General features: G+C 47.7%; 5 protein-coding genes and 1 long non-coding RNA gene across 11 annotated transcripts; 5 read left to right on the top strand and 1 right to left on the bottom strand.

Annotated features, from left to right (window-relative positions):
• Window positions 1-3,059: 3,059 nt before the first annotated feature.
• On the top strand, window positions 3,060-7,992 carry Slc32a1 (solute carrier family 32 member 1). The gene is made up of 2 exons (XM_087911050.1): window positions 3,060-3,997; window positions 6,063-7,992. The coding sequence occupies exons 1-2, from the start codon at window positions 3,608-3,610 to the stop codon at window positions 7,248-7,250; spliced, it is 1,578 nt and encodes a 525-aa protein (XP_087767176.1). The 5' UTR covers window positions 3,060-3,607; the 3' UTR covers window positions 7,251-7,992.
• A 10,029-nt stretch (window positions 7,993-18,021) lies between these two features.
• Actr5 (actin related protein 5) lies at window positions 18,022-33,491 on the top strand. Its single transcript, XM_085697097.2, has 9 exons — window positions 18,022-18,629; window positions 19,307-19,536; window positions 21,116-21,285; window positions 25,115-25,332; window positions 26,132-26,314; window positions 28,878-28,994; window positions 29,612-29,751; window positions 31,204-31,336; window positions 32,884-33,491. The coding sequence occupies exons 1-9, from the start codon at window positions 18,255-18,257 to the stop codon at window positions 33,139-33,141; spliced, it is 1,824 nt and encodes a 607-aa protein (XP_085553223.1). The 5' UTR covers window positions 18,022-18,254; the 3' UTR covers window positions 33,142-33,491.
• Window positions 33,492-63,466: 29,975 nt separating this feature from the next.
• Window positions 63,467-159,919, top strand: Ppp1r16b (protein phosphatase 1 regulatory subunit 16B). 2 transcript variants are annotated; one of them, XM_048440919.3, is made up of 11 exons: window positions 63,467-63,566; window positions 90,588-90,935; window positions 135,379-135,449; window positions 141,028-141,173; window positions 143,188-143,291; window positions 145,058-145,182; window positions 148,598-148,723; window positions 149,226-149,301; window positions 150,744-150,873; window positions 150,964-151,132; window positions 155,071-159,919. In XM_048440919.3, the coding sequence occupies exons 2-11, from the start codon at window positions 90,686-90,688 to the stop codon at window positions 155,578-155,580; spliced, it is 1,707 nt and encodes a 568-aa protein (XP_048296876.1). In that variant the 5' UTR covers window positions 63,467-63,566; window positions 90,588-90,685; the 3' UTR covers window positions 155,581-159,919. The 2 variants fall into 2 exon arrangements, with proteins under 2 accessions (XP_048296876.1, XP_048296877.1); XM_048440920.3 differs by having other exon boundaries at window positions 150,968-151,132; window positions 155,071-155,465.
• A 2,715-nt stretch (window positions 159,920-162,634) lies between these two features.
• Window positions 162,635-183,864, top strand: Sack1d (scaffolding CK1 anchoring protein D). Of its 2 annotated transcripts, XM_048440921.3 has the most exons (4): window positions 162,660-163,152; window positions 175,605-175,772; window positions 180,231-180,355; window positions 182,381-183,864. In XM_048440921.3, the coding sequence occupies exons 1-4, from the start codon at window positions 162,679-162,681 to the stop codon at window positions 183,369-183,371; spliced, it is 1,758 nt and encodes a 585-aa protein (XP_048296878.1). In that variant the 5' UTR covers window positions 162,660-162,678; the 3' UTR covers window positions 183,372-183,864. The 2 variants fall into 2 exon arrangements, with proteins under 2 accessions (XP_085553222.1, XP_048296878.1); XM_085697096.2 differs by lacking the exon at window positions 182,381-183,864 and having other exon boundaries at window positions 162,635-163,152; window positions 175,605-175,776; window positions 180,231-180,352.
• Window positions 183,865-194,990: 11,126 nt separating this feature from the next.
• Dhx35 (DEAH-box helicase 35) lies at window positions 194,991-261,265 on the top strand. Of its 3 annotated transcripts, none has more exons than XM_048440923.3 (22): window positions 194,991-195,135; window positions 202,018-202,151; window positions 206,622-206,714; window positions 210,765-210,842; window positions 223,464-223,568; window positions 225,990-226,051; window positions 226,991-227,060; window positions 228,851-228,910; window positions 234,350-234,462; window positions 235,787-235,883; window positions 237,430-237,588; window positions 239,906-240,116; window positions 242,261-242,385; window positions 244,259-244,313; window positions 247,065-247,160; window positions 248,860-248,954; window positions 249,764-249,841; window positions 250,888-251,017; window positions 253,815-253,896; window positions 254,823-254,894; window positions 257,105-257,216; window positions 260,183-261,265. In XM_048440923.3, the coding sequence occupies exons 1-22, from the start codon at window positions 195,096-195,098 to the stop codon at window positions 260,225-260,227; spliced, it is 2,112 nt and encodes a 703-aa protein (XP_048296880.1). In that variant the 5' UTR covers window positions 194,991-195,095; the 3' UTR covers window positions 260,228-261,265. The 3 variants fall into 3 exon arrangements, 2 of the variants coding, with proteins under 2 accessions (XP_048296880.1, XP_048296879.1); XM_048440922.3 differs by having other exon boundaries at window positions 254,805-254,894; XR_015739024.1 differs by lacking the exon at window positions 253,815-253,896.
• On the bottom strand, window positions 252,874-257,099 carry LOC146892770 (uncharacterized). Of its 2 annotated transcripts, none has more exons than XR_015739025.1 (2): window positions 256,978-257,099; window positions 252,874-254,347 (listed from the first exon to the last, which is right to left on the bottom strand). It is a non-coding gene; the product is annotated as an uncharacterized LOC146892770 (long non-coding RNA). The 2 variants fall into 2 exon arrangements; XR_015004274.2 differs by lacking the exon at window positions 256,978-257,099 and adding an exon at window positions 254,776-254,915.
• Window positions 261,266-284,946: the final 23,681 nt, after the last annotated feature.

Here is a 284,946-nt window from a genome sequence, read left to right as displayed (position 1 = left end):
TGCTGGTCTGTCCTTGATCTGTACGTAGTTCTGCCAATTGCCCTGTCCATCTGTATGAGTCTGCCAATGTACTTGAACCCGTAGGTTGTACCGCATCTTCTCCATGTTTCTGCCACTTGGTTTGCCATTGTATAGGTGTTTATAAGTGTATGTATGAGTATGTATGTGTGAGCTTGTATGTGTTTATGCTGTGTTTCTACTAAGGGTCGTAGCCCATGCAGAGTCCTCTCATAGTGGGCGCCCAAGAAAAGCCAGGCAGAATAATCTAGAGTCTAATGACTTCACAAAAGCACAGCTTAACTCACCATCAGCTGGCTCAGTCCCATGCCCTCCACCCTCTTTCTGACCATTCCCTTATCTCCAGGCCAGCTCAGAACTGGAAGGGGCAGGTGGGGTTGAGACAAAAAAAGTATCCTAGCCCAGTTTGCTCAGACTCTCAGACCCAGCCACATGCTTTCTGTTTGTACCCCGCGCCCCCCCCACAACAATAAGTAGCAGCTGGATACAATAAGGAGCAGTGGCGACGGCTGCCACATATTAGCTACGAAACACACACTAAGTGGTTTATACACAGAGTTTTCTGAATTCTCCGAATAGTTATACCAGGCTGATCTCACATGGAAGGGATGAGAAAATGAGAATAAGAGGAACTAGGGAGAGCAGTCCAACACCCTCATGCTGGGATATGATGAAGTAGGATTGCCCTGGGAATGACAGGCTGCTCCGGAGCTTGCTACAGCCACTTCCAGCCAGGGAAGAGGCTTTCACTGCGAACAGCAGGAAGAGGAGGTCCTTCCCAACTGCTGCTCTCAGACCATTTTAATCAGAGGAACTAAGATCTGATTTCGGATTTCTTCTCTCTGGGCAGTGAATGATCAAAGACTCAACAACAGTCTGAGAGAGGCGATGGAGGGTTACACAGGGGGAGGTTCTCTGGGGGAATCGTCCAGCTCCCTGGGTTCTAGGCTGGCTTCCCCTTGGATTCTGGGTGACCTTGAGCAGGACACTTCAATACATTGCAAGGATGAGGGTTTGCTTATCTGTAAAATTAGGGATGAAAAGAGGCTCTGTCTGGATATTTGAAGATGGGGGACAGGATAAATCAAGTGGTCCCTCAAAATTAGATCTCAGAGCCAAGAATTTGGGTGAGGAGTACAGGTAGGGACCACACTTGTTCTGGTAACTCCAACAGAACAGCCAGGCACAGCAAGGATGGTAAAAAGGTGCAGAGAATGAGTGAATAAATAAATGGCCTCATTTCTCACCCACGAACCCTACAGCCCACTCTGGCCCTATAAAATAATAATAGTAAAATAATAATAATAATAATAATAATAATAATAATAATAATAACACTGTAAAGAAAACGAAAGAAAAGATAAGTACTATGGATTTGCTTGTCAAGGAAGGCATCCATAACTATCTTAAAGTGTGTGTTGAAGGGCACAAGAGGTCACTGCAAAGACACTAAGTCCCTCCACCTACATATGTCGGGTGGGCCGGAGGAATTCCTCCAGGAAGAAGTGGTCAGGAAGGGATGGAAGCCCTTGTCTGGAGGAATCTGTAGGGCAAACCTCTGGGTTAGAGGGTCCCTTCTGTTCAAAGCTTTTTTTGGAAGGGAGGATGTCTGTGTACCTACCGGGAAGGAATCTCTCTGTCTTGTCTTTGCTTCTATCAAATGGCTGGAGGTGACCAGAATTCGCCATGTTAGGGGGAAGGGTTTGATCTTGGTTTGGCAGGAAGTGGATTTTTTTTTTTTTTTTTGCAGTGGGCATGTGTGAGGGAAGGGGGAGCATAGGGAGGGGTGAGGAACACTCTGTCCAATGTATAGAGGTCCCCTACCTGGGAGAGAGACCTCTGTCAGAGACCAAGAGGTGCTTGAGTTGAAGTTGGAGGGGCTAAGGGTAGCCCGTCTAGTCCTGGCAGCTCCTACTCGCTGGTCAAAGCCCTCAGGCTGCCCTACTTGTGCGCTGACCTGGGCTAATCTAAAAATACTGCAGAGAAGGGAGAGACTGGGTTTCCCACGAAGAACGGGTCTTCAGAGGGGACATGATGGGGGGGGGGGGAGTCATTATCATTTCTTTCAGCTTTCCTCGACTCAGTGACAACGCTATCTGTGCTGGGACTGCTGCAGGTTCCATTCCGTGGTTTATTGCTCTGGAATTGGGGAAAGAACCTAGCTGAGAACATAGGCAGGGACCCACACGGAACAGCCACAGCCGACCCGCACCTCATGGAGACTACAAAGGGACTCACGCCAGCACACACGCAGGCAACTCCATTCAGGAACACCAGCTCCGCACCGAGTCTCCACTGCGCACAAAACCGCACACGGAACACACACGATTACCAAACCTCACGCTCAGAGTTCACACAGCGCCGACCCACAGCGGTATCTGATGCGATGTCTTTGTCTCTGGATCTCTTTGGTCTTCGTGCTTGCACACATACGCATGACACTCAACAGAAGCATCCAAGCTCTCACAGTCCAGGGGGCGGTGATCTGAGCCTGGCCGAGCGCACCGGTGTATCTGCGCCCTAGTTCACAGGACCGTGGAGCCCGCCTTTTCTCCATTCTGTCTTTGCTACTGAGAGGCATCCTTTGAGTCCTGCTCCTTCCAAGCCTCCATATAAAAAGAGAAAGAGAGAAAGGAATAAAAGCCAACTGCCAGCCTTTCGCCTCCTCTCTGCGCGCATCTGGAGAGCAGTTGGTGGCGAGCTACCCGCTTCCATCGTGGCATCACTGGACGGTAGAAACGACTTAGGTGGTCCGGTCGGGGACTGAACATCTTTAACATGATCCAAGACGTTCACTTCTGTCACCAAGATGGACTTGCGGCGAAATTTAAGAGCGCGTAATAGATGGCAGGGCGACAGACAGCCCGCCCGGCTCCGCTAAAGACCGGCAACTGTCCTTATGGCTATCCGGACTTCAAGCCAGAAGTTCTGGGCCCGCAAAGCTTGGGGACTCTGGAGTGTTGGTCTGGGGATGGAGGACCTCAATAACTGAACTCCTCCCTCCTTGCGGCGACGACGAGGTGGGACGGGCCAGGGAGCCCTCTTAGCACCTCCTCCAGAAATGCAGCACTTGGGGGGCCCCCCACCCACACCTCCCAGTGCTCCTTCCTACCGCCTTCCCAAGGGTGCCCCTCTCCTGTCCCTATCACACTTCCGAAACCTTTCGTGGCCCCTTTCCCTCCTCCCAGCCCCCACCTCACGTCCCCGGGCTTGGGCAACATCCCCTTTCCGCCCTCTGCCCACGCACCGCCTGACTCCGAGGGGTGCGAGCGCATTGGGCTGCGCCCGCGTGGGGGCGCCGCGCCAGCCTCGCGTAGCTGCTCTGACGCCGCCGTCGCCGCCGCCCTCCGCAGCCCGGCAGGCACCCGCGCCAGCTCTGCAGAGCACTCGTCACCTCTCTGGCCGGTCCCACCGAGAGCCAGCCTATCACTCCTGGAGCCAGCCTCGAACGCAGGGCGCGAGGGTCATGAGCCAGAGTGCCCCGGGGTGCCGCACCAAGAGCCAGCGGAGATAGCGGCCCTTGCTGCCTTAACACGCGCTTGCCGCGTCCCCAGACCCTTCTGTCCTTTCCTCCTGCCCCGCCGCCACCATGGCCACCCTGCTCCGCAGCAAGCTGACCAATGTGGCCACGTCCGTGTCCAACAAATCCCAGGCCAAGGTGAGCGGCATGTTTGCCAGGATGGGATTTCAGGCGGCCACGGATGAGGAGGCGGTGGGCTTCGCACACTGCGACGACCTCGACTTTGAGCATCGCCAGGGCCTGCAAATGGACATCCTGAAATCGGAAGGCGAGCCCTGCGGAGAGGAGGGCGCCGAACCGCCCGTCGAAGGAGACATCCATTACCAGCGCGGCGGTGCTCCTCTGCCACCGTCTGGCTCCAAGGACCAAGCCGTGGGAGCTGGGGGCGAGTTCGGGGGTCATGACAAGCCTAAGATCACGGCGTGGGAGGCGGGCTGGAACGTGACAAACGCCATTCAGGTGAGCGCGGAATTCCCATCTCTTACTGTCACCACCCCCACCTGAGCCGTGATTGCTCGGCTCTGCTCCCACACGAACCTCGCAGAGGTCTAGGTTTCAATGCCCGCTCCCGCTAGGACTCGAGAGTTTATCTCCTCTTCTCCGACCTTCTTAGCTGTGTGGGGATCTACGCCCCCAGGTGGTGTCCTGTTCAGATCCACAGATCATCCTCTTACTGCCCCTGCGGCAGGACAACTTGGCTGAGGTTTGGGCGTGGGGGGGGGGGGACGATACAAATTTAGAGACCCTGCAAAAGCTGGAGAAATGGGGAAGGGCTTGGGGCGGAGGTGGGGGTGGGAGGGAGAAAGAAAACCAGGATCAGAAGGGACAGTTTGCCTTGGGCTGCGGAATGGAGTCACAGCTGCATTTTCCGGAGGAGATAGGGGGTGGGGGGCGGGGGGAGGGAGAGCTGAGCTGGGAGTCTCCTCCTCCGGACACACGCAGAAATCGTGCACACATACAGAGACAGACACGTCTGTCTCCTCGGTCCCCTTCCCCATGAACAAACAGGCACATGACGTGCATTGATTTACAGTTGACGAGGTTACCCGATACGTACTTGGTAAACCCCAAGGCTTTCCCCAATAGCAGCAATACTTTTTACACAGCAAGTGCCCATGTCCTAGCTTGATTATAATGCATGCACACACATAAGCACACACTCAGGCAGGCACAGCACCACGCAGCTGCGCAAACTGACTTCTTTCGCCCGAAATCCCGGCTGCACCGCAGAAGCCAAGCGTCTCCTTCACCTGCCGGCCAAGCAGCTCCAGAGGCTGAGAACTGCCTTAGGCCGTCAAACTCGTCCTCTGTAACCTCTAATTCCAACCCCTATTCCAGTCCCATTCCCACCAGGAGCGCGGAACTCCTCCGCTGAATGATTTGGATTTCTCAAACAACCCCGGAAGCGGGCAGGGATTGATGGGCCCCAACCTCTGGGAGGGAGGAGGCCTCGATTCTGGGAGCCCCTGGGCTCTTTGTCTTGGCTCCCTAGCTTCTCTGGAGTGTTGAATCGTTGAGACAGAGAACGTAGGTTTCTTAGGGTTGGGTTTCTCTGGCCTTTAGATTTAGAGGGATGCTTAGGTGTCTCTCTACCCGTGGCACTTCCCACTCAGGGACAGGAGATTGAAAGAATACAGAATAGGGATGGAGTCCCAGAGGCCTTCGCGATTGCCGGTGTTTCTCCCTGTGTCTTTCATGGCTCCGTTTTCTAGCCCGGAGAAAGGTAGGCTGGAGGTGCGCAGGCCTCGGAAATCTTGTATTTCGTTAGCTTTTTTTTTCCTCCATGTAAATTACAAACGACATTGCACCTCTGTGGCCCTTTCATCTGATCGGATTCTAGAGACCTGTCGGCTTTGGTTTCCCGCAGCTGCCCGGCATCCTGGGTAGGAAGGGTCCCTACTCTGCTGCCCTCTGCAGATCCCAATTAAAATACCCTTCCGATGGCTACTCCCGGCCCCAACTCCAGCCTTGTCCTAGGGTTCCCAGTCCGTATTCCCACCCCTTCTCAGTTCCCCAAAGTCTAGCCAAAGTGCCTGCGTATTTCTTCCTTTCTGGCTTCCTTCGGGTTTCAGTGGGTTCCTCGTTACCCGGCCTCCACTCCTCTAGTTTGACCCTTAAGATACCTCATTAATGAGCATCCCATTCCAGGCCACCTTAAATCCGGTGCCTGGATCTTCGGAGCTTTTCAAAGTGCCCTTCTGGGACCATGCTCCTTCCAGTCCCTGCTTTCCATCCCCGCTTCTGATTCTATCACCAGGAACTATCTGCTAGGATTTCTGTATTCCCCTTTACCCTTAGACTCCTCCATCCCCCCCCCCCCCCCGCACTAGCCTTCCCTCTGGCTTAACACTCAGATTCTGCTTTAGGGCCCTTTTCACAAGGATTGGTCCCAGTCCTCCATAGGTTCCACCTGGTCGCTTAGGCGCAAGTCCTCCTTTCCTAGCTCCCCCTAGCGATAGATACAGTCCCTTTCCAAGGCTGCCTGGGCTGAGCTCCTGGATCTGGTTGCCTCTTTGCACCACAGGGCATGTTTGTGCTGGGCCTACCCTACGCCATCCTCCACGGCGGCTACCTGGGGTTGTTCCTCATCATCTTCGCTGCGGTGGTGTGTTGCTACACCGGCAAGATTCTCATCGCATGCTTGTACGAGGAGAACGAAGACGGCGAGGTGGTGCGCGTGCGGGACTCTTATGTGGCCATAGCCAACGCGTGCTGTGCTCCCCGTTTCCCCACGCTGGGTGGCCGCGTGGTTAATGTGGCCCAGATCATCGAGCTGGTGATGACGTGCATCTTGTACGTGGTGGTGAGCGGCAACCTCATGTACAATAGCTTCCCGGGGCTGCCCGTGTCGCAGAAGTCCTGGTCCATCATCGCTACCGCCGTGCTGCTGCCCTGCGCCTTCCTGAAGAACCTCAAGGCCGTCTCCAAGTTCAGTCTGCTGTGCACGCTGGCCCACTTCGTCATCAACATCCTGGTCATCGCTTACTGCCTCTCGCGCGCGCGTGACTGGGCCTGGGAGAAGGTGAAGTTCTACATCGACGTCAAGAAATTTCCCATCTCCATCGGCATCATCGTGTTCAGCTACACGTCGCAGATCTTCCTGCCCTCCCTCGAAGGTAACATGCAGCAGCCCAGCGAATTCCACTGCATGATGAACTGGACGCACATCGCCGCCTGCGTGCTCAAGGGTCTCTTCGCGCTCGTCGCCTACCTCACCTGGGCCGACGAAACCAAGGAAGTCATCACCGATAATCTGCCCGGTTCCATCCGCGCCGTGGTTAATCTCTTCCTGGTGGCCAAGGCGCTGCTGTCCTACCCGTTGCCCTTCTTCGCGGCCGTCGAAGTGCTGGAGAAGTCTCTCTTCCAGGAAGGCAGCCGTGCCTTCTTCCCCGCCTGCTACGGAGGCGACGGTCGCCTCAAGTCGTGGGGGCTGACGCTGCGCTGTGCGCTGGTGGTCTTCACGCTGCTCATGGCCATCTACGTGCCGCACTTCGCGCTGCTCATGGGCCTCACCGGCAGTCTCACCGGCGCCGGCCTCTGCTTCCTGCTGCCCAGCCTCTTCCACCTGCGCCTGCTCTGGCGCAAGCTGCTGTGGCACCAGGTCTTCTTCGATGTGGCCATCTTCGTCATTGGCGGCATCTGCAGCGTGTCCGGCTTCGTGCACTCACTCGAGGGCCTCATCGAGGCCTACCGAACCAACGCAGAGGACTAGCGGGCGGGACCCCTGCCTCCAGCTCCCGCCCCGCACATCCCCATCCTCCCTCATTCCTCCCACCCCCGCCCCCAGCCCCGTGCGCCACCGCACTAGGGAGGCCGAGCTTTAAACACCTCTGGTTCCTAGTTGCTGATTATTCGGGGACGGGGTGGGGGAGGGAGGGGATAGACATCCAAGGTCCACTGCGTCTGCGTTTCTGTCGTCCTTTCTATTCCACACAGCCCTGGTTTGCGGGGAGCGAGAGCATATTTGTGGAGAATGTTTTCTGTCCTTCCTGGAGCCTCCCCCGCCCCAACTTTGGCTCCAGTCACCTGTAGGGGTGGGAAGGGAGGGGAAAGGGGCCCACGCAGCTCGCAGGCTCGGAAACTTGACCTTGGGGTGGGGTGGGGGACATTTCACAGCTATCCAGTGCTTGGAATCTACAGCGTCCAGCCATTTCCAGCAAGAGCGCTCCCCATGCCCTAGACATTTCAGCCTTGCGGCCAGAAAGGCTGGTCGGGAAATCCATTTCGGGCGGGCGACTTCCTTCTGGAGAAGCCGCGGCAGGAGCCTGTTTGCCTGCCGGTTTTCAGGAACCCAAACTCATCTTGTGCAATGTGTCCGGTTGTGGAACTGTATACTGTGCGTGTGGTGTGCTCGTGGTGAATAAGATGAAATGTATATCAGAAAAAAAATCTATCTCTAATTTAGAGTGCGGTGCATAATAATTATATCCGCAAATAAAGAAGAAACAAAGGCGTTTCTGGCCTCCCGTTCTCGGCTGCCCAGCGCGGTGGTAAGTGGGAGGGAGGTGGTGGGGACACCCAGCTCTGGGCAAGTAAAAGAGGGAGGGAGGGAGGAGCAATTGTGGTTAAAAGGTCCTGGGAGAACTGAGTTGGTTCAATGTCAGAATGAAAGAACCAATGGACCCCTTCCGGCTAGGATTCGGGGGGAATTCATAGAGAATATGGTAGACTCTTTCAGCTTCCAACCCTAAAGCGGCAGGGTGCAAATTTACTGAACAAATGTTTGATTATTAGGGTTAGGGCTAAGTTGGGTAATAGAGTAAACTCCTAGTTTACAGTAGGGGGCGTATTTCAGGGAGAGGGGAAAGCCAGGTAACAAAGGACCGAAAGCATAAATCCTTTGAGGGTCTGCAATGTGAGGAGAACGATAAAGGAGTGGGTTATGGGTTTTCCAGGCCCTTGGGACCAGGAACCAAATCCATTGTCTTTCAGGCACCTAATACCCCAAAACACCCTACCTACCTCAAGCCCCCGCAGCCAGTCAAAGGGATTGGCCATTTACAACAAACCCTTGGAGCATCAACCCCCTCCACCCCCCCACCGCAGCCACGCCAAAGGATTGGCCATCTTCTCCCCTCAACCCCGCTCTGGTGCACAGCTTGGCCATGTGATTGCCTGATTTATTCAAGCCAAGGAATCGGGGTGGGGACTGGTTTGGGTGTTGTTTTGTTTTTAGTGCTGCCTTGAGGGGCATTTGCCTGGAACTACTGGGAAAGGTTAAGGTACTGTGTCAGGATGGAGCTGGAGGGCTGCGCTGCTGTTGGTGTCCCCTCATTGTGGGAGGAGCCATCGTCTAGGCTCTGGCTTTTAGAGTGAATCTAATGACTAAACTGGGTGCCAGTCTCTCTGCAGTGGGGGAGGAAGGAAAAGAGAGGAGCAGGGAGAGGAGGGAGACTGTATCTGTGTCTCACAAACACCTTAGTAAATGTGTGTGTGTGTGTCCATGGCATAGATGCACCTGTGACAGAGGTGGCCCCAAATCAGTGTGATTCTGCAACCACAGAACCGGAGCAGGAGGGAGCAGGCTACCAAGTGGCGCTGAGAAGGCCCTTTGAGATGCTTGTCCCCCTCCTTGTCTCCTTGCTTTATTTCCCCTTGTCCCTATGGCGATATGCTCAGGCCCCAGCACAAATCAAAGAATTCTATTTCCAGTCCTCCATGACCACTGATATCTCCAAAACCCCGGGATGAGGGTGCCGAGTGTCAATCCTCCTGCCTTGTGTCTGCTTCTCGGTGGACCAGGAATGTGCTCAGACCCAGAACCCACATTGCAGCTCAGAAAAGGCTATAAAGGGGCAGTAGTTCTGTTCCACTGTGCCAGCTATGTCCTTATCAGTAGAAGGACACATGAGATCAGCAGTAAGGACAGGAACTGCTAGCTCTAGGATTTGCTTGCATTTCTCCAGTGAGTTTTGGCTCCAATCTTTGGGCTCAACTTGAAGGGGCCCAGGTCCCTGAGAGCAAATCCTGATGGTGGCATTGGCATAGAGTCCCCTAGAGTCACAAATGGAACTCTACACCCTAGTGAGTGGGTCACTAATTATCAAATTAGGATCCAGATTCCTGGGGCTAATGGAGGCAGATGGGACCTGTCTCCATAGTTCCTCGCTTCTTTCCAATGTGCATGAACAGAGATCACAAAGAAGTCGCTAACCGCAGTGTACTCACTCCTGCTAGGAGAGCAGCCCAGGAAAGGTGAGGACTCTGCATCAGCCCCACCCCGACACACCCAGGGTTCCCAACAGTTCCTATCGCTCATCCTGACTTCATGTGTTGTTAACTCTAATAAGCTGCTCCTATCTGCTGCAAAGATATGATGGTGTGCCTGTCTTGTGCCCTTGAGGAACCACAAAAGGCCATGTCTGCCAGCCACAGAGTCTGGAAGTGACCCTACCTCGCCTCCCCAGTGGTCAGAGCGCTAGCCGCTGACCCTCAAGGAGACTTTCTTCTTCATGGCTTGGGTAACTGTTTTGGTGCTCGTCTTCAAGTTCCCACTGCTTCTCCCCTCACCCTCACCTCCTGGAGTTAATTTTGTTCTCCCTCCCCACCCACCCCAGTGCTTTGCTTCAGTATCAGTTTTCAAAAGTGGATGCCCTAGTATGGGATATTTTGTTATATGATGCACCCTATCCCAAAGACTGATATGCTCCTTGTTCAAAGACCTTAGAGGGATGAAGGAAGCCAAACAGGTCCAAGAGGAATCACTAAGACATGGAGAGGATCCAGGCCTTGCTATTGAGAAGGGGGTCAGAGATAAGGAGAATAGTCCTCAAAATGAGTGAGATTACAATTGGGGAAAACTGGGCATCCAAGGCTTTCCAGCTGAGGCTGGACTGACAACCAGGGAGCTAGCCTTGAATCCTTCCTTCCTTCCTTCCTTCCTTCCTTCCTTCCTTCCTTCCTTCCTTCCTTCCTTCCCTCCTCCTTCCCTCCTTTCTTCTTCCTTCCTTCCTTCTTTTCTCCCTTCCTTTCCTCCCTCCCTCTCTCCTTCCTTCCTCCTTTCCTTTTTTTCTTTTGAGACAGGGTTTCTCTGTAGCCTTTGGAGCCTGTCCTGGAACTAACTCTTGTAGACCAGGCTGGTCTCGAACTCACAGAGATTCGCCTGCCTCTGCCTCTGGAGTACTGAGATTAAAGATGTGTGCCACTACTGCCCAGCTAACCTTGAGTTCGTGCCCCCCCCCAGTGTTCTTTTCTTTTTCCCTGTTGAATATTACCCAGTTTCTAAAAGATGAGCGCTTTCCATCACCTAGATGGAAGATGGCCATTTCACAACACTGTCTTCCACACATTCACCCATCTAACAATCCAGCTTTGAAAACAATGTCCTCCAAGCTTACAGACATTAGTTTATTAGGCAGGATGACAATGATAGGACACAGGAGTGAGGGACAATCCTAAATAAGCTGTCATGGAGTCATAGACCAAAGCAAACAAGCATAATTGGTTCTTTTTTTTTTTTTATCACGTTTTACTGTTATATCCACCAGACTGTTTAGAACATCAGAGTTCATGTTGTATTGCCTTTGATTTTAAAAATATTAAAAAGGGATGGAGAGATGGCTCTGTCAATAAAATTCTTAGTGTGCAGGCATGTGGACTTGAGTTCTGATTTCTGTCAGCAACATAAAAATCTGGGCATGGTGACTCACTCCTGTAACCCCGGTACCTGGGAGGCAGAGATTTGAGAATCGCTCAGGCTTGTTGGTCAGCCAGCAGAGTTGAATCGGTGATCTTGAGGTTCAGTGGGTCACCATTCTTAAAAATTAAAATGGATGGAGCTGGAGCATTGCTCAGTGGTTAAGAGCTTGGACTGCTCCCCCAGAGGACCTGAGTTCAATTCCCATCTTGGGGAGGCTCACACCAACCACCCGTAACTAGCTCTAGGGGACCCAATGCCCTCTACATAAATAAAAATAAATCTAAAAATAAAGAATATGGGTAAACTGAGGAAGATACTTGATGTTATTGACATCTCTCCCTATAACTATTGAAAATTCAAGAACAGTGGTGCACATCTGTAATCAGGAGTCATGGCCTGAAGGCCAGCAAGGCCTACAGAGACTCTACCACAAAACAAAACAAACTATAACACAAACAAACAAATAAACCCAACAGAAATATCAATGAAAATACTATTCGTTTTGCTTCCTGCATTTTTTGACATTCTCTTCAATTTTGCTCCTAAGGCAGATGCTTACTTTGCCTCATGCTAGTCCCAGCTTTGGATGTAATGAGAAAGCTCTCCAGAGACCTGACTTAAACATTTCCGAGAGTCAACACGGGATTCCACAGTGATGCTATGGGTGCCTCTGCCCGTTGTTGGGCCCCAAGGGGGACAGGCTTCTGTCCAGAGGCACCCAGGAAGATGATCGGCGGTGCTGAGGGCCCAGCTATATGGGTGGGGTGGGAGCAAGGTGGAAACTGAGGATACTGTAAGAGAAATGGCAAGTGCAGCCTCTGGTCTGGCGGGGGATGCATGGGGGGGGGGGTTGGGGGTAGGCACATGAAAGGAATTGCTGGGCAGCTGCATAGCTCCTGCTTCCCGGGTTGTCATGGACTTACTGACTATGGAGTGCCTGCTACAGTGTATCCCCCAGGATACAGCAGTAAAGGGAACAGATGCTTTCTCTACAGTAATTGTCAATGTCATCCCTTCATCTCCTGGATGCACCCAAGTTCACCAAAAGCTGTGCATCCTTAGAACTCTGCTGTCACCAAGCCACCGCCAGCGCCTCCCCTAAACTCCCATCTTATCTCCCTGAGGGCTTTCTAGGATACCTTAAGAGACACAATTTGGAGTTGAGGAGTTATCTCCCAACACTGAGCCAGTTAGTGATTCCTGTCTTCCGTCCTCTGATGGGATGACTTGAGGCCTGCTAGCTCATCAGACATGTTTTATCTGACTCCCTCTGCCTTCCCTGTTTCTTCACTACACTGTCTGGGATCTCCTAAGCAAATTAAGTGCATCTGAGTCTTTGTCTCAGTTTGCTCTAGTGGAAATCTAAGGCAAGACATTTACTTACAAGACTTTTAATCTAATGTAGTGTCACCCCCACCCCCACCCCAAACCCCAAGATACCTACTCAGAGACTCTGGCTAGGCTGGAAAAAGCAGAATAAAGTGGGAAGTACTTTAAAGACTTGTCCCCATGTCACCCAGAAGTTCAGAGATAATAACCTCCACAATTTCTCCCCTCTTCCTGATGTGTCATTGACTTGGGACTGTTGGCATGAAGAAGACTGCGGCAATGGTGGATGGATGGAAGAATGGGTGCTTTCATAAATGTCAGTGATTGGATGAATGAGAAAATGGGTAGGTGGATGAGTGAATGGAAGGAAGGATGGGTAGACAGATAAATGAGTCCATGGAGCAAAGGATTAGTGTCTAGATCAATGGATGAAAAGAAAGGAAATGGGAGGATGCAGCCATAGCAACCTCCACCTCCTCCTCCTCCTCCTCCTCCTCACCCTCCTTCTCCTCTTCTTCCTTTTTTCTTTTTTGGACAAGGTTTCACTATGTAGCCCTAGCTGGCCTAGAACTCCTTATGCAGATCAGGCTGGCTTTGAATTCAAAGCTACTGCCCTACTTTTGCCTCCAGAGGGCTGGAATTAAAAGCATACACCACCACCCCTGGCTTATTTAGTATTTGAAATGGAATCCCACCTAGTCCAGGCTGGCTTAAACTTGCTAGGTAGCCAAGGCTAGCCTTGAACTCCCTCCCCCTGCCTCCACAACTTGAACACTGGGATAACAGGTTATGTGCTGCCACACCACCTGGCTCACAGCAACAATCTTTAAGCATAGGAAACTGCCAGGACAGATATTCTCTGCTTGGCTCCCTAGTGCATCTTCACTAACAAATCTCACACATAGAATTTACCTAAATGTGTTTTGTAAATTAATAGATAGATCCTTGTATTTACAAAGATTATCAGTACCATTGTTACATCAAAGCTACAGGAAAACAAACATATGATCAGCCAGTTGAGTATGTAAAAACAAACAAACAAAAAGCCCTAGGCCAGGGCCCTTGGGTAATAATATTTAAAGATCAGGCGAAGGAAGAAGAGAAGAGATTGGTATAAAGGAGGCTGAGAGGTAGGAATTACAATAGACTGATGTGCTAGAACTGAAGAACGGACTTCAAGGAAGAAGTGGTAAGATGGTTTCTTTTCCCTGAACAAATGTCATCTTGGGACAGGGATGGAGGTGTGGACATCCTCTGTCCCTAATTCCTAGCGGTAAAGAAACCCAAGAAGCTTCTCAGAGAGCAGTGGAGCAGGGGCTTGCAAGGTGTTCTAAGGGGGCCTGTCTCTGAAGAGGGTGCTAAGTAGGGAGAATACCCAGAAATGAAGGAGAAGGGGATGGAGGGAGAAGGGCAGCTCAAGTGCACAGGGAGCTTGGCTGCCTGAAGTTGGGGTTCCTCTGCAACAGACCAGGACGCAGGGGTCACATTTGAAGTCTTTGAATGGGGCAATACATGTGGGAGCCAATGCTAGGGAGACAGTGGCATAGTGGAGAAGTGAGGGACAGAAAATGATTATCAGCTCACAGGACATCGCAGGCAGGTATGCTCCTTTGGGAACCTGGAGTTCAGTCCACCGGAAGCTGCAGAGGTTTCCCAGTGAGCATATTTGAGAAGCTGAGGGTGTGAACTGTTATCCTTGAGCCTTCACCAGCTGGAGGTTCGGGGAAGCGGTGGTAGCTACTGGGTACTTCAAGTAAAACTGTTAGCCGGAGCCCAGATATCAACAGCAAGCAGTGTGGCTGTGCCTAGCAGAACCTTCCGAGGCTCCAGTGGCATTTGTTACAGAGGCCTTGGCACAGACCCCAGAGACTAAAATGAGAACCAGATCATTTGGCCTCAAGCTCACGAGGTTCCCAATGGCAACTGAGAATCCAAGAGAACTCTCAGCAGTAAGTACCTTTAAGGGACACTGGCTACTCACCATGGGAGAAGCTAGGATAGATCTAACAGCAACCCACAGTGCAAAGGCTTCCTTTAGTGACCTTAGAGGAGGGGGGTCCCTGGGTTCAGGTTAGTGAAGGTACAAATGTATGGGGTGGTAATTTAGGGATTTGATAATGCTAGTTTAGAAGCTTTAGGGAAGGTTCTAGAACCTAGAATCTAGAATGAAAGGCTACAAGGTGTGGTTGTATGTCTTCTACAGGAGAAGCATCTGCCATCTGACTTCTCACTGTGTCAACCTTTGAAGGTGCTGGTGATCTCCCAAGCCAGGTGGATGACATCTCTCCCACAACTGGAGCACACGCCCTGGCCAGGCGTCTGGTTTAGACTTCTGGTGGTGTGACTGTGGCTAGTTGATTTGCACGAAGTCATGGTCAAACCTCCTGGCAGAGAAATGATTCTCGGGAGAGAGGCAGTGGGAAAGGAAGGTGTGGAGTGGGAACATTCTAAAGTCAACATGGTACTGGATGGCATATTTGGTATAGAAAATAGTGTGGCTGGCCCTAGAGAGAAGGGCTACACAGAAAAACACCAAGTTGTTAAGCACAAAGCTGTTAAGCCTAAATCCTTGCCAAACAGTAAATGCTGGCTTGGGTCTCCCGAACAACAAACATCAAAGAGGAGAGAGCATTCTCTTGCAAAATTAACAGTGCTGGTACAGAACCTTGGAAGTCTTCATGAGGCGGTGGTTCTCAACCTGTGGGTTGCGACCCCTCTGGGGTCACATATCAGATATTTACATTATGATTCATAACAGTAGCAAAATTTCAGTTATGAGGTAGTAATGAAATAATTTAATGATTGGGGATCGTCGCACATGAGGAACTACACTGAAGGGTCACAGCATTAGGAAGGTCGAGAACTACTGCCAGCAAAAGAACCTCAAGGATTTCGGGAAAAGAGTTGTTGGCGGGCATATCTGGAAGGTCTCCCGGGCACTTTCAGGAAAACTGGGAGATTGTGGGCAGGAAAGAGAGTGACCTTGGAGGTTCTTAGTAAGGAAACAGAAGTACGGGCCAGGGAATTTGAGTCAAACCTGCAGGTACCTATGGGTGTACAAGCAATGGGTGCTTTTCCTGGAAAGTGGGGAGCATGCACAATGGCACAAGAATGAAACAAGCTACAACCTGGGTTTCAGCAATACTGTGTTTAGCTTTAACTCTCTGTCTCTGTCTCTGTCTCTGTCTCTGTCTCTGTCTCTGTCTCTCTCTCTCTCTCTCTCTCTCTCTCTGTGTGTGTGTGTGTGTGTGTGTGTGTGTGCATGCAAGCCATGGTGAAACGTGGAGGTCAGATGGCAGCTTTCAGGGGTCAGTTCTCTTCATCCACCCTGTGGGACCTGGGGATCGAACTTGGGTTGTCAGGGTGTTGGTGCCTTTAACTGCTCCACCATCTTGTTGGCCCTCTTTTTACTTATCTCTCTTTTCAAAAATGCTTTAAAAAAACAAAAAAACATGGTGGAGACAGGATCTCAGATAATCCAGCTGGCTCCAATTCCCTGTGTAGCTCAGCCTGGCCATGACTCTAAGATTCTAGACCCTTTTGCTTCCACATCCCAGGTGCTGGGATTACAGGTATGTGCCACACAGTGGGCTGCTCCGGTTTCTTAAAATATCATGTAAACTGAAACAACTTTTAAAACGTGGAGCTAAACTTTAAAAAAGAAAGAACATATAGTGATCAAGAAAACTGAGACTGGGAGTAGTAAGTAATAAGTACTTGCTTGAGGAAAGAGGAGAGAAGAATAAGAATAAGAAGGTTGGAGTTGTAAGCAGGGTGTCTCACCCTCAAACAACAATTCCAGAAAACAGAGCGGTGGGCGGTCAGCAGCCTTTGAGAGCAACCTTGTAGGATAGAGCTCTGCCTGGCAGGAATTCAGTCAAATGTTCAATCAGACAATGGGATAAAATAAAGACATTTGATCTGGTCTCAAAAAATTACCTCTCATACCCCGTGCTGTATCCCAGAAGCTGCTAGAGCATGCACCCCAAACAAAGGAGTAAGCTGGTGTGATGTGTGTGTGTGTGTGTGTGTGTGTGTGTGTGTGTGTGTGTGTGAGAGAGAGAGAGAGAGAGAGAGAGAGAGAGAGAGAGAGAGAGGTCTATAACCCTAACACTTAGAAGGCTGAAACAGGAGGCCAGCATGAGATACAAAACAAGACCTGACTAAAAACAAAAACAAAAAGATGGAAAACCAATCAACCAAATCAACCCCAAATTTCCCACAAAACCTACAACAACCAAAGCAGCCCCCTCCCCTTACTAAAACCAGGTTAGAAAATAAAGGGAGTGACTAAGAGAAATCCCACACAAGACAAGCTGGAATGGACATTCAATGAACCGTGATGTGATGGAAAAGCAAGAATTCAGGCTGACAGCTGTGCTAAAGCCACAGGGGACTGTGACCAGGCTGGGGCAGCCTGCTAGGGACTTATGAAGGAAGCAGAAAGAATGCCATGGCTTATTGTGTATTAAATGGCCTGTTTATTTTTTTTGAAAAGGTTATTATGTAGCTAAAGCTGACTTTGAACTCACGGGGCAGATGAGGTTGGCTTGGAACTCCTCACCTTTTACCTCTACCACTGACACTCTGGGATTCCAGGTGTGTACCAACAACCGCACCTCACCTGAAACTTTTTTTTGATTTTTTTTTATATGTGTGAAATAACTGAGGGATGTTAAGAAAAACTGGTGGAGAGTTTGGGGTTCAGCTATCAAAAAACACAGCTGCGGGGTCCTTAAGAATGGGATCCACTCAACTTGCAGAAAGAGGAACGCAGGCAAAGAAGAGCATGCCCAGTGCATGTCTGTTAAAACCGGTGCTGAGTCAGTCACATCACCTCCTTTCCACCCCGTTACATCTAATGAGATGATCTCTTGGGAGAGTTAAAGCAGTAAAAGGAAAAAGGAGCGAGCATATGTATGTCTTATATCAATGTATCATATATGAATCAATAATTAACAGCTTTTTTTTTTCTTTCAATATTTGAAGTCTTCCTGAGAGGACAGTCTGTGGGAATTGAATAAATCTATTTGTAGATTTTGTTCAGTAAAATATACTTTCTGAAATACATAATGTTAAGTAGACAGCTTGATGGCGTTTTACAAAGTCAATTAATGTGCACTGTGACCTGCCACACCAAGAAACTTAAGTACCCCAGAGCTTGGAGTTTGGCTCAGCCCGAGAAGGCACTGAGTTCCATCCCTGAAACCTATTGGGCGAAGAAAACAGACTTCCTGAAGTTTTCCTCTGACTTCCACTGGTACATTTTGGCAAGCTCCCACACTCATCACTCAATAAACAAGTAAACAAAAAAGAAAATGTCAAAGGAAAAGGAGATTAGCTAAATATGGTAATGCAAGGTGAGGTGGGAGACTTAGAGGCTGGGGTAGTGGAGTGTAGCCAGGTGGGGGCGGAGCCTTGGTCAGTCAATTAGCGCAAGGGGCGTGGTCACGCAGAGGCCCCGGGGCTCACAACGGGGGCGGGGCTCCTGGCCAGCCAGTTAGCACGAAGAGGCGTGGCCACAGGAGGCCTTTGGGGACGACCTAGACCAGGCGTAGGGCTCCCGTCCTGGACCAACCGAACTCAGAGGCCCGCGGAAGGTTCTGGATCGCCAAGAAGGAATCTGGGTGCAAAAACCAGCTCCTTGCGTGAGGAGGAGGCTTCCAGACACTTCGGGGCCCCGGGATTCAGACAGGGGCGGGGCTGCGTGGCGCACGCGGCGTCGGGGCGGGGCCGGCGCTGGCCAAGATGGAGACGAATGTGTTCCGGTTTCGAGATGCCCGCGCCGCTCCGGATCCGGTGCTGGAGGCCGAGCCGGTGGCTTTCGGCTCGCAGCCGGTTCCGCTGGTGCTGGACAACGGATCATTCCAGGCTCGTGCCGGGTGGGCGTGCCCCGGGCCGGATCCGGGCCCCGAGCCGCGCCTGCAGTTCCGCGCCGTGTGCGCGCGCGGCCGTGGCGGGGCGCGCGGCGGGCCGGGGCCGCAGGTGGGCAACGCGCTGGGCAGCCTGGAGCCGCTGCGTTGGATGCTGCGCTCTCCCTTCGACCGCAACGTGCCGGTCAACCTGGAGCTGCAGGAACTGCTGCTGGACTACAGCTTCCAGCATCTGGGCGTCTCCTCGCAGGTGAGGGCGGGCTGGGCGGGACGTCACTCCAGGCAGTCTAGTACTAACCGCTTCCCATGTGTCGGCCCCGTGCTACGAGTTAAAGGTGTAAGGGTACACTTAAGATCGAGCTCACGTGATTATTAACAGTTTGGCCAAAGCTTGACCTAATGAGCTTGAATTGAGCGGGGAATGGTGTTACGGTGTCACACACCTTTAATCCTAGCACTCCGGAAGCAGGGGCAGGCAGATCGCTGTGCGCTCGAGGAGGGCCAGTACTGTTACACCAAAACACCCTATCTCAAAAACCAAAGAAATCCCAAACAAACAATAAGCTTAAATTGACTATTCGTTAATGCTTTCCAAAACAGAAATGTGTGCTCTATAATTGCTTTTGATCACCTTTTTGAAGATTTATTTCAAAATTGTATGTGCGAGTGTGTTTGTGTACAAGCGTGTAGGTAGGTGCCTTAGGTCTGGGACCGTCTGCAGCTGGAGTCAGGTGGTTCAGAGTGGGCCTGATGAGGGTACTGGGAAACAAACTTGGGTCCAGTGCTCCCTATCTCTCCAGCCCCCTTTAGGTTTTTAATTAGAGTATATAAAACAAATTCAGCCTTGCAACTTGGATTTGGGGTTATTTTTGTATTTCATGCATGTTCTGTCGTCATTCATCTATTTGTGCTTCTCTTTCAAAGTAGGGCTGCGTTGATCATCCCATAGTTTTGACAGAGGCCGTGTGCAACCCGCTCTATTCGCGCCAAATGATGTCGGAGCTCCTTTTTGAGTGCTACAGGATCCCGAAGGTTGCCTATGGGATAGACAGCCTCTTCAGCTTCTACCACAACATGCCCAAGAATGCTCTTTCCAATGGTCTCATCATTTCATCCGGCTACCAGTGTACACACATTTTACCTGTCTTGGAAGGAAGGTGAGTTGCGCTTGTGGCATTTAAGAAGCCTTGGTTGAGGACCTACTGGAAAACTGAAATGGAAAGGTACCTATTGGGAATGTCTGGCAAGTGCTGGATGGTGAACTGAACTGGACTTAGCTCAGACCCACATCAGTGTGTGACTTTGTATGGTATTTTACCTGTCCTTCAGGGCCTCCTTGAGGGAGTTCAAGTTCAAGTGTCTGACAGTTATATAATTTTATAATTCTTATTTATGGACGATTATCACAGTACCTACCCATAGTAGACACTCAGTAAACTTTTTTATTTATAGTTTTTCGAACAGTAAACACTTTTGAGTACATTATTTGAATATATTTATTTCTCTCTTTAACCCGGCAGTGGTGGCACACGCCTTTAATCCTCACACTGGGGAGGCAGAGGTAGGTGGGTCCCAGGGATTGAACCTCAAAGTCCTCAGCCTTTACAACAAGCACCATTACCAGCGGAGCAATCTCACTGTCTCTTGAATACATTTAGTTTAGACCATCTTGGTATTCAGGAGTCATTTTTTGTTTTTCAAGATAGGCTTTCCTGGAACTCGCTTTGTAGACCAGACTGGCCTTGAACTCACAGAACTCCGCCTGCTTCTGCTGCTGGTAATATAGGTGGGGTTATAGGTGTGCACCACCATGCCCAGCTTCTGGAGTCGTTTTTTAATTAAGAATTTTTACATTGTAAACTCTTTAATTCATATTGCCCATGCCTTTATTTTTTTTATTTTGTCTAACCTGTACTAGGCAGTTATGGAAATTTTCAGAGCTCAATAAAAAGGCAGATAGTTCTAATCTGGTCCTGTCTCAGAGTTTAGTTTTATTTTCTCATGTGAGATGAGGCTACCATTTTGACCCTAAACGTTTCCTATATAAGACGTGTGTACCACAGGCAGCAGGCTCTGGCTCCAGAGCTGGATGCTTGGGTTTGCAGCCCTGCTAAAGTGAGACTCATGCCCCTTCATGTGCCTATGCATCTAACTGTGGAGGGAAGCAGTTCTCTGCAAACTTATAAAATGAGCTTGGAACTGGCATGCTTGACCATTTCCCTGTTACTTCTAGGCTACTTGACTCTAGGACCACCCACCTCCCAGAGATACAGGCTGAGCCACTATCAATATCTTGCTTTGGAATGTGTGTTTATTCTGTTGAACCGTCTCCTACCCCCCCTACCCCCCTGGTGTTTTTTGTTTTTTGTTTTCCTGAGACAGGGTCTCTGTATAGCCCTGGCTGTCCTGGATCTCACTATGTAGATCTCGCTAGGCTGGCTTTGAATTTATAAGACATCTGCTTGCCTCTGCCTCCCAAATGTTGGTATTAAAGGCTTAAGCCACCATGAGACTCTGGGCAGAAGTTAAAGGGCCACGTGTCTGGGTGTGCAGTAGGAGTTCCGGCCTTTGGTAATGCACCAAGGGACTCTTGCTGATGTGGGCTTTAGGTGCCCCAACCTCCGCTATTCTGCCTCTTTGTCTCTATTCAGTTCCCCTGCTTTCCCCAAGATGTTCCACATTTTGTCTTTTATGCTGCACCGACTTTCAGTGTTGTTCTTTCCTACTTTGGTGTAGACTAGATGCCAAAAACTGCAAGCGCATCAATCTCGGAGGAAGTCAGGCGGCCAGCTACTTGCAGCGGCTCCTCCAGCTGAAGTACCCAGGGCACCTGGCAGCCATCACGCTCAGCCGCATGGAGGAGATCCTACAGGAGCATAGCTACATTGCTGAGGACTACGGGGCAGGTGATGCAGGGGACCTTGCTCCAATTTTCCAGCTCTGTTGATCTTTGAGGGTTCTTCACGTTACTACCAGTGTGGCCCTTGCTTGCTCAGCATCCGTCTCCCCTTTTGGTGTTCACTCTGTGAGATTAGCCAGTGAACTAATTGCCATGAACAGGTTCCTTTTAGACACCATAGCTTTATAACGTGCCTCCGGGATAGCTTTCAGCTTGTTTTAAAAGTTGGCATTTTTGAGAGAGGGAGGACAGTGTGCTAGCTTAAAAGTTTGAGACCATCTAGGCGTGGTAGCGCACGCCTTTAACCCCAGCACTCAGGAGGCAGAAACAGTTGGATTTCTGAGTTCAAAGCCAGCCTGGTCTACTGAGTGAGTTCCAGGACAGCCAGTACTACACAGAGGAGAAACCTTGTCTCTACAAAACAAAAAAAGGCTTGCGATCAATTGAAATTGCTTTATCTAATGTCCTTACAGTGATGTCAGAATAGCTCTCAGGTTTCAACAGATCTTGAGCTTTTACTTTTGAGGCAGTTTCTGTATATAGTCCAGGCTAGCCACTGCTTGTGTGTAGCCTCCTGTTCCTGCCTTGGCCTCTAAGTATCCTGAACTTCTGATTGTATTTTACTTCGATGTACTTTTGGTGACTATATTACTTATTATACAAATGTGATAAATACAAATGTATTTGTATTTTCCTTACAAACGTAAATGATTCAGATAAAACCCAAGAACTGTGGTTAGTAGCTCTATTAAGACACTCTTTCCCACAGTGTGTGACTGGGCTTTCTTGTAGTCGTGAAAGGTACTGGCCTTCAGCCGACCACTGCTGAGCTTTGGAAAGGCAAAAATAGCATAATGCCTTTATTTGATTTTTATTCTTTGAACAGAAAACTTATTTGGTCTACTCTAAGGACAGAGTGCTAGAAACTAGCAAGAATACCGCCTGCACCCAGATGTCTTTATCTTTGAAGATGGCTTATTGGTTAAATGGGCTTGCTTCCAGAACCCACAAAGTGGAAAGACGGAACCAACTATAGCAAGCTGTCCTCTGACCTCACATGTACGCCTCACATATACACATGAATGTTAAAAAGATTGAGGGTGGGGATGTAGCTCAGTGGTGGAGAGTACTTGCTGTCCTGCGTTCCATCCCTAGCTTAGAATGAATCAGACACGAGCAGACTTGTCATCCCAGCACTTGAAAGTAGAGGTGGGATCAGAGGATCAGATATACAAGGTCATCTCTGCCTCACAGTGAGTTTGAGGCCAGCACAGACTATGTGAGACCCAGTGTCAGAAGGAGCAAACCTGGAGGGTGGAGAGCTGGCTCACAGCACTTGCTGCTCTTGCAGAGGACCTGGGTTCGGTTTGGAGCACCCACACAGTGGCTACTACCATACCTAATTCCGGTTCCAGGGCATCTGCTGGCCCCCATGGGCGTCAGACATGTGCACAGTGTCCTTAACTCACAATTAGGCAAACTTAAAAACCAACCACGCACAATTACGCAGAAAACCCAGCAAAGAAAAATAAAAACAAAGTCCAACCTTAATTGTGGTAGAAACCATAGAACATAAAATTTATCATCTGCCTTTTTTTTTCTCTTTTTTAAAAAATCTTTTGTTTTTTGGACAGTCTCCCTATGTAGGCCCATCTTGACATCAAACTCGTGGCTCTCCTGCCTCAACTTCCCAGTTGCGAGGTTCATCTTAAACAGTGATCAGGGTAGCTGAGTGGTGGTTAAAAGCTGTCTTCAGAACACCTTTGTTAAGCTCCTGTGGTTCATGAGGCACAAAGAAGTTGGGTAACCTAGACATAGAAAGTTATGGGTTCCCTTTCCTTCCTATATTTTGATATTAGATTAGCTTTTGTAAATTTTTTTTCCTTTTATTTATGAGACAGGGTCTCACTAAGTATGTAATCCTAGCTCACAACCCTGTCACCCTAGATCCAGGGGATCTGATGCCCTCTTGTGGCTGCCATGAACATTGCCCGCATGTGGCTCACAGACATAGATGCAGGCAAAATCATTCCTGCACATAAAAAAAATAAATTTAATAGCATTTAATTCTGTGAATTCCCCTTTTCGGCACTGCTGATGTGACTGTGTCCCATGAATGTTGATAGATTTTCATTTTTGTTTAATATTTTATAATTTCTTCAAGACTGCTTCTTTAAGTGATTGTTTAGAAATATTTTGCAAGACACCTTTCTGTGATTTATCTGTGGTTTAATTCCACTATGGTGAAGGAGCGTTATTTGATGTCAGCTAAGCTTGTTTATTTTGTGGCCCGGCATGTAGTCATATTTGAGGGCATTTACTCTGCTGCCTGGGTAGGGTTCAGGTCTCTCATGGTGATGGTGGTCAACACGGCTATAGCCTTGATACCCTTCCTTCTGTTAGTTCTGTTGATAATTAGGAAGAGTGTACTGGTGTCAGTAGGTGTGATCATGGGTCACATTTCTCCTTTCAGTTCTGTCCGTTGTTTTATTGTTTTTGTTTTTAAACTAAGGACCAGACGTTACAATGCTAGGCCAGCACTCTGTTTCTGAGCTCTGCTCCCAGTCCCCATCTGCCAGTGTGTGCTGTTTGTTTTCCGGCTCAGTCTTGTTAGCTGTGTACTTTAACATTGTTATGTCTTCTTGTCCCTTAACCTTTTGTCATTATTGGTGTCCCTTTTTTAGTCTAGCAGTTTATTTTTTTTTTCTTTGAAGCATACTTGAACATTCAGAGTCACTCTGCCAGGGCGTGGTGAGACACACCTTTAATCCAGCACTAAGGAGGCAGAGGCAAATGGATCTGTGTGAGGCCAGCCTCGTTTATTAGTAAGTTCCAGACTAGCCAGGGCTACATAGTGAGATCTGCCTCAAAACAAACAAATATAAATAAATTAAAGACAATCCAGCTTTCTTTTGAATAGGATTTGTATGGTTTATCTTTCCATTTATTTAATTAGCAACAGGGTCTCATGTGCTCATTCTCAGAACTCCCTGAATGTCTGAGGATCGCCTTGAACTCGTGATCTTCCTGCCTCTACTTCTCAAGTACTAGGATTAGGGGCAGGCACCACCACTCCCTGCTGGCATCCCTTTAGCTCTGTTGTTTATCTGTGTGATTCAGGTGGGCTTGTAGTGGTCGTGATATACTAAATGTTCCATCAGGGATGACATCCAGGCCTTGTGCTTCTCAGTAGCACTCTGTGGGTGCGAAGGCCATGTGTGTTTGAATTTAGGACTCCTATTTTAATTTTTCTCTTTCGCTCTGACTTTTAGGTTGTTGGATTTCTATTTTATTTTATTTTTAGGCAGCATCTCACTGTGCAGCTCTGACTGGCCAGGAACTCATTATGTGATCCAAGCTGGCCTTGAACTGAGAGACCCTTGAAGCAAAAGGTGGAGTTAAAGGGTGTGTCACCACGCTCAGCTGGGCTGTGTTCTTTAGGTGGTTACTCTAGAGTCTAGGAGTGTAACTTTCTCATCTATGTAGACTCAGTATTGATCGCTTCAGGGAAGCAATGTTAGCAGCATTCTTTTTGTTTTATGTCAAAGTATCTCACGTGCTGAACTTGTGATCACTGAGTTCATGTTAAGTGGTTCATGAGGCAGTTAGCCTCGTGTGTTTAACAGATCGACTTTCGCTCTGGCTATTGCAGCTTCCTTCCTGTGTGGTTTCTGTCTGGAGACCCTCAGAGTGGTCTGTGTGTGCTCGGGTTTTACGGCTGCGTTTGGTGTTTCCGTGCAGTCAGGTTCTGAGTATGTTAGTGTCACTTGTGCCTGGCCTCGACTTTCCAATTCACTGCTACCCGGGCTTTGATCCTCTAAACCCTTTCTTTGAAGAATTGCAGAAGTGGCGGTGTCCTGATTACTATGAGAACAATGTCCACAAGATGCAGCTTCCGTTCTCCAGCAAGCTCCTGGGCAGCACACTGACGGCTGAGGAGAAGCAGGAGCGGCGGCAGCAGCAGCTGCGACGGCTGCAAGAGCTCAATGCCCGGCGTCGGGAGGAGAAGCTGCAGCTGGATCAGGAGCGGCTGGAGCGGCTGCTGTATGTGCAGGTGATGGCAGCAGGGCACTGCCCTGGCCTTGCCCTGTAAGGTGCTTCTGGAATGTTCTCTTCCTCTCTGGTTTCCTTGACCATAATGTGCATTGGCCGTTAAGTCACCTTTGGAATTGGAGCCCAGTGACCAGAGTCATCGAGATAATTATAACATGCATAAAGCAGGTGGTCTGTGCAGAGCTGGGGCCTCTAGCTCTGTTTAGTGATTTATTTTGTTGTTTTCAAACTTTTCTACATAAGCGCAGCCTGTGTGGTACACAGATCTTAGGGCAGGCGTCTCAGTGAGTTTCACAAAGTGACACTGTGCATGTTCCAGCACTCAGGTCAAGGTCAAGGAGCAACATTACCATTGTTTCTTCAGTGACCTCCTTCCCCCTCAGAGATAGCTGAGTCTGATGTCTCTCACTGTAGATTAGATTTCACTTATTAGATCGTGCTGAAACCAGAACGCAGTGCTCGCTAGTCAGACAATCGGAGGGGAGGGCAGGTGGGAGCCTGAGGTGGGAGCCGGAGGGGGGTTCTGCTGGGGGCTGGCTAGGAAGCCCCGGGAACACACACACATTCATTCTCATTCTCTCTATCGCTCTCTCTCCCTCCCTCCCTCGTTCCCTCTCTCTCTCCCTCTCTCACCTTCCCTCTTCCCCCCTTTGTCTCTTCCTCTCTCTCCCTCTCTCTCCCCCTCTCTCTCCCTCTTTCTCTCTTTCTCTCTCTCTCTCCCTCCCTCCTCACCCCACACCTCTCTGCTGGCTTCTGAGCTACTTTCTCCATGCTGATGACTGCGCCTGCTCTGGTCTCAGGAGCTCCTAGAGGACGGCCAGATGGACCAGTTCCACAAAGCTCTGATAGAGCTGAACATGGACTCCCCAGAAGAACTGCAGTCCTACATACAGAAGCTCACCGTGGCAGTGGAGCAGGCTAAGCAGAAAATCCTTCAGGCAGAAGCCAGCCTCGAGGTGGATGTGGTGGACAGCAAGCCAGAGGTGACTGGGGCCTGGAGAGGGACTCTTCTTGGGTCCTTAGGCTGGACAACAAGTGCCTTTACTCCCTGAGCTGTCTTTGCAGCCTTCCACTTTCTCTTTTTGAGACAGGATTTCATATAGCAGCCTGTGCTGGCCTTGAACGTGTATGTAGTTACAAATGACCATGAGGTACATGGTAACAGTACACACTTAGAGTCCCAGCACTGGGGAAGTAAAAGCACCTCGGACCAACTTCCACTGAACTGCTGGGCATTTTCATTTGCTTTTCCAGGCTGCATGCTATGTTCAGATCAGAACTGGCTTTCTAGAACTCAAAACTATATCATCTGTTGTGCATTCATCTATTAACTTGGTAGTTAAACTGGAAAGTATCATAGGGTCAGATGCAGGCAATGGATTTTGAATCCAAAGGAAAAACAAGCAGCTGAAATGGGATCCCGGGCAGTTGGGGACCTGCTTCCCTTTGTTTCTTACCTGCGGGTTTTCCAACAGATAGTTATATGCTGTGCTTTCAGCATCCCTCCGTCTCGTCTCAGTACTTCTGTATCTTGTCTTGCTCTGGGGCCATACAGCAGGTCTCTGTAGACTTGAGGAGGTTTCAGACATGTTTCAAAAGCTTGTTTTAGGGGCCTGGGGAGATAGCATTGATCTCTCAAGCGTGAAGGATGAGTTTGGATACCCAGTACTCAGACTGGGTGTGATGGAGTGTGCCTGTAATCCTAGCCCTAGGGTGGCAAAGACAGGAGGATCCCCAGAGCTTACTGACCGGCCAGTCTAGCCAAACCAGGGAGCATCAAGGTTCTAGGAGAAACTGTCAAAAAGTACAGTGGAAAGCTAGGTGGTGGTGGTACATACCTTTAATCCCAGCACTCGGGAGGCAGAGGCAGAGGCAGGAAGATCTCTGTGAGTTCAGGCCAGTCTGATCTACAGAATGATTTCCAGGACAGGCTCTGTAGCTACTGGAAAACTGTCTTGGAGAAAGAAAAAAAGAAAAAGAAAAAAGTACCATGAAGGGGCTAGAGAGATGGTTCAGCTGCTAAGAGCTGCCTGCTCTTTCAGAGGACCTGAGTTCAGGGTTCACTATCAACATTGGGTGACTCATAATCGCCTGTATCTCCAGCTCCTAGAAATCGGATGCCACTGGGCTCCTTGGGCACTGCACACACACAGACTCAACCCCACACAGACATAGACACATGAAGTTTTTTAAAGTAAGACAGAGAGCAGTAGAGGAAGACAGCAGACTTGAGTCTCTCACTGGCCATGTGCATGCACAGTGACCTGCATGTGTGTGCATGCACACATACACACACATGTTGCTCTCTCTATAGCAAATTTGATGCATATAGTGGTTCTTTGGACTGCCAGCTCCTAAATAATGACATGGAAACTTTTTATTCATTATGAAAGCTTGGCCTTACTTTGTGCTTGTCCCCAACTAACTCTTAAAACTTCAGTTTATATTAATCCTGTTTATATTAATCTACATTCTGTCCCGTGGCCTGTTACCTCTCTTCAGTACTATATGTCCAGCATCCTCCGAGTCTCCATGGTGAATTCCTCACCTCCCAGAGTCTTCCCAGAGTTCTCAACTCTACCTGGAAGCCCCGTCTATCCTCTCCTGCCTAGCTGTTGGCTACTTAGCTCTTTAGTAAACCAATCAGAAGGTGCCTTAGGCAAGTGAGGTAAAACAGACACATCTTCACAGTGTACAGAGAGCTTATCTTAGCACAGATGCAGCAGTCTGTCCCCAGATCCCTTGGCAGTCAGCCTGCATTGCTGGAGCGTAGAGCCATTATAGTCCCTGTCCTGGATAAGGTTGGCCATGACATTGGCTGACCTGCTGTGCCCTTAGTCTTTCCCACCAGTATAATTCAGTTAGAATGAAGTGGGTAGGCGTGGGCACTCCAGCTGTGGCGTGGAGGCTGAATCAATAACGCAGCTGGAGTTTCCACCAGCATCCTCTTGTGTGTTCTTCCCACAGATCAATCCATTGGGTTGATAATGCTGATAATGCTGAATTATCTGTGAGGACTAGACTTTGGACTTCTTAGTTCTCTCTCTCTCTCTCTCTCTCTCTCTCTCTCTCTCTCTCTCTCTCTCTCTCAGGCTCTCACGCAGCTCTGGCTGTCCTGGGATTTACTCTGTAGACCAGGCTGGCCTCAAACTCCGCCTGCCTCTATCTCCCACGAGATGATGGGATTAACACACCTGACCTTTTAGTTTTTTTAAGTCGTGTGGTCATGTGCAGGCATGCTGTAGCACACAAACGTGAAGGTCAGAGGACAATTTTTGAGAGTTTATTCTCTCCTTCCCTGTTGTAGGTTGTCCGTTTAGTGGCAAGCACCCTTCGAGCCGTCCTGCTGGGTCGTCGTTTAGTCTTTTGTTAACTCTTGTCATCCCCACCCCCTTCAGTGTGGACTGCTCTGAACAGTGTTTAGTTTTCCAACAGGTGTTTGGAACGCTGGCCGAGACCCCATCCGTTTTCAGGATAGAGTCAGAGCTGAGGTTTGCTGGCGACCAGTTTCTCCACTCTTTGGTGATTGCTGTGTTCTGTCCTCAGACCCCTGACCTGGAGCAGCTGGAGCCCTCCCTGGAGGATGTGGAGAGTATCAATGACTTCGAGCCCTTGTTCTCAGAGGAAGCGCCCGAAGTAGAGAAGCCAGTCACCACGGTCCAGGTTTGATCACTGCTACCACACATGCATTGTGAAGTTGTTGACATAAGTGACCAGCCCAGTCTGCTTCTCTCGGAGCCTTGGAAACCCCAGCTGTGCTTCAGCAATGGCACCAGTACTCCCAGTGTCAGCCAGAGGCTTTCCCTGGTGGTTGTTAGGGGTGCCAGGGCCACCCTGAATGTGAGCAGCTGATAGCAGAGGTATCTCTCTGTCTAGTGACTGAGGTCTCCAGACCTACAGACTGGCTCTCAGTGGTTTCCTTTACATTTTAGCCAATATCCGCATCTCTGCTGGGATCTGTGCCTCTTGTCCTGGTGGTGGCAGCAAGACAAACTGGCTGACCCTGAGCCTTCAGTGGGAGGAGGTGCTGAACCAGGACAGGGAGAGACAAGGTCGTCCTGTCTCTTCCTCTTCCTCTCCCGAGTCCCTCCTGCAGCTTGGGCACAGTAGTGTGTAGGGATTTGTCATTCTGTGGTTGAGCAAAGGTGGAAGGCAGGGTCTAGAAGTGAAGAGAGCGGAAGCGGGGTGGTTCCGACCTGGTCAGGGAAATTTGAGAGAACTGGTAGCTGAGGGGGTTGTCATTATGGCCTAAAATCATCTCTTAAACCTTGGCTTTGAAGCCCGTGTTTAACTTGGCAGCGTATCATCAGCTCTTCGTTGGGACAGAGAGGATTCGTGCTCCGGAGATCATTTTCCAGCCATCTCTCATAGGAGAAGAGCAGGCGGGGATTGCAGAGACCCTTCATTACGTCCTGGACAGGTGAGCGGGGGACCACCCCATCCTCACCCGAGCCTCTTCCTGCGTTTTGCCTGGGAAAGGTGACTGGTGGGCACGGGAAGATCTGCAGCTCTCTCCATCTCTGGCTCTGCTCAGTCTGCTCTGACCCGAGCCTGCAGGGAGAACAGGTCTGAGCTCCCTCCGTTTGTGAGCTCTGCAAACTTAACCTTTGAGTCCGAGCAACAGAGACAGTGTACCCTGGCTTTCATGTGAAACTTGACGTTGCTAAAAACCAGTGACTGTTTGACTTATGTATTCGTTGAGATAGGGGCTCCTTATGTACTCACTGACCTTGAAATTTTCAGAGAAGCTGGGATCATAAGTGTACACTACCATAACCAGCAAGACTAGTGATATTTTTAAATTTAATTTAATTTTTAAGTTATGAAAGGATATGAATACATGAGTGCAGGGACTTCTTGAGTCCCCTGCAAAAGCAGTGTATACTGTTAGATGTGTGTGTGTGTTTCTCCTGCATGTATGTATGTGGCATTGGATCCCCTGAAACTGGAGCTACAGGTAGTTGTAATATATCATGTAAGTGCTAGGAATTGAACCCAGATCTCTTAACAGCCAGTGTGCATGTGGTCTGTACTCTTAACCACTGAGCCATCTCCTCAGCTCCAAGGCTAGTGTTTTGTTTTTATTTTCCATTTTTGTTTTTTCAAGACAGGGTTTCTCTGTGTAGCCCTGGCAGTCCTGGAACTCACTCTGTAGACCAGGCTGGCCTCAAACTTAGAGATCCACCTACCTCTGCCTCCCCAACGTGGGGATTAATGATGTGTGCCACCACACCCAGCAAGACCAATGAGTTTTAGATCACTCCCCAAATACTGCAGTGCTTATGAAAGACTTCCCTCTTCTTGTAGGCACGTGTTTATATAGCGCTTACATTTCTATGCGAATGTGCCTGCCACTCATGCAAGTGGTTCCCACAGTGAGTGTTCTTCATTCCGATTGGGCAGGTGGGGTGTGTGGTTTGTTACATTCTGGTTGTGTTGGTTATAATAGGTTGGAGCAGTGACTATTTGATCCTAAGCCTGGCTGCCCTGCTCCTTGGGCTTTCTCAGTGTTTTCTGAAGACCTATCCCGGCTTTCTACAGCTAGCTATCTAAGCAGGCATGACTTCTTCTCCTCTATCTCCCTTCTCCAGGCAGCTGCTGAGATTTACAGCTTTCCTGCCCTATGGCTTTACTCTCCTCCCACCCCCGCACAACTTGAATAAAATCATCCTCGATATTGCAAAAGCAAAAACATTCTAAGCTTTGACCGTGTATTGTGGAACTGTGAACGAAGAGCAGAATACCAGTTTATCTTTTAATTGTCACGCAGACACTGATAAGTTGACTGCTCTACCAATAACTTTTACCTTTCCTGGCCTGTCTACAGTGTATTCCAGCAGCCAAACTGGAGCATCCTTTCTCTGTCTCCTAGGTACCCAAAGGCTGTTCAGGATACCCTGGTCCAGAACGTTTTCCTCACTGGTGGGAACGTGATGTATCCAGGCATGAAGGCCAGAATGGAGAAGGAGCTGCTGGAGATGAGGCCCTTCCAGTCCTCCTTCCAGGTACCTGTGCTGCTCTGTGTCGTCTCCTGCCCACTGTCTGGGATTTCGTCCAGCCGCTGGCTGATGCTGCGTGAGTGGCCAGGATTCTGCAGTCACCCACTACAGAGGTTCAGCAACTGGCCTTGTCTTTAAGTCACAGTCAGCTGATTGAGGATGGAAATCCTGCTTGTGTGTCATTCTGGTCTTCTATTTAGTCGACAAGATTGAGCATATACTGAAGCTGGAAGAGAATCCTGAGCATAGGAAGATTCTCACCAACCACAGCAAGAGCATCCTGAGTTCTCCCAGGGAAGCACGTGTTATCTGATAGTTTACTGATCTTCTGGAGTACCAGGAGTGTGCTTGGTTGACTCTTCTGGGTAGCTGTTATTTGAGGTCATAGGGAAACAGGAGGGAGGCTGAGCTGGGGAGTCGTGTGATTAATTTACATTTTAGTATGATAGCATGAGGTCAGCTTGTACGTATAACCAGTGAGTTCAAGTCAGCCTAGATTGCATAGGCTCAGTCTCAAAAAGCTAAGAGAGAGGAGGGAGAAAGAGAGGAAGATTTTTCACAAACAGGACAAATTATTATTATTATTATTTTTTTTTTGCGGTGCTGGTGGTGGAGCCCAGAGCCATGTACCTGCTGGTAGGCATGCTGCTAGTCAGCCACATCCCAGGCCTGTACTCGTCAGAGCAGGGCTCTCATCCTATCGGATTAAGCCTCCTATGCCCAGGTCTTTCTGTGTGCTGTGTGGCAGCCTGGGTAGTCTCATGCCCAAGCTTGCATTTACCTTTGTGTTTTTTTTTTTTCCTTTTTCCTTCTTCTCCCCTCCTCTTCTTCCTTCTCTCTTTTGAGATTGGCTCTTGCTTTTTTGCCCAGGTTGGCATGGAGTTCATCATCCTTCGTCTCCCAGTTGTGCCACTCTGCCAGGCTCCAGGCTTGCACCTGTGCTGCCTCTGTTGCCCACAGCCTGTGCCCACCTGTGCTGCTATGTGTGGCCTGTGCTTCATTTCCAGAAACTCCAAATCTACCAGTCAAGCTTGAGAACTATGGTTGGCAGAGGAAGTGGGATGGGAATTGAGATAAAGACTCCAAAATAGGAGACCTGTTCAGAGCAAGGGCTTTACTGTGACTGATGGGTGAGGCTAGTTGAGGGGCCTCCGGTGGCTGTGACTCCAGCCTTGCTCTGCCTAGGACACTGGCAGTGTCGGAGAATGCCTGCTCACTCTGCTCTGCTGTAGTTTCTCCCAAGTTCTCTTGTTGCCAAGGGTCAGGGCTACCCTGCATCATCCAGGTCACCCCTGTATGTTCGATAGTTTGTGATTATCAGCATCACAGCGCAGGGGCCTGGTAGCTGTTCCCTCTGACCTGTGCCCGTGCAACTGTGTGCTCTTGTCTGGAGGATGCAGAGACTATTGACCACAATGGAGGCATCACTCGGGCCCTTCTGATGTTTCTGAGGATATGGGAATGGGTGTGGCTGAGCCTGCAGGATCTTCCTCCCTGGGCCTAGAGCTCTGGTAGGAGATGCCTTTTCAGAGTGCATCTGCTTCTTGTTCCAGGTTCAGCTTGCCTCGAACCCAGTGCTGGATGCCTGGTACGGTGCCCGTGACTGGGCCTTGGATCACCTGGAAGACAGTGGAGCCTGGGTCACCAGGAAGGACTATGAAGAAAAGGGGGGCGAGTACCTCAAGGAGCATTGTGCCTCCAACACCTACGTCCCCATCCGCCTGCCTAAACAAGCCTCACGTGCCTCAGAGACCCAGGCTTCTGGGAGAGGCTCTGGGGCCAGTGGAAGTGGAGCTGGTGAACAGGCCTAGCAGAGGGGTAGCAGAGGGGACTCCACGATGGCTGTGTGCTCCACGCAGGACATCAGCACTATCTGGGCAAGGACAGTGCCCCACTTCACTGCCTGGGCCCACCAGCTTTGTTTGGCCACTGACTGGATTTCTCCTGGGAGCACAGCAGAGGACAGCAGGTGATCTCCCTCAGTGAAGGACGGAGTGGCCTCTGGACAGTGGCCTCTGGCCTGAGAACCTCAGGCAAGCTGTGGTACTGGTTTCCTCAACGGTGCAGGAAGATGGCTGGAGACTAGAAGTGGACGGGCACAAGGTGTTTCTCTCGGCACGTGAAAAACATTTGTTGTTTTCTAAAAAACGCTCTGAAGTTACTGGTGTAGTGTGTATTCTTCTGCATGTGTGGCAGTTCTGTGACCTAGAATGTTCAGAAGGTTGTGTTGAAGTTGTGGAAGTAGTCATCCTGAGTCTCAGGAGTGGAAAGACCCCACCCACCCCCATTCTCCTCCTGGTGCGTCCTGAATGGATATGGTGCTTGAGACCCGGCCCTTTCACTGTTTCCTTTGCGGGAACTTTCCCACACTGGGAAGCCTGGCCAGAAATAGTTTTCTTCTGTTTTGTGTGTTTCTTGGTACCACACTCTTTTCAGGCCGCTCTGCAGAACTGATGGAGGAGAGTCCATCCCAAGGACTTTCCGTTTGCCAAGTACCACCTCCTCTGTGCCTTTACAGTGTGGTCTTGGATGGGTAGGTGCCCCCTCCTCTGTGCCTTTACGGTGTGGTCTTGGATGGGTAGGTGCCCCCTCTCCTGTGCCTTTACAGTGTGGTCTTGGACGGGTAGGTGCCCCCTCCCCTGTGCCTTTACAATGTGGTCTTGGGCAGGTAGGCGCCCCCTTTCCCCTTTGGTTGTGTAGTCTCAGGATCTCACTGCATAACTCAGGCTGCTTTCAAACTCAGTCTTCCTGCCTCAGCCTTCCAGGTGATGCAACACACACCCCGATAAACACCCTCTTTTATAGGTTCTTGGTAAGAATTTTAACTTTCAGACACACTCAAGAACTGAGCCCAGTAACCCCAGCCAGAGCTGCTAATGCCAGCGCAGAATCCGTATGTCTGGATTCCAGGGATTCTCAGCGCACTCACATGACGCACGCACCACACAACCTACTTACTGCCTCATTTCGCTCTGAGTAATCTAGCTCCAGTCTTCAGGGACTGAGAAACTGCAGGCCGGAAGGATGGGGTGTGTGGGGGACCCTGGTGTCTGACCCATAAGTTCCTAAGGCATTCCCTACTGAGTCATCGGCTGTGCTTGGTAGGATGGCAAGAGGAGTCTGGACGAGCCTTCCCAGCACCATGCAGGGCTAGGAATGGGCTAAGCAGGGGCAATCTCAGTCTTCTTCCTTCAGTCTGCAGTTCAGACAGCCCGGGCAGCAGGGGTAGGGTCACGGGACTGCCTTGGAGCTCAGGTGGATGGTGAAGGGTCCTGGACAGGTGAACCTGGGACTGACTTCACACAGTCAAACTCAGTAAGATGGATTGCTCGGGTTTTAAGTGTTGGTGAACACGGGAGAAGATTGGGAGCTGAGGGAAGGGATGGGCTAAGGAGCTAAGCCATGAGTTGTCTAATTTTATCACCTGTGACACATACCATGACCTTAGGGAATGGCACTTAGGGAATCCTACCCAGTCCCAGAACATGTATGCTATGGGCTTTAAACCCTAGCTGTTCCCTTCTAAGCAGTGACATTTCCTTGTATCTCATGCAGTTCAGAGGGTGCTAGGACCTTGGCCTTCAGAGCTTCAAAAGAAGAAGCATCTTCTTCTGTCCCCTCTCTTGTTGATAATTTGTCACAGCAGGCAGCCAGGTGGGAAGTGATTAAACATACAAGAGGATGTAACCCTGCCCCCACCCTGGAGACAGCGACAAAGTTCTCCAAGTAAGCCCGTGTGTCAGTGAGGGAGGAGGGAAGGGCTCCTGTGGGTCTTGACAGTCACTTTGCTTTTGCTGTCTTGACTGTTCTGGGTACCCTGTAAAAGTAACGTAGATCTTGTGTGGCTTAGCTTCTAAGTGGCCTGTTTGACCTAGCATGATACCATCATGTCGTCGGGTTTATGATGTCACGGGAGGCAAGGCATCTTGAGCTGTCTGTATTGTCTCACATCTCCCTCCCTCCCTCCTTCCCTCCCTTTCTTCCTTCCTTTTTTTTTTCCCATGAATGATCTAGCAGTCATTGGCTGACTTAGAACTCACTATGTAGACCTGGCTGACTGGCCTCAAGCTTGTAGCAATCCTCCTGCCTCTGCTTCCAGAATGCGGGATTATAGATAGATACGTGGTGCCACCACACCCGGCTGTACCGTGTTTGTCAGTGTGCTGGGCATGGAGGTCATCTCTGCTCAGCTGTTAGGAATACTCAAGGCTGCTGGTAGGAGCTGGACTTCAAGTCTGAGGAAGCTGTTTGCAGAGCCGCCGTCTCTACATCCCACCAGAAGGGCCAGGCTCTGATTCTACATCCTTATTTCTTGGTTGTTTTTTTGTTTTTTGTGTTTTTTTTATTATGGAAGCCAAACTAGCAGTTTTGATTGTGTTTACCTGCTGATCAATGGAGTTGACATTTTTGCTCTTGCCTGTTGGTCGTGTGTATTTTTCGGGATGTAGTTGATCAGAGTGTTGGCAAAGACTTACCTCCTGCTCTTGGCATCCTTTCCCACATTCTGGCCACCAAAGTAGCCACTGGCAAGTTAGGAATGTACCTGTCAGTCAATCCTACCTCCTCTCAATGTGGAAATAGGCTAGTGAGCCAGCAGGTCCTCTGGTGCCACCTACTGGCTTCCTGGGGGAGCCACAATGGCATGGATGCAAATGTGTGGTGTAGGCTCCGAACTGAGGGCTGATTTTGGAAAGGACCAGATTTATTTGAAAAGGCATGGTGTACTCTGAACCCGAGATGACCGAGGTGTACTCGGACCCCAGAGACTCTCAGGGGAGCCCGCCACATTCACCCCACCCTGTCATGTGTCAGGGTCTTACTACACAGCCCAAGCTGGCTTCAGACCCTAGATCCTCCCCCTCCAACCTCAGTGCTGGGCTGGAGGTGTCGGCCGGTGGCACCACCACCATGTACAATTTGGAAGAGTGCAGAGTTTGAAAGAGCTGCCCTAGGCACTGGGTGAGGAGACCAAGAGCACAGGTGCATTCTGGGACAGGCAGTGTTTTGGCGCTGGGGCAGAAGATTCTTCAAGGAGAACTTCAAGTAGGTGTGGATGACCCAAGCCTGTAATCCCACAGTTGGGAAATGGAGGCCCAGGAAGGTAAGAATTCAAGGACAGCCTCAACTACGGGAGAGTTTAAGAGACTAGAATAAGAGGCTGTACAAGACCCTGTCAGGAGAAAGAAGTGCAAACAGACTTCTGACGGTCAAGCTGCTGCTTTTCCTCAGGCTCAGCTCCCAGCCTGTCCCTTTTGCTCTCTACTTCCTGTGGCATTCTTGCATGTGGCCTCCAGAAAGCAGAGCCTGCTGGCTGGCAAGGGAGCGATGTTCCCCTTCTCCCTGCGAGCTTGGGAAAAGTGCTCCCGCGAGCGTCTTGAAGATGGGCCTAAGATCCTGGTGTGACGAAGCCGTAAGTGGAGGTGGCTGGCAATCCAACTTTGCCCTTAGCTCCAGGGTGAGCTCTTGTATGGAAAACTCTGATTCTCATTTTGTTTTGAGTCTGTTTGAAATGCTCTGTGACCAAAAAAAAAAAAAAAAAAAAAAAAAAAAAATCATTTAAGCCACCAGGTTTATGTGTAAACCGTGTTCCGTTTGCTGTTTTTAAAGTGTTCGGGGCTGAGCATGTGACTCAGTAGAATGCTTGCCTAGCATGTGCAAAGCCCTGGGTTTGATCACCAGCACAGTATAGACGTGGTGTAGTTCCATAATCCCAGCACTTGGGAGGAGGAGGCGGCAGGAGAGTCATCCATGATACATAGTGAGTTTGAGGCCAGCCTGAGACCCCATCTCCATAAAAAGAAAACAGGCGTTTAAGTTGTCTCTGTGGCTTGGTTATAGTCTACCCTGTAATAACTTCCCTGTGTGTACCTCTGCTTTTAGAAACAAAGCCCTGGCTTTTTGTTTTGTTTTGTTTTGTTTTGTTTTTGTGGGGAGGGGGAGTTTGTTTATTGTTGTTTGATTGGTTGGTTTTGTTTTTCAAGGTAGGGTTTTTCTTGTGTAACAGCTCTAGCTGCCCTGGAACTCACCCTTTAGACCAGGCTGGCCTTGAACTCAGCGATCTACCTGCCCCAGCCTCCCAAGTGCTGGGATTAAAGGCTGTGCCACCATTGCTTGGCTGCAGCCAGCACATTTAACAACAGAGCCTTCTCTCCAGCTCCTTAGGTCTCATTTTCTGTCTCGGTATGGCGCCACGTGCCTGTGGTCACAGTACTCAGAAGACTGAAGGATCTGTTGATCAAAAGACCAGCCTGCTACATAGCAAGATCCTGTCTTAAAAACCACAACATGTTTTAGAATCCATGTTTTAGGGTGCCAGTTTAGTTCATCTCAGGAATGAAGCCCTTGCCCCATATATGCAAGACTCAACATTCCATCCCCAGCCTCGGAAACCAAATGAACCTACATGTGCCTTGTGCAGTGGAGTTGGAAGTCATGTGTTGTGACAAACTAGCCCAACTGGGGCACAATCCACAAATCCCAAGGGAAGCCAGGCAGAAGCCAGGCAGCCCAATTATGTAACTGGTGGCTTACACAGAAGGTTTTATTTTAAATGACTTTAAGTAGATCACTTTATTTTTAAGTGACTTTCACAGTTGTTGAGGAAAAAAATAGTTGAATGTGTATCTTTAGTGGGATGTGTTCTAAAACAGAAAGAAATGGCAAAGGAATCTTTTCATAATTATGTTAATAATAGCACAATATGGTTATTCTGAGGATCAATATATGTCTATATTCAAATAAATATTCTAATGTTAGGAGCCAAACATTTTAGTGTGATAGGATGTAAAAATGTAAAATCAAGTGAAAGAAACTTTGGTTATTCTAAATTAGAATTGCAGATCCCGATAGGAACACATGATGTCTGTTTTCTTCAAAAATACTAGTGTCAGGCTGGCAGGATGGCTCAGTGGGTAAAGCCAATCATCTGGGAAGACATACAGCCTGAGTTTGAGTCCTCAAATCCACATCAAGGTGGAATGAGAGCTCCAGACCTCCACACATAAGCCGTGATGAACACACACACGCATGTACATGATGATGCAATTTAAAAACAAAAGTGCTAGTTTCAAGCTGGATAGCGTGGTGCATGCTTGTAAATTCCAGCACTTAGAAGGTGCACTCGGGAGGGTCAGGAGTTCAAGGTCAGCCTAGGTGCTAGGCATGACTGGTGCTAGGCTAGCTTAGGGCACAGCTCCCTAAGGCCTTTTTCGACTCACAGCTTGCAGTTTTTAGTTCATGGTCCACAGTAAAGCAGAACATGGGGTATGGGGATGCTGGGAGGGAGGCAGAGATGTCACCGAATGCCCAGAAAGTGAAGATGGGAGAAGAGGGACTCTGGTTTCCCTGTCCCCTTTAAGGACGTGCCATCAATATCCTTTGCCTTCCCGATATGCCCCACCTCTTAAAAGTTTTGACCACCTCCCAGTAACATGAAGCTGAGGATCATGGCTTTTACATATCCTTTAGGGACATCCAAGATCCAAATCAAAGCATAGGTGCTTCTAAATCATTTAAGAGTTTTCATGTTGGGCTGGGTGTGGCTCTGGTTTCAAACCTGTTTAGAAGGTGTGCTCACTGTGTATGTGTGATATGTACATGTGTGTTAGCGTGCATGTGGAGGCTAGAGGTTGCTAACTTATCTGCTGAGGTAGAATCTCACACTCATCTTAGGGCTCACCGACTTGGCTGGTTCAGTTAGCTGCTTGCTCTGGAAATCCCCACTTCTGCTACCTGACCACTGGAGTTGTAGCTGGGCCACCACACCGCCCAGCTGCTTATGTGGGTGCTAGGGATCCAGACTTGGGTTCTCAGGCTAGTCAATGAGCACTCTGAGCCATTCCCTCAGCCCATGGTGTTTAATTTTGATTGTCAAAGGATTTAGGATCACCATGGAAACAGGTCTTGGGTTCATGTCTACAACAGGTTATCCGTACTAGAGGAACGGAGGCGGGAAATCCACCCCAAATGTGGGTGGGGTCTTAGAGAGCAAACCAAACCCCAGCCTTCCTCACTCTGCTATCTGACTGGACACAATGTGACCAGCTGCCTCAGGCTCCCACCATCATGGTTTCCCCACCATGATGGATTGTTTCCCCACCATGACGGACTGTTTCCCCCTGGACTGTAAGCCAAGATGAATTCTTCCTTAAGTTGCTTTTGTTGGGTATTTTGTCCTAGGAATGAGACAAGTAGCTACTACAGCATGTGAGTCCCTGGATTCCATCCCCAGCGTTGCCATGACGATCCTGTTGCCTCCCGGCTCTGGTTTGCTCTTATCTTTACATGGGTAAAGGGTCTAACTCTCTTCTTTCTCCCATCTGCTTCTGTGTGGTGTTTCATTGCCTGTGTGTAGCATAATTTACCTATCCAGGTGGCGTTTGTCTTGGTGTGGGATTGTGGTGGGGGGAAGTCTTCTCAGAGGACTAGCCAACTGGACCAGCCGTCTACTGGGCAGCCTGTCTCCTCTGCCCTGCTGTAAGCCTCACTTGCATTGTTTTCAAAGAATTTCTGTATCTGGGTACATTTTCAGACTTACTTGTCTGTTCCACTCATCTCTCTTTAATTCTGAACTCACCAAGAAGTTTCATCATGGTCACTTTATATATGTGGTGGCATAGCCTGTATCCTTAGGACTCTGGAAACTGAGGCAGGAGAATCCAGAATTCAAGGCCAGCCTGGGCTAGACTGAGAAACCCTATCTTAAACAGTATTTTCCCCAGACCTTTGTAGGCAGAGTTTTTCGTTGGGACCACTGACTCCCAAATAACTACATAGAGACTTATTAGGAATTATAAAGGAATGCTTGGCCAATAGCTTGTTACTAACTAGGTCCGACATTTTAAATTAACCCTTAGTTCTTATGTACACCCTGCCAGGTGGCAGTACATTCTTTCAACATGGCACCTTCATCTTGTTTCTCTCCCTGTCTCCTCGTGACTCCTGAGACTCCTTCCTTCATCTTCCTCTACCTACCAGCTCTTGGCCAGCCATCTCTCTTATTAACCAATGAGTGGAATACATATTTACAGTATACAAAGATTGTTCCACAACACACCTTTCTGTATCTTTTCCTAATTCTTCTTCCTTCCTCTTCCCCTTTTCCCCTATTCCTTCTTCTCTGTCCTCAATACTGTTTTTAGCTTTCTTCTACAGTTTCTTTATTTGTGTGTGTATATGTTTGTGTATGGGCGCACCTATGTACATGTGCATGTGGAGACCAAAGATTGATATTAGATGTCTTTTTGATTATTCTCTACCTTTGTGTGTGTGTGTGTGTGTGTGTGTGTGTGTGTGTGTTTACACCCTCCAGTGTGCAGGTATGTATACAGTTGTACTTCCCTGTGAAGACAGGTGTGGAGGCCAGAGGCTGACATTGTGATAATCTCCCTCAATTGATTTTCTACCTTGTTTTGGGGAAAGGGACTCTCAGTGAACTTGGAGCCAGCAGGTTGTCTAGACCTGGCTGGCCAACAGGCTTCAGGGATCTGCTCATCTTTATGTCCCTAGTGCCGAGATGACAGGTGTATGCCACCATGCCTGGCTGTTTCCATGGGTGCTGAGGACCCCAGCAAAGACTCCTTTCTGCGAAGCAAGCCCTTTGCTGACCGAGCTATCCTCCCACTCCCTTGTTTAATTTTTATTATTGGCTTTCCCTCTAGGATGTTTTTGGAAATAATTTGTCAGGTTCCAAAATAATCCTGTGAGCATACTTATTTGCATCTTATTATAGATTCAGAGAGAAGGCAGTATCTTTCCTCTATTGACTCTTCTGTCCCTCAGCGGAATGTGTCAGTTCTCCGCAGCCAGGCCTTCGTCTCACGTAGCATATTTTAGAGGGATTGCTTACAAGGTCCCCACACAGTTCTCCTGAAGCTGCTCACTCATTTTAGCACTTGGACTGTATCCCGTCATACTTCACTTAAATCACTCCACCTTTGGCTGGCATTTGCAAAAATGTTTCCAAATTTACTCCATTATAAATAGTGCTGCAAGAAAATATCCCGGCACAAATATGCATGCGGGTGTGTGATCGGGAATGGTGTTACTACAAATGGAATTGCTAGGTCGACGATTTGAATAATAAAGCCAGGTATGGTGGTGCCTGCATGCAATCCCAGCATTGCAAAGGCTGAGGCTGATGGGTCACAGCTCTGAGGCCAGCTTGGGGTGGATAGTGACATCCTGTTTCAAAGAAAGGAAGGAAAGAAGGAAGCAAACAAACAAGCCGGAGGTGGTGGATACTTGTCATTCTCAACATTTAGGAGGCTGAGGCAAGAGGATTAGAAAGTTGAGGCTAGCCTGGGGTACAGAGTGAGTTCCAGACTAATCTGAGCTCTCTAGAAAGACCTATCTCCTTGCCTTCCAACAAACAAGCAAACAAACCCACAAAAACCCAAATCAAGTACAGATAAAGGCTATGCTAATATAAAGAAATCAGCAGATCGAAGAACAGCGTGTTACCGCAAACATCAAGGCGAAGCTGAGGATAAACTCAGGGACCACACTGGCACAAGCTAATTGTGGGTCCTGGGCTTGGTATTGAGGAGCAGATCACAACAGAAGTGAAATGACCATAACTGCGTTCTTACACTGGTCTCAATTGGGCATCACTGCTTGTCTGTTCCCTTGCTAGAGGCCACAAGTGACCATGCTGCCACCGTGACTCCATGGAGTTTTAGCTCCACATCTTTCTCCACTGCTGTGGACACCCAACTGAAGCGATCACTTATATTTGGGAGTCAGTTATCAAGGGGAATACCTGATTGATCAGAGAAGCGACCAGTGACCTGTCTCTCCTTCCTCGATCCAAACGGGCCCATGAATCTTTCTACGCCCTTCCTACTACTTCCACGTCTCTCTATGTATCCTGGGTCCTTCCAAACCTCTATTGCTAATTCTGGTCAGCTAGTAGCTAGCTCTGCCCTCTGACTCAAGGGAAACTCTATTGGCAGTCTTGGGAGTGTCAGAGTGTGAGCAAAGTATCCCACAGCCCCGCAAACACCTGCACTGCACACAGGCAGGCCAGGGTATGGAAGCCCCTGAGGGCCGCAGCCATTTACAGGGAACACAATGAGCAGACAGCACCAATGATATCGCTGGGCAGCTCTGGATCCAGCCATGCCAGAAAGGGTTTCTAAGCAGAACTCTTTGAGACCTGAGCCACAAACAAGTGTGTTTGTCAGGCCCCAGGAGACAAGCCAACTGGCGGGAAATTGGCCCCTCGCATACTGACCACTGGAATGCTTTTCTAGAGAACTCCAGTGGCAGCGGGAGTCGACTCTAGAAGCTTTAATGAAGGGCATCTGAGCAATGGGCGACAATGAGAGGCCAGTTATTGCTGCAGAACAAACCACCGTTGTGCTGTACCTTGAAGCAAGTGATAGGGCAGCCTTGTTCCAGATTATAGAGACATCTCGGCTCCACGTTGTAACAAAGCCAGCGTGGGTGTGCTACTGCTGGACGCTGCTGCTGCTGCTTTGTTTTGAGTTTATCTCCTTTCAGAAGCCCAGGGGCCTTTAGAGGAGCACAAGGTTATTACCCAGCAGGCATGAACTAGACAACCTTTCAAGAAGTGCCCAAGCCCGGATGTCCAGAGAATGAGGGAAGAAGGATTAACTGCTGGCTTCTCTCCATAGAATCTGCTGGCTGGGAGGTGAGTTGGAAGACGGTTTTTAGGATGTTAGTCTACTGTCTTCTCAGATGGTGGTGGACTCTGAGTGAAGTGTGGTTTTGAAGATTCAGGTCCCATTCACTCTCTGCACCTGCGATTGACAAGTGACCTTGAGCTCCCACGGTTCTGGTTACCTAAGGACTGTTGCCTTTGCTCAGTGTCCCCGGGTCTGTGTCCTGCTGGGTCCCACTGGGAGGGTCACTAGTCTTGTCAGAGTCTCTGCAGTATCTACAGCCATAGGGACCTGACTGGGGCAGGTGGTCCAGGTGACCTCCCTCATGTCTGGAGTCTTGGCTAGGGTTCCTGGGATAAAGGGATTAACTGGGCTGTTCTCAGCAGACTCTCTTCTCCCTATAAAGCTCTGACTGGTCTCATATTTGTTGTATAGATCAGGCTAGCTTTGGACCTGGTGTTCTTGCCTCCCTAGTGCTGATATCGCAGGCATGTACTCACCATGTCCTGATTTGGTTTTTTGTCATTTAGTTTACTTTAGCTGGGCATGGTGACACACACCTTTAATCCCAGTACTCAACGAAGCAGAGGCAGATGGATCTCTGTGAGTTTGAGACCAGCCTGGCATAGGCGTACATAGTGAGCTCCCAGCTAGCCAGGGCTACTTAGTGAGACCCTGTCTCAAAAAAAAAATCTACTCTAGGCTTTTTTTTTAAATTTACTGTGTGTGTGTGTGTGTGTGTGTGTGTGTGTGTGTGTGTGTACATACATGCCATGGAATATGTGTGTAAGTCAGAGGACAACTTTCAGGAGTCAATTCTCTCCTTCCATTATGTGGAATCCAGGATTCAACTCAAGTTGTCAGTCTTGACAACAAGAGTCTTTACTTGCTGAACTGATGTATGAGCCCTGGACACAGTGTATGTGTGAGAGTGTGTGTGTGTGTGTGTGTGTCTGTGTTATTGGTGGTGGTGTATCTATGCAGATGAACATGTTGGCCGGAGGTCAACCTCAGGTGTCTCTCTTAGCCAATCTCCTACCTTAGTTTTTGAGACAGGATCTCTCCCTGACCTTCAAGTGCACCAGTTTAGCTGGCTTGGCTGACCAGTGATCCTCAGAGATCCTCTTGTCTGGTCCTTCCCATTGCTGGAGTGGCATGTTCCTTTTTTGTAGGTGCTGGGCATCCACACCCAGGTACTCATTCTTGCTTGGCTATCACTTTACTCAACTGAGCCATTCCCCAAGACTCTCTGTTCTGGTTTTCTGCACAAGGCGGTACTACTCCAAGGAAGCCAGACCCAATGTGAATGCCTTTTAACTCTGTCTGTATCCCATTTGCTGACGACCCATTGGCCAAAGCAAGTCCCATGGATGAGCCCTAAGTTAGTGTGAGGGGCTGTGGGGAAGCTCAGCCCTCTGGATATTGTGGTGATGTGGTGTGAAGAGCAAGGCCTGGCCTGTTCACAACAGTTCACAACTGTTCACAACTGTCTACAACTCTCTGTTGTTGCATTTCAGGGGATCTGAAGCCTTCTTCTGGCCTCCACAGGCACCAGGCATGCATGTGGCACACATACATACATGTAGACAAGCACTCATACCCATAAAATTAAACTAAATATTTTTAAAGATCATATAATATGAGGAACAAATAAAGATGAGGAACAAATGAGATGTTGGTCTATGGCCTACATATACACACGCACTACCATACATACATACACATAGTCACATACGCACATATGCTCACACATATACTCACACACACGTATTCACACATATACACACACGGACACGCACACTGTTTATAAGCCCCAGACTTGGGGATGGAGGGAGCCTCTTCAGGCAGATTAAACCCAAACATGTGGGACCGGATCCAGTGCAGACTGAGCTACTGAAGCCTAGGCTTCGGTGAGAGGACTGATCAGGGGAGGGGTGCACAGAGGAGGGGTTAGCTAATGCCGGTGCTCCCAGAGACTCAGTGGCTAGAGCTCACAAACACAGGCCTGAGAACCAGGTGGAGCTGGGTCCCTCCGCCGCTCACCAGCTCTGTGGCCAGGAACCTCCACATCCTCACTGTTGGTTTTTTCATCTGTGCAACTGACCTTGCAAGATTTTGAGAATTAAATGAATGAGCAAGAGCTTCTGGTGGAGGGAAGCAGTCTGTAAGTGGCAGAGAGCGTGGTTGGTGCAACAAGAGGGACTTAAGATGGCGGTGGGCAGTGAAGCCTAGGACAGGCACTGGGGAGGATCAGAGAGCAGGGACTCATGATGACTATTGCTCCCGCCTGCCAGCCTCCTGCTGGGACCACCCTTTATCTAGGAGAGCAACTTCAGAGGCATTGAGGCATTGTTCAGAGTGGCAATGTACTTAACCATTTGGCAGTGGATGGGAATACCAGGACAGATTACAGTTCCCCAAGATGAAGGTGTCCAATCCTCCATGATCGTCTACCATGACTACAATGGGCACAGTTGTGCTCCACACCCAGTTCATGTGCTGGAGCCCGGATCCCAGCAACATGGGGCTATTTTTGGAGTTAGGAGCCTCAAAGAGATGATTAAATTAAAATGAGGCTGTTGGAGTGGCTTTAATCCATTCTGACTGCTGTTTGTGTAAGAGAGGACTTGAACACAGATACGCCATAGCGCGTGTGCACAGAGGGAAGGTCATGTGAGGACATGCCATGGCACGTGTGCACAGAGGGAAGGTCTTGTGAGGACATGCCAAGGAGGTGCCATCTGCAAGCCCAGGAGAGAGGCCTCAGAAGAAAGTGGGCTCGAGGCTTGCTACAGTGAGCTTGGATTTCTAACATCCAGAACCAGAGAAGTCAGCCTGCCTGTGATAGTCAAGATAGTCGTCCCAACCTTATCCAGTGACATGGACCCAGAGGGGCTCTGTGTCCTCTCCCTTGGAAGTCCATGCTTTTTTTGTTGGTTTATTATTATTATTACTACATGTTTATTGTGTTATTTATATAATAAATTTAACAATTATATTATTTAGTATAATATAGAATATTTATTATATTATGTTACTATAGTATACAAAGCCTCACTATCTATCCATGGCTGGTCTGGAACTCACTATGTAGACTGAGCAGACCTGGAACTCACAGAAATCCACTTGCCTCTTCCTCCTGAGTTCTGGGATTCAAGGTGTGCACCACATCTCCTGATTTTGAAGCTACACTTGAACCTAGTTGCCCTGCAGCAGGAAGCATTTGTTAACCCATCTCAATGGGCCACCCTGAAAGACCCTCAGTAGGCATTCCTCTTATAATCAATGTTAATCACCAGACACTTGAGTGAAGATGCCTCCAGGTGATTCCACCCACAACGATGGAGTCTTTTCAGCTGGTGCCCAGATGTGTGGGACAGAGCCAGGGTGCCCCTGATTCTGCCTTCCTAAATTTGGACCCATAGAAATCATGAGCAGAATAAAAGGGTTGCTTCATTCCACAGGTTCACAGCAGTGTGACTCCCTCCCCAGGGCACTTGGGAAGCAGCTCCCACCAATCTGGCTCTGTCTTATAAAACCAGAAAAAAAAAAAAGGCCAGATATAGTGGCACTTGCCTGTTATCCCAGCATTGGGAACTGAGGCAGGAGGGTGGGAGTTCAAGGCTAGCCCAGGCAGCACAGCAAAAGACTCAGCTCGGCAACCTCTGTGGACCATGCCCTGCTTTGACAGAGAGTGGATGCTGCCACCTGGTGGCCAAGAACAGTTGCTTTCCAAAGCTTTACAGTCACTCATTAATTCCACAGACTTTCACAGTCTGTCACTGTGGTGGGTTAAGTATTATTTAAAAAACACATAATGGGACTGGAGAGATGGCTCAGTGGCTAAGAAAATTTGCTGCTATTGCAGGTCTGTAACTCCCGCTCCAAGGGATCTGATGCCTTCTGGTCTCCACAGGCACATGGTGCACATACATACATGTAGGCAAACACTCTTACCCATAAAATGAAACTAAATGTTTTTAAAGATCATATAATATGCAGAACAAATAAAGAGATGTTGGTCTGTGGTCTACACACACACACACACACACACACACACACACACACACACACACACACACACAAATACTCACCTAACTACTACACGTACAAAAGTGGAAACAAGTTAGACTAATGTTTTGTTTGGGTGCAGACAACAAAAAAGCATACTGCAGTCAGGTTCGTATGCACACCTGCAATTCCAGCCCTTGACAAGCCAGAGACATGAGGATTGAGACCAACCCAGTCTGGTGTAACCTGCCTCAAACAATGAACAACCACAAAGGACTGGCTCTTGTGAGCTTTTGTCTATGATCATGAGGTTCTATAATCCATACTCTTCCAAATCCAAAATTCTCTGAGTGGAAAGTTAGTAGCTAAAAATCTGGGGTGAGTGAGGTGGTCCAGTTCACGGAGTGATATTAATGTTTTGTTTTGGGGTGCTGTCCCAGAAGGGCTACATCCTGGAGAATGAGAGCCAAGGGAGAGTGAGCGTATCCAAGTCATTCAGTAGCGAGTGAGAAATAGTAATTCTCAGTCCCTTCCCCATGTCTCCAGCCACTGATACTCCCACAGTCCTCAGTGTGATGCTCATCCATGCTCACCTAGCACAGAATTTAAAATCCCCACACTTCCAAAGCCCATTTGGCCCCTATCATTTAAGATGAGGGAGCGTTGCTCTTTTCAAATTTTAAATAGAATGAAGGAAATCCCGAGGGCTCGGGAGATGGCTCAGTGAGTTAGGTGCTTACTGTGTAAGCATGAGGACCCAAGTTCATATCCCCAGCACCCAGGAAGACGTTAGGTGTGGCAGCATGAATATGTGACCCTAGTGTTGAGACTAGCCAGAACAATAAACTTGTGAGAGACTGAGAGAAAGAGAGACACAGAGAGAGACAAAGAGAGACTGGGTTGGAGAGATAGTACAGAGATTAAGAGCACTTGTTGCTCTTCTAGAGAGGGCTTTGCTCTTTGACTCCCAGAACCCATGAGGTGGCTTGCTATATGCCAGTAACTCTAGTTCCGGGAACTCTGATACCCTCTTCTGGTAGGCATAAGACACACATGTGGTATAGATACATATGCAGGTCAAACACACACACACACACACACACGTGCATACATTTTATTTTAATAATAAAGAAAGGAAAAAAGATAGAAGAAAGGCTTCCTTGCAGTGACTGAAAGCGGGCGATATTAGCAAGATGCTAATGTTTGCTGAGTGTTTGTAACCCACCAGACACACTGACCCATTTCACACAGTGACTAAGAGAGATTTTATCACCCCCATTTTATGGTTAGGGGAACTGAGGTGAGGAGAGTGAGAAACGTGGCCACAGCCTGGAGGGACCCAGCTACAGGGTCTGGGGTCTTCAGTCAGGGACACAACCAACTCACGTGGCCGCGTATTTCTTGCTGTTCTGTTGGAACCCCCCTTTGGCTAGACCCTGCATGAAGCCAGCAGAGCAGTGACCTTTACCCTTTCGTTCCCTTGTGACGTGGGAGGCGGAATGGATCTGTCGGGGTCAGCAAGGACAGCCACCCCACCTTGTTTCAGCCTTCTGCTGCTCACGTGTCTGTCACACACAGGGGGCATCATGCTTCTAGAACATTGAACAGAAACGTCCCACTGTGAGCGTCATTTGCAGCTTGATTTTGTTTCCCCTCCATTGTGCTGTCCACACATGGCATGTCCCACAGGTAGCTCGATTTCAGCTCATTTCTGTTGTTCCGAATTCCATTGCTTCCCTGCTGGCAGCCGTGTAGGTTGCTGTGTGTTTGCTCGTACAGATAACGCTGTAATGGATACCCTTAGATTATCAGTTCTACTGCATTGGTGGGGATTTCTCTCTAGACAGGCATTGTTTCCTTGGTTTCTTTCATTTGGGGGTTGCATGTAGCCCAGGCTCTTCTTAAACTCAGGATGACACTGGGTTGCTAATCCTTTAGCCCCCACCAACCAAGTGCGAGGATTCCAGGCAGCACCGCTGTGCTGAGTTGAACCCAGGGCCTTGTGCTTGCTAGGCAAATCCTCTACCCGCTGAGTTACACCCTAAGCCTGCTTGTTGGGGTCCCAAGACATGTGGATCCAATTTTCCTCCATAATGCCATGTTTCTCCAAGGTTCCACAGTCCTCATTTGACAGGGCACTGGCAGACCTTCTCCTTCACGTGACTGTAAACTTACATCCTGGCTCCTTTAGTTAAACTTCTTGCTGGTCAGAAGCTGAGGCTCTCTTCAGCTCGCCTGCCAGTCGGGGATAAACATCCTCCGCCCCTCAGTGTTGTATGTGTCTCTCCTAAGTCTAGATGTTAAGAACTCCGAAACACCCCCCCCCCCCGCCAACCCTGCTGCAGGCAGGAATACCACAAGCGTCATGACCTTCAGGCTTCTGCCTGCTGTAGGTGTCCCACATTTAGGACAGGGCAACAATTTCTCTTTGCTAGGGGATGATGTCCAGACTCCCCGAGAAGCAGCAGGAGACAATAGATGACTGGAGAGTCGAGGGCAACAGCAGCAATGAAAACAGCATTGGGAGGAAAGACGCTCAAGCCTCCTGTAACAACTTGGCTGCATCTTCTTGTTTTGCCCCAATGTATGCCTGTGAGCTGCCACGTGGGTGGTGGGAATCAAACTCAGGTCCTCTGGAGGAGCAGCCAGTGCTCATAACCACTGAGCCATCTCTCCAGTCTCTGAGAGTGCTCTTGAAGGTCTTCCCTGATGAAGGCATTTGAACCTGGACTTGAAAGAAGGGTGGGATAGTGAGCCAGGCAGAGGGGAGAAGATGCCATAAGATGCCTTTGTTGGGTTGAGCATCTGGCACAGGTTGCTTGGGGACATCTAAGATGACCTTGGAGGTGGTGGCACCCTGTTCCAGATGCCACTCATCTGAGCACCTTTTAAGACCGCAAATCCCAGGCCTCACTCCAGGGCCATAGACTCCAAATCTTCACCTCCCATTTTCTCACCCCACAGTTCCAGAGAAGTTAAAGAAAGAAGGAAACAGGGCTGGAGAGATGCCTCAACATTAAGAGCACTCACCGTTCTTCCAGAGGGCCCAGCTTCAGTTCCCGGTACCCACATGGGGTGGCTTGCAACTTCTTAACGTTCTAGCTCCAGGGGATCTGATGCCCTCTTCTGGCCTACTCAGGCACCAGGCACACACACATACATGGTGATATACATACATCATGTACAGACATACATGTGATGCATATACATGCAGACAAACACTCATACACATAAAATCAAAATCAAAACAAAATAAAATCCTAACCAAAACCAAAGCAAAACAGGGTTGGCCGTCACCTTGGGTGCAGAGAATATATGAATTTCTAGCTGCTTACTTTTCTCTCTTAGCTGTTTCCTTTTCCTGTCCAGGATCTAATCAAGATGTATACATTTACACACACACACACACACACACACACACACACACATGCCCTCATGCACACACACACACTCACGCGCACACACACAAGAAAGAGTGAGTAATGTTCCTTTAGTTCCTTTTAACCTAGAATGACTCCCACCTTTAACAAAGGCTACTAACTTTTAAGAGATTCCAGGCTTGTAGAATGTCCCACATTCTAGATTCATTCAAATTTTCCTCATGATTAAAATCAGGTTAAGTATTTTTGGCAAGAAAATGACATTGAAGGTGATGGGTAGTCTCTGCACCATGTCAGAGAGCAAACAATGTCACACTGTCCCTCTCTGAGTGACACTGAGGTTGAGCCTCAGGGGGAGACAGATACATCTTTTTATTGTGAAGGTGCATGTGTCCCCTTTTAAATTAGTAAATAATCTGTGGGTGATACGCTGGCTGGTTTTACGTCGACTTGACATAAGCTAGACTCATCTGAGAGGAGGGAACCTCAGTTGAGAAAATGCCGCCATAACACCCAGCTGTAAGGCATTTTCTTAATTAGTGATTGATTGCTAGGGGATGACCCCGCCCATTGTGGGTGGGGCCATCTCTGGGCATGGTCCCTGATCTATAAGAAAGCAGTCTGAGCAAGCCATGGGGAAGCAAGCCAGTAAGCAGCAGCCCTTCATGGCCTCTCCATCAGCTCCTGCCTCCAGTTCCCTGCCCTGTTTGAGTTCCTGTTCTAACTTCCTTCCTTGATGAACAGTGATGTGGAAGTATAAGCCAAACCATTCCTTTCTTCCCCAACTTGCTTTTTGGTTCAGGTATTTCATAGGAAATATAGAAACCCTAACTAAGATAGATCTGTTTTGTTTTGTTTTTTTCCCTTTGGGTTTTTGAGTCAGGGTCTTCTATGTGGCCCAGGTTGATCTTGAATTTAAGATTTTCCTGCCTCAGGTTCCCAAGTGCTGGGATTTTAGGTGTCTGCCACCATGCCCAGCCCTATTGCAATGTTTTGAAACAACTGAATATTCTTTTATTTAGTAATTCTTCATCTGATGGTCTTAGCACTTACTGTTAATTCTTTTCTCCCTTAATTGCACTGATATAGGAAAATGGTACTGGCATTTTAAGATCTACTTTATTTCTAATTAGGTGTGTGTGTGTGTGTGTGTGTGTGTGTGTGTGTGTGTTGTACACATGAGTACAGATGTCTGTGGAGGCCAGAGGTATTGTAGCCTCTGGAGCTGGAGTTATAGGTGGTTGTTAGCTGCCCAGTGCAAGTCCTGGGAACTGAACCTGGGTCCTCTGCAGGAGCAGTCAATGTTCTTAACCATTGAGGTGTCTCTCCGACCGCCAGAATCTTTGTTTTAATAAGCATTACATACAGTGTCTTAGGGTTTCTATTGCTGTGAAGAGACACAAGACCACAGCAACTCCTTTTTTAATTGATTTTTATTAAGCTCTACATTTTTCTCTGCTCCCCTCCCTGACTCTCCCCTCCCCTTTGACCCTTTCCCAAGGTCCCCATGCTCCCAGTTTACTCAGGAGATCTTGTCTTTTTCTACTTCCCATGTAGATTAGATCCATGTAAGTCTCTCTTAGGGTCCTCATTGTTGTCTAGATTCTCTGGGATTGTAATTTGTAAGCTGGTTTTCTTTGCTTTATGTTTCAAAACCACTTATGAGTGAGTACATATGATAATTGTCTTCCTGGGTCTGGGTTACCTCCCTAAATATGATGTTTTCTAGCTTCATTCATTTGCCTGCAAATTTCAAGATGTTGTTATTTTTCTGCTGTGTAGTACTCCATTGTGTAAATGTACCACATTCTCCTTATCCATTCTTTGGTCGAAGGGCATTTGGGTTGTTTCCAGGTTCAGGCTATGACAAACAAAGCTTCTATGAACATAGTTGAGCACATGTCCTTGTGGCATGATTGATTATCCTTTAGATATATACCCCAAAATGGTATTACTGGGTCTTGAGGAAGACTGTTTCCTAATTTTCTGAGAAATCACCATACTGATATCCAAAGGGACTGTACCAGTTTACACTCCCACCAGCAATGTAGGAGTGTTCCCTTTACCCTACAACCTCTCCAGCATAAGTTGTCATCAGTGTTTTTGATCTTGGCCTTTCTTACAGTTATAAGATGGAATCTCAAAGTTGTTTTGATTTGCATTTCTCTGATGACTAAGGATGTTGAGCATTTCCTTAAGTGTCTTTCAGCCATTTTAGATTCCTCAGTTGAGAGTTCTCTGTTTAGGTCTGTACTCAATTTTTTTTATTGGATTATTTGTTCTTTTGATGACCAGTTTCTTGAGTTCTTTGTTTATTTTGGAAATCATACCTCTGTCTGATGTGGGGTTGGTGAAGATTTTTTTCCATTCTGTAGGTTGTTGTTTTGTCTTGTTGACCATGTCCTTTGCTTTACAGAAGCTTTTCAGTTTCAGGAGGTCCCATTTATTAATTGTTTCTCTCAGTGTCTGTGCTACTGGGGTTATATTTAGGAAGTGGTCTCCTGTGCCAATGTGTTCAAGTGTACTTCCTACTTTCTCTTCTATGAGGTTCCGTGTGGCTGGCTTTATGTTGAGATCTTTGATCTATTTGGACATAAGTTTTGTGCATGGTGATAGATATGGATCTATATTCATTCTTCTACATGCTGATATCCAGTTATTTCAGCACCATTTGTTAAATATGCTTTTTCTTCCATTTGATATTTTTTCTTCTTTGTCAAAAATCAGGTGTTCGAAAGTGTGTGGATTGATATCTGGGTCTCCAATTCAGTTCCATTGGTCCTCCTGTCTGTTTTTATGCCAATACTATGCTGTTTTAAGTACTGTAGTGGTGCAGGAGAATTATCTGTATTCTGACAATCATGTATTTTAATAAAACGCTGATTGACCAGGTAGGAAGTATAGGTGGGTCAACCAAACAGGAAGTAGAGGCGGGGCGATGAGAACAGGAATATTCTGGGAAGCAGGAAGCTCCCTCTGCCATTCCTGCCCAGACTACCGAAGACGCAACATGTGAACTGTCACACTGAGAATGGTACTGAGCCGTGTGGCTAACGATAATGGGGTAACATAAGTTATAAGAGCTAATAAGTAGCCTGACCTAATGGGCCAATCAGCTTTATAATTTATAGAGATCTCTGTGTGATTGATTCTCTGAGGCTTGCTGGCTGTGGGGTACCAGGTGGGACAGAAACCCCAACAAGCCGGCCTTCATGTTACACTGTAGCTCTATAGTAGAGTTTGAAGTCAGGGATTGTGATGCATCCAGAAGTTCTTTTATTGTACAAGATTGTTTTGGCTATCTTGGGTTTTTTGCTTTTCCATATAAAGTTGAGTACCATTCTTTCAAGATCTTTGAAGACTTTTGCTGGGATTTTGATGGGCATTGCATTGAACCTGTAGATTGCTTTTGGTAAGATTGCCATTTTTACTATGTTAATTCTGCCTACCCAAGAGCATGGGAGATCTTTCCTTTTTCTGGTGTCTTTGATTTCTTTCTTCAAAGATTTAAAGTTCTTGTGATACAAGTCTTCCACTTGTTTGGTTAAAGTTACTCCAAGATATTTTATGCTTTTTGTGGCTATTGTGAAAGGTGATGTTTCTCTGATTTCTTTCTCAGCCCGTTTATCATGTGTACAGGAGGGCTACTGATTTTTTTTTTGAGTTAATCTTATACCCTGCTACATTACTGAAGGTGTTTATGAGTTGTAAACGTTCCTTGGTAGAATTTTTGGGGTCGCTTATGTAAACTATCATATCATCAGCAAATAGTGAGAGTTTGACTTCTTTTCTGATTTGTATCCCTTTGATCTCCTTTTGTTGTCTTATTGCTCTAGTTAGGACCTCAAGAACTATATTGAATAGAGATGGAGAGAGTGGACAACCTTGTTTTGTTCCTGATTTCAGTGGGATCGCTGAGAGTTTCTCTCCATTTAGTTTGATGTTGGCTGTTGGCTTGTTGTAGATTGCCTTTATTATGTTTACGTGTGTTTCTTGTATCCCTGCTCTCTCCAAGACCTTTATCATGAAGGGATGTTGTATTTTGTTGAAAGTTTTTTCAGCATCTAATGAGATGATCATGTGGTTTTTATTTTTCAGTTTGTTAATATGGTGGATTACATTGACAGATTTTTGTATGTTGAACCATCCCTGCATCCCTGGGATGAAGCCGACTTGATCATGTGGATGATGGTTCTGATGCGTTCTTGAATTCGATTTGCCAGTATTTTATTTAGTATTTTTGCATCAAAGTTCATGAGTGAGATTGATCTGTAATTCTCTTTCTTAGTAATGTCTTTCTGTGGTTTGGGTATCAGGGTAATTGTAGCCTCATAAAAAGAGTTTGGCAATGTTCCTTCTGTTTCTATTGTGTGGGACAATTTGAGGAGTATTGGTATTAGTTCTTCTTTGAAAATCTTGTAGAATTCTGAGCTGAAACCATCTGGTCCTGGACTTTTTTTGGTTGGGAGACTTTTGATGGCTGTTTCTATCTCTTCAGCAGTTATAGGTCTGTTAATTTGCTTTTCTGGTCTTGATTTAATTTTGGTAAGTGATATTTATCCACAAAAAAATTCCATTTCCTTTAAATTTTCCAATTTTGTGGAGTACAGGTTTTTGAAATATGACCTGATGATAGTTTGGATTTCCTCCATGTCTGTTGTTATGGCCCCCTTTTCATTTCTGATTTTGTTAATTTGGATATTCTCTCTCTGTCTTTTGGTTAGTTTGGATAAAGGTTTGTCTAGTTTGTTGATTTTTTTTCAACGAACCAACTCTTTGTCTCACCTGATTCTTTGTATTGTTTTCTTTGTTTCTATTTTGTTGATTTCAGCTCTTAATTTGATTATTTCCTGCCGGCTAGTTCTCTTGGGTAAGCTTGCTTCTTTTTGTTCTAAAGTTTTCAAATGTTCTGTTAATTCACTAGTGTGGGATTTTTCCAGCTTCTTTATGTAGGCAATTAGTTCTATGAACTTTCCTCTTAACACTTCTTTCATTGTGTCCCATAAATTTGGGTATGCTGTGTCGTCATTTTCATTGAATTTTAGGAAGTCTTTAATTTTTCCCTTTATTTCTTCCTTGACCTGTTGATGACTCAGGCGAGCATTGTTTAATTTCCATGTGTTTGTGGGCTTTTTGAAATCAGTATTACTGTTGAATTCTAGTTTTAAGCCATGGTGATCTGATAAGAGATATGGGGTTATTTCAATTTTTTTTTTTTGTATCTGTTGAGGCTTGTTTTGTTACCGAGTATGGACCACAGCAACTCTTAAAAAGGAAAACATTTAATTGGCGCTGGTTTACAGTAATAATACAATAATAGTCCATTATTGTCAGGTGGTAAGCGTGGTGGCATGCAGGCAGAGGTGGTGCTGGAGAAGGAGTTGGGAGTTCTACATCTTGATCTGAAGGCTGCAGGGAGAGATTGTCATACTAGGCCTAACATGAGCATATAAAACCCCAGATCCCACCTCCACAGTGACACACTTCCTCCAACAAAACCACACCTACTCCAACAAAGTCACACTTCCTAATAGTGCCACTCCTTATGGGACAAGCATTCACACACACACACACACACACACACACACACACACACACACACACCTAGAGGGCCATACCTATTCAAACCACTCCACATGGTTTTTTGCCTAAGGGAATGTGGGGGGCTCTGAAGTGTTGCTATCAAGGCACCAAAGATATTAGCTAAGATATGTTGTTTATTAGACTTGATTAAATGCATTTCCTTAGGCACTAAAGAAGGAGGGAGCATTGCTAAGGCCAGGCCTGCCTGCCCTCCCCTGAACCGTTCTGTGCTCAGCCAAGTGTGGGAGAAAAGGGACTCAGGCAGCTATATTGAACTCTGGCTCCTGAAGTGACATTACATTTGCAGCCTATCTGAGGTTTCTAAGATCTGTGTGTGGATTTAAAAACTCAGCACCCAGTGATTCTGATTGAGGTGGTCTGCAACACAGCCTGAGCACGGCCGTCTGAAACTGCCAGTTTGCGACACATCTGGACACATCTGTAGCCCCAGCATTGGGGAAGCTGAGGTGGGAGGATTGCAGGTTCAAGACTTACCTGGATTACATAACGAAAGCCTTTCTCCTTTTGTTTTTTATAGTGACTCCATAATATAGTCCTGCTTGTCTTGAACTTGCAGCAATCCTCCTGCTTCAGCTCCGAGTGCTGAGATTATAAGTGTGCGCGACCACACCTGGAAGAAACTTTATTTTTCCTCCCCCAGAAAAATAAAACAAACAAGCCTAGGGAAAAATACAAATAGCAGTTCACCTCGACCCTTGGTGACCACTGACTTACAGCATAGGTAGTGGCCGAATTAGCACTAGTGACCTAGGGATCCGGCCACACCACCTACAATCCGACTGTGTGGAAATGGCTTCAAGGAGCAGGCCCAAGGGGTAGAGGAAAGGTCACTTCCCTCAGAAGCACAAGGGCGTGGGAAACACACACACACACACACACACACACACACACACACACACACACACACGTATTGTGCAATTGGAGTTTTACAGAGCAGGAAATGGGCCTGGGGAAGAGGAAAGGACTGCCCAGCAGCTCCTGCCAAAGCAGGGGCACTGCAGGGATGCCTTTCTCCAACCCCCTCCATTGCTTCAGACCACGTGGCATCTGGACTTTCTATGCTTCTGTGGTTTTTTGGGCCTGGCCTGGGGCCAGGATCATCGCCAGTGTCATCAGCGTGAGGAACAGGAGCCTAGGCAGGCAGGCTCGGGTTAGGCTACCTCCTGGACTGGACTACGTATGTCAGAGTAAATAAACAGGCCAGGCCAGCACCTACCTTCTGGCTGGCACCGAGAGCTAGTGGATCAAATTACCTGTAGCGTGAATCCTTTTAGGGACTGGAATTAAGTCCTTTGGCAGATCCTGTGACCTCTAGGACTCACTTCGCATGAAAATAACCTGTTCACTACCCAAGTTATAATGAGGAATTTACATAACGTTGGGACTATACAATACCTTTGCTACCTCCAACTGACTCAGTTGTGGTTGCGCAAGAGAGCTAACACCATGTAGCTGCTAAGCTGCTAAGTCTTTATAAACAATCAGTGCTTCAGATTTTAGGTGTGGGAGACAATTCATTTGTTTTCAGTTCTTCAAACAGTTTCTGTAGCTTCTTACAACATGTGCTGGCCTTGAGCACTAATGCTCTATAAACAGTCCACAGAAGACCTTGGGATGAATGGCGAGGGTGCTCCAGCCTAGGGACAAAGAGAGCACTTTGGAGGACACCAGCATTCTGCATCCAGCTTTATTGAGTTCTGATTCACCTGCCATGTAATTCACCCATTTGAAGGATGTGATTGACTGACTTTTCAGTAAATCCCTGCAGTGTGGCCATCACAGCATCGGCTGAAGAACATTTGGTTCTTTCTTTATCGTTGTTTGTTTGTTTGTTTTTTCAAGATGTGCTTTTTTTTTTCTTTTTCTTTTTTCTGTGTAGCCCTGGCTGTCCTGGAACTCTTTCTGTAGACCAGGCTGGCCTTGAACTCAGAGATCTGCCTGCCTTTGCCTCCCAAATGGTTGAGATTAAAGGTGTGTGCCTCCATGTCTCAACTGCCCCCAGCTTGGACAAGCACCAGTCCATTTTCTTGTCTCAGTGAGTCTGTTTTGTTGTTTTCTTTCTTTTTGTATCGTCAGTCACGGTCTCACGTATCCCTGGCTGGCACTGAACTCACTGTGTAGCTGAGGATGAACTTGAACTTCTGATCCTTCTGCCTGCACCGCCTGAATGCCGGGGTTGCATCACGTCTGGTTTACGCGGTGCTGAGGCTCAAACCCAGGGCCATGTGTATGCCAGGCAGGCACTCTACCAAGTGAGCTGTCTCTAGCCAGAGTTTCTCTGTTCTGGACATCTTCAGCAGAATCATGTGGCATGTGACCTTGCACGTTTCTTTTTTCTTTTTATAGAGAAGTGTGCTTTCAAAAACGCACCTATGTCTTACCAATGTGGCGGCTCAGACTTGAGCGGAACAAAGGCAGTAACAATAGACATACCAACAATGGATGCGGAAAAGTCCATAAGGCCTCAACTCTACACAAAGAACTAAAGACCATTTAGAAATGCTGAAGTGGGGAGGCGGAGTATCTCCCCAGGGAGGAGCACACCAGTTTGGTTATACAATACCAAAGGGTCAGCCCTGAAAACAGACATACAAGCATCATACAGATTCAACAGGTTGTATTTATGTATTAGAACTATGTATGTATGTAGGAATAGATGGATATACATATATGGATGTAACCACAGTTAAAGAAAAAGAGGCCATGAATCTGAAAGAGAGAGCAAGAAGGAATACACTGGAGGGTTAGGAGGGAGGAAAGGGAAGGGGGAAATGATATAATTATAACATCAAAAGATAAGAGATAATTACTTACTTATGTAGTGCCATGTCCAACACTTTAGTCCCCAGCCTTTTAAGAAAAAATATTTAATTTTTTATTTACATAATCCTCTTATGTATACTTCAAGTGCAGGGATACAGGCGTGTATGTGCCCTGGGGGCCAGCAGAGGGCACTGGATCTCCTGGAGCTGGAGGCACAGGTGGTTGTGAGCCATTCAGTGTTCGTGACTGGAAATGGACGAGTGTCTTCTGGAAGAGCATTGAGTGCTCTTTACTGCTGAGCCATCTCTCTAGTCTAGTGGCTCTCGACCTTCCTGACACTGTGACCCTTTAATACAGTTCCTCATGCTGTGGTCACTCCTAACCATGAAATTATCTCACTGTTATCTCAGCACTGTCGTCTTCTACTGCTGTGAATTATAATGTAAAGATCTGATATGCAACCACCAAAGGGGTCATGGCCCACAGATTGAGAACCTCTGTTCTAGCACCTCTCCTCCCTTTAAAAAAATTTATTTTACATATGAATGTGTGCACGTGCATATATGTGTGTGCGGTGTGTGTGTGTGTGTGTGTGTGTGTGTGTGTGTGTGTGAAGAGAGTGTCAGGAGGCTTGGGAAGAGTGGAGGGAAGAGAAACTGAGGTTGGGATGTAATGTATAAGAAAAGAATAAATAAAATACATGCATGCATGCATACATACATACATAAACACATACACACATACATGCATGCATACATATATATATACACACATACATACATACATGCTTGCATACATACATATGTAAAATTGACCTGAGAACAGCTTTGATACAGAGTATAGGTAATGTGTGCACGTGCATATATGTGTGTACGGGGTGTGTGTGTGTGTGTGTGTGTGTGTGTGTGAAGAGAGTGTCAGGAGGCTTGGGAAGAGTGCAGGGAAGAGAAACTGAGGTTGGGATGTAATGTATAAGAAAAGAATAAATAAAATACATGCATGCATGCATACATACATACATACATAAACACATACACACATACATGCATGCATACATATATACATACACATACATACATACATGCTTGCATACATACATACATATGTAAAATTGACCTGAGAACAGCTTTGATACAGAGCACAGGTGCTACCCCTATGTACCTGCTACAGAAAAGGCACCTGGAGCCCAGAGGCTAATCTGCCAGTGACTGAGAGCAGCACTTCTGTGAGTTTGAAGTTTTTCTCTATACCAGTGACTTCCAACTAGGAAAGACTCTATACCCTCGCCTCCATCCCCAAGAATTTGTGGGTCCCTTGACTTGTTCCTTGAATGCTGGAGTCTGAACACCAGTCCTTGTCATTGCGCATCAAGTGCTCCCGACTGCTGAGCCATCTCTCCACTTCCCATTTTATCTATTTTGATTCTAAGATACTATTGCATTGTAAAGGTAGATCATATTTTATTAGCTAGCAGTCATGGGATGGGCTTTTGCTTTTGTACTGCTTGTTGGCTGTCATGGATAAAGATAACATGAATTTTTGTCAATATTAGTGATGAAGTTTACTTCATTTCTCTCCGCTCACACATGAGTGGACTCCATGGACTATCTACCAGCATGGCGAAGCTTTTCTCTTTTTTTGGAGGCAGGCGTTCAGGTAGCCCAGACTGGCTTCTGATTTCACTGATTTCTGTGGAAGATGACCTTCACTCATGATTCTCCTGCCTCCATCCCTCAAATGCTGAGATTCTAAGCATGTGGCACCACATGCTGCCTCTTTGCCCTATTTTTAATAGAGTTCTTTTTATTATTGAGCTCTATGAGTTCCTTATATATAATAGATAAAACTCCCTTATCTGATATAGATACAAATATTCCTTCCCATTCTGTAGGTCATTTTTGGTTCACTTAAGATTGTAATAATAAGGATGGAGAGATAGCTCAGAGGTTGAGAACCCCAGCTGCTCTTCCAGAGGTCCCGGGTTCAATTCGTAGCAACCACATGGTGGTTCACCGCCATCTATAATGTGTTCTGGTGCCCTCTTCTGGCATACAGACATACATGCAGGCAGAACACTGCACATATAATAAATAAATAAATCTTAAAAAAAAGATTGTCATAACAAAACATCACAGACTGGTGGCTTCAACAACAGAGATTTATTTTTCTTGGTTCTGTAGGCTGCAATCTGAGATGAAAGTTGGTGGGTTTGGAAGCCAAAAGCAGTGGTGCATGCCTGTACCCTAGCATGTGACAATCAGGAAGGAGGACCAGGCATTCAAGACTAGCCTTGACCAGGAAGCATGTCAGGGCATCCCGAGCTAGAGAGTAAAACTGTGTCTCAAAAACTCCAGAAGCAGGGCCAGGAGGCGGTGGCCCATGGCTTGAATCCCAGTACTTGGGAGGCAGAGGCAGATGGATCTCTGAGTTCAAGGCCAGCCTGGTCTACAGAGTGAGTTCCAGGAAAGCAAAGCTACACACAGAAACCCTGTCTTGAAAACAAAGCAAAAACTCCAGAAGCAAGTAAGTTGGTTTTAGAGCTTCAGCTTTTCCGTTTGAGTCTATTCCATTTTGGGTTCTGCCTGTGGTATGAGGTAGGGGTCAGCCTCATTCTTTGGCATGTGGCTCTCCAGCTTTCTCAGCACCATTTCCTGAAGACCGTTCCTTCCTCATGAAGCCGCCTTGACACTCTTGTTGAAAAGGGGGCTGGCTGCAGATGCAAGGACTTAACATCTGGATTCTCAGTTTTGCCCCATTCATCTGTATGTTTGTCCTTAAAGCTTTGCCATTTTGTCCTGATTGCTGTAGCTTGCTGCTAAGTTTAAAATGAGAAAGCAAGAGTCCGGGGCAGTATACTTTCCCTTTGGTGTCTAGCACCATGAGAGGTGTGAACGAACCATATCACCACTGAGATTTGGTGCCCCCTGGCCCTGGTAAAGACTTCATCTCTGGGGCACAGGCTCTAAGTTCAATGTATGCCTAGAGAGATGGTTTCTTTGTCCATTCAGCCCCCAGCTCTTCATTATAAATCAATGGAAACATCCTACAGAGAACAATGGCCCCCATTGGTTATTTTAAACATCACTCTAAGTCTTCCCCACCTGCTCTACCGTCACTAATTGTACCAGAAACAGTAACATTCACAGTTGGATTATTAATGAACCAAGGGGGAACCCCAGGCAAAATGAAAGGGGACTTTAGACTTGGGAAGGCTTGGGACAACCCAACCTGTGATAGGTTTTGTTGTTGTCGATTTTGAGACAAGGTTTCATGTATCACAGGCTGGCCTCAAATTCATATGTATTGCCCGGAGTGCTGAAATTACATGCGTTTGCTACCGCACTTGACAGATGTGGTGCCAGGGGCTGAACCTCGAGTTTTGGGGCCTGTAAGGCAAGCACCACCCACTGAGCTACATCCCCAAACCAACCCACAGGTTTACTCCTCCAAGAAAAGTAACCGAGTTTGTTCAGCAAACAGGAAATCAGGGGCTGGGTGTGGTGGTTTTTAATCCCAGCACTCAGGAGGCAGAGGCAGATGAATCTCTGAATGGAAGGCCAGCCTGGTCCACACATGAATGAGCTCCAGGTCAGCTAGGGCTGTATAGTGAGACCCTGTCTTAAAAGAAGATAAAAAGGAAATCAGCATACTTAGGGCATGTTTCTGGGGTCCTGAGTTCTGGCCCGAGTGCTGCAAACAGGTTTCCCAAAGATCGTTGAGATCCTAAACTATGATTCTTGTCTGCTTCCCCAGTGTCTTAGCTCTGGGGTGCTTCTGGCTCTAGTCTGGAGGCTGGGAAAGTGCAGGAAACAAAGTCTATTGTGGAGAAGAGAACCCCATTGTTCTAAAGTCTGTGTTCAGGGAATGTGGGCTTCAGAGAATGTTTGGGATGGGGTTTTTCTCTTTGTCGACTTTCTCTCCTCTCCCTGGGGTGGGGGAACAATTTAAAGGAGCAACTTTGAAAATGAACTTAGACACAGTTAAACCCATTGCCCTCAAGGGAAGGCACACACTACAGGGCCTTTTGTACAGAAGCCGCTTCCGTTACATGTCAGAAGCTCAGGGTGTTTGGGGCTTCTTCTTAGTGTGAAACCTCAAGGAAGTCGGTTGGTCTAGATCCTCTGCATCTGAGCCGGTGGCAGACATCAGCCTAAGCATGACCACTTCCTTCCTCCTTCGCTTCACCTCCCCTCTTTCCAGCTGGAAGAAGCAACCTGAGTCCACGTCACAGGCCATTGCCTGTTGCTTTTTTTTTTTTTTTTTTTCAGCTGGAAGACTATCCATATAGCCCTGTCCCCTAGACAAGGCCTGGCCTGGCTCCAGGTATTTGGGGAGCTTTCTGACTCAAGTTGACCAGGAGGGCCTTAAGGTGAGAAATTTTCGGGCACTGGTCCCATCTTGTGAGACCCTAGGTAGATTACTACCCCTCTCTTGGCCTCACTAGATATAGCTGTCAAATGGGAACAGAGACGCCGTCCGGGCTTCTCCCTGTCAGTATTGAAGGTTAGGGGTGGGGCAGAGTCCAGGAGAACTATTTCGAAGCCTGGCTGTGTCTCAACAGCTTCCAATTTCCTGTAGCTCAGAAATGGGGTCCTTATCCCGAGGGCTCTAAGATCTAGATCTGGTTGGGCGCGCGCTCTCGCGCGCGCGCGCACGGTGGCAAGCCCCTTGGGGCTGCGCCCGCCCAGCCCTTTCCTTGGAGCTTAGGCCCCGCCTTAGGGGAGGAGCCAAGAGGCGGCGCGGTGGCTCGCGACCCAGCAGAGCTGGCTCTGTCGCCGCACCACCAGCTGCGGCTCTGGGACCTGCAAACCAGCCGGGGCCGGGAGCCGCCCGGGGCAGGGCTCGAGAGAGCGGGTAAGTAGAAAGGCGCTATGTTCCTTTGCGCTCTGCGGGGCGGGCGGGCAGGTGGTCTCGGCCTCTGTCAGTCTGGCTGGCGGAGAGAGGCGCCTTGACCAAAGGCGGGTGGCTTAAGATAATTGGGGTGGTGGGATGTGCTGGAAAGGCGGGTACCGCGGGTGCGGGGCCTGAGAGTTGGGCCACAGTGGGGACATTCTCCCATGTCTCGTTCTCGAATGTCTCGTTCTCGGCTGGTGTAGGGGGTGCATTGGCAGGTTGTTGGTTGGAGCTGTGATGGCTGGTTCTTAGGGGCGATGTGAGGTTCGTGGTCTGTCTGGGCTACCGTCTGCCTGGGGTTACAAGGCTGAGTGGCTGAGCCATAGAACACCAGACGCCCAGGACGCGCGGTCTACGAGTCGGGCATGGGGGCGCCGCCCCCTCGCGTGGCGGCGCTTGGTCTGGGCAGGCAACGGCAGCGCGCAGGGAGTGGAAAAAGTCCCGGGGGCAGGCGTCCCGGCGGGCAAACCTGACCCAATGCGGGATCCCCACCCCTAGAACGCGGCGGTCAGTTCGGCAGCCCCCGGCGTGGTGGTTCCCAGAAGGGATGCGCCGGGCCTCTCGGTCGGCGGGCCGGCGTGGGTGAGAGTTGCGGGTCGCCCGCTCCCGGAGCGCTCCACTCCTCTCGAGTCCCGCGCATCTGCTGCCCCAGGGAGTAGCGCCCCCGAACGCTCTGGACGCTCAGAAACGGCGCAGCCCTACCCCAGAGGTCGACTGAGGGGGTCTCCCACAAGGTCACACGGAGCGCCCAGATCGCCCCGGGTGGGAACGAGGAGCGGGAGATGCTCCTACCCGCCTTCGTGGCGGATGCGGATTCTCTTTCTCTGCGCTCTTCTCCCAGCCCAACCTCCTCTTTACGGAAGATGCTGCTGATGCAGCTCCCAGTCCCGGGCGGATAATCCGGTCTAGGTGAGCTGTGACTCCGGTCCTCCGGGCAAGCCAGCGGGGCGCTGCCACCACAGCCGGGCCTGGAAGCCCATGCTCCCTGGAACCTGGAGAGCGGAGGAACAGAGATGCGGCTACACAGCGCTTCCCAGAACCGAAAGCTGGTGCTTGCGCGCCCATGTGATTACACTGTTCATAAAGGGCTCCTGTTCTTGCTGTCAGAAGCGCCCACCAGCTCCCCGGCGGTCGGGAGCACCAGGTGCGGCCTGTGAATCGCCCTCTGTGGAGGACCCAGAGCCCGACAGTGCCAGGCGCCGTTTCCCTGCAGGCTCTATGGGGAAGGGACTGGCGGTAGCCCCGGGCCCTCGGGGGTGCTGTAGGGGGGACTTCCATTTGTGCCCTATCTTGTGAAACAACCTCCGTGGGGAATGAGTTCTTCTTTCAGACTGAGCTCAGCCCAGCTCAGCTAGAGACTAGCTGTCTGCCTGCGGGCGGGCCCTGCACTCGGTTCCCCATCAACACCGATCTGTAAGAAGTGGGGCGAATGGTCGCGATAGGGTAACCAAGAGGCCTCGAGTGACGCTCTTGGTGCAGTGGAGCATCATGGATGACCCTACTAGGCAAACACGCCTTCAGTAAGGGTTTGAGCGGGGCGTGTCCCCTAGCCAGGTGCAGAAGTGGAGCCCTGGTGGGTGGTTCTGCAGGGGCTGGGGTGGGGGTGGGGTTCCACTTTTCCTCCCTCAGTTATGTCACAAAGAACCAGCTTGCAGGAGGCGGTGGGGACCGGTGACTCCTTCCAGCGAGCTGCCTGCTTGCAAGGCCTTTCCCACACACATTCCCACCACCTTCTCTCCCACCTGTCACCCAAATCTCATCTTCTCTGCCCCAGTCGCTGGGATGCTGTGGGCAAGATGCCAACTAGACTGTCAACTGTCTCCCCTAACAGTCTCTCCCCGACCACTCCGGTTCTTCTCAGCCTTTGGAATGGCTTCCTTTCGGAAGATTTCCTGGTTTCTAGCTGACCCTCATTTGTAGCTCAGGTGGCAGAGGCTTCCTGGGAAGTCCCCTTGTGATGGGATGTTTCCTGTTCTAGAAGTACCAGGTGAGCAAGGCCAGTGTTTGGTGCCCACACAGACTTTGCCCTTCGTGTTCATGGAGCCAGGGAGCCAGAGGAGCAGAGGTTAAATTCTAATCTTGCTGTTCTGTGTTTTCATGAGCCCCAGTTCCAGGGCCAGGGAGGAGAAGCTGAGGCAGGGAATTGGTTTCCTGTGGGGCTCCTTTGAGCTAACCACCCATCCTGTCTGGTGAAAACCCAATTCTAAAGCCTCAGAGAACTCGCGCTGACCAACGGCAACTGAGCAAACTTGGGCCAGCAGATTGCAAAAGGCAGCCTGGATTCAAGGGCTGGTTTTGAACTCACGACAACCTCTGTTGTTGACCTTGCCTCTTCTCCCACCCTAGCACCCTGTGCTCCCAGCCTCCAGGGGGCTTGTAGCAATTGCAGACAGTGGGTCCCAACTGACACCCCCCCCCCCCCCGTCCCAGACCGGGACAGCCCTTGTCTCAACACATCTTAGAGATCAACCCTGGGGGAGGAGGAAGCATGCATAAATGTATCACAGAAAGCGATCAAAGTGTGAAAGTATCACAACATCGAGGAAGCTGTATGAGTCTAGTTGAAACAACAGCTCTATGCTTAAAAGCCTTGGGATTCTGTGTAAAGCTCTCTCCACCCCCCCCCCCCACTCCCTGGTAATAAGAATCCCATAATTGTCATCTTCATGGGAGCTCCAGGGACTGTGTGAGATAAGAGAACATAGAAGGACTTCGTGGAGTACTGGTAGGCACGCAAGAAGTGACTCTGCCACCAGCACCTCTGTTTCTTCCTTTCCTTGGGCTCTCATGGATCCTGCCTCCTTCCCTGCTATAGGGAAATAGCACCTTTCTGTCCACAGTTCTTGGAATAGAGAAAGCCTCCTCCTGTCTCCTGGGAAGTGGGCGCTGTCCTGGGAATTAGGCTTTTGCATGACCCCTTCCCCAGGGTTCCTCGTCCATACCTTGTTCTTAGCAAAGGGTTTCCATAATCAAGACAGCTCTGGGGGTTCTCATCTCAGGGGAGAGGCAGGCTTGCAGACAGAGGGCCTGGTGGGGTCAGAGCTTCCATAGGAAGAAGTGGGGACTGAGGGCAAGTTTGAGTCCTCACCCTGTGTCTGTCAGTGGGTGCCCATAGACTCCTTATATCTTATGCAGGTAAACTGCCTGCTAAAGGCGGTGGAGCGAGCAGAAAAGAGATACTGTGGGTAAAGCCTTAGCTCGGGGCTATCCCTGCATGAATAAGTGTTCACAGATGTTAGTTACTATTATTATTAGTCTATTATTGCCAATAACAGGTGGGCTGGATTTACTATGGGAGCACATTTGATCTCTTCAGTGGCAATTTTCCAGGCGGTGGGTAATGGAGGGGTGGGTACCAATGCACGGAGAACTGTGTGTGTTAGATAGAGCGTACAGGCTGGAAAGCTCTGGATGGCTTTGGCGAGCCGTGGGTGGGGGTTGGGACTGGAGCCCAGTCAACAGAATGTGAGGCAGGTCTTGGTAGGAAGACCAGGGAAGGAGTCAGAGGTCATCCTGCCAGGGGCTGTGCCTGGTTAAATGCTCACTGACCCGAAGCAGCACTCCACAGCCTTGTCAGGTGGAGGCTCTCTGCAAAAGGTTGCCTGATTGTAGTATCCAAGGAAGATCAGGATTAATTTCTGCATGGGAGGAAGGGTTGGGCTGGGCTTTGGTATGGAAGCATTCTCCTTTCTATTCCTTTTGGGTCCCTTATGGAAAGCACAGAGCTGACCTTCTCTGGCCTGACATGTGCCCCCATGCCATAGTCTTCAAAGATGCTGTGAGCCAGCAGGGCATGGTGGGATATGTATGTAATCTCAGCACTCAGGAGGTTGAGGCAGAAGGAGAGAAAATTCAGGGACAGCCTGAATTTGTGAGACCCCGAAGGAAAAAAAAGAATGTCATGCACTCTCCTATATGGTCTTTGTAAATATCTAAATTGACTGCACAGAGCCTAATTTCTCTGTCTTTGTGTGCCCCTTGGTGCCGGACAGTAGGCCCCTTATGGTTGGTCACCATAGGTACCTGCCCTGGCTTTTGGGAAATTTCTGGGTGCAGGTGACTGTGGGGGGATGTGTTCCTGGATATCTCAGGATAGTCATTCCACTGGAGTCCCACAAACGTGCCTTGACTAGGGCAGCTTGTAGTTTGATTGATGGGGCAGGTGGTGACCAAGTCCCAAGGTGGCCCCAGGGAGGAATGAGTCTGTTAGGATGACTGCCCAGAATATCATGTGATCCTGCCTATAGACAGAAGACATCCAAACAAACACTTAACTGTTCCTTTCCCGTGGATGATAGAGTTTAGAGTTTGAATTACATGATTCTGCTTTCCACTAGTTTTTGGACCTTGGGCAATGGTTCTGTTTCCTTGCACTCCGATATCTTCATCTGGAAATACAGATCACATATACTGTATACACAACACACATATAAGGAATTCTGAGTTCTTCTAAGGATTTTAATCCTATGCAAAGTGAAGGGCTTCCAAGCTTTTTGCAGGGAGTCTCACTATGTGAGGCTAGCTTTGAGCTCTCCATCCTCCTAGCTCAGCCTGAGTGCTGGGGGTTGTATAGGGGTGTATCCCTAAGCCTTGTGTGCCTTCTTAAAGCTGGATATGATATTGGTATAATCTCTACTAAATTTTCTTCCATGACTTTGTCTGTAACCATACTTATAGTATATAATGATCATTATTATTTTAGTCTTCTTTTTAAATTATTTAAAATTTTTCCTTTTTGGATTTATTTACTTGATTTTGTGTGTATGAGTGTTTTGCCTGTGTATATGTCTGCACCATGTGCATGTCTGGTGCTAGTAGAAGTCAGAAGTGGGTGTCGGATTCCTGAGAACTGGAGTTACAGACACTTGTGAGCCCCCAGGTGGGTGATGGGAATCAAACCTGGATCCTCTTCAGGAGCAGACAAGCCACCTCTCCAGCCCCTAGCCTTCTGCTTTAGCCACTAGATCTGTAGGCATCGCAGGAGGGTCTTGGCCAGTGTCTAGAGATGTCTTTGTTTGTCAGGGCCAGCTAGGAGAGAAGCAAGAAGGGGAGTAGCTGACATCTCGTGCATAGAGCCTAGGAAGGCCTAGAATGGCTCCCAGATGTTAATAGTGTCAAGGCTGAGATTGGCTACACTAGACCTATGTCCTCCGAGGTCGGTGACTGTATCTGATTCATTCAGCTGTGTCCCCAGGTGCCCAGTGTGATGCTCAGAGCCTGGGAGACAATCCATATGCATTAGAGGAATGAATGAAGACTTGGAAGGCCTCACACATCCTGGAGTCCCGGGGGCTTGGCTTACAGGACGTTTTGAATGGGCAGGAGCGATTTAGATGAGCCTGCATGATGAACAGCCGCTCGGTCCTTCAGCCCAAAGGCTGTCAGACTGCTCAAGCTATTTCCCCTTGCGCAGGTGCATGGGGGCCTGAATTAACACAGCCTCATGGCTGTGTTACTGCTGCAGTTGCTTGTGCCAGACACAAGGCCCATCTTGATTCTCGAGTGGGCTGGGAAAAGGGGGCCATAGGTGCTAACAAGAAACGCCCTGTCAGCTGAGCCCTGGGATCTGCCAGGCTGGGGCGCAGCTGCTGTTAGCTTCCTGTTTTTCCCCTTTCTGGTGGAATGAAGGAAACCCACTGAATGGCTGTTTTTCCACTGACATTTACAGCAATGTGATAGGCCTTGGATTAATGAGGTCAAGCGACAGTGTGAAACCTGCCAGATAACTTGAAGCCTGGCCAGCAGGAAGACACGCTCGTTGTCTTTGGGCTGTTTGATGTTTCTGGATGGTTTTGGGCAGGAAGCAGGGGTTATGGCTGCTCAAAAGAAGGACACATTTTATGGGCTGCAACTGTAGAGCCTGACATTGTCTCTTTTTCTAATTTATTGGGAAGGCTTATTTTAATGTGGGCTTCGAAATAACCAGCTTGCTAAAGCAAAGGTTCACTTTGAGTCACACAGGTTGCTGAGTGGAAACCTGGACCATAGAGAGGATCCCCCTCCAGCCCCTTCTTGCCTCAAGTAGAAGCTAGAACTTAATTTAGGTAGGGGGAGGGTTGCCGGGTGTATGCCTCACACTGATTGGGTTAGGGTTAGAGTCTAGATTCTGACTTGGCAGAGCTCAGGCTTCAGGAGCTGTGTCTAACGGGCTCCTGGGAAGGGGTGTGTGTGCCTCACTACCGGTTTGCAAACGTTCCTGAGTAGCAAGCATCTGGGGAACCCCAAGTCTACAGGTGAGGGTTCCTGGTGCGGATCACTCAAGCACAAAAGACAGTTTAGCCTGGGCCTGTCTGCACAGCCATCTGCTCTGCTGGCTGCTTTCAGAGTCACAGATGTTAAGTATGCCCAGGCCTGGGACCAGATGCAAGTGACAGGATGCCTGGGCTCAGGGAACAGCTCAAGTGGCCAGAACTGGTGTGGTTGAGTTTACAGTGCTTCCGACAGCACTTGTCTAGGGATGTACCATTCCTGGGCCATCTGGTCACCTGGGGGTTTCAAAAACACAGATCCCTGGGCTCCGGCCCATCCCACCCGTGTCACCAGCAGTCCAGATGGGCCCCTGGGAATCTGTATGTTTCAAAATAGGCCTGGAGATTCTGAGTCACAGCTGGAGAGGGAGCAGGGGTACCCAGTAGGGCTTGGATCTGGGAGCAAGGCTGCATACAGCCCAGTGGCACCTGGCTAAAAGGGGTGCCCAAGTCCAAGTCCAGCCTGTGCTTGCTCCCAAGCACTGTGCCCTGCAGGGTTGCCTCTGCCTAGAGGGAGGGACACCTGTTTCTTAATTGATCATGAACATGTGGTTCTTATGAGCTTGCCTCTAACTCTTTAGTCCTCCATCGGCTCTAAGTGGTAGCAGTATTAGCAGCCCTGACTCTACTGCTCAGGAAAGTGAAGCCAGAGAGGGTCAATGACAACCCCAAGGTCACACTAACAGATAAGTGGGAAAGTGGATTTGAACCTAGTCCATCTGGCTTCAAAGCCCTTGTCCTTCATTGCCACATGTGCTGACTTTAAAAATCTCTCTCTCTCTCTCTCTCTCTCTCTCTCTCTCTCTCTCTCTCTGTGTGTGTGTGTGTGTAGACAGACAGAGAGAGAGAGAGGGATGAAGGGAGGGAGAGAGGGAAGGAGAGAAAGAGAGAGAGAGAGAGAGAGAGAGAGAGAGAGAGAGAATATGGAGGTCAGAGACAACCTCAGGTGTCTGTCGTCACCTTGCACCTTGTTGGAGACTGGATCTCTCTCTCTCTCTCTCTCTCTCTCTCTCTCTCTCTCTCTCTCTGCCAATGTGTGCTCCGGGCTAGCTGGCTGAGAAGCCTCTGAAGATTCTCTTGTCTAGTCTCTGGCTAGGATGGTAGAATTCCAGACACTTGATCCTGTGTACATCTTCCAATGGGTTCTGGGGATCTAAACTCTGTTTCTCACACTGACACGGCAAATACTGTACCCGCTGAGCCAAGTCCCCAGCTCCTACTCTCAGGTTTTTGTTGTGTAAAGATGCTTTCTTCTCTCTGTGAGGTCATCCCACTCCAGGTGAGTGTCTTCTAGTCTTTCTTCACACAGAGGAAGCTAGCAGTGACCTTGGCTGGCCTTGGTGGCACACCTGCCTCCACCACCTACTGTGATCTTGAGCACGTTGCTTGTTTGTCTTGGATGGCTGAGCCTCAGTTTCCCTATGTGTAAAGAAAGCTTAGCACTAATATGTGAGGCAATGATTAAATCCCGAGTCTGCCCAACAACAGAATGTGTGGATAAATAAATTATTATTCCTGCATTCTGTGCATCCTGGATGGCTGTCGAGCAGAGGGACAGGGAGCTGAGCACTGTGTTGTTATGTCCCAGGGACTGGGTTATTCACAGTCTTCACCAGGATGCTGGATGTCTGTGGCTTCCTTCAACACCCATAGCCCCTGTGCCCATGATTCTTGTACTGTCGAGGCCCCAGGGTCTGTGGCAGCCCATTGAGCCCCTCAGTTCAGTGTCCCCATCAGAGCTGGCTCTGTTTCTTGTCATCCAGTTGCAAGTAGAAGCAGCTCATGCCAGCGCACACTATCTCCAGCACCCCTGGCCAGTCTTGGTTGCTTTCTAGAATCACTAACATCCTCAGCCATCCTGTGGACAGGACAGAGAGTAAATGTCGCGTGATGGACACAGTGTCTTGCCTTGTGATGAAATAGGAATGATTTTCACCAAGTTTCCATTTGATTTTTTTCCCTTGACGTATAATATTAAATTTTTTCTTATTGCTGTGTTTTATGCTTTTTAATTATGGAAAGGATACAAGCACAGCATAAAAACCCCAACACTACAGAGATGTGGAAAATGTAAAGTAAAATTTTTCCACTGCCCTCCCTAGACTCTCATTTCCTTCTCTGGGAGAAATCCTCAGGTACCTAGCTTTCTGTACATTTTTGATGCACACTCAAACTCATATTAATTTACATGTTTATCTTTTTTTCTTCTCCACACATCTAGGCAACACTCCTCTGAGATTTTCTTTTTCAACTTACTTGTCTGAGCACACGCCCAACACATAAATGTATGTCTGGGTCTTTAAGGTTAGGAGGAATCTCACTGATGAAAATCCACCCTCATTTATTTTGTTGTTCCTTGTTCATGGTTAAAATTTCTTTTAGGGACCGGAGAGATAGAGCTCATTGGGTAAGAATGCATACTGTTCTTGAGGACCTGGGTTCGATTCCCAGCATCCACATGTTGGCTCACAACTTCTAGCTCCAAGGGACTGGGCTCCCTGACTCCCCTGGTACTGCCCACACTCGGCACACATTCATACAGACAGACAGGCATGAATACACATAAATCTTTAAAAACTGCTTTTTGTTCTTTTCCTGCAGCAAGAGAATAATGTGCCACCTTGGCTTCTACAGGTTTTGTTTTTGCGCACCACTCCGAGTTCACCCAGAACCAAATGTTGCAGCAAGAACTGGGCCAGCTCTCGCTGACTGTTTTTCTCTGGTGTGGATGCTGCCTTTACCTTCTCCCACATGGATCCAAAGTGCTTTACTTCTTTATAGGTACCAGCCGAGGAGTGCCCGGGGCCAGGGGTCTTTGGCATTTCCCCCCAGATTTTGGAATATTTTCAGATACGCACTGGCATGCCTTACAGATGGGATCCAAGTCCAAACCTGATCTCATTTGTCATCTCCTCCTCTCTCTCTTCCTCCTTTCTTTCCCTCCCCCTCTTTCTTTCTCTTCTGCACTAGAATTGACTCTAGGGCTCATGAACATAGGCAAGCACTTACCACTGAGCTATACCTACCTCCCCTTTAATGGAGCTTGGCAGCAAACGCTTTACCCACTGAGCCGTCTTCTCAGCGCACCCCCCCAGCACCCCTTTGACATCTTTTTATTTTGTCACAGTGTTTTGATAAGTAGCCTAGATGGTTTTAAACTTGCGGTTCTTCTGCCTCAGCCTCCTGAGTAGTTGGGAGGACAGGCCTGTGCCATGGTGCCTGGCTTCACGTTTGTTTGTCTTTTACTTTACACTATGATACAAAGCCGGAAGGTAATGTATTATAATACTGTTAGTGCGCTGGGTTTGACCGTAGCCTGTCGAGGGTAAAACTATCCATATATGGTTTCATGGCAGATCTCAAAAAGCTTTGGATCTTGGAGCAGTTTGGATTTTGAATATTTGGTTGCTCAACCTGTAAAATAACCTGGGCCAGGTTTTTGCAGTGATTTAGATTTTTTTTTTGACCATTGAATGATGCCTTTATATAAAAATTGTTAACTTCATTCTGCTTGGCCTTATGCTTCGGATTAAATATAAAATTAAATTAAGCCAGCGTCTGCCCTTAGGTTGATCTCATCCACGGCGGGCGGAAGTGGTCGAGTAAAGCAAGAGCATAACAGTGTGGTTCAGGCTGCACCACAGGTTGGCATGTGCCAAGCCAACCGCTGTTCATCAACCCCGAGCTTCATGGTTGGCACAGGTGAGCTCATCAGACATGGCATGGACCGTGTCCGGAATGAGGTGAATGATACTCTCACCCCATTCAAAACAGCTTGAAGCCAGGTATAGTGGTGTGTGCCTGGATAATGCCAGCACTTGAGAAGGATCATGAGTTCAAGGCCAGCCTGGGCTATCTACCATGACTCTGTGTCTAGCTCCCTGGGAAATAGGGAAGGGATGAGGGTCTGGGGACTCTCGATGAGAATCAAAAAAATGTTGCAGCTACCAGGGGAGCCACAGAAGAGGCAGGGAGTTGGGAAGGGACAATTCCAAACTAGGCTTTTTGGTGGTTTCCATGTTGACTAAAAGGGTTCATTTGAGGAAGTATTTGCAGGTAAATCTGAAGCCTGCAATGGTTTCTTAGCCCTCCCATGTAGGGGAAGTCATATGCTAGCCCAGAAAGACCCAGCTCAAGGAAGCAGAGGGCTATCTTTCAAAACTCACACTCTGGGCGGTCACGAAGGTTGGATGTGGGTGATAGGCTTGGCTGGGGTGCATCAGACGCACAGAGTGCTTTTCAGTGAGGTAGCGAGCAGCAGAGACCTCCCTGGGGCTTGTGAAGCAGCCTCCTGTGCAAAAAGGAAGAGGCCTGTCTAGCTGGGGGCTCTCACCCACTCACCGGCAGCAACGCTGGCCCTAGACATTTCCCTGTTCCAGGCATCTATTTACTCCCCTGGGACAATTCAAGGCAGTGAGCAGTGGAGGACGTCAGCTGGAAAGGGACCCATTTGCTGTTTTATGGTGCTGCCTGGCTCACGAGGCGGAGCTCACGGTGAAGCGCCGAGACTGAGGAGAAGATGAAGGTCCCAGTTCCAAGTCCTGCAGCCAAACCCCGGCTGCAGAGGCGGCTTGAGCAGTGGTTATGAATGAAAGTTTTGGCTCGGAGAGGTGGCACACACCTTTAATGCTAGCACTTGGTAGGCAGAGACAGTAGATTTCTATGAACTGAAGGCCAGCCTTGTCTACCTGGCAAGTTTCAGGCCAGCCAGGGCTACATAGTGAGACCCTGTCTCACAAAAACAAACAAACATACAGGCTGTGAGGAAGACTCAGAGGTAAGAGTGTTGACTGTCTAAGAATAAGGTCTTGAGTTTGAGTTTCCAGCTAGGCATGGCCCTGCATACCCGTAAGCCTGGCGCTGTAAGGGAGAAGCAGGGTTGTTGGCACTTGCTGGTACCAGCCTAGCTTCAGGATCAGTGAGAGACCCTATCTCGAGTGATTGTGGTAAAGAGTGATAATACAGGATACTCAATGTATTCCTCTGCTGTTCCATGTTTGGGTGTGCTTGCATACATGTGTATCCCCCCCCACACACACACACACGTACCTTTCTCCAAGGCCTGTTATAAGGGCCAGGGCTGATGGAGAAGATAAACACTCAGCTGAGAGTCAGGAATGCAGTTGGTGATAATTGCAACAGACAAGGACATTATTTCATCATGGCGCCTGTTTTCCATGTGGAGCATATTAGCATCCTCTGGCACGCTTCATATTCTACAGAAATGTCTCGCTTTAGACCTTCTCGGGAGTTAGAACTTTCTGCTCCAAGAAACCGCAGGGATGGTTGCCAGGTCCTGACACGGGGGCTCTTGGAGGCACAGCACACCCACCTGGGGAACATTTAAACCTACCAGTTCTTGGCTGTACCTCAGACCCATTAGCCTAGGACGTGCCAAGGGGGCCCTCTCACACACCAGGGCTCTTTTTAAACTCGTAATGATTTCTTATGGAAAAAAAAAGCAATGCAGAAGATACATATGGCTTTGTGGTGTGACTTCTCTTCTTTGCCTGGGTTCCAAGGATTGGAATTGAATCACCAGACTACTGTGGCAAGTACCCTTACCCATTGAGTCATCTTTTTGGGTTTCTTTTTAAAACAAAGAGAAGAAATACAGCAAAAACAAACCAAACCAAACAAACAAAACCCCAACAACAATAACAAAGCTGTGGTGTTGTATGTGTGTTTGTGTCTGTCTGTCTGTCTGTAGGTGTGCATTCATGCACATGTTTGTGGATGTGTATGGAGGCCACATATCCAGCTGTCTTTATGCTTTTTGAGGCAGGGTCTCTTGCTGAGTCTGAAGCTCATGGTTTCATCTAGTCTGGATAGCCAGTGATCTCCACAGATCTGCTGGTCTCTACCTGCCCAGCACTGGCTTTAAGCTTTTTAAATTTATATATATATATATATAAATATATAATTTATATTATAAATTTATATATTTATATTATAAATACATAAATATTATATTATATAAATATATATAAATATATTCACGTTATATATATAACGTGAATGATGAGGATCTGAGTTCAGAAAAATATATTTTAATACCCATTTCATCTCTAAAAAATATATACATTTTTAGTGGATTTTTCACAAACTGAACATGGCTATGTTATTCATTTCCTATTCAAAACACAGAACATTCCTGGGACCCCAGAAGCCCTGCTCTGCCTCTGTCCAGTCACTGCTTCCTTGACTCTACTTTCATGCTGCTAACAGTTATTTCTTCTTGCTGAATTTTATATAAGGGGAATCATACACTAGGCATTCTTTATGTGTTTGAAAAATATTGGTTAACATTGTTTCTATGACTCACCCTTGTTCTTGAGGGCTGGATATTGCTCCTTCCCATGGCTGTATAATATTCTATTATAGGGATGCAGCACTCACCCACCATGCTATTGTCGCTGGACACCTTTGGACTATTTATTTTATTTTATTTATTTATTTTTAATGTATGAGTGTTCTGTCTGCATACATGAGTATGTACCGCATGTGTGCAGAGTGCTCAAAGGCCAGAAGAAGGCACCAGATTCCCCTGAAACTGAAGTCGCAGTCAGTTGTGAGCAGACACACGGTTGCTGGGAATCAAACCCAGGTCCTCTGGAAGAGCAGCCAGTGCTCTTACCTGTCTCTCCAGCCTCATTGTTTGTATTTTGGGTTTATTACAAATGATTCTGTCACGTGGACCTTCTGTCGCATCTGTTCTAGGGATGAAATTGCTGGATTAAGAAGTGTGTTTACCCACATTTATAAGCTATTGTTGAGTGGCTTTAAGAATGGGCTTCAACCAAGGCAGAACCCACTCAGGGCATGGGAATCCATGCCGAACCATTGCTGTTTGCTGTGGTCTTGCTCTGTGGGTTTAGGTGTGTATTTCCACCATCTCCATGTGATTCAGGCAGATGCCCTTGGGTTGAAAAGTGTTAGTGGGAACGAGGAAGGGCTGCATGAATGCCTGTGACAGGAGCCTGTCATGGGCCTGGCCTGGAGTTCCCCAGAGGAGGGCATTTTGCGGAGGAGGGCAATGTTCAGGAGTGTGCTTGGTGTACACATGACTCATGGAGAGGGCTCTGGAGACTGAACTGGAGCCCTGTGAAGCTCTGGGAAGAGGAGGAAATACTCGAGTCTCTTGCTGTTAAGGCCTGAGTGGGCTGGGAAGATGATAAGAAGGTAACTAGTAGTGTGTCTAGATGCCGTCGGAGGGTCTGGCTTGGGGGTCACATTGTAGATTTGCTCGTCAAAGCTTACCTAGAGCCAGGCACTAGGAAGACCCTGGAAAAGGTAAGTCAGCGTCAGAACTGCTAACTGCCCTTAGTGAGGACCACATCTCACACAGGTGCAAAGGAGAATGGAACTGGAGAGGTTAATAATGTTGGTTCTTTGTCAAATCTTCCTCCTCCTCTTGATCATCCTTCTTCTTTTTCCTTCCCTTCCTTTTTTCCTCCCTCCCTCTCTCTTTCTTTTCCTCCCTTCCTCCCTCCTTCCCTCCCTCTCTTCCTTCCTTCTCCCTTCCCTTCTTCCTTCCTTTCTTTCTGAGGCAAGGCTTCATTATCAAAAGCAAAATGATCTTCAACTCACAACCCTCTTCTTCCTCCCCAGAACACCAGACCTGGGCTACCATTGCCTACTTAGTGCACCTAATATTTCTGATCTGTTTGTTTTTTGCAAGCGTTCATTTCTTTTGCATCCTTGGGCAAAGCTGGGATGGTTGCTTTAAGGATCCTTATTCCTGTTGATTTCAATGTCTGTTTCATTTTAAGACGATACCATTGGTTGCCTTTTTCTTGAGTTTGGGTCATGTTTTTCCAGTTTTTAACAGTTTTTTATTTTATATCAGTTTTATTTTATTTTTATTTATTTTTGAACAGTGTTTGGCCAGGCATAGTGGTGCATGCCTTTTATCCCAGCACTTGGGAGACAGAAGTAGGTAGATCTCTGTGAGTTTGAGGCTAGTGTGGTTTATATAGCAAATTCTAGGCCAGCCAGGGCTATATAGTGAGAACTTGTCTCAGAAAAACAAAATCATTTAAATTTTATTTTATGTGTATAAGGATTCTGCCTGCATGTACATATGTGCACCATGCCTGGTGCCCACAAAAGCCAGAAGAGGGCATCAGATCCCCCTGGAACATGTGGATGCTGGGAACCAAACCTGGGTCTTCTGACAGCAAATGTAATTAACTGCTGAACTGTCTCTCTAGCCCTTTTATAGTATATTAGATTACACCTATGTGTTGGAAAAATTTGGAGAGAGTCTGGATTCTCTTGTGTTTCTCAGAAATGAAAGATTTTAAATAACTGGCTACTAGCTCACCCAATCTCCAACTCCAAACAGCATCCCCTGGGCAGGCGCTATAGCTAAGGTTGCCATTGCTGTGAGGAAACACTGTGACTAAAAGCAACTTGAGGAGGAAAAGGTTTATTTGGCTTATGTATCCTAAGTCACAATCCACTGAGGGAAACCAAGGCAGCAACTCAAACAGGGCAGGCAGGAACCCGGAGGCAAGAGCTAATGCGGCAAAAGCAACAGAGGGGTGCTGCTTACTGGCTTGTTCCTTATGGCTTGCTCGGCCTCCTTCCTTATAGAACCCAGAACCACCAGCCCAGGGTGGTACCACCCACCATGGGCTGAGCCTTTCCACATCGATCACTAATTAAGGAAATGCCCTAAAGCCTGCCTACAGCCTGTCTTATGGAGACATTTTCTCAACTGAGGTTCTCTCCTCTCAAGTGACTCTAGCCTGTGTCACGTTGACCTAAAACGAGCCAGCGCAGTGTGCAACAGCTGAGATCCCGGGCACTTCTTTGAGGCTGATTTGCACTACTTGGCATCTTTCCAGGATATGTAGCATGCAGGCAACGTGGGGTACAGTCTCCCACCCTGCTTCTCTCCCAGCACCCTTTCTGCTTTGACCGGATGTCATATACTACTCCGTGTTTAGTTACTGTCCTGTAACTTTATCTTTTGGTGGTGGTGGTGGGGCAGATACCTTTCTTTGCCTTCCAGCTGTCACTGATTGAATTTTGCACTTTAATTGCTCAAGTCATGAGAGAGAAATCTTTACGAAAGGTTAGCTGCCACCCAACAGGTCTGATGGAGGGAAATTCCCCCACATTCAGGAGCTAGAAAAATACAAGTTGCCTTGCACTGCTCCTGTCTTTTAACTGTTGAGTCCCCTGTAGCTTCTGCTTGGCTTTTGGTAATTCCCAGCGGGTCTTCTTCGGAGGGTGGATGGGCAGTGTCTGGAGTTCCCAGTTCTTTGTAGGCAGGAGGTTTGGCCCTGCAGGAGCGCTCTGCCCTCGCTAGCTGTAGAATCTTGCTGAACGGCAGCTTTGTCCATCCAGGAGCCCTCAGAACCACCCACCTTCCTGCTTCTGGGGCAGCAGGTGGAAATGAATACTCATTTGCTGACTAAGTAAAGAAGGCTTCGCATTGAAAATAAAAGGGAATTGGTAGAGAAAATTGCCAGAAGAAATGCCCAAATTAGGGTTATGGAAATGGATCAATTGGTAAAGTGCTTGTGCACAAGTGTGAGAACCCGATTTTGGAGCCCTGAACCTGTGTGGAAGCTGGTTGTTAGAGGCACATACCTGTAACCCTAGTGCTGGAGAGGCACAGGTGGGTGAACCCCTGGAATTCACTGGTTAGCTGGCCAGTCTAGCCTAGTTGGTGAGTTCCAGGCACAATGAAAGACTTTTCTCAAAATATAAGGTGGAGAGTGATGGAGGACACCAGACATCACCCTCTGACCTCTGTCCTTTCCCCCATATATCTGCATGTGTGTGGGGCATGAGCGTACACACACACACACACACACACACACACACACACACACCAAAAAGAACCCTTCCAAACTAGTTACTTGTTAATGGCCTGAAATATGAACTAGAGAGAGAGTTGCCATCATTTGAGAGGAAATGAGAGCGTCCCCGACATCTAAGTGCAAAGCACCATGGTTAATAGAGTGAGCCTCGGGTTTTGACTCAGGAAACTGAATTCTATTGCTATAGTAACATGGCTTCCTGCAATGGGACTTTCAGGTTCAAAGGGAATAGAGAAGCCGGGGTCTGCTCGGAGTTCTGCACGCCCAGGAGGAGGGAATCAAAGGGAGGAACTCTGGCTGCAGATCACAGGGCAGTGACAGAAGCATTGTCATGCAGTCTGCCACAGCCCACAGCGTGCATCCCTGCATGGTAACGCAGGAGGTCACAGGTGCCATACCGGGAGACTTCAAAACCTGCATTTTGAATTAAAAAAAAAATTCATCAAACTGGAGAGGTTCTAGTAACTTCTTGTTTCATGCCCTGGACAGGAGAGGACCAGACAGTTGCTCTTGTGACTCTGGGTTGTGAGTTGTTCCTAGAAAAGAGAATGAAAACTCACTCACTAGAAAGGGAATGTTTGGCCGTGGAGGCTGAGCCCCTAGTACTTTGAAAGGGACAGAAAACGAAGGTTAGAATGAGGTACACCCGTTTCCTGGCCAAGCCTACGTATGAAGTTTGTTCTGACACTAAGTGAAGTTCTGACCTGAGTCAGCTATTTCTTACTCTGTATGGATTTCATTTATTTCCCTTAACAATACTTCTTCCAGCCGGTGTCACAGCACAGGCCTGAAATCCCAGCACTTGGGGAGCAGAGGCAGGAAAATCAGGAGTTCCAGGCCATCTTTGGCTACATAGTTCCTGGTCAGTCTGACTTGAAACAAAACCAAAGCCAGAACAAAACGAAAATCAATAAGCAAACAAGAATTCCTCCTCCTCCTCCTTTTTCTCCTCCTCCTCTTCTTCTTCTTCTTCTTCTTTTCTTCTTCTTCTTTTTGTTTTTTCAAGACAGGGTTTCTTTGTGTCTTTGGAGCTTGTCCTGGAACTAGCTCTTATAGACCAGGCTGGCCTCGAACTCACAGAGATCCTCCTGCCTCTGCCTCCCGAGTGCTGAAATCAAAGGTGTGCCACCGCCTGGCTAAGAATTCCTCTTTTTACGTGGTCAGATGTCAGAGCTCATCTTCTTTGCCTGCCTTTTTCCCTTTTTATTTTCAAGTAGGGGAGATACTAAACATACCAAGCAAATGATTTAGGCACCGACCCATCAAGCAGATGGCAAGCTGCTAAAGAGATGCCAACAAGGAATAGCTGGACCACTGCCCTACTTACAAGCCCTAACCTCTCCGAGTCTGTTTTCTGTTTTTGTTTTGTTTGGAGACAGTGTCTCATATACACCAGGCTTGTCTCGGATTTGATATAGAGCCACGGATGACTCTGAACTCACAATCCACCTGCTTCTATCTCCAGTGTGCTAGGGTTCACAGGTGTGTCTCACCATACCCAGTTTCCGAGATGCGGGGGATCAAACCCAGGGCCTCACACATGCTTGGCAAACGCTCTACCAAGTGAGCTACAGGGGTAGCCTAGTCCTCTCCTCTTTGGAATGGAGACAATGGCTACATCTTCAGAACTGTGGCACTACCCACAGGAGATGTTACAGTGGAGCTCGATGGGGGAAGAGGTGCTAATTTGAGAGACTGCTATTGTTTCTTGGCATGCTTTCTCCCTGGGTTCAGTTCATGGGCGCAGATAACAGGCCCTGAAAGGCTTCCCTTCAGCTGAGCTAAGCGCCTGTTTTGCTCTGTAAGGATCTTGACAGTTACCTTCTCTCCTGCGAATTGGTCTGTCTGCTTTCCTACCCAATATGTCTTCTTAGTTGTCTCTTTGCTAACGCTGTAGACTCTAAAATCTTGTACTTCGTGTGGAAGAGCTTTTAAAAGCCCTTAGGGTGCTTTGGGAGTCTCTCCTCTTTTCTTCTGCTGTTGTTTTTTGTGCATAAACTTTGCATTTGAATCCCAGATTGGCCACTGACTGGTGGAGAGCTGGAATCACTAGGATTCACTCTGGCCCCTCCCTCTTTCACCCTGTCTTCCAGGTAGGGCCATCTTTAAACTCAGTTGTTTCCTTGGCGTTATTCTAACACCTCAGCAAATAGTTCATATGGAAAGTCTTGTAAAATCGCCATCCCGGCAACTTCCCAACAGGCTGAGCCTGCCCCTGGCTGCAGGGGGAAGGGGTGGGGGTGTCACAGCTCACTAGGGCTGTTTCCCAGAAGTCTGTGGTGGAGAGAGGAGTCCTCTTAGTGATTGGAGTACACTTCCTCTTTGCTAGAAATGCTGTGCTGCCCGCAGTGCGGGGGATGGACAAATCAGGAATCTCTGCATCCAGATGGAGGAGGGGTCAGGTGGGCCCTCAACAACATACTGTGTCTCTGTGCTCCAGGGACAGTGTGGGGGAGGGGACAGACAGCTGTACACACTGCCATTTTGCTATAGCTGGCTCAAGATGTCACTTTCTCGAACCTGGCCTTCAACACCTTAGCACGATGGAGCCTAGGTCCATCTACCCCCAGGGGTAGATGAGCTATGGATACCTTTGGTTCTTGTCCATCTCTGAAGTGACAGCGATTCTATGCTGTTAAAGTGATGTCCTGGGGTCCGAGAGGCCCTTCTGTCTGGTTTGATAACATTCTGGACATTTGTGTTTAAGGCTAGAGGAGTAAACTGGTTTTGCATGTATACGTGTGCACACATGTGTGTGCACGCATGTTAATGTGTATGTGGGTGCACATGGAAGCTAGAGTGTCTTCCTCTGTCATCCTCCACTTTCTATATGGAGACAGGACCTGTTACTTGAACTTTGAGTTTTCCAGTATCCAGTCAATTGATATAGGGGGGTCCCCTGTCTTCCCGTCTTCCCCTCCAGAGCGATGTTTATGTGAGTTCTAGGAATCAGAACTCTGGTATGTTTGTGCAGAGAGTGTGTTGCTCCCTCAGCCATATCCCCACACTGAGGACTACAGTCTTAAGCAGGAGAGGGAAAGGGAGAAGGGTGCAGAGGAGATTATCGAGACAAGACTAACAGCCATCCCTTGTTTAATGATCCGTGATCCAGGAGGATGTTCTGTAGCCACGGGTGGCCTGCTTTGAAAATGATCCCTCTAGCTTCGAGGGAGTTTTGCTGTTCCTGCACAGGGGTGGGGGTTCTACAGCCCCAATCCTGGAGGAACTGTGTTTGTAATATGACTCCCATTTCCCTCTACTTAGCTATTATATAAGCTTCTTTTGGGAAACCGGTGACTGTGACTGACAGGGCCACATGGGATGTTTGCAGGCATTATATTAGGTCTGTGTGTCCCTGGCCTTTGCACTTTTGTGTCTGTCCCCTGAGCCCCTCCCCACACTGGCATTCTTACCTACAAGGGGTCTGGCTCCTCTGGGTTCAAGTGTCTACTGAGAAGCTCAGTGTGGAAGATTGATATGTTCACGAGCTTCCTGTGCCCATTGACCCCTTTGAAGTTGTCTTGGAAGCCTAAGGAGGCCATGTCACCTTTACATGAGAACCAGTCCCAAGCATCGAAGAGTCATCTGTTTGAAATGGACCTGGCAGGTTGCATTGCCACCTGTGGGGCTCCAGACACGCTCAGCAGAATTCTTTCTCCTGATAGGATGGTTTCCCAGTCCAGCCAGGGTTGGGGCTCCTGGTTCTGCCACCCCCACTGCATCTTGTCTCTTTGCAGTCTGATGGGTGGTTATTGAGTTCCTGGGGACCCTGGCATTGTTCCAGGGCTGGCCTGTGTTTTTGGCATTAGAAGGTTTTCTCCTTATGCCAAACTGAAGCTGCTTCCTTCCACTGCCTGTCTGTGAGCCTGACCCTGCCTGAAGCTGGAGCAGCCAGGATCCTCAGGAGTCCAGATAAAGGTCATTAGTGCCCCAGGGTTGACCATGCTTTGTTTCCCGAGAGAGCTGGGCTCGTGGATTGTCTGGTCATTCTTCATTCCTGTGGATTATGGATCCTGCTCATGAATTTGAAAGCCAGTAAATGGGCTTCAGGCAAAGGGGTCAGGGCCACAGTGCGAAGATATGAATGAAGGAGTGTATCTGGGAGAAAGGTAGTCGAGGAACAGACCCATGGGGACCCTAGTCCCTCATCAGATTGAGAACCAGGAGGCCTGTGCCATGGTTACTGTGCCCAGAGTCTAAAAGGGTCATCCCTACTGGAGTAGGACAATCAGTGTACCAAGTCCCCTGAAAATGGGGCCGGAAGGACAAGGGGTAATTTCTAACTCAGCTCTCTGGAGCACCCAGGGCCCAGAAGTCTCTTTGCTCACGAGTGGAGCCTCTCTATTGATGCTGTTATTCAGAAGGATTGTGGGTGGGCGGGGGTGTGCATCCTTTAAGAGGAAAAGCAGGTCCTGAGTGAGAGCTGGGAGGAGGCACCAGGGCTGTTTTGTTTTCCTTTCCCCCTCGTGCTCAGCAGAGCAGGAAACATGGGAGAAAAGCGCTCGTGGCCCTTCCTCCGGAGCTGCCAAGACGGTGGAGAAGAATAACCGAGGAGCCGGGAAAAAAAGGAGAACATTTTCTTTAACAGTGTGAACTTTGAAACTCTCTTCTCTCTGACTCATGTTTGAAAGTCTCTTCAATTTAAATCCACCTTACCCCGTGCTGTTTTTCTCAAACCAGTAGGCTGGATTCCAAAGATACGTCAATCAGCTGCTCCAGGGTGTGTGTGTGTGTGTGTGTGTGTGTGTGTGTGTGTTGGGGGGGTCCAACAGCCCTGACTACTGTAGGAACCCAGCCTTGACCTTCTGTCCTCCTTCAGGCCTGGCCTTCCACTTAGACCCGTTGAACCAGAAGTGGTGGTTGTAGGAGAAAGTACGGTAATGTCAGTAGTAGCCTCCTGCAAGAGACCTCCACCCTTCCCGGCTCACTAACCCTGCATCTTTAAAAATATCCCTGCCAAGTGTTAGGATGTGCTGGGTTATCAGTAACTGCCTTATGTAACGAATGGAGTTTGTTGACTTGGCCAGCTGAAGTCCAGAGACTCAGTGATTAAGGACCCCCTTCATCTCCTGTGCCATGCAGCCGTTGGCTTCTTCTGGAGATTGCCTTCAGCAGCACCTTCCCTTCGGTCTTCTGGCTCAGTGGGAAGGAAAGGTTTCTGATTGGGATCCATTCCTTAGGATGTTTGCCTACATACATCCCAGAGCCAATCTCCGTGTTTGGGCTCAGGCACTTGCGAAGAGCTCTGACCATTCAAGGCCCAAGATGATGGAGGAGGTCTTTGACCCCATGAATCTTCTCTTCTCCAGGGGTGCACTCATTCTCAGCAGCAAAGCCATCATACATAGCCTTTCGCCCGAGGAGCTTCCTGTCAACCTATAGCTCCACCTCCCCACAGGACCCTGGTCAACTTTCTTGCCCTTTGCCTTATTGGCCTGGCTCGTGGTGCCCAGTCTGTGGGAGCCCAGATTCACACACTGGCCCCTTCTACTCGGGGCAGCAATGGTGAGTATGTGCACAAAGAAGAACCAGGTTTAGATTCCGCTAGATGACAGGCAAGCTCAAGGTCTTGAGGGGCAAGGTGACAACTCTTTAGTGGCCTTTTCCTGCTTCTCCCAGGGCCCAATGCCTTGGCCTTTAACTTCCTGTTGGTCATAATAGAACTATTTTGGTACGTGGCCCAGATGTTGGGGAAATTCAGTGTCCCACCCTACTTCCCCTGGCCCCAGATTCTTCTCACACTCAACATACTTCCTGGATGACTTCATTGCCTTGGCCTATGCAGACCCCTCCTATGCTTATACCCCCAGCCCAGTCCCTTTTTGAGCAGATAGTCCATTGGGGCTCTCACCACACTAGGCTTACAATATTTCTATTCCACCGTGGGTTTACCTCCAGGCCTGGCTTCCTTGGGGGATCCCCTTAAGGTACTGAGACTATCATTCTCCCAGGGTCTGGTACCCTGCACTGTTTCCATTGTCCAAGAGTGGTTTGGGATGCAAGAATCTCTTGAAGAAGCTACTTCCCAGCTCAGTGGAGTCCTGGATTCCTGGGTTCTCCCAGCACCCAAGCCAGTGCCCTTCCCGGGGGGCCTGCCTGGCTGCTGTTGGCCGCAGCAGGCAATTCTTTAATTAGCCTGAGCAGGGTTTTCTCAGATGGGGGCGGAGGAGGTGTGTGGGTCTATTGGGGGAAACTAGGTCACCTGAAAACTAGCAGTCAGGAGGGAGCTGTCCTGGGGCCCTGCTCCAGGGAACCCAAGGGGTGAGATAGGAGGGGCTGATAGGCAAAGTCACAGAAAATATGCCCTGGCCCCTTTTACTGGCTCTGGGGAGATGTTGTCCTTATCTTTCTCCAGGGGGCTGGGCGATTGTTCTTAATTTCTTGGCCTAGAGCAAAGAGGGCAGGGCAGTGGTACGGTCTGTCTGTCTGGAGCTTGGGGGTTGGGGAGTCCAGCTCCTGCCACCAAGCTGCCACCCGTCCTGTGCTCCCTTGCCTGTTTTGTTGTCCATCAGCTGGGCAGGGGCCACATCTATCTATTACCTACTCTGCCCTCATCCCTTAGCACACTTCTGGCATGTGGCAGGTGTTGAGAAGTGTTTGTTGAGTGCATATGGATGCTTCTGGGGCTGGGGCTGCAACTCAGTGGTAGAGCCCTTGCTGAGCATAGGCAAAGCCTTGAGTTCCCTCCCTAGCACTAAAACCACCCCCCGCCCCGCACAAAGCCCATGTGAGTCGTTCTAAGGCTGTTGTCATGAGAACCAGTTGTCATTGTGAGGCGGCTTCCCCAAATGTCAGTGACTTACATATTCTGCCAACACTGAATTCTGTCATTATTCCATTTTTCTTTACTACCAAGCTACTAGTTGTAGATTGAAATGGAGTTATATAAAAAAAGGAAATTTCATGTCACTTCCATAAATAAACAGTAACTGTGAAAACAAATCCACAGAAAACCAAATGATGTTTTTACATTTTAATCTAAATACCACTTCTGTCCCTTCCCCCAGGCTGGGAACCTCGGGTAGTGGTGGGGCGACTGTCTGTAGGTTTACAAGGGAAACTGACGTGGCTCTAATGTTAACACCTATGAGCATCAGACTGAGGAGGAGAGAGGAAGGGAGGGGAGGGCAGAGAAGGGGATAAGAGGGAGAGGAGAGGAGGGGAGAGGAGGAGAGGAGAAGAGAGAGGAAAGGAAGGGAAAGGAGGGGAGAGGAGGGAAGAGAATGAGGGGGAGAGGAGGGGAGGGAAGAGGAGAGAGGGGGAGGGGAGGAGATTACAGGCCTGTGCTACCAGGTTTGGTTTCAATAGTTTTTATTAGTGTGTGTTAAATGTATAAAGCAGTGACTTTCGTTTGCGCCATTTCTCTTTCCATGCTTAGAACACCTGGTGGAAATGATGGAGTGTTTCTCTTTTGGTTTTTATTTTTCGTTTGAGACATGGTCTAATACTGTTAGCCCAGACAACCTTGGAACTTGCTGTGTAGCCCAGGTTGGCCTCATACTCACTGGAGCCGGCGTGTCTCAGTCTCTCAAGTGCTGGATCCCAGGCTGAGCTACCATCCTCCGCTAGGAAGGTATTCGGGAAGTGGAAAGCGTGTTGGCATGCAGCTGCCTGGCATGACTGCTTCCCGCTGTCATTTGACGTGTTTGGGGGCCACGCTACCCAATGTGTGACCAGGGGATGTGTGTGCAGCCAGAGCGCTGTAAGACACTGGAAACTTAGGTGAGCTGATGCCGGGTAACACTCTTCCTCCAGGGCGTGATGTAAGCATGCTGGCCACTGTCGGTCCCTGGAATCTAAAGACCTTAGCTGAGGGCTTGCTGGGCAGCTTGCAGGCCTGTGCATTCTGAGAGGTGTAAATGGCTGTGCCCTGCTCTGTGTCGTGGAGATTCCAAGACGGCCTTCCTCTTCTGTGCTGACTGGATCTCTGATGCTTGGATGCTGCCGTGTCCCTCTGCCCCCTACAGGGCTCCAAACTCAATGACCACAGGAGCTAGTGATCGGTGACACAAACATAGGTCAGGTGGGGTAGGACGTTGGGAGGGACTGGGGTAAATTAGAAGGTATGTGCTCCACGAGAGGGTACAGCCTCTCTCTACACCTTCTGGTGACTGCCATGCGAGTCCATGTGGGCAGATCTTGAGATTTTCTATATCTGATACTGGACATAGAAACTCCTAGTTTTAAATGTGAGTACTTAATTGAGATGTTGAAGATGGTGTGGGTTAAACCTCAACAGACTGATAAACGTGAATGGACTAATACAGGAGGTTTGCTGATTAAGTTTGGCCTGTAGTCCAAAAGTATACCTTACAGATTTCAGACATTCTTGATCTCTTCAGTCTGGGCAGCCCTGTCCTCTCCAGAGGGTATGTGTGTGTGTGTGTGTGTGTGTGTGTAAAAACCCAGGGCTTCTTGTATGTTAGCAAGCAACCCAACAACTGAGCTACATCCCTAGACCACAACTCCCCAATATTTTTAAGCTGTGATGTTGGTTAAATGATTTTATCTGTTTTCTTTACTTGCAAGACAAACATGGTAGTGCCCGCTTCTCTAAGTTGCCGGGAGGATTGGGTGGGTTTTTTGATTGACATGCAGGAATCTTCCAGAAAGGAGAGCTAGTCTCCCATCCGTCTCTGATTCAGGCTAGTCCTGGGGCAGGTGTTTACACAAAGAAGGGGAACTAACATCTGGTTGTCCAGTTCTCGTGAGACCATCATAGCACCGTGTTAGGGCATCCAACTCCATTCTATACACTCAAAACCACCCAGCCACAGTATCTGTCTCAGTGGCCTAAGTGCAAAGCAGGGACAATACTGAGAGCTGCCAGGGAGCCTGTCTCTCTCATTCGTGCCTTGCTGGAGGGAAGGAAAACAGATGCAAGCCCTCTGGAGAGGGGAGTGGCTGTTTCTTTCTCTTCTTTTAAAGACTGACTTATTTATTATGTAGACTCACAACCACATGGTTGGTGATTTCTTTCAAACTAACCGGGTAATTACCAGATCACCGACAGCTGTGCCCTGAGGGCATTCACCATGAGAAATGAAAACTTATGCTTGCACAAAAACCTGTCCATGAATTTAAAAGCCACAAACTGGAAGCAACCCAGACCTTTTCCAGTAGGTGGATGGGGAAACAAATTAATGCACAGTGGAATACTAGATAACAATGAAAAGGAATGAACCATTCACGCGGATGGTGATTGGGATGAACCTCAAAGGAATGATCTGTGTGGAGTAAAGAAAGCCAGCCCTCAGTTCTTACTTGCTTTCAACTCCTGTTTCTATAGTGTTGTTTGAACAAAAACCTAGAGACGGGGAGCAAATCAGTGCCAGGGACTGGGATGTGGGTGGGTTTGTGGGTGCATAGGGGAACCCTTGGGAAATTGCCAGAAGGGGTACTTGTAGCTGAGGAGTGGTTGATATTTTACTGTGGTGGTGTGCGCTGGTGAAATTACTTTAGAACTGTATCTGGGGAGTATGAATTACAGTTGGTGGGTCACGTCCCTCTTTTCAAAATAAAAAGTTAATTACAAAAGGATTGTAAGACTTTTTAAACATATTATATTATGCATGGAACCCAGGTTTTGTGCATGCCTGACAAGCCTTCTACTCCTGAGCTAGAGCCCCAGGGTTTCATTTTTTCTTTTCTTCCCCTCCCTCTTTTGGTTTTTCAAGACAGAGTTTCTCAGTGTAGCCCTGGCTGCCCTGGAACTCACTCTGTAGATCAGGCTGGCCTCAAACTCAGAGATACACCTGCCTCTACCTCCCCAGTGCTGGCATTAAAGGTGTGTGCCACCATACTGGCTCTTTTCCTCCCTCCCTCCTTCCCTCCCTTCCCTCCTTTCTTCCTTTATGCTGTTGTTTGCTTGCTTGTTTAATTTGGAGACAGGGTCTCAATAAGGGACTTAGGCTGGCCTTGAACTCACTCTAGCTCAGACAGGATTGGAACTTGAAATCCTCCTGCGTCTGCCTCCCAAGTAGCTAGGATGACAGGCTGCCATCAGACCCAGAAACTCTGAGTTACTTAAAACCAAAACCAAAGCAAAGAATTGGAAAGCCAAGCTGCATGTTTCCTGTTGAATCTTAAGTGCCTGGCATTGGTGTGTCGGAGGACTGGGCTTCTATTTGTTCTCTCTCTCTCTCTCTCTCTCTCTCTCTCTCTCTCTCTCTCTCTCAGCTCTCACGTAGCTCAGGTTAGCCTCAAACTCACTATGTAGCCAAGGATGACCTCAAACTTTTGATCCTTCTGCCCATACGTCCTCAGGCGTTCACTTCCATACCCTATTTATAGGGTGCTGTGGATAGAACCCGGACTTGGTTCCCACCCGACAAGGAAGGAGCCAGCTGAACCCCATTCCCAGCCCAGCCCCCCAGGGCTTCTGTTTGCATGCTGCACAGCCTGGGGTTTCCTGGGTTTGGTTGCCCCCCATGTTGTCCTGAGCCCCAAGATACCCCCTAGTTCCGTTGTCACGTGACTTACTTCTTGAAGTAGGATGCCTTTGCACGAGAATGTTTGCTGCAAAGGGCAGTCTTCTGTTAGCTGACTGTGGCTTGAGAGGTGGGCAAGCACCATCATGCAGCAGAGCTTTCAGGAGTAATGGAATGGTCTCTATCTGGGTATCCAGTGTGGGAAACACTAGGAAATGTGCACGTAGGTGTGATTGTGAAACTGCACGGTTTTCCTTTAATTCAAACGCTGGCTCACAGCAGAGCCAGGCCTTGCTGGGACCCACTCTCTTACTCTTAAGAAGCAGGACTTTGCTCTTGGCACAAATGCAAAGAAAACCTCAAAGGATCTCTGAACTCTGGGCAGGGTGGTCGGGTAAGTTTCTATACCATACGATGTATATTCTCCGGACTGATCAGTCCATCTGTGTGTCTGTCTTCCCTTCCCAGGCCCCACCATGAGGCCCCAGCCCCTCGGGAGCCCCTGCGCTCCCCTGGCCCCGGGCACACTGTGCTAGCCCCAGGAAGGCAAGGGCAGGCGCGGGGCCATGGCCAGCCACGTGGACCTGCTCACCGAGCTGCAGCTGCTGGAGAAGGTACCTACGCTGGAGCGCCTGCGCGCAGCCCAGAAGCGCCGGGCTCAGCAGCTGAAGAAGTGGGCACAGTATGAACAGGACCTGCTTCACCGTAAGCGCAAGCATGAGCGGAAGCGCAGCACGGGTGGCCGTCGCAAGAAGGTGTCCTTTGAGGCCAGTGTGGCGCTACTTGAGGCCTCACTGAGGAACGATGCCGAAGAAGGTAAGGCCCCCTGCTCCAGAGCCCGGACTGAACAGGGGCAGGCAAATTCTGAGCTGTTCCTGAGGTCAAGTGTGGGCCGCCCCATCAGTCCACATTATGCAGAAGACGGCCCTAGGAAAGACTTCTCCCCCACTCCTGAGACAGTCTCATGTAGCCCAGGGAGGCCTCCACTTGTAATGCAACTGAGTATGACCTTTGACTTCTGACCCTCCTGCCTCTACTTCCCAGGAGCTGGGATTGCAGACCTGTGCCATCGCGCATCCCTTCCCACCCCCCAGCCTTGGCTTGGTCCTAGACGGCTATTTTCATTGCTGGAGACAATGAGTCCAGCTTTTGGCTAAGGAATACAATAACAATTTCCCTTCCCTCCCACAAATATTTACTGACAACCTGCTTCCTGCGGCACTGGCACTCCGTGCAGAATGATGAACACGTGGTATCCCATATCCTGTGTCCCCCCACCCAAGCTGGCTACTCTAGGATGTTGTATTTCTGGAATCCTTGTCTCTGGTCCTTACTCATCCTGTGGCATGCTGTTCTTCTTTTTCGTGCTGGGAGGGAACTCAGGGTCTTATAAAAGGATCCAGCACTCTCTCCAGAACCCATATCCCTGAATCTGTTCTCAATTCACTCTCCACTGCCACATCCATGGTGGAGGGTGGTGAAGAGCTAGACCCTGGGGGCTGGCGACATAGCTCGGAGGTTAAGAGCACCGACCGTCCTTCCAGAGGACCCTGGTTTGATTCCTAGTACCCACACAGCAGCTCATAATCGGCTTTAACTCCAGTTTCAGGGAATCTGACCCACTCTTCTGGCCTCCCAGGTACTAGGCATATGTGATGCGCACACATGCATGTAGGCAAAACACCCATATGCATCAAATAAAAATGATAACATTTTTAAAATGTATCTAGACCCTGGAGGTGGACAGCTGGGTCTAAAACTGGATGTGCAAGTCCCTGTGTGACCCTGACACAGAGAAGTTCTTTTGTTCTCTGTCCTTAGACTTTACATGTCCAAAATGGGGGAGACCGCAGCATCCCCAGGAAGGCCTTCTGAGCATTCAGTTGAGCAATACCCGTGAAGTATCTTGGACATGGTTCTCATGTTAACTATATGCTTATGATTGCTTTTAAATTTTGCTTTCTGACTTTTGAGACAGGCTCTCAGGTAGCCCAAGCTAGTATCTATGTAGTTGAAGAGGACCATGAATTCTTGATCCTCCTGCCTCCACCTCCCAAATTCTAGGATGGCAGGTATGAACCCCCAAAGCTGATGTATCAGCATGTTTTATTATATTGTTACCTTTTATTTCTTTAAATGTATAGTTTATATTGTCATGGATGCCATAAGTCTGGAAGTAGAGACAAGTACACACCACGTTGTCCAGGATGGTGTTACTCTCTGAACTGTGTAAATAAATGAATGCATGTTCATACGGTTTCCGGGTTGCATGGTTACCCTGTACTGCTTACATTTAATAACACCCACTTAGCGGATAGGGATACTGGATTCAGAGAGATTCAGAACCTTGACCCAGGTAGGGTAACAGGATCAGAAACCCTAGGTAGGATACCACCCCATGGCTTTTCAGGTTTGCTTTCTACAGCTAGAATGGCTTTGACTAGGCTCCCTCAGTGTGCATATCCTCATGTCTGCTCATTAGAACTGAAGTCTGTGCACGTGCCCTTTGGTCCCTCAGTAGCATCTGCACTACCCTTGGAGAAGCCTGGCATGTGCCCTGGATCCCTCTCCTGGTATTAGGCACTAGAACAGTTAGTGAGAGCTGAGGGCTGGTAGCACTGAGAACATAATAGAGCATGGACATTCATAGGCCAAGTGTCCCTAACCATGGAAATCTGAAACATTTGGGGCACCTACATAGATGTCCCATATAGAAATGAACACACCTGACCTCATGGGATGGGTCGTAAAGCACGGGTGGGCTAGCAATGATGCCCAAACTGCTTGCAAGACACAGTATGCAGTATGCAGGACACAGAAGTGAACTTACGTTGACTTGCATTCTGTCCTCGAGCTACCATTGTGAGTATTTCAGTACGTCAGGCGCTCCTCGTTGCAAGCCTTTCAGATAAGAGATACAAACCTGTGCTCCCCTGACCCTCCAACTTCTGGACTGCCCAGAAAGCACCATACCATTGATCCCGGTAATACGGGGGCCCTAGGACGTGAGCAGGGACAGGCTTCCAGATCCACTGAGTTTCAAACGGCTCAGGTGAGAGCTGGGGTGAGCCCCTGAAAGGCATGATGGCTCAGGCTGGGGATGTGGCCCTGAGGCTCCTTCCCACGTGTGATTTGGTGTGCTGGGTGACGTGGCGGCCCCATCCCACTCAGGGGGTGGCTGGCAGGCTCATGACGAGGTCTAATTTTTGGTGGAGGTGGCAGTTCACTAACTCCTCTCTCTCCACGTGTCAATTGCGTTCTGCTTCTCTGGAAAACCCCATTTCCCCTCCCAAGGGGCTCTGCAGGCTTTGAGAGTTGGCTGTGTGTTTTGGAACAGTTGATGGTACCTACCTAGCCTGCTACCCAAATATCATCTCTTGTCGACTGTCAAGTGCGCGGCTTAGAAGAAACTTGGCTTGGAGTTCAAGGGTGCTCCTCCACCCCATCCCTAGCCTTTGACCTTGAACAATTTGTTTTTCTTCTCTGTTTTCAATTAAAATTGAAATTAAATTTTAATTAAAATCTACATCACGGAGCATGGAGGGCTTGGGTTTGAGAGAGTGTGGGAGGAGTTAGAACTGGTTCTAGATTTATGTAGTTCAGCTGGTAGAGGGGTTGTCTAGCACATGTGAGGCCCTGCATTTGGTCTGCAGTACTATGTAAACTAGGTATAATATCCACACGTGTGATCCCAGTACCTGAGGCAGTGAGGTTGAAATTCTATGTCATCCTTAGCTACATACTGAGTTCAAGGCCCTAGCCTGGGCTACACGAGAAGAGCAAAACATCCTAGACCTCTGAAAGTTACCCTGATAACTTTTTTTTCTCCAGATAAAACAACTTTAATGTTTAAGAAAATATAAAATTCATACAAATGAATTTTTATTAAATCAAATGATATAGAGTTGTACAGAACAAGTCCCTTCCTCTCTTCCTTTCCCCCTTCTAGTCCCTGCTTATTGATCTGAAGTCTTTTCTTCTAGTATTTTTTCTCTTTTCTCTGTGGACCGGGAGGCACATAGACCTTCATATTTCCTTAAGCTTTTACACAAGGAAAGGCATCTTGGGATCCCAGACACGTGACTCTAGTGTTCACTCCCCCTCCCCAGTATGAAGTCTTGGAGTTACCTGTGCCAACCACACGCAGCACAGCAGACTTGCAAGGTTCGCTGTGTAATGTTTTATAGCTGGTGTCACCAGGATCTATACAATTCCCCAGTGTTTTTTGTTTGTATACAGTGAACTTTTGGGCACATGTCTAAGTATTTATCTTGGACAAATGTGGAAACATGTTTGAGAGATGGATGGAAGTCACTAAGAAAAGTCCTTTGGATTGGTGTCATTGTGGTGTGGAAAGCTGTGGGGGTCTTGTAAAGGGGACCCTGGGGCCCACAGGTGGATGTGTTTGAGGTTGCCGTCCGTCAGCCCTTGAACTTGCTGATCTCTGCTCAGCTTCCTGGCAGCCTGACAGAGTCAACTTGTGCCTGGCTGACTGAGAATGGCTTCTGCTTGCTGGCTGAGCTGCTGTTTGGGAGGCTGCTGGGGTGTTAGCTCACAGTGGCGTGGGAGCATGGGTGGCAGCTCCCCACTCCCTTGAGCTCATAGCATCCTGAGTCAACCTCCCCACCTGCAGTGGGGGTGGGTGAGAGTTGTTCCCAGAGAAAGACGATCTGGCTAATGTCCTTGACCTAGGACCTGCCTGAGCCCCTCCCTCACCACTCCTCAGCATCTAGGCTCTCCTCAAGGCCCCTAAGTTCTTTGGCCTCCTTTGCACCTCTGGGTGCATGGTTCCCTCACCTGACATACCTTCTCTAACCCTTCAGGTTCCCAAGGAGAGCTCTCCACAGGCCTCTGAGCACCTCAGCCATCACTAGCATAGAAACGGTGCAACTCGCTGTTTCCTGAGAGGCTGCAGAGAGCCAGGGGGTTGGCGTGCAGACTGCAGTTCTTCCCCCTGAGTTGAAATCTCAGCTCTACCATTGACTACCTGTGCACTGTGGGGACAGTAACCTAACTTTCCCAGACCTCAGTTTCCTCACTTGAGCATGTTAATACACCTACCACACCTACCATGTAAAGTCGAGGGGCTGACTTGACTTGGTAAATGCTGAAGATGTGTGGTAAGAAGCAGGGAAGAGGCAGAAGCTGTTATTTCTGTGCTGTCTTTTATTCCGCGTTTGCGCAAGCTCTCCCTGTTATATATTCTGACTCTCACCTTCATGATTATTTATCAGGTACCAGGTACCAGGCAGCTGCTTTGCATATGCCATCTCATCTAATCCTTACAGTGACTCCCTCAAGCTGCAGTTGGGATAGTCAAACCCTATTTTGGAAAAGTAACTTGGAGCTTCATTTGCATGTCCTAAGATCTGCCCATTTTTTAACTGTTCAGGAGTTTCCCACCAAACCCCAGGGCTGTGTGCCCATCTTCACAGTCTAGTTTTAGAACTTGTTTATCACCTCTTGCTCCTGTGAAATCATCCCCAGGCCCCAATCCCAGTCCCAGGTAACCACGAGTCTCCTTCTGCCTTTTCTGGATGTTTCCTCCATCTCAAATCATGCAGTGTGTGAGCTTTGCGATCATCTTCTTTTATCCTGCAGGGCAGTTTTGAGCTTGACCAGGTTGTAGCATGTGTGAGCTCTTACTCCCTTGTTCCAGCCTTCTAGTGCGCCACTGTATGGCTGTACCACAGTCGTTTCTACTCACCATGGGCTGAGCATGTGGATCTTTGCAATTTTGGACTGATGAACAATGCTGCTAAGAACAGGTGTCCCAGTCCTGATGTGGACATTTGTCCATCATTTTGGTGCATTTACCCAGGAATGGGGTTGCTGTGTCACATGGAACATTTCTATGTAACTTATTAAGAAACAGATTACTGGCTTTCTAAAGGTTTCAGAGTAGGCAGGACCACCATGGCTGGGGATAAGGGATCTATCTAGGGACCCCAAAAGTCAAGACCCTAAGGACAGCAGAAGCACCAGGATCCAGACAGCCCAAAGAAGCACAGATTACAACCACAGATAAGCCAGTCTATTTTACAGGAAGAACCCAAAGGTACAGGTCAGTCTGGTCACTAAAGGTGAGCGTTTTAGCAATAGAACTAAGTCCTAGGTCTGTCATGAGAGTCCCATGAAGCCTTGCATGTGACTTAACCTCTTCCAAAGCTGCTCTGTAATGGGCTTGGAAAGATAATGACACAGCCTCTGCTTTAGAGAACCATTGGGTTGCAGCTTAAGTGAGTGCTTGCTCCTTTGCTTCAGCCTCTAGTGCTTCACGGCCTGACCTCAGCTCAGCTGCTTTCCAACCCACCAAGGCAATGGAAATGCAATTCAATGTAACGTTATGTAGAAATGAAATGTGTAAATTAGTTACAAGATCTGTGCCAGGGCCAGCAAACTGGCTCAGAGGGTGAAGGCATTTGTCGCCAAGTCTCATGGCCCGGGTTTGATCTCCAGACCACACATGGTGGAAAGAAAGAACCAGCATCCACAAGCTGACATCCCCATATAGACCATGACAGACACACACACACACACACAGGCTGTCTGGCGTAAGTTAGCTGGAGGTGCAGGACCCTCATCCACTCAGCCCTGTCAGCATCTCCTGTTCAGCATCTCTGTGAGGCGCCGCACAGGGTCCTGGCTTTATCTAAAGGAAATGACTCTGACTTTCAGTTTTGGTGACTTCTGAACAGGAAAGTTTCTTTTCCTCTCCTTCTAAAAATAATGCCTCCTTGTAGAATATTCCAAAACTATAGAAAGCGGAAACACTAAGAAGATAAAACCCACACTTGCAATGACCACTGACAGCCCCAGGTAATGTTTTGGTCTATCTAGGAGCTACACGCTGCTTTCTCATGGGGTGATTGGAGGAAAGTTTAAGTGAGGGGCGGAACACGACTTAAGGACTTGGGGCCAAGGTGACCATTTCTGATTTCAGAGTTGCTTTGTTTTCTTAAAAGCTGAGAACCCTAAGACTTATGTTTAGCTGGGGTCTGCTAATGACTATCTACTGCGTTATAGATTAGGTACACTCCTGCCATCCCAGTGTGCTGGAAGTCTGGGACTAAAGGATTATGAGTTTGAGGCCAGCCTGGGCTATATAATGAGACCCTGGCTCAAAAACAAACAGATGGGAAGGAAAGGCAGCCCACCAGTTAAGAGTACCGACTGTTCTTGCAGAGGACCTGAGTTCAGTTCTTCGCACCCATGTCAGATTAACTCTAGTTCCAGGGGACCTAACATCCTCCCCCGGGACTCCTTTGAACACCTCTATTCATGCGCACTTACCCACACAGAGAGATACACATAATTAAAAAATAAAGGAAACTAAATCTGAGACAAATGAAGAAATTAAAACTTAGAGGTCATTTCTTTGGTCATTGAGTCAGAGCTGTACCTGTTGGTTTTTCTCTGTTTTTTTTTTTTTTTGTTTTGCACAATAGCATCCCGTAACCTACCTGTCTAGAAGTGTCTGCACCTTCCATGGACACCCAGGACCAGCTTACCTGGGCTGTTCTGGCCAAAACCTCCCTTAGGATGTGGTCATTTTGAGGTTCACATGGGGTTGGAGAATTCACTTGAAGATGCTGCCCACGTGGCCTCCTTTTCCCTGGGTGACGTCAGCACAGAAGATCTTACTTTACAGGGGGGTAGCCTTGGAAAGTGGGTGACGTCAGCACAGAAGATCTTACTTTGCAGGGGGTAGCCTTGGAAAGTGGGTGACGTCAGCACAGAAGATCTTACTTTGCAGGGGGTAGCCTTGGAAAGTGGGTGACGTCAGCACAGAAGATCTTACTTTGCAGGGGGTAGCCTTGGAAAGTGGGTGATGTCAGCACAGAAGATCTTACTTTACAGGGGGGTAGCCTTGGAAAGTGGGTGACGTCAGCACAGAAGATCTTACTTTACAGGGGGTAGCCTTGGAAAGTGGGTGACGTCAGCACAGAAGATCTTACTTTACAGGGGGGTAGCCTTGGAAAGTGGGTGACGTCTTTGCACTGCTCTTCTGAAGGAGTGTGGCATCCATACCCATCAGTGGTGGCTTCTTCCTGGTTGGTGAAAGTGGAAGCCATTTCAATTTCTTTCTTTCTTTCTTTCTTTCTTTCTTTCTTTCTTTCTTTCTTTCTTTCTTCCTTTCTTTTTTCCCATTTTTATTTTAAATTTATTGGTTTGCCCCGCATCTTGAATGGCTCTTTACCCAAGTGTGCTTTTCAAAACATCACATCTTGATCTGTTACAGAGTCATGGTCCTCAGATTCCTGATGTTAATACATTTCACTCTGTAATATGGACATTTGAGGACATCAGTGTGAATCCTTTCAGAAAGTTCATGTCCTAAGAAACTGCAGGCTCAGGAGGCCATGTAAATTCTGAAACTAGAAATTGTGGTTGAGGATATAGCTCACCAATAAGACCCCGAGATAGAGGGGTCTGCATGAGGGCAGTGGGGCCTCACAGGAAGCTGTCACAGTCACCCAGACTGGCCAGCTTCAACAGTGTAGCTGCTGTAGTGAGGAGAAACCCCCAGCCGTATGGCCTTAAGTTAAGCGACTCAGTGATTCCTGGTTTTGTGGCATCCAAGTGGATGGCGGTGCTGTTTTCTTGCTTAGTTTGTTTACTCTGGACTTAGGGTTGTGCTGTGTAGTCCAAGCTGGCTTCAAACTCGCAATCCTCCTGCCTCAGCTTCCTGAGTGTTGTGATTACAGGTGTGCCACACATAGCTGGTAGTGCCCTGTGGTAGTGCCTCTGAGAGGGGGATATCACTGCAAGGGGATGCTGGCTGGGGTAGAGGGGAGGCTGGCTGGGGTAGAGGGGAGGCTGAGATTTGGAGAGAGCCAGGGCTTCTAGAGGACCGTCTGAGAGGGGTTCTTTCATCCCTCAAGTGAAGTTCTCGGAGAGATGGATGAGCAAGGAAGCCTGGCACTCAGCAGAGTAATCATGGGGTTACTACATGTCAGTGTCCAGCAAGACATTTCTAAAGCCATACAGCCATAATAGACAGCAAGGGACTGGCCTAGGAGGAAGCTGAGGGCACCTCAATAGGTACATCCTAAGCCCAGAAAAGGAGATCTGTAATGGTTTGAAAAAAAAAAAAGACCCCTCCATAGGCCCATAGAGGGTGGCACTAGCAGGAGGTGTGGCCTTGTTGGAGGAAGTTTGCCACTGTGAAAGTGGGCTTTGAGATCTATGTTCAAACTAGGCTTAGTGTGGCAGTCTCTCCCTGCTACCTTCAGATCAAGATGTAGAACTCTCAACTCCTTCTTCATACTATGTGTTCCTGTGTGCCGCTGCTGTGCTTCTCACCATGATGACAATGGACTACACCTCTGAAACTGTAAGCCAGCCCCAATTAAATGTTTTCTTTTATAAGAGTTGTCATGGCCATGGCGTTTCTTCACAGCAATAGAAACCCTACCTAAGGAAGATCCAGAGGCAGACTAAAGAATGGCCTGTCATGGGGTTAAGGACAAAATCAGTATTCTAGAAGCTGAGGTGGAGGTCTTTCTAAAAAGCAAAAGTCACTATCTAAGTCAAATGCTCTTGAGTGATGTGGTCAGATACTGTTTTGTCTGTATAGAGTCTTTGAAAACAGATTTTTAATGGATTGACATTTTTTTTCCCTAGTGGTCAGCATAATGAGATTTGCAGGCCAAGCCCTGCCCAGCTTCCCTCCGTTACCACTTTTGGGCTTTGCTTCTTAAATGTACATAATATATTTTGATCCCATCCTCCAGCAAGCAGATTTTTAATGCTGACCTCTGTCTGGGGGGCCTGAGTGTAACATCGTCAGTGCAGTCTCCCTTGCTACTGCCTTCTGAGTTATCCCTCAGATTATTTTCCTAATGTAAACCATACATGCTATCAATGTATGGAAGTATTTGGCCATAGCTCGGGTTGTTAATCAGGGTGGATTCTTATAGATTTATTGAATGTGAGGATATAAAATCCTGTGAGGTTTCCAATGGGGTCTCTCTCCGATGAAGTCTTCCTTCCATGCTCTGCCAGGCCTGTCTTGTGCTCTGCCTTGCAAATACTCAGTGGTTAGCCACCAAACACAACAGTGGTTTGAATGACAATGACCCCCAGAGGCCTGAATTCCTGGTCCCCATTTGGTGGAACTGTTTGGGAAGGATTAGAAAGTGTGACCTTGTTGGAGAGGGGTAGGCTTTGGGGTTCAAAAGCTGATGCTATTTTCTAGTTAGTTCTCTCTGCCTTGTGCTTGTGGATCAATATGTGAGCTCTCAGCTACTTCTCCGGTGGCATGCCCGCTTCCTGCCATGCTCCCTGCCATGGTGGTCACAGACTTCAGCCCTCTGACTCTGCATTCCCCAATCAACTCTGTGTTCTATAAGTTTCCTTGGCCATGGTTTCTCTTCATAGCAACAGAAAAGTAACCAAGACCTTCACCTGTAGGAATTTGCTCATCCTCCTGTAAAACCTATTTAATGTTAAGAAACTATTCTTAATCATACTGATTACCTAGATTCCTCTGAATTGCCCCATTTTTTGTCCATATTTTCTACTAGCATGTTTTTTCTTTGATTGGGTTCGGTGACTGTTGATGTTTGAGAAGGGAAAGGCGGTCAGTAACAGTAGAGGGGGGGAGGCCAGCCTTCTGCTGTCAGGCATGGCTCATGGATTTTCTGCAGAGTGTACATTTGTGTGCTCACTTTAAAACTGTGTTCATAGGGTATTTATTTTCCACAGTGCCAGAGCTTGAAGCCAGAGATTTGTACATGTTAGACAATGGCTCCTCCACCAAGCCACACCCTAAGTCGTGCTTATGGTAAAGATTTTGTTTATGCCTTGAAGTTCTTAAGTTTATGTAATAAAACCCGACTGCTTGCCTTCTTCTCTTATTATTTTATTCTTTGCTTTTATACCATACTTAAAGTAGAGGTTTGGGGCAGGAGAGTTGGCTCAAAAGCTATGAGTACTTGTGGCTCTTCCAGAGGATCCAAGTTTGGTTCCCAACATCCACCTGGTGGCTTATGATCATCTGTAACTCCAGTTCTAAGGAATCCAACACTCTCTTCGAATCTCCCTGAGCAACAGGCACACACACACACGGTACACGTCTATACATGTAGGCAAAATACTCATACACATGAAACAGAAAATAGACGAATCTTTAAAAGGGAGGGGAAGTTCAGAAGCTGATTTGAAGGCCAGTTCTCCCATCACAGAGTTTACTTGGAGCACAGCTACAACTGCCCACTTGCGTCTCATCCGTGGCTGCCGTCACACAGTTGAATCTGTAGCTGAAACCATATGACTGACAAAGAGGAGACTATTTACTCATCTCTTGACCTTCATAGGAAACGCCAATCAAGTACAAAGCATTTCTTCATCTTGAAGTACCAAATAGCTTGCGCTTTCTTCTAGGTCTCTGTGACCTTCTTTAAATAAATCAAATATGCGATGCTGCCGGAGTTCATTTTAGTATAAAGTAGTAAATGAAAATCTGTCTCTATTTTCTTCCGCAAGAGTTATCCATTCCCCAGCATCCCCTGCTTTTCCTCAGGATTATGACACCGCTTTTGTGTCCCAGGGCCTCCTCTGCAAACATGGGAACCTGCCAAGCTCATTATTCAAGCCCCGGAGTTCTACATTGCGGCATGATGCTTGATTTGTGTGCTCTTTAAAACCAGTTAATAATACAGGTCAGTTCTTTCAGTGCTGGAACTCGAACCCAGGGCTTTGGACATGCTAGGCAAGGGTTCTAGGCTTCTACCACTCAGCCACATCCCAAGTCATGGTTATGGCGGAGTTTGTCTTAATGATTTGGAATTTTGATTCTTATGTTGCAAATCTGTGAATGCTTGCCTTGTTCCCTCATTATCTCACCCTTTGCTTTTAGTCCCTTTAAACAGGGCTCAGAGAATCTGCTTGATGGACACATTAGTCCTTCTCCTGTCGTCTCTGTCAAAGCGCTCTTGGTTCTTGTTGAGCATTCATATAATCATTAGAACTCTTTGGTAAACTTTCTCTCCAAACGTCAAACATTTGAAGCTATCTATTGGTGCTATAATAACCAATAAATTTAATTTGGATCAAACTCCCATGTTTGCCATGGTCAGGTTTTCTAAATAGGTCTAGGGGTGGGGTAAGGGAAAAAACATGACTACTTCTCTCTTGGAAACACTAGGTGTTTGTTAGGAATTCCGGAGAGAGGGTCTTCTTTTTCTCTCTTTTTCTTTTCTTTCTTTTTTCGTAGAAATATCATTTTTCTTCCTGAAAGGAGAACTTTCAGACTTTGTATATTAATGTCACATCAAGCTCCCTTGTCTCCATCTTGTTTTTTTTTATTTTTATTTATTTATTTTTTTATTTTTTGCAGATTCTCCCAGGGTTTTCTATGTAGAAAAAATATTCTTTGCCAGTAAGGTCTGATCACCTTGTTTAATCAGGAGACAGTCTGCCCAGTCTATATTCTTTGGTTTTTTTTTTCTCCTCAGACTTCTGTTCCTCCTGCTTATGTATATGGTAAATATATTGACTTTCATATATTTGAATTAATAAGGATATTCATACATATTTAGGAACATGTGGTGTTGAGACTTGTGAATATCCTCTACTGACTGTGTCCTCCCCAGAATCTAATCTGGCTGTCCTTGGAGTGAATGACAGACACCTTTCTCTTCTGGTTGACTTTGTCTCTTAGTGTGGGGTATATTTCTCTCTCTCTCTCTCTCCTCCTTACCCCCCCTTGTGTGTGTGAATGTGTTTATTTATGTGTATATGTGTGTTGTCTCTTAGAATGGGTTATTTTTCTCTCTGTTCCCTTCTCTCTACCCCCATCCTGTGTGTGTGTGTATGTGTGTGTGTGTGTGTTGTGTGTGTGTGTGTTGTGTGTGTGTGTGTGTGTGTGTGTGAGAGAGAGAGAGAGAGAGAGAGAGACAGAGAGAGAGAGAGATATGCATGTGCACGGCTCATATAAATGAGCCAAGCTCTCTTTGTCTCTTTTTTATTTTGAGACGGGAGTTGCTTAATTGCTTCATCTGGCCTTGAACTCACTGATGCCCAGGCTGGCCTTGAACTTGCAGTCCCCTTTCCTCAGCCTCTCTAATAGCTGAGACTATAGAGACTGAACCACCAGGACTGTCCTATGTAAGTCCCTCCCTCCCTCCCTTGTCTGTCTCTCCCCCTTCCTCCTTTCCCTTCCATCCCCACTCCTTACTTCTTTCATAGCTACTGTTGACTTCTAAATTATAGCAGAATACGCCTCCAAGTTGGTTTCCCATTAGTTCAGCATCCTCCCATCCTGATTTTCTAAGAACCAGCTGTGAGTGATCCTCTTCATGCAGGAAGCAAGCACGGACCGACTGCTTTCATATGCTAAGCACCGTGACACCAGCACCCGGAGACCTTCCTGGGTGCACCCGATTTCTGACACTGAAGTCAAGACTCTAAATTTATCTTGTTGCGTTCTGAGCCCATTATCCACCTGCTCAGATAATTTCAGACTGAATGATCAATTAAGACTTCCGTGTCACCAGTGACAAAAGCTCAACTCAACAGAGGCAGAATGGGCGCACGTCACCAAAAAGCGCACGGAGATCACAATTTTGGGCCACGTGGAGACGGGATTACCAAACCCTGTCATTGAAGATGAGCCCAGCAGCCTGCGAAGTATAGATTCTGTCCAATCAGCTATCATACTATCCTGGGCTCAGCAAATCCCAGAATGGAATCTCATTGGCTAAGGTGGTCTTTGGGTCAATCAAGTGGCTAGACTAAAAGCCTATAAGGGTTTCGGTGGTGGGTGGAGTCAACAGCCTCCTTAGGGTCATTGCCTGCATGAGGCACTGGGCCAACATAGGCCCAAAGCAACAGGGCCATCTGATCATGGATGGAAATCTCCAAAACCAGGGGCCCAAACGAACGTTTTCTCCCTTCAACCTGATTGTCTAAAGTATTTCATCATGGCAATGTGGTTAGGCAATGCTGTGATTGTCCCTGTCTAAGCCATATGCCTAACCGAAGCATCCATTTTTCCTGTACTGGACTAACACCAGGGCTCTGGTATGTCTAAGCCAAGAAAATGAGATGCTGTGTCTGGAAGCAAGGAAGGGACGTGGATGCCGAGTAGGCTACAGCGGTGTATTGTGTTAGTTGCTTTCCTCACTGCTGCATCAGAGTACCTGACAGATGCACCTTAAGGGCTCGAGGACTTAGTGTGACTCACAGTCAATGCTGGTGGGGAAGGCCAGGTGACCGGAGCTGCTCAGTCTGTGGCAGTGGCAGTGTATGGCCTGCAACTGGCAGCTGGTGTATGGAGAAGACAGCAAGAGGGTCTACTTTGAAAAGACCCTTCCTACTTTGAAAAGACCCTTCCTTCCCTGCCAAAGCTCAGGCGTGTTCCCTCTGGGGGTTCAACATGCTGACAGCAGCAGGACAGAAGAACTCTCTGGCTGTCACCAAACTGGCCCTGCCGCATTGGTGGTGAGTGAGCGGTGAGCTGTGCCAGCCTCTGGAGCTAAGCATCCAGCCGAGTCACCTTGAACAGAATAAAGCACCCACATGCTTTCCTGTGGATGGAGGTGTTGTAGAGAACCTTGTCAGGAACAGACACCGAGGGAAAGGAAGCCAGCAGGCTACGCATGAGCAGTGCCATCTGCGTGTTTTCCAGAGGAGAGGACGCTGTGACCAGCACCTCTGAAGATGTCCATCCTGTTGCTAGGCACAGGCTCACTGGAGAAAGGAGCCTTCTGCCTTTCCTGGCTCTGTGCCACTTCCACGAAGGTGCTCATGGACCTCCCTGCAACCTTCTGATTATGATTTGTTCCCCTGGCCGGCTCTGCCCACACAGAGTGGGTTGAGTGTGCTTAGATGAGTTCCTGTGCACAAGGTCGTTCCCATCCTTCTGTGATGCTGGCCTTGCGCTTTGGTGTAGCCTCTCATCCCGGGTGGTAGGAGGCTGTTCATGGGGAGAGAAGTCACTTTCCGTGATCTGACAAACCATAGTCTGTTACCAAGGTAATGTCTCGGGTCCTTGGGGAGACTGAGCCAATGAAATTTCCTTGGTACTGTTTCCGACTCAAATCACTGTGACCCCCCCCAGCCAGCACCTGCTCCCAGGTGTTAGCCAGGACACATGTGTGAGGCTTGTCACATGTCCACAGAGACCAGGTATTTCCTGTGTTGACATTCCATTACCATGATAAAATATCTTAGACAGTCAGGTTGAAAGGAGAAAATGTTCATTTTGGCCCCTGAGTTTCAGAGATTTCCATCCATGGTCAGTGGGCCCTGCTGCTTTGGGCCTCTGTTGGCCCCGTACCTCATGCTGAGCATGACCCGTAGAGGAGGCTGCTGTCTCCACCTACCACCAAGCCCCTCATAGTCTTTTAAAATGAGAAAAATCTTAAGGCTTTCTTTCAACTACCCATCACAAACAGCCCCATGGAGAATGGCTAGGGTTTGGAAAACAGAAGAATATTCTAGATTCCTCTTAGAGTATCCACCATCATCACTACCATCCTACTTATATGTGTCAGCAGAGCTGGGCCCCGCCTGTCCTCTGTCTAGCTAACACAGGTGCATCTAGAGCCATGGTGAGGACTGAGAAAGGACGTAGAAGAAAAAAATGGCTGAGGAGGGAGGGAGGGGAAATGCCCCTTCCCACAGACCCAGAAACAGCGAGATCAAACTCCACACCCTGATGGACAGTACTCAGGCTTTTTGGCTGAGGTACTGTAAGTGCCCTGGACCCCATGAAGGTAGTCATGGCAGTCCTGCAGGTGAGTCACCACTTGGTGTAAGCAGCTCCTCCCCTAACTCTGTTTCTTGGTGCTCAACGACTCCTTGAGCAGTTATTGTGGTATGGTTTGATTTGGCATGTCTCCCAAGGCTCATATGCTAAAGGCTTAGTACTTGATATAGTTTAGAGGTGGGACTTTTGGGAAGTAGCTGGATCACGAGGGTTCTGATCTCACTGACAGAATAATTTATAGGTGGGTTCATAGTTGAATGGACTTCTCAGAAGCAGTGGAGAGTGTAAGAGGCAAAGTCTTGTTGGCAGGAGTAGGCCATTGTGGGGGGTGAGCTTTTAAAGGATCTTTCTTGACCCTCTGTGCTCTCACACAAGCTCATCTGTCCTTCCCTCTCAATGCTTTCTGGCAGCCATGAGGTAAGCAGGTTGGCCCTACCACACCGGTCTGCCATGATGTTTTGCCTCACCAAAGGCCCAGACACAATGGAAGCAGCCAAACATGGAACCATGAGTCAAGGTCAATCTTTGCTCCTTTGTTAAAAAAGATTATTACATTCATGTTTAGTGTATGTGTATGTGCGCACGCGCAAAAGCATGTGCATGTGTGTTCACACATGTAGAGAGGCCAGGAAGCAACTACAGGAATTGATTTTCTTCCTCTACCATGTGAGTTCCAGGTTCTCAGGCTTGGCAAAAGCCACCCTTTACACACTGAGCCATCTTGCTAGCCCCTTTCTTCTTTAGTTTATTCCTCTGGTATTTTTTTCATAGCAATGGAATGCTGATTCACACATCTTGCTTTGGCTATTGTGCTCTGGACTCAGCTAGGATGACTTGACTTCTTCTTCCATGTGGTTTTCATTTATCATGGTGCTCTTAGGGTTCTAAGAAGGCAAATCCTGGTGCACAAGTGTCTACCCAGCCTTTGTCTATATCATGCCTGCTGATGTCATCGGCAGAATGGGTCACATGGCCAAGCTCAGCACCAATATGGAGGAGTCTACATATTTCACATGTGCTGAAAGGCATCATTCACAGGTGGCCACCACTGTAATAATTCTCCATTCATCCTAGACTTTAAAAGATCTTATTAGGGTATATTTGTTATACAGAATGATGGGCTTCATAATGGCATTTTTATTCAAATGTGTCATGTACTCTGGTCATATTCTTGCTCTGTTCCCTTCTTCTGCCCCTTCCACCCTCTTCCCAAATAGTTACCCTTATATTTTCATATCATAAGCATATGTATACATGTGTGTATATATATATACACACACACACACGTGAGAGAAAACATGAAGTATTTGTTTTTCTGGATCTGGTTTGTTTTACTTAACATGATATCTCTAATTCAGCATTTTCTTGAAAACACTATAACTTTCTTCTGTTTTAAATGTTTAAACTATTTTAAAGTTTATTTATTCATCTACTATTTGTGTGTATGTATGTGTGAAGTTAGAGACAGTTGTGAGCCACCGTGCGCATGCTGGAAACTGATCTCAGATCCCCCGAAAGAGCAGCAAGCGTTCTTAGCTGCCCAGTTATCTCCCCAGCCTTCATTCATCTCACGGCTGAGGAATCTCCACTGCATTTTTCTGACACACTTTCTCAGTTGGTTCCCTTGACGGACATCTAGGCTGAGTCTAAGTACACTGGCGGCTTTTCTTCAGACTGGAATCCTCCTGGCAGTCAAGGTGGCCGAACAGCGTGCTCTGCCACGGATGCCTTTGAAGGTCTGGGATCTCCCGGGTGATCTGAACGCCATGATCCCAAGTCGGGAATGATTGGCACATCGTCTAAAACCGTGCGGCAGTCAGGACTCGGCCCTGAACAGGGCCGCGTGCTTATTTGATTTTCTTGCTTATTAGTTGCAGAGCAGGGTAGTGACTTACGGTACTGAGATAGAGATTTATTATACTGAACATGCAATATCTGGGGTCAAAGGCTGGGTCAGCATGAAACAGACAGGACCAAGCAGTAATCCACAGCCAGATGGGAAGGGTTATTAGTTCACAGATGTCATTTGCGTGGTAATCAAAACAGCTTTCAAGGAACGGATGACAGAAAGTGAACACAGAAGGACCTGCAGCAAGGGCGAGCAACACCACACATGGTGGCCTGTCCGGCCAAAACCATGGAATTGTGAGGATCTAAGTTTTAATATCTATTCTGTGGCCTTGGGCAAATTTTACCTCACCTCTTGGATTCAAGATTCCTTTGCTCGCCAGAGAGAAATGCTGGGGAACTGTAAACGCGGAGAGTCAAAGGCTGGATAGCAAGTATAGCCAAGGTAGATACGGCTGCTCTTTGATGCTGGCCCCTGCCACTCGAGGCTGGAAGCCAAGTTAGCATCTCTCCTCCTCCTTTGCTGTTCACCTCCTCGCTGTAGCTACTCTATCTATTGCTCTCAGCTACCTGCCAGTCATTCATGTTGAGAGGACTCTCGTGGTAGTCAGTTTCATGTTAGCGTCAAAGAGGAAGCTTTTTGTTTTGTTTTGTAGCAGTTTACATTGTAAACATGAAAGAAATGAAAGGATTTGACCCCCCAACCCCCTCCCCCCCAATATGTCACTTAAAATGTGCTTGCCTTGGCATCCTTCCAGACTCCAAAGTGAAAAGAAGTAAGCCTTAGCTTACTTCTGGCTGATGCTATAGACCTCTTCCGAGCTGTTTGGGGCTGTTTGGGTTGGCTTGGCCAGCGGTGTGGATGTTTAAAACCTATCCTAATTAGAAAAGTTCTTCGGTAGGCCCCTAATTAGCATCTCTAAATTGCTCTCTTGAACCTTTTGTTGCCAATGCTATCTGCTTTCTTATTATTTTAAGAGCCCTCAACCCTGGACGGTTCTATAAGAGTTCCTCCCAAGTCGCTTGGCACCTAGTGTTCTGACGAGGGGCGTGCCTGGATGGGCCCGAGTCTGCAGTCACTCTTTCCGGCTCACAGCTCCCTTCTCCACTTGCTACCCACGCTACTGAAAGTAGCTTGTTTTCCAGCAAGCCTGAAATGAGAGGTTCCTTCTGATTTAATCAGAGCCTTAGCGAAGCTCTTCCATCTCTCTGGAGGAATCCTCTAGAGCCGAAGGACTGCCTAGGGGCGGGGCCTGGCAAAGGGGAGGAGCCCTCTCCCAGAGGACCACAGCTGGCGCCTTGCCAGACAGCCTTGGGCCTCTTCCTGCCCTGAGTCAGACCCTGATGGCCTGCAGGTGTTTTGTGGCCTATGCTACGCTGGGTCTGCTGGGTCAGTTGTCTCCTTCCCTGTAACCTAGCTTAAAGGCCTCAGAGACAGCAGGCAGGACATACTGTCCCTTCACACCAGCCCGCTCAGGCTGGAGGAACCAATGTTGTCCACACGGGGAGAGACTAGGACTTTAGTGTTTGTCCCCACTAAAGCCAGGATCCATTTGGTTCTTCCAAAGTGTCATTCAACTAGAAGGTAACTACCCAGGTAAGAGAAGTTGAAGGTGACAGAGAAGCTGATGAGTGACAGTAGGGGTATGTGATAGCATTGGGCACTGAAAGAACAGACAAGGGGAGAAGAGCTGGGGAGAGGGAGTAGCTGGGGGAGAGGGAATAGCTGGGGAGAGGGAGTAACTTGAGAATGGCTAAGTGTGAACTAAGGTGGCGGAAGAAAGCCTGGTAGAGAGGCTTACTCTGTTTTGTGTACTGGCCTCCTTTTGTAGGGTTGACTGCTGGGTCAAAGTTGGTGCCCAGGACCCAGTCTGCTACCTACCTATAGTGTACAGCTCTCCTGGCCCAGGCTGCATTGTGGCTGTGGAGAGTGGATGTGTGGAGAGTGGAGTGCTGGGGTGAGGCTCTCACCTTGGGGAAGGTGCTCTGAAGACCTGGCACCACCTCCAGTTCAGTCCTCAACATTCCCTTGACCCCTCCCTCCTTCCCTCTCCCTATTTATTTATTCATTTATTTATTTTTGAGACAGGGGTCATTATACAGCCTGGCTGTCCTGGAACTCGCTTTGTAGACCAGTTTGTCCTTGAACTCACAGAGATCCTCCTGCCTCTGCCTCTTGAGCGCTGGGATTAAAGACTGCAGTGCCACATCTGCCCCCATTTTATCTATCTGTCTGTCTATCTATCTCTATCTATCTATCTATCTATCTATCTATCTATCTATCTATCTATGATAAGATACTATCACAGACTGCCCTTGAACTCTCTATGAAGAGGAGGATGACCTTCAATTTCTGATCTTCCTGTTTCCACCGGGATTTATAGGTGTGCACCACTGTGTCTGAATTTTGTAGTGAATTCATGATACCTGGTGAGCACTCTGCCTCTGAGCTTCTTCCCAGACCTGGGTACCAGTGTCTATTGTGTGTTCCAGGGTCAGGCACTTCACTGCACATACACACCAGCCCACTGGTGCTCTCAGCAACTCTCTAAACCCCACTGATGGCTCCACTTTCCAGATGGACAGACTAAGGCTGGGAGACACCTGCTGTTGGAATCTGTGTGCTAAGTCTAATACTGCAGCTCTGGTCACACATGCATGGGACATTCCTCTCTCTTTAAAGCCCAGCGTCCCTCCTCTCCAGGTCACTGCACTTGACAAGCTCTAGACTAGTAAGGGCTCAGCATGAACCTCTTGCCTAAGTAAGGAGCCTGAGGAACAAGCCCATTCCTGACTCCCATATGCCCAGAGGTGCAGTCATCTGGCCCTACTGGTCTGACCCCACTGACCCAGATCCATCCCCAGGGAGACCTGTCACATAAAGTCACAGTTTCTGGCCAGGCTTCCCTCAGACCTCATTTGCATGGAGATGTTTTAGTCTTGGGTGACTTTCCATCACCAGCAGCCGAGAGATGGCAATCTCCCTTTTGTCTGACACTGTCCTTCTGAACATCTCAAGATGAATGCCATGTCAAAGGTCACTTTCAGCTGATGTTTTCAAAATCATCTTCAGTCAGTCTTTGTGGTACCCAACTGTAATTCCAGCCCTGGGGAGTTTATGGCAGAGGGATCACAAATTGGAGGCCAGCCTGGGCTGCTGAACCCCATCATCTCCTGCCGGGATGTAGCTCAACTGGTAGAACAATTGCCCAGTGTGCATGAACCTTGGATTCCATCCTCAAGACAACATAAACCTGGTGTAATGGTTCAGACCTGTAGTCTCAACACTGGGCAAGCTGAGGCAGGAAGATCAGAAGTTCAGAGTTATCCTTGGTCACATGGGTAGCCTGGGTTACATGAGACCCAGTCTCAAACAAAACAAAATATCATTCTTCTGACACCAGGTTCTGGGAATCATTGTATAAGAATAATCCCAGGCCTTAGAAAAACATGTTAATTCAGAACGGATTTGTTTGTGGATCCCAAAGAGCCCACCCACTCCTTATTTCACCAGCTAAACCATCCACTTCAGGAAGCTAACAACTGGCAAAACTGTTTTAACTAAGGGAGTCTTAAGGTTAAGCACTGATTAATGGGAAGGGGGTTGGACCGGATGTAAACAGAGCGAGTAGGTAGGTTTGGGGACGAGCCACATGCACCCTCCTTGCCTCTGCAGCTGAAAATACATCCTTAAAACCCACACAACTCTGTAGATGCCTTAAAGTTCCATTTTTGGCAAGTATATTCTGGTCTTGGTGTGCTCCAGCGAGTCTGTAGCTTCTGAGTCATGGCACTGGGTGGCTGATCATGGCCTTGACCGGGGTATCCTCAGGATATAGCCAACAGGAGCTAGCATCCCCAGGGGGTTTGAGTCTATCAGTCTTTGGGTGGATTTGGCTAAGGCACCTGCTAAGGCATCTGGGCACTGTCTGTGTCAGCTGGAAGCCTGGGTGCTGTAACAGACATTGTCTTTCTGTCAATTCTGGAGGCTAAATGTTCACAGTCAGGGTCTCAGGCAATTTCTGGGGAAGCCTCTTCTCTTGCCTTATCACTTACTTGTGGCGTGTTTGCATGACCAGGAGAGAGAGTTTCTGGCATCTCTTCCACCAGAGATGATAATCCCATTTTAGGGGGTCCTGCCCTCATGGTCTCATCCAAACCTAACACTTTGTGAAGACCTTTCTCTGAATACCATCATAGTGGGGGCTAGGGTCCTAATATGGGATTTTGGGAGAGACAGGTCTCAGCAAGCATGCTGCTGGACTAAACGCTGGCTTCTTTGATGACCTCTGGCTAGGGTTCCCTACAATGTTGAATAAGCTGGAAGACTCTTCAAGGCGGGGAATGACACCAGGTGGTCCTGTGTGGATGAACATTCTCGCTTCTTTCTCCCACCAGGCCATCACCCTAATAACCCACCCTTCTCTCGCCTCTCTGCAATTCTTTGTAGCTCTGTTGCTGCTCCCTGCTCTTATGGCATAGGTTGGAGTGGTGGCGGTGGGGCATGGTTAAGAGCATTGGACCAGGGTTCAAGCCTAAGTTCTACTAATTGACTGTTGTGTGACTTGGGGCGAGTCACTTGATCTCCCTGGACCCTAGCCTCCTCTTTGTAGGAATAATCAGAGCTATTGGAGGATGGTGGCCCGTGCCCGTGTCTCTTCTGTCCAGCTGCAGGCTGAAGTCTATTGCTATTTGAGATAGTCCTGACCTGGGTAGATGCTAAAAGAAGGTTTGACAATGCCCACTGATGAGGGTGGGGACAGGCCCATAACTGAGTGTCTCCAGCGCAAGGCCTCATTCAGAGCCAGGGTTAACTGCCTAGCTGGGGAGTTTGCTTGGAAGAAGGCCAGCTTGGCTCTGATGAGACCCATACTTCTGGGATTAACTCCCCATTCCCACCAGTCACTGCCCACCCAACAACCAGGACAGTGGCCTCTGGCCTCCTTCTGTCTTGTACTCACGCCCCCCCCTCCATCCCTCTGGGTCTCGTACTGGATCCTGGGAAGCCAATACCAGCTCTACTGAGCCCAGGACTCCTGCAGGGAAGCTGAAATCCGGTCCATGCTGCAACAGAGCCCCACCTTGGCTGCCTCCCTCTCCTGGCCCCATCAGGACCACATGGGCTCGGCTAGCAGCCTGAGAGAACCCAGAAAAGTTATATGAGGAGCGAAAAATGGATATCAGGTGACCACTAACCCTCAGCCAGTCCCCACACAGATGAATGGGAGATAAGAGGAACTGGGTAGGACACAGTGAGAAGGAGGAGGCAGATGGTAATCCTGGGATGCTGCAGGAGAGAGCGGGGCACAGAGAGACTCAAAGACCTACCGGGGCTTCTCGCTCAAGTTGGATTTGGGCCTAAAGAGTACCAAGTCTGTGCTCATAACTGCAGTGCAGCCCAGTACCCTGCAGAGAGTGGAAGGACACACTGACAGCCAGCACAGTGAACGGACCTGGTGCCAGGAGGCACAGGGAAGAGCCCACAAGGCTGGGGGCATGAAATACAGAAGATTCTAGCACCTTTGTGCAGAAGATTCTAGCACAATGGATGACCCTGACCGTCCTTAGATATCATGAAGGTTTCTTCTGGGTCCAGGCAAGATTAAATAAACTTCAGAAATGACCAATCTGATAAAGTGGGGCTGGGAGGGGTTGACTGGCTGGGGCCAGGCCAGGGCTATGTCTGCCTTCAGAGTGGAGAGCTCAGGGTCTCTTCCTCTGCTTCCATCCCAGGCAGCCTGAGTGGCGGCCCCACTGCTATTCGCCCAGGTCCTGCCATCCGTCCCTATGGCCGCAGACATGCTGATTCTCAGAGGGTCAGGAGACAAGCAGGGGCCTTCTGGTCTCTGAGAGGAGCGAGCTTCAGTGTGGACAGATCTAAGGGCTTTCACTGGTACCCTGGGGCTTGGTGCAGAGGGCCTTGCTGTGCTCTGCCAGCTCAGGACATGGTGACCCTCACTCAGAGGCACACTGCCCAGCAATCAGCTTGTTCTCTGATGCTAGCTGCTTCTCTGCACTTACACCTCAGGAAGGCAAAGGTGTGCAGAGGGGGTGTTTCCAGCAGTGGCGTGTGTGGGGGAGGGGGTGGGGGAATGGTTAGATCACTTTGTCTGACCACAGAGACCTGGCACCTCTGACTTCCCCTCCTGTCTGCAAAGCGTGAACTTGGTGGTCACGCTATCTCCTTCTGATGTTCCTGTCACAGGTTAAACTCCTCTGTGACTGTGAGCAGAGATGAGTCCTCGCCACTAGAGTGGAGGAGGACTAGGATTTCCCGTAATTCTGTTCTCTCCTTTATCCTTGGCTACACCCTTGCCCCTTTGACTCTAGGGTGACAACAGAAAGAACAAGGACCTTTGCTGGCTTGCATCTTGGCACCTCTCACATCAACTTTGCCTCCCTGGACCTCAGCTTTTTTGTGGTGATAGTGATGGTATCAGTTATAGCCATTTTGATGAAACCATGACTTCATAAGCCTGCTTGAAGCAGCGACTCGCCTACAGCAAGAGAGAAGGGATGAGGATCCACTATTAAACAAATGCATAACAAACCAACAGTCCTGCTGTCAGCTATTTCCATAATTTATATCCATATGCAAACTTATCTGCATTTTTCATGGTAACTCTAGTCCAAATGCTTATCAGCTGGTGGATGTGGTATATACAATAGACATACAATGGAATATTATTCTACCGTGCAAATAATGAAGTATTGACACATGCTACAGTGAGTCTGAGCCTGGCTTAGTGACAGAAGTGACATGAAAGATCACTTAGTAAATGATTATATTTTAATTTATGTATTTCAAGACTATGAAAATCAGAAAATAAATTAGCAGTGACTTAGGGAGCAGGGAGAGGAAGAGAAGGAGCAGTGGTTAGTTAGACAGTCCACAGTACACAAGCCCAGAGAGGGGAAGCACTGTCCCAAGTCACCCAGTGTTTAACAGGCAGAGAGTCACCCCACTGCAAGAGCTGGAAAGTTGTACTTTGGGTATGGCCAAGGGGACCATGAGACCTCCTCAGTCTAGAAAGATCGTTAGTCCCCCCTTCTCAGGGTTGTCCTGGCTGGCCTGAAATGGGGAGAGTGAACCAGTGAACCTACAGAGAGCTGGGTTTTGAGTTGCCGACCAGAAGTGGGCATGTCCTGATAGCATATCTGACCCAGTTTGAGGGTTTCTGTCAGCCTGCAGAAATCGATTTGCAGAAAGATGGTTTCCACTTAATTAGTATGGCCCACTTCCGGCTGAGAAGACTCCGTTAAATGGGCTAGGTCACCTGGCAATCGTACCAGTGGCCTCAGCTCCTGTCCCCAAGGACTGTCTGCCTCTTGGGCTCTGTCCCCTTAGTGGATCGCTATTCAGAATGGCTTGAGTTTCCACTGTGAAGCAGGAGGCCAACTTTACCTGCTTCCCAGCCCAAGAAATTCAGGGTGGAGCAAGGCAAGCATGAGACGGCCCTGGGCTGTGAGGGACCCACCTGCAAGGCTCCACCAAAGTGTGCACGGCCTCAGCACAGAGCCTGGCACGGACTGAACCCACACCTTGTCCGTGTGTCACCATGCATTCCTAATGCAGCTTCACAGCTGTGGTCACTCACCGGCAGGTCCCAGACTGCAAGTGACAGAGCAGGCTTTGACCTTCGGGGCTCCTGGCTGCTGGCACAATTGTGAGGGTGCCATATCTTGCCTGGTTTTCAGAAGCCTGTAAGGTTTGCTTCTTGCTCCTGGTTTTCAAAGGAAGGTGATTACAGGTCGTGCCCCCTCCACCATTGTACAGAGGGGTCCCTCAAGTCTGAATGTGCCATCCTTTCATCAAAGTGCACATGTGTGGGCCCCACCATTTGCTTGCAGGGCCCTTAGAACTGGGGTCCTGAGACATTCTCGGGAGGGGTGAATGGAATGCCACAGAAGGTGTCTTGGCCTTAGTGAGTGAGTGGCTCCTGCAGGTCTACCAACTTTTTCTCACTATGGAAGTGGAGGGTCTGAGGAGGGACCTCCTGGGTCCAAAGTGCAGTGTCTCCGATTTTCTCGGAGATGAAACTTATACTTTTTGGTTTTGTTTTTTGTGTTTTTTGTGGTGTGTGTGTGTGTGTGTGTGTGTGTGTGTGTGTGTGTTGTTTTTTTGAGACAGGGTTTCACTATTTAGACCTATCTAGCCTGGAACTCTATGTAGACCAGGCTGGCCTGGAACTCATAAACATCCACCTGCCTCTGCCTCCTGATTGCTGGGATAAAAGGTATGCGCTACCGCGTCCTGGCTCTGCACTTGTTTTTTAAGAAATGTCTAGTCAGTTCAAAGTGATGTTTCTAAAGGGCACAGTACTTGGCTCCTCTGCCTTTCTCAGCCATGAACGTGTAGATACATGGCTGATGAGGCTGAGGGAGGGTGTGGCCCTGGGGGATGGGCTGGTTAAAAATCTACCCCTGTACTAAAGACCAGCTTCCTGTGGGTCCAGCCAGGAATCGCCACGGTACATGGTTCAGAGCCTGGGCTCTGGAACGAGACCATTTGAGCTCCAATCCCAGCTCCACCTGGTGACCTCAGAAAGATCGTTCTGGCCTCAGTTTCCCTGTTTTGGGAAGGGGTCTACCGGAACTCAGGGAGGCTCTGCTCTAGAGTAATTTTTGACAGAGAGACAGCTTCCAAGTCATGTCACCATCTGTCATCAGTTGGCATCTCCCTCCAAAACTGGGCCTGCGCCTGCCACACTGTGACTGATCTCACTCAGGACCGTGGTTGTCTCTGTCCTTGGCATGTAGGATTGTGGTTGGGTACCCAGGTGTTTGTTTGAGTCCCTATTTCTCACCACTGTGACAGCTTTCCTGTTAACTGGGGGAACGCAGCACCAACTGTACTTACCCAGACACCCGAAGTTTCAATTTCCTCACATCCTCACCAGCACTTGCGATTGATTAGTCTCCCCCAACCCTTCCCTCTAGGGTCTCACGTAGCCCAGGCTGGCCTCAAACCTACTGTAGACCTAATGAGCTTGAACTGCTGGTCCTCCTGCCTCTTTCTCCTCAGCGCTGGGATTGTGTGCATATGGTACCATGCTTGGCTTGTCGCCTTAAAAGGATTACTATAACCATCCTGTGGGTGTACAGACAGAGTCACTTTTGCTGGTCACCCGTAGGGCAGCTGATAGCCTGTAACTAACTGAGAGGTGCCTGGGGACTGGGACAAGCTCTGTGGCAGAGCACCTGCCCAGCATTCAGGAGGCTCGGAGTTTGATCCCCAGCATGACATTAAAGACAAAAAAGACCAAATGGCGAAGAGATTGACACCTGTTAGAGCAGACCCCTCTGAGGAAGTGACATATGAGTGATGTGAGCGCCTGCAGAAAGAGAAGGGTCCAGACTTGAAGTTAAATAGGGCATGTTAGGGCCTGGGGCAGAGAGAGTCCCTGGTGATTCGCTGCTGGGAGGCACGACTCTAGCAGGCAGGGAGCTACAAGGGAACCTAGGATATATAGATGCCAGACCAATTTCTTTGTTGCCTCTACAGCTCTGAGGGGCAGCCAGGCTGGGACAGCGTGGCTTCTCTCAGGATCTTGCCGCATCTCAGACTTGAGAGCTGGGGTTAGAGAGTAGGTCAGGGCCAGTTGTCTCAGAGAGCCCAGGACACAGTGTGACTCTGATGTTGCTCTTGTCTACCCTAAGGTGATCTCTGAGGCCCGAAATCGTTATCTTTGGAGCCTCCTCTTCCCAGGCCAGGCCTGGTGTCCCTCTTCAACGCAGAGTTTAGCCTCAGGGCATGAAGTTCACATCTAGTGTCCTGGCTGGCCTCTTGGCTCTAAGAGAACAAGGTGTTCTACCGCAGTGCCCTGGTCCTAGGACATGAGTGCACTTGGCCCGGGGCACAGGAAGAAAACTGACCCCACTCCTGAGTTACATAAGGTGTCTCTGGAACTTGTCTCATTTTGAGCTAAAATGGGGAAAGGACACCCAAATGGGCAGGCAGGTGGAACTGGAAAGGAAGGCAGAACCTTTGGGTCACTTCTGGGTCAGTCTGCATCCTGAGTGTTGGTTGATTCATTCAGCAAATCCTGCTGGCATCTGTTCTGCGTCCAGCCTGCTGGTGGGTTCATGAGCAGCTATCCACTGAGTGTTGACAGGAAGGAAGAGGGGAAGGGAGGAAAGGAAGGAAGAGGGAAGGGAAGGAGGACAGGAAGGAAAGAGGGAGCAAGGGAACCGGGAAGGAGGGGAGGGATGGAAGAAAGGGGGACAGATGAAGGCCAGAGAGGTCTTACCCAGTCTGTAAGTTGTGCCCAAAGTCAAATGTCCATCTGGCTCAGCTCTGGTCAATAGAAAAGCAGCATTGGCCTCATATGGAACTTTAAAGTTGGCCTTAGCCAGGCTGTGGGGGAGAGGGAACTGGTGCACAAAGCCAGAGAATGACTGTAAACGACACACGCTACACTGATTTATTTCTGTAGCAAATCTTCAAAGTCCCGCACAGGCTTAATCCCCCAGCCCATCCCTGTGGGATCATGTTTAGCACACTGTGGCCCCACAGGGTCATGGCAATGCTGTGGAGGGTGACAGGTGCCGGATGCGCCGGACCCTGCCGGCTGAGGGTGCAAGGTCAGGATCAAGGAATATTTATTGTGTGAGGTGTGCGTGAGTGCGTTCATTTACTCATTCGCTTGCCTAATGTCCAGCGGATGTGGTTTGAATGGCTGCTGCACTGAGAGGGGAAGGGTCCTCCTGGGTGAAGAGGAGGAGGGTCCCTCAGAGGGGACTGTTCAATGCAGAGGCAGGGCCATTGTCCTCAGACTTGATGGCATGAGATCACCAAGGGCTTCACCTTGAGTGTAGCCCCACCTCAAGAGCTCCTGGCTCATGCTTTGGAGTGGGACCATAGGGTTTGTATTTCTAACAAATTCCCAAATGCTGATGCTGCTGCTGCTGGTGGTGGTGGTGGTGGTGGTAGTGGTGGTGGTGGTCCAATGACCCCGTTTTAAGAACTAACAGGTTAGGGCCTGGAGAGATGCCTCAGCCATTAAGAGCACTTACTGTCCCTGAAGAGGACCCAGGTTCAAGTCGTAGCACACATTGGGGCTAATGCTGTCTGTAACCCCAGTTTTAGGGATCCAGTGCCATCTTCTGGCCTCCTCGAGCACCAGGCACACACATGGTACACACGTATGCAGGCAAAACTCCCAAAGGCATAAACAAATGCTATATGTATGAACTAACAAAGCTAGCCCAGGACAGGGAGAGGCAGTCGTAAACTGTTTTTTTTTCTTTAGTATTTATTTATTGGTGTGCATGTGTGTGTGTGTGTGTACCTGCGTGCATGCACGTGTGTATTATGGCGTGGGTGTCAAGGTCAGGACAACTTTTAGAAGTCAGTTCTCTTCTTCGACCTTGTGGGCTCTGGGGGGTCCAACTCATGGTGAAAGGCTTGGTAACAAGTGCCTTTACCCACTGAGCTGTCTCCCTCCACACGTGCTGCGAGGGGCATTTAGACAGGAGAGAAATGCGCCAGGCTTGCAATTTCAGGAACTCTCAAGAGTTGCTGACGGCCTCTCTCAGGCCAGGCCAGAGTGACCCCAAGCTCAGGAGGGTAGGAAGCCTGAGGTATCCTGCTGGAACCAGAAAGACATTGGTGCAGAGTGTGGACAACTCAGCCTTGTGGGTGGAGACAAACCCTGAGTCAGCTGGAGGCCTCAGAGAAGAATTCCCCAGCTAAAGGCCGTTCGGGAAACTGTGGGCAAGGAGAAAGTCAGGGGTGTCTGGGGCTCTAAGCCCTGCGGGGGTTGCTGGAGTTTCCTGCTGGATAGTAAATCGGAATAAGTGAATTAGATTCCCCGTGCCTTTTTCCCTGCTTAGAAATAGGGATACATCCTACACCTGCCTCTCTCCTGTCTTGCTCCTGTCTAACTCCTGCCTGAGGTTGATGAAGGGACTAAAGAAGACCATCTCTACATGTGCTAGACATGGGGTTGAGCTTGCAGAAAGCGCTCAATGAATGTGGGTTCTTCTTAGTCACCGCTGTCTCTGTCTCCGCATCTGCCTGTGCTGTGAGGACGCGAAGGCTGAGATCTCTGCCATCTTTGTTGCTGGGAGCATCCAAATGACCCTCCAGGTTCCCGAGCTCAGGGCATTCTCAGACCCCATCCAAGACCTGCACTTGACTATGCCTGCATCTTGGTTCCTGTTGTCTCTGAGCTAGGGTAGGCTGAGGACAATGGAATTCAGCAGCCCAGGAAGCTGCAGGCTGCCCTCTCTGCTCCCCCCTCCTCAGGCTGCAGCAGCACCCCCAGGCTGCTGTGTCTCTTTAGCTGTTCCCGTCTGATAAGAGTGGATTTTTCCACTTCCTGCAGCAGAGATGCCCCGGTTTCCCCTCTGCCCACCAGCTGCCCTGGTTTCTACTCCTGCTCAGGCTGAGATGGCTGTCTCAGAGCCATAGGAGGTTGTGTGGCAGTAGGGGAGATGCGTGGGCCAGGGACCCGGGGAGCTGGCAGCAGATTTGATTAGGAGGCCAACTTCTCGGTTCTGATGTGACAAGAAAGCCCAGTCTTTATCAGAAATGGCTAAACCTAACCCCAGCAAACAAAACCCCCGCAGCCGACAAACAGGAAACAGAGGCCGGATAAAAATATCATCCTCTGCAGCTGCAGCTGAACCATAGCTTTCAGAAAACCCTGCTCTTGACAGGAAGTGCGGCTGCTGCAGAGGTGAGAGGCGGCTAAGAGGCCCTGGGGTAGAGAGATGGGTGACAAAGGCAAGTGGGAGCAGAGGCCCTCAAACCCGGCTCTCCCTAGCAGGTGAAGAAATAAGGCTGGTCCACCTGTGCCTGCCTGACTTCCCTCTTGGGTTCATCTGGGATAGGTAGCCAATTTCTCTCCCCCCTACTGGCAACTGGGAGACTATTGTTGTACTTCAGAGCTTAGACCATAGCTTTGAAGTTATTTTGTTACTCGCGAAGCATTACACTTGGAACCAACCAAGTTCTTCTAAAGGGGCAGATGAATCCTTTAGAAGCTGAGCAGTGGTGGCACACCCTTTAATCCAGCACTTGGGAGGCAGAGACAGGTGGATCTCTGTGAGTTAGAGGCCAGCCTGGTCTGCAGGACAGGTTTCAAAGCTATAGAGAAACCTTGTCTCGAAAAATAAAAAAATAAAATAAAAAGAAATCTTTTAGGCTGTGTCTGCCATGTGGTCTCTCTTCACCCGAGCCCTGCTGCTGGAGCAGAAGAGCCATGGAAGGCAGTGAGAACCTACAACCCTAGCTCCTGCTAGCTCACCACAGTGACTTTCACGAACTTCTCATATGTCACACAGCACCCTGTCTGATGTTTTCAACCACTTCAAAAGTAGCAACCCGGAACAGGGAGATAGCTCAGTCACTTGCCTTGCAAACAGGAAGACCTGAATTTTATCCCCAGAACCCCCTTAAAAATGCTGGGCATGGTAGCATGCAGTCATAAGCCTGGCATTGGCAGAGACGGGCCGATCCCTGGGGCTCTCTGGACAGACAACCTAGCTTAATGGGAGAGTCCCAGGCCAGCAAGAGACCCTGCCTCAGTAAAACAAAAGGGATGGCAGTTGTGGTTGTCCTCTGGCTAACACACGTGCACAAACAGACACGCAAATGGGAGTCATTCTTCATTTCTCCTGTTTTATTTCAGACGGGACTTCCCTGTGTAGGTTCTTCGATCTTGAAGTCACCACATAGCCCAGGCCGTCCTCCAACTTCTAGTCCTCTTCCCTAGTCTCTTGAGTGTTCTACTAAACTCTCTGGGGTCCTCATTCTTAACTTCTCAGTTGGTGCAAGCATAAGTTCCCAGGCCTGATTGAGTTTGCAATAGCAGTTTGTTGACCCCTGCACTGTACAAACATATTAGGGTTTTGTTATTGTTGTTTTGCTTATCATTGCTGTTGGGTTTCCTGCCCAGCACAGAAGTCTCAGCTCTGTCTCCTCCTCCGAGGGATCAGTCGGCGTGAAATGTCGTTTCTACTGTAGCGATGTGTAAGGATGGCCACAGTCCTCAGCTCTTGTCTATCCTGTGGAGGTTTTCATCATTCGTCATGAAAATGAAAACTTCTGCCTCTAAAGGGCATCTCCACAGATCTCAAAATGCTCAGCAAACACTGGCAACCGTAGCACACACGTCACAGAGGACTGGGTGTCTTCATCTTTTCCAGTGATGAGTGTGTGGATGTGTGAGACACATACCGCTTCTCCAGCCGAGACTGTGCTGTGTGTGTCTGTGTGTATTTGAATTCCCCGTTCTTCCATTCTGTGTCAACATCTTCCTAGGCTATTAAAAACCTCTCAGATATCAACTTGGAACATCCCAACGCATGATGTTCCAAACACTGTGGCATCAGTGTCCAATTGTTTAGACATGTAGGTTGCTTCCAAGATGCCTTGATCATAAACAATATAGGCAAACAGCAGTCAGAGCTAGACGCAGCTGTTTCTGTCCAGCTCTGACAATTTTCTTTATATTTACATACACGCTTATGCATTTATTTATTATCCGTGGAGTGTGTATAAATATGCCACGGACATGTGGAGGTCAGGGCACAACATTCTTCAATCAGTTTTATCATTCTACCATGTGGGTCCCAGGGTCAAACCTGTCGTCAGGCTTGGTGGCATGTTCCCTCATGCACAGAGTCATCTTACTGGTCCCATAGCTGGCTATTCTCTAATCTTGCTACGTCATATTCTTAAAGGTCTTATTTTTATTTTTAATTTTGTGTATTTGTGTGTAGGTAGGTACACATATGCAGATGCGTGCAGAAATCAGAAGAGGGCGTCAAATCCCGCAGAGCTGGGATTTCAGGAGGCTGTGAGCTGTGTGATGTGGCTGCTTGAAACTGATCTTAGGTCCCCTGCTCTTAACAGCCAGGCCATTTCTCTAGTCCCATTCTCTAACCTTTTCTTGAGGGTGTGTGTCTATAACCCTGCTCTTGACCACTCACAGTTTCTGCCTTGCTGTCTTCTGTTGTACGGGCTGACTGTTCAAGTCCCAGAATCTCCTAACTGATAGGACTGATTTCCCCATCTGTGGCTCCAGGCAGCCCTTGTTCTGCTTTCTGGTTTATACTTAACTTTGCCTCGTGGAGCACAAGGGGAGACTCTCTCACCTTGTGGTGTCTGTTTTGATCAACCTCAAGTTCATTGCCTCCTTATTTTCCCAGAATTCCATTCTGCATCATAGTACTGTTGCCACCCCCTCCTTCTTCGTGTGTGTGTCCGCCTGTTCTATACTGGAACATCCCTTTATTTTTAGCCTCTCTGGTGTGTTTATGCCATTGCTTTTTGTTACCAGCACACGCTGAATGATTTTCCTTCTCAGCAAGCAAATCTCTACTGTCTTTAGAGCAGAGGGGAGAAAAGATTGCTTCATTTATGCTAATATGAACATTTGGATTGGAGTCATCATGGCCCATGCTTTGATGTGTTTGGGTTTCTTTGTTACTTCTTTCTTTTTGTGATTTTAGTGACGTCTATGGTGTGTGTGTGTGTGTGTGTGTGTGTGTGTGTGTGTGTGAGAGAGAGAGAGAGAGAGAGAGTTGGCCACCTTGGCTTTTGCTTGTTTGTTTCATACTTATATATTATGTGTACCAATGTTTTGCCTCCATGTATATATGTGTGCATGCCTAGTGCCCACAGGAACTAGAAGAAGGTGTCAGATCCCCCACCATCGTGACCATGTGGGTTCTGGGAATTGAACCTAGTCCTCTGAAAGAACAAGTGACCTTCACTGCTGAGCCATCTCTCAGGCCCCATCCACCTTGCTTTTGAGACAGGGTTCCTCATTGGTCTGGGGCGAACCAGTTTTGACTGGACTGGCTGGCTAGTATGCACCAGAGATCTACTTGTCTTTGCTTTTCCAGTTTTGAGATTACAAGTATATGCCACCATGCTTAGGTTTTTAAAAATTAGAATCCCCCTTCTCTCTCATGTGTGTGTACTGGGGGAGAGGGCAGTTCCTTAAAAAGTCAAAAGAGGATTAGGTCCACTGGAGCTAGAGTTACAGGCAGTTGGGAGCTGCCCCACATGGGTACTGGCCACCGAACTTGAGCTTTCTGGATGTGTAGCAAGTATTCTTGATCACTAGAGTGTCCCCGCAGCCCCAGTGCTTGGCTTTTCCACACAGGTTTTAGGGGATGAACTCAGGCCCTCATGCTGAGACATCCCCTTCGCCAGACTCTGTGCTCTTTATTTTCACCTTTTCTGTAAGTAACAAAGAAGATACAAATCTTGATTTCAATTCCTCATGTGGTTAACTTTAAATGGTTTTAGAAATTATATTTCTCAGCCAGACAGGTGGAAGCCCAGGGCGGGATCTGCTTGGGGTTCATGTAACACAGTGCTAATATGGAGATGCAAGGCATTGTTCCCCTGGACGTGAACACAATTAAGGTCTAGAAAGACAGCAAAGAGGGCCTGACTAGATGCCAAGGGGGACAGTGGGATGGAACCGGAGCCACAACTCCATGTGGACAATGGGAGCTGGAGAAGGCGCTCCCTTCAGAAGCCAGTGGCTTCCTACCCTTAAACCCTGACACAGATGGCTAGAAGAGTAGCAAGTGCTCTTAATCACCGAGCCATCTCCGCAGCCCCAGTGCTGGCTTTTCCCCTGGGGTTTTGGAGATTGGCACTAGTGACAATAGAGTTGGCCAGATGAAAAACGAGTCTCAACACTTCCTAGCCAAACAAGCTGGGACACATCATGCCAGTCCTCTGCTGAACGGGCTGACTGCAGATTCTACGCATGGGGCCATGTTGGAGACTGACTGGGGCAATAGCATCTTAGCATGATGTCTCATGCTGGGAACGTCCTCAGCCTGGGTTAGAAGTTGTTATGGTGGCGAAAGGTCATAGCGGGATCTATATGTATGTATCTCCTACCTGGAAGGTAGGGGATATTTTTATCCAGTCCTTGCCTGGAGAAATGAAATAATTGGACCACTTAATAAAAGTCCAGGAGAGATGGAAGGAGACATGTGCCAGAGAGATGGGACTGGAAAGGCAGAAGGGAGCAAGGAAAGAGGGTTTGTTGTGGGTGCCTGCCGAGAGACGGAAGCTGAGTAAGTGCAGAACCTTGGAGAGTTCCCCGGCTGCTGACTAGAGGTTCTGCAGACCAGGCTTGGGGCAGAAAGGTTCTGCTGAGCAGCTGCTTGGGGGAGGGGGTGGGAATCTGGGGCTGGAATCAGTGAGGAGCTGGCGAAGCTGAGGTTGGCTGTGTTCCTGAAGGGACCTGGGAAAGCCTCGGGCTTGTGTTGGAGGACTCATGGCTCCCTCTCGGAGATTAAGTGCTGTAGGGAGTGGGAGATTAAGTGCTGTAGGGAGCGGATACGTACGGGGATGGCGGGGGGAGTTAATGGGTAGAATGTGAGGGAACAGGAGAGGAGAGGAAAGGGACACAGGTCATACTCACAGCTCTGTTCTCCATGTCTATTGAGTTTCTAGATGCGGTTCTCGCACTTAAGGAGAGCTGGTGCAGGCTGTCTCACACATTACCATTTCCCCTGCTGCCCCGTCCTGGTTTTCAGAGAGAATGTCTATGTCCAAGAAGGATGAATTGCAAACTTTGCACTCCTGCATTCTGGAAATCTTCACCTATGCTTTTTTTCTTGAAGAGAAATAAATTGAATTTTATTTGTTCAACTCAGCAAGTGTTTCTGAGCTCTTAGCCCCACAAGCTAGTTCTCCACATAAGAAAGTGTGGCACCATAGTGCACACCTATTATCTGAGCTCTTGGGAGGGGAAGGATTAGTAGTTCAAAGCCAGTTCAGTCTACAAAATGAGTTCAAAACTAATCAGGGATACAAAGTAAGAGAGTCTGTTTTAATCAATCAATTGATCGATCACTAGCAGAAGATAGACCAGATCATCTCCTACAGGGGCTTTGGATGCTTTCTTTGCACACCCCTGACACTAGGTGTAAGTTCCATGTGGGCAGAGTTATCAATGTCTGTCAACATCCTGGACAATATCTGTCAATATCCTGGATATGCAAGTTCTAGAAAATAGATTGTAGCTACGTGCCTGGTGTGGTCCTAGCTGTCTTGTCCTGATTATATAGACAGTATCAGAGATGCTAAGAGAGAAATAGCCCTCTTGGCACAAGTCAGGGGATGAAGATTCTCTCTGAGATGGAAGAGTCTGGGTCCTTTTTGTGGGTACTACTGACCCAGAGGGAAAGCAGAATAGCCTAAAAACAGGTTCCAGTCAGTTCTGCAACTTGAGCAGAAGCTACGTGGGCCTTTCTTCTTGCAGGCTCAGTTATTGATTGGGAGCCTGAACTGCATTATAGTAACAAAAGGTGACTCTCCTACCTGTCCACCTCCAGTGCTGTCCTGCCCCGCCCACCTCCGAAGTTGACAGCCTAGCAAAGACAAGGACCCAAACACAGCACCTTCTAGCCTTGTTTTCTTAGGACTGGACAGAAACAGAACACTGAAAAGTCACCTGGCTAGCCCAGGACCCAGAGGGGGGGGGGTGGGAGTGACAGAGTCCTCACAGAGACAGTGACATTTAAGATGATGGTACGTGGAGGCTAAGCGATGACTAACAAAGTTAAGGGGAGTTAATAAAGGCAAGTTGAGAGAGAAGGCCCAGAGGTGCACAGAGATGGCAGGGCCTGGATGGTCCTAAAAGGGGCCCATGGTGGTTGGCAGGATGATACTGGGAGATGTAGACAGAGGTCAGATCGTGGAGGCTCCGGGCGGGGGGTGGGGAGTACATTGTGTACTGGGCCTTTCTTGGCCATCTGGGTACAATAATGAGGGGAACAGATGCTACTGAGAGCTCATCGAACTCCCAGGACCGACTTGGAGCCCCCGCCTCTTGTCTTCCAGCCGATGCACGGCTCATATACCATTGAAGGCAGACTTTCTGAAGTGTGTGCTCCTGCGGTCTCTAGTGCAAGGCCTTCCACAGCTGTCATTACTGTCTAATTCTGGTTCGTGTGCATCAACTTCAAGGGAGACTCTGGTCTCCAGCAGTTGCTTCATTCTGCCTGCCTGACCCCAAACCTGCCACAGCCCTGTACACCTGCCTGCTCCAGACATCTCCCGACACGTACACGGGACCATCGTGTAACATGTCGTCTTTTTTTTAATCTAGCTTTTGTGGCCTACCATGATGCTTTCAGGATTCCTTTTGCAACAGAATCATATCCCATTGCCTGGGATTCCATATTTCCCCTAATCGGTGGATGGCCATGCAAGTTATTCACACTTTGGGATTGCTATGAACACTGCTGCTGTAGACGTGAGTGTGTAAGTTTGTCTTGTTTGGGATGCTTGAGACAGGCTTTCAGTGTGTAGTCCTGGCTGGCCCAGATATCATGATCCTCCTGAATTCTGGTGTTACTGGCATGTCGCTGCTTCACCTTGCCCACATCTGTGAGTTTTTGTGTAAACACACAAGGTCAGTTGAGCAGAGTTGTTGGGTCATATAGTCACACAGTCATTTGATATTTATTCCAAAGCAGCCATACCCTTTCCCATCCCACCAGTAGCTGGTGAGAGTTGTATTCACCCCCATATAATCACTGATGCTTATTGTTCACTGGTATCTCCTCTTCTAGAATGACTGATGTCTCGGGGAGAGGAGGGGCTAGCTTCTGGGCCTAGGCACGTGACTCTAAGGGAAGCCAGAGTCTTCCAAGTGTAGCAGTTTGAATGTAATTGGTCCCTTTGGCTATAAGGAGTGGCACTGTTAGAAGGTGTGACTTTGTTGGAGTTGTTATGTCACTGTGGTATCTCATTTTGTTGGAGGAAGTGTGTCACTGTGTGGGCGGGCTTTGAGATCTCATATAGGCTCAAGCCACACTCAATGTCTTGGATCACTTCCTGTTGCCTTGGAGTCAAGGTGTACACTTCTTTCAGCTTCTGTTCATCACCACGTCTGCCTGCATCCCGCCTTGTCCCACCATGATGATCATGGGCTGAACTTCTGAACTGTAAGCCACCCAGTTAAATGTTTTCTTTTATAAGAGTTGCCATGGGCAGGCTGGAGAGATGGCTTAGAGATTAAGAGCTCTGACTGCTCTTCTAAAGGTCTGAGTTTGATTCCCAGCAACCACATGGTGGCTCACAACCATCTGTAATGAGATCTGGTGCCCTCTTCTAGTGTGTAGGCAGAAGACTGTATACATAATAAATACATAAATCTTTTTAAAATAAAGTTGTCATGGTCATGGTGCCTCTTCACAGCAATTGGACCCCTAAGACTTGGGACTACTCTGCACCATGGCTGACTCATCACCCAGGACACTGGGAAACTGCCGGAAGAGGCTGTACTGAATCTCTTACTGAGAAGCCACCATTACACTTGACTGAGTCTCTGCCCCAAGCCTGCGGAAGCCATACTTCCCTGGAAGCAACTATTTCTGGCTATTTCTGCTCCAGGGATGAGCGATGGTGGGTGGAAAGTTGAAATTGCTCAGTGGAGTGATTTTGCAAGCAGAGGGAAATAAAGACTAGTGTGTCTTTTCTTTCTGAGTGTCCTGGGCCGAGGGCTGGACCCACTGTAATCCTGTTAGCATGTGGAGGAAAGGGAAACAGGATCTCTTCGGGTAGGATTTTCCACAGAGGAGGTGTAGTCCCTAAGGGTGACAAGTGACAGCTGAAGAAGGACACCATAGTGCTTGGAATTAGGGGTTGTGTGGGGTCTGCCTAGGATAAAAAAACAAGAGGATGCACTGTATGTTGGAGCTTCTTGCAAAGCTGCCTCTCCTTTGCCATGTGACCTCAGGCTAAATGTCAGCCTCTGTACCTGGGGACCTCATTTGCAAATGGTAATAACAAGGCTATGGCAGTGACTGCTGTCATCATTACTGTCTTCTTTCCCACATGATGTTCTAGAACACCAAGCACTGTTGGCAGTGGTTTTAACCTCTCCTTGCGCTTTTGCCATCTATTCCACAGCTTTAATTTGGCAGTGTTTTGGCACAGTGGTTCACTGTGTAGGTTTTGGAGCCAAACAAGTCTGGGTTCAACTCCCAAGCCTTGGGATGGCAAGATTGCTTAGGGGGTAGAGTTGCTTGCAACACAAGCCTGACAATCTGAGGTGGAGCCCTGGGACCTATGTAGAGGTAGAAGGAGAGAACCAACTCACAGAGTTGTCCTCTGACCTCCACATGCATGTTGTGGTACATTCATGCCCCCTCCCTTCACACATAATAATAATAATAATAATAATAATAATAATAATAATAATAATAATAATAAAACAATGAAGAAAATGATCTTTTCAATAAAGAAGGATCTTTTCAATATCAAGCCTTTCGCTCCTCCCTGCTACTCTTGGGCAAATCATGTGACATGCCCAAATCCCAGTCTGTTTCCCATCTATAAGAGGTACAGTAGCCATGGGTCACAAGACGTCCTGACTGGACTTGTGAGGACTGGTTGATGTGATACCTGGAAAACAGACGGGGAGCACAAGGCTCTGCACAGCTGGCACTGTGTTGCAGGAGATTTGTTCGCTGTGTCCTCCGAAACTGTCAATAAACTGAACCTTGATTCAGAGGATGAAGTCCGTGCTAAGATGACCAGAATAAACAATAGAGTTTTTAGAAGACTCAGATGAAGAGAGAGGGACACAGGGAGGAAGAAAGGGGGCCTAGAAGTTTCGCAGACCATTTTGGATCTTGGAAAAGCATAGAGGAGGGTCAGCTGGGCTTTTTTCCATCATTTTTTGGATCTACCAGGTCCATACGCTACTATCTGACTCCCAAGCTTTTATTAATAGTAGGGTAATTTAGAAAGCTGTTACAGTACTGAGTTACAGAAAGAGTGTATAAGGGCACGGGGTCAGAGAGAGAGAAGTATTGTTTCGGGCAGCAGAAATGATACGACCTATCTCCAACTAAAGTAGAGACCATGTGAGCTGGGACTGATGACTCCTGAGGCCAGCCTCCCGACCCCCTCCCATAGATAAAGGAAGCCAGTGGAAGGGCACTTGCTGTCTGTTGACCCTTAATTGTTGCTTTTTTTTTTTTTTTTGGTCATGTCTGTAAGACAACATGAGAAATAATCCTCGGGGCTCAGGGGCAAGCATCTGTGGGAGGCGTGAAGTGGAGGCTCCTGCAGTGTGGAAGGGCAGGGTGCCACAGAGAGGTGACATTTGACTGCAATGTGAAGGACAAAGAAGGATTTGCTGGCCCAGGGTGGAAAGAAAAAGGCTTCAGGTGCAGGTGATACTATGTGGAGCCTGGGGCCTGGGAGTCCAGCTTTGGTTGGTTTGAAAAACGACAGAAGCCCGGGCAGCAGGATCAGCAAGCAATGGGGGAAGGAACAGGTAGGATCTGGAGGGTAAAGTGAAGACTGGTTCATGCAACACCATGAGGCAGTGGAAAAGAAGCGATGGGGAAGAGGAGATGGTGACCATGAGCATCCCTTTCAAGCCATCTGGTTAGGTCAGATGGCAGCAGGTACCTGGGCACCCTGGGGAGACGCATCTTGCTCAGGGTCCACTGGCTGTGGGCAGACCCTGCTGTCTCCTGCATCAGCCCTCAGGTGCAGGAGCAGGATCCACCCCTGAGCTTGCAGGTCAGTCGCCAGCTCAAGTGGTGAGTTCTAGGGGACAAGGTGGGTCAGCAGTCAAAGGAAAGCGCAGTCTTGTCTGTGAGGCTGTTTGCCTGCGAAGGCAGCTGCTCCCAGCTTCCTCCCTCCGGAGAAGGCCCCCATGCAGCCCTGCACTGCAGCTGGAGAGGGAAAGAGCAGATGGTCTCGCTGGCCCAGATTCCAGCCAGATTGCCTGGGAGGTGTGGGTGGAGTGCAGGGGGTGCCAGGAGCAAGATATGGAGGGGAGGGGAGCAGGAGCCACCTCTTGCCATCTCCTTGGTGTTCTGCCCACTGAGGAACAGGGATGTCCTCCAAGGCCTCTCTGTGGTCTTCAACCTGCATTTGTGAGAGCTCCCTGGAGAGAGGCTGCTTCTGTCTGGGAGGATGGTTTGAAAGCTTGTGGGTGATTCTCAGTGCCCATGGGAACAGCCCCAGTACCCAGTGCCCAGCCTGGGTAGGACGCAGGTGTAGCTCACTAGTTACAGTGTTTATTCTTTTAGTAACTGATCATAGTAGTGCTTAGGCCGGCTCTTACTAAATCATCATAGCACCTTAAAAGACACCCTCATTTGCTCCCCCACTTTATAGCTAAGGACCTGAAGGCTAAAGGCCACGGCTAAACTTGTCCTTGAGAACAGATGGGTCACTCTGATAAACTGATGACCAAGCCTGAAAGCTGGGCAGGAGGCAGCAAGGTGCAGCAAGCAGGAGAGAAGCTGGCACTCCTGGCTAGAGGAGAAAGCATGTTCCTTAGACCCCAAGCTGCCTTCCCACGTTGTTCAGGATGCTCCTAGAGTAAGACATGAACCCAGAGAGGTAAATGGAAGATCTCAGATGGCGGAACAGGCCATGTGCAACTTCAAAGCATGCTGTTCACACAGACTATGATGAAAATAATAACCTGGCCTCTGAGTTGGCTGAGACGCGAGTCCTGTGTGGGGCCACACTCTGTAGGCCCTTGAAGACTAAGCCTCTGCAGACCTTGCTGCAGGACATGTCACAGGCAGTGGGTGTTCCGCAGTCTACTGTGACACTCAGCTCTGCCACTCTGGAATGAACACAGGGTAAGTGACCCTGGTAAGTGACCAGGCTGCATTTCTTCGGTCCTGCTTGTGGGGATGGGAGCCCTGTTGTTTAGGAGGCAGAGGGGTTATCTGATGTTCAGCTGGCCTCAGAAGTGTCCCCTCCTCCTCATAGCAACTGTCAGCTTGGTTCATGGATCTGAGTAGTAGAACCTTGGCTTCTAATCCCAGCACCTCAAAAAACAACAACAACAACAACAACAACAACAAAAAACACTGAGCAGACAAGCCCAGAGTCCCTCTTCTTGCTGAGCACAGAGAAAGGGGAGCTGGCTGTGTGCAGGGGAGTGGGGCTTTGCTCCAGGGAGCCGGGCTCAGAGCCAGGCTCTGGCCTCCTAGTGAGAGCTGCCAAGGCAGCCTTGGCTCGTGGGTATTAAGGGTTTCTTGGAGCTGGAGATGATTTGTCCCACTTCTTGGGATGAAAATAACTGCCCGACTTGAGGGTAATTACATGGCTTGGGCTCCCACGCAGTGCAGAGAGCCCCCCGATAATTACTGTGCAAATGCTGCTGTTGGCGGCTGATGCCTGTTTCCTGCCTCAGAGAGTCTTCTGGACAGGAAGCCTGAGCCATCATCTACTAGACAACCTGAATCTGCTCATGTGAGCAGAACCTTCTAGAAACACTTCCCCGACAGGGTCATAATTTTAGCTTCCCTCCCCAGAACCACCTGTTAGGCTCAGGACACCATTGCCAGCCCAGACACAAGCTGGGCCTGGGGTGGTCAGTGGTTGTGTTAGTAATTTCTTATCACTGTGACGGAAACGTCTGACAAAGCCCCCTTAGGGAAGGAAGGGTTGGCTTCCAGAGTGCAGTCCATCGTGGAAGGAAAGGCATGGCAGTCGGAGAGAAAGGTCACATCGCATCCACAGCCAGGAAGCAGAGCAATGAACCCTGGTCCTCAGCTCTTTCTCTGTTTTATTCAGTCCAGGACCCTGGCCTACGAGATAGTGCTGCCCGCATTCAGAATCAGTCTTCCCTCTTCAGTTAAACATCTCTGGAAATATCCTCATCGACCTGTCCATGGTGATTCCAAATCCAGGCAGCAATGGAGAGAACTATCGCAGCTGGCTTTGCCATGTCTCCCCAAGTAGCCCTGGGCAAGAACCACCTACTAAGTGGTTCTGCCAAGCTCTGTAGGAGGCACCTGCTGTGGACAAAGCTTCCTGTTGTAGCAAATGTCTGTCCCCCGGGGTTAGCACTCAAGGCGGTCTGTGGTGGTCTAAGATGGAGAACCTGTATTTTCTTACTATTTATTTATTTATTTATTTATTTATTTATTTATTTATTTGTGTTTTATGTGAGTATTTTGACTACAAGTATCTCTGTGTACCACATGTGTACCTGGTATTTGAGAAGGTTAGAAGAGCACTGGATCCCCTGGAACTGGAAAGGCTAGGAGCTGCCTCGTGGGTGCTGGGAACTGAACCTGAATCCTCTGCAAGGGCAGCAAATGCTTTTTTACCACTGAGCCATCTCTCCAACCCCAAGACTGACTGTCTTTGAACTGAGCTAGGAACTGCCAAGGATGTCAAAGTCCTGGAGGAGTTCCCCAGGATTCACTGTGTGTCAGACTTTAGGAAGAGAGTCATAAACACCAGGTTACATTCCTGCTTTCTTGGGCCTAGTGTTCAGTAGGCAGACAGATAGAAAACCTGTAAGTTCCCAGTTACACAGGTGTGGCTGGGATATGGTTGTCCATGAGATGCTGGGATCATGAGTATGTATAGCAGGAAGAGAACAGAGAGTCTGAGTGAGACCTAAAGAATGAGGAGTGGGGCACATATGTGTACACGTGTGTGTGTGTGTGTGTGTGTGTGTGTGTGTGTAGACCATTGCACATGTGCCCAGATGCATGTTAGAGAGGTGCCTAGATTATGGTGCATAGATGCATGCATGCATGCATGCCTGAACTGATGGATATATGCAAGGACGCAGAGGTAGTTGAGTCTTCCAGGCAACCAGAATGGGCTATGCGGGAGCACAGTGGTCAGAGGAAGAGCGGTTATTGTAGCTGATACTAACTGCTGTTGCAGAAAATGTTAGGAGTTCAAGAAATGAAGGCGGAGAGGCAGATAGGCGGGATTAACTCTCAAGCCCTTCGCTGCACAGCTTCGGGAGGAGCAAAGTCTCCAAACCACAATATGAATGGCGTCCCGTGAAATTGGGCAAGGCAGTGACCTGAAGCAGAGATTTTTATCGTGCAAGACCTAGCATCCAAGGCAGGGCTTCAGGATGCTATTCTCAGAGCAGTGGAGGAGGGGAGACAGAGAAAGGTTTGAGCATTTTGTGATGAAACTGTTTTCCATTTGCAATGCCTGAAAGCAGCACTGTCCCCTAGAACTTTCTATGAAGATAGACACGCATGACTTCTATTCTTTCTACTTTGTACCCCATGTGACTGCTGAGCAGAGTGGTGGACACTGGGTTCTACATGCTTGCTAATTCCTAATGAAATCGCCGCCATGGCCTGATGTGGCTTGTGGCTCCATTGAGGGCAGTGCAGCTGAAGGATCCCGCTGGGACCGGGAGAAGTCCTGCTACACCTGTGCAGTGATTCTCAGGCGAGTCTGCTGGAGACATTCTCTTGCTGGGTTGAGGCCTCAACTTCCCCTTCACACAGGCCTCTCTGTGGCCTTTCCCGTAAAGCAGCTTGCATATACAGCTCATCTACATGAGCTGCCCCTTCTCTGGCCCGCTGGCCCAGAATCATAATTTCCTACTCACTTCCACCAGGGAAGCTGGGTCCAGGGAGGAGCTGGGGCAGCCCTGCTGGCTAGGGCCACTTAGTATTTTAGAAAGTCTAGAAGAGAGAGCTGTGGACCCCAGTGGACTCTGCTGTTTACCTCATGAGCAGCTTCTTCCACGGAGAGAGACATAGCTGAAGCCTGGAATGAGGGCATCCCTCTGTGCTAAGCAGGGTGAAGCCCTCATTGCTGAGCCTGGGAAGCAGCTGCAGGCAGGCAGGCAGGCAGACAGACAGACAGACAGTCAGGCCAGCCTCTCCTTTTTATCCTTTGCACATGGCTTCTAGCTGATATTGAGATCCTGGGTGAGACAAGTCAAGGATAAAGGACACTGAGGGCAGGTGAGAGGGGCTCTCTAATACCATGTGCATACTCTGGTTTTCCTCACTTTCCAGATCCACCCACCACCTCTGGATGTGCACACACACAAATACATACATATACACATGCATGTGATGGGCATATGGGCACCTTAAGTCTAGGACAGGGGTAGTTAAACCTCTACCATCCCTCCCCAATGCTCAGTGGAGCCAAAGAAGGCATTTGACACCACATTGGTAAGCCATCAAGGGTGCAGGCAGGATACAGCTATGGTAATAAAACCAGACATAGCCAGAGATACCTACAAACCATGAGCTGGCCACTATGCTGAGTCCCTGACATAGCTTAATTGATGCCATATAATCCCATGTGAGGTGGAGTCAGCATCATTTCCACTTACAGGAGATGAATGTGTGTTGACCATATTTGCCCTGTCAGGAAGACTCCAGGGTGTGGCTTTAGGGACAAAACAGTGCTCCATATTGACAACCCATGCCAGCTTCTCACCTCAGCCAGGAGTAGTGGTACCTCCTGGGATCCAACTCTTCTGGTTGGAACTGAGGCAGGAGAATTGTAAATCTGAGACCTCCTTGGGTTGCATAGCAAGTTCCAGACTAGCCTGGGCTACTTAGCAAGACTTTCTCTCAAAACAACAAAAAAGCCCAGAGATGTAGCTCAGTGGTAGAGTACTCGCCTAACTTGCACAAAGCCTCATCTCCCATTGCCAAGAACAAAGCCCCGAACAGCTCAGTAACTGGCCCAGAGGAAGACATGGCAGTTGTCAGCCCTTGTATGTGTGACCCAGGCTAAGACAGGCAACCGAAGACCTAGGTTCTGTGCCAGCTTCCTCATCTGTGAAATGGGGACACTGTTAACATCCTGTTATCCTTCTATTGGGAGTAAACAAGACCGTTTGTGTTGGGGTCTAGGGGAGGGTGTCTTGCTGGGTTCCCACATATGTGTGACAGGAACCTTACTCCTGGCCCTTCCTCTTGCAGTACGCTACTTCCTGAAGAACAAGGTCAGCCCTGATTTGTGTAACGAGGACGGTCTCACAGCCTTGCACCAGGTAAGTAAGCCACTCTGGAGTCCCCTGGCCTCTCTGCTCCCTGGTAACTGGTGCCCCAAATCCTCAGGGAAGAGGGAACAATGAGAAAAGGGCAGGGAGAACCCAGCTGAAAGGCTTTTGTCCTTTGGAGACATGTGTGTCTGTCACAAACAGGCCCTCAGAGCCCCTGGTGCACGTACACATGTATACAGCGACAGGCTCTGAGGACAGGGCTTCTTTGTTGACTGTGTCCTCACAGCCAGCAGAGAAAATTTGTGTCGAAGTTGAAAACTGACAAAGTGCATTCACGGCCACCAGGACATCCCACTCACCCTGAGGACAAAGCTGAGTGACTTCTGTTGTCTAAGGTCACGTGGTCAAGAACTTTGGCCATGAAGCACGTGCTATCAAATGCATGTTCATTCCAAAGGAGTGTGGTGACAGCTCTCCCTGCCTGGGGACACCCACACGGAAGCTTTGCCTTCCACGGCTTCCTAACTGGGCCCAATGTTCAGCTGAATCCTGCCATACTTGCTTCTCCAAAAGCTGAAAGTTCAGAGCTCTCTAGTATCTTCTTCCTAACCCTGAGGGAAAAGGACAAACCTTGGCTATTCTGCTCAGGACCCTTAAGGCCTGTCCTGTCCTGTCTCTGCCCCTCCCCCAGCTCCCAGACCCAGTCACCGCCTTGTCCCACACTGTGGTCTCCTCCCCACCATTTGTTTTTTGCTCTGTGTGTTCACTTATTAGCTCTTGTCCCCAGGAAGAGTTGGAGAGCTGGGCTGTGACAGAGGCACTGTCGTCTTCCAAGTGAGCACTGTTAGGACTCAGGCATTATGCTGGTCTCTGTCACCTGGACGGATGAACCCAGGCAGTACCCCGGCCAGCTCAGAGTCCTGTGGCTGCTATGTCATTATGTATGTATGCAGGGGCAAAAGGTCCCTTTAGGAGACTATCTCCACCCATTCCCACTCTCTTTTTCCCACTACTCTTCTGAAGAGGAAGGCTGGTCCTTGCCTCATCTTCTTTCTCTTTGTATCTCTCTCTCCCTTCTACCACCCTCTTTATCTTAATAAAACTCCCACACAAGCTCTGCCTGCATGGCGTGTCTGTCCCTCACCTCCCGTGGGCTCTCCCCCACTGTGTGGCCCCCTTGGCCCACCAAAGTCTCTCTCTGCTGTTTTACAACAAGCCCTCCTTTCTGATCATTTGGCACTAGGGTGGCACTCTGAGGTCGCCTCATCAGCCTGCCTCTTTTATCTGTTGTGTTCCGGTGTGTCTTCCTGCACTCACGTACAGTAGGTGCTTAACATGTGCACACTGAAGTCGGTGAATGGCCACACTGAAGCTTCCCTGTGCCGTCACCGGAGTTTGTGAGCAGAGAGACTTGAGTGCAGCCTGGCAGGGAGCAGCCAGGCAATGGGAGCTCCACGGACAGAGACAAGCCACACATTCTCTATCCATAAGATGCTGGGACAAGGCCTTGCCCACAGCCTTCAGCTCTGAGCCTAAGGGCTGACTGCATGTGCTCTTCACCCTCACACCCTCCAGGGCCTCAGGCACCCCCACTTAAGCCACTGCCTCTGTAACCTCACGGAAATCACCCAAAGTCCAGCTTCATTCACTCTGGAATGCTGAGGATGCTCCACAGGCAAGACCCCCAGTCCACCCCAGATTAGAAACCTGGAAGGCAACTTCTGAGGCTGGGCAGCATTAGCTAGGGGCATAAGGATAGGACGGCCGTCAGGATGGAGTCAGATGTGAGACCTGGAACTGCCATTCACTTGCATGTGACCTTGGACAAGTTCCTTAAGCTCTCTGTGCCTTAGTTTCCTCACCTGTGAGAAAGAAACAGTATCCATCTGCTTGTGTTGTAGAGACGATTAAATGATCACCTGGGAAAACCTCTGTGAGCAGCATAGAATATGCAGTCATCGGGTTGGAGAGAAGGTGCTGCTGCTGAGAGCACATATTGCTCTTGCAGAGAACCCGAGTTCAATTCCCAGCTCCTGTGTCAGGCTTACAACCACCTGTAACTCCAGCTCCGGGTGATATGGCTCCCTCTGCTGGCCTCCATGAGCTCCTACATGCACACATGCACATACCAACATATAGACATAATTAAAGATTTTGAATAATCTTTTTTTAAAAGATTTTAGTTATGTTATAGTTTATCACGTGGCTACTTCAGTGGTCTATCTCATTTTGATCCTCATAGCAATCCTCTAAAATATTGGTGTTTCCATTTTACAACTCAAAAAACTGAGGTTCAGGGGCAGTTCTATTCTGAAGAACTTTCCACACAGACGGGAATGAATGTTCCATGTGTCTGTGTGGACGCAGAGTTATGTGACTAATGTGACAAGAATTGGATTAGAACTCTTATTTAATTTTAGTGAATTTAAATACAGATTGGCTGTGTTAGATGTGAAATCTCTGGGCTCTAAGTCAAACAGTGAACTGTGGCTGAGCGAGGGTTAACATCAGCAGCCTTGACTCTTTGGATACAGTGGTCAGCAGAGCCCCAGGGGCTCCCTCTAGGTGCTATCCTTTCCTCTGTGAACTTCTTTTGTGGGGCCCTCCCTTGGGCTTGGAGTTCCTTCCATTTCTCAACACTCCACCTCCTCATCTTCCTGTTGATCACATGACTTCCTCAGGTCTAGCTTCTCCTGGGGGCCACTGGGCCTCTGAGTGCATCAGGAGGGAAAAGCTCTCCAGGGTCTGAGCCTGACTGTGTAGAACTTACCCCAACTCTACCACCACCCCCACACTTGCCTTGGGCTCCATTGTGGGATGGTCCTTGGTAGGCGTCCGCCCCGCTGGCCCACAGACTCTCATTCTCGCTCATCCAGCAATTCCTCTTTGCTCACCTACTCTTGTGTCCGATGCTCTGCTTGGGACAGGGAGTTAGGACGTGTCTGTGCCTACAGACTATGTTGTCTGATGTGGCCACAGGCACAGAAACACACAACCGAGGTAACACAGTGTGGTCAGGGTTCACACGGGGGGAGCAGAGGTCTCTGGACAGCTTGCAGCTGGGGGCTGGTGGCTTGCCTCAGGGGAGAACTGAGACACGCTCCGAAGAGGAAGGACACCTGCATTCAGGCTTGAAGTAAGAGTTTGCATGTATGAGTGTGAGAAAGAATTTTCCAGAAAGAAAAGGAACAGCATGAGACAGAAGCAGCACCCACAGAGGCATGAGGAAACAGCCCACCATTTCCCGTGTGACTTGGTGGGAATAGTTAGAAAGCATAGCGGGAGGCAGGGCTGGCCGGGCTGAGAACAGGACCTTTGGAGACAGACGTTCGACTTCTAATCCAACACTGTAGATTGATTTTGTTATTGTGTGGGCACCTTGTGTTTTTGTTTCTTTATTGTTTGTAGGCTCTTACTAGGCAGCCGAGGCTAGTCTCGAACTAATGATCCCTAGTACTGAGATAATTGGATGGTGCTGGATTGCATCTATCTATTAAGTGCATCTATTTCTTACTCTGTGTGTGGCTTTCTGCCTCTCTGGGCCAGTGGTGGGGAGAGGACCCTCAGGCCCGTTTTTGAGGGTTAAATGCTGCAGTGAATGGCCAAAGTGAATCCTAGTGCCCTACTCTATTAGGTCTTCTGAAAGTATCAGCTCCTTCTGTTGATAAGGAGGTGACATGCTGGGATCGCCCAGCTGTGTATTGTTGTTGCCTGCAACAGGGAAGACTGGCTCACTGGCAGAGCCTCCCAAGGGTAGCCAAGGAGTGCAGGTCTGCTTCTCTTGAACATGGAGGCGCTTCTGAGGTTTGCAGACGTCAAGCTGCAAGGCTAGATTCAGTGAAGCAGAGAACGTCTGGAGGTGGAACTGAGGCAGTACATCCTGGGCGTCCTGGGCGGCAGGGATGGGGACAAACACTTGGAAGACAAACACTCAGCTGACTCTGCATTGGAAGAGAAGAGGCAGGAGGAGTCAGGTGCCACTGCAGGTGCCACTTCCCACTGTGGCTCTATAGTGACTACAGGGCCTGCTTCCCCGTGTCCATCCTCCCTACCCCTCCTCCACCCCCCCTACACACACCACTCGGCATGTGCACCCCTGTGCCAGCTCTGGGATCGTTCTCACAAGACTCCACAGCTCTGGGTATGCAATCAGTCTCCTGGTCCTCCTGTCTCCTTCCTACAGGGGTTGCCCACACAGGTTTTTCTTTCTCACCTATGCCCGGCCCCAGTGCCTGTGTCTCCCTCTACTGATTGTGTTCTGCCACTGCATGGTTCGCCTGCCCTCCTAAGACAGTACTGCCCCATGGGCTGTGTTTTTCTTTCCCTGTCTGTCCAGAAAAGTATCTTTGGAGCCAGACATGCTAGACCAGCTGGCAGGAAGCATTGGCTCTCTGGCACCATCTGTGCACACGGCTGCTCCTTTCCTGCATGTTCTTCTGGTGTAGCGTCCTGGCTGGAGATGCAGAGAGCTGTGGTGGTGTCCCACTCCACAACCATCTGGGGTCATGAGCTCACATAGATGCCTCCAATCCTTCTCCTGGTCTCCATGCTCTTCTTCGTGTGTACATGCATTTACTTATGTTGGCCAGGCCACCACCATCCCTAAACTAGGTGACTTCAAAATGGCTTCTTTCTGTCCCTCCCAATGTGCGTGCGCACACATGGACACACACTGATACATACGTAGACACAGACACACACACTGTCCCCCACATGGATCCAGAAGAGTGAAATGTATTTTGGTTTTGTTTTTTAATAAACAAGTCGGGTTGTGCTAGCTTTATGAGTGCAGCTCACCCCTGTCTCCCGTTGCTCTGAAGACCAAACCTGGCTTACTTGGATAGGAAGGTGAGCTCATGTCCCCCAATACATCACAGAGTGACCACTGACACCATCCTCAGAACCCACCTCTATTCTCCCTGAGTGAGGCTGTGTCCCTGGGGGAATCTTTCACTCCTTGTCTCTGAGACTGTGTTCTCTTGGGGGAGTTGCAGAATTGGACCCTCCCACCTCACTTGGGCTCACCCACCTATGCCCACAACTCCATCCAGGTAGGAGCACGAACAGTCTATCTCCTTGAAGTGACCATGCTAGGGCCCCTAGAACCTGCTGAGAGGAGTCTTAGTCACTTGGGAACCTCTGCAGGGTTCACAGTCCCAGGTCAGATTAAAAGTTTCAAATGGCCATGCAGGGTGATACTTTGGAGACCACAACCCCAAAGGAGGGTGTGGGCTGAGACCCAAACACACCTGAGCAATCCTGCTTGAACTGAGGGGTGATTTAAGAGTTCCCCTTAGGATGCTGCCTGGAGAAAGCCGTCTGGGATCTTAAAAGCTCATTCAAGTTGAATGCAGCTCCACTGGCACTCATAAAAACCCTTTATAGCCAACTGGGGCTGTTTGCGGAGGTTGTTCTTATTTTGCACGTTATCAGCCTCTCTTCTACTCCCCAGGGAGGCTGATTCTAAGAGGCAGAGCGCCTTTCCCAAAGTCACAGAGCTGGATTTGAACCCAGGCTGTCTGTCTCCACAGTCCTTCTCGTGGTCTCTCGTGGGGAGCGTAGTGTGTCCCCACCAGGGTCCCAGGCCCTGCCTGGCCTCACTCTGCCACCTCTGTGTCCCTCCCAGTGCTGCATTGACAACTTTGAAGAAATCGTCAAGCTGCTGCTTTCCCACGGTGCGAATGTGAACGCCAAGGACAATGAGCTGTGGACTCCCCTGCATGCTGCAGCCACCTGCGGCCACATCAACCTGGTGAAGATCCTCGTTCAGTAGTACGTGCCCCTCCCTCCCGGGACAGCCGGCCCCTCCGCTCCGCAGATGGCCTTTTCCACGTGCCTTAGTCTTTCTTCCTTCCTTCCCTGCTTCATGCCTTTCCATTCCTCCTCCATCTCCGCCCCCCCATTAATTTCCTTCTCTTTGTCTTCCTCCCCTAAAGTTCCTTTCTCTGTGTGTTTCCTGTTTTAAAGGGATTCATTTACTGCTTTCCCAATTCCCCTTCCATTTTACATGTTGACCAATAGGTCCTGGGCACATGGGAGAGGAAAGCAAGGCCAGTGGGTGGGGTCCTAGAGATGGACAGTATCTGAGCACAGTATCTGAGCGCAGGGAGTCAGGAGGAGGGATGAAGAGCAGGCAACCGTCACACAGGTACTGGCAGAGCATCAGAGATCCATTTGGTGCCTTCCAGAACAGCCCTGAGGTCGGAGTGGTGCCATCCTGATGTAGGAGTGTCATCTGTCTATGTGTTGCTTTCATTGGTTAATTAATAAAGAAACTGCTTGGCCTGATAGGTCAGAACATAGGTGGGTGGAGTAGACAGAACAGAATGCTGGGAAGAAGGGAAGTGAGTTAGACGCTATAGCTCTCCTCTCCAAGATGGACGCAGGTTAAGATTCTTCCTGGTAAGCCACCACCTCGTGGTGCTACACACATTAATAGAAATGGGTTAATCAAGATGTTAATCAAGAGAGTTAGCCAATAAGAGGCTGGAACTAATGGGCCAATCAGTGTTTAAAAGAATACAATTTGTGTGTTGATATTTCGGGTGTAAAGCTAGCCGTGTGTGAGCCGGGCGAGAATGCAGCCCACTGCTCCTTCCTTTTACACCATCCTGGCTTCATGTACTTTCCTGCTGGTCTGTATTGGAAACACCTTAGGCATGAGTGCAAAATACATGTTTCCAGGCCCCCTGTGTTCTTTGGGGGTAGTGGGAAGAATGCGTGGAGACGCATTTCATTTTTCTGTCCTAGAGAGCACCACAGCCACACCTGGACACTGCGCTAGTCTCTGCCACTGTGATCAAAGCAGAACACAACTTAGGGGAGAAAGGATCTAGTCAGTGACTTTCAGTTCTGGTTTCGGTCCCTCATTGTGGGGAAACCAAGGCAAGAACTTGAAGCATCTAGTCACACAGTCAAGGGCAGAGAGAAATGACTGTACATGTCGCTTTGCACTCAGTTAGCTTTCTCTATCCTTACATGATCCAGGGCCCAAAACCCAGAAATGATACTGCTTCCTTTTAAACTGGGTATTTCCACATAGTTAAAGCAATCAAGACAATCCCCTGTAGGCATGCCTGCAAATCAGCCTGACCTAGCCAAGGCTGCGTTGAGATTCTTCCCAGGCAATTTTCAGTTATGTCAGATTAGAATTACCCATCACAGGCTCTATTGGCCTGGAGGGTGAGTTCTTCCATGGGGCCCCAAGGCTCTATTCTGCCCATGTCCTGGTCAGCTATTTGGATAAGGGACTGAAGAGGACGAATATGCATATTGGTGAAGGCTGTCACAGGAGAGACCTGGGTTTGGATCTTGATCCTATTATATCCAAGCTGTGTGGCCTGAGACACATGATCGAGCCTTTCTGAGTCATTGTCTCCTCTTGAGTGAGCTGAGACCCCCAGTAGTACCCTTTGTGGGAGACTCCTTAAGGCAGTGTGTGCAAAGGACTTACATCTAGCCTGGCTTCAAGCAGGTAGCAGGTGAGATGTCCTGTTCACATCCTTTTTATTATTACCATTGGAGAGGGCTTTGACATCTCCCTGAGAGTGTCCATCCACTGATGGAGCTCATCTGAGACCTTGGTCCCTTCCTGTTGGGACCCTGAGATGCGGAAACACTGCATTCCCGGGATGTGGTGGGAAAGGAAAAGCATTGCTTAGCTGGGATGCACCTAGGTGGGGTCATGGCTGCTGGAGGAGGCTGTGAATGGGAAGCCAGAGGATGGAGACAGCTAGATCGGCCCAGACACACCTTCTTGGCTCTTACTCTGACTCTTTCTCTGCAGTGGGGCTGACTTGCTTGCTGTCAACTCTGATGGGAACATGCCATATGACCTCTGCGAGGATGAACCCACCCTGGATGTCATCGAGACCTGCATGGCATACCAAGGCAAGGGGGAGCAGCATGCTATATCATGGACACAGTGCAGCGAGCATGGTTTCAATGGGTGGGAACGGCTGGCTTTGTACCTGCCAGCCTCGTGCTTAGCGCCCAATAACTGGGACAGGTCCTTGTTATTATTGTCATCTGTCTGATTAAAAGATAGAGACATGAAAGGGCCTTGGAACACATGCCGTGTAGAGGGAGATATTGTTCTCCCTGTCACCCACACACGCAGGCGGCCTCAGCTGGCCTCCTCTTCTCTTCTGTTTGTCAGCTGTGACAATCCAGTTCAGTCAACACTCACCATAAAGATGTGTCCCCATTTGGGAACATGGTAAGAAGTCAAGAACATTTGCGGGTGCTACTCGGTGCCAGGCACCAAGCTGCCTGCCAGGGGCCCAGATAAACAAGGTGTGGGCTGTTCTCCGCTCACAGCGAGCTTCAGAGGGAAGCATGTGTAACAGCGAGAAACACCTGCCAGTCCCAGTTCCCTACATGCATGCCTGCGGGGCACTCTCTAGTAAAAGGGGTCTTAAATCGAGACCTGTAGCTGTGGCCCAAGGTCCTGCCACCCAAGGTCCTGCCAGGTCCTCACCTCTTTTCTCCCCAGATCTCTGTGGCCTCTGTTGACTGGGCTGCTGTATTTCCTGGTACCCGCATTTTTCCCACTAACTTCCTGTAGAAAGTTTTTTTTTTTTAATAACTTTTATGCCAACCAACCTGAAACCACAGACTCTCCAATGGAGTTATAAAGTCGCCAGGGTATAAAAGATGCCAGCTGGGTCATCTTTCAATATAGCTGCCTTATTTTAAAATGTGCTGCATAGAAGCCCTGAATTCTTTTGGTGATCAGATGTTGGGGTATGAAATTACCCCGAGTTTCTCTTGGCCATAGGCTTATAGGCACAGATAATTAGTCTGATGGTGGGAAGTACTAATTTAGGTGAAGGTTACTCAAAGTAAGCATGTAACCTTTTCTTTTCTCCCTTCAAGTTTGCAGATTGCCCTGAATTGTACTCAAGGATATTTGATTCCATTGTTTTTTTTTTTTAAAATGGGACATTGTGTTCTGTTCTTTAATCAGTAGCCACCAGTGACAGACACAATTTTGTTAGCCAGAGATATATATGGGCTATAACATGCCTTTCTGGGACTGGAATGGCTTGTGCCTGGAATCCTAGCGTATGGGAGGCTGAGGCAGGAGAATTGTCACAAGCCTGAGGCCAGCCTACCCTACAAAGTGAGATTCTGTCTCAGAAAACAAAACGTGAAAGTCTTCTGGGCCCTTACTCAACTCTCTATTTGAAAGTAATATATATTCATTGATTTAGATATTCTTACAACAACAACAAAAATGTCTTAACTGTTGCATTTGGTGCTGAAAACACAGTGGTATACAAGAGAACGCAAGCGAACAGACCCTGGTTAGAAAAGGTGGCCAGTGGGCAATAGTTGGGGAGGTGACATAGCTCAGCACCCAAAGAATGAGGCAGAGTAGCAATTGGGGCAGCAGGAGGTGAGCGGGCAGGTGCTCCACCCTAGCAGGTAGAACCGCAAGCAGGAAGTGAGTGGTGCCAATAAGAAGCCTTCTGGGTGCCGGGAAGGAATAGCCCTTGTCCTGTGAGGAACACATGGTGTTTGTGTCCAACATGCCTGGGACAATGACCTTTGCACGGGGTGACTGGCAGACTTCAGGGGGCAGAAGCCATGTCTTCCCTGTCTGCTTGGGATCCAGACCTGATGCTGGTGAGGAATCTTTCACACCCCTGCAGGAATCACCCAGGAGAAAATCAACGAGATGCGGGCAGCTCCTGAGCAGAAGATGATAGCGGACATTCACTGTATGATTGCTGCCGGCCAGGATCTTGACTGGATAGATGGCCAGGGGGCCACGCTGGTGAGGAGATAGGCCCGGCTGGTGTGGGTGGGAGGCAGGTACCAGAGCTAAGACCAACTGGGGCTGACTGAATTGGGTCTGGTTCACGGTATTGGTGAAAGCCTATACACTTGTGTCCTTGGGCTTCCTCTAGACCCCCTGCTGCTCCCCAAATATAGATAATTAAGGCTGGGGTCCAGCCTCCTTCTGACCCTGGCCATTCTCACCTGGGGCTGGGAGTCAGGAGCTCTGGGACTGGGCTAGGATGCCCATCTGCTTTGTCTCCATGGCAGCACCGACACTCTCCTCAAGGATTGCCTTTCGCCCGCTCACCCACACAGTCTGGCTTTGTATCATCCAGTCTCTGCCTACTATGCCCTTGAAAACCACAGCCTTCCTCATTCAGCGCTCTCTGAGGTTACTGTAACAGATTTTATCTGTCATTCCATCCCTCCATCCATCTTTCCATCCATCCATCAATTTGTCCATCTTTCTGCCCATTTATCCACTGTCTGTCCCTCCAGTTAACACATAGTTATAAGGACTGCCTCTGTGCCCCATGATTTACTAGTCCTTGGAGAGACAAAATGGCAGAGCCTTCCTCTCCTTCTCAGAGCCACCTACTTACCTCCACTGGTCCTTGGTACTCAGCTGTCACTTCCAGTAGCTTGAGAGGGCACCTTGGCCCCTCCTCCAGCCCCTCAACAGCACAGGCTCAGTACTGGGGGAGGCTCTGCTTCTGTAGTCTCTAAGCTGAACACTGAAGTTCCCTCTTCAAGGTCTGGGAACAGTCCTAGGTTTAGGCTCCTTGCAGGTTGTGGGCATCCAGGGACCCAATGGTTGTTCAGCAGACTTAAGCACTATTAGGCTTACCTCATTGCTCTAAGAGCTGATTTCGGGCCTCAGATTTGTTGATGGGGCTTCTCTCGTTTACTCTTGAGCTCTGACCTCTGACCTTTGCTGCATGTCCACTACAGTTAGAAAGGCCCTTGCTTAGATCTTCTGCTCAGCTCAGCATTGAAGAATGGGGTCAGGTAGGGATACTGAATGCTGCTGGCTTTACGGTGACCCCAGCCACCTGTGCCAGGCATGTATTAAGTCCTCCTAGTACACTGGAGGTAATGATGTCTTCCTCACAGGGCAACTGGGAGGACTGAATGACATTCAGAGGGCATTGAGCACAGTCTGAAATCTCAGTATATATTGATAATAATCTCCTTCCTATCTCAGTCTCTTCATGTACGCTATGCACATGCTATCCTTCTGAGATATATCCCCTGGCCTTACTTATTTATCTTCGAGACAGGATCTTGCTATACAGTTCAAACTGACATTGAGCCCACGATCCTGCCTCTGCCTCCCAAGTGATGGGACTCCAGGCAAGTGCCACCATGCTGGCTCTGACAGCCCTCCTCCTCACTATCCCCATCTGAATTAGGCTTTTTTATTCCCTGGCTAAGGACCTTCTGTGACCCCGCACTTGGAGGGATCTGGCTGGCCAGCGAGGTTTCATTTTCCACAGCTGGCACGCCTCAGATGTATAAAACCCATGATTATGCTAATCTACATGTGCTGCTTACTCACGCCATACCCGAGATTTATTCTGAAAAGTTAAAGAAGAAAGGAAAACCTGCCCTTATCAGACCTCAGAGAACCTCCTCACGGAGGAAACACGTGACCAAACAAGTGGCCGTCAGGGTCCCATTCAAACCTGAGCCGTGACTTAGCTGTCCCAGTGACTCTCGTCACGGATCCCAAACCCTTCCATCCTCTGCGTCATTCCCAGTCAATCTCCAGCCTGCTCGAGAGATTGTCAGATTGTCACTTCTGTCCCCATCTGCGGTTGAACAGGAGGGTTTCTCTGCCTTGCTTGCTTCTCTCTCCTTCACTCATTCTTTTCCTTTTCTCTCTTTTTAAAACCTATTATGCATACAATGTTCCACTGGCCTATGTGCCTACATGCTAGAAAAGGGCACCGGATCTCATTATAGATGGCTGTGAGCCGCCATGTGGTTGTTGGGACTTGAACTCAGGACGTCTGGAAAGAATAATCAGTGCTCTTAACCTCTGAGCCATCTCTCCAGCCCCCTCCTTCCCTCACTCTCATGACATACCATGCGGTCATGCTCTCTACCCAGTGCTAAGCACTTCCTTTTCTGGGTGACTGGACAAGTGGAACAGCTGAGGCCTGCTTAGGGGCAGCCGTGACAGGCAGCCTTCAATGTTGCTGAGGAGAAGAGTTAGGGTCTCAGCCTCAGCCGTGGCTCATGCCGGTAATCCCAGCACTTGTGGCAGGAGAACTTTTACAAGTTGAGGCTGTCTTGGGCTACGGAATGAGACCCTTTCTCATTAGCCAACTAAATAAGTAAACAAACTAGTTGGGATCTCAACCAGTGCTGCATGAGTCTTCCTGATGGGTGTCAGTTACTGCTGCGAAACAGTTGACCCTCCAGGGTAATCTTTATAGTAAACACAGCATTTCTATGCCGCAGGGAATTAGGAATTGCTTAGCTGGGTGACTCTGACTTGGCATTTCCCCTGAGGTTGACCAGAGTTGCAGTCACATCTGAAGTGGGTCTCCTTCCTGCGGTTCCCTCGCATGGCTGATGTTAGTGTTGGCAGTTAGCAGAAGGCCTCAGTTTCTTGCCTTTTTTGGGGGGGGCAGTGTTTTGAGACAGGGTTTCTCTGTGTATCCTTAGCTGTCCTGGAACTCACTCTATAGACCAGACTGAACTCAAACTCACAGAGATTCACCTACCTCTGCCTCCCTAGTGCTGAGCTTAAAGGTGTGTGTAACCACGCTCGGCTTGTTTCTTGCCTTCTTACTTCTCTTCGGGGCTCCATGAGATGGCTACTTCCTCCCTGATGGATCCAAGAGAGCGTAAAGTGAAGCAGCAATGCCTCTCATGCCCTCATAATCATCATCATACCCTGCCACTCGGTATTGTCCTCTTGATTAGAAGTGAGCCAATCGATGTGGTCTACATTCAAATGCAGAATAATCAGATCCCACATTTTAAAGGATGTGTCAAAGACTAGGTAGGTATATTTTCAAATTACTGCAGTGAATCTCTGAGACTCCTTCTCCAGGGTTCAGGTGAAGAGCTCATCTCTGCCTCCCCTTGTCTTTTTCTATTTCACACTTAGTAACTCCCTGCAACTGTCCTGGCTGGTGTCACAACCACATTCTGTTCCATTCTCTGGCCCTGAGGATGCTCTGAGGCTTGGGGGTGAGAAAGGACACTTGCCTCCAAATGTGGAGCCAATCCCTTTAGGAATGCTCACTTCTTTTGGGAGGAAGGCCCTGGAACTCGCTCTTTACACCAGGCTGGCCTTGAACTCACAGAGATCCACCTGTCTCTGCCTCCTGAGTGCTGGGATTAAATGTGTGTGCCACCACCTCCCACGGAATGCTCACTTCTTTTCTCTCCTTCAGCTACATATAGCTGGGGCCAACGGATATCTGCGGGCAGCTGAACTCCTCCTGGACCACGGAGTGCGTGTGGATGTGAAGGACTGGGATGGCTGGGAGCCTCTGCATGCAGCAGCCTTCTGGGGACAGGTATTTCCCACCCCATGTAGAGTAGTCAGGTACAAGGTAAAACTGCGGATTCTAAGTCCTTTGGGCTGGCAAATGATGTAAGTGAACAAGGACCCACTTAAGGCACTGGCTACAGTAAGTATGGGAGAGAAGACTCAAGGAGGTAGCAAACACTCAGATTTGCCCAATAGAAAATCCCCTTGTTTTCTGCTTTGCATGGTTTCTGTAGAATGTGTTTTCCTAAATGTGACTGCAGCCTGTGCAGCCACCCATAGACACCCAACAGTTGTGGAATCGTAATTGATTCCTCCTCCTCCTGCTTCTCCTTCTTGTAGTAACCCAGGCATGTTGGGAGGAGGGGCCAAGTCCATCAAATTTGACAGTGCTCTCTCATGGCTACACCATGCAGCAACTTCCTTCACCATTCTTTGGGTCACATTCTAAGAGATCTTGGGTGCTTTCTCCAGATTCTAGGCTTCTTGAAGCCTGGGTATGGGGAACATGAATTCTTCCTGTGTTGCAGATGCCAATGGCAGAGCTTTTAGTGTCCCATGGAGCTAGTCTCAGTGCCAGGACGTCCATGGATGAGATGCCAATAGGTAAGACGGCTTCGTACTTTGTATGTACATACTTACCAGCTTTTTGATGCTGAGTAGACATATGGTTGAACATATGGATGCATACTGAAAGTAGGCAAGTAGATGATAGAGATAGACAGATAGATAGACAGACAGACAGACAGATAGATAGGTAGACAGACAGACAGATAGATAGATGAACAGATAGATGTAATCGATAGAGGATCAATGGGTGAATGGGTGAGTAGGGTAGACAGGTAATGTGATGTGGGATATAATGATGGATGGATAGATAAGTAGATGGGTGGGCTGAGGATGATGAACCTATGGACAGATGATCAGGTTATCTAGAAGATGGACAAGTTGATAGATTCAGTAGAATGGCTGGTGGGATCAGGGGGAGTTCTCAGCATCATTGCTTCATTTCCTGCTTGAGGACTCTGCTTGTTTCTCTCAATGCTCACATCAGGGAGACTTTATGACTCTCCCAAAGACCATCAAGGGTATGTGTCCTGGTTCCTTTCTGTTGCTGTGATAAAAACACTGACCAAAAGCAACTTGGGAAGGAATGGGTTTATTTGACTTACACTTCCAAGTCCATCACTGAGGAAACTCAAAGCAGGAACTGAAGGAGAAGCCATGGAGAGATGTTGCTTACTGGCTTGCTCCCTCTGCTTTGCTATTTAACCCAGGCTCACGTGCCCAGGGTGGCACAACCAACAGTGGGCTGACCCTGTCGTCGGAGGCCACTTGTGTATTCCCGGCTGCCCAGAACTGAAATGATCACATAGAAACATATATTAATTGCAATATTGTTTGGCTAATAGCTTAAGTGTATTTCTAGATAGCTCTTATATCCTAAACTAACTCATCTCCATTAATCTGTGCATCACCATAAATTTGTGGCCTACCAGCAAAGTTTTGGCAGGCTCAGGTGGAGGCATCTGTCTCCTCTGGCAGCTACATGGCTTCTCTCTGACTCCGCCTACTCTCTCTATATATTTCTTTCAGCCTGGCTCTACTCTGTTAAGTCATTGGCCAAAATCAGCTTCTTTATTAACCAATGGTAATAAAACATATTCCCAGCATCATTCAGCACCTCCCACATCATGGCCTCTCCCAACTCAATCAAGAAAATGCTCCCACAGACTTGCTCACAGGACAGTCTGATAGAGGCAAGCCCTTAGTTGAGATTCCCTCTTCCCAAATATGCCTAAGTTTGTGTCAAATTGACAAAGCCTACCAGCACGGTATGAGTTCCTTGGTCTTAGCTGGGAACTTCAGGAGTTCAGAGGCCCAGGTCTCCCATTCCCACCCTCTTCTGAGGAAATAAGCAGGGGTTGCTTTCTCCCCTCCCTCTGTGCCCCAGAAGGTTCTCAGAGTTTTCGGTATGTTTTCATGGTGGCTCTTGTGGTATGGAACCCCTCCCTTGCCTTCTGCAACTGACTCTTGTACTCCTTCAGACCTGTGTGAGGAGGAGGAGTTCAAGGTCCTGCTGCTGGAGCTCAAACACAAGCATGATGTCATCATGAAGTCCCAGCTGAGGCACAAGTCATCCCTGAGCCGTAGGACGTCCAGTGCAGGCAGCCGTGGGTGAGTGGTATGGTGTGACCAGGGGCCCCTGCACCTGCCTGTCTGTGGCTCCTAGCCACAGCTTCCCAGCACCTCCTCTGTCCCCCTCAGGAAGGTGGTGCGTCGAGCCAGCCTGTCAGACAGAACCAACCTGTACCGGAAAGAGTATGAGGGAGAGGCCATCCTGTGGCAGCAGCGGAGTGCAGCGGAGGACCAGCGTACCTCCACCTACAACGGAGACATCAGGGAGACCAGGACAGACCAGGAGAACAAGGACCCGGTGAGGGACCTCCTGCCTTCCTTCAGTGTTGGCCACTGCCTTGTGAAGAGTGCAGGGCCCAGCCTGGTCCTACCCACATCCTCATCTGAGAACCATCAGAAGGGACATAGCTGAGTGGTACCCTTAAACAGCTGGCTCCTGTCTGAGGGTGGTGGTTGATATTGTTAAGGAGGTGACCTGTGGTTGTATTTGGCAGGGACACTGCCATAGGCCTGCTTGTCCCCCAATAGATCTGATCCTGAATTCCCCAGAAGAGAGGCTCAGCGTGACAGTTACCCTAGGAGCTAAGGGCTAAGACCTTCTCTTGCAGGGACATAAGGTTTGAGAATGGTATTTACCAAGATGCCGTCTGGTTGAAGGGGGTATTCTGAAAACTGTAGCAGGATTCTGGGACAGTCTCTGAGAAGCTGCTCCAGCAGCAGCGAGTGGCCCTGGGTTCTAGGCACTCTCAGAAGATGGGGTGTAGTCTTCTTCTTCACCTGTGGCACCAGAAGTCACACTGGGGACTTTTGATGGCAGACACTGGGGCTGGAGAGATGGCTCAGAGTTTAAGAGCACTGGCTGCTCTTCAGAAGTCCTGAGTTCAGTTCCCAGCAACCACATGGTGGCTCACAACCATCTATAATGTGATCTGGTGCCCTCATCTGGCCTGCATGCATACATGCGGGCAGAACACTGTATACATCATAAATAAATACATCATTAAAAAAAAAGATAGCAGATACTCAGGGGTCTGAAGTCCAGAAGTCTAAAATGAAGATGTTGACAGGGTTTGCTCCTCTTGGTGCTTCTGAAGGAGAGGTCTGTGCTGAAGCCTCCTACCAGCTTCTAGTGGCTTGGGTGTCCCTTCACCTTTAGTGTGACTTTGATCTCTGCCTCTGTCTTCACAAGCCTTCTTCCTTGTGTATGTGAATACCTCTGCTTTTTTATTTAAAACATACTTTTGTTTATATTGTATTTACAGATGTGGACACACACATGTGAATGTACATTCATGTGCAGGCCAGAGACCAATGTCTGGACTATCCATCAGTCACTTACCACCACTTCTTTTGAGACAGGTTCTCTTACTGAACCTGATGCTCACCGATTAGCTAGACTGGCTGGCCAGAGCTCCAGAGGTCCACCGGTCTCTGCCCACTCTGCATTAGCGTTGCAGACATGAATGACCACACTCAAATTTTTGAGTGGGTGCTAGGAGTCCAAACTCAGGTCTTAACTCTTATATGGCAGGTACTTTATTAACCAAGCCACTTTTCCAGGTCCCTTTGTTTTCTTATAAGGGCCCTAGTCGTTAGATGAGGGCCCATCCCAATCTAATATACTCTCATAGTTATTTTTGAGTCAAATAATTTTGTTGCTTGCATTTGAAGCGCTCTTTAGTGACCTCTGCTCTGATTCTATTCAGTAGTCTCTAACCATAACATAACTACCTAACTGTAGCCAACCACTCCAGAGGACTTCACATCTGGATGGGTTTTGCACAGGCTTGCCTGTTCTTACAGTTTCTTCCTGTTACCAACACTAATTAGGTTGGTTTGGTGCTCAGCACAAGAGCCTTTCCATGCTTACGTATGTAAGCTCATCACAGATGGTGTAAGCACATAAAGATGGACTGGGCGCTTGTCCAAGGCTTTGATAGCTTCTTGAATTTCTTAGCCTGGGCCATTGTGGATAAGAGCAGTCCTCAGCACCCCTAGTACCAACATCTATTATACTTCCAGCCAGGAGCATCTTCCCTGGCCGTGGTGATAGGGCAGGGGTGAAGCTGAATCTTGAATTCACCAAGCATCAGCAGTAGCAGGGAAAGAGCCCTCATCTTAATTTAATGCCAGTTACAGAGAGAATCAGCGGACGCAGACACTGAATACATATTTTTCTCCCTCTTGATAATAGACTCTGAGACTTGAAGCAGTTTTATATTTATGGAAAAATAAGTGGAGTGGTTGGGAAGGTGGCTCAGCCAGTAAAGTGTTTGCCATGCAAATGAGGACATGAGTGTGGGTCTCCAGCACACACTGGAAAAAAAGCCAACCAGGGGTGGTGGTGCACACTTTTAATCCCAGAACTCAGGAGGCAGAGGCAGAGAGGCAGAGAGATCTCTGTGAGTTCAAGGCCAGCCTGGTCTATAAAGTGAACTACAGGATAGCCAGAGCTACATGGTAGGACTCTGTCTTTAAAAAAAAAAAATGTTGGGCACAATATACACACCTATAATCCTAGTGCCTAGGAGATGAAGACAGGACGACCCCTGGGGCTCTCTGCTCAGTCATTCTAGCTGAATTGGCAAGCTTCAGGTTCAGGGAGAGACCTTTGTCTCAACACACATGCACACACACGTGCGCGCGCACGCGCGTGTGCACACACACACACACACAGACACACACCTACCCGTACCAAGCACACACTTGCACACATACTCATACAAAATTAAATAGGTAGAAAACTGCCCTAGGTTCTATTTCATTACCGTCCTGCACTTGTGTACTGCCTGTGCTGCCACCGATGAGCCAGTACTGATGCACACGTCACACCTGACTTTATTCTGTGTTGCACCGTCTGTGGACGCCACTTTTAAGTGCCATGCACCATGCTTTCACTCTCGCAGAAGACCCCCAGTGTCCCACTAATTAGATTCTCACTGCAGTCATGGAGTTGTAATGGTCTAATCTGTAGTTTTTTAAAGTAACATTGCTTGCAGGTGTTGCTCGGTATTCATGGCGGGGGCGGGGTGTGTGTTAATTTCAGGACCTAAGTTCCCTCAGATACCAAAACCTACAGATGCTCGAGGCCCTGTGTAAAACAGGGTAGTGTCTGCACATAATCTACACACATCCTCCTGTTGCTTCTGACAGAGCATTTCTAACGCCTAGTGCCATATAAAGGCGGAGAAGGAAGAAGAAAGAAAAGTCTATTCATAGAAACAGTTTTGCATGTGGAATATTCTCTCTTATGTGTGTGTGTAAGACAGGGTTTTGCTCTGTAGCACAGGCCTTGATCCCATGATCCTCCTGCCTCAGCCTGCTAAGTGCTGGGATTACAGGTTTGTGCCATCAGGCCTGAGTTATTTCTCTAATCCAATCGATCAGCCAACTGATTCTTTTCTATTTGGGAAATTATTCTCGTCCTTGTCATGTGTGTCACAAATGATTTTCCAGTGATCTCTTTTATATGCTTCTCATGACTTTGTTCATGTGACTTTGCAGTGGGTTACATCTGTGCTATTATCAGCTATTTCTACCTTCTTGTTTATGGTTTCTGGACATTAGCTACCGCTCAAGCCCTTATTATCCAAGGACTGTTGAAGTGTATAGGATCCTTAGGTGAGACTCTCTTATATGAAGAGGAGATCTGTCTGAAATAAAGGGGAAGAGTTACAAATGACTGGGGTGGGGAGAACTAACTAAAATTGACTTACACAAAAAGGCTCACCTACCTGGAAAGCTCTGGATCCAGCAGGAGCTAGGGGTTCAGAAGACACAGGGAGGTTAGTCTCCCTGTGACCAGTGTTCCTTGATGTCAGCTTCTCTTACAAGCAGAGAGGACATCTTTGACTCTGTGCTTCTGCAGCCCACAGCTTGCAGCATCTTTACCAATTGTAGTTCTTACAGATGTCTTTCCAATTGTTCTAGCAAAAGTCTCAAAGTTGAGTTTCACTGATGCCCTATCTATTAACTCATTCCAGGACATTGGCAATAGAATATGTTCATTAGATTCAGCCCTGGGATTGGGGTGGGCTTTGGTCTGCCCCGCCAGAACTCAGGCCCAGATACCCCAAAACTACATAAAGGTAGAGAAACATATGCAGGATGGGTTTCAGCACTCGGGTCCCTCAGCAGAGGTGCAGGTGACTTATGGGTGCAGGCCCTCTAGCTGCAGGTGATACTGACATTGTCCTCTCTCCTTCCCTCCCTCCCTTTTTCCCTCCCTCCCTCCAGAACCCCAGGCTGGAGAAGCCAGTGCTACTCTCAGAATTCTCTACCAAGATTTCCCGGGGAGAACCGGATGGGCCTGTGGAGAACGGCCTCCGGGCTCCTGTCAGCACCTACCAGTACGCACTGGCCAATGGGGACATATGGAAGATGCACGAGATGCCTGATTACAGCATGGCCTATGGCAACCCCGGTGTGGCTGATGTCCCCCCGCCCTGGAGCGGCTTCAAGGAGCAGAGCCCCCAAACGCTCCTGGAGCTGAAGAGGCAGCGAGCCGCAGCCAAGCTGCTCAGCCATCCTTTCTTAAGTACCCACCTGGGCAGCAGCGTGGCCAGGTCAGGGGAGAGTAGCAGCGAAGGCAAGGCCCCCTTGATCGGAGGCAGAACTTCCCCCTACAGCAGCAACGGGACCTCGGTGTATTACACGGTGACCAGCGGAGATCCCCCGCTCTTGAAATTCAAGGCCCCCATGGAGGAGATGGAGGAAAAAGTTCATGGCTGCTGCCGGATCTCCTAGTGTTTGTGAGCTGGAGGAGAGAGCTGCCTGGGAGATGTGCCCTTGGAATCCGTGCCAGCCCTGGCTGGGGAGGTGTCAGAGGGCAGCCAGGGAGAGGTGGGAGCTGCTTTCCAGAGGAATGCTGGCCTCACCTCATGCCCAGCTGCCCATAGCATCCCTATTCCCCTCCGTGCTGCTTTCCCGCCTCAATGCCTGCATCTGAAGCATAGCAGCCCCAGCTCACTCTGATTCAGGGAGGCTGAGCTTGGGATCTCAGTTCTGTACTTTAAAAAGGCTTCTTGAGACCAGGACTAACACCAACCCCTCTCCTCTCCTCTCTGTCTCTCTCTGTCTCTCTCTGTCTCTCTCTGTCTCTTTCTCTCTCTCTCTCTCTCTCTCTCTCTCTCTCACACACACACACACACACACACACACACACACACACTTCAGTGGTGAGAATGTTACACCCGAGCTCTTGGTGGGGCTAAAAATTTGTAGATTATTTCCAGAAGAATGAGTCCAAGAAAGTCTTGGCACACCACTTGGCCTCTACGGGGTTCAGATCTGCTCAGCTGAGACCCACGGTTCTACTTGGAGTCACACCAGGCTGGACCACCACCAACACCTAGCAGGGACAGGAAGTCTTCCTCTGTCTTCATGGATCCAGGAATCAGTATGGATCAGATCAGTGGGTCCAGGCCTGCCCAGGCCTGCTCCCAACAGCTTCACTGAGAGCCACCCTCTTGCACATGTCAATAGGCAGGTGTCTGACTGTTCAAGGGCCACGCTTGAGAACCAGGCCATCCACTCTTAGAAGAAGCCAAATCTTGTTTTGGCCTTCTGGGGAAGTACAGGAGTTGGGTAGGGTGCCAAACATTGGTATTTTCCAAACTGCATTTGGTTAAAATCTTCTTTGAGGCTGTAAAATTCCAGGTGGGAGGTAACTGAATTTGCCTTCTCCTGAGACAGAGTCATGGCTGGATTTTATCATCTGGTGTTTGAAAAGTGAATTTTATCAGGAGCGTCTGTGGGGCCTCCCAGGGGAAGGGTGAGTGCATTGCTGAGGACACCCTGGTTAATACTGACAGGACACAGCACCCCAACTATTGTGGTTTCCATGCTGTTTGGGTCCAGCCCGTCTCAGCTAGTCCTTCTCAGTCTGAGTGAGCAGTTGCGGCTTGCCTGTGCACCACCCTCCCACCTTACACAGCCAAGTGTAACTGTCAGGTCCATGCCCCTCCACACTTTGCCTTTTCTGTAATGCTATGTAAGACCTGTTTGCCATCGGTCACTTGTTGGCTCCTGCCAGGAGGTCTCAAAGCTTCCAGCCTATTTTCACTGGAGTGGCAATGCCCAAAACTACAAACGGAGGTGTCTGTGGCCACTGTCCTGTGCTACGTTCAGGAGAGGGGTGGCGTGGCTGGAGTTGACTTGCATTCCAGCTGTACAGGTTTGCTGCCCTCATCTTCCTGATGTTGGGGAAGGAAGCCCACACCATTTCACCACCACACTCTCCCATAAACCCACCGAAATTGTGTGCCATACCTTGGGTGTGACACACAGGCTCCACCAAAATCTTCTAATCTTCTGGTGTAACTAGCAAGCTACAAGTTTGTTCCTTGCTCTCTGCTCATTTTATTTGTCCTTAAACTACCTCCTTAGAGCCCTGAGAGGGTCCTTAAGTCTAGATTCAGATTTAAGGGACAGATACCCACGTTGTAAAGGCCCCTGTGCCATAACCTTAGTAGTCAGTCTTGCCGTTGGTCTCTGTCCCCACTGTGGCCTTGGGACCTCAGGAAGCTAGAGATGAGTTAGGACTTAACTGGGTCAGAGTAATGCTTTATCAGGATCAGAGGTGTGGGGAGGGAACTGGATGCAGAAGGTGGTCACCCCCACCCCAACTCCAGGACAAATGCTATCTGGCATGGTGGGGCAACATAGGAGACCAAAGTCAGTTTCTTGAATCCCTGGGGCCTTAGCTAGGTTCTGCAGCCCATGGCTGAAAGAGGATGATCAAAATACACACGTGTGGTTTTAAAGCAGTATTTGGCTCTGACAGACACTGAGATGCTTCTGAAGCTGACTTTAGCCACAAGGTGGGCAGTGCCCAGGCAGCCAGCCACATACTCTTAGGAGTCAGCTGCCCAGGGTTACCGAGCTCTTTGCTCAGGGGCCAGAGAGTGAAGGCATTTATTGCCCTCTCTGAGCCATTCAGGCCCTTCCTCCTTCACCCCCAGCACTTCTTCCTGCCCTCTGGGTCATTCCTGTCTACTTGAGGGATGGGAAACTTAGCTGCCTCTTCTGTGGGAGCTAGCCTCAAACAGTGTGGACTCGTGAGATTTTGTTCATGTTTTCCACCAGGGGCAAACAAACGTTCCCTGTTTGGGCTCCCAGTCCCCAGGGCACTTTCCCTGTGACTCTTTGGAATATTGAGAGTCACGATGAGGAATAACCTCCAGTGCATGAGCCAGGGCCACCCACTCATTCACTCATGTAACCTGTTGAGGTGCTGAGACACACCAGACATGTGTAGTAGGTGGTGGTAGTTTCTGCAGATAAGGGACCAGCCAGGCAGCCAGGACTTTGATCCCTTGAGGACTGTGGGCATCCCCAGACGCATCCATTATTCTGATAAGAGTGCCTGCATCCCAGACCAGTGCCCCTGTGCTTTGCAGATCCTGCAGTTCGTAGCGTGAATCTCTTTAGCTGGGGTGCAACTTTATGACCACACCAAGATAACGTTTGCTACTAAGTGCAGATGCTAGATCTCGGGTTCCAAGCAGACATACCACACCAGTCCATCTAGAGCCTTCAGAGGTAGCCTTAAGGCCAGCATCCCTGGAGAACAATATAATGGCAGTCTGAGGTCAGAGTCTGGAAGAATTAGAAGCCTGTAATTTGCTGTCAAATGCATCCTTAGCTTTTATAGTCATCTCTTGCTCATTTTTGCTCATAAATCATATAGTCTTTTCTCCTACTCAACCAATGCATATTGGGAGTGAGAACAATTACTCTTTCCTTTTCATAGCAAACCTTTCCCTGTGTATCAGCCTCTCTCCCTGGAAAGTGTGGATCCAGGGGCTGGGGGAAGCTTGGCAAGGTTGACCAGATGTCCCACTCCTACCAGGAACCTGTGTCTTGGTAGCCATTCTTGGCAAACTGCAGATATCTATTTCAGAACTGGTGCCCTGCAGTTCCCTGTGAACTGTGTTACTTGCACCCACCCTATGCTCCCTAAACAATTAGAAATTGGTAGCTATAACCAGATTGTGAGTTTCTGGCCAGTAGCTCAGGGAATTGGACTGATTCTTAAGCCCAGGTCTACTGAAGACTTTGGGGATATAATTCTTTATCAAATATTCAGCATTAATGAAGCTTCTCTGCACTATCTGATGAACGTTTAGATGCTTGGAAAGGTTGCCAGAGTGTGGCATCCAGCCGGACATAGTGGCACGCACCTTTAATCATAGTACTAGAGAGACAGAGGCAGGCAATGTATTTCTGAATTCAAGACCAGCCCGGTCTGCACAGTGAGTTCCAGGCCAGTTAGGGCTCTACAGAGAAGCCCTGTCTCAAAAAAATCAATTAAATAAATAAAAGTAAAATATGACTCCCTGGTTCACCTAGCACAGTCTAACTTTGTAACAGTGTGAGATTCTTGGTTCTTAGTGTCTGATACTCTTGGATCCTGAGCTTTCTATCCTACCTGCTCCCCCAAAGCAGGATATTAGAATGCTTTCCAGAGGGGCCATCCTTCCATGACACCAGGACTGTCTGGACCCTCACTGTTTGTAGCCTGGTGATAGCCTCCCCTTCCCCAGGGCACAGAAAAGCCAAGGGTCACATGGCCAGGGGACAACTCCACTGAAGTGACCCACCACTTTCCTAGAAAACCCTTTGGCCTCTCCTCCGCAGGAGTCCCTTTTTGGTCAGAGGGCCTGCTTCTTGTGGGCACTTTCAAGTGCCACTGTGCGGGGCCTGGCTCTGCACGCCCAAGAAAAGTCTGCAGACCCCCAGCCCTCCGCAATAACTCACCAGACCAGAAGCCACTGATGTACAGAGAACACTTAAGGAAAAAAAATGTATTTTATGTGAAAAAAAGTTCAAACTCTGTATACTGTATCAGCAGCTTTGTGTAAAAATGGCAATCAAAAGAGTCTAATATATTTAAAACTTTTTTTAAAAAAAATTCTCATGGATCTTTGATATTGTATTGAAGTAGCGCCATGCCTCCAAGATGGGGTCTGACCATGTCCCCAAGGGGCCTGTGCCCCTGGAGTTACTTCCAGCTGCCAAGGCCTGTGACGGAATTCGCTGTTATGGATTTTTAATTAAGATTATTAAATTCCTTTTAATAACACCTGTTGATGTGACTGTAGTTATTGCTGTGTACTCGCCTGCATAGGGCTGACTTGAGTTCTACAAGAGACCATGCCTGGGGTGGGGGGCTCCCAGTCCTGCCTGTACCCAGAAGGCTCTCCGAGGAGGTCACCAGAACAGGAAGAGCTTTGGAGATTCACAGGTGGTGCTGAAGGGTTTTCGCAGTTGATAGATGGTGAAAAGTTAGGATTCAAGGTGGTTAGCATTGTGCTTTATTCTGTCAAACTTGCCCTTTGAAATTACATTATGCCCTATAGCAGCATATATTTTACAGTTTGATTGGTGACATATTTATATGTTACCAGGGTGCCCCCCTCCTCTATTCCGTACTCGGGACACACTGGCTTGTCCTGGGCCTTCCCATGCTCCCCACTTGGCTATAGTGAAGAATAATGCTCTACCTCATTCAACAGGACTGTAGACAAAACTTTGATTCTTCTCACTTTCTCACCAGGAAATAGAGGCAAAGACACATCATGTGGTTGTACAACCCCAAGTCATGACCCCTGTCCTTATTACATGCAAGAGTTGATGTTGTGAAGGTTGTTGCCCTCTTGTAGGCTTCTGGACACTGGATGTCAGAGTGGGGACACACTGATGGCCCCACCCTTGGGCTTGAATAGCTTCCCTGAGTAGATTGGGGGCTGAGAAAGGATGGAGAGGAGAGGGTGTCCTAACAGCAGCATCCATCTGTTTTAAGTTTACTGAGGTAGAGGCGGAGGATTAGACAAGCAAGGTCAGCCTCAGCTACAAGGTGAGTTTGAGACCAGTCTAGGCTACATGAAACCTTGTCTCAAGAGACAAAGATCACATTTTATAAAGCTTTGTAGTGGCCCTAATGCTTTCTTCTTTGCACAAAGTTGTCTGCTAGATTTAGCCCAGTGAAACTTGGGGTGACCCCAGGCAGAGGCTTTGGTACCACAGTTGTTGCATGAACTTGCTTGAGAGAGTAGAGGACAAAGCAGAAAACTGAAGACAACAAGTCCAGGCCACTCATTTGAGGTTCTAGGCTGCAGGAATCTACAGCCAAGAAATGGTTATCTTAAGATGAAGGACTGGACAGATGGCTCAGTGGTTAAGAGTATATATTGCTTTTGCAGAGTACCCAAGCTAGGTTCGCAATGTCCATGTGTTGCTTGTAAACACTTGAAACCCCAACTCTGGGGGAATTTGACACTTCCGACCTCCAGGGGCACCTGGGCTCACATACATACCTCCTGACCCCCATATATACACACAAACGTATTTTCTAAAAAGATGAACAATATTGAGGAGAGCATGGTGGTATGGCTCTGTAATCCCAGTCCTTGGGGGACTGAGGCAGGAAGATCAAGAATTCAAGGCCTGTCTGGGCAACAAAGTGAGACCTTGTCTCAAGCAGTATTTGAGCAGGAAAATTGATGGTGTGGAAGAGGGGAAGGAATCGCAGGAGAGCTACAGGGCAGTGGTAGAGGGCTGGAAGCTACTGCCCAGGCAAAAACGTTGGTCAGGCTCTGGCACAGCCTACCCATGCAAACGGAAGTTAGACTTGCTGATCACATGTGGACATTCTTTTATGACTACTTATGTCCTGTAAATATATTTTCTCAGTGAAATAGGAAAGAGCACAGGAAAAGGTATTATGAAGAACAATAGGTATTTCTTCCTTTTTATTATTTTTAGTTAGCATATAAAATAACGGACTTGTTATGACATTTTTATACATATGTATTATTGTAGTATGATTACATTGGCAGCTAATTTTAAAAACACAATTCAGATCATGAATGTGAAATGCGTTAGTCTACAAGCAAGATCCCACCTTTTCCCCATCCTATTTCTATGGCTGTCTGGATGCTAGTGGAAAGTGGGGTTTAAATAGGATTGAGGTGTTGCTGGGCAAAAAAGTATGAAGTGAGGGTGGAAAGAAAGGAAGGCCATCAGTGAAGGAGCGGGTACCACAATGGATTAGTATATAGATGCACACGTGTGTGCATATATGTATGCATATATGTATATAGATATGTATGTATATGCTCACAAGGTCTTATGTAGCTTGGGATAAGTTTGAATTTGGCATGCAGCGCAAGATGGCTTTGAACTCCAGCTCCTCCTGCCCCAACCTCCCATGTGCTAGGAGTGTGCCACCACCTCCGGTTTTGCACCATTGGAAAAACATTTATTTATTTGTGCACCACGTATCCATACAGTATCTGTGGATACCAGAAAGGGCATCGGATCCGATGGAGCAATTACAGGCAGTTGTGAGCCACCAAGTAAGATGAGAGTCAAACTCAAATTTTCGAGAAGTGCTCTTAGCTGCCGAACCATCTCTCCAGTCTCCTTTTTTAAAATGAATAAATAGATGCAGGATGGAATGGCAATACAGTTGACCACACCAAAGCCTGTCCAGGAGCAAGTCCCTGGCCTCCGGTGGGGAAGCCGGCAGGGGGCGCGCTGGGACAGCTCGGGGCTCCGTCTCCTGCTGGGACCGTTCTAGGACCGCAAGGGCGGGGTAAACTCAGATTTAAATTTCCCTCAGCCATCAAGCAGTGAAAACAGGCGATGGGCGGGTTCTTCTTCAGAGAGAAGCCAATAGCAACAAGGGGGCGGGGCCTGCGGGTTGCCTAGAAGGCAGGCAGCCAATGGGAGGTCCGGGGCGGGGCGCCGAGCCAATAGCGCGGGCTGGTTTGATTCAAAGGTGCCTATAAAAATCTCAGGCGAGCAGCGCACTTCAGTGGATCTTCGCTGAGCGCTGCCATGGCTGCTCACTGTGAGCTGTTGGACGAGCTTCCCGCGGCCTGCCTGTCGCCGTGCGGACCACCCAACCCCGCCGAGTTGTTCAGCGAGGCGCGGCGCCTGGCTCTCGAGCAGCTGCTGGCCGGCGGCCCAGACGCCTGGGCCGCCTTCCTACGGCGCGAGCGGCTGGGCCGCTTCCTCAACGCAGATGAGGTGCGCGCTGTCCTGGGCGCAGCCGAGCGGCCGGGCGAGGACGGCGCGGCGGTGGCCGAGGACTCGTTCGGCTCCTCACACGACTGTTCGTCAGGCACCTACTTTCCCGAGCAGTCGGACCTGGAGCCGCCGGCCTTGGAGCTGGGCTGGCCCGCCTTCTACCGGGGCGCTTACCGCGGTGCCACGCGCGTCGAGGCGCATTTCCAGCCCCGCGGCTCTGGCGCCGGCGGCCCGTACGGCTGCAAGGATGCGCTGCGCCAGCAGCTGCGCTCCGCTCGAGAGGTGAGCGCCCCCTCCATCCCTCTCCGAGGTCCCCCACTCGCCTGCTTTGCAGCTCGACACCGGACCCCCAGTCACCCTTGTGGGGCGTAGGGGAGGAACTTCGGCCTTCAGAAGCTGGAGTAGTTCATAGTTCTGAGCCCTAATATCCGTACCCCTGGAACAGGGCCCAGTTCCGACTGTTAGTTTAGACCAAAGTGGATTGCAGAATTCCCGGGACGTTAGCTGACAACTAGATTCCACTTTCAGGAGCTTAAGACACGCATTACTAAAGAGTCGCTTTACCCAGAAGATCGTACCCAGAGACCAGTGAGAATCTGTTACTGCCACTTACTTTCCCGCGTCTTAATGTTGTAGACGGGTAAATTCTATCCCAGGCCCTTGACTTCTGACCCTTCTGTGAGTGAGTCTGGTGGGACAACCACATCCCCTCCCCCATGTCTGGGGCTGTTCCAGGTAGCTTTTACCCAAAAATGCAAATACTTCTACATAAGCTAAGCCTCTCTTTACAATGGGTTTTTATCTTAGCTAGTGTCGACTGAGGGCCTGGTGTGGTGGAGGTGGGGAGGAAAGAGACTGCCCTGCCCCACTGAAACCTCTGCAGTGGGATCAGGGAGGAAGATGGCTGCACTTGGGAGGGTGTGGCTACAAGTTTACAGGCTGGCGAACACTGCTCAATTCACAGACTTTTTTGCTGTGCCAGGAACATAGTAGGCAAAGCCCCAGACCATGTCCAGACTTGGTAGGCCTGGTACCACTATATGTCAAGGTGAAGATCAGGTTGAAATTGCCAAGGCTAGGAGCAAACCTGTGTTCTGGATTTTTGTTGTTGTTTTGTTCTTGTTTTCAAGACCAGGTCTTTAGCCCAGGCTTACCTGGAGCTCACTAAGTAGCCCAAGCTGGCCTCAGTTCCAGGCAGTCCTCCTGCCTCAGCCTTCCTAGCGCTGAAGCCAATGTTCTGATCCTGTTTTGTTTTGTTTTACACCTGACTGGCAGGGATGCAGTGATAGAGGGTAGGTGGGTGACCCAGTGCTTTGCTGTTTGGGGAGTGGTATGGCTGTGGCTAGATTAGTGTAAAGCTTGTAGAGCTTTGAGTGAGCTGAGGATCTGTTTGAGCCTGAGAATGTTTTACTTGTGGGTTCAGTATAAAACTTTAAGCTTTCGGAAGAGGTGTATTTGTGGACCAAGTGTGCATGCCCGAAACTCTCCTCTGGGAGGAGAACTTGAGCTCCTGGGACACCTTGGAAAGGACAGACCTGGTCTCCAGGAAGGGCAGAGATGTGGGTTGCTCTAACCTTTGCTCAGCTTGGGTGAAGGGGCACCAGAGTTAGAGGTCAGAAGAAAAACTTGCCTTAAAAGGGATCTGGCTGCAGCTGATATGTCCCTATCTTTCAGGCAATCTGGAAAGCATTCCTGGGTAAGACCTGCTTTCCCCTCTACCTAGTTCCTTTTACACCCTCTCCTAGATTCTGTATTTGGAAGCTGGGAGGTGTTACTGAGAAAGGTGGTCTGTCACTTTAAATCCAATGAGCATTTTCAATGTATATGCCGAATTTCATGTTTACACAGAACCTCCAGATTGTCACTGCCAGGGCTGAGGCCACAGGGGAAGAAGTGTGGTCCATAACTTGTTCTTAGTTTGTGGGGGGATGGGGATATTGCTATAGGTAATGAGTAAGGGGCTAGAAAAAAATCTGGAATGGTGGTGACTTAGTCGGACCCAGAAGAAAGGGTGGAACGAGCTGATGGAGAGGACAGGGACCAGACCAAAAGTGGAAAATGCTGATCGTTTGGTGTCCCTAGCAGTAAACCTAGCAGAAGTGTAGGTTTCAGAGGGCTGAGGTTGCAAGGAGCTCAGAGATACCTTTGTAAGAGAAGAGTCTGCATCAAGGCAGGGTAGGCAGGAAGAGAGTTGTAGGCAGACTTGTTTGAGATCTGATGAGCTGGAATGGAAAAGCGAGAGAGGAAGGTGTATGGACAGAGAGGGAGACTGAAGGTGTAGCCCAGCCATAGAGCGCTTGTCTTAGCATGCTTGAGTCCTGGCTTCAAGCACACACAGAGGGGCCAAGGGGAGAAAACACACAGGAAGGAGGTTGATATCTCCCCAGTTCACGGAGATCAGCCTGCCTCTGCCTTGGAGTGCTGGCATTGAGGACGCGTGTGCCACCAAGCTGGCTGGGGCCGAGACCTCTTAGTTTGAGCAAACAGTGCTGCTGCTGCACTGGAATACAGGAAGGAAAATAAGGGGGAGACTGAGCGTTGTGGATCTGAGTTAGTTTTAATTTGAGGCGTGATGAATCTGAAGTTCAGAGACCATCTCTTTAAAAAAAAAATTTAGTTGGGCTGGCGGTGGTGGTGCACACCCTTAATCCCAGCATTCAGGAGACAGAGGCAGGCGGATCTCTTGAGTTTGAGGCCATCCTGCTCTACAAAGGGAGTTTCAGAACAGCCAGGGCTATTACACAGAGAAACCCTGTCTCACAAAAATCAATTAAATAAAAAATTTTAAAAAGAGAAACGAAAAACATCAGTCAATTAAAAATTGTTTGCTCAGCTGGGCGTGGTGGCATACCCATTTAAGCTCAGCAGGCAGAGGCAGGCAGATCTCTCTGAGTTTGAGGGCAGCTTGGTCCTACATTGTAAGCTCCAGGCCCACCAAAGCTACGTATTGAGGTCTTGTGTCAAAACAAAAAAGTTTGCTTCCTCTTTGCCGGATAGTATTTCTAGTAATCTTGAAGTAGTTGTGACTGTTCTGTCCACTTTACAGAAGATGACCTGAAGCGTGGAGAGGCTAGGTCGCCTCTAGGGGGTGATGGAGCCAGCGCTCTGCCCAAGGCAGATTCCGACCCTGTTAACTACTGTGCCTTGTGGGGAGAAGGTGTCCTATTCCCAGGTGGATGGGTACACAGAGGAATTAGAGGGCTGGTTTGCTGACTGTCTAATAAATGCTACCACCTGTAAAGACGTGCATGGGTACCTGGGAGTGACTGTGTCACTTTGGCCATGTCCTTTGAAGTGCATTACCCGTGACAGGGAGGACTGTGACGGGGCATGTCTGGTGTTTCTGGGTGTCTGATCTGTATGTCATCTGATGATGGCAAACATTTGTGGCTCTGATTGAGTTCTTTACCAGATTACCTTGCAGTCTTTCCAGTGGTCAGAGGAGGCTGGCTTGGGGCAGAGCAGACACATCTAGGTCAGGTAGCTTGTCAGAGACTACTGTGAGGCAGGGCTGGGTTCAGGGCCAAGTCTGCCTGGCTCCTAGGTCCACACAGTGCTTGCTTGCTTGGTTTTTCTTTTTTGAGATGGGGTCTATGTAAGATGAGGCCAGCATTAAACTAACTGTCTTCCTCTCTCAGCTTCTTGAGGGCTTTGATGTGCCTCCATGCCACATATAGGACCCATATTTAATCTCTACCCTCCTCATCCTCCCTGCTTCCCAGCAGGCTAGAGGTTTTGAACAGTTTTCTGGAGATTTGTGCTTTTAGTTCCCATTTGCATGTCTTACAAACAGGAAGGTAATGACTCTAGCAAGAGCTGTCTGTTTTAGAAGACGGGTGATTGGGATTGAGGAGTCGCTTCAGCGGCTGTAGATGCTGGCCTCCAGGCCAGACAGCCTGATCTCCACTTGTGAACAGCGGAGCTGTGAGCAGTGACACATATAAATAAACGAATGAATGAATTAATGAGTAAATAAATGTTTGTTTTAGTTGTAAAAAAAAAAGACTAGGGTGGCCTGTTTTAAGGGGAGGAAGAAGTAGCAGAGACCAAATGGTGGAGGTGGTTCATGACCTCAAGACAATGTAGGTCCCTGGTGTTTAGATTTTATAAATTACTATGCATTTTACCTGTCTTGGACAGGATAGACCCAGCCAAGTATTTCTAGTATCTGAAACAAATATAGAAATCTTGTGGGTGAATGAAGGAAATTTGAATTCTGTGTGGAGGGTCCCATGTAGTGAGCCCAGAGGTGGAGGCCAGGCTGCCCTGAACTGGGGTCAGGTAGAGTTGCTTCCTCTCTGCAGCATTATTTGCCCTCAGTGAGGAGATCTAAGTACCAGCTTGCATTCTCTGTGATGGGTTGGAAGGAGCCTAGATGCCAGGTTCTATGATCAGCATTCAGCCTAGGATGGCAGGGGCACTCACCAAATGTCAGGACTACCTGTCTGAATGGATGGCTCCGGGATGGGTTTTCCCAGCGGCTCTCTGACCACATAGACTCCCCTGGGCATCTGACAAATAGTAGGTGCTCATTAATTTTTGTCTTTTGTTCATTCAGCCTAATGCTTTTTGGCAGAGGGGGATGAAGAGGTAGGAAGGTAAACTAAGTAATTTAGGTAATTCTTTCTGCCAACTATTGGTTGACAGAGCTATGGTTTGGAAGTGTGCCCTGTTGGGCGTTTCTGATGTGCTTGTTCAGCTCTCCCAGGATGCTGTTTGTTCTTCGTCCCACCTCCCCACCTTCTCCCCTACTCCACTCCCTCTTTGGCCTTGAATTTGAGATCCTCCTGCCTCAGCCTCCCATGCTGTGGTACCCAGATATCCCTGGCTTACAGATGGGAGTTCATAGGCCACGCCCATCCTCCCAGATGTCACGTTCGTACTTGTCGTGCTTCCCAGCTGCCATTCCTTCTCTGCTTTTCTCTCAAAGAGGCCACTTTTGCGGTGACCACACCTTTGGGCATCCTTTTGATGACCAGAGCGTTAGTGGTGGCACTCTTGGCATCGTGGAAGAGTCCAGCAAGGAGGAATAGTAGCTGAGGAATCTGCTGGAGGCCCCTGGCACGTATGAGGATGTTCTGAAGGACTGGACTCTCCTGAGCTTGCTCAACCCTCCCCTGCGTTACGATAGAACCTGTGCTGTGGGATCAGTTCCTGTTCCAGATGCCTGGATCAGCCTGACAGGTTTTCTCAGCCTCTCCACTATTGGTGTTTGGAGTGGATGGTTTTTGTGCTGGGGACACTGTCCTGTTCACTGTTAGACACTGAGCATCTCTGTCCCCACTTACTAGACAACACTGGCATCCCTCTCTCTTCTTAAGTGGTCATGACCTTCAAAACTTGTCTGCAGAAGGAGTTACTGCTTAACAGTTGGAATTTCTGCTTTGCTGGCAAAAAGTTTAGAAACAGCAGCAATTGTTGAACAACATTGTGAATGTATTGAATGCCACCATTAAGCAATAGTTCCATAATTTCACACACAATATTCTATCTGTCTGCCATTTCATTTGTTTATTCTTATTAAGTTTGGGAAGGGTATTTGAGACAATGTCACTTTGTAGTCATGACTGGCCTGGAACTTGTCATGTAGACCAGACTGGTCTTGAACTCACAGAAATCCACTTACTTCTGCCTCCTGAGTGCCACCATGCCTGACTTTATTCTTTTTACTAAGCATCCATTAGTCAGTAAGAAAGCTATAGGATTATTCTCTGAGCCATTTATATATATGAGTTTATTTCTCTCAGAAAAAGCAAAGACTGTACAAACAGAATAGAGTGGGTATACTGACTTTAAACAACCTTGATATGCTGGATATAGTGGTACATGCCTGTTATCCTAGTTCTGGAGGGCTGAGACAGGAGGACCCAGAATTGGAGGTTAGCTTGAGTATATAGTAGGACCTTGTCTTGAAAAAACAAGCAGCAGAGGTCCTGATGTAAATTATCAACCTCTAGAGAAGTTTCTGTTGTATTCTCCATTGACCTAATTGTTCCACTTTTGTATCTGTTCCCCAGAAACACTGGCTAATACAGGAGTAGAGGTATACTGATTGTTGTAGGTCTGGTCATACCAAAGGCCCAGCATATCACAGCAGAGGATTGGGGAAGAAATTAGTATGTGTACACCATGGAGGACCCTGTAGCTTTCAAGACAAATGAGGGCAAGCTCTATACTCTGATTCAAAGTGTCCAGAGCTGCATAGACCTATTTGAGTGCCATTAACTACACGTGGTCATTTAAGTTTGTATAATTGAAGCTAAATTCAAAACATAATTCTTCTGCCATCCCAGGTTCTCATGGACAGCACTGTCCAGAGCAGCATGTGTCATTGTGCAGCCTTTTATCTGTGGATGGATTGAACACACAATGCTATATATTCTTACATATACTTGTTTATATGAAAAATGGAAGAATAACCCAAAAACTAATCATCGGAGTTATTACCTTAATGGGGAGAGACGGAAAGGAAAAGTAGGAGGGAACATACTTTGTTTTATAGATTTCATTTTGGAACAGGAAAATGCTTTACACAGTTAAAAACTTAAAACTGAGAAACAACCCCTCCTCACCCCACCCCTTTATCTCTACCCCCAAAAAAAAGAAAAAGAAAGAAAACTGCATGGTTTTCCCATTGTTTCTCATGCTGGAACAATGGTACGGAAGTATGGCCAAGTGGAGTTGAGTGAAAAATTGGTTCCTACCCCACTGACCTCCAAGAGAGGCACTGTGCCATGACTACCATTTTCTACAGACTCGAACCTGCCACATGACAATCTGACACCAGCCTACAAATCCTGGGGAAACAATACATATTAAGTTTAACTTTTGCTGTGGAAATTGCATTCTCTTGTTCTTTAAACCCAGAAGATTATACCAAAGCAGTTGTTTCAAAGAGTGTGTGTGTGTGTGTATCTTTTTCTGAGACAGGGTTTCTCTGTGTAGCCCTGGTTTTCCTGGAACTCCTGTAGAGATCAGGTTGGCCTTGAACTCAGAGATCCACCTGCCTCTGTCTCGAAAGTGCTGGGATTAAAGGTGTGCACTACCACCACTGTGCTTCAAAGAATTTTTATTTTTAATCTCAATGAACAGTTTCAGTCCCATTAAATCATGTAGCAAGTGGTAGCTTCTGCCTGTAATTAGCTAAAGCAGGAGTAAATTCAATTTGCATCTAGCCTGAGCTAATACCAAAACCTATCTTAAAACAAAACATGAAACCCAAAGGGGAAACAGTATGTTTGATATCTTTAGCAAGAGAGTCTGTAGGTGATTGATGGTGATGTGCTTAGCATAGGGAATTCAGTGGCCAGGCTTCCAGGCTGTCTAGGCTGACACACTGCTGAATGTATACAAGGCTTTGGCTGAATTCCAAACATTCTGTACGCCTGATCTGCCTTTATGACTCTTGGGTGGGAAGGGAGGGAAATTGAGGCACACAGGAAAGGGGTGATTGACATGTGCTTCCTGCGAGAATGAGAACAGGAATGACTGGCCATGAGTGGTCACTTCAGGCTGTGAGAGTGCCAGGTCAGAGCCCTGAGTAGCCTGGATCAAGAGTGTGTGACAGTAGAGTGGGCTTTGTTTCAAGGACCCTGAACCTCAGGTGAAATGTCTTGTCTAGGCAATAATGGCAGAATCAGGACTAACACTGTGGGTAGCTGCCACTGAGGTTTTTCTGTGTGCCAGGACTGCTGTGGGTTCTCTCATTGGCTGAATCACCAAAGGGTTTGAGATTTTATACAAAGGTTATTTGCATATTCTAGAAGCCAGTACAACCTAACATGTACAGCATGCCTGGTTCTACAGAGTGGAAGTCCAGGTTGATTTTGCAGCACATTTACATGACAGCTGAGCTTCACACTTACATGAGCTTCACATGGTCCCCTATTTAGTCTAGCTCTGGCCTTATCAGCAGAGATACAGAAGAGAGAGGGTGCTTTCTTGGCATGCTGGGGAGTTGTGAACTTGCTTGGCAGTCATGTTTCAAGTTGTCCTTCGTGGTGGACTTGTGCCCCTGTGGGATACTCTACTGTTCCCCCCTCCCCAGGATTACTGCAAGTTCTTAGTAATTGTGAGATCCCCACATTAGACTTGTCTGAAGTAGTATTTAGCTCAGTGTGCTTCTAATGGTAGGCTTTGGTGGAACACAGACTTGGGTTGACATTTCAGCCCTTGCACTGAACCCGTGAACCCATTATCTAGCCTTTCTAAGCTGGGGATGATGGTTAATAGGACTTTGAAATCTCTAGAGATCTTCTTGAGGTTTTGGGCTAAATGGCAAAGGCAGAGATTCCAGTTCTGCCTAATGAGTGGTGCATGGGCTCTACACGTTTTCTGAGGCAGAAACCTGTGATCTCTGTTCTTCAGACATGTGGGTGTTGGTGAAATAAGCAGGTGGTTCTTCTAAGGAACTGATAGATAGGCTTGTGGTTGGTTACTCAAGCTAAAGATGGGAGACTGGACATGTGGGTGACCTCTCCAGATGTGACTTGAGGAAGCACAGGTAGTGTGGAATCAACATTCCTCTTCCCCAGCTTCTGGCCAGCTGGGTGCGTATCTGGCACATAGGTGTGACCCTAAAATAGACTATCGGAAACTACCACACTTCTAACTCTGAGAGAAGGGGCTGTCTCCATGCAAGTCAGGCTTAGAGAAGGTGGTGCCTAGGGTGGCTGTGGGCACTTTGTGGGGGTGGGCTACACACCCTCTAAAGGGAGAGTGGGCTCAATGGCGGACGTCTGTGCTGCCTTCCTAGTCCAGGTGTTCTGCTCGTGCTCAGCAGTCTGCAGCATGAACACTTAGGCCAAGGAGGCTGTGCATGACTACCATTACCCGCAGACTTGAACCCACCACCTGGCAATCTGACACCAGCCTATAAATCCTGGGCAAACGATACACGCTAATTAGTTTGACTTTTGCTGTGGAAATGTCCACTTTTCCAAGTGGATATGTATACCTGGAAAACAGGACTAGACTGGTGCAACGGAGGCTAAGTCAACCAGGTCTGTAAAGGACTAAGAGGTGAGAAGCTGCAGGCCTGTTCCAGCTGTGTAGGACTTGGGTGTCTGGAGGCAGGGCTGGAGGGGGTAAGCAGAAGGGTCTAGGGAGGGCAGGCATTGAAGGAGGGAGAGCCTTCCTGTTGAAGGCTGCCACAGGAGTACTGGGCTCCTGCTAAGGCAAGTCTTCAAGGCTTCTTACTTTAGTGAGAAAGGAGGATGTGCTGGATGCTGGAGAGTCGGGAAAGGAAAGCATCCTGTCACCCTCAGCTACCGAGTCAGAAAGGCCTTCATATTTAGCCTGTGGGAAAGGTTAAGGCTTTAAAACCAAAGATGAACCAAATTGCAAATTACGACTCATTAGCTAACAAAAGTGTTGCTTGTACACCTGTTTTATTAATTGGGCAATCAGAACTGTTTGGCAGGCTTTGTGCTCTGGGCCCTGCTCCCATTCTGCCTCTGGTGGCCCTCTCCAACCCTGCCAGCTGGGCTGGGTTCCTAGTCCCTGTTTCAGTAGCCCCTAGGGTATGTTCATTGCCCATCACTCTACATCATCTGGGTTCTCCTTTCCCATGTGACTAGGTTCTCACCCTGGGGACTGGCCTATCACCTAGCTGTATATAGCTCACCACCTAGCTGTATATAGCTCACAGATGCTCCACTGACCTTCAGAGAGGCCAACAGGTGTGCATAGTTTTCTGTTGCCTTTCTCCAGGAGCTCTATTCCAATTCTTGCACCTTGGAGTCAAGTATGCTCTATGAAAATTATACTGCTACCTTTGAGTCAGGCTTAAAGATCTCTCACCAGCTTGTATGTATTTCTGTGACCCTGTGCCCGTTGCTGAGCTTTCCCACGGCTCCTTTTGCTCCCCTGTAACCTCAGAGCTTCTGGCTGGGGCTTTCCTGTTTCAGTCCCTAGTCCTGCAAAATAGCTGCAGAAATTTGTTAGACTCAAAGATTCCCATCCCCCTTTGGGTTGCAGGCATAGAGGTTCCAGGTCCTGAGTTGGGTGGAGGAAGTAGGTTCTGTGACAGCATCTCTCCCTGCACCTGTCTCTTCTGGATTCATCTTTCTCTATATTCTGCCTATGAAGGCAGTGTGGGCTAAGAAGGACTGACATGGATTCCATAGCCTTCTACTATCCCTCTTTGCCAGTCACATTCCATGGCTCCCTTTCCTGCATACTGTACATTCCAGCTGCACTGGTATGCACCCCATCCTTCCTAGCCTCTTCTGTCATCACGTGGTTTCCTGCCCGACAGCCCTTCACTTCTCCAAAGGCCTCTTGTCCCAGGCAGGCCTTGAACATGGGATCTACCTGCCTCAACTTTCCAAGGAGCTGAGATTACAGATCTATACAGCCAAGCCTGCCCCATTTCATATTCTTGTCTGTGGTTCAGCTCAGACGTTACCTCTTCCAGGAAGCCTCCATCCTCTCTCTGTGTGTCTAGAGGTGCCTGCCCTCACAAGGGAACGGACTTACTGCTCCCTACAGATTACGGACGCGTCATTTTGCTTTCCTCACCCCATATTCTGTCAGCCCTGTGTAGCCATCTCTGTGCCCAGATAGGGTCATCCTGCAGTGGACTCAGGCATCAGCTGCCTCACTGAGCTAAGCCCATCCCACACTTTCACTCACTTAACCATCCCAGGTGTCCTGTCACTCCATGCTGTTGTTATCCAAACCTTCCAGAGGGCAAGGATACTACAGCTGAGAGAGATTAAGCACCAAGTGGCCATGCTGAGCTCTGTGTCCTGGCTTTTACCTTAAACCCTGTTACAGGCTCCAAACGAATGGGGTGGGCACAACTCTCACAATAACAGGTAAAAGCCATCAGAGCCAATAAGCTTCTGAAGATGCCACCAGTTCTAAAATGCTTCTTGTTTTGTTTTCCTCACTGTTGAGGTTTTATGAAGGTCAGGCAGGGAGTGGGATGGAGGCAGCCAGAGAGACACTTGGTCATCCCAGGTGGCACTTGCTTCTGGGAGCTGGCATTTCAGGGTCATTCATCTGAGCAGCTGGAACCCTGGCGTGTTAGAAAGGTAGCAACGTTGCCCATTTGTCTCTGCATTTCTTTCTCTCTTAGTTTTTTCCTAAGATAGACTTTTACTTTATCTAGGTTGACATTAGCCTCCCGAGCTTGGATTATATATTGTCCCCACCCCCACCCCCACCACCTGGCTTCTGTGTTTCTTTTTAACCCTACAAATGCTTAAGAGGTAAAGCCTGCCAGTTACCCACTGTTGCTAGATCTCCACCATGGAGATGAATGCATTCCATTTGAGGGCCTCTGCTGCAGTAGAAGGAAGGGGAGGTGAGATTTAAAAGTAATCATAACCCTCAGCCAGAGGGTTAATGTGATTCAGAGACAAGGGATTTTTACTGTTGAAGCTGGGAGATGGAGAAGCCCTGACCACTCCCAGTTGCAAAATAGCTCCCAGATACTGGCTTCCTGACTTGCTTTGTAGGGACTTGTTCTAAGCCTGAATGTTTTTACAACCTTGCCTCCCTGCCAGGAGTTTCTGCAGGCCCTTGAAATAGCAGCCTCTGTAAATGAGGGAGGGAAGCCAGGGACCACCAAAATCTCCCTTGTGATGACTGTCCAGGTAGCTGCAGCCCACACTGGTAACATGGGCAGTTGAGCAGACACCAAGGATCTCTTGGACCTGCCCTTGTGCAGTTCTTTAGGTTTTAGAGCAGGCCTGTTTTGTAGCCTAGGAAGCAGACATTCAAAACAGTGGACACATGGGTAAGCATTGCTCTTAGCTGTGGTCTGGGCTGGCTGTAAAAAAAAACAACAGTTCTTATCAAGGGCACACATGCTGGAGGAAAATAAAGAACAGAGCTGAGCCAAAGGTCAGAATCTTCAGGAAATATTTCCATTCTTGTCCTGACTGGTGGGGAGTGTGTGGTGTTGGGAACAGAAGATGGGGGTGGGGGTGCTGTGAGCTTCATCTGATCATTTCAAGAAATGAATTGGTAATGGATGGAGTCTTTCTAAAACAAGGTAAAAGTACTCAGACCATGATCCAAAATCATGATCCAAAATCCAAAATCATGATCCAAAATCCAAAATCTATCAGACAATAGAAAAAAAAAAAGTGAACTTAAATATTAATTGCCAAAAAAGGGCTTCCTAGAGAATCTGAAGTGACTTTTTTCTTTGCATTTATTTATTTGTGTGTGGGTACACATGTGGTATGGCATACATGTGTGTGGGTACACATGTGGTATGGTATACCTGTGGAGATCAGAGGACAGCTTGCAGGAGCTGGTTTTCTCCTTGTACCATGTGAGTTCTGGGTATTGAATACAGGTCATCTGGTTTGGTAACGTATGCCTTTGCTAGCTAAACCATCTTGCCAGCCCCAAGATTTTATTTATCAACCGTATAGCTATAGAAACTGAAGCCTGACTGGGAAAGCAGTGTAATTTAGATTCCAGTGTATTGGTCTAAGAACCTAGACAACTTGCCAGTCCAAATTGATCCCGGAAGGTGGGGTTTAGTGATGGCACAGAACTTAAGTGAGAAGTTTGCCAGTGTGGACTAGGTAGACTGGGAGCATTGGGGAGTGTCAGCTGGCTGGGCCACCCTAAGATATGTGAGATACGGGCGCCCGGGTGTCTTTGGGGTGGAAAAGAGCTGATGGTGAGGGGAGGCCCACACTGCTGAAGAAGGGAGTGTGTGTGAGGGTGGTGTTTGAGTTCCTTACTTCTCTTCCTGCCTCGTCTCATAGGTGATTGCTGTGGTAATGGACGTTTTCTCAGACATCGACATCTTCAGAGACCTACAGGAGATTTCTAGGAAACGGGGTGTGGCTGTGTACATCCTTCTGGACCAGGCTCTGCTCTCCCACTTTTTGGACATGTGCATGGATCTGAAAGTTCATCCTGAGCAGGAAAAGGTTTGTGAGACACCATTTTCCATTTCCCCTCTGTCAGCAATGTGACAGAGTGCCCATGGTCTACAGTGTGGTGGTGGTGGTGGTGGGCTCCCCACCGACACGTGAGGAAACTGAAGTCTCAGAAAATGAACACCAGCCGTGACCTTGCAGTTCCATTCCTCAGTAACTACCCAAGAGGAGAGAAACACACACAGCGACATGTCTGTTCATAGATGCTGGGAGTTTCATCAGCTAATAAGTGGATAAACAGAACACTAGCTCTTTAAAACAATAGAATAGTATACACCCTTCAAAAGTATTGAACTGACACATGCTACCACATGGGTGAACCTGAAGACATTATAGTAAGTGTAGGAAGTCATACAGAAATGATCATATACAGTGTGATCCCGTGTATACAAAGACCAGAAGAGGATCATCTGTAGAGACAGAAAGGTAGATTAGCATCACGTTTGGGGGCGTGTGATAGAGCGCTGGGTAGGTTTGTAGCTAAAGGGGTACAGGTAATGAGAAAGTTCTACAACTGTGGAAATGGTTTTGTATATCCATAAAAGTGTAGATTTGCACACTAAGCAGGTGAATTTTGTGGTGCATGAATTACATCTCCATTAAGCCATTGTAAAAAAAAAAAGGGCAGAATTGCTCTCAGGTTTCCCAGCAGTGAGTACAGACCAGCCGTAGCCAAGCCAGTGCTTGGAGGGTGCTGCCACCTGCCACCATGGCTCCAGGTGGCTCCTCTTTTAGCCACAGAGACCATCTTGGAGCTCTGCTTCTGTGCCTGGCCCTGCTCACTGCTCTGACAGATATGACAGCGCGCACACTCATGGTGGCCCTGTCAGGTTGTGGTCCTGTTTGTGGATCAGGAAACGGTGAGATCAAGAGCCCAGGAGTCCACAGCTACAACATGGCCCAGGCTTTGACTCAGTCTGCCTTCCTCTCACCCAATGTGTGCAGTCGCTGTCACCCTCTGCTGCTCATGACAGAACCAGGTCTTATGTCCTTTTCTCTGGGCATGAGAATAATTCAGTATCTCGATATAAGGCCACAGCCCTGGCTTAGTCTCTTTGGGAATGCGGTAAGAGATGCATTTGTTATAGAATTCATGTTCTAAAGAATGGAGCAACTTGGGAAGGTCAGAACATAATTTATCATCATGCTGCCAGGCACTTCTTGGCACAAGGAATGCAGCATTCAGCAGAGAAGTCAGCCTTTGCCCCTCTAGGCCTCTGTGAGAGGACCTGACTTAGTGCCTTGTAAACAGACAGATAGGTTTTTACAAAATTTCATCTTTTTAGCATTCCTCCAGAGCTCCTGCTGACTGCTTTTCCTAATAAAGCAAACCAAGGTTTGCTGAATAAGGTCATTTCTAGCTTGTCATTTGTAGCACAGGGCAATTCATGATACAGGTAGGATTGGGCTTTGAGACTCAAATGGGGCAGCCATGTGACTCAGCAGTCAGCTTGAATATAAGTCCAGGAGGACCAAGGAAGATGCCAGTTGGGCATGGTAAAGAGCACTGCCATCTAGCCAGGTATTTAGGCCACAGCTGCTCTTGTGGAAGGGGCCAGGGTATAATTTCAAGGTGCTCTTGGGTAATTAGGCCGAGTCTCAGCAGCAGAACAATGACAGAACTGTCCCAGCTGTGACAAAGCCATTTGCTCTGCTTCATCAACAAGGCAGAAACCCAGGAGTGATTGCTGATTTTGTTGGCGGCTGCCTTCATGGTGGTCCAGAGCCTCTGCAGGAAGTTTAAAGACAGTTTGTCTTTATAGTAGGTTATCTCCTTTCTAGGTAGACTCCACCTTCCCTCCTAGGTTAGTCTGTGTTGTGGGTCTATGCCCTTTTCAGAGGCTCCTCCTATCCTGAGCTCTGATTGGTTCAGTATTTTGAGTCACTCTGTCTACAAGAATCTGGCTGCATATTCGTGGACAGGTGTGCAGAAGTGCTGTGTCCACAATTACAGGCTTCCACGACATTCAGCTATGTTAAAAGAAAGGATACAGCCATCTCTAGCCCTACAGGTAGGCTGTGTTTATGCTCACTGTGTGTTGACTTACCTACTCCATCAAGCCAATTCCATGTGCTCATCTGTGAAATATTCCAGGTTTTAAAGAAAAACTTTACCTTGAAATTAAGATTTATGAAGGGTTATAGAAATGGATACCTGAGTTTGGGTCCCAACATGCATGTATCTGATGCACTCATGTGTACATACTCATACATAGACACTCATAATTTAAAATCTTTTAAAAATCATTTTTTAAAGATTTAAGATAGTGCAGCAGTAATATAAGGAATTTCTAAATGTTCTGTGTCCAAATTCTTCAAATGTTATTATCTCACTGTCCTCAGTGCATATAACAAAATCAGCTTGGAGCCAGGCAATGGTGGCGCACGCCATAATTCTAGCACGTGGGAGGCAGAGGCAGGCGGATCTCTGAGTTCAGGGCCAGCCTGGCCTACAGAATGAGTTCCAAGACAGTCAGGACTACACGAAGAAACCCTCTCTTAAGCCTCCAGTGTTCCCCCGCCCCAAAAAAAGTCAGGTTTAGTACCATCTTATCTCTGCACCTTCTGAATCTCAGCTTCATTTCACTCCTGCCCCTTCTGTAGCCCAGGATCCAGTCCAGCAGAGCACCTTTCATCCACTAGTGAAGTTTCCCTGTGTGGTCTGACATCTGACACTTGTGGAGAACACTAGCCATTGTTTCTGTGGCTCAGTTCCTATGCATTTTGATAAAAATACCAAAGACATGATTGTATGTCCAGATGTTAGGTTTTAATTTTAATGTCTTATTTGGCAATAATGGCTGAATTGCAGAGCCGCAGACAGCACAGGGAGTACCATGTATGTCTTACCTGGCTTCCCAGTCGTTTGTTTGTTGCACTATATGACAGTCCAGAGCTGGAGCCTGGAAGTGGTGTTGGTGTACCTGTGCCCTTTGTTGCCCATGTGTATGAAGGTAGAACTGTCGGTGCACACCTTTAATCACAGCACTCGGGGAGCAGAGACAGGTGGATCCGAGAATCTGAGGCCAGCCAGGGTTACATAGACAGATCTTGTCAAGAAGGAAAGGAAATTGCTCTGTCACCACAAAGATCACCCTCATACTTCACCTCCGAGGTCATGGCACTCCTGTCTGTGTTATTCTGTCACATCCTACAGTGTGTGTCTTTCTGAGATTGGCTTCTAGCCCTTGGCTCAGTGTTTTTGAGAACCGTGTAAGTTACATGTTTCAAAAGCTTGCTCCTTTTTAATGTGTTTGTTTAATTGTTGAGTGTCCAGGTGTGGTTGTGTTGTAGTCTAGGCTCTAACTGTTAGGACCAGCGTTGCTGTGACTGCTCATGCTGAGACTCTGCAGACATGGGTCTCCCTCCTCTGCCTCATGTGGTGTCTTGCCTAGGATTTCAGTCATCAGTTACTTTTTTCTCCAGTTTTTGAGGGCAAGAAATACACCTCACACCTCTGCTATTTAGTGTGGTGCATGGGAGAGGCTCTCTGTTTCTATAGAATAAATAAGATTCAAATGATCCTAAACATTTACTTAAAATGTAAAATTTGTTATTATTGTGTGTGATGTGTGTGCAATGCACATGAGGTCAGAGGACAACTTTGTGCATCAGGTCTCTCCTTCTATCTTTACGTGGGTTCCAGGGATTGGACTTAACTTGTTAAGGTTACATGACAAGCACTTTAAGATTTATAGTGATATACAGCTTCTATTCTGCTCAAGATTGTCTTCATATTTTGCATGTCGTTATGTATGCATTTGTATGTGTCATCTCTATGGGAATAATTGTGCATCCATATGTACATGGTGTATCTTTTTGGTTACTGTGTACCTGTAAGAGATGTGAACTGGCTGATTAATCACCACATGGTATGCTAGAGACTTGACCTGATTACAGCTTCAAGCCCCTTCCAATGTGGAAGTAAGTAAAGTAGGCTGTTATTCCTTATTGATGCAGTGAATCAAAGAAATAGGAGAAGTGCCAGCTTAGTTTTCAATCCTTACCAAATGTTATTCATTACTAACATATATTCTTTGCTTATTTTATCTCCCCTGCTTTTGTTTCATAATCATTTCTTGGATTCTATTGGTTTCTTCCAAAAGGCAAATGTTCTTTATAGTACATACACACATGAGCTAAGGATCTTTAAATATCAGCCAAGTGTGATGGTGCAGGCCTGTAATCCCAGCTCTTGGGATTGCATGTCCAAGACCAGCCTGGATGATAAAAGACCTCTTCTCTACATAGGAAAAGATGGGCTAGATGCAGAAGTAACATTACTTGAGCAGTGTCTGACTAGTGTATCATGTGTGCTGTCGCTCAATGGTGACCCTGTCCTAAGCTCCCGCAAAGAGGTGTGTTGGGGGGCAGGAAGCTCAGCCCGCTGGACAGTGTCACTGTGTTGGTTGCTGATTTTATTTTTTCCTCCCACTCCCTGCCCCACAGCTGATGACAGTGCGGACTATTACAGGAAATATCTACTATGCAAGGTCAGGAACCAAGGTTGTTGGGAAGGTTCATGAAAAGTTCACACTGATTGACGGTGTCCGGGTGGCCACAGGCTCTTACAGGTATGTTTTGAACAATGCCTCACCAGTTAGTCCAGACCCTGTAGAGGAGTAAATGCTTGCTCCTGCCAACAAGAGCCCTTCTGATAAACCCTCACCCCCACCCCGTGTGTGTGTGTGTGTGTGTGTGTGTGTGTGTGTGTGTGTGTGTGTATGCATGTGCATGTGAGTTGGTTCATCATAGTCATCTTTTGTTGGATGTAGTTGGGATTAAGAGTCACTTTCTTTTCCCTGTGGTCCACAAAACTAAGGTAAAAGTTAAAACTTGAGACTCCACAGTTAGACTCCAGCATTCAAGTCTTGGCCTAGGCCTTTGGGGGAAAGCTGGATGCTAATTGGCCTCAAATCCTGGTTTCCTGGGGACTTGGACCCCACCTACTGTACTTACTTGAAGGTAAGGACATTTCAGACTGAAGCTACTCATTTATACTTAACTGTAAGGTTGCTATAAGCCTTGTAATGAGTACTTTAGTCTAGAAAGCACTGGGCATATTCCAGGCCCACCTTGGAAAATCCCACTTTACCAGTAGCATCTTTGGGTGGAGAGCAGGAAGATGAATGAAGGGTTGAGGTAACAGCTGGCAGTGCTAATCTCTGGAAGTTATACCATCCTTACTCACACTGCGTCATGCTGTGTGCTTGGCTATCTCTCTATTGCATTGTCCAATGGTACGTGCAGGTACAGAGTTTGGAAAAACAAAACAGAACAAAACCCAGTTTTGTAGAGTGTGCATCCCTTGGTGGATTTGTGCCAGCCATAGTTTTGTGGCAGGTGAGGTAGTAGCTCTGGGTGCCCTGCCTTTTCACACAGTAGCTCCATTGTTCAGAACTGCACACAACATGCTCTTGAGATTTCCTTCTGTGAGATACTTGTAAATACCAAGGGGATTTACACATTCCCCAAGGTGGATTTAATATATACCAATGAAACTTGACTGAATGTTTTTTGGCTGTTTGAAAACCTATAAACATAAAAACTGCCCTCTACACATGCACTGTCCTACCACCCATGACAGTGATACTCCCATGTGTTGGGACACGCTACAGTCCTAAGGTCAGGTAGCTTCTTTGTTTCTCTTACCCCACCATGGATATTCCAAAGACTCCCGGTCTCCGAGACAGTTATCAGGCAACATGTGTATTAGTCACGGTTCTTAGTTGCAAGAAATAGTCGAAACTGAGTTTCAGGGTCACCCATTAGTGCTGTTTGCTTCTGGCCCAAAGCTCAATGTAAGGAGGCTAACCAGAGTGCAGAGCGAGGCAGCAGCCTGCAGACAATGCTAGGGTGAGACGGTGCAGCTGACTATAGCTCCTCTCGGCCTTGGAGGATGTTTATTAGAACACTGTCCCTGACTTCTGCCTTGCTCTTTATTCTTTGATACCCTCTTCCTTTGAAGGCAAAGACCCCTGCTTACTGACCCAAACTGCAGCAGCTGTTTCCCAAAGGGAGAGACTCCTGAAGCAGGGACACACATCTCTGAAAACTCATTTGGCCCTTGAGGAGTCACAGATGCACTTTGGATGAATTCCAGGGATCAGACATTGGCCGTCCTGGACCACACTGAGACTAGAGTGTGTGCATGAAAGGTTTTGTGGGTAGAGACAAGTGTAGGTTCTGTTTCTAGAGGAAGAGGAAGAGGTGCTGGGTAGGGAAGAACACCAGGCTAATCAGCTATAAAATGTGCTGAGCACTGGCATGTTGGTGGAGTAGCCATCTCCACTTGAGAAACTGGAAGAAGTGCCATTAGCTTCCCACTTCGGCATCTCCTGCTGATTCTCTACCCTGTAAAAAAGGCTGCTGGCCTAAATATTGTATACCTTTCTCCTAGGATAAAACAGCCTAAGGAGTGTGTGTGTGTGTGTGTGTGTGTGTGTGTGTGTGTGTTAAGCTATTAGCCTCCTTTTTTTTTTCGACACACGTATTTGTTGTTGCATAGACAGCACAGCCGCCACTCTTACATGGCAGCTACTGAGAATAAGTAAACTGAGATCCCTTATCTTTACTTGTTTATGTTTTTAATCCTTCAGTTTTACATGGACCGATGGCAAATTAAATAGCAGTAACTTGGTAATTCTATCTGGCCAAGTGGTTGAACATTTTGATCTGGAGTTCCGGATCCTGTACGCCCAGTCAAAGCCCATCAGCTCCAAACTCCTGTCCAACTTCCAGATCAGTGGCAGGTTTGACCATCTGGCTGACCGAAAGCCACAGTCGATGGAGCCCACACTGGGCAATCTGCTGCGCATGCGGCTGGCCAGACTCTCCAGTACTCCCAAGAAGACCAGCCTGGGCCCAAAAGTGCCACCAGAAGATAGAGCCAAAACCAAGCGCCATGACTCTGAGGCTTCTACCATCAGCGATGAAGACTATTTCTACAGCCACAAGGACCAACTCGAGGATAGCAAGGTGGTTGATGCTGCTACCCAAACAGAGCCAGGAGAAGACACGGCTATAGTAAGCCTGAGTGAGATGGGAACACAGACCAGTTCTAGCGTGGCGTGTGTTGGGATCCAAACCGCAGTAGACACAAGGGCAGCAGGCTCCCAGGCCACAGTGTGGTCCAAGTCCACTACCACGCAGACTGAAGCTGATGAGAGCTTCTTTCCTCAGGGTGCCCAGTCTAAAGAAGGGTCACCTGCATCCAGGATGTCGGTGTCGAGATCTTCTAGCCTGAGGTCATCCTCTTCGATGTCTTCCCAGGGCTCATTGGCCAGCTCTGTCGGTTCTCATATTTCCCTAACAGCCCCTGACCTCCACACTCCCGGATACCCGAAGTACCTGGGTCTGGGCACCCCCCACCTGGATCTGTGCCTGAGGGACTCATTCAGAAATCTGAGTAAAGAGCGGCAGGTTCACTTCACTGGCATCAGGTCCCGACTCAACCAGATGCTGACTGTGCTGTCCAGGAGAACCCTCTTCTCAGAACACTACCTCAGCTACAGTCCTGGAAGCTTTACGAGAGCTTCTGTGAACCTGGTTTCCGTCAGGGACATACCACTCTATCCCCCCTATCAGTGACTGCTGTGTTCGGCCAGCCCTCTCCAGGCCAGCAGGACTGCCTGCTCCACCAAGTTCCACATTCCCCAGCCACCCTCTTACACCTCTGAGTTTAAGTCTAGAGACTGATACTTTTATTTGTGTTCTGTAGAAACCACCTGGTGGTTTAAACACTATGCGTACTTTTTTTCCTTTTGCACTATTTTAATATTATATCTCAACACTACATATGTGTTTTAAGGTTGGTCATGTGTGTGTGTGTGTGTGTGTGTGTGTGTGTGTGTGTGTGTTGCACTCACACACCCTTAGTGCTTTGAATCACCACTTTTTAGGATCAGAATCATATTTAAAAGTTAAACAATATTGTTTCTTAACTGACGTTTTCTTGAATAACTATGTTCTTAGCATTAGATAAGTTTAGACAACTTTTCATTGGCCTGGGTTTGATTTTTCTTTCTGACAACCTTTTCTTTATTTTTAAGGGTATGTCATAAATAAATGCACCCTATAGGTATCTGTGTGATTTGTTTCTGTTTTGTTGTTGCTGTTGTTTGATTGATTTTTAAAGATTTATTTATTATGTACATTGGGGTTTTGCCTGCATGTATCTGTGTGAGAATGCCAGATCCTCTGGAACTGGAGTTACAGACAGTTGTGAGCTGCCATGTGGGTACTGGGAATTGAACCTGGGTCCTTTGGAAAAACAACCATTGCCTTTAACCACTGAGCTGTTTCTCCAGGCCCCTCCCCCCATTTTAACTTATGTTTTTGAACAGTCTTGGGTAAAGAAGTAAATGATACAGATTGTAAAGGGGACAATGTATTCATTAAGAATTAGAAGATGGGGTGGTGATGCACACCTTTAATCCCAACTCTTGGGAGGCAGAGGCATGTGGATCTCTCTGTTCCAGGCCAGCCAGGAATATACAGAGAAACCCTATCTTGAGAAAAGATAAAAAGAAAAAAGAGAGAGAGGAAAGCTTAGTGTAGTGGTATATGCCTCTGATCCCAGCACTTAAGCCAAGACAGAAGGATCTGAGTTTGAAGCCAGCCTGATCTGTTCAGGGAGACCCTATCTGGAAAACAAACATGAAAAATTTATAAGACTGAGTTGGTATTGGGTCAAATCATCCTTGATATGGTGAAAACCAACATTACTAACATTACTGTGCACCTGAGGAGTCTTGCCAGCATAGCAGGCCTTTGTGTGTGTCCCTGCTTTTGTGTTTTCAAAGAAAAACCCTGAGCTGCTTCGGAGAGGATCGTGGCTGTCTGCCAAAGGAGTCCTGGGTGTGCATTCCTGGGTTCACGTTCACTCTAGTCTCCCCAATGGGTCCAATTTCATCAGATGGGTGTATTGTCAATGATTTAGCAATCCCATATCCCCGAATAGGGGCAAGAAAGGACACTGACAATTATCCCAGATTCCTGGTCCAGTGTCAGTCTATTGTAACTGGTTCCTTACATCCTGCTAATCAGGATTGGTATGATTGTGGAATCCTGGTTTTGTCAGTCTCATTCATAAAAACAGACAAAAGGAAAGAGTTAAACCGTGGCTTCCTCCTGGCTTGGCAGCCCAGAAGTCTACAATAAGTAGGGTGTTGTCTTCAAGAAGAATGCTGATGCATGCAGATCAGGAATGTCACTGCAGGTTTTCATGAGTGTTCCAGGACTCCTCAATGACAAGGTTATCTGCTGCGTTAGTGTTGTAGTCTGTGGCTGTCAAACATATTAGGACGCTGGTGCATGCCTGGCTGTGAACCTGCTGGGTTAATCCTCCTTGAGTATACATTTTGCAGACTTACATTGCTTTATGTGCTGCCTTAAGTCCTCGTGATATCTAGTGACTGAGGTTAGACAGCTGGCATCCCATCTTCAGATGTAGAAGCAGGCCGAAATTAAATAGCCTACTCAAGATCATATAGCTGCTCTAAGATGATGTAAGAACTTAAAGACAGGTGTCCACATCCTCTACTGTGTGATTGTTTCCCTTGAAATATAAAGGACTTAGAGCCGGTGGCTTGTGTAGTGGGAGTTAATGCAGAAACAGCCACATTAAGAAATGTATGCACAAAGCCCTGATTGTGATCATGGATTTAAATTCCATTGAAATTTTAAATCCATGTTCTACAAGATTGTTAATAGACCTTCACTTAAGACATTATAGGCTTGGAGATGGCTTAATTGGTAAAGTACTGTATAAGCATGAAGACTGTGTAAAAAAGCTGGGCATGACAGCGTGCTCCTGTAATTCCAGTGCTGGGGAGGTGTAGAAGGACGGTCTCTGGGGTTTACTAGCCAGCTGGTCTAACCCTAATCAGATTCAGTGACTGCTCCAGTCTCTAAAATAAGGTGGGTGGAACTGTCAAGACAGCTCAGCAGGTCAAAGCACTTGCTGCTAAACCCGATGGCTGGAGTTTGACCCCTGGATCCCATGTGGTGGGAGGAGACAATTGACTCCTGCAATGTGTCTGATTTCCACACAGGTGCTGTGTCATATGTGTGCATACACAAACCAAAAATATAAAATTTTTAAAATAGAAAATGAGGAATTGAACTCTGCCCGCCTGCATGAATTTATATACACACATGAACATGTACACACAATATATAAACACAAGTTATAGCTTAGTTGATAAAGTGTTTGCTTTGCAACCACTAGGAGCTGATTTCAATCCCCAGAACTCACAAAAATGTCATGAAGGTCTCATGAAATCCCAGGGTTGGGGAGGCAGAGACAGGTGGGTCCTGAGGCTTAATAACCAGTCAGCCTAGCCTACTTGATGAATTCCAGTAATTCTGTCTCAAAGAAAAAACGTGGATAGCTTTTGAGGAATAGCAGTTAAGACTGCTCTCTGACTTCCACACACAGATGTACACCTGTACATAAATGCACCCCAACACATTTCTGAGAAATTCTAAACCAATAAATTGAAAAGTTTATTCAGACTACCCAGGTGCAGTAGGTGTCAGAGAATCTCTCTGAAGGGTGAGAACTTGGTCGTCACACGCTCTTGACCACACTGTCTTCTCTCTGGGCAGGAGTTGACATCATTCTCTGAAAGTGCTGCCAGCAATTAGAAATGTGAGCAAAAGATAGACAGAAGATAAAAGCTGGGCAGTGGTCGTACATGACTTTAATCCCTGTGCTTAGGAGGCAGAGGCAGACAGATCTCTGAGTTTGAGGCCAACTGGGTCTATAGTTGTCCCGAGTTCCAGGACAACTAGGACTGCACAGTGAAACCCTGTTTCTAGACTCTCCCATCCCCCACCCAAAAAAGAGGTAGATGGAATCTTAAGAAAATAGTCCAGTCTCAGGATGAGCCAAGCCTTTCTAGAACTTCAGTCTGGAAAGTACCCACTAGACCAAGTGAGATCTGAGCCACCTGCATCAGTCTACCGGCCTGCTTAGGGATGGGTGTATAGTTTAGTGATAGAGCACGTGCAAGACCCTGGGTTCAATAATTAGCATGCACTCCCCTCCCACAACAATTGCTTATTGGCTTCAGTCCCAAAGAAGAGGATAAATAGAGGGTGAAAATTCTCACTCCATCCACCTGATGTCATACTCAGCCCCTACAGAGTAAGCTGTGATGGGTTAATTTCTCTTAGTGCTAGGGTCAAACCAGAGGTCACGTATGCCAGGCAAATGGTCTAACTGAGCTACATTTTCTGCCAGTATTTAGCTCTAAATGATAACTAATAACAAAAAATGAAATGGCTCAGAGGTTGGAGTACTTGGTGCTTTTAGAGGACCCAGATTTGATTCTTAGCATCCATATTGGGAATCACAACCATCCTTAACTCCAGTTCCGGGAAATCCAATGTCTCTTGGTCTTCACAGGCACCCACATGCTAAAACATACATATACACCACCAAAACACTCATACATAACAAAATAAATCTAAAATATCTTTAAAGACATAACCATAATACAAGTATTATACATAAGCAGCACTGATTAAGTTTTTTCTGTCATCAAATGTTCAATGCTTAAATACAGCATTTCTTTTCTCAGTAATGATGTGTTTGAGTTAGAGCTCCATATAGGTTTTAGATCCAGTCTGCGGGATTGGCAGCCTCTCACAAAACATGAAATCCTTTGAAGAGATGGCTACCACACCTTCATGGGCAGTGGGACTACAGAGTTGCTATTTACTGAAGGAACTTAAAGTGGCTAACAAGAAAAGCGGAAGTCAGGTGGGCAAGATGACTCAGCGGGTAAAGGTGCTTGCTGCCCCGCCCCGTCTGACTACCTGAGTTTGGTTCCAGGGACCCTCCAACTCCTACAGTTTGTCCTCGAACATCAACTGGGATGTCATGGCACATTCACCTAGTCACAAATGTTCTTGCCCCCAGTAAATAAATAAGTGTAATTCTAAAAATTAAAACCTAAGCTACAGGCTTGTGTAAATCAAACGTTTCATGAAAGAGTCAAGGTTACAGATACAAAATAGAACCATGCATGAAACTAAGAGTGCACGTGAGGACCTTCAAGATTCACGTAGTAGGACAATATGCAAAGCCAAGACACAGGAGTCTGGTTTAGAAAAACCAATGTCTGCAAGGTGAAAACAATTATTCCTGCTAGTAAGGGAATGCACTCGTTTCTTACAAGGATATTCTCATATGTGGAGTGCTGGAGACGTTACGTTGGTAGAGCGCTTGCTGGGTTTGATTCCCAGCCCTGTAAATCCAGTATGGTGGTGCACACCCATCATCTCTGCATTTGGGAGGTAGAAGAAGGGAGAACTCGGCCTCATGTTTGGCTACATTGTGAGTAACCTGGGATACATAAGACCCTGTCTCAAAAATCAAAAGTTACTTCTGAACTCCAAAAGGGTAATTTTTTGAAACGTTGAGGTGAATGTATCCAGAAGGTTTCTGAATGAATGCACTTTTTACTGAGTGCATTTAGGTAAACCTGGTTTCACTGGGCTACAAACCTATATAGGTGCCCTAGTTTGCCTGGCACTGCCAGTTTTGCCTCTTATCCCGAGATCCCATCTCTCTAACACTCCCTTTCAGTCTTAGGAGTGTCCCGGTTTTGAGGCTAGCCAGAAAGTATCTTGCTGGCCTAAGGAGGCCTTTCCCAACCCATCCAGCTCCCAGAAACACGGGCTCCTCAAGCTATCATGTCTTAGGGTTTCTATGACTTCCATGAGACACCATGACCACTTTGGAGAGAACTTGGGGAAAATTTCCACAGCACTATTCATCAGTGAAGGAAGTCAGGACAGGAACTCAAACAGGGCAGGAACCTTGAAGCAGGAGCTGATGCAGAAGCAGGAGCTGATGCAGAAGCCATGGAGGGGTGCTGCTTACTGGCTTGCTCCTCATGGCTTGCTCAGCCTGCTTTTTCACAAAACCCAGGACCACCAGCTCAGGGATGGCTCCACCCACAATGGACTGGGCCCTCTCCATCAATAGGAAATTAAGAAAATGGCTTACAGTCAGATTTTATTGAAGTTCCCCGTCTAGCTTGTGTCAAGTTGACACAAGCCCAGTCAGCACACAGTACAATACAGACTCATGTGGTTGGTTGCTCAGTGCCTTTTCTGTGAATTTCTCCACAACACTGCACTCAGATCCTTGAAGTGGGTGAACACCTTTGCTTATAGTAATGCCAATGTGAACATCAAGGCTGGTGTGCAAAGCCAACAAGCCTGGCACATTTGAATATGGTACTACAATCACAGAAGACCCGCCCTAGACTCTCAACAGGTGATCCTGGCATAGGGTAAGGGACATCTGTCTGGTCTGGCTTCTTGAAAAGCTGGCAGCTCTAGTGAGGCGTACATGGGTATGGTAGACATAGATGATTTTGGTTTTATTTATTGATCCTTTGGTAATCTCGTGCCACAATGTCTCTCTAAAAAACCATTCTATTCCCACTTCCTTGTTTGGTTCTAGTGAGGCTGGCCACATTTGACTCTGGTGATGGATCATGTGATCCAGCCCTACGCTAACCAGTCTATCATATTCCCTAGCCCCACTGATTAGTTCAGTGAGAGATACACAGGGCAACTAGAGATATTTTTGCTAGGGAATTTTCTTCTGAAATGTTTAAAAGGGTTTTGGACCTTTATATGGTCATCTTGTTGCTGCATTACATCTGAGTGAGAAACTGCCTATACCATGTGCCCTGAGGTAGCCAGGGTCTTTAAGAGTATCTGTCTTTAAGTCAGATACTCTTGGCGTTTTTAGTATCTATGAACTACTTTTTTTTTTGTCATTTTATTCTTTTTAAGGCATGGTCTCACTCTGTAGCCCAGGTTGACCAGGATCTCACTTTAACTCTTGGGAATCCTCCTGCCTTAGCTTTCCAGGGGCTAGGGTTACAGGTGTGAGCCACCATGACCAGCTGCATGAACCATTTTGCTGAAGTGATGACGAGCTGGGTTTTTTTCTTTCTTTTAAAATTTTTATCATTTATTTTACATACCAGCCAATTATTTTTACAGAATTCCCTCTTCCCACCTCCTGTCTATCCCCCACCCCCGACATCCACTCCTCCTCCATTTAGAATGGGGCAGGCTTTCCATGGGCGTCAACAAGGCAAGTCATAACACTTTGAGGTAGGACCAAGCTCCTCCCCCTGCACCAAGGCTGGGCAAGGCATCCCTGCATGGGGAATAGGATTCAAAAGACCATGAACTGGGTTTTCTATACTTGCATTCACAAATGCAATAAAATTTCAACCCTTAAGCCCTATGCTTCTCAAACACAGGCAGTGCGGACGTAGTAATCCAGAAGTATTTCAGAGCAGAGAGTGCATCACCATAGGCACAGAAACATGTCTCTTATATGCCCAAACAGCAACACGTTTTTCTCTGTGTTCAAATTCGGTCGTTTCTTTTCCCTTTGACAGCTTGGGTTAGAGATTACTTTTTTAAATACTCTTTTTTATTTAATAGCACTTTAAAAATTGTTTTTATTGAGCTATTTATTTTTTCTCCACTCCCTGCCTTCTCTCGCCTCCCCTTCTACCCTCTCCCATGATCCCCATGCTCCCAATTCACTCAGGAGATCTTGTCTTTTTCTACTTTAGAGATTAGTTGCACGGTAGAGTTGGTCTGAAAGGTTGCCATTTTCTGTGAAACAGGAATCTAACGAAGGGGTCGCCATGTGTGGGAAAATCTGCCACCTGGACGTTGCAAAATATACCTCCATATGACAAAACGATCAAGTTTTTGTAGAATGATTGGCAATGAACCAAATCAGTTCTGGATTCTCTCTTAAGAAACAGTCATTCTTGCCAGGATTGAAAATGCATTGGAGACGTTTAGGCAGGAGGCTTATGATTTGGGGCCAGTCCAGGAAGAGCATGTCTCAATGAGAACATAATGAGAGCATGTCTTCAAAAATGTTTAACTCTTAGAGTTGCTATTTTAGGCCATTCTTCCTGAAAAAATGAACCAGAAAAATTATTGAGACAAGTCCTCTTTTGTAACAATAAAGGCACAACATCAGAGTGGACAGTATTACTTAGTAAAAGTCTGTAGAAGCAAAACAACCCACCTGGTGGACAGTGGGACCCTGAGAACATTCGGAGGCAGGCGAATGTAGGTGAGCTTAGTTCTAATGGTTCTAATTGGCCCTTCTGGGGTTGAAAAACACCAACTTGGGAACTAGGAAAGCTGAGATCTAGTTCTCATCTGTAATCCCAGTACTAAGGAGGATTGCTATCCTGGACTATGTGGGTCAAGACCATGCTGGGCAACAAAGTGAGTTCCAGCTAGGGCTACAGAGTGAGACTTGGTCTCAACCACAACACAACACAACACACACACACACACACACACACACACACAGTCCCTCATTGATTCTGACCCAGTCTTTTTAACATCCATGAACCCCAATTCTCTATGACAAGATCAGGCTAGATGTTGACTAAATTCCCCACCTTCAAGATTGTGATGTAATAATTTGGGCACTCTCAATCTGTTGTCTCTTTTTAAATAGGAAGATTTCTTTGAAAGTCGTAAGTAAAACAGACATGGAAATAAAGCTGGCCTTGGAGGTGCATGCCTGTGGTCCTAGCTACTTCAGGAGGCTGAGGCAAGAGGCTTGCTTGGGTTCCAAACTTGGAAAGCAGTATTTTTAAAAAATATTTTAAGTTTATGAAATATTTTATTTAGTTTTATTATTAGTGTGATGTGACTTGTGTGCGCACACATGTACCACATGTAGTTATATGTGGCACATAGGTCAGAGGACAGGTTCGTGGTGTCAGTACTCTTCTTTCACCTTCCTGTGGGTTCTGGGGACCAAATTTAGGTTGTTAGGATTACATGGCAAGAATCTTTAACTCCCAAAGATAGCTCATCCTCCCAGGAAGCAGCCTTTAAAAACAAAAGAAACAGCCTTCCAGGCAGAGGGAGGAAAAGCATTTACAGAATGGCATTTTTCATCTATAAATCTTATTTTCTGTATGTAGGACTTTAATGAAAAGATAAAAAAGAAGAATCGGTGTTGGGATTACAGCTCAGTGATATGAGATTCTGTGTTAGATTATAGCTCATTGATATGAAGTTCTGGGTTAGATTGCCAATATTGCTGTAATAATTCAGAAACATGGTGTTCAAAATATGTACCTGCTTGATAGTTGCAATTGAGCAATTGGCAACACACATATAAAAAGTATCATAAGATTCTGTCTTCAAGGAGGACCAATGGAACTGAATAGAAGACTGGATATTAATCCACATACCTTCGAACACCTGATTTTTGACAAAGAAGCAAAAAATATCAAATGGAAAAAAGAAAGTATATTTAACAAGTGGTGCTGGCATAACTGGATATCGCTATGTAGAAGAATGAAAATAGATTCATATCTATCACCATGCACAAAAACTCAAGTCCAAATGGATCAAAGACCTCAACATAAAGCCAGCCACACTGAATCTTATAGAAGAGAAAGTGAGAAGTACACTTCAATGCATTGGCACAGGGAACCACTTCCTAAATATAACCCCATCAGCACAGACACTGAGAGAAACAATTAATAAATGGGACCTCCTGAAACTGAAATGCTTCTGTAAAGCAAAGGACACGGTCAACAAGACAAAACGACAGCCTACAGAATGGGAAAAGATCTTCAATAACCCCACATCAGACAGGTCTGATCTCCAAAATATACAAAGAACTCAAGAAAATGGACACCAAAAGATCACATAATCCCCCCCCCCCAACACACACCAAAAAAAATGGAGTACAGACCTAAACAGAGAACTCTCAACAGAGGAATCTAAAATGGCTGAAAGACACTTAAGGAAATGTCCAACATCCTTAGTCATCAGAGAAATGCAAATCAAAACAACCCTGAGATTCCATCTTACACCTGTCAGAATGGCCAAGATCAAAAACACTGATGACAACTTAGGCTGGAGAGGTTGTGGGGTAAAGGGAACACTTCTGCATTGCTGGTGGGAATGCAAGCTGATACAGCCCATTTGGACATCAGTGTGGCGATTTCTCAGAAAATTAGGAAACAACCTTCCTAAAGACGCAGTAATACCACTTTTGGGTATATATCCAAAGGATGCTCAATTGTGCCACAAGGCTCAACCATGTTCATAGCAGCATTATTTGTCATAGCCAGAACCTGGAAACAACCTAAATGCCCCTTGACTGAAGAACAGATAAAGAAAATGTGGTATATTTACACAATGGAGTACTACACAGCCGAAAAAATAGCAACATCTTGAATTTTGCAGGAAAATGGATGAAGCTGGAAAATATCATTTTTCAGTGAGGTAACCAGACACAGAAAGACAATTATTACATGTACTCACTCATAGGTGGTTTTAAAACATAAAACAAAGAAAACCAGCCTACAAACCACAATCCCAGAGAACTTAGACAACAATGAGGACCCTAAGAGAGACTTACATAGATCTAATCTACATGGGAAGTAGAAAAAGACAAGATCTCCTGTTTGGAGCATGGGGACTTTGGGGGAGGGTTGAACAGGGGAGAGGAGAGGCAAGGAGGGGAGCAGAGAAAAATGTAGAGTTCAATTAAAAAAAAATGATTCCGTCTTCAAGAAATTCTCAGCATTGGATCGAGAAGTTGGTTCAGCAGTTAGGAGGATACAGGTTTGTTCCCATCTCCCAGTTGGTGGCTCGCACTCTGCAACTCCAGTTCCAGGGGATTCAACACCCGCTTCTGGCCCCCATGGGTACAGCCACACAGTTAGTACAGAGACATACAAGAGGCAAAATCCATATACATAAAATAATTTTAAAAATATAGAAAGAAGTTCCCAGCATGATAGTCAGGCAGAGTAACTTTAGTACAATTACACAAATCTTATGCTGAAAGCATGGGCTCCTAAGTCCTGAGTCCACAGGGGGAAGGTTTGGAAGTGAACACAGAAGGGTCCTAGTGATGCTCCTTCTAGGATTTGAAGGTCTTAAGCCAGAGATAGAGAATTCTACACTGAAGGAGTAGCATGTGTTGAACTTTAATTATTAAGGAAACAAAGCAAATCTGGGAAAATGAGGTAAACTCAGACTTCGTTCACTTGGTGATTTGCTCTCGGAGTTGAGCCAATGAGAGCTCATATGGACCTAGTGCCTGCAATGGCTCGCATTATCTTCGATACTCTGTGCTTCACCTCATTTAATACTCCTTTGAAGCTCATTTTACAACCGAGATTAAATGTCGGCTAGAAGTCATGTGACAGTCAAGGTGAGGATTCCGAATCAGGGCTCCTTGCCTTCTCCAGAGCTTTCCATAATTTGCCATTTCCCTCAAAGAACAAAGCACAACATTCTCTTCAGAGCTCTAAAAATGTAGAGATTCTAAAACCTCTTAATTTGTGATTCCCTTATAAAATATTTACAGGTCAGCAACAATTAGCTACTCTTTGTTTGCAATGTATAATCTTTCCCAAGCTTGCTGCTGGGCCTGGGAATTTAGGAGCATCCTACAATGCATGTTACTGGGTTATGTCCCTGTAGACTGGGGATTGGATGAGCAATTATAAACAAGCGTTTGATTCACGAACAGTTGACCTGGAGGGAACACTGGGTGAAGGCCCTGGCCTGACTGATCCAATTTCCAGTCTCATCTTCCAACCCAATAAATTCCTCTGTTCCCATTTACTGACAATTCTCTTAGGACCAGAAGATGCCTGTTAACATTCCAGTTTTACTTGCTGATAATCATTCTACTGCTTATCCAGCGTTAATTCACTTAGAGTTCATTTCTGCTCTACCCCCCGCTTGGGAAACAAGAAACCACAGTCCCTGGGAACACAGAAATATTAACTGAGTCATTAGACGCAGGAGGCAGATACCATTATTATCTCTCCTTTTGAAAATAGAGACTAAAAGGGACGCAGCTAGGATAGCGTGTAAATATGAGCATCTCTCCGCTCACCAGGGAAGCACTGCCTCCGTGCACACTTGGCTGCTGAGTGGCAGTCTGGGAACGTCACAGCGAGTCCCCACAAGTTAGTGTGAATCTAGAGCGCCTAAGCAGGGTTGGATAGCCCACCTCCCCGTCAATATGGCCGAGCGGCGTCACGTGAGCCAAGGGAAGGAGCTGAAAGGACCGTCCTAAAGAAGCCGCGATCACGTGGTCCACAGTGGGCGGTGCCACTAGGGGCGTGGCTTCACCTTTCCAGGGACTGTAGTCTGCTCGCCGAGTCCGCTCGCGAGCCACGCCCCTCGAGCCCCGAGGGATTCGCGTGCGTTTGGCGGGGCGGAGTTTTCTTCGTGACCTTTCACCCCAGCATGGCTGCGCCCTTGGGACCTGTGAAGTTCTGGAAACCCGGTAAGGCGCGGAAGGAAACCTGGGTAGATTCGGCGACGTGACTTTGGGCCTGGGGAGCGGCCGTGGGCCTGACCGGGGAGGGCTGGGCAGCACTCCCTCCGCGCGCGTGGATGCTGCAGCCCACGGTGGTCCCGAGGAAGTCAAGGCCTCCCCCAACCCGGGCGGGAACTCCTGGTGACCTTGTTCGCGTAGCTCTGCCTCCTTGGCACTTCTTGAGAATCGCGAAGCGCCCACGCGTGTCTTGCTGCTGCCCTGGGGCTGCACTGAGACTCGATAGGCGGTGCCGCTCACGGCCTTGGAAGCTCAGGTTGTGAAGTCAGAGAGCCTCGGTTCAAGTCTGCCTCTTTGCCTTGCAGCAGTAGCTGGAGGACCTTGAGCGAAGCTGTCAGTCCCTCCGAGTTTTGGTCCCCTCAGCAGTGAAGTGGGCGGGTACAAACACCTGGCCTGTGGGCGTGGAGTCAGGAATACCGATCGGACTTACTGGCTCGTAAAAGGGAAAATGTGTTCCAGTGTTTTAGCCAAGGTCCTGAATATTTACCACAAAGTGAACGCCCTCTTTCCTAGTGCCTGTCACCTCTTTGGTCTTACCGTCACAGCGTCCTTTAATTTTACATTTTCTCATCGGCCAGGTTTTTATTGAGTCATACATACCAGGCCATGCTCACGTAGGATACTTCCTTTTGTCCATGTCTCTTATAAAAACATCAAACAAACAAACAAACAGCTTCTTAACCGGTGTCAGCCCCCACCCTTACTTTTTATTGTATATATTTCTTTTTCTCCTCTACCTGCACCACAGATGGTCTGGATGTATACACTATATTGTGGCGAAAATAATATGAGACAGAAAAGATAACAGGGAACAGCTTTTAAAGGGTGTCTTAGGTGGTCCCCAAAATTCTGACCATGTGCCTAAGTGTTAGAGAAATAAACCCAAGCAAGTGACACAGTTAATTCTTTTTTTAATTAATTAATATCTTTTTAAAAAATCTTTTTTGTTTTACATGCCAATCCCAGTTCCCACTCCCTCCCTTCCTCCTTCTCCCTCCCCCCCCCCATCCACTCTTCAGAGAGGGTAAGTTTCCCATGGGAAGTCAACAAAGCCTAGCACATTGCTTTGAGGCAGGTCCAAGGCCCTCACTGCTGTATCTAGGCTGAGCAAGGTATCCCTCCAAAGAGAATGAGTTCCAAAAAGCCAGACCAAGCAGTAGGGATAAATCCTCGTCTCACTGCCAATGGTCTGGTCTGCCCCAGCCATATAACTGTCACCCACATTCAGAGGGCCTAGTTTGTTCCTATGCTGGTTCGCCCAATGTCAGGCTGGAGTTGGTGAGCTCCAATTAGCTCAGGTAAGCTGTTTCAGTGGGTATCTCCGTCAGTCTAGACCCCTTTGCTCGTATTATCACTTCTCTCTCTCTCTTCAACTGGACTTTGGGAACTCAACCCAGTGTTCCGCTATGGATCTCGGCATCTGCTTCCATCAGTTTCTGGATGAAGGTTCTATGATGACATTTAAGATGTTATCAATCTGACTACAGGACAAGGCCAGTTCAGGCCCCCTCTCCACTATTGCTTTGGGTCTTAGCTGGGGTCATCCTTGTGGATTCCTGGGAATTTCTTTAGTGCCAGGTTTCTTGCTAGCCCAATAATGGCTCCCTCAATCAAGATATCTCTTTCCTTGCTCTCATCTCTGTCCTTCCCCCCCCTCAGCTATCCCCTTCATATACACCCCCCTGCCTTAGTGACACTTTTATGATTCAGTGTTTCCAGGCATCAGCTGATTGTCTAATAAGTAAAATACCATTTACTTATTAAAGAGTTTATCATGTGGTACCAGGGTACCGTTTCGATTAAAGAACCTGGAATTACTCTTAGAATCTGTCTCATTGTTTAGTTCATCAAGAGTGTACTCCTGTAATCAGGAGGTCGAGCACGCATGCCCGAGGCCCCGCTCTCGAGAGGTACTCTCACAACTGATTCTGAAGTTGTGTGTCATTTGGAAGAGACTCTAAGCAAGGCAGGTGAGGTGGTGATAAACAAGATGGGCTCAAGCGCTGGGTTGCCTTCCCTGCCTACCACTTACCTGGTGACTTGCAGAGCCACGTGAGGGCTCCGATCTCTGTTACCTTATGGGTAATGTGACATAGAGGATTGCTGTGAGGATTAAATGGTTAAATGAGAGCAGCGCACAGAAAGCCTCTTGGCGCTAGACGCACAGCTATCGTAATTGTATAGAAGGAGGGAAGGAAGGCCGAGTGTGGGGACTCGACTGCGGCACGGAGATGGTCATGTTTTTGGAGTGGACTCTGAAGGCTGAAGAAAGTTTGTGTATGGTGAGGTAGGGAATGGCTCTCCAGGCTATTCAAAGTAGGATTTGTTCCCAAGCCCCCAATAATGGAATACTGTGATGGTGTTAATTGTGGCTATATTTTGGGGAATGGCGGGAGATGAAGCTGGAAAGATAGGAAGGTACCTCATCTTGAAATGTCTTTGGGTTTCTGGGCCAGTGAGGCAGCGGGGCTTGCTGTGGGAGCCTGATGACTGCAGCTTGATCCCCGTAGCTCATGCAAGGGTGGCTGGAGAGAACTGACTCTACAAAGTTGTCCTTCGGCTTCCATGCACATGCCTTGACATGCATGTTCACACGTGTGCGCAGACTCACACACTAAGCATCTAAGCAGGGAATATCCCAGGTTTCCTTTGGAAAGTTGACTCTGGCAGTGATACAGTGAAGAAGACCTCTCTTTAGAGTGCTCACTACTGAATATCAAACCTCAGTTCTAGCCTGGGAGCTGACAGGAGGGGCTGTTAGACACTGGAGGTCAAGGGAAACAGTCATAACTTCTTTGCGCTGTGGATGGAGTAATGGCCTAGGGTAAGTGGGTCTGGGTGGGATGACTGCCTAGGTAAGCGGGCCCCAAATTTTGCTGTGTAGTTGAATTATTTGGAGAACTAAAAAACAAAATAAACAGAAACAAAACCCCTCAGGTGTCCTTTCACTGTTGTCAAGAAACCAGGAACTGGGCAGCAGTGTGTCTTAAACATTTTGGGGGGCTTCTAGCATGCATCAAAGTTAGGGACCCACTGGCCCAGGTCTACTATTGGTTTAGTGAAATTTGAGTAGCTTGGTGGGTTCTGAGCTCTGGGCCAGCCACTTTCACTTACAGTGTCCTATCAGCTAGTAGCAACACCTCTCTGATGAGTTGGTATTCTCACAGATGAGCAAACTCAAGCTCCAGATACAAAATGGATTGTGGGAAAGGCACGTCAGGGAGGTGGTTGGAGCCGAGTATAAGGCTAGATTGTGGAATCATGAGCACGTCCCGTAGGCTCAAAGTACAGGTTCAGATGGCTACAGGAGCCTTTTAGACAAACTACATAAGGGGAAGAGTGTAATGGAATACTATGGGATGAGATTGAAGGGTTCCTCATGTGCAGTGGAGACGTGTGCACTGCAACCTGCATATGTGGTGCCACACTCCACCTGATTGTTATCCGGACTCAGAGCTGTCAGATTTTCTTTAGTTTAAAGACAGGGTCTTCCTCAGTTGTCCAGCTAGTGTTGAATTCTCTCCTTAACCCTGTGATCCTCCTGCTGCAGCCTTCTGAGTAGCTGGGATTACAGACCCGTGCCTAAGCTTGGCTCCCAAATGGGAAAATAATGGTTGATGTTTTAAGTGAAATATTTTCTGCATGTTTTAATACATGCCTGTAATTCCAGCACTTGAGAAGCTGAGGCAGGAGGATTGAGTGCTCAAGGCTAGCTTGGGCTACAAAGTGAGTTTCAGGCTATCCTGAGCTACAGCTCAAGACTCCCATTTAATAAGACTAAATGGACAAGAAAGATATCCTCCAGATAACAGCAACAATAATCATCTGAAACATTTCAGCGGCAGTGTGAGTGGAGCCCTTAAATACTGTTTCTTCTCTCTATAGGAGAGCGCTATACTAGCCTTGTGCGACCTGCCTGAGGTTTCCAGAAGAAAATGCTCACTTTACCTGCTGGCTCACATGTATGGGTCAGAAGGGCTGTCCATTTTCATTTATTCCCTCAACAAGTACTTAATGGTGACTGACCTTGTGCCTTGCAAAAGTTTTATTGAGCTGCTTTGAGGATTTTTTTTTTAAACTTGATTCATGGTAAGAACTGTGTTGTAGGGCAGGAGAGATGGCTCAGTGGTTCAGAAATCATTCGCTGTTCTTGTAGAGTACCCAAGTTGTGTGGCTCACAACCGCTTATGACGTTAGCTCCAACACCCTCCTTCCTGGGTTGAAGGGATTCTGAACTGGGTGCTGTTGTCAGTCTTGTTTTACTGATGGGGAAATGAAAGCATTAATGGCTTGTGAAAATTGCAAAAATGCCATTCCCTGCAGCATGTCACACACTTCCAATTTAAAAACAGCCATAAACAGAGTAGGCTGCCGGGCGTGTATGGACGGAGAGCAGCCTTGGGCTTCTGCGGCTGAATGAAGCCTTTTGTAAAGAGAAGAAAAGGCAGCGCGGATGACAGCAGCTGTTCTTGTAAAAGTTCCTGCCAGCTGTAAGGTTAGAGACAGAGGGACCAAGCCCCGGGGGGCCGTGAGCCAGCTGTGTGGTTCAGTGAACAGTGTTCAGATACTGCAGGCATATTGTCATGGTTTAGATGTTTCAGTAAGAGGGGCGTTCTGAACAAAACAGAACAGAAGAGGATACAGCACTCTCTGCCATAGTTTTCTTGTCTAAGAGTTCAGAAGTCAGGGCATAGCAATAGTAAGTGGAGGACCGGAAACCTGCTTCCCCAACCCAGGCTTTGGTCCAGGCCCTGCTCTGTCTTTTTTCTCATCAAAAGAAAGGTTAGCCTTTTGGCAGAAGGTTAGCAGGCAGCTGTGCCCCACTTACCTGCTGTTTGGCAGCTGTGTTCCTGGAAGAACCTGGACCAGGGCTGGAGAGGAAGCTGCTGGAGCTCTGAGGTTGGTTCCAGGAATCTGCAGCCCTGGAGCTCCTGTCAGATACATTGTTCTCTCAGGTTTCCTTCAGGAGGGGAGTTCATGGCCTTCATCCCATCTGGAGCCCTTCAAAAATGGAGAATTGAGCTGAGTGTAGTAGCACATGCCAGTTAGTCCCAAAACTTGGTGCTGATGCAGGGTTGTGAGGTCAAGACCAGCCTGGGATGTGTCAGGAGATCCTGTCTCCAAAAACCAAGTGTCAGCGTAAATAAAATGGAGTCGCTGCTTTAACCTTACCACAAAGCTCCCATCTTTCAGTGGCTTTGCAGGTTCTGAGATCAGGAAACTTGGAAGTCACTGTTTCGGGTGATTATCTTTGAGATGCCCCTAGTAGGGGCTGTGCAACCTTCTGATCTTAGGAAATTTTTCCTGATTCACGAGGCAGCACACTCTGTGGCTGGACAGCTCTGACATTTAGATCTGTCTTCCTTATGTTGAGCTGAATTTTGTCATTTAATTCATATCTTATTTACTTTAAAAAGATGTATTTTATTTTAGATGTTTGAGTGTGTGTCTACTGTATTTTGTGCACTGTGCACATCCTAGTGCTCATGGAGCCGGAAGAGACCGTTAGCGCTCTGGAACCGGAGTTAATGGACGGTTGATTGTGAGTCACCTTGTGTGTGCTGGGAACTGACCCAGGTCCCCTGCAAGAGAGCAACTGCTTTTAACCACCAAGCCATCTCTCCAGCCTCTTCCTGTTGTTTTTAGTTAGTTTTATTTTTATGTGTGTGAGTTTTGACTGTATGTGTACCTTGTGCATGCCTGGTGTCAGGTCCTGTGGAACTGGAGTTATGGATGGTTGTGAGCCACTTTGTGTGTGCTGGGAATTGAACCTGGGTCCTCTGCAAGAGCAACATGTGCTCTTAACCGCTGAGCCGTCTCTCCAGCCTCACTTGTATCTTAACCTACTTCTGCCCTTGGCTCACACAGACAAGTTGGCAATGAAAGCAACAGAAACTGATCATATGGAACCCATACTTCTCGGTGGGGTCTGCCTTCTCCATTTGTCATGCTTTGAGCTAGATGCTGTGGCTGTCTGCTTTTTAATCTACCCTGTGGTGTTTCTGGGACGGTCATTTCCATGTATCTACCCTAAGTCATGTGCAGCTGCTATCACTGTGGTAGGTGGATCGTGTTAGGCCTTCTACCTAAGGGGGAAGCGAATCCAGTATAAAGAACCCCCCTCCTTGCCCTATACATTGTACATTTGGCACTGGAAGTTCCTTTCCTTTCACTACATGGCACTTCCCTGTCATTCTTATACCAAGTTACATTCTCCTGGGAGGCAGCATGTGAGAGGCCGTGAGTCTGTGAGGGTCAGCCTGCACCCCTGCTGCCCAGGGCTGGGTCCTAGTGCTTAGAGCAGGACCCACCGTGAAGCATTCACACAGGCTGTCTTGTTCCTGGGTGCTTGGATAACTCTGGGCCATCAGCAGCCTGTGGAGAAATCACCCCCAGCTGGAAGGTTGTCAAGAGGTGCAGAGGTGAGGGGGGAGGAAAGCCATGGCAGCCTGAGCCCTTGGTTCCTATTGTCTCTGAGTCTTGCTGTCTGTCAGGATCAGGCTTTGGTCTTGGCCTTGGCAGGTTCCCGCTGGGTTCCTGTTCTCTTCTGTTCAGTATTTGGCAGGACTGCCATCTTCCTTGTTATAGACTCTGCACTGAAACTTTCAGGGACTTTTTGGGTGTTCTGACAGCCACCTCCCTAGCTGCTGCTGCAGTTGCTTCCTCCTCCTCCTCCTCCTTCTCCTCTTCTTCTTTAACTTTTTGAAACCACAAAGTTTAATACTTTTTAGTAGTTTGAAATCAAAAACATTGTTTCTTTTGTGTATCTGTCTTTTACATACCTGTTTTTGTTTACTACATCAGATTCTGAAAAAACCATTTCTGCTGCAGGTACAGAGGGGCCAGGTGTCAGCATCTCTGAAGAGAGACAAAGTGTCGCTGAGAACTCTGGGACGACCATCATTTACAATCCCTATGCTGCCCTCTCCATAGAGCAGCAACGGCAGAAACTGCCCGTGTTCAAGGTACGGTATGTCTGTGGCCCATACTGTGAGCTTGTCGCTGGAGGAACAGGACTGTCATTGAATGGTTCTAAGAGTCATAGTGAGCCAGAGGAACCCCCACCCCATTCCAGTGTGTGTGTGTGTGTATTTGTATGTGTATCTCTGTGTGTGTGTGTGTGTCTCTGTGTGTGTGCATGTGTGTGTGTGCATGTGCATACATGTGTGCAAGCATGGGAATGTGTGTGTTTGCATTTGGGGCAGTCAGAGTGGGAGAGAACACGCACCCTTTAAGACTGGGAAGTCCTTAAGATTTTTCTTTTAGATCTTGCATATTAGGAAGTAGGAAATTGCTTTCAATTATGAACAACTTTAGATACAGAAAATGACACAGTAACACAGTGAACTTCTGTGAATCCAGAGTCAACCTGTTATTAACATATGGCCAATTTTTGCTCTCTTTTAAAAGACATTTAACATAGTTAATTGGTAATTTGTGATCTCCCTTTGGAAGAGATCAGTTAGTGCTGGGATTTTGGTGAGGCTATCAGACACTCAGCTGAGTGCACATGACATGGCGGGTACTCAGCTTACAGGAGACCAAAGTGTAAACTTGAGTACATTCAAACCTCCTTGTTTATGGTGACCGAAGTACTTTAGTACCAGGGACACTGTTGATGGGTCTGTTGGCAGCTCCACGTGGGAGATCCCTTGCAGTCAGAAAGTAGGCTCAGAGGTGAGCTGAGTGTCACTGGTGAATACTGGTCTCAACCTCCGATGAGGATGCTGAGGTTTTGAGTTTTGCCTGCTTAATGTGGTGTCTTTGGAATGGCTTAGGTAGGCATGGTCAACAGCGTGCATGCCTGTCTCTGTTGGACAGAGCTGGGTGGAAGATGACATGGCTTATTTGTTTTTTTGTTTGTTTTGTTTTTTTCTTTTTTTGTGCCAAGTATTTAATCCAAGGTGTGCCAGGCAGGTGTTCAACCCCTGAACTGTGTCATATCCCCAACCCTTTTGGTTTTTGTTTTGAGACAGGGTCCTGCTAAACAGCCTAGCCTGGTCTTGGACTCACTCTGTAATCCAGGCTGGCTTTGAACTTGGGAGTCTCTTGCCTCAGGCTCCTGAGTTTCTGGGATGAAAGGTGTGTGCCACCATCCCTACTAAGACAGTGAGTTCTTAGACTTGGGGGTTCTTTTTACTTAGACACTGCTGGTAATTCCTTCCCATAGATGTGGAACAGCAGCCTTTGTAATCTAGCTAAGTTGCTTTGCTTGGTGTTTTAGGTGTCCTTAAACATTTTAGTCTTTCTGATAGAGTCTGAGCATTTTCCTCAGTTGACATTATCCATTGTATATGATTGGGATATGTGGGTGGGACCCCCAGGACATGAGATAAGCTTACTATTGCTTTCTCACTACTGAAGGGCACCATTTTTATTTCTTTATTTTGTTTATTTATTTATTTATTTATTTTTTTGCAAGACAAGGTTTCTGTATGTAACAGTCCTGGTCGTCCTGGAACTCACTCTGTAGATCAGGCTGGCCTCAAACTTATGTCTGGAAGGGAACTGGTTTTGAACCACGAGGAAGTGGATTCTGGAGTAGACTTCAGGGTCCCACCCTGTTTCACCATTTGCTAGGTCACCTTGCTTCATCATCATAAGCTTCCATTTCCTTATCTGTGCTATGTGTTAATAGCACCTTCTTGTGGGATTGCTGTCAGGCATGGACAGGTCACCTGTGGCATTTATAAGGTGCCTGACACAAGTAACTACCCAAGAATAAGGAAGTGGCTACTTACTGAGTATTTATGTTGACCTTTCTTGACTGCTCACCATTTTCTAACTGTCATATAAGTGAAATGAAATCTTAATAAAAACAAGTTGAGCCAGCTGAGAGATGGAGAGATGTGTGCGCTGCAATAAGGCAAAGCAGAGCCTAAGAGCTGTTGGACTTTGTGAGATCTAAAGATCGATCTAGGAGGTGAAAAGGACGGTGTTGCTCCTTCAGCTTCTCTCCTGTTCAGATCAAATGTAAAGGTAGCTTTATGAAGTTTGTGGTGGAGCCAGGCCGAGCGTGGCGAGCTCCTGGCCTTGATCCCAGCGCTGCCACAGCCACAGTGGACAGCTGACCGAAACAGCCTCCGGTCATCTCCCCAGCCCATTTCCAAGGCAACCTCACCTTGACTTCCCTCTGTAGCTGTCGTTCTCTCTGAGGTATGGGTGCTGCTGTGAAAGGTGTCTATGCCTGCCAGCTCCCATGTCTGAAGCTCACGCCTGTCCTCACTGGCGTTCTCAGTTTCACTAAGCCTGGCGACAGTACTTCCCTGTCTCTTCCTATCTCCATACTAGCCATCTTCTTGTCATGTCTGTCCACGTTAGGCTAAAGCACACAAAGCTGGAGTTACTGTCCTTGGTTCCTTCCTGCCCAGGGCAGTCCTGTGTGCTGCTGTCTGGTTTTCTACAGATGCAGCCTCCTCCTGTGCCTCCTAGACCAGCCTCTAGCTTTGCATCCAAGGGCACTCACACTGAAGGGCTGTTTGTCTTTGAGCTCAGTGCTAAACCACACCTGGACCAATGGGCCTCCCTCCCAAGTGTTGGGATTACAGGTGTGTGCCATCACACCTGGATGCATGGGGTCTTCATAGGTCTTCTCCAGTAGAGCATATATTCATTCATTCATTCTTTCATTCTTTCTTCCCTCTCTCCCTCCTTTCTTCTCTCCTTCCATCCCTCTCTCCTTCCCTCTTTCTTTTCTTCCTTCCTGTCCTCTTTTCTCTCTCTTTCTCTTCTTTTTATTTATTCATTTTTGAGACATTGTTTCTCTGTAGCCTTGGCTATTCTGGAACTTGTTCTGTAGACCAGGCTGGCTTTGAACTTAGAAATTTACCAGGCTCTGCCTCCCTAGTGCTGTGATTAAAGGTGTGTGCCACCACATGAAGCTTTCTGTTCTTTCTTCTTTTCTTTAATTATTGCATTTTCTTTATTTATTTGTGTGTGGGCTTGTGTATAAATGCAGGTTCTGGGTTCTTCCTGGCTCCACTGTTTAGAAACGTTCATGGTAGAACTGGTAATCTTCAATTTTAACAAGTTCTCCCAGAAAACTTTCCCATTAGTGCCTGAGGACTCATATCTATATCCAGTTATAACAAATTCATAAGCCCCTAATAACCAGGACCTTGTTTGCTAGATGGAACCTGTCAGCACCCCACCTTGTATGCCCACCAAACACCTCAGCCATGTGGCAATAGATGAGCTGAACCCTGATCAGAGGGAGCCCCAGGCCGGTTTCCTTCCAAATGAGGCACAGTGGAACCTCTGTAATCAATGTTCAGAAATGTCTTCTCAAGTTAAGCACACAGGACACTAGGATTTTCTGGAGCTTTTTAGTGGGTAAGCCTGCTCCCACTGAGTGGTCATAGGAGGCTCAATTATCTGTGGATGTTTTATTGTGTACTTTGGTTTTGCTATTTTTCTATGCTAATAAATAAAATATAATTTTTAATTAGATATTGCATAAGTGATGTATAAAACCCAAAGTTCTTCACATCCCTTTCCTCACCTTTTTATCCTCTCTGGATGCAGCACTGTTACCTCCTTTCTTTAAAATATAAGTACTTGGGTACCAGGAGATGCTCAGTGGGAAAAAGCTCTTGCTGTGGAAGCATGAGGACTTGAGTTCGGATCCTAGCATCCACAGAACAAGTTGGGCATGGCCATGGCTGTGCTGGTAACTAAAGTGCCATGGGGTGTATGGTAGAGACAGAAGGATGGGGCCTTGCTGGTTGGCAGCCCTGTTCTAAGATGAGTGAGAGACCCTGTCTCAAGGGGATAAGGCGCAGAGTGATAGAGAAGGACATCCAGTGTCTTCTGCATGTGTGAGCTGTTGTGCACACCCCCACATATATGAGCATACACTGTGCACAGTCATGTACACCATTCACTTTAGCCTGTTTCATAACTGATTTAACCACACACCTGTTGTGATGAACATTTAGGTTCATCAAGTTTTGGCTGTAGTAGACAGTTCTGGAACAAATGTGGTTATATACTTTTTTTTTGTTGTGGTTTTGAGCCAGGGTCTCATATAACCTAGCTTGGCCTTGAGTTTGCGGTGTAGCTGAAAATGATTTTGAACTCCTGATCCTCCTGTCCCTATTTTATAAGTTCTGAGATCACAGGCATGCACCACCATGCTTTATTTTTTACTACCTTGTGTGTGTGTGTGTTCATGTATTAATATACCTGAAGTATTACTTCGTACAGTTGACAGTCTTTAATTGGAGAATCGAGAGTGTTAGCATGCACTACAAGTGTTCCGCCCACACCTTGACTCATGCTGACACCAGTGGCCTCTGAGAGCTGGAGCCACATTTTGATAGTTCTTAAAATTCACCTTCCTTGGAAACAGTTTATTTCACAGAGTTGAAGTTTGTTTGCTTGGGTCTTCTGAGACAAAGTGCGGCTGCCTACAATATCTTCTTACTCTCTCCCAGCTTAGGAACCACATTTTGTACTTGGTAGAAAATTATCAGACTGTGGTGATTGTTGGAGAAACGGGATGTGGGAAGAGCACCCAGATTCCGCAGGTGAGTGTGCATTACTATCCTTCCGTGACGATTTTAGCTGGGAGTACTCTGTAACTTGGGGATGTTCTTTCCTGTCATTCCACCACACTTATCTCAAGAAACACTCTTCTCAGATATTTTGCTAAACTAAACCTATGAGTTTTAATTTATAATAAAGTTAATAATTGTTTCCTATTTATTATACTCCCAAAATCGTAAGAGTGGCCATTTTCTGAAAGGAACAGTAGGAACTCATTCTGAGATGTGCAGTATGTAGTTCTGTCTGTGGTGAATCCCAGTTGAGTACTGCTGTAGCAGTAAGTAACGCTGGCCGTTATCACATATTGCTGTGGAAGGAGCTTGTCTTATTGGAAAAATGTCTGCTGTGGCACTCAGGTGGAGAAGTGTGCTATGAGGTAAGAAAGGGCCTTGACTTGACAGGTGAAGAATGACAGCTAAGTGACCAGAATCAAGAGCCTGCAGGCATTTCTTCCCCATGTGCTGAAGTATAATATGCACACAGGAAAGTGTGTATATCCTGATTGCATAGTGTGCAGCATTTTTACAAGGGGTGACATTTGTTACTAGCACTCAGTTGAAGACACACAGAAGAACTCCAGAAGCCTTCTGTGGCCCCTTTAGTCTTTGCTTGCTGCTCATATACAGGCAAGGGTAACTCCATTCCAGCTTCTAACACCAATCGTTAGTAATTACATTATTATAATGTGTTTATCATATTATATTTTATAGACCATGTAAGTGAACACTGTAAGTATGTATATAGTTTTGCTTTTTTGAGACAGGATCTCTGTAGCCTTGCTATCCAAGAGCTTGCTATGTAGACCATGCCGGCCTTCAACTCAGAGAGATCCTTTTTACCTTGCCTCCATTTGAAATCTAAACCTAAATTGCATAGCTTTTGAGATGACTAGCTTCATGAACAGGTTATTTTCACGGAAACCATGTGTCATTCATATTGCACGGCTACTGAGAGACACCTCGCATGTCTGTGTGCTTTCAGATTGTAGAGTTTCAGATCATGTTCAAGACTTTGGTTTGCTGGCCTTGAACTCCAGCTCTTGGGTTTTTATCTGTTTCCTCAGACGAGTTTTTGACCTCCTTATCCCATCATCTGAATGCTGTCAATGCTGCTGTCTTCCTTGCAGAGTTAGGCATGTGGGAATGTACATAGGCGTTCATGGAACTTTAGCTGTGTCCTTGTAATTCTGCCTGTATTTGTTGGCTGGGGTGGTTGACAGTATTTTGTGCTATGTGACTACTGTAAGACACTACAATTTTGATAGTGAAAACCATTTTGTACAGCGCTTTGTTCCTCACTGTCATTTTTAAACTTGATTTTTAACTAGCTTTAGATTAGGAATGAAGTCATCAAACTAACGTAGTGCCTTCTGCTCCCCATGCTGCTTGCAGCACAGTCAGACAGCAGGCGTTAGCAGCAGGCAGTAGGCGCTAAACCTAAGGTTGTGTTTAAATCCTCGTCAGTTCCAGGGTCCTACACGGCATTCAGTTGCTGTTTCTGTCTAGTCTCCTCAGCTAGTGGGAGGGCCTGCTTCCCTCATCTCTCGTGTCTGTCACACTCTCCTAGAGTATTCCTCCTTTGTGTATTAAATGGCTCTCAGTCTTGGTCTCTTTCTCATGTTAGAAGAAGCCTGTGCAATTTTTGCAAGAATACATCAGAAATGGTAGTGTGCATCATATCGGAGCTTCATGATCTGTCTTGTCAGTGCCCATTCCGACTTTGGGCTCTCGGTTAAGGTGCCAGATGTCACCTCTAACACTATTTTCTGTGCCTTCTCAATTGATAAATATCTTGGGAGGAGGAATGTCAGGGTGCAAATCTCCTTCTCTTTAAACTTTGACCTGATTTTAATCTCCCCTATAGGCCCTGTCTGCAGCTATGACATGTCCCCCTTTCTCTGTACCTCTATTAGAGGGAATCTACTTTGAGAAGCACTGTTCGTCTCTCTCCTATTTACATGTAGTTGTATGGTTTATGTATAGCTGTGTTTTCACAGTGTGAAGTCCAGTATCATGTTTATTTTACTGCTTAAATAGTTCCACCTCTGGGTGTGAGAAGCTCTTTCTTTTGTGTCCACCTTCTGTCTAAAAGTTTTCATCCTTTTTGACCAGTACCGAACCTCCTAGATCCACAAGATGTGGCTCATCTTCTATGGTCTGTGTTTGAACGTTGTTTCCTTTCATTAGAGAAGTCAGGATCCCACTGCAAGGGTGCTTGCTGCTGCTGAGGTGTCGTCACTGCCTCGCAGCAGGATGACTTTGGATATTAACACTCCCCCCCCCCCCCGAAGCTCTTGTCTCCCTGCATTTATCACTCTTGAATCAAGATCAATCACTATGGGCTTGTTTGTGTGTTTGTTGGATTCTAGTGTACACATGTCATTGTTAAGGAATTGCTATCTCCTATCCCCATCTGGATTAATTCTTTCTGAGGATGTTTCTGTCCAGCTTTTTAGCATTAGTGAGGTTACTACTCTCTAGTGTCTCTCAGCCTGGTCAGTGAGGATACCACTCTCTGTCATCACTCAGCTTAGTCATTGAGGGTACCAAGTGACCAGGTCGTCACTTGACCTGGTCAGCGAGGGTACCATTCTCCATCACTCAAGCCTGGTCAGCGAGGGTACCACTCTTCATCGTCACTTGACCTGGTCAGCGAGGTTACCATTCTCCATCACTCAAGCCTGGTCAGCGAGGGTACCACTCTCCTTCGTCACTTGACTTGGTCAGCGAGGGTACCATTCTCTAGTGTCACTCAGCCTGGTCAGTAAGGGTCCCACTCTCCACCTGTGCTTCTGGGTTTGTGTTATCATTTGTGCATAGGGTCATATGTTAGTGTTTGTTTTTCTTTCTGTTTCCTCCAGGTCTTGACTGGTTTTGGCTGTTGGGTTTTTGAAGAGCACATGGAACACAGTGGGTTCTGTGTCAGAGATGACCCATCCAGAGCTCTTATGCCCTCTCATCCCTGTCTCCCCCTGTGAACTGCTCCTTTCCCCTGTCTGTTTGCTATCTAACCCCTACAGACAGCAATTCTCTTTCATTTCTATATTACCTTTCTTTTAAACTTTTTGTTTTTCATTTCTTTCTTTTTTTTTCTTTGACATAGGGTTTTTTTTTTGTGTTGCCCTGACTATCCTAGAACTTGCTCTATAGACCAGGCTGGCCTTGAACTCACAAATTTGCCTGGCTTTGCCTCCTGAATGCTGGGATTAAAAGTGTGTACTACCGGGGCTGGAGAGATGGCTCAGAGGTTAAGAGCATTGCCTGTTCTTCCAAAGGTCCTGAGTTCAATTCCCAGCAACCACGTAACCATCTGTAATGGGGTCTGGTACCCTCTTCTGGCCTGCAGGCATACACACAGACAGAATATTGTATACATAATAAATAAATAAATAAATATTATTTTTTTTTAAAAAAAGTGTGTACTACCACACCCAGCTATTACCTTTATTTTTTTTTTTAGGTCAATGAATTTATGAAATTCCAGTTTTAATCTTTTCTGTTATAGAAATAATATATCCACTGTTTTATAAAAATGAAAATTAAGTCTGATAACCAGTTGTCTATATTGAGTTTTAATTGATTGAAATCAGATATAGACACAGAAAACATATTTAATCAAATTGTATCTAACATGTTCTAATGGTATATATGTATAGTTGTGAACAGTTGTTTTTATTTAGTTTGTCTAAGATGTACTGTATGGTTGGTACTTCATGTTTAGCTGTTTCTGTGTACTTTAGAATTCTCTGTTCTGTAGATTGAGTGAGTGCTGTTCTCATGACTAATATTTTCTTTTGCCTGGTGCAGCCAGAACACATAGACACTGTAGGACCAGGGAGTCTTCATGCTGAATCTGTCTCTTGGTTCTTCCATCAGTTTCGGTGTGAATGGAACTTGCTAACATTAACAAGCCCGAAGTCTGTCATCTGTCACGCTGCAGTGTGGCATTTCTTGGTGACTTAGCTCAGAGCAGGGTCACCTGGAGGAAGGGTTGTCTGGGAGAAACTAATCCATCCGTGGTTCTCCTTGCAGTACCTGGCAGAAGCTGGCTGGACAGCCGAAGGACGAGTGGTTGGAGTGACCCAGCCGCGAAGAGTGGCTGCTGTGACAGTGAGTTTCTCTTTGTGTTATGACTGTGCCTGACCCTTCTATTTCCCTGATCACTTCCTTTCTTACTTCCTGAAAAAACACAAATGAGTAGAAGTTACTCCTTAAGAATTTAGCTTAAAGAGAGCTTTGATTGGAAATTTTGCGGAATTGATACCTGTATGTTATGAACCAATTAGTAATAAAGAGTTTAGATATAAAAATAAATATTTTTGTGTAAAGCCCGATTCAGCAGGAGAAGCACTGTGAAAGCTGGTGAGTGCCGCACCATGGTTCTCTCCAGGATAAGGAGGGCTGGGTGGTTGGGTAAGTGGCTGCAGGCTGGATAGGAACACTTTATAAGTGTGGGCTTTATGTGTATTAAATACAACAAAAGAGGAAACTGAAATAGTAAAATGGGGCAGCTTCGAACTATAGATAAACATTTTCTCACCGCAAAATAATTTGCTAAAGCTTGAAAACAAACAAAAAAAATTACAAAAAAAACCTTGCTTAATGTTTTCACAGTAATTTTTTCCCTTTTCTCTTCTTTTTGAGGCAGGGTCTCATGAAGCTGATGCTAGCCTAAAACTTTAAGCAATTTTTCTGCCTAAGTATCTTGAATACTAGGAGTGGTAGTGCACACCTTGAATCCTAGCACTCAGGAGGCAGAGACAGGTAGATCTCTATGATTTTAGGGTCTATAGCAATATAGACTACTCTGGTCAGTCGGTCAGTCTGTCTGTCTGTCTGTCTGTCTGTCTATATACATAGTGATACCTTGTGTCAAAAAGAAAAAAACTGACCATCAACAAAACAAATGTGAGATGCTGTACCTGGCCTATTTTTCAAATGTATGTTATAAGGGAGGAGAAGATGGACTCTCTCTCCCTTCCTTCATTGATGCACCACTGTGATTTTTATTTTAAGATTTACATTTTAAAAACGACTTTATTATCTTTATTATCACATTCATATTCATGTACCGTATTCATGCAGTGCTCATGGAGACGGGAAGAGGGCATCAGATCCTCTGGGAATAGACTTACAGTTGTTGTGAGCCACCACGGGAGTGCTGGGAATTGAACCTAGGCCCTCGGGGTGAACAGCTAGTGCTCTTGACCACTGAGCCATCTTTTCAGCCCCACATTTAGCAATTTTCTAAAAAAACATGTTTGAGAATATTTGATGTATACTTTTCTTTATCCACCCTCTCGCCCTCCTCCCCCGCCTTGTTTCTGTGCTGGAGGCAGAGCCCAGGTCCTGCTAGGCAAGTGTGCTTCCGCTGAGCTACATGCCCAGTATGAAATTCTCAAGTCACACTTTTGTTTCCTCAGACTTTGCTCCTCTGTTTTTTGGTGCCTAGGCCCAGTAGGTGCCCCTCACCTTCCTGGCTACTTTGTCTCCTTGAATGGGTTCCTTTTCAGAGTAGCGTGGGTTGTTTTCCTCCAGGTATGGATAAACGCTTAAACTCCTTGCTTAACTCTCTGTGTTCTATTATGGTATGCTGTTATGTTCTAATAGTTTTGTCTCTTTTCTAAGCACATGGTGCAAATGTGTCTTTGGTCTGTTTTGAGTGTTAATCAATGTTCCCAGAGCCATGTGTTCTTCTCTAGGACTTCCTGTAACCCGGCAAAGAGCTGGTAGTTTTGTGTCTCAGTGCTGTTGGTTGAACACAGAGCTTGGTGCTGCAGGCCAGTGTTGTATTGCACCCGACTCCTGCCCCCAGCCTGTTGCTGGTTTTAGTCATGTTTATCCCATTTGATTTCTTTTCATCTGTACCTGTATCTTGAATCTTTTCAGTACAACAGTGAATATTTACAATGAGAGATTATGCAATATGTTACAAATACTAAAAACAGGTAATGCCATAAACATGAAAAACATCCAGAGAAATAGCATGTTTTTATCAGTTAAATCTGCCTGACAGACACATTTGTATAAACTTTCCTCCCTGAGTTTTGGCTGCCTTCCACTGATGGCCTGTGCACACAGCAGTGCTTTTCTGTTATTTCCTGTGGAGAAAGAACAGCATCTGAGTCTTTCTTCTCTGTGGCATATTCACTGTGTGCACATTTAGTGTGTGTGTGTGTGCACATGTACGTTTGTGTGTGTGTGTGTGTGCATATGTACGTTTGTGTGTGTGAGTGAATGTGTGTGCACATATGTGTGTGCATATGTTTAGTGTATGTGTGTGTGTTTGGTTTTTGAGAAATGATTTCTCTATGTAGCCCTGACTGTCTTAGAACTCACTCTGTATACCAGGCTGGCTTCAAACTTTGTTGTTACCTTTTGAGACAGGGTCTTTAACTCAGGCTGGCCTCAGTGCTCTTGGTCTTCTTGCTTCTACTTCGGAGTACCAGGATTACATGGTGGGGAGAGAATGAGAATGGAGAGAGAGAATAGGAGAGGATTTAAGAGAGAGAATGTGTTGTCTGGAATCTGTGGTGGGTTAACTTTTTATGTCACTGATAAATGACTCAGCTAAAAATTGGAGCAGTTTGCCCTGTGTGTGGTTTGAAATCCCAGCTCTTAATCAATTTGCATTACACAAATTGATTTTTTGTGCAAAAAAAAAATTTGCACGTTTGTAGCTACAGATAACATCTCGAGCAACTGCAAGCTTTCTCCTGACAGAGCAAAGAATGCTTAAATTAACCATGAATAACGATGGGCTGCCATGTTTAGGATGGCATATTTCAGAGAGGTGCTGTGTGCACAGACTGAGAGAGGTGCTGTGTGCACAGACTGAGAGAGGTGCTGTGTGCACAGACTGAGCCCAAGAACAAACTGCACAAGCTGTGCTGGATCTCTGTGAGAGGCACTTGGTAAGCAGGGCCACTGGTCTCACGAGTCCAAATTTAGCCTTCAGACCAGACCTTCTTCCTAAGAGGGGAGCCGTGGAACATGTGTGTTTGCAGACATGACAGAATGCCCTGCTGTATCTTAGCTACTGGGCTTCATGAGAACGCAGGTCTAACGTGCCGTGTAGCAGTCGTTCAGTGATTGGGATCTGTCGAATCTGATGGCGTTATGGAGAACAACACAATGTAAACAGTAGAGGTGAAAATCTGTTAAAAAGCCAGTAGAGGGTTGGCAAGATGGCTCAGCAGCTTGGCACTTGCTGCCAAGCCTGATGATCTGGGTTTGATTGCTGCGACGCGCTCCCTGACCAGCAGGAATGGACGGTCACAAAATCAAGAATCCTTCTCAATCACAATTTATTAGAGCTCCTTGCTTGAAAGGGGGAATGGGGAACAGGGATGACGAGAGAGAGCGAAAAATCCAAAGACAGCCGCTTTTCTAGGGTGAGAGGCTCGAATGCTGATTGGTTGATGCCATTCTACTAGGATCCAAGGCCACGGGACAGGTCAGGAGACCGAGTCTCTTGAAATGCAAAACAAGGCTCCAGCACACCGGCCTAAGGCGGCAACATCAAAGGATATGTATACCTCCAGGCTGTAGGAGTGCTGGCACTATCTGGCCAAGGCCACATCCAGGCGGCTCCCTACAGCTCCTCCTTTTATTGTCTTTTAGAGCAATAAGGCAAAACTATTTTCCAATCTGGTCCCCACCTCATGATGTGTGGACTGATTAAAGAAAAGAAAAGCAAGACACACCCTTCCCGTGCAATGGGACAATTACTTCCCTGGGAGTGCTAGGGCTGTGTCTGCACACCCTCCGCCTATGCATACCTTCCTCTGTGCCGTGGGACTATCTGGTCCCTAGAGGGTGCAAAGGCTATGCATGGCTAATTGCCTGTGAGCTCTTTTGAGGCTGAGAGCCAAACCTGGGGTGAGGATACACATTCCAAGACTGCCAAGGCTTGTGCCACAAAGACCTTGTCCCTCCTCACTTGGGCTAGCAGGTAGCACACCAATCAAAGACATACAGCACTTCCACCTAGACACAGCATGCCAAGGATATCTCTGCTCCCACCCATCCCCAAGGAGGGAGAAAGGCAGAATAGAGTCAGTCAGAAGATTGTTAAGAGATAAGAGGTTGCACAGGGTGCTGCTCAAGGTGATAACGTGAAACAGTTGCTCTTGACACCGCCCAAGGTGTCATCTCTGCTGCCTCCGCACGAATCTTCCACAGCAGGACACTCAGCATCCACTGGATCATCTTTCTTCTTTATTTCTCTTGTCAGTCTCGTTGGCACCCAGATTGGATCTTCACGATTCTGAGGGAAAATGCAAATTGCTCCCCTGGATCTGGTAATTACCTGATCCGGTCCACACCATTTATTAATCAATACATCCTTCCACATGACCAAATCTCGCTCTGTAGAGCTTTCAAACAGGGCATGCCTGTCTGCTGCTGTTTTTCCAGCAATATTTTGAATTAAAAAATTAAGTGTAAAGAGTGCAAGAGAAATCCTTTCTCTGGGGGAAGCTGCTATAGCTATTCCCCCTTTTTGCTTTCGCAAAATTTCCTTTAAATTTCTATTTGCTCTTTCTACGATACCCTGGCTTTGAGGATTGTATGGTAGGCCAGTGGTATGTTCAACTTGTAATTGCTTGCAAAAGGCTTTAAAGCCCTGTGAGGCATATGCTGGGCCATTGTCGGTTTTTAAACGACTTGGCTTTCCCCAAGCTGCCCAGGCCTCTAAGCAATGCATTTTTACATGAGTTACCTTTTCCCCTGCCAGTGGGGTGGCATGAATTATTCCAGAGCATGTGTCCACCGACACATGAACATATTTTTGTCTGCCAAACTCCGAGATGTGAGTCACATCCATTTGCCAGAGTGAGTTTGGCTTTAACCCCCTGGGATTTACCCCAATATGTGGGGGATGTAACATGGTCACGCAGGAGGGACAGGCTTTTACTATCCTCCTGGCATTTTCCCTAGAGATCTTAAACTTTAAGCGAAGTGTATTTGCTGGAACATGATAAAGCTGATGGAAATCTCTAGCTAGCTGGAGTGAATCTGTAGCCACAAGGGCGAGTGCTCGAGTAGCACCATCAGCTTGAGCATTAGCCTCTGCCATAGGTCCTGGCAAGAGAGAATGGGCTCGAATATGAGCAACATAAAAGGGATTTTCTCTTTTTAAAATATGTTTTTGTATTTGTAAAAGAATATTAGACACTGTACTTGAGCTGCGAATTGAGGCTGCAACCTCAAGAGAGGCCACAGCATTGACCACATATTGTGAATCTGAAATTAAATTAAATGGCTCAAGAAATCTCTGAAACACCTCCAAAACCACCAAGCACTCAGTGACTTGGGGGGAATCAGGCCGAAATTGAAAGACCACAGGTTTAGCATTTCCTGCCACCAGAGCCCCTTTTCCGGTCTTTGAGCCATCTGTATAGATAGTTAAGGCTCCTTCTAATGGGTGGGGTGAGGTAATCCTGGGAAAATACACCAAATTTTTCTCCACAAAATTTATTAAGGGGTGCCTTGGCACATGATTGTCAATAACATTAGGGAATGCACAAAGCAGGATAGCCCAGCCATCTACTGTGGCTGTCAAAACTTTTACCTGTTCCCTCGTATAGGGAATTATCAACTTGTCAGGCATTCTCGCAAAGTGGGCTAAGCAAAGCTTTATTCCCATTAATGCTTGGCCAGCCACCAATTCTGGATAATATTGAACAGATCTTGCTCCTATGGAATTTCCATGCATCCACCAGAGGGGTCCATCTTGCCATAACACTCCAGTGGGATAATTTTTTGTTTTGAGAATGCATAGCAAAATTGGTAAGGATGGATTCATTCGCTGTAATTGAGCTGTAGTAATAGCAGATTCTACCCTCTTAAGGGCCTGCATTGCAGCCGGGGTCATGGCTCTAGGTGAACAGATATCAGGATTGCCTTCTAAGATGGAAAATAAAGGCAAGAGCTCAGATCGAGGTATATTTAGATATCCTCTAATCCAATTTATATCTCCCAGCAACTGCTGGAAATCATTAAGAGTTTTAAGGTGATGGGTGCGAATAAGCACTTTCTGAGGCCTGATGCTTTCAGGGGTGATTATAGTCCCCAAAAATTTCACCATGGAAGATGTTTGTACTTTATTTGAGGCTATGTGGAGTCCTTGCTCCTCCAAAAGGGATGTAACCTTTTGGAAAACTTCCTTCAGGGTCTCCTGATGTGGGGCAGATAATAATAAATCATCCATGTAGTGAACAATTTTTACCGTAGGAAATTGTCTCCTAACAGGACTCAATGCTGCATCTACATATAACTGACATATGAGGGCGCTATTGGCCATTCCCTGAGGCAAAGTTTTCCATTGAAACCGAGCATTGGGTTGCTCATTGTTAACAGATGGAAGAGTAAATGCAAACCTTTCCCGGTCCTGGGGACACACGGGAATTGAAAAGAAACAGTCCTTGATGTCCAAGGAAATTACAGGCCAATTCTTTGGTATTGCTGAAAGCAATGGAAGACCCTGCTGGGCTGGGCCCATGACCTGCATCTGAGCATTGACTGCCCTAAGGTCATGCAGTAACCTCCAACCTCCAGAAGCCTTTTTAATCACAAAAATAGGCGTATTCCAACGTGATACAGAATGTTCTAAATGTCCTAGTTCTAACTGTTCTTGTACTAATTGTCTTGCAGCTTCCAGCTTTTCCAAGGAAAGGGGCCACTGAGGGACCCATACCGGCTTATCTACTAGCCAAGGGATGGGCAATGTCTTTTGTGTGGAAGCTACAGCTTCAGTGGCCCCTATGAAAAACCCAAGCCTTTTCTATCTAACTTGGAGACAGTCTCAATAGGATTCTGTCTACCTTGGAGACATTTACCAAGTCCCTTATTGGGAACATAGCCCTGACGTGCCATCATTTGCTTACTGGTATCAGAATAATCATTTGTAAGTCTCAATCTCATTTGAGACTGCACATCCCTGCCCCATAGGTTGATGGGCAAATCAACCACAAAAGGCTGAAAAGTCCCTCTCTGATCTTCTGTTCTCCAGACTAACTCCTTAGCACTTATATGCGGTGTTTGTGCATACCCCAGCCCTTGAAGGGACTGGGAGGCCTGTTGTAAGGGCCAGCGTTTTGGCCATGCTTGGGATCTGATGATACTTTTATCTGCTCCAGTATCCACCAGGCCTGAAAAAATCTTTCCTTCTATTTCTAAATTTAAGATTGGTCGCTGATCAAGCTCCAAGGATAAACAAGCCAAATCTACTCCCATGGGAGCAAGGCTTTTGTCCTTTAAGACAAGCCCCTCTGCTGGAAGCTTATTACGCCCTGAAGGCAGAACTAAGAGTTGAGCTATTCTGTCTCCTGGGGCGATGGAAACTACCCCGTATGGAGAATGGCAAAGAATTTTAATGCAACCTTCATAGGCAGGGTCTATGACTCCAGGATGGACTATCAGGCCTTTCATAATTGAGGATGAATGTCCCAAGACTATGCCAACAGTATCTTTTTCTAATGGCCCAAACACGTCAGTTTCTATGACCTGAACTCCCATATCCTGAGTTAATAGCAGTTTGGAGGTGGCACAGAGGTCCAGCCCTCCGGAGCCTTTGGCTGTCCTTCTTGTTGGGACGATGGAGTCATCTCGGGGACTGCCATCGTGTTCTGAATTGCCCCAAATATTTTTGGGCCCTGGGTGCATGGGCCCCTCAATCCGTTTTTTGACAATGACTGAATAGGCATAGGAATAAGTTGTCCATTTATATCCCTAGCTGATCTGCACTCATTAGCCCAATGTTTCCCTTTCTTGCATCTGGGACAAATGTCTGGCTGCCTCTGCGATGTTGCAGCTGAGAGCCCTGAAGAATCTGAGGCATTATGACTATTGGGACATTGTTTTTTGAAATGCCCCAACTGTCCACATTTAAAGCATGCCTTTCCCTTATCTCCTCTGACACCTCTGGCAGCAGCAAGCACAGCAGCCGCCAGCCCTGCATTGGTTAGAGGCCCCCCAACTTCACGGCAGGCTTTGATCCAGGCTTCTAATCCCTTTCCCTTTACTGGACCTATTGCTCTTTGACATTCCTTGGTGCTCTGCTCAAATATTATTTGCTGGACAAAAGGCAATGAAATATCTAAATTCCCAAACATTCTTTCAGCTGCCTCTGTCATCCTAGCCACATAATCAGAGAATGGCTCTGCAGCACCTTGAATAATCTTGGTTAAGTTACCAGCTGTTTCACCTTTATTAGGGAGTGATTTCCATGCTCTATAATGAATCTCACTAACCTGCCTATAAACCTCCCAAGGATAATGATTCTGATTTCCAGCAAATGCCCCCTGTCCAAGAAGCATATCAGCCGTCCACTCTGGGTGGCCACTTTGTATGTTAATGCGCTCTTGGGTCTGAGCCTTGTCCTGGACTATAGATTTAAAATCCAGGAACTGCCCTGCTGGAAGAGCTGCTCTTGCAATCTCCTGCCAGTCTGTAGGAGTCAGTGCTACTGTAACAATCCTTCTCAATAATGTGATTGTATAACTGGCATTTGCTCCATAATTTCTCGCAGCTTCAACCAAATCCTTCAGCTGTCTGTATGGGATTGGTTCATACCACCTATTGTAATTCTGTGGCTCCTCAAAAACAGGAAAGGCAGCAGCCAGTTGCGACCAAGTTTGCCTTCCTATGAAGCTGTGACCTTCTGTAGCTACCTGCTGGTACATGGGTGGAGGGGCGGATGGGGGAAGGGCAGCAGGAACTGGCGCCTCGTCTCTTCTGCCCTTTGTAGTAAACACATCAACATCGCCCCGCCTCCGGCTACCTTGCTGCTCTTTCTCGGATTTAGCAGCCGTTCCCTCTAGTTGTTCTTCCTCCTCTGATAAATCTAAATCTACAAATTCTTTCACTACTAAAGCTATGGGGCTTCTCTTCCCCTTTTCTCCTTTTTTTATTTCCGGATCCTTATCTTTTAATTTTTCCTTTTTCTTTCTAGGCCTACATTCTTGTTCCTCCTTCTGATCTGATTCTGAAAAGCTGTCCTGATGTTTCTGTAATGCCTTGCGACCCTGTTTTAATATCTCTATATTACGTTCTTCCTTCAAGCAGTCCCGCACCATCCTCCAAAAAGGAAGTGTGCCTCTCCCAATATTTCCTTCTGCTTGTTCCAAATCCCTGCCTAGCTTATTCCAAGATGGTAAAGTTAGGTCACCTGAAGCTGCAAACCAAGGTGAGACATCAATAATGTCTTTTACAATGTTAGCGACAGTGCTAGAAGAGATCTTTAAATCACGCTGTCGCAAAAGTGCCTGGATTGAGCGATAAATCTCCCTGGGGTTCGAACTGGCTCCATAAGAATTGCCCATGATGCGCACTTACCCCCTGGGCTAAAGAAAAAAAACCTCCTTTTTACTTACAAGGAAGTCCTTTTAGAAAAATGCTGCTTGATCTACTGCGGACTTAGTTTTACTTTTGACTAGAGCTGTAGTCGCAGCAGCAAAGGCACTCACCACCTGGTTAATCACAGCGCAACCCAAAGCAACAGAGAAGAACAAATGCACACATTACCACTCTGGACCAGCCTTAGCAATCAGCTTACATCTGGAGGATTTCCTGACGTCAGTCACCGCTCTTTGTGTTGAGTTCTGAATTCTGCTCCCTCCTTGGCTTGTTCAAATCCGGCGTCCCGGGTTTCGGCACCAAAATGCGACGCGCTCCCTGACCAGCAGGAATGGACGGTCACAAAATCAAGAATCCTTCTCAATCACAATTTATTAGAGCTCCTTGCTTGAAAGGGGGAATGGGGAACAGGGATGACGAGAGAGAGCGAAAAATCCAAAGACAGCCGCTTTTCTAGGGTGAGAGGCTCGAATGCTGATTGGTTGATGCCATTCTACTAGGATCCAAGGCCACGGGACAGGTCAGGAGACCGAGTCTCTTGAAATGCAAAACAAGGCTCCAGCACACCGGCCTAAGGCGGCAACATCAAAGGATATGTATACCTCCAGGCTGTAGGAGTGCTGGCACTATCTGGCCAAGGCCACATCCAGGCGGCTCCCTACAGATTGCCACATGGTGGAAGGTGAGAACTGTCCCCCACAAGTTGTTCTCTGACCGCCCTAGGCACACTGTGGCATAGGCACCTGCACATCTACACATACCCACAACAAGTCGTAGATAAATAATAAACAAATAAATGAAGCCAACAGACTACAATCCTGTGTGATTATAAATGGTAAGTCTTAGGGTGCATAGCTTATATATCTGTGTATTTATTTGAAGGTGAGAACATGTGCCCATAGCTTAGCCTGGCAAACCTCCTGCTTTGGCCTCTTGGGAGTTGGTATTATAGATGTATGTCATTTCACTTAGTTAAAACATTAAAAAAATTATGATTTTTTATTGTGTATATTTATGTATGCATGTGTGGCTGTTGGTGCCCAAGGAGGTCAGAGGCTTTTGTCCCCTTGGAGCTAGAATTAGAGGCAGCTGTGAGTCACTGAACATTGGTGCTTGGAACTGAACTTGGGTCCTCTGCAAGAATAGTACATACTCTTAACCACCGAGCCATCTCTCCAGCCCAAACACACATACAGACATGCATGCACGCATACTTTTAAAATGTATGTTTATGCAAATAGTGAAATAGTAAGAACAGAAGTGTTGAATTTTACTTTTATACCCACAAAATGACTGTTTTCTGAAGAGGTTGGCTTATTTGTTCTTATTCTTCCTAGCTTGTTTTCCCTGCAGGTTCCCAGCATCTCTACACAGCTTGTCTGTGCCTTTTTCTGAGATGTGGATGATTAGCTCAGAACAACCATGATAACTAAGCCTCCTGGGAAACGCACCCTCCAGAGGCAGAGCCAGGCAGGGTGCACCTCTGGTTTCGTAAGATGTTTTGAGAGACTGCATGGTGTGGACCGCCTGCTTGATGACTGATTCGGAGCGGGTCTTGTCAGAGCTGTAATTTCAAGTCGCTGGGCGAGGCTGCTTCTGATCTCCATCTGCTTGTCGTTTTCTTGTGTACACTGATGGTGGGGATGGCTGAGTGCAGGGAGTCTCTGTGGTCCGGAGTCTGGGCTGCCTCAGGACCCTTCCTGGAGCAACTGCATTCCAAACTCAGAGTAGCGATTATGGGGTCTGGGCTGCCTGGCCTGGAAGGAAGGTGACGCACAGCCGCTTTCTCTGGTTGGGTGTGCGAGGCCATGGGACCTCATGGCTTAGCTTTGTTCTTTTCAGTCATGTGTTTAGATAGCAAATGTGAAACTCTCTTTGAAAAAACAACTAGTACCTGTGATTGCCTCTTTATGCCGGTTCGTTTTTTTGAGATGGTGGGAGAGACTTCCGAAGTTGTCCCTACTGGGCTTGCACTTGAGTCTTCTCATCTCCGAGTAGCTGGGTTTACAGGCGTGAGCCACTGTCTGGCTTTAATTTCAGATATTTCCTATTAGTAAATTTTGAATGGTGTTTTGAGACAGTTAGGGATCTGGCTAGATGGATTTTTTTTTTTTTTTAGTTTCCTTACATTCACGCGCAACCTCAGGTGTCATTCCTCAGGTGCTACCTTGTCTTTTGGAGACAGGGTCCTTCCTTGGCCTGGAGCTCATTGGGAGGCTAGCTTGCTGGCCGCTGAGCCTTAGGAGTCCACCCGCCTCCCATGCTTGGGTTAGAATACTCCACTCCAGGCTCTCTGTCTGGGTGTTGGAATAAACTCAGGTCCCGTCCATATGCTTGCAAGGAAAGCCCCAGTCCATCTCCTCAGCACCCCCTCCCCACTTTTGAGATAGAGTTGTACTGTGTATGCCAGGCTGACTGAAATTTTTATTCTCCTGCCTCTGCTTCCCAAGGGCTGAGGTTATCGGCATTTGCTGTAGTCCTTCCTACACTGCCCTTTAATTTGTGGTATATCCGAGGTAGTCCTTGCACTGCTGGTTTTGTCTTCTCATTTTCTGTAATGGTCATGTGGATCCTTCATTACTCTTTTCAGACACTAGCCTGTCTGCTTTCAAAAGTGTGTTTTTATCTTCATTGACTTTCAGGAGTGTTGGTAACTGGAGTAAGGTTGAAAATTGTGTTAGGCATCTGACCTTTGGAACAAGCTTGCCTCCAAAGAGGAGATGAACTTGGCCCACTTCTGTGTTCAGTCATCCTGGTCCTCTGATCCTCCTCATCCCCAGAGACCTCGGGCCTTATGCAAATGTGCCACTGCCAAATAGCTCTTTAGCTTGAACTTGCGGTTTAGATCTTTTGGGTTTTACATGTAATTTCTTTGGTTTTCTTTTTTTTCCTCTGGTGCTGGTCATTTAACCCAGGGCCTTGCACACTGATAGGTGCACCACACCCACAGCTCGGTTTCCTCAATACTGATCTGTAAAATCATTGTGTGATTTTCCTTTTATTTTGTATGCTCTCTGCTTTGTTTTGCTTTGGAAACAGGGTCTCACTGTGTATCTCTGACTGGCCTAGGACTGCTGTGTAGATCAAGCTGAGTTCAAATTCACAGAGATCCTCTGCCTCCACTTCCCAGTGGTGGGTTTAAAAGCTTGTGCCACTGTGCCCAGCCCTTGTATACTGTTTGAAGTTGTCTCAAGGCCATGACAGACTGAGAGCCCCATCAGCTGATCATCAGTGTTCACTCCTCTCCTGTGACCTGTCCCTTTGTCGTCATTGTTCACATGCTGTGTGATATGACCTTTACATTCCCTGTAGCGTGTGCCCCATGCAGTAATCACTGTGTCTCTATTTTCAGCATGATCTTTCTTCTCCAAGGTTGCAGGGAGAGTAGCTGACGAAAGGGGTGCAGTGCTGGGCCATGAGGTGGGCTACTGCATCCGCTTTGATGACTGCACCGACCCGCTGGCAACGAGAATCAAGGTGAAGTGCTTACAGTGACTTCCGGTGTGAATGGGGGAGAAGAGGACTCCCTGGGGAGTTAAAGCTTGTGCAGGCCAGGGCAGCAAGGTCTCTAGGGGATATTCGTCTTCTGTGAAGACCAGAGCACTTTGAAAGAGTCCTTGAATCTTAGCCCAGAAAAGAACACAGGAGTAAGGTTTATCCCTGTTCTGTAGCTTACAATGCCGAGGCCTGGGAGGCCAGTGCTCGTCTGTATGTGTTCACTGGTGGCAGTGTAAGGACACAGCGTTCCCTTTCCTACACATGCTAGGCTTTTTCTACTGACTCATGCTGAGAAACAAAACTGTACAGACAAACACGGGGTGAACTGCTGTAAACTGGTACAGCTTGGAATTACAGTGGTTGGCTAGTTAAAACTGTCTAATATTATGGACTGTCTCAGCAGTAGCTGATATAACAATAAAGAAATTAGCATAGTGGTAATTGGTGATAATCAGTTCATCACTGTGCTTGAACCAATGCTGAACAGTACTGTAGAGCTGTGAGCAAGGTGCTTGATGAAATGAAGCTGAGTCCTTAGACCCAGGTGCCTTGCATCCTGGGACACAGGGATTACAACTGTTCAGATGAGCCAAGCGAACACTGTAGCCATTTGTAAGAAAATGGATCTTGATTAGTTAGGATTTTTCTTGCTGTGATAAAACACCATGGCCAGAAGCAACTTGGAGAGGAATGGGTTTAGTTCAGTTTTACAACGGAGAGTCCACCATCCAGGGAAATCATGGCAGGAACTCAAGGCAGGAACTAAAGCAGAGGCCATGGAGGAGTGCTGATTACTTGTAATTGTAATTTTCTTTGGACCACCAACCAGCTCCCAGATAAAGATGTAGAGATTTATTATTATGAATGCTTGGCCTTAACTTAGGCTTATCCCACTAACTCTTCTAACTTAATTTAACCTTTTTCTCTTCCTCTACTTTTTGCTTCAGGGCTTTTTACCTTTCTTTCACTCTGTATACCCTACTTTCCTGATTCTTCTATATCTGTCTGTCTGACCCTGGTGTCTCCCTGGCATCTCTTTTTCTTTCTTTCTTCAAGTCTAAATTCCTCCTCCTACTTACTCTCCCAGCCCGGAAGTCCCCCCTATACCTCTTCCCTTGCCATTGGATGTTCGGCGTTTTATTAGACTAATCAGGAACCTTAGGCAGGCAAGGTAAAATAGCAGCACATCTTTACATAATTAAACAAATGCAACATATTTTCATATAGCTAAACAAATGCAGCACATCTTTGCATAGTTAAACAAATATTCTGCAGCACTTACTGCTTTGCTCCTCCTGGCTTGCTCAGCCTGCTTTCTTATACACCCAGGACTACCTATCCAGGGGTGGCACTGCCCAAAGTGAGCTGGGCCCTCCCCATCAATCTTCAGTCAAGAAAATGCCCACAGACTTGCCCACTGGCCAATGTGGTAAAGGAATTTTCTCAGTTGAGGTTCCTCTTCCTACATTACTCTAACATGTGCCAGACTGACATAAAACTAGCCAATACAGACTTTGTTTTCCAAATTTTTGATAACCATGTTTTAGGTCAAGGGAATTTGTGTTGTGTTTATGCCTTCAATTATGTGTGAACCGGTTAACATTGGGTGAGTGTTGTAGTCATGTGACTCTTTTTTTTTGGGTCCATGAGCAGCTTTGCTAAGACTTACTGGTAGAACTTTCCACTTGCTTCTGTGTGTGTGTGGAGGGGGGCGGTGACAACTGGAACCAGGGCCAAGCAAACTGTGTTAGAAACGCATCCCACTTTTAAAGTCAGAGTGAAACTAGACTGTAGGAGAGTTTAGCCTTGCTCATGAATCAACCTTGTTTGGGGTGAGGTAATGGCACCCACTGTTACTGCTCATTTCTGAAGCATTTTATTAGTGTTTACTAATCCTATTTAGTTTTCACTATAATTTGGTGAAATTGTTATATTACCTCATTTGACACGGGAAGAATGAGACTCCGATGGTAAGCACTTGGCCTGGGTATTTACAGCAGGTGAAAGAAGAGCCGAGCTCTGACTTGGTGACTGTGGAGCCCACGCTCTAAACTGCGGCTCTGTCAGTGGAGGCCGCGGTTGAGAACATACTGAGGAGTTACCCCACTCGGTGCATTCACATAGTCAATAATGGCAAGTGGGAGACTCACTTGATTGTACACGGATTGCTGTGGATGCTAATTAGCATTAGGAACCAGGCCAGGTAAGCAGAGATGGTGTTGAAAGGTCTCCAGCCCAGTGTGGGAATTTTTTTTTCAAACTTTGCTAAATGAATAAAGCTACTGGGATGTTGTCTTTACTGTGCTGTGTGGATTGTTCTTGCATGTGAACAGAGATTATACTTGAACTTGAATCATCACTGTAAATAAGTTTTTCTTCCTTTGTATTTTTACTTTTTAGTTCCTTACGGATGGGATGCTGGTCAGGGAAATGATGGTTGATCCATTGTTAACAAAATATAGGTAAATATGATTTCCTGTGATACCTTCCTAATGTTCCCAAAGCTCACTTGTACACTGGGAAGCAGTCATCTTAGCAGTGAGATTCAGGTCTGGTCAGCTGCCCTCATCTGTCCTCTTTCCTGATGGTGGCTCTTCCTGCCCTTGCTAGTTTTTCAAATTTTGATAGTGGTTCCTCTTACAGGCAGCAACAGCGAGGACATAATGCAGACAAATAAAAACATGAGCAAAAGTAGACCCATGGACATCTGCCACTAGTCTGCCTGTTGGCTTGTTTCTGTTTATCTTCCCTGTGACCCAGTCCGGGAATTGGGGTAACTACAGAACCATAGCCCAGCAGAGAAGTAGCTAGCCAGTTGCTGGGGCTGGAACTCAGGGCCTGCACATGGTAGGCAAGCGTTCCACTTCTCCCTCTGGACAGTGTTCTGTTGAATTTGTACACAAAGTGCAGCTGAGGGCTTAGCTCTTTCTCCCTCTTTGTGTATCTTTGGGCATCACTGGGAGCACCAGTGTTGCCCTGCAGCTTTGGTGTGTGAGAGATTCTATCCCGCTCCCCTCCCGGGCACACGTGTTTCACAGCTGCCATCCCTCCTTGGCTGCTCTCATGGCTCAGCATCTTTGAAGTAGCTGGGCTTTGTTATTGCATGTGTTTTGTGGGGTTAGAGGTCATACGTATCAGTTAGAACCAGCTATTAAGTTCTGATGGAATACAGGGTGGGTGACGTTCTTTGCAAATAGTGTGTCGTCATTATTTTCACTAAGATTGTCGAAATCATGTTTCTAGTATAGGAATGACCTCACTGGCTGGGAATGACTTGGGTTTTCTCTTGATTTGATAGCATTATGTGAGTTCTGAGTACCCAGAGGTCTCTTTGGTGGGTGGGGTGGGATTTTGTGGGCTGTTGCTTTAATGCTTACTGAGAGTGTCCCTCTAATTCTTAGTGTCATCATGCTGGACGAAGCCCACGAGAGGACTTTGTATACAGACATTGCCATTGGCTTGCTGAAGAAGGTATGACTCTACTGCCCATATTTTGCTTTCTGTGTTTTCTTTTTATGTTGTTGCCTAGTTAGGAAAGTAATGACAACAATTTGGAAAATCCAACAAATAAAAAGGGAAAATTATCCCATCATCCTATCCATTCAGAGAAAAACATGAGCCGAATGTTGATGTGCTTTTCTTCTCTGTCTGTGCCTGCCCGCCTCTGTATATGTTTTGACCCAGTGGGATTGGACAGTGTGTCCTAATTTGTATCTTGCACATTTAGTATTATACCAAGACTATTTGTCTTCATCGTGAAGTAGTCTCTGAAGACATTATTCTTGTTATTATTATTTTAAAGATTTTGTATTTGTGTTGTGAGTATGTGTGTGCCTGTTTGTATATCTGTGTGCACATGTGTACAGGTGCCTGCAGAGGTCAGAAGAGGGCACCAGATCCCTAAGAACTGTAGTAACAGGTGATTGTGAGCTGCCTGATGTGGTGCTGGGAACAGAACCTCTGCAAGAACAGCCGGTGCTGTTAACCACTAAGCCACTTCCACGCCCCTGAAGACAATGTTTTTCATGGCTGCACAAACGCTGCTGGGGTCTGCCACATTCTTCCTGTACTGTTACACACATGTGTGCTTAAGTATATGGTCTTAATGGCAGTGAGCACCCTGAAATGAAATTCCAATTATTTGAAAGAGGAATACATTAGCAGTTTAATCTTTCCATCATGCTAGTGTATTTCAAAGGCTCTTCATAGCCACTTGTGGCTGGTGGCTACTGCCTGGACAAGGGCAGACTAGGAACCACTTCGTAAGAAAGTCTGCTGGGCAGACCTGCTGGACATCGTGATTGGTCATGAGGCTTAAATAAGACAACACAGTCTTAATTGACACTATACATTTACCTTTGTCCAAGTAAGAAAGAGTGCCTCTCTGTGGCTGTCCACAGTGAGGTGAGGGGAAGGTGGGTTACGGTTAGACGCTCGCCACCTCGTCAGCCTTGTGTCTTTGTGCAGCCTGCACCGCCATGAAGTGGCTGGCACACAACTAGGAATACATACACCACTCTTGTTGTCGTTATTTTATTATTTTACCTTTCGGCTGATGGCCAGACTTTCTGATATATAGGAGGACTTTTCTCACTAGCTCACCCCACCTAGGGACAGTGTAATAGAGGGCAGTTCTGTCCAGGCTTTGCCAGTATTGAGGAGCCTCATGTGGCCGCTCCTGAGTGTGGCAGATGTCTGTATGCCCAGTGACCACATTTCTTTGAATAACTATTAATGCTTATATTGATATCTTGGTGTCAAGATTTGTTATTTCTTGGTTTTAATGTACTTTTTCATGCTTCAGAGTTTGAATATATACCTTTTACACTACCCCAAAACTCACATGTGAGTAAAAGCATTTATTTTTAGTAATTTCAAATTCGGTCCTTAAATTTAGGATTAGAGTTAGAGAGTGGGTAGTGTTAAGGTCAAAGTTTTAAATTCTTTTTGTATTTTGTATAAAATTTTTACAGGGTCATAATTAGAAAATTTTGCACATTTTCAAAATCAGGAAGAGTGGTCTACCTCACAGTGATTTGTGACATCAGCAGCCGGTTGTTTGTTGTATTCTCGTCTCACTGATAAGCCTCCGCTTTGTCTTGTGACAGGGTCTTGCTGTCTAGCCCAGGCTGGTCTTCAACTGTGACTCTTCTGCCCTGGCCTCCTGCTTGCTGGAATTTACAGGCCTGAGTCACCGTGTCTGGTTAGGAACTGTACCTTGTTCCACTGTCACCGTTATTTTCTGATGCCTTCTTTTCCAGATTCAGAAAAAGCGAGGGGATCTTCGCTTGATTGTGGCCTCAGCCACTCTGGACGCAGAGGTAAGGGCATCTCTCTCCTCCCCATTCTGTGTAAAAACTGGAACTGTCAGACATCTTTGGGAGCAAGCCTCCAGGCAAGGCATGTCTTTGGCAGAGTGACCTGCCTCTTTTGGACCCATCTGGTGCCCTGGATGTCCCACGGTGTTCTTTTTCAACTGCGAATAGAAATTAGCCTATAATTAAGGGAGTTGATGATCACCCTCTTGCCTTGTCTCTCTGTCTCTGCTATCTTTCTCCTGACATGGGCAGTTTCTTTTTAGTTACTTTTCAGTGTGAGGCCATATTTCTTGAATTTATTTATGAAAATTGCACACTTATTTTAATGTTTTTGATGCAGTTGAAGCTTTTCCTGAAATGTAGTAGTTTTCACATTGTTTTTTTTTTCTTTTTTTTAATTTAATTTTTAAATTTTTTTGTATGTGTGGTGGGGGGCACACAGGCCATGGTGGAGGTCAGAATAACTTGTTGGAATCAACTCTGTCCTACCATGTGGGGATCAAGGTCATCAGGCTCAGCAGTAGGCATCTTTACCAACCGAGCCATCTCTTTGGTCCTATGTTTTTACATGGCTGATTTTCTCTCTTGATGACTAATATTTTATTTTAAAACAGTTCATTTCATCTCGTTCTTTTGGCCACTTGCTGTTTATATGTGCTATGTGCTAAGGCTCCTGCTAGCTACAGGTGATCCATACATCCCCCGAGCCCAGGGAAGGCGGTGCATGAATAGGTGTTCAATGTGTTAAGGTGACTTAGAAGGCTGCTCTTCAGCCCAGCCAGCTGGGAGCGTCAAGAACTTTTCACTAAGGAGGTGGCATTTTAGCAGGGTTTGAGTCCAGGAGACCCTCACCTCCTCAGAGAGGCCCTCTCTAGGGCCTCACCCCTGCCGCCTCTGTCCTCTGGTACTGCTTTGTGTGTGCTCCAGTTGCACTGACTTTAGGTGCTTGTTCAGGAGTTGTTGAATCCTTGAGGATTGGGGTCCTGTCTTACTCATGATTTTACCCTCTTGCCTTACACTGGAGTAGGTAGGGCAGTGATTTCCTGTATTTGGAACTCAGGAAGATGATTCTTGTGTTGTGTAGAGACACAGGGAGTAGTTACAGAAATGCCGGGCAGGAGGCCAACTTTGTCTTCCAGGTTAGATGTGAGGGTCTGGCCCCTGTCTTGTTCCTCTGTGTTCCTGAGAGGAAGAATCAGATGGACTTGGTGAGAGGAGCCAGTTTGTTTACAAGCTGTCGGAGCTCTTGGCTTCAGGCTGCCCATGATCACCTCTGGGTTTGAACTGTTTATTGTCCTCTTGCATGAGTTGTCATCTCTGTCACCATGATGTCTGCTGGAATGTTCTCCACAGGTATTTTAATTTCATTTCTGATGCTGTGATAACACACCTTGACAACAAGCAGCCTAGGAATGAAAGTGCTTGCTCTCTGAGAGAAATAAATGCATGCGTGCTTACTTCAGCTCACCTTTCACCCTTTTAACCATTTATTAGAAAATGGTTACTTTCATGCGTATGGGTGTTTTGCCTGCATCTATGTCTGTGCAAAATGTGTGTTCAGTACCCATGGAAACCAAGAGAGGGCATCGGATTCTCTGGGACTGGAGTTACAGTTGGTTGTGAGCTGCCATATTGGTGTTGGGAATTGAACCCTGGTCCTCTTACTCCACGTAAATGAGTTCATTTAATCGGTGAGCCATTTCTCTGGTCCCGGCTGTTTCCCACTGTAGCACAGTTGGAATGGTGCCTGTGATGGACTTGAGTGCTCTCACAACAGTTGATACAAACAGGGCACTCCCTGCCCTCCTGACAGACATGTCCACAGGCTGGCCTGATCTAGACGGTCACTCATCGCGCGAATCTTCCTTCCCAGGTGACTGTAGAGTGTGTCAAGGTAACCGTTATAGGAGGAGTCCAGCTTGCCTCTGGTTCTCTCCCTTGTGGACCACTTGCACAGATCATCTCTGTTGTCTTTTCCTTCCTTCTTTCTTAGAAATTATAAACTGAAAAATTGACGTAAACAGGTTTAGTTGTGGTGAAAAGTATAATCCCCCTGCCTGGGACTCCTTGATAACCGGTAGCTGTGAACTGCTTACTGCTACTTTGCATTGTCTTTCTTTTCTTTTTGATATTAAAATATACTTACGTCATTCCCCCTCCCCTTTCTTTCTCTTAACCCTCCCATTTACCTTTCTTGCTCTCTTCCAAATTCATGACCTTTTTTTTTAAAAAAAACATCATTACATGCATCTGTGTATATTCACATGTATTTTTTAGTATAATCTGTTTAATCTGTATTAATTTTTAAAAATTTTTATGTGTGTTTGAAGGAGTCAGATCCATTGGAGCGGAACTTGAGTTACTGATAGTTGTGAGCTGCCATGTGGGTTCTGGGAATTGAACCAAGGTCCTCTGGAAGAGCAACCAGTGCTCTTAACCACTGAACCATCTCTCCAGTGCTGATATGTGTATTCTTAAGTGAGAGGAATGGTGCAGGAGAATTGTCTGTATTCTGTCAATCATGTTTTAAATAAACGCTGATTGGCCAGGCAGGAGGTGTAGGTGGGAAACCCAGACAGGAAGTGGAAATGATGCAAGGAGAGCAGGAGAATTCTGGGAAGGAGGAAGTTGATTCCTCCCACTCCTGCCCAGGCCACTGAAGCAGCAGGATGTGAGCTGCCCTGCTGAAAAAGGTACTGAGCCACATGGTTAACATAGATCAGAAAAATGGGTTAATCAAGATGTGAGAGTTAGCTAATAAGTAGCCTGACCTAAAGGGCCAGTCAGCTTTATAACTTATAGAGATCTCAGTGTGATTTTTCTTTGGGACTAAACAGCTGGGGGGCAGGGCAGGACAGAAACACAAACAAGCAGGCCCGGCCTTCTCATGTTACAGAGGAAGAGGATGTTAGTGGACTAAGGAGGCCTGGTGTGAGGACCACTTTGTAGAGTGAGCAGCATAGGGTGTGGCTTACTAGCATTTTCATCTGGAGGCCCAAGGTTGCCCTGGACTCATCTTCTGGCCCAAGCTGCTATGTCTATAGGTGACAAACTTAATGTCTAGATGTATAATGCTGCCTTCAGGTCACCTGCTCAGGTTTCACTTGGGTAGGTGGCTCATCCTGCAGATGAGACACCAATGTCTGCAACATGGAAGTGGCAGAGAAGCTGGAAGCTGATCAGGTAGTTGCCTTGATTGGTTTAGCTGCCCTGTTTGTAGAAGCTTGATTAGGGGAGCAGGTACATTCATAGCGGGTGTGGTTGCAAAGTGTTCCTTTTCTCATTATCACATTCTTCTACTTGAACCTGTCCACACAACAGTACCTCGACTGGCAGACAGTTCCCCCTGTTTTGTTGTTGTTTCGTCAGAGGTCTGATCACTTGTAGAGAGATTAATTTCTCCCTCCCATCTGTTCTGGTGAAGGATCCTGGGTCCTCTGAGGTCAGATTCCCATGTTGGACCACTTTGCAGAGACCAGTCTCATTAGCTTGGGTGGGGATTGGGGATGTGGATGCTGGGAGCTATCTAGTGTGGGCCAGGTGAGAGCAGCTCCCAGGATGGCAGGCTGAAGTGAGCTGGCAGGTGGCCCAGCAGAGGCCGCCATCATCTCCATTTACTCTCACAGACTGTCCCCCTTCCTCTCCATCTTGTCATTGTGACCCCACCTCTTGAACCTCACTCAGGTTTTCCAGGAGAGGGGCTTGCTTTACTTCCTGTCTCCTTGATTCTGCCTCAGGATTCATGCACTCTTGAGAAATAGGTTATTGGTCTTATAAGGAGAAAATTTATTATTACTGTTTGTTTTATGTATATGGGCATTTTATCTGCATATATGTATGCACCATTTGCATGCTTAGTGCCTGTGGAGATCAGGAAAGGGCATCAGCCTCCTGTAACTGGACTTACAGACAATTGTGGACCACCATGTGGGTACTGGGAATTGAACTTGGGTCCTCTGGAAGAGCAGCCAGTACTCTTAACCACTGAGCCTTCTCTCTAGCCTGAGTTTTTGTGTTTTATCTGTACATTCCTAGTGAAGATACCAGATAAAAATCTTAAGGACACAGACTTTGTGTGTCTCAGTACATGGGAAGTGTTTTTTTTTTTTGTTTTTTTTTTTTAAAGAGTAGCTCCTAGTCTACAGTTCCAGTAGCCTGGGACCAGCCATCCACACCATCCAGTGAAGTTGTCAATGGCCTTACCTCTCTCACTGTTCAGTGTGTCCTGGTGGCATCTGTGTCCAGCAAGCCCTTCTTAAAGTCCTCCTCCTGCAGCCCTGGCCCTGCTGTCCCCAGTCTTCCTGCTTCCTCATTCACTTCCTCCACCACTCTTTCCTCAAGGCTATCCACTCCTTCCCTGGCCCCCGGTCAGCTGGCACTGGGTGTTGGTGACAGTCTTGACTGTGTTGCTTATGTCCACCTTTGCTGTCTCTGAGCTGTCTGGAATGTTTAAACCTGGCCCCAGAGATTCTGTCCAGTTCTGTCCCAACCTCTTCTCATAGTCATAGTAATTGAGGCCCAAGATATCCGTTGGTGAAGATGTTTCTTCATTGATTAAGAAGAAATCAGTACTGTCCTGTCCGGTGCCAGCATGCATGTCCACACTATTGGAGAAGACACTGTTCATGCTATCAGATTGCCTGAAATCTATCAGGAAGTTATAGTAAATATGTATCAAAGACACACCTATTGTGCAAGAGGGAACCCTTTATGAATTGACAACCTCGTGCCAGCAAATGTGTGCTCTCCAGATTAGGGCTATCCACCAGCCTGGTTTAACCTGTACCAAACTGAGTCATTCCTCATTTTCAGCTAAATAAAATGCAGAGGTGGGAATAAAGTAATACCACAGCTACATGGCAGCTTAGGGTCATTAAATTTTAACCCTTATTTTTAATCAAACCTTTAGAATCTGTCATTGAAAATTTCCCTGCAATTTCAATAAGAAAAATAAATTTCACTGGATGTGATGAAACACACCTGTAATTTCAGCATTCAGGAGCCAGAGGCAGGAGGATCCTGATTTTGAGTCCAGCCTGGTCTGCATAGAGTTTCAGATCTCTCTGAACTGAGTATCAAGATTCTTGTCTCTACAAAGCTGGCCTTTGGGAAGATGACCTGGTGGAGCTGTAAAAGAAAAGAAAGGAAATTGTGACTTCAGAAAACCACTTTGTGTGATGTGGTGGCACACATATAATCCGCTCAAGAAGTGGAGGCAGGGGAGTCTGGAGTTCAAGGCCAGCCTCAGCTATGTAGTGAGTTTGAGGCTAGCCGAGCTACTTGGGGTCCTGTCTCTAAAATCAAATAAACTGTTCTGCTACATGTATTCTTCATTCTGCTATCTCACTTTCCTCTGCCAGTTTTATATTTTCTTTCTGTGGATTACTGTGATCAATCTTTGAGATAAATGTGGATAATATTTATGTATATATTTATTTTTAGAAATTTCGAGATTTCTTTAACCAGAATGAAAGCAGTGACCCAGCCAGGGATACCTGTGTGACCCTGACAGTGGAAGGGCGGACATTTCCAGTGGATATCTTTTACCTACAAAGGTTTGGTAGTGCTTGATTCTTGGTGATGATGATATGGGACCTTGTCTGTCATGCAGAAGAATAGGGAATGTCATCTGCCTGCAGCTTGGCAAGGGGTATTGTGCAGTGCCTATTATCCATAGAATGCTCTGGAAGCTGGACCAGTATTACTGCTGAATTTAGTCTTGACTCTCCTGTGCAAATTTACACGCATCTGTGGCCATTAGCTCAGTTGGAAAGTGAAGTAGTAGGCTAAGGGGAGGTGGTTTGGCAGTCTTCTGAGCGGGGAGTTCCCAGGGTGCTGTCAGTAAGGGAGGCCCTGCTCAGTCCCACCTTTTGGTTGTCTTCAGCCTTAGTCAGAATGTCATCTTATTAGCAGGGGGCCATCCTAGTTGCTGTACCTGGTTTCTGGGCTTGGTCCAGTGCCTGATAAATCCAGAGAATTGTAAACTTCATCTTTGAGTCCTTCCATCTGGACGGAATGTCTGCCATTTCTGTTCACTTAGCCCTTGGATTCTGGCCAGGGGAAGATGGATGTGCTGTGCTGACTGGTTTATGTCAGTTTGATACAAACCAAGGTCATCAGAGGGTGGAGGGGGAAGCCTCAGTAGAGAAAATGCCTTCCTAAACTTGGGCTGTAGACAAGCCTCTAGGTGGTTTCTTAATTAGTGATTGATGGGGGAGGGCCCAGGTGAGGCCACCCATGAGTTGGTGGTCCTGGGTTCTGTGAGAAAGCAGGCTGAACAAGCCATAAGGAGAAGTAAGTAAGGTATTCCTTCATGGCCTCTCCATCAGCTTCTGCCTCCAGATTCCTACCCTGTTTGAGTTCCTGTCCTGACTTCCTTCCTTGAACAGTGCTGTAGAAGTATAAGCCAGATAAACCCTTTCCTCCCCAACTTGCTTTTTGTCACGGTGTTTCATCATGGCACTAGAAACCCTAACTTGGACAGGGGGCTGGGCTGGCCCAACTTCCAGAACATTCCATCTTCCAGAATATTCTTTATTCCTTAGCAGATATAGCTGAAACCATTGTCTGCATGTAATTATGCATAGAAGTGCTGCATTTAATATTGTTTTTTCTTTCTTGTGCTGGGAATTGAACCTAGAACCTTACATACCTTAGACAAATGCTGTACCATTGAGGTACACCCTCATTCTTGGTTGCTGCACTTGGAAAAAAAAGGAGTGAACATTTATTTTACTTATCCATATGCTAATTACCTGCTGGGATGGCCCAAACCAACCCTGATGAGGTTTGGCTGCCAAGTTATTAGAGTAATTGGAGCTGTGAGTAATGAATGAGCTTGTTCCAGTGATGAGCTTTTTCCTCATCTATTTTTTCCAGTCCTGTTCCAGATTATATCAAGGCAACTGTGGACACGGTGGTGAAAATTCACCAGACAGAGGGAGACGGAGATATACTAGCCTTCCTTACTGGCCAGGTAACTCTACCCAGTCTCTCTGAGTAGACATGTTAAGGCAGTGCCAGAGTTAACATGAAGCCCTGTTCTTAGCCATTTGTTTCTTTTCTTCTCTTTCTTTCATGTTAAATTACACACAGGTGTTTTGCCTGCATGCTTGTTGCTTGAAGTGGTCAGAAAATGGTGTTAGGTACTTTGGAATTGGAGTTACTGATGGTTGTGAGCTTCCCTGTGAGTGCTGGGAATTAAGCCTAGGTCCTCTGGAAAAGCAGCCCGTGTTCTTAGTTACTAAGCCATCTCTCCAGCTCCTTGTGTCATGTTTAATTGCATTTTGTAGTGGCTAAATTGCATAAAAAATTGTTGGTTTGATGTCATTGTCTACCATCTAGATTTGTCAGGGCGTCATTAGCACCTCTCTATTCTTTTCATACAAGGTCTATTGCATTTTTAAATTTTAATAGTATTTTGCGTGTATGTGTGTGAGCCTTTGTGTATGTATATGTACCATGTGGATGCATGTGCCCATGGAGGACATGAGGGTTCAGATCTTTTGGAACTGGAGTTTCAGGTGATTGTGATCTGCCTGTGGTGGTAACTGAACACAGGTCCTCTAAAAGAGCAGCAAGTGCTCTTAACCTCTGAACCATCTTTCTTGCCCCAATGTTTTAAATGTATTAGCTGATTTCAGAATAAACCAAGTTTTACATCAAAGGGGCTGTTTTGTTTGCCAGTATTGGATGTTGCACTAGGTACATTGTGCATGTTGCAATCCCAACCCGTGGTCAAAAAGTTGGGCACCCTTTTTCCCAAGTGACCTAACATTAGTAGTGGATCCTTTAATTTGGACGTCTTTCCAGCTCATTCTGCAGGCAGCTAGTGACCACATAGTGGAAAACAGCCGAGTAAGCCGGAACACTCTTACGGTTGTAGTTCTGCTCAGAACTAGCTCCAGCCGCAGCCTTTTCCACTGCCAGACATTTCCCATAGTTAGTAATCTTTTCTCAGGAATGCTTACCGTGACTTCATAGGCTGCAGCTTGTCCATCTGCACAGAATGTTCAGCATGTCCGTGCACATGGAATGCTTTGTTTGCCTTAGTCCATAAAAGCTGTGTATGAATAGTCATTTAAAAATTATGTGTATATCTATGTGTAGTGAGTGCAGATGCCTGGGTGGAGGCCTGAAGAAGGCGTTGGATGTCCTGGAGCTGGAGTCAGAGGCAGAGGGAGCTGCCTGACATCTTCCTGACATGGGTGCTGGGAACCAAAATCTGGTCCTCTGCAAGAGCTGTACAGGCTACCACTGAGCCATCTCACCAGTTCCTTACTGTTTTTATTTTTAGAAACTTGTCTATTAACTACAGAATGTTTAGTCTTATCAATTGTACAGTTACAGGGTTTCACTCCTTTGATACTGTTATTTGGTAGCTTTGGGTTTAATGTCGTCCTGAGTGGGCCATGGCAGCACAGCAGCTGCTGAAGGTGGCAGAGTTAAAGCCTGGACGCCAGCATTTGTTCTTTCAGTGTGCTAGCATGACCAGCTTCTTTGGTTTCTGGTTCCGTGTTTAGGAAGAAGTAGAAACTGTTGTATCCATGCTGATTGAGCAGGCTCGGGCGCTAGCTCGCACTGGGATGAAGAAGCACCTCCGGGTTCTTCCCATGTATGCAGGACTGCCTTCTTTTGAGCAGATGAAGGTGTTTGAAAGGGTGTCACACAGCGTCAGAAAGGTAAGACTCCTATTGATCAGTGGTGCTCGTGGCCATTTGTAATCACATTGACTCCCCTTTGTCATGTCCTGCTAAGTTGCTTTTGGTATATGTATGTATTAATATGTGTGTGTATGTGAGCATTCATGTGTGTAAGCGTGAACATGTGCCACAGTGCATATGTTGAGGTCAGAGGACAGCCTTGATTGAGACAGGGTCTCCTGCTTGCTGCTGCTGTGTCTGCCAGGCTAGATGGCCCACAGATGTTTGGGTTTTCTTCTCTGCCTCCTCTCACTGTGTGAGGTCTGGGATGACAGGCACATGCTACCCTTCCTCATTTTGTGTGGGTTCTGGAGACTCAGGGCCTCATAATTGCACAGCTGGCATTTTACCCTCTGAGCTATCTCCCCAGACCCTGATTTATTTTAATTTAATTTAATTTTATTTTTATAATTTATTTTTATTTTGTGTGTATTGGTGTTTTGCCTGCATGTGTGGCTGGGAAAGGGTGTCAGATCTTGGAGTTATAGACAGTTGTGAACTGCCATATGGGTGCTGGGAATCGAACCCAGGTCCTTTGGAAGAGCAGTCAGTGCTCCTAACCGCTGAGCCATCTGTCCAGCTCCCCACCTATTTTATTTTTTCAGTTTAAGTGGAACTTTGCTAGATAGGACTTTTCTTTCAAATCTGAGGTCCATGTTTCTATATAGTAGGTCTAAAAGTTCATAGTAGGTAGTTTGCTGTGAGGTTTCTAACGCTGCCCAGAGAAGTTTCGGCCACTCTGGTGGTGATTACCAGAGCAGCTTACTTCTTGGAGCTTTTCTTTGTCTGCCTAATACTTTTCTCAACACATTATTACCTTAGCTTCAGAGACTGTCATGGTGGATTGTGGTCAGTCAGGACAAGATAAAGTTACTAGTAGTGGTTCCTAATCCAGTTTGCCTTTAGAAACAAGTTGAAATCAGTTAAATATTTAGCCCTGAAATTAGGTTGAGGATGGGTGTGGTAGCAAGAAACATTGGATGGGAGGAACCAGGAGCCTGATTTCTGCACCTCCTTCTTTCTCCTTCCCTAGATGTGGGGGTCATGGCAGGTGGCTCAGAGTGAAGTGGTGAGGGACAGTGTGGGTCTAAGGACCCACTCCTAGCTTCAGCGTTTTGGCATGGAACAGTCTGAACCTGCCCAGTCATGCACAAACTGCACTCTGCCAGTCTACAGGCTGGGGTTTCACCCTTGACTTAGTTTATGCCTTGCCCTAAGTTATTTCGCTTCAGATCTCAGATTTCCTAGCTGTAAAACATGTAATTAAACATTTTTATTATATTTATTTATGTGGTATGGGGACAGGGCACATATGTGTCATATGCACATGTGTACGTCAAAATATACTTATGGGAGCCATTTCTTTTACTATGTCGGTTCCAGGGATTGAACTCAGGTCCTCAGGTTTGACAATAGGTACCCTTACCCCCTGCACCATCTTCCTTGCCTCAGCAATAGCTTATACTATAAGGTATACAGTAGTTTATGCCATAAGTATAAGCTTATACTATAGAATTGGTTAGTATAAAATTGTATCCTCTTTTATATAAAAGTAGGAATATTTTCATATCTCCCTCCTGTGGCACTTCTCTCTGGTCCCTATAGGGTTGGCCAGTTCTGTTAGTAGGTCTCAGCTCACGTTCATCTTTCTGGGATGTTTTCTCTGGACAGCAATGTGAAGGTATTTACTATGTAGCATATAATGGTACAGCATATACTATTACCGGGCTGTACTTTCTTCCCAGTACCTGCTGCTTTCTGATTTTAACTGCATGACAGAGGTGCTTCTGCTGTAGACGCACTGGAGCTTGAACTCTGGAGAGCAGGGCTTTCTCTCCTCCATCGTATATTCCTAGCACCTTAATCGGTGCTTGGTCAAATGCGGAGCCTTAGAGATAGTTACATGAACAAGTAGATGATGTTTCTATACAGTAGGTGTGAAAGCCCAAGGTTGTGTGCCGTGAGGCTTTGTGCATGGCTGTTTGGTTGCATAAGAGAGAAAACAGACATTAAGAACTTACCATGTGCTCAGTGTTAGGTTCTAATCTCTTTATGTTTGGATCTTCTCCCCTCCACAACCGTGGGGGAGGCGGTGGCCTCACTGTGTAGATGAGGAAGGAGAACTTGGGAGCTTGAGGGAGTTGTGTATGGTTATAGAACTGGAACATTTCTACCTGGTGTCGTGATTCTTTAACTCCTCCCTCACAGCATAGTGTTTGAAATATCAAAATATCTTAGGGTTTCTAAGTTTATTTAAACTGGAAAGAACCAACCAGCTTTCTTTCTCTTTTGGTAGGTGATTGTGGCCACCAACGTGGCAGAAACTTCCATCACAATCAGTGGCATTGTGTTTGTGATTGACTGTGGCTTTATGAAGCTCCGAGCCTACAACCCCAGGACAGCTATTGAATGCTTGGTGGTGGTACCAGTGTCTCAGGCATCAGCCAACCAGAGGGCAGGACGTGGTGGGCGCAACCGCTCCGGAAAGTGTTACCGTCTCTATACAGGTGTGGATGGTGTTTCTTATCAACTTTGGATTTTCTTATAGCCTGGGCTTTGGAGCACAGGGCAGATATTTGTCCCTCATGGCAGAACTTACCATAAAATCCAGCTTCCCGGCATCTCCACCGCTTCTTTTTGAGGCTGGCTCATTGACCCCGCACCTGCCTACCTCCTCTGTTCTGACCCGGTGTTGGGCCCCTGTCAGAACCCAGCACAGGCTTTGTACTTCAAGCGCTGTCTTCCCCACTTCTCCTCTGTTTAATGTACTGTGCTCCTACCCCGAGACTCCTGAATCCAGTGGCGCCTCACATCAGATCCCCGTTTGTCTTTGCTGAGTTGCTCTGAGAGTCATTCACAGACAACAGATCATTGGCTCACTCTCATCATGAGCCGTGCTAGGTTCTGAGGCACAGAGTGGAATCCTGGTAGACAGGCCTGCCTAGCCCTTAAGCAGCTTTCCTTTCAGCCCGCCGACACTGGGAAGCACAGGTACCGTGATGCTCCAGAACTGCTGGTCTCTATGTCTCTTTCCTTGGGAGTGGTGCTGAGACCCCACCCCACGCCTTGCCTCTGCACACACCTTTCAAGTGTCCAGATGGAATTTTCAGGTCATTAATTCTTTCCTCTGTCTAGTATCCACCTACAGTTTGCTTAAGAATCCGAGGGCTAAGGACTGCCATGTATTTCTTTTCCTGAGACCATCACCCTTATACAGTCGTTGATGTATAGCTGCCCCCCCCCCTTTTCTTCTGTGGGGTATGGAACTGAGGACCTCACTACTCTTGAGCCTCACACCTAGGCCTCCTTTATTTCAGCATGTCATCAGGGCCTGGGGACCTAGGGCTCAGTAAGCCATGGACTGGGCTACATTGTGGGTGGTATAGTGGTAGAGGCAGAGTCAGGAAAAGATCACCATGCCCTGGTGTGATAAGTGGCTGTAGAGGAAAGGGAGCCACTAAAGCTGAGAGGGTGCATTCTCCCCTGTGGGGAGCTGGGGAGCAGGGAGTATTTCACAGCCCAGGCAGTGTTTGAGCCTGGTCTTATTGGCAGCCCAGGCTGTCCAGGTGGAGCGGTGGGGCCCTGGAGACTGGTTTCAGAACACCAGGGAGAGGAAATGGGACGACTGAGTCCATTCATCATTTACGCGATTTCTCTTAGGCTCTAAGGTTTAGTGGTGCTGGGTATACGTGTGCGTGGACATGAGACATGCAGAGAAACCTTTAATTCTTTGAGGAATTGCAGAGTTATGGCTATTAGGAATTGTGTATTTAACTTTTAAAGGAACTCAAGTTGTTTTATTTATGTATTTTTGAGGCAGGGTCTCTGTGTAACCCAGGCTGGCCTCAGACTCAGTGATCTCCCTACCTTTGCCTCACAAGTGTTGGGATTTAAAGATTAAATGCTGTACCACCATTCCCAACAACTAAAGTTATTACTTTTTGTTCTATATAATTTTTTTGCCTGCATGTGTGTCTGTGCACCACATGTGTGCCTGGTATCTGAGGAGGTCAGAAGAGGGGCGTTGCATGTCCTAGAATTGGAATTGCAGATGATTCTGACCTGCCACATGGGTGCTGGGGAGCTGAACCTGAGTCCTCTGCAAATGTCGTCAGTGCTCATTACCACTGAGCCATCCCCCCAGCTGCAACTCAAACAATGTTTAAAGTTGAAATGGCTACAAGCATCTCATGTGTCAAAGAAATCATGTGCTAGGACATGGACTAAAGCTGGACGGGTGGATTTGGGTGAAAGGTCACTGAATCCTCCCTGGCTGTCCTGGAACTCACTCTGTAGACCAGGCTGGCCCGAACTCAGAGATCCTTGTGCCTCTGCCTCCTGAGTGCTGGGATTAAAGGTATGTGGCACCACTGCCCAGCCAAGTAACATGCTTTTTAAAGGGGTATATTTTCAAATATAAATATATAAGTATACACACACACATATATATAAAGAGATATATTCAATTTTTTTTGCAATATGTTTTTTAATAGAACGACCCTTCCTAGACGTAAAAACAACTTTGTGCCTTAGTGTTGTGCATCTGGCCCCAGAACCACAAGGCTCTTACTCGAGGCAGAGGAGGAAGACTGCTGGCATATGGGGGCATCTGAGTGTCACCTTTGATCCATTTCTGATTTCCTGTTCTTAGAGGATGCCTTTGACCAGCTACCTCAGTCCACCGTTCCTGAGATGCAGCGCAGCAATTTGGCCCCTGTCATCCTGCAGCTGAAAGCCCTAGGGATCGACAATGTCCTCAGGTTCCACTTCATGTCTGTAAGTCCTGCTTCTGTCTGAGGAGCTCGTGAGGCTATGGTCTGAAGACACTGACTGGCCTCGCCGTCTTCTTTCTTCCCCACTTAGCTAAAACACCACGTGCCACCTGGTCCTGTGCGGGGTGTGGGGCAAACCTGGCGGCCAGGAGAGCTAGAGAAATCCAGAGTTCCTCTTCCTCTGTTGCTCCTGTCCTTTCCTCTGGGGGAGAGACAAGTCAGTGACAGTCACAGGGCAGCTTGACTAGTGCTCAGGGAGACAATGGAAGGGGCCTCCAGCCCCGTTCCTTCTGTGTGAGCTATCACCAGGCCCAGAGGCTGTGAATGGGCCTGGCTGCAGAGTACCAAGGCTGAGGGAGCTCAAGGCTTTGGGAGAGACTCTGGCTCATGGTATCTCTGGTGATTTCCTCAGGAAGGTATCGGAGTGGAATTGTTGGCTTTCTGTGGACTCCTGATGCTTGGCTGCCTGGCTCGCTAGGGTCTCAGCAGCATGTCTGCCTGACTGGGTGCTCCCATTTCACCACTGTTCTCTCCTGGTGCACAGTTGTAGTGGTGGCCGCGTGGGAAGGTGTTATATCCATCCTTCTTGTTGTTTCTCTTGTGGGAGATTTTTTTAAACTTTATTGGTCACTTTATTTTTTAGTCCTTTTTTTAATTTTTAAAACAATCTTATTTTACATGCCAATCTTAGTTCCCTCTTCCTCCCATCTTCCCACTCCCCTCACCTTATTGGTCACTGTATATTTCGTACAATTTTTGAAGCTTATTTATCTGTTATGTTTGTTAGTAATTTCCATGAGTATTTGTCAACTACTGACTTATAGAAGAACTGACTTCTTTGTAGAGTGTGACAGTGGTGGAGTATTGTGTAGTGATCCCAGGAATTACCCTGGAGCTTCTGTGAGGGTAAGAGTCCAGAGAACGCAGAACAAGGCCGTGTGCACACAGGCCCACAGTAGCAGCAGTGGCAGCTGAGGGAAGCTTGGTTCACCAACTGCATGACTTGCACAGTGATTGCAGTGATTCCTTGGCTCCCCTGGATATAACCAGGCAGGTGTAGGTTCCCACCGTAAAGGTGATTTGGTCGGTCACTAGATCTTGACTAGGCTTGACTTTGTTCTCTGGTGAACAACAACTAAAAGGCCTCACTTTAGCTTCTGACCCTGCGTCAAGTGCTGCGAAGCCTTGCTCAGATGTCCTTTTTTTCATTGTTACTTTCCTCATCTGTGAAATTGAGTTAAATCACTCCAATGCTTAAAGTGCATTTGTTGCTCTGCAGATTCAAAGGAGAGGCAGTGCAGTCTGGAATGGTACTGATCTTGTTAATTGGATTACTAGGAACCGAGTCCCTAGAAGGGACCACTGATGCCTGGCACCAAGAAGTGCTCAGCGAGGATTTTAGAGGGAAGGAGAGAGGTGGCAGAGGTATTAGGAGGAAATCGGTGTTGAAGGGCACAGTGTGAGATGAGCCTTGTTGCACTCTGCAGCGTCAGCATTCTCTGCATTTTCAGCAATTTGAACATGTTACTAACTCACCATTGGCGAGGCCTGGGCAATAGAAGTTAGTACTCCCCCTGTGCTACAGGATTTGCAGCTCCCAGTGTATGAGAAGGCTGAGGGGAGCTTAGGGTAGTGATGGGGTGGTTTAAAGTAGGGACTGTCTCCACTGATGGAGTGGGGATGAGGGAGGGCAGCTTGAAAAGATGAAGTCGTGAAGAACTAAGGATGCTACAAAGGTGGGAGGCACATTTTAAGGTACCAGCAGCATGGAGACTGGGCGGATAGGGCATGATAGAGAGAGAGTGAGCCAGAGTGATCACATTTTTCAGTTCCTTGTCAAAGAGACTAATCTAGGAGGACTTTGATGTGTTTTGCAGCCTCCGCCAGCACAATCGATGGTTCAAGCCCTGGAGTTACTCTATGCTCTCGGAGGTATGCCTATTTCTCATGTGTTCTCTTATATGATAATAGGTATGTTGTTGGTTCTTTTTTTGTGGGGGGGCACCAACGAGCTCTGGAATAATCACGCAGAGGCTGATTCTGTTATGAATGCCCAATCTTAGCTCTTTCCAAGGTTATCCATTGGGTTGTAGCAAGTATCAGTATAACATTTACTTTTGCTGCTAAATATTATTCCAGTGTATGGAATGGTGATTTTTTTTCTATTTATTAGCTGGTGGGTATTGTGAGGTTTTTTGGGTTTTTTTGGTTTTTTTTTTTTTTTTTTTGGTTTGTATAAATAGTTGCTGCCATGAACATCAGCATATGAGTTTTTGATGGACCCCCCTCCATCACTTTCTCTATACTGTTGCCAACACTTGTTACTGTCTGCCTTTTGAATCACAGCTGACCTAGTGGATTTGAAATGGTATCTGGTAGTTTTGATTCGCTTGTCTCTGATGACTTACAATATTGAGAACCTTCCTGCTTGTTTGTAAGTTTGCAAGACTAGTGTCTCTAGTCCCTCTGAGTCTATGTGAATTTCCTTCCAGGACTCCTTTCAGCTACCAGAAATCTAAGAATGCTTAAGTCTCATGTAGAATGATGTAGCCTCTGCACATGTCTCACACATCTCCCCGTGTACTGTAAACTATCTCTAGGCTGCTTATGTCTACCACGATGTACATGCCTGTCAGTGGTTATTCTACTGTGTTGTTTAAGGGGCCATGACAGTAGAAAAGTCTGTGTGATTGTTCAGACAGCTGTTTTTCTCAACTATTTCCACGGTAGTTGGTTGAATCTGAGGGCATGGAATCTGTGGACATGGAGATTTACCATATAGTGCTCAGCAAAGTGTCAGTTCAGCTTGCTTGCTGGCGTGCTTGTTTGTGGCTTTTTTTTTTTTTTTGTTCCTGAGTTGGAGTTCTTTACATGTTCTGATTATAGCTCCCCTATGTCGTTGTAAATACTTGCTCCGTTTTCTTGGCGGCGTCCTGTGTAACTCAGTTTGACGGTGTCGCTCTGCTTTCCTCAGCTTTTCTTTTGTCACTTGTGCTTTTGTTCTCACGTCCAAGGATGTCCTGCTGGGGGGCGGGGTCCTAGCTCAGTTGTAGACTATGTGCTGGTGTGTGGGAGACCTTGAGGCATCAGCTAGTGTTCCAGGCACCAGCCAGACAACCAAGGGACAGTGCCGTTGCTGACCCTCCTTGCATTTTACTTCTAAGTTTTATTTGGAGTTTTAGCTCTTGTCTGTGATCTGTTCTGGTTAGTGTGTGTGTGTGTGTGTGTGTGTGTGTGTGTGTGTGTGTGTGTGTATATGATGTGGTAGGGGTCCATTTTCATTTATTATATTTACTTCTTTCTCCGTGAAAGAAGAATAGTCAGTTGTGACTTTAAAAGCAATCCACTGATATGGAAGGGCTTCAGCTTGGGCCACAAACATTAGCCCAGAGTATATGTCTTGTTAGGTTTTTGTCCCCAGGTCTCAGTGTGGTGCGGGAGAATTGTCTGTATTCTGTCAATCATATTTTAATAAAACGCTGATTGGCCAGGCAGGCAGTATAGGCAGGAAAGCCAGACAGGAAGTAGAAGTGGAGTAAAAAGACTGGGAGTATTCTGGGACACAGGAAGCCCTCAGCTATTCCTGCATAGAACACCGAAGAGGCAACATGTAAGCTGTCACACTGAGAAAGGTACTGAGCCCATGTGGCTAACATAGATAAGGATAATGGGGTAATATATGTTATAAGAGTTAACAAGAAGCCTGACCTAATGGGCCAATCAGTTTATAACCTTATGGAGTCCTGTGTGTGATTTTTCTTTGTTGCTTGCCAGCTGTTGGGGTACTTGGAGGGATGGAAACCCCAACAAGCTGGCCCCCTCATACAACATCAGTGTATAACAGGGGCTGTGTGTACTCAGGAGCAGGGAATGCTGATTATATGTCGTTTGTCCTCCTCAAGAGTTGTTCTGAAAGTACAATAGCGGGCAGACTCTGTCCTCACCAATGTAAACACTTTGGAGAGTGTTGGGGAAGTCCCAGTTTCAGAAAAGACAATTCTGTTGAAACAGAAAGGACATAGCTTCTCTTTTGAAGCTTTTGGAGCAGTTATTTTGATGGCTAAAATGGCCACCTGTGTCTTGGAATCCTGTGTCTTATACTGGGGATTGGTAGAGAGGCCTGAGGGGAAGGTGGTGGGGCTGGGTAGGAGTGGAGGATGGAGGAGTCTCTGGTTCAGTCCGGGGAGGGTCAGGGCCAGCTAGTCTTGAGACTGCTCCTGTGGTGTGAGCGGAGCAGGATTTTGAGGCACTGCCTTGGGATATTTGTGGCACATCAGGTCTTAGCTATGGACTAAGATCCAGAAGGCGAGAGAGCGGGTCCCATGTCATGGGGGCTGTGGAGAGTAGTGAGGGGGCAGTGGCTGCTGGAGGAGGGCAGAGGCCATTTGTACTCCCAGCTGTCAGTTCTCTCAGAGAGTGGTTTCTGTGGACCATCTTGTGGGATGGAGAGAGGGGACACGAGGAAGTGCAGGCTGCTGCCTGTAATGAAGTCCTTGAATCGAGTTCGTTAGAAGCAGCAACTTTTAAAAAAAGCTGGGCGTTGAGCTCAGTGTGACTCTTCTCTTTTGATGTAACGGTGCTGTGTCAGGCTGGGTCAGCGGCAGTGAGTCATCTTTCATTCTCACAGCGCTGTTCCTCTTCCAGCACAGTGGTCCCTGCCTTCTGACTCTGTTCTTCTGACAGGCCTGGACAAAGACTGTCGTCTAACAGAGCCGCTCGGCATGAGAATCGCGGAGTTCCCTCTGAACCCCATGTTTGCCAAGATGCTGTTGGAATCAGGTGGGTGGAGCCTGACAGCTCCTTTTGGCTTTATTTTGATTTCCAGAGAACTCGTTTCCTGAATTCGGTGCATCGAAGGAAGAGGGACCAATTATGGTTTTAAAAGTGACAACAGCAATAAAGTATTTATTTTTTACTAATGATGAAGCATGGGCTTATAAGACACAGTGTAATGTTTGGTGCTTGCATAGTGGAGAGCTTGTGTCCAGGTAACTAGCCCATCATTACATTATGGAGTTCTTGTAGCAATTCGAACTGTACATCATAATGTGGTTACCATAGATCACTGCAGCCCGCTCCTCCAGCCTGCAGCTGTCGCCTTTCCGCAACATCTCCAGTCTTGATCACTGCTCACCCTCGCACCAGCCTCTCGCGGCTCCTTCTGCTCTGTTCCCATAGTAACTGAAGTGTACAGTGTTCACTTGGCCTGACAGATTCCACTGCCTTCCGCATTGTCCTGGATGACAGAATTTACTTTTTTAATATTGTGTAGTAAGTGTATCATGTTGTCTTCATCCTGCAGTGGACACCAGAGTGTGTTTCTCCTTCCACATACCAATTTCAGTTCTTTTGGGTATATGCAGAAGCAGACTTGCTGGATCATGTGACCATTCTGTTTTAGATTTCTGAGGAACATCCTTGTATTTTCCAAAATACTGTGCCAACTTCAGTTGTCTGCGAAATGATTACACTCTGTGCCACAGTGACTGCGTGACTTATGTGCTAAAGCAGCATACCAAGTTAGTTCCGGTTTCTCTGCAGATTTTTGTGATGTGAGTTAGGGCAAAGTTTGTTTCTTTAGTTACAAACATCTTGAGCAGTATAGGAGCTGTCTACCCCCTCCCCAACGGTCCTGTTTGTATTTTATGCCTTTGTTATATCAGGTGACAGTTTATGAGGGCATGTTTCAAAGGTAGCGTGGTAGAAGTTAGCTGTGAGAGTCTCACTTTCCCTGAGAAACGGATTCCAAGTGCAGCAAGGGCAAACTCCATTATGTTTCAGGCAGGGAGCAGTGAAGACCCAGACAGGAGTGCACTTTGTTCTGTGTAGTGTCCTGGTTGATGAGCTGCTGCGGAATCTGTTCTCAGGATGCCATCTCCATTGCCTTGTGCCATAGGCTTGTGCCCAGAGCAGAGGAGGACTTGGGAGAGGCAGGCCATTCCACAGCTGGGCCAGGAGTGGAAGGACACTAGGACCAACACAGCCCTACACACTCTTCCCTTTCCCTCTATGCTTTAACCTGGACTCCAGCCGTCCACATAGAGGGCAGGGAGCAGGCATGCCACTGAACTACCCTTGGTGACAGGCCAGTGTGGCCTCACCCTGGCTGGCATCAAGAGCCCCTCAGCCTTAGTGTTGCAGGGAAGAATCCTCAGTTGGCACACATGGAACCATTCATGGCATGGTTAGTACTTACATGCTAGGGAATTGAAAGAAAAAACTATAAGATATGATCTTATTTTACATTTTACAGCCCAGTAGAAGGAAAACATTGGGAAATGCCCTGCACTCCTTATTGCTATGTTGTCCATTTGTAGACACATCTTTGTGTTCTGGGTGACTTCGGCTGTTGTCAGGAGGTCCTGAGCATCGCTGCCATGTTTGCAAACACACCTTGTGTGTTCTGGGTAACTTCAGCTGTTGTCAGGAGGTCCTGAGCATTGCCACCATGTTTGCAAACACGCCTTTTGTGTTCTAGGGAACTTCGGCTGTTCTCAGGAGGTCCTGAGCATCGCCGCCATGATGCAGATCCAGAATGTCTTTGTGTTCCCCTCAAACCAGAAGTCTCAGGCAGTAAGTCCAGCTTCTCCCAAGCTCCTTTCACTGTTCTCTTGTGCATTTTTGTCAAATCTCACCTAGAAAGTACTGCAGACGGTTGTATAAAGATCCTAGATTGCAACTGAGTGAGTATGCTGTGTATAATGGGAAGATTTCACAAGCATGATTATACTCTTCCTGTATACTGTGGAGGCAGAGTCTGTCACTCACACCCAAGTGGTTTTGTCTGTTGTCTGTTTAGTTAACCTTTTGAAACCCTGCCTCTCATGCAGGTGACTTAAAAAAAGTAAAAATCCTTTGTCTAACATGGCAGTGCGCCCCTTTTTGCAGCCCTTCCCTGCCCTGCCATGTTTCCTACCTCTGGTACATTACAGATTCTGCTTTTTTTTAAAAAAATTTTTATTTATATTTTTAGTGTAATGTCTTTCTTCCACCACTGTTTGTTCATTATTATATTCAGATGCTTAGAACAGTACTTGGTTGACAGTGGTACTTTGTGGGGAAGGAAGGAAGGAGGCAGGGAGACATTTTGATTATGTGGCATTTGGTTCAAGGATAAAGTTCTGAAGTAAATGATTTGTGTCTTTGCCATATGTATTGTATCTGCTGCCTCTCAACCCCAGGAAACAAGTGGCATTATTCAGGATCTTTGCCACAGAAAGAAGAACTCAAGGATGGGATCTAAAGGGAACCAAAGAGGAGGTAGTGAACAGTGTATGGTTGTAGGACATGGGGTGTCTGTCAGCCCTTCTCGAGTATACCATGTCCACCAGTGCAGGAGGCTCGTGGAAGTCAACTTCTAAATGGAACTTTATCCTTTACAGACGCGAGTGCACCGAAAATTTGCTGTGGAGGAGGGTGATCATCTCACCATGCTCAATGTGTACGAAGCATTTATCAAAGTAAGCATGGCCACACTGGAGGATCCTACACACACACACACACACACACACACACACACACACACACACACACACACACCCCTTGACCTCCCAGTGTTCCACGTGCACTGTAACAGGAAAGAAGGACAACATGTGATTGGGAAGTTCTTCCAGAACGGACCGAGAAGCACGGTTGTATGGATTGAATCTTGAAAGGCATCCCAGAGAGCATGTTGACTGAGCCTTGCTTAGATCCACCTATCCTCTTCCCTATTAGCTAATTCTCCTTCTGAGTACTCTGTGGAACTGAGAGCAAGTAATAGAACTTAAAATTCCCACTTGAAAGCTAAACAACGATACAAAGCTTTAAAATATAAAGGAAAAGGAATAATAGTTTATATTTTTAGTAATTTAGTGTAATTTAAAAAGAGAAATACCAGAGTTTTGTTTTTACCAGAGATCTGAGAATGATTGCTCAGTAGGTGAGTTTAAGTTAGCTAAAGTTCACGATCCAGCTTTACCACAGAAGAGTGCATCTGTAGATCGGCATTGGACCATTCTCTGGTTGTCTTCTGAAAAAAAAAAATCCTGTGTAAATTACATTTAAAAATGTTATCATGTTAAAAATGTACTTGAGAGCTTTCTTCCTTGGCTAAAAGTCAAATTTTGGAGCTCTGTTCCCTCTGCTGAAACTCAACACGATGTAACGATGTAACGGTCTGACTCAAGAGTACAGAAATTAGGCACCATGGTGGAAAAGTCCCCTCGAGGGCAGATAAGGATTTGCAAATGGTTTCTGCATGTGCCGTGTTGCTTCCCATAGCTAACAGACTTACCAAGAGCCATGGGGAGCGGAGCTGACCTCCTTCAGATTGACTTGTGCTTGTCTGTCGTTCTCCTTGGCTTGCTAGTGTGAAGAGTGGGGCTGGGGGGCAGCAGGCAGCATGTTTGGTTGTTACCCTCTGCTTTAGAGATGGGGTCGGGCAAGTGGGGAAGAGAAAGTAACCTGTTGACAGTATTGCGCCAGCCGAGCTGTCTGACCTGGTGACCGTCTCCTCTGCATGCAGCACAACAAGAGCTCCCAGTGGTGTCAGGAACATTTCCTGAACTACAAGGGTCTCGTCAGAGCTGCCACTGTGCGAGAACAGTTGAAAAAGCTCCTCGTCAAGTTCCAGGTGCCCAAGCTGTCCAGTGAAGGTGGGTATGGCTTGTCCCTGCCTGTGGCTCTCCCTCTCTGCTCCATACAGTTAGATTCTCCAGTTCTCATGCTGGGCCAGCTTTACACCCTGAGCTTCCTACACCCACTCAGTGGTAATGTAAGGCTGGGCGTCCTTATGGAGAGATCCATTTTTTATTCCTGTTGGCTGTTACTCCCTCCCCCAAATTGCTAAGCTTGTGAAAATGCTTAAGGATTATTGACTTCCACGTCATTGCACATATAATCAATATAATGATGGTTGTTGCAAAAATTTACATTTTTTGACAGTGTCTCATATAGCATGTGCTGACCTCAGCCTTAGTACAGCTGAGAATGACCTTGAACTTCTGATCCTCCTGCCTCCATTTGTGCTAGGATTGTGTGTGTGTGTGTGTGTGTGTGTGTGTGTGTGTGTGTGTGTGTGTCTGTGTGTTGGGAGGGCACATGAGTTGAACCTTTACTGGGTTTTGAACTCAGGTATTAAGGCTGTCTGTAAGGGCCTTTGCCCGCTAAGCCATCTTAACATCCCCCAAATGTTAACTTTTGAATGAATGAAATTCATAGGTATTACATGAAAACTGCATATTATTCTCACATGCAAAACTTATTAAAGTTTAGCTTAGGCATTCACCAAGGGTAAGGTTATACCAGATGTCCTGGCTAGTAACAGTGACTGAGGTGGCCATTTGTGGCATCCACTGTAGGTTGCACCATGTCAGGGTCTCTGCATTCTCTCTCTTTGTCTCCCACTGTATGGTGTGCAATTGATGGTGTCTTTAGTTTACAGAGGAACCAGGAGGGCCTGGGAGGAGCCACATGACCTTCAGGATTGCATGGCTTGTAGCCCGCCAAGCCAAAGGCCTAGCATCCAACTTCTAAGTGACACACTGAGTTCATTTGGCAGTTTTGAAGCCTGCTGAGCAACAAGTGCCTCTGACATTTCCCGAGTATGCTGAGTGTGCTGTGTGTCAGTTCACATCATGCTGTTTGCACTCTGGGAGACGTGCATGCTAGGCTGGGCAGCAGTCTGAGTGTCTTATGTGTTAACTTACATCGTGCTCTCAGCGCCCTGGGAGACTTTATCCCATGTGTAGAAGGAAAACAATGCGGCCAGTAGGCTAAGGGAAACCTGTTAGAGCTAGGACCCAGGAAGTGCTGTTTGCTTTTCTACTAATAAAAAGTGATTATTTTTTTTTCACTTTTCATTTTTTCAACAACAACTTGGTTCACTGAGAGCCCAGCGCAGTGAAGAGAGGTATCATGGGACACATGGACTGTCATGTTAGGCTCTAGGGCCTTGTAGAAGTGACAGTGTAGACATTTTAGTAACAGTGGGTGGCAGTGTCAGAAGCAGAAATAAGTGGAGGGAAGGAGAAATCCGCCAGAGCTTGTCCAGGGTGCCATGCAGAAACAGGACACTTGTAAGGGTTCCCAGCTGGAGAAAATCTACCCAGGGTCCTATCGCCTGGCAGATAAATGACAGCCTCACCTCTGCGTCTGTCTTCACTTGTCACCCTACTGCCCAGGGGGTGGGGTATGTTGAATTAAAATTCTCCCTAATAAGAGGAGTGGGGTGCTGAGGCATGATTTTATGAAGCTGGATTTCGAGGGTCCCAAACCATTATTGCATGCATTTCTACCCTCTCTGAAACAACCCATGAGAACAAAACATGTTGTGTATGGGGATTCTGACCAATTGGAGAAAGGGGCTGCATCTGAATGGGCGGTGGACAGAATGCAGGCTTGAGGTTTAGCATCTCTGCTGGGAACAGTCACGACAGTCAGACAGGACAAGCAATTGTATGTAATTACAACGCATCTAGGAGTTAGAGAGCAGTAAAATGTATTCCAATGGTTATGCAATTAAAAACAAAGTTTATTATAAAATGACTTTCTTGAGCCTGTTGGATAGGTAAACAAATGATCAGAATATAAAACTCACCAAGAAGAAATAAAAACACACAAGTAGTAATTTAATTTCTAAAAAATAAAAGAATGTAGTGTAGCCTTCCCTTCCCCTGCCAAAACCAGCTGTAAAAAATTCAGTAAAATGATTTTTGAGAGCCCTGTAAGGCTCCCACCTGTAGCAACCTGTTTGCCCATGTACTGTACTTCATCAGAGCTAAGATAAGTATCCATCGTTATTTTATTTATTACTAAGAGTGACTGCCACTGTAATTGTGTCTTGACTTAAGTGAGTTAAAATGGCTTAGAATTGATGAAATAGAGTGTATCTTCAGCCATTAAAACATGATTATCCCCTGCATGGCAATTTAGAATTCGTCTCATGGCTATGAGCTAGTGCATGGAGATGCTTTATTCATGAAAGATGTGTTTGCTGTAGCAATAGAAATGTCAATTAAAAAGGAACAGAATGTTTGGAAGTGGTGGAGAATTGCAAACTAGCAGGCAGCTGGAGATAGGGCGGTGTGCTTTCGCAGTTTGTGTCTTAGGGGAGAAAAGCGGTTTCCACAATGCTCTGAGCTCACTGACCAGTCTGTGGAGCTGCTGTCTTGGGTTCAGGTCTCTGTGCCTGGGCTTGGTTGGAGAGCCCTAGTTATGGGGATAGTCCTGCCTTGTTCTTACAGTTACTTGGGGAGGATGCGTCCTAAGACGCTGAGTGGTTGTCAGACATGGGAGCACAGGGCCGAGTGTGCTCAGAGATGGTTTCAGGTGGCTGGAGCAGCCGGGGAGGGGCTGGGCCCAGATTCTGTGTGTTATAGCCCAGGCCTCAGCATATGGTATGCGGTGCCAGGGTGCTGGGTCTCACCAGCCTTCTGTTGCTGCCTTGTGCAGGTGATCCAGATCCCGTCCTGAAGTGCATCGTGTCGGGCTTCTTTGCGAATGCTGCGCGGTTTCACTCCTCTGGAGCATATAGGTACGAGACCACAGTTCATGGTGCGGGAGAACAGAAAGCTGTGCCGAGGTCAGAGTCGGGCAGCTTCTAATTGACATCAGGTCTCCTAAAACCGAGCGAGGCTGACTGTCAAGCTTCCAGCAGACTGTCTTTGCTCTCTGGGAGAGTCCTAATGCCAGTGCAGCTATAGATGGTGACATGTGTTTAGGATGGCAGTGACATATCTACATTTCAGTATGGAAGGAACCATTAACAGTGTAGTCTAGAGAAGACTCTTTCCCCAGTGGGCTGTTCGTTGTGTCCCCAGTTCTGTAGGACACAGCCAGGCATGTGGACGGCATTTTGTCTTTGGAGCCTTCAGTTGTTTCTTCACTGGGTCCGGTGCCTCCTGCCGTAGCCTGTGTTTCTCTGTGCGGTAGGAAGTCTGTGGATCCTCAGTTTCCGTAGGGAAGGGATTGTTTTGAGAGGGGATCTGCAGACGATAGACACAATCATAAATGTGGATAACATTCTCTTCCTGTGTGGTTCGTTCTGAGTGTCCACAGTGCGCCCCCTCCCCTGCTGGGCTCGCTGGGCAAGCACTGTGCTGCTGAGCTAACCTCACACCTTTATATTTTAGAAGGAGAAGGGTCTTGCTAAGTTGTCCAGGTTGCTCCCACCCACATCCTTCTGACTCAGTACTGCAGACAGCTGGGATTCCAGCTGTTAGTACCACTGTGCTCCACCGTGCCCAGCTCTCTCCTTGCCTGATTTATTCTTGGTTCCTAGGTGGTAGTGTTGGTGGAGGTGTGTCTAGGTAGCGTCTCGTCTGTGTGAAGTGCAGTCTACATGCCCCTGGGGATTAATATGAACACACTTGTAGAAAAGGGCTTGCATATGTAAAGTGTTCCAGATTCTTACAGTAAGTGCATGCCGTGTGCCTCACACAGGACTCTCGTGTCTCGTAGGACGATCCGCGATGATCACGAGCTGCACATCCACCCCGCCTCAGTCCTCTATGCGGAGAAGCCACCCCGCTGGTAAGCCCCTCCTCCTGCTGAACTTGACCCTGCATGTTCTCTGGGTGGGCTGGCAGTACAGGCGCTGTATTCCCTGTGCTGACTTTGGTGTGCTGGGTTGCCAGGATTTCTGCTTTATCAGGGAACCCCTAAAGGTAGACAGCACTCCAGTTACTACTCAGCTACCTTACACTGTACTCAATAGAATATTCTTTTAAAAAAAACTCAAGCAAACTGCAGTGCATCTCCTCAGTCATTCTCCCAGCAGGCGCTCACTTTGACCCACTGACTAAGGGCTCCCTGTTTGAGGTACAGCATGTAGAGGGGACTCGGATCCCAGCTAGACTTTGTTTGTTTGTTTGTTTTTCAAGGCAGGGTTTCTCTGTAGCTTTGGGGTCTGTCCTGGAACTAGCTCTTGTAGACCAGGCTGACCTCAAACTCACAAAGCTCCACCTGCCTCTGCCTCCCGAGTGCTGGGATTAAAGGTGTGTGCCGCCACCACCGACCCCCAGCTATACTGTTAACAGGCAAACAGATTGAATTCCTGTAGGAGAATCCAAGTGGCTGTATGCAGTGCTGGAGTCAGTGCCTGGAAGCCAGGCTCCGTGGAGAAGTTAATAATCTTTGCTCTGGACCTGGTGACTGGCATTTTTGGCAGGAAAGGACTCACGACAGTTAACCTAGAAAATAGGGTAGCAGAGCTGTGGCAGCATGAAGGAAGCACGTGTTTTTGGGGAATGAGCAGTGAGCTGACAGAGGGTGACCGAAAGGTGATTCCAGTCTGCAGTCCTGGCTGGGAGGACAGAGGCAAGTGCAGCAATGAGAGACAGTATGGATATTTTTATAGTGTTTGACAAGCCACATTTATGTCTTCCCAGATCAATGCTAATTTGGGCTTGCATTTTTTGTTTATTTCCTATCTATAATTTACTTATACTATATTTCACAAAAATATGGATTGACAAAGGATTAGAAATTTTAAAGACAGTAACGCTTTGCCCTTTACTAGTTGAAGGAACTCGGTCCTAGGGAAGACAGGAACAAGTGGTGTGGCGAGAAGTTGGAAAGTGGCAGTGATAGGGATGGAGCCGGGGACACTGGTGCCAGGCACCTTGTGCCCTGCACTCCTGGCAGCAGCACTGCCTGGACCCATGTTGGAAATGCAGGTTCTTGGCTCCACCCAGCCTTCCCGAATCAGAACCTGGGGCGGTGCCCACTGTTTAAGTCCTGGCAGTGTTTCTGATGAGTTTTTAAATTGACCAAAGAATTAGGCCATGCTCTTACCAGTGCAGGTCTAGAAGCTTCTTAGGTGGCGTGTGACCCTAGTGCTGGGTTTATAGCTGTCTCCCTGCTCCCTTGAGTATATAAAAGTCCAGGAGGGAACCCAGTCTTCAGTGCGTCCTGTTCCTCTCCCCATTCATTCCCCCCTTTCCCTCCTTTCTCCCTGCCATCTCCTCTTCTCTCCCTGCTCTCCCTTCCCTCTCTTCCCTCCCTTCCTGTGTTGGGGGTGGACCCCCCAGGCTTTGAACATAGTAAGTAAATTACATTCCTAGCCCTGCCCCTTCTTCCCCTCCCCTGCTTTCCATCCACTAAGATTCATTTACCAGTGTTTAAGAGACAAACTCCATGTGGCATTAGTATTTATAGGTTTGTAGTTCTTAAGAATGCCCTGAGTTAATTCTTCCCATAGTTCAGAAACAAGTATTTACTCTGTGAACTCCTGAAGTCCGGCGCTTAGCAAACATGTTCCTTGCTCTTTGACTATGTTTCCTTGTCCCTAGATAAGTCTTTTTCCTCTTAAGACATAATTTATGACAGTTAAAGATGGGTTTTGACAGAGGTGTAACCTGCATGCAAAATTGCATTTAAAATATTTTTTTGTCACTTTGGAAGGTTCTTTTGTGTGTCTTTATGGTCATTTTCTAGTCTCTTTCGGAACAATCAAGACTTTGAGTCAATTTCTGTACTTTCTAAGTAAGTCTTTAAGTTCTGTTGAGAGCTCTGCAGATGCAGACCACGATCTGGCAAGGTCCTTGTGGCTAGCTGGAGAGCCCTGGAAATCATGCAGGATGTAGAGTTGCGTCTGTGGAACACAGTGACTTACCACTCCGTCGGGAGGCTGAGTGAGCTGCTGCAGTGCCTGTGTGTAGAGCCACACCCAGACAGCGTGCACCTGCTATGCTGAGGGCGAGGTGACGTCAGCATGTGTTTCCATCCATTCTTTGTTTCAGGGTTATCTACAATGAAGTTATACAGACCTCCAAGTATTACATGCGAGACGTGACTGCCATAGAATCTGCTTGGCTGCTGGAGCTGGCTCCACACTTTTACCAACAAGGAACGGTAGGGCTGGAGGGACCTGGCCCCAGGCAAACAGCAGCCTCTTCATAGTGTTGTCTGTGTGTGTTTCCATCTCAGTACCCTAGATCATTCCCAGCCACCCCCACTGACACACACACACACATACACACACACACACGCACGCACGCACACACTCACACACACAGTACACAGGTGAGACCTTTACTACTTGCACTTTGGAAAACAAATTTATGATTTCTTCATTTTTGCAAAAATGGTCCATTAATTGACCCCCAAGTCCATGCATCCTTCTAATATAACTTAATTGAAAGATGGTTGATCATGTTTGGGAGACTGGCGGGTATACTGGGTCCACAGGCTTTCTGGCTGGGTGACACCCACAGACTGTACAGTCTGCACTGTGCTCTAATTGTGTGGTAAGTTAGTTAGTGTAATTATTAGTGTGACTGTGTGTGCATGTGTGAATGTGTGTGTGTTGCTGGAATTTTATTTCTTTGAGGCCTTTTACACCCTGGACTCCTCTGCATGGCTGATCTTGAATTAGTATCACAATGCTTAGCAATAATGTAAGAAACTTACACCAGGATCTTGCTTTGTTACCAAGTATCCTTTGTGCTCTTGATGGTCAGTAATTTATTTCTGCACATGTTTATACTTGGTAAAATGTTATGATTACTTTTAAGCAGTTAGTTGTATCTTCACCAGATTGACTAGCAGAGCATCTCTATTTCCTGCTGTCACTGTGGGATCCCTGCCTGAGGAACTTCCTTCCGTGCGTCTTCAGCACTGTCTTGTTGTGGAATACCCTCTTGTTTATTTGCAAGTGTATTGCTTTGTTTTTATTTTTGAAGGATAGTTTTTTCTCTGTGTAATTCTACCATGAATGAATTTTATTTTGTTTTTCATCTTAACCCTTTAAAGAGTTTCGTTGCCATGTGTAGTGTCTCTGAGAGGCCAGCGACCATCCTCGGGCCTCCCTGTGTATGCAGAGGGTCTTGTTTCACCCCTTTGCCTGCCCTTGGTGACCCTTTTGAGGTGCCACAGACCTGCTCCTTTGTCCACGTGCTTTGCTCTTGGAGAGTGATCCCTCCCCTGTGAAGCTGAGGAAGTTGCCCTCTGAACCCTTGCATCATTTAATTCTTAGGTCAAAGAGCAAAACATGGCTCAAACCATTACAGTTCTTCACATGTCCTGACACAGGTATTTCATCTGGGAACCAGACGGACTGTGGGTGCACGGCGTGTCTCGGTTCTGTTGGGTTGAACAGAAGTTACCTGGAGTAGAAGAAAGCCTCTTCCATCTAATCGACTGGAAACAGCAGCCTTCAGGGGCCAAAGACATAGTTAGAAAGGCAGGCTGGGTGCGGAGAGTGGGCGTGCTGTGGAGGGCCTGTTCCAGTAGCAGGGTGCTGCCCTTCGGGAGGTAGCCCAGCACTGGAGAGAACCGGCCGACAAGCTGATATTTTTCCTTCTCAGCTCAAAGTTGGTTTCTTTAGGTCAGATCCACAAAGTTAAGGGGCAGATTGCTTCAGTGTGTTGAAGAATGACAAGGTTAGCATTCTGTGTTTATCTCTTCTCTCAGAATTTCTGCTTTCAGCCCTCACCTGTACCATGATGAGAGGGTTGGGGAGAGCCGGCCCTTTCGAAACCACCTACTATATGACATCTTCACTATATGGCAGGGCTCCCCAGAACCCCTTTGTGGCAGCTTGATATCTTTTCAGGTTTAGGTCCAAAGGTGGAGCCATTTCTTCAGGGACTCTCCAGGTTTCCAGGGGCTGCCGTGTGTAACATGAGGGCCAGCTCGTTGGGGTTTCTGTCCCGCCCAGTACCCCAACAAGCCAGCAAGTCCCAAGGAAAATCACACGGAGTCTACATCAGGTTATAAACTGATTGGCTCATTAGGTCAGGCTTCTTGTTAACTCTTATAACTTATATTAACCCATTATTCTCATCTATGTTAGCCATAATGGCTCAGTACCTTTTCCAGCGGGGGCAGCTTACAGCCGTGTAGGGCAGGTCTGATGCCTTGGACACAGCGCAGAGCCTCTGGGCTGTGTGCAGCCCTCAGTTGTCGGCGTGCTCTTCCTGGCACCTCTGGTGACTTTCCGTTATTTGTCTTTCAAAGTTGCTTTCTCTCTGTAGAGGCTCAAAGTCAGCTTTGTTTATACGCAGCGTTCCTTCCAGTAAAGATACCAGAAATGGCTCACAGGCTGGTGGTGTCATTGCCTCTGCCTGGATGAGGCCACACATGTCCAGAATTGGTTTAGGTTCATGTCTGGTGAGGAACAGAGAGGGAAGAATTCAGAGAAGCAGCAAGCCCACCGAGATCTGCTCCAGAGAGACCCTTGGGATCTGGGAGAGCATCTGGCCTCGCTGTTTGAGGACCTGTGCTCTCCTCTCAGGCACAAGTGTGTAGAAAGCCTGGAATCGGCCCATGTTCTTAGGCCTGGGGCCTGCTAGTCTGTCAGCTCATGTTGTTGTTGGTAGTGTGCTGTCTCTTCAGTGCTGGCAGTTCTCTGGGGTTCTGTGTGGTCATGTTGGATGTGCTAGGACATGGGCTTTGGACACTAGCAGTTGGGGGTGCAACATTCTCTTGGGAAGAGCTTCTGGGTGCTAGCCTGGCTTAGCTGAGGGTCTGTGCCTCATTGGCTTATGTCATTGACGGGATGTCAGCTCCCCTTCAGTTGGTAAGGAGAGATCCCCGATTAGAAGCTTATGTTCATCCATTCTGCCTCAGATACATAGTTGAGAAGTTGTAGGAATTTGGATTTGCCTTATAGTATGTTTTCTCCCTCAGCCCTCACTTGTGCCCATGGCGCTATAAGGAAGCTTCTTGTTATTTATAGCTGGCCACCTGCAGACTGCTTCCCAGGGGCACAGCATTCCTTGGGACCGAGTGGGCTAGGTGGAGGATCTGACTGGAGTCGGCTTGAGTCTGCTTTCTCAGTCTCACCATCTCCATTAATGTTTCCTCTTCTCTTGCAGCACCTGTCCCTGAAAGCCAAAAGGGCCAAGGTCCAGGACCAATGAGTGGAGCTCAGCACGTGGCTGCAGGGACCGCTTGACATCCTCCCTCCGTGTTTCCGGCACCAGCTCAGGTGGCACAGGCAGTCGCTCAGGTGTCGACTGCACCCTGCACATTAGCTCCCTCTTCCTGCTCCCCTCAGCATTTCTTATCCTCGCTGGGACCCAAGAGGAGTCTGAGCATGGCCAGGGTCCTGCTGCACTGCTCCTAGGCCAAGCAGGCATTGGCTCGGCTGTGCTCTGGCCTCCAGTCCTCCCTCTCGGCAGCCAACACGCTACTCCAGCAGGCACCATCTTGGTCCCGCTCTGTGGCAGGCAAGGAGGGGAGTGAGCTGCAGGAGGCTGAAGGCTGTGTAGACAGGCTTCTCGCTGCCTGTGTTGGCCTGCTGTCCCATGGTTGTTGACTGAAGCAGTCCACTGCTGCTATGTGCAGCAAGTACAGAAGGAAATGCGGGCATGGGGCCCCAAACCAATCCGCTTCTTCCTTTCCTCTGCCCATGTCACTGCTTATCTGCAGCGGGAGACTTAGTGCCTGATGGTGGGCCATGCAGGACTCACAGGCCCCGTCTCTGTTAGCAAGGGGGCTTAGCTTTCTCTCAGAACACGATGCCACATTCTGATGCCAGTGTCTGGGCTCCAGGAAACGTTCATCAGCCTCGACCCCACGGGACTCCTCTTTAGCAGGACTCCACTACAGTTTAGACGCCCTAAACTTGTGTAGCTCAGGAATATAACTCTTGTATATTTATCTTTGTTTGTTTGCTTGCATTTTTGCAAGAACACGGCAGCTCCCCCCAGGCACTGTTCATACTCGCCAGGGCTGCTTTGCTGTGACAGTGGTGGCACTCCAGCACACAGCAAGACAGACTTCTCCCCTACTGTCTCAGCGATATTTATTTTAAAAGCGTAGCTTAAAAGTTTATTTTTGTACTGGTTTTAGTTTGGACGTGCCACTTTGGCGCCAAACCTCTGTCATTTTTATTTCCATTTTATAAATGTGTAAATAGTGGTGCATTGTTAATCATAATAAATCTTTCTACCTGAGGGGACGTGTTTCTCCTGTCTGTGAGATGGTCCAGTTCATTATTCCAGGTGAGGCCTGGCAGTGGCTAAGATACCCGATGCTGTCATGTAGCAGCTGGGGTGGGGCGCACATCGACACAGAGGCCCATAGTACACGCTATGTGCCCGGATGCTCTCAGACCTTGTTAGAGCAAAGTGTGGAGCATTGTTTCAAGGAAGATCTGAAGAGGCTCTCACTCTTGTCAGCTGCGGGCTCCCTACTGTTTCATTAATGTTTTTTGTGGGGTATGTACAGGCAAACCATAGTATGCATGTGGTCACCTCTGGAAGCCAGAGGTTTCCTCAGGTAGCATTTCCCAGATACAGCCCACCTTATTTTTGAGACAAGGTCTGTCACTGGGGCCTGGAGTTCACCCTTTCGGTTGGGCTGGCTGCCAGTGAGCTCCAGGGTTTCCCCTCTGCCTCCTCAGGGTTAGGATTATAAGCATGCACCGCCACACCTAACTCTTTACATGGCTTCATGGAATCCCACTCAGGTCCTGTGCTTGTGTGCAAGCACCTAATCAATAGTGCCATCTCCCCAGCTGTAACATGAAGGGGCCTGCTTGTTGGGGTATCTGTCCCGCCTGGTACCCCACAGCTGGCAAGCCCCAAAGAAAATCACACAGAGGACTCCATAAGATTATAAACTGATTGGCCCATTAGGTCAGGCTACTTATTAGGTCTTATAACTTATGTTAGCCCATTATTTTTATCTATGTTAGCCACATGGCTCAGTACCTTTCTCAGTGTGGCAGCTCACATGTTGCTTCTTCAGTCATCCGGGCAGGACTGGGAGGAATCAGCTTCCTCTTTCCCAGAATTCTCCTGTTCTCATTGCATCACCTCTACTTCCTGTCTGGTTTTCCCGTCTATACTTCCTGCCTGGCCAATCAGTGTTTATTTAAAACATGATTGACAGATTACAGACAATTCTCCCGCACCATCCAGCTTCCTTCTGTTGTTTGTTTAAAGACGTTTTATCTCATGTGTTTTTATCTCATGTGTTTTCCCTGTGTGTGTATGTATCTGCACATGAGCATGTCTGGTGACCAGGTACAATGGAATGGATTGTGAGCTAGCTGCCACGTGGGTGCTGGAAACTGGACTTGGGTCCTCCGCGAGAGCAGCAAGTGTTCTTCTTCTTTTCTTTCTTTTTTATTTTAAAGGTTGTGTTGTAGTGGAAGGGAAAGGGGCTAGAGGAACCGTATCTTCAAATTTGAGGTCACAGATCTAAAATGGGAGGCTGTGCACTGCAGAGTGGAGCAGATGGGAGCTGCCAGCTTCTCTTGCTGCATCTGTCTTTGCACGTGTGGTCCGAGTACACAGTCATCTCTACCTCCCCATCCAGACAGCTGAGGGCTGCCCTCTGACCCTGTCTCCTGTGCTGCACTGCAGTATAGCCTTTCTGGGTAGAGGTGGACTCTCACCGTCCAGAAAATGTGCATGAGACTGTGGCCCAGGGCATCCTTCGTGCATTTCCATGTGTCCCACAGGTGATGTGCTGTGGATTGGAACCCAGGCTTTGGCCTGCTTTGTGGGTCAGTCCGCACATGTTGCTTGAGCCCTTGGACTGTGTACATGGTGTGGGTATGAGAGGGGAGATGCTTGTCAGCCAAAGGCTGGAGAGTTGACCAGGAGGGAGGTAGAATGATGTTGTTACTGGGTGGTGATTTATTTCTTTTATTATTATTATTATTTTATAATGTTCTTGGGGAAAAACAAATGCCAACAATCTTACATCAGCCAACCAATTAAAAACCAAAAAAAAAAAAAGTAAACAAAAACATGGTGAAATCCCAGAGCCCGGAAGCTGCAGGGTGTGGGCCGTGTGGACTGCGGGCCAGCTGGCATCAACACTGGGCCCTGCCACCCCTGGAATGTAGTCCCGGCGCTGAACAAATGGGTTTCATCAGTGTCTGTTTCTCGCCGGCAGAGTTTGTGCTACCTCATCTTGGGCCCATGCCCTTTCCACGGGTGAGATCAAACATTTCCCACTTTTCAGTGCCATAACTCGATTCTCCTCAGCTTCCTATCATGATGTGGATAACAGAACTCCGATGAACCTCCCGTTGAAGCTTCTTAGGTCATGGGAACTGGAAGGAAGCTAATCATATTTGACAGAGTAGCTGGGTTTTGCCTGACAGTTGGCCTGGGAAGGACTTGCCCCAGGTCCTCAGCCATTGCTTTCTCCAGTGAGTGGGGCTAACGTGGGGTGGATCATGGAGAGATCCCTGATGCTCCAGGGTGGTTTTGAACGTGTTGAGGCCAGCTTTGTCCTCGCCTGCTTACGTGGCTCCCAGTGCAGCAGGTCCTCTAAGCCTTCTGCTTCTGCAGATACACTCTGCTGCTTGCAGTGTCTTCTGCAGGGAGTAGGGGTGTGGGAGACTGGAGCAGTGCTCCATCCTGAGAGTCTCCACAGCCAGGTGAAGACCCAGTTCTGGTGAGGCCTGGTCTGGGATTGTAGAAGCGTGGATAAGGCAGAGAGAATTGAGTCTGGTGATAGGAATGCTAAGACCAAAGATGTGTAAAACAAGGGGTCTCTGAGGGCTGGAGAGTTGGCTCACTGGATAAGCTCCTGAGTTTAGAGTCCAGCACACATAAAAAGCTAGGCATGGCTGCACGTGTGCCTGTAACCCAGTGCTGTGTGGGGTGGAGGCAGGAGCATTGCTAGTGTGTACTGACTGACTTTACCTGTGTTCATACAGCTATACATGTGGGCACACCGTACACACACTTGTCCACAAACATGAATACAGACAAAGTAGGAGCTCCCCCACAACCTTTGCTCTTCTGGAAGTTCGATCAGCATTTCGGGACATAATCCTAGCCCAACTGGGCCTTCAGGTGTGTTTATCGGTGGCTCCTGCGGGTCACAGGATTGGTCTCAGTGGTCTGCTCATGAACTGCAGGGTAGCTTGACAGAGTTGCGTCTCCCGTGGACGAAGGAGCTGCCAGTGTTTACAGGAACAGGGATGCCTCGTTTCCTCGCTCTGCACCACCAGGGTGGAGTTAGTTTCCACCTGCAGTTGGAAAGCCAGCCACAGCAGCCGGGCTGGCACTACCCCCTTGGGTAGGAGTGAGCTCACGGGAAAAGTCCTGTCCGTGTTCATGGGTAAACAATGCTGGCACTAATGGGAGCTTGTGTGGTTTCTGTGGACCCAGCTTCTCCATATGTATTTCCAAAACAGGAGGCAGCAAAATAGATGGCAGCTTCAAGATGGAAACGATGCTTTCAACCTGTGTAGACGTACCCTGCCTTTTGTCTTGCTGGCTCCAAGTCCCAACTTTGATGAGGGATAAGTTACATGTAATGACCACTCATTCTGTTGGGTAGCCACTGGGTTTTGACATAGTGCACTGTCATTGGTCATAAGAATACCAGTATTGGCATTGGAACGTTCCCTGGTGATCCTCTATAGTCAGGGTACCCTGTTTCCAGTTTTGGTCCTGTGCATTTGGCTTTTTCTAGGATTTCCTAATAAATGGAATATTACTATTCCATGTCTAGGTTGGTTATCTTCATGGTCAACTTGACTAGATTGAGAGTCACTTAGGAGAGATGCCTTATGGCTTCGAGATCATTTCCAGAAGTGAGGACACACCCTGAATGAGGGTGGCACCATCCCAGGGTCTGGGGTTCCAGACTGAATGAAAAGGAAAAAGGGCGCTGAGTGCAAATGTTCCTCCCCCACCTTCTGTCAGGATGTGCCTCGTTCCCACTGGCATTCCTTCACCATGGGCTGTACCTACGTTGCTTTTGTTTGGTATTTTATCACAGCCAGGAGCATAGCAGTGTTTGGAAGTCCGAGGTGTAAGGCCCACCCAAGCAGTCACTTTGTGAACCGTGGTTCCACAGTTATCTTTGGATGGGATTTCTTTGTCAAGCGAGGATGACAGCTTGGGGTAAATTCTCCCCTTCGTTTGCACTGGTGCTGGATTGAGTTTCAGAAGCCCTGGCCCTGAGGTGGTTCAATAGGCAAGACTCCTGCTATCTCTAAGTCCAGCTGTTTCCTAGAAGACACCCCTGCCCCTCCTCCATCACCAATGTGAACTCCCTGGGTCCAGGATGTATGGGTCTCCTCCAAGGACTTTGAATGATGGAGGTAAAACATCCAGGAAAGCATCAATGCAACGATGGGCCATCTAAATGGACTGAAGCTAGAGCTAGCCAGGGCTGTGTCTAGGAGGGATTCTCAGGGGCCCAGAGTGGGGCCCCCTGGTCCTGGCGATTGGGACACCAGATCTTTTGTGGGGAGCACATTCAGGTGGGGCTGCTGGCCACACCAGGCAAGTGGTAGCTTCAGGACGGATCCTCTCCCGAACATACAGTACTCTAAGTCCCCAGGAACAAACCGGTATACCCTCAAACCTTATCTGGTGAGACACATGGATATTTAGCATACCAAGTGCCTCGTGTCTGGGCGCTCTCTCTCTCTCTCTCTCTCTCTCTCTCTCTCTCTCTCTCTCTCTCTCTCACACACACACACACACACACACACACACACACACACACACACACACACACACACTTCAACATTCAGATAAAATGACCTGGAAATATAACAGTCAACACGATACAGTTTCCACCCTCATGGCCCTCAAGTGCTAGATTAGCCCATCCTTACCAAGGATGTGGAGGTTCTGACCCACCCCAACTCCCATCCAGTCCTGTCCGTTGGTGCTTCTGATGCTGCAGAGTAGCACTGTGCTGCCCTCTGCTGGCTAATAGGAGTCACCGCGTCTTGACGGATGAGTTTTGGTCACTTCCTGGCAATCTGGCAGAACAGATGTGGAGGGACAGAGGCAGCTGATTCATGCCCTTGATGCCCCTCCATTGCCTGTAAGTACTTGAATTTAGAAGAAGGAGCTTTGTCAGCGTAAGGACTAGAGTCCATCCCCAGAACCCGTGTGAGCATGCTGTGTGTGGGGGCACATGGCTTGTAATCCCAGATGTGGGGAAACATCCAGGCTCACTGGCCAGCCAATTCTGAGCTCCAGGAGGGAACACCAGGTCTTGGATGTGGGAACTGGGCACAAGTTCCAGGAGCCACTTGCTGGGCTGGTGCCTAAGCGTGCTATTTTATTTGTTTGTTTTTGTTTTTCCAGACAGGGTTTCTTTGTGCAGGACAGCCAGGGAACTCACTCTGTAGACCAGACTGGGCTCAAACTCTGAGATCGACCTGCCTCCCAAGTGCTGGGGTTAAAGGTGTGTGTCCCTACTGCCTGGCCACATGCGGTGCAGACTCCCCAGTGTTCTTCCCACGAAGAGGTAGAGTCTGTCTATCACCCCTCTCTGGGACTCACATGCCCGGGTGCCTGTTTTTATTCATAGAAGAATGTGAGGTGATGCTGTGTGCAGCTGGGCCACAAAAGGTCATTGCCAGGACACTGAGCTGCCTCCGAGCCAGTAGGATAATGCCAGAATGTTGGCGAGACCAAAGACTGGTGTGGGCAAAAGTCCCAGAAGATCCCTACCATAACTATACCTTCCTGCTTAGGAGCTAGAATGCCACTGCAGATGTGGGACCCACCCCAATCCTTCCAAATCCAGCCCGATTGATCCTCAGCAGGTGGAGCAGAGGCAAAGCCATCCTACTGTGACCTGTCTAGGTTTCTGACCATCTATGGCTGTGATAAAACGTGTCATGCCTCCAAGTTTTGCGATGCAGTGTGAGGCAGCAATAGTGAGAAGGGCATTGTGCTGATGTAGGACACTGGACCTGGCTACAGTGACCCAGATGGCGTTTGCAGCCAGGCCTGGAACTACAAGCTGCCTGGAGAACTCTGCTGCTCTGGGAAGGTGCAGCCTCCTGGGTGATCCCTAGGCTTGTTCTGAGATGTCAGTCTGCGCAAGTCAAGTTCACGCTGATGTGAAAACATAACCTCTGAAGGCTCTTCTGGGCCAGAGCAATATGCTGGCATCCAGAGTTGCAGGAAATGTCCATGTGTGTGGGGCTGGGGGTGCAGGTGTAGCGGGGATGGTGAGGGAGAGTCCCAGCCTGGTTTGGTCCCTGTTTTGGGTACTGAGGCTCAGACAACTCAAGACAGGGGCAGCTCTGGTCAAGGCTGTCTAAACCGATGGGTCAGTCTGCACAACTGCGTTTCCTGTGCGGGGCAGGGTCAGACCCTTATTAGAGTCTAGGCTCTCTGTGCAAGATGTGCAAGCTCCGAGTCTGGCCTGTCTGCAACATAGAAGAGGTGGCTGGAGGCTTGGGATGCGTGCTGCACCCAGAGGCCAGCAGGGGTCGCTGGCGTTCCGTGTTTGTGCACCAGGGCAGCACAGTCTAGTAGCCAGACTTGGTTTACTGCCCAAGAGTTAAGGCCTGCTCTGGTCTGGATGCCTCCTCGAGTGAGGAGTCACATTGCCCACGAACTTTACCAACCAGACCCTTGATCTTCAGCGCCTCCAAGAGGAACGCGTACATCCCCTCATTTCACACCCCAGTTTGTGATAATCATGGCAGGACTCTAAGACTGCCAGCAAGCATTTACAGAGGTACCAGCTGGGCCTGCCACAGTACAAGGAGCAGCAGGTGGGATGTGGAAATCTGAAGAGGTCAGTGGGATGTTGAGACCATTCCAGGCCTAGCTAGTGTTTCTGTTTGCCACAGAGGAATCCTGTAGCCTCGAGGAGCAGAGAATCTGGGGCGTGGCCTCAGCAACGGGAGGCAGGGGAACCTGCTTAGAGCTGTGATTGGAGGCTGGAGAGATGGGTCAGCGGTTAAGAGGATGCTTTGCCCTTCCAGAGGACCGACTTCCATTCCCAGCACCCACATCAAGTGAGTCACCGCTGCCTGTAACTCCAACCTAGACCAGAGCCTCTGTGGGTATCTGCATTCATGTGCACATACTTACAGATAACTAAGAATTTTTTTTTTAAATCTTGAATAAAAAAGCCGTAAGAGTAGAGCTACAGCCTGATCTCAGGCCTCCCCTCTGTGTTGAGGAGGCCATGAGGCTGCAGTCACAGCTTAGGACATTCAATTTTTGCTCCACCTGTCAACATACCTGCTGCCTTGTCCTCCAACATCATGGTACATTTTTTTTAACCGCCATTTATTTATTTATTTGTTTGTTTGTTTGTTTGTTTATTTATTTAATCTTTTGGTTTTTCCAGACATGATTTCTCTATGTAGCCTTGGATATCCTAGAATTCATTCTGTAGACCAGGCCGATCTCAAACTCACAGAGATCTGCCTGCCTCTGCTTCTCAAGTGCTGGGATTAAAGGCATACGTCACCACACCTGGCTTGAACTGCCTCTTGAAGTGGTTGCTAGGATGAAGTGGTCAAACCAAAAGCTTGGTGGTGGAACATGTTAAACAAGGAGTAGCTGAGGTCCCAACTGCTCCTCCCAGCCCGTCTGCAGCAAGGGGTACAGCCATTACCGCTGCCTCTTTCCTTGGGAAAAGTCCCGACCTCAAGCTGGGGACAGCCAGAGGCAGAGGGTAGCCAGGAATGGCACAGGAATGATGCTCAGAACTAAGAGGGGACCCCTGCCTCTGTGCCCTTTGGCTGTAGGTACTAGATTTTTGATCAGGGATGTCTTTCAAACCCCTAATAATTTCCCAGTTCAAGTGGGACAGGGGTGGCAATGCCTACGAGTTTCGGGCTACTGCTGTACTACAGTGAGCTGGGCCCTGTGCAGGCATCTTGCACAGCAATTCCCAACTTCGTTTATGCTCTTAAAATTGAGGGAGTGTATTAGTCATGGTTCGCTGAGGAACAGAACTAATAGGAAATATATATCATATATATGATATATTCTATTTATCAATATATATGTATGATATATTCTATCTATCTACCTACCTATCTATCTATCTATCTATCTATCTATCTATCTATCTATCTAATTTATTAGAATGGCTTGCAGGCTGTGCTACAGCTAGTCCAACAATGGCTGTCTATCAAGAGAAGGTCCAAGAATCTAGTAACTCTTCAGTCCACAAGGCTGGACCACTCAGCTGATCTTCAGTATACACCGGAATCCCGAAGAAGTAGACACTAATGCCAGTGAAGGAATGGACTTGCCAGTGAGAACAAGAACAAGCAGGCAAAGAGAACAAGGGTCCTTCTTCCTTGTCCTTGATACAGGCTGCCAGCAGAAGGTGTGGCCCAGATTAAAGGTGGCTCTTCCCACCTCAAACAAATCAGATTGAAATCGAGTCTTCCCACTACAAATTATTTGAAGGTAAGATTAAGAAAAAAAAAAATCCCTCACAGGTGTACCCAACTGTTTGGATTTAAATTAACTGCAGACGTAGTCAAGTTGGTGACTGAGAATAGCCCTCACAGGTGGTCAAAAGCTTAGGTAGTGTGCTGGCTAGTTTTATGCCAGCTTGACACAAGCTAAAGTCATTTGGGAAGAGGGAACTTTGATTGAGAAAATGTTCCCACTAGATTGACCTGTGGGCAAACATATAGTATATTTTCTTGATTGAGGATTGGAGTGGGAGGGCCCAGTTCACTGTGGGAAGTACCCCTCCTGGGCTGGCGGTCCTGGCTGCTATATGAAAGCAGACTGAGCAAGCCATGGGGAGTAATACGGTAAGCACTACTCCTCCATGGCCTCTGTATCAGCCCCTCCCTCCCGGTCCTGCCCAGACGTCCTTCAGCGATGGACAGTGATGTGGAGCTGTAAGCTGCAATGAGCCCTTTCCTCACCAAGCTGCTTTTGGTCATGATATTTTTCACAGAAACAGAAACCCTATCTGAGACTGGAGCATGGCCTGAGTTTGGGTCCCACCACCTATACAAAAAGCTGGGAGTGTTGGGACCCCCTCGCAATCCCAGCCTGTGGAGTCAGAAACAGATGCCTAGAACTCGCTGACCAGGCAGTTTAACTCAATTGACAAGTCCCAGGTCCCAAGAGGAGATGCAGTCTTGGAAACGAAAAAACAAACAACAACAACAACAAAAACAAAAAACCCCATGGTGAATGGTTCCTGTGAAATGTCAGCCAAGTTTGATCCCGGGCATCCACACTGGATGCATACATGAGCTCAGGCATCTGCACACACGTGTGTCTGCCTGTGCTTGCACAGTCGCCTCCCAGTTAAGGACCTCAATGGGCTTCTGTGAGTGCAGTTTGTATCTCTCACTATTTACTGTTTTAGGAATTAAGACAGAAAGTTTAATGATCCTCGTTTATAATTTATTTAAAAGAGCAATAATAAATGCATATGAGCGCAAATAACATTTTTACGATGCGCCTATATTTTCCACACACAAAATGCAGGAGGAAGTGTGGCTGCACCACACGGTTGCAGAAGGCAGTCGGGTTCTCATATCTGCTTCTGCAGCTAAAGGTAGGCGCTCTCATGTGCTCCTGGGACAGTCCGCTGAGAGTTCAAACGTTTTGGTGAGGGAGGGAGAGAGAGAGAGAGAGAGAGAGAGAGAGAGAGAGAGAGAGAGAGGTCTGGAAAGATCTCTGGCCCCCCAAGATCACCCAGAACAGGCTTTGGGAGCTTCTGCCTTATGTACAAGCTGGGTAGATTCTTTTATTTAATATTCTTTTATTGCCATTTTATTTTGTTTTCTCACCACGTAGCCCTGGCTGGCCCAGAGCTCAGAGATCCCCTTGCCTCTGCTTTCTGAGTGCTGGATTTAAAGATGTGTGCTACCAGGCCTAACTTTTCCAATGTTTGTTTATTTATTTATTTATTTTGGGGGTGGGAGGTGATGTGTGCAATGTTGTGCTTGTGGAGGTCTAAGGCTAACTTCTGGGAGTCGGTTCTCAATTTCCACCACGGGAGTACTGGGGATTGAATTCAAGTCATTAGGTTTCAGAGCGGGGATCTCCCAATGAGTCATTTTCCTGGCTCAAGATGCATGGGTTCTTACATTGTCCCAGGTTTGCATGTGGGGAACTAAAGTAGTGTTAAGGTAACTTGTCCAGGGTCATGAAGCTGGGTTCCTGGACAGAATGGGAACAGCCACTGGGAAAGGCCTTGGCTGGTACCCAGCCTTATACAGAGCCCTGGGGAGAGGGTGGAACTGTACTTAGCTAGAAGCTTAAGCCTGGGCTATGCTGTGAAATCTGGGCCTGCAGTGAGGGGCGGGGGACTTAGGAGGGACCCAGGGATCAGTTAGTCACCAAGTGGTCTCTGTGACAGGGCTGGAGATGGCAGCTGGCAGCAGAGGCAGCCTCGGACTGGAAAATCAATAGGTGATCAGTGGTCCAGGGGCATGCTGTTCATCAGGTGCAGAGGGGAGGCAGGGCAGGGCAGGGGGAGCCCGGGAGGAAATATCACTGACCCCCAGCAGGATTGATCAAACAGCCAGACATCCAAGGCCAAAGTCACTAATAAAGTGAGACATTCGGCTCAGCCCGGCGGCTGCTGGCTGAAGGTCTTAAAAAAAAAAAAAAACAGCTTAGCTGGGGAGTTCCTTGCTAAACTGTCTTTGTTTCTAGAGGCAGTTGGGAGGGAGGGCTGATGATGGTGGGGGTGGGGTGGGGTGGGGGGGGTGGCTCGGCCACTGCTGCCTTCCCTCTCTCAGTGTGACACAGAGTTGGAAAGCAAGGCACGGGGCACAAATGGCATAGGTGTGCGAGGGGTGTAGCATGAGGGCCAGCTTGTTGGGGTTTCTGTCCTGCCCGGTACCCCACAACCGGCAAGTCCCAGAGAAAAATCAATCACACAGAGATCTCTATAAGTTATAAAGCTGATTGGCCCATTAGGTCAGGCTACTTATTAGCTCTTATAACTTATGTTACCCCATTATCCTTATCTACATTAGCCACATGGCTCAGTACCTTTTCCAGTGGGGGCAGCTTACATCTTTCCTCTCCGGTGGTCTGGGCAGAACTAGCAGAGGGAGCTTCCTGCTTTCCAGAATATTCCTGTTCTCATCACCCTGCCTCTACTTCCTGTCTGGTTGACCCACCTATACTTCCTGCCTGGCCAATCAGCATTTTATTAAAATATGATTGACAGAATACAGACAATTCTCCCGCATCAGAGGGGTTCTGCCCAAAATAAAGCATGTGAACTTACACGTGTGTGCTTTCATGTACAAACACATGATACCACCGCATGTGTGCAAAGATGGCATCTGCACATGGCACAAGTGCACAGCCATACCTGTGCTGCAGTACACTCGTGTAAAAATGTGCCTGTTATGTGTGCATTTGTTCACATGTTACCACATGACATTTGCATTTGAGGAAGGAGCATTTTGGTTTCTGGGGGTATTCTTCATGATTTCAAGATGATCTCCCTACTTCTTCTGCTCGGGGACCCACAGATGCAACATGAATTTGAGAGTCTAGATAATTATACCTTGGGAGGATGGGTGGAAAAGTAGAGACCTGGAAACTCTATCTGAAAGGCCAAGCTTTTCCATAGAGAGTGAAATGATGTGAACTTGGGAAGGAGGAAGGAGAAGACGTTAAGGGCCTGCGTGGTGGGGTGAAAGATTGCTTTTGTGCATATGTGCACAGCGTACCACACTCCATGCACACACACACACACAGAGTGAGAGAGAGAGAGAGAGAGAGAGAGAGAGAGAGAGAGAGAGAGAGAGAGAGAGAGAGAAACACTTTGGGCAAGGAGCAAAGAGAGAGAGGGAGGGGGAGGCTTGGGTAGTTGTGGGGTACTGAGATATTAAACTGTGTGACAGGTAATGAACTTTGATATCCTTAGAAGGATCCCATAAAGGACAGAATCACTTCTGGGAATTCCCTGCTTGTTGGGCTGGGTTTGGCTCAGTGTGCCACTGTACTTTGGCACTGGGCTGTAGGCACATTGAATTTGTTTAGATGGGATAATAGAATTATTTATATCAAGAGCTAAATTTCTTATGTGAAATGGAATGATGATGCCTTCCTATGATCCCAGCACTTGGGAGATAGAGCTGAGAGGACCAGAAGTTCAAGGTCATCCTTGGCTACATAGTGAATTTGAGGCCAGCCTGGCCTACATGAGGCCCTGTCTCATTTCTTTTTTTTTCTTTTTTTGAGATAGAATATCTCTGTGTAGCCCCAGCTATTCTGGAACTCACTCTGTAGACTAGGTTGGCCTTGAACTCAGAGACCCACCTGCCTCTGCCTCCCAAGTGCTGGGATCAAAGGCGTGCACGCCACCTCTAGAACTTTTTTTTTCCGACGGAATAAATTCTGGATGGAAGAATTTACAAAGTGTTTCCCACGCGTCATCTTCTCTAGCCATAGCTATTGCGATCGTTTGTATCCATTTTTTGGACAATTTTATTGGAACTCAGAGCTTTGATCACTTGGAAAGTCAGATGACCAATGAGAAACAGAGGCAAGACTGGAACCAGCCTTCTGACCTCTAGATCCCAGGGCTGCCCTGTCATTTCAGAGCCGTCTAGGTATGCAGGATAGGTAAGTGGGCCATGGCTGCATCTGGGGAGGTCTCTCTCACCACTGTCCCTCTCCTGAGGTAGGAACCTAGAACCCTGGTATTGGGGCAGAGTGTTCGGCTTACCCCCATTCCAACTCTTCACTCACCAGTAGTTCCAGACCAGCTCGTCACCCCTTATCTCAGGGGATGACTGAGCTCCATCTGCTTTAGTGATTGCTGAGGATCGCACGGATACATGGGAAAGAGCTGGGAGGACCTGACGTGCTTTAGTAGCTGACTTTAGGACATGTGGATCTTAAATCCTTGGGGTTTTATAAAAGCATGGAGCAGACTCGCTGAGCACGCTCGAGGATCTGAACCAGACAAGAAATGTAAAACTGTATTTTCTTCACATGTGGTCCTTGGACCACCAAAGGCCCACAGATAGGCGAACTCTGGCCTAGTCCCTTATCTACTGAACCAGACTCTTTGAGACTGGGCCCAGGGGCTCTGCATCTAATAAAGCCTCGAGTAATTCCTCCCCACATTCTAACTGGCACCGTTGCACCCCTGCCGCAGGACTGGTGTGACCTCTGGTGTGTAGATCTTTATGTAGCTCTTTCTTATCCTTTGGTCTGTGTTTTGATGTCACTTCCTGTCACCCCTAAAACAGCACCCCTTGCCTTCCAACCCCCTTGCTCTGCATTGTCTTATTTTCACTGTGTGGATACTAACTAGATGCATGCAAATCTAGGTTATAATATTAGAATCTGTATTATATTTGCTAAATGAGTATAGTATACACCATACGCTATAACCCATGCCACAGACTGCATGGTCTATACACGTCAGTGTGCCTTTGTGTGCTCCTTTTGGCCCTTAGCAGAGCATATCTATGGGTGCAGGGCTTGTCTGTCCTGTTCACTGCTGTGCCAGTGGCCAGAAGCTGGCCTGGAAGAGGCGGATGTGGGGGAGGGGATGGTGCTTACAGAGTGCTCAGTGCGTTCTACATGTGTGCCAGGGGTTGTCACCAGGACCTTAGTGTAGCATATAATGTGAAAACAAAAGGCCATGCACCCACGGGTGTGGCAGACCCTCCCCACCTCTCTCTCTACTCCAAGAACCAGGGAAACTGTCTTATGGTGTCCAACCAGGTCTCAGAGATACAGCAGGTGACCAGCGGTTCTGCCAGGGTGCACATGTTTGGGGCTTCTTAGATACCAGGCACCAGTGAGGGCCAGAAGCCTCAAGCCAGTTTCTCCTTGGTCTCAGCCAATTCTGAGAACATCCGTCTGGGAGGGGGCCAATCAGATCCAAGTTCGGTCAACTCATTGTCTGACCAGTGGCCTCCAGGTTCTCCCTCTGGAGGACTAGATGGCAGACCTGGAGGTCAGCAGATAGATGATGTTTGTATAAAAAACGGACTGTAAACAGGCTCTAGGGGTTCTGGGATGTGGATCTCTTCCGCCCTTGAAACTACAGTGAGCCTGGCACAGTGGAGACCCTGGGGGAAGCCTTCAGGCTAGAACAGATTCATTTGTTTAGCCAGTGAACCTTAGGGACATTATTGTTCTGTGAACACCAATTGTGAAGAGGACAGGGAGGCACAGGTGTGGGTGCTGGGGCTGTGGGGTTCCCTGTGGGGTCCCCTGTGCTCTTCTAGCTGGCTTTAGCACCTGCTTCTCTTTATGAATGAGCTTGCTTGGATCTCTTTCCCCAACTGGTAACAGCCTAGTCAAAGCATGACAGCAACCATGGCCCAGAAAGGAGCAAAAGACCTGAAAAGGGCAGAGGCATTGGGTGGGGAAGAGATAGGGAGTCTGTGTACACGACCTCTAAGCCCAAGAGAGGAAGAGAGACTGGGGAGAGCTCATCACATGGATGCTCAAGTTGGCCAGAATTATCCTTCAAGACAAGGAAACTGGAATGGCTGGAAACCTCGCTCCGTTCGAAGGTAGAGCTAGGAGGGCTTAACTCTGCCCTGAGCCTGTTTCCTTCCTGGTGCTGCTCCCGGGAGCTCAGGAAGATTCAAAGAAGAGTGTTTTACATCTGCAGTTGGCATTTGGTAAGTGTCCAAATGCCATTTTGGTAGAAAAGCTGGAACAGTGCCCACTGGCGTGGGAGCAATCAGGCAGGCCATGCCAGCACTGTGGGGGACAGACTGGGCTCAACATTCTGAGAGAAATGGAGGCAGGCCTGAGGCCATTCTGTTGCCAGAACATATTATACAGTGGGGTGTTCTGACTTGAATGACAGTGCCCCCAAAGATGTGTCCACTGAGAACATGTGATTGTGGGACTGAGGAGATGGGTCAGTTGGTTAGGTGCTTGCTTTGTAAGTGTGAAAACTTACTGAACTTTGATGCCCCAGAACCCATATTAAAAACATGTAGGCCATGGTGCCAAGGGAGCGCGGGGGCATGTGTTTGCAATCTCAGCACTGGGTAGGCAGAGACTAGTAAATCCCTGTGACTTACTGGCCAATCAGTCTGGTCAGCTTAGTTCCAGGTCAAGGGGAAACCCTGTCTCCATAAAAGTAGGTAGGTAACTCCTGAGGATGTCTAAAGTTGACCTCTAATCTCTACACACATCAGCACATACCTGTTCCTGCACATACATGAACTTGTGCACACATGCACACGCACAAAGCAGAACTTGTGGCCTTGAACCTTCCTTGGAAAAAGGGTCTTTGCAATGTCGTTAGACCGAGGAGCCTGAGCTGAGCTGTGGGTGCTGGGAGTGGTTCTAAATCCAGGGCAGTATCTGTTGGAAGAGAGACAAAGATGGGGGGGGGGGACACAGAGGAGCAGGGGATGGGCACCGAACAGATTGACGCAGTGACAAGCCTGACACCGTGAGGGCAGAGTTGATCCCTCCTTAGGTGCTTCAGAAGAACACCCTCCCACTGGCACCTTCATTTGGCACAGGGTTGTATGTGGATGAAAGGATGTGTCCCTTTCAGGCACCAGGTTTGTGACAGTTCCTTCTAGCAGCCTTGGAAAACAAAACCGGGCATTAGAGTTTCTGTCTTGGATGAACCTCGAAGACCACCCCACAGCAGCCTCCTCCTTCATTCTTCGGATGGAGTCTTTCCATTTTGTTGCCTTGGATGTGATGCTCACCACCCACCAAGGCCCAACATCCCTCAATAAGCCAGTGGTGCCCCAGCCAAGAACCCACTGTTCTGAATTGGTTAAAATCAGTTTCATAGTCTCTTCCGGTTTTTGTGCCAAGAGCTGGTGTGGACAGAATCCATCACATAACCGTGTGGTGACCGTAACTGATTATCCAGCTGGAACAAAGGGAACTTAGTTGTTTTTTTTTTTTTTCCGAGTGTATCCTTCATATTGGCCATGCATCTTGGTGCAGGTACGGGGAATGGTACACTGATGTGTTCATTAAGGAAGCGCAAATTGGTACAAGCCTCGAGGAGAGCAATTTGGAAGCGACACAAGATACACAATGTGTGTGGTCATTTAGGGCTTTTTACAACTCAGGTGGACAAGGCATTGAAGTTTTTGTTTTTCTGTAATTGAGTTTGATTTATGTCTCTTTCCCCACTTAAAGACACACAGCCTCTACCAGAAGGTAGAAAAAGAATCTACCTAGCCCAAGATCTACTTGGCCCAGAAGAGGGTCAAGTAAATCTCTCTCTCTCTCTCCTTTATCTTCTTGATGAGGGTGTTGTAGTTGAGAGTGCTAGGTGTCGAAGTGGGAAGCCTTTGCTAGTTCATGACCCCTCAATGGCACGATGGTGCTGGTAAGGGTGTCTGTGGGTCAGCACTGGATTTGCCTGGATGCTTGCTCAGTGAGACCCCTTTCTATGCCATTTCTCAGCTCGTTCCTGATGCCCAGATCCATCCCTGCTCTGTGTTACTCTGGGGCTGCCCCTGGCTGTTCCTCTCTGCCTGTCACCTCTATCAGGATTGCAGCTAGAAAAAGAGACCCAAGCCACCGTTACTTTTTGATGCCCCAAGTTATCTGAGGTACCACTTTTCCTCCTCAAATTTAGTGCTCTATCTGAGTGTGGGGAGACTCTGGTCAATTCATCACTTTGCTCTAACCCTTCTCTTCCCGCTGCTTCAGAATGTTTTCTGTGTTTTAATTGCTGTTACGGTTTGAATATTTTGTCAGGTCATCTTTGTTAACTTGACAGTAATTAGAGCTGCCCGGGAGGAGAGAGCCTCACGCGCAGAGCTGCCTTCATCAGGTTGGCCTGTGGGCATGTCTGTGAGGAGTTCTTTTGATTGATGACGGATGTGAGAGGGTCTAGCCCACTGTGGGTGACACTATCCCTCAGTCTGTGGGCCTTGGCTGTATAGAAAAGTGGACTGAGCAAGTCAGGGAGAATAGGTCAGCAAGTAGCATTTCTCCATGGTCCCTAGTTCAGTTCCCGCCTCTAGGCTCCTGCCTTGATCTCCTTCCTTGGCTTGCCTAGACAATAGACTTTAACACATGGGCTTTTGGTGAGACATTCACTAAAACTACGGCAAATGGTACCTAACCCATGGCACTATTATTTGAATGTATTAGCCATTCATCATTGTGACAAAACACAGTGTAGAATCAATGTAGGACAGTGAATTTATATTTTCACCATGGTTGCAGATGGTTCAGTGAGTGCTTGATTGGTCCTGGCAGCTTCAGCAGAACACGTTGACTGTGGGATTGTGTGCGGAAGGTAGTTCCCACCCTGTGGCAGTCAGGAAAAGGAGAGGGAAACAGAAAGGGGCCAGGACTTGTCCCAGTGATGTATTTCTGCCATCAGATCCCCACCTCTGCTTTTGACCACCTCTCAATAATGTCCTCAAATTAAAGATCCATTGAGGTGTTAATCCATTGATAAGGCCAGAGACCTCGGGTTGTGACGACCTTCCTGAAGCCTATCTGTTGAAAGCCAAGCTCACAATAGACTAAGTGATGGGGGCCATTTTGTAATTAAATGTAATTAAATTAAAACCATCACAAGTTTAAATGAAGTAAAGGACTGACGCAACCGCCTCGAACCAGCAATGACAATGCGATACCTCTTCTGGCTAGCAGTTTATTCAGGACCTTGAACAGTTGTTTCTCTCTCGCTTCTCTCCCGTTTCTGTTTGGGGCAGACCTCTCCCAGCCCTTATATAGGCTATGGTCGCTTATCCCGGAGTGCCACATGGACATTGCCCATAGGCTCAAGCATACGCAAGCGACACACGATCATAGCAGGTCACGGGCCATCACCATAAAAGGAGTTGTTTATCACAGAGAGTTCTCGCTTTCGGCTCGCAGAGGGCAGCCGGTGCCATCTTAAAGGCATGGCTCCACGCAGCTCTCTACAAAAGACCCGTGATTAGAGCAGGTGCTCGGAACTGAGTTCTGTGTGAGACTCAGATGTACCATTACTTTGCAGTGTGTCAATATTTACATGCATTATAGAAAGTTCTAGAAATAGCTAGCGGTACTACCTTAAGGGAGTAAGTTTAGGTTTGCAGAAGAGATTTGCACATTTTGCTTTACATATTTTTGCATTATTGCAGAAGGTACAAACAAGCACTTGTGTTTAGAAATTACCCCCCCCCATTGTCTTAGAAATGCCACCCCTTTAGAAGAAAACCAGAAGTTTTGGGGGGAAAGTTAAGCTTTGCAACATTTAATACAGAATACAAGATATGATAGGTGCTCACTGAGGCACAGGTAATGAGTCAACCTGGGTCTGGGGCTGGACAACCCCAGTCCCTTAAACTCCTGCTGGACCTAGTAGAGGGACAATCCCCTTTTGTGGTCCTTCAGGTCCCCCTGCTCACAGCACCTGCCCTGGTTGCCTGGGAAACAGCTCTTTATCGAGTGTAGCCATCCCTAGCCCAGCCCAGCGATTTGTCCTTGTCTAATTATTATCACTCTTTGCATTTCCTTTCAGATGAGTAATGGGGGAGGGTCACAGGGGAGGGTGCAGGGCTGAGGGGTGGTGATTTGTGGGGTGGGCAACTCATCTTTGAAAGGACAACATTCATCTTCCTTGAAGCCCAAAGCACCCCAATGAAGACAAATTTGGCAGCTGTCACGTGGATCCGTTTGCGTGCTCACACTGATCTGCAGGGTGCGGACCTGGAATGTGTGTTCACATGGGACTCGGGGAGGAAGAGTGGGGGCACCGTACATGTAGAGTGAGCAGGACTCTGAAAGTCTGTGTCCAGAGCCACGGGCCTGTGGTTATATGTCCTCATTGGACATGGCTTCTAACACTACGCTCATCTCTGTATGACAGATTCTAGCCTAGGTGTGTCTGCTTATGTGCCTTGTGACATGATATATACAAGGGAACCCTGGGTGTGTGTTTAGGATGGCTGCACAGCGATGACAGTGTGTCTGTGTGAGATAACGTGTCTCTTTGTAGTAAGCCCTGGCACTTGGCTTGTCCTTGTAAGCCTGGGAACCTGTGCATTTGTGGATCTGACCTCTGAGCACATCTGCATGTTACTACATTATGGAAATTAAAAATAGACCCTAAAATTGGGGTGCTGCCCTAAGCTAGAGACCACTAAGTTGAACACAAAGGGTGGATAACATCTAGAAAGTTTGTACACCACATGACTTGGTAGCTGGGTAGCCTGAAAAGATATCTTCTCCTTTTTGTTCCCATTGAATCCATGAGCTTTGGATATGGCTTTGTCTTTTATCCTCATGGAGGTGGATCCACTTTTGCCTCATCACAAGAGTGCAGCCAAGATCAGTGAGCAGCCCCTCCTGACCAGCAGTTCACCAGACACCCGAAGGAGTCGGTATCCCACAGACTGTGAAGAGTAACTGGCTCTGAGTCTCTGGGTATCAGCTCGATTGTGTGTGTGTGCATGCATGTGTGTGTGTTTCTCTACGTGTGTTACTGTGTGCATATGTGTGGTGTGAGTGTGTATGTGTGTATGTGTTTCTTATGTGATTATGTGTGTTACTGTGTGTGTATGCATGTGTGTATTTGTGTCTCTGTGTGTGTGTGTCTGTGTGTATTTGTATGTGTGCGCGTGTGTGTATGTGTGTAAGCTTGTGTATTTGTGTGTGTATGTGCATTTCTGTATGTGTGAGTATGTATGTATTTCTGTGTGTGTATCTCTGTGTGTGTGTGTATGCGTGTGTACTGTTGTTTTCCCTCAGAATGTGTTATTTCTCAGGAGCTGTCCACAATGTTTCTTAAGTCAGGATCTCCCACTGGGATGTGGTACTTGCTGACTCAATTAGGCCTGGTAGCCAGTGACCCAAGGGGTTTTCTGCCTTTCTCTGCCTTCCCAGCTCTGGGATTACAAGCACATATGCCCATCTTATTTGCTTGCTTACTTATTGAGAGACAGTGCTTTACTATGTACCTCTGCCTAACCAAGAAATCACCATGTAGACAGGCTGTGCTTGAACTCACAGAGATCTACCTGCTTCTGCCCTCCAAGTATGTCATGTGTGCATCACCACATCTGCCCAGTTTTTTATGTGACTGCTGGGATCACACTTTGGTCCTTTGACTTGCGTGGCCAGCACTTTGCTGGCTGAGCTGACTTCCAGCCCACTAGACTGATTTTCGTGTGGTGTCATTGTGATAATTTGTGGAGGACAATAACTAAACCTAGAAGCTAGTTCAGCCCACACTTGGGAGAGAGTGCACCAGGTACAAATCTGAGGGAATGTGGTCACCAAGGCCGTCTCAGAGGGCACATAACACACACACACACACACACACACACACACACACACGTATACATACATGAATGTGCACACACATGTATACGCACATGCACAATACACATGCACACACACTCACACACATGTATACATACATGCACACACAAACACAAACACTCATCCTCAGATGGGCTGACTGTATAAGATCAGCTTTGCTCACGGCTATGACTTCCAGTCTTGGTCATCAACTTGACCACATCTGGAACAAACTAAAACCCAGGCAGTTGGCCACACCTGTGAGGGATTTTCTTTATTGGATCATTTGAGGTGTGAAGACCCATCCTAAGTTTGAGCACACCTCCTGGTGCCAGCCCACATAAAGAACATGAAAGAAGAAAGCTTTTGCTTTTTGCCTGCTTGCCTTCACCCTCACTGGCAAGCTTACCTATGCTGTTACTGAAGTGTTCCTTTGCTGGTATTAGAACCCATATTTTTGAGATTCTGACTTAGGCTGAAGACTGACTAGCTCCTCTCTAGGAATCCTCCTGGACTCCAGCGCCAGACTGGGACACTTGAGACGTCTAGCTTCATGGACTGAACAGTTACCAGAGTCTTAGCCTTGCTCTGTTGGAGCACAGTCATTGTTGGACTACCTGGACCATAGTCTGTGAGCCACTCTAATAAATCTCACATAAATGAACATGTTCATTTATAATATATATGTATATATATTCATATATATATGTGTGTGCATATATACATATATGTTTGTGTATATATATTCTATCAATTTCGTTCCTTTAGAACAGTAGTTCTCAACCTGTGGGTCATGACCCCTTTGGGAGCTCAAACACCCCTTTCAGAGGGATTACCTATCACCATCTGCATATCATATACTTACATTAAAATTCATAATAGTAGCAAATTTACAGTTATGAAGTAGCAATGAAAATAATTTTATGGTTGGGGGTCACCACAGCATGAGGAACTGTATTAAAGGGTCGCAACCTTAGGAAGGCTTAGAGTCACTGTATTAGAGAACCCTGACTTGAAGACACTGGTGTGTGAGAGCAGGTTCTCAGGGCTCCGAAGACTCAAGGGGCTCTGTTCTTGGGTCCTGATGCTGGAGCCAAGGCTTCTTTGCCTAAGCAGAAGGTTCTTTCTGATGCTGCATGCAGCGTCCTTCATCCTAGCCTCTCTACTAAGGTTCTGGCGGCAGACCCTGAAGCTTGAAGAGGAAGAGAAGGAACTCTTGGTGTCCCAGTGTGCTTTCTGTTGCTGTGATAACACATTCACTAAAACAACCTGGGAGTAGAGCATTGCCTGGGCTTCCATGTTACAATCCATCACCAAGGGGAGCCAAGGCAGGAACCTGGAGGCAGTAAGTGAAGGAGGGGCCAGAGACACTTGCTGCTTACAGGCTTGCTGCCCTTGCTCATGCCCAGTTGCCTAGGAGTGGCACTGCCCACAGTGGGCTGGGCCTGCCCATGTCAGTTAAAGTTCCCTCCTTTCAAGCACATCAAGTTCAGATCCAAGATTAGCCATCACAACCTGATTTTCCAGAGAGGAACTTCCACTCAGTGTGAACTGGATGCTGAGCCCTCTGAGATCCATGGAGAGATAGGTGCCAAGAGCCCCTTCTAGGTACTAGATCTGGGGAGATGTGCCCTCCTTTGGGGTTCTTATTCTCTCAAGACTGGGTCCTTCCCTTGTTGGAAAATATCTGGCTATTTCCTCTTTTCTCCTTGATGAAAATTTCAAGTCCTTTGTCCATGCCCAGAGCCCCGTGACAGTGACCTGGGGCTCTGTGTACTGTAGAAGTGATAAGAAACCTATAGAGGGGTGTATATTATGCATGCATGTGCGAGTGTGTGTGTGCGAGTGTGTGTGTGCGAGTGTGTGTGTGTGTGTGTGCAGCAGTAAAGCTGGGGTAGGGAGAATTTCAGTATCTGTGTGATATCTCCTGCAGCCCAGCCTCATGCTGACACCTTCATTTATGAGAGTGGAGACCATGGACCCCTCAGGGACTCCAGAGACCCCAGTCATTGCAGTGACCTGCTGACTATGGCAACTTGTCCAATTGCCTTGCTGGGAGCTGCTCAGGGGTCTCAAGGCAAACTCAGGCCAAGGTTGGAGTCAGGTTTCCCAGTACAGAGATAGAGAACTGGTGGTCCACACACATGTATATCCAGGGACACGCACACATACACATGAAATAAAAAATTATTTCTTTTGAGGCAGAGTTTCACACTAAGTAGCTAGCTCTGGTTGGCCTGGAATTTACTATTGTAGATCAGGCTAGTCTCAAACTTACAGAGATCTATTGTCTTAGTTAGGATTTCTATTGCTGTGATGAAACACCATGACCAAGACAACTTGGGGAGGAAAGGGTTTGTTTCCCTCATGGTTAGTAGAGGGAAGCCAAGGCATCAGCTCAAACAGGTCAGGAACCTGGAGGCAGGAGCTGATGCAGAAGCCATGGAGGGGTGCTGCTAACTGGCTCGTTCCTCCTGGCTTGACCAACCAGTTTTCTTATGGAACCCAGGACCACCAATGTAGGGATAGCACCACCCGCAATGGGCTGCCCCTCCCCAATCAATCACTTAGAAAATTCTGTACAGGCTTGCTTGCAGCCTGATCTTAATGAAGTATTTTCTTAATTGTGGCCCCCTCCTCTCAAATGACTTAGTTTGTGTCAAGTTGACCTAAGACTATCCAGCGTATCTACCTACCTCTGCCTCCTGAGTGCTGGAATTAAAAGCCCATGCCACTACCCTGGGTCAAATCAATACATCTTAAAGTGATTATCATAGGCCCTGCATAGGTCATCTGTGATCTTCTGGAATGCAGGCCAGAGGATTGGGCTGAACAGAGTGCTGATGGGACAGCTAGTGGGGCCACTCCTCTGCGGCCTGTCCCTGTCCCTGGCTTCCGGTCTCAGACTCCAGCATCATGCCCTATCCTCACCTCACCCCTCAAGCCAGGACACGTGATTCCTACCTCTGCAGATCCCATGGTGCCTCTCATTCTGCTGGTGTCTTCGGTCCTGCCACACCCCAGATCCTGAGGTCTGGCTCTTCAGAACCACAGCGAGCCAGGTGGAGAGCAACTTCCTGTAGGATCCACATTATGGTTTCAGAGCAGTGTTTGAGGCGTTATGTGGCATGCCTCCCTTGGTCCCACAGGAACGCCGCACAACCTGTGTGCTGGGGGCCTCACTCAGTCCAGGGGGTGATCCTCTGCCAAACCACCCTTTCCTCAGAAGAGTCTGTGCAGTAGCTGAGGCAGTGAGGTAAGGTGAGGTTTCTCTGCCTCCCCTGAGAGGTGGGGCTAATGATGTCTGCTCTGAGGCTACTGTAGGCAGTTTTCTTCTGCCTCGCAATGTGCTTTGTCTCTGGGGAGAAATAAGATTTGCTTATTCATTCATTTGTTCGTTTGTTCGTTCATTCATTCATTCATTCAGGACACGCCCTCTAACTGCATATTGTTTTAGACTCTGAACCTGGCCACTGGTATTCAGGTCAGGAGCCACGTTCTGCTCTTCATTTTACTTTCAGCCTAAGGATTTTAGGGGGAAAAACAGCCCAAGACTTTCCTGAGATCTACTTTACATTAAAGCCTTTCCTTAAGCATGTTTTAGGTTAGTGCGATAATGACTTTGGGCGAAGGCTTGCTCTTGTGCTATAGCCCCCCAGTGAGATACAGATAGG

The sequence above is a fragment of the Myodes glareolus genome, chromosome 10 (genome assembly GCF_982192425.1).
Source record: "Myodes glareolus chromosome 10, mMyoGla1.1, whole genome shotgun sequence".
NCBI lineage: Eukaryota > Metazoa > Chordata > Mammalia > Rodentia > Cricetidae > Myodes > Myodes glareolus.
This window is presented reverse-complemented; position numbering and strand designations above follow the sequence as displayed.

What these genes read in the sequence shown, in the direction of transcription:
- Ppp1r16b (XM_048440919.3), top strand. Translation starts at nt 90,686, where the DNA reads ATGGCCAGCCACGTGGACCTGCTCACCGAGCTGCAGCTGCTGGAGAAG. An exon ending in GTGAAGATCCTCGTTCAGTA is followed by an intron (nt 141,174 to 143,187) that starts GTACGTGCCCCT and finishes CTTTCTCTGCAG; the next exon opens with TGGGGCTGACTTGCTTGCTG. An exon ending in ACCAGGAGAACAAGGACCCG is followed by an intron (nt 151,133 to 155,070) that starts GTGAGGGACCTC and finishes CCCTCCCTCCAG; the next exon opens with AACCCCAGGCTGGAGAAGCC.
- Sack1d (XM_048440921.3), top strand. Translation starts at nt 162,679, where the DNA reads ATGGCTGCTCACTGTGAGCTGTTGGACGAGCTTCCCGCGGCCTGCCTG. An exon ending in AGCTGCGCTCCGCTCGAGAG is followed by an intron (nt 163,153 to 175,604) that starts GTGAGCGCCCCC and finishes CTCGTCTCATAG; the next exon opens with GTGATTGCTGTGGTAATGGA. An exon ending in TTCATCCTGAGCAGGAAAAG is followed by an intron (nt 175,773 to 180,230) that starts GTTTGTGAGACA and finishes CCTGCCCCACAG; the next exon opens with CTGATGACAGTGCGGACTAT.
- Slc32a1 (XM_087911050.1), top strand. Translation starts at nt 3,608, where the DNA reads ATGGCCACCCTGCTCCGCAGCAAGCTGACCAATGTGGCCACGTCCGTG. An exon ending in ACGTGACAAACGCCATTCAG is followed by an intron (nt 3,998 to 6,062) that starts GTGAGCGCGGAA and finishes TTTGCACCACAG; the next exon opens with GGCATGTTTGTGCTGGGCCT.
- Dhx35 (XM_048440922.3), top strand. Translation starts at nt 195,096, where the DNA reads ATGGCTGCGCCCTTGGGACCTGTGAAGTTCTGGAAACCCG. An exon ending in CAAGATGCTGTTGGAATCAG is followed by an intron (nt 247,161 to 248,859) that starts GTGGGTGGAGCC and finishes TTTGTGTTCTAG; the next exon opens with GGAACTTCGGCTGTTCTCAG. An exon ending in CACTCCTCTGGAGCATATAG is followed by an intron (nt 253,897 to 254,804) that starts GTACGAGACCAC and finishes TGCCTCACACAG; the next exon opens with GACTCTCGTGTCTCGTAGGA.
- Actr5 (XM_085697097.2), top strand. Translation starts at nt 18,255, where the DNA reads ATGGAGACGAATGTGTTCCGGTTTCGAGATGCCCGCGCCGCTCCGGAT. An exon ending in ATCTGGGCGTCTCCTCGCAG is followed by an intron (nt 18,630 to 19,306) that starts GTGAGGGCGGGC and finishes CTTTCAAAGTAG; the next exon opens with GGCTGCGTTGATCATCCCAT. An exon ending in AGCGGCTGCTGTATGTGCAG is followed by an intron (nt 25,333 to 26,131) that starts GTGATGGCAGCA and finishes CTCTGGTCTCAG; the next exon opens with GAGCTCCTAGAGGACGGCCA.